The sequence below is a fragment of the Kogia breviceps genome, chromosome 3 (assembly GCF_026419965.1).
Source record: "Kogia breviceps isolate mKogBre1 chromosome 3, mKogBre1 haplotype 1, whole genome shotgun sequence".
NCBI classification, from domain to species: Eukaryota; Metazoa; Chordata; class Mammalia; order Artiodactyla; family Physeteridae; genus Kogia; species Kogia breviceps.
In genome coordinates, this window is record NC_081312.1 from 4,970,405 (window position 1) to 5,184,015 (window position 213,611).

General features: G+C 49.8%; 2 protein-coding genes across 13 annotated transcripts; one reads left to right on the forward strand and one right to left on the reverse strand.

Annotated features, from left to right (window-relative positions):
* The first annotated feature begins 431 nt into the window (after positions 1–431).
* DEGS2 (delta 4-desaturase, sphingolipid 2) lies at positions 432–23,418 on the forward strand. 2 transcript variants are annotated; one of them, XM_059058380.2, is made up of 3 exons: positions 432–580; positions 20,183–20,925; positions 22,836–23,418. In XM_059058380.2, the coding sequence occupies exons 1-3, from the start codon at positions 499–501 to the stop codon at positions 22,980–22,982; spliced, it is 972 nt and encodes a 323-aa protein (XP_058914363.1). In that variant the 5' UTR covers positions 432–498; the 3' UTR covers positions 22,983–23,418. The 2 variants fall into 2 exon arrangements, with proteins under 2 accessions (XP_058914363.1, XP_066883872.1); XM_067027771.1 differs by lacking the exon at positions 432–580 and adding an exon at positions 2,296–2,356.
* A 1,908-nt stretch (positions 23,419–25,326) lies between these two features.
* EVL (Enah/Vasp-like) lies at positions 25,327–187,420 on the reverse strand. 11 transcript variants are annotated; one of them, XM_059058375.2, is made up of 14 exons: positions 187,155–187,420; positions 88,075–88,243; positions 76,007–76,184; positions 48,347–48,410; positions 44,410–44,465; positions 42,466–42,695; positions 41,600–41,721; positions 37,939–37,999; positions 34,038–34,101; positions 32,323–32,389; positions 32,159–32,221; positions 28,105–28,171; positions 27,615–27,672; positions 25,327–25,786 (listed from the first exon to the last, which is right to left on the reverse strand). In XM_059058375.2, the coding sequence occupies exons 1-14, from the start codon at positions 187,157–187,159 to the stop codon at positions 25,749–25,751; spliced, it is 1,242 nt and encodes a 413-aa protein (XP_058914358.1). In that variant the 5' UTR covers positions 187,160–187,420; the 3' UTR covers positions 25,327–25,748. The 11 variants fall into 11 exon arrangements, with proteins under 11 accessions (XP_058914358.1, XP_066883871.1, XP_058914357.1 ...); XM_067027770.1 differs by lacking the exon at positions 187,155–187,420 and adding an exon at positions 186,628–186,966; XM_059058374.2 differs by lacking the exon at positions 187,155–187,420 and adding an exon at positions 150,048–150,446.
* Between the last annotated feature and the right edge of the window lie 26,191 nt (positions 187,421–213,611).

The window sequence follows — 213,611 nt, forward strand, 5'->3', positions numbered from 1 at the left end:
AGGGAGAATCGCTGTGGCGAACCTTTCCTGAGCCCTGTTTACCAGCACTGTCGCATCCATTTAATCTCTACCCTTCAACCCCTGCCCCGTGCCAGGTGGGCGCTCTCACCGGCGGGTCTGTAGGGGCAGGGGTGGCAGGAGCGCGAGAGGCCCTGGGCCGTGGAGAGAACTGGTGCTCAGCCGCGCGGGGCGGGGGGGCGCTCAGTGAAACCGAGGGAACGGGGCGTCGCCACACAACGTGGAGTCCGGGGACTCTGCACGGGTTGCGTCCTAGCTGTCACATTTTCCAGCCGAGGTAACCGAGGCTCCGAGAGCCCCGGGGACCCGCCTCTGCCCCGACACAAGGCCGCGCCCAGGTCTGGGGGCAGAGGCGCTCCGGGCCCCGCCCCCGGAGGCCCCGCCCCCGGAGGCCCCGCCCCGAGCCCGAACTGGTCCTCGCGCAGAGCAGGGAGACAGGTGGACGGGAGCCGAACCCTGAGCCGCGCGCCCAGCCCCACCATGGGCAACAGCGCGGGCCGCAGCGACTTCGAGTGGGTCTACACGGACCAGCCGCACACGCAGCGGCGCAAGGAGATGCTCGGTGAGCTCGGGCCCCAGGTGGGGACAGCCCGGGGGCCGTCTGGTGTCCCGGGCCGGCCCGAGCCCAGGGGGTCGCTCCTGCGGGCCGGAGGCCCAGCAGGCCCTGCCCTACCTCTGCTCCAGAGACGGAAGGAGCGCCATCCCCCTCCCTCGGCGTCCCCGGCTTGGGGTTCCTGAGGGTCCCCAGCTCCGCCCGCCTAGAACTCCCCTCGCGTCTCTGCCTCTGTCCTGTGATCTAAGACCCGAGGACCCGAGCCCAGATCCGCGCGTCAGGGGAGCGCGTCTCAGCTGCTCCATCTTGGCTGTGGGACGCGAGCCGCTCCCAGGGCCCGGACCAGGGCTTGAACTCTGGGGAGAGGTCGCAGCGCAGAGGTCGGCCCCAGGGACTGTCTTTGTACGGGATGCGCCGCCTCCCCCACTTCGAAGGCAGCTCCGCAGCCACCTGTCCTCCGCCGCACCCCGGGCTCCTATGTGCGCTGAGCGCCGGGGTCCCGGAGGTCCAGCCGGAGAAGCCGCCAAGCCCACCCCCAATCCCGGAGTTTAGGGCAGATTGAACGCCTCGAAGGAAGCAAACGCTGAACCAGAGAGACAAGTTTTTTAAAAACAAAGACTGTACCAAAGAGTCTGTCCTTTCATTTTACAGCCTAATACACGGTGGCCCCCCTCTCTGTCGTTTAGTGTCCCGGGAGGTCATTTTTACCTACGTGGTCACCCATCCTCTGGATTCACCCATCCTTTGGATTCACCCATCCTGATGGGCTCCATCCGTCTCTCAGGAAGACCCAGGATGTACAGTCCTTTACCTGCAATTAGGGGTTAAAGGGCTCGCACCTCCAGAACAGCTTTTACTAGGTGCCACCAGATCGCCTTTGCAGTGCCGGGCCAGCTTCCAGCCGGGTGGAAGCTGGTTCCACCTTCCAGCAGGTTCCCCTGCCCCAGAACCGTCGCCATTTCACCACACCCTCGCCTACACCTGGGTTTGGCAAATGTTTTTAATCAATCTTTACCAAGCAGATTGACAAAACAATACTATTTCATTGTGGGTTTAATTTTTAATTTGATGATTGGTTTCAATGTTTAATTGGCCATTTAAATTTTTTTTTCTCTTGGCTTTGTCTTTTGCTTGTTGGTGTTAGAGCTCTTTGTATAGAGGCTTTTAACCCTTTGTCTTATACATTGCAAATCTTTTTCCCTTTATAGTCACAAAAGGTTTTTTGGTTTTTTTAAAATGCATTTGAATAGGTTGGCTTTTTTTTTTTTTCTTTAGAATTTTCCCTTTGGTGTCTTCCTGCTCCACCCCAAGACTAGGGAAATATCTGTCCTATTACCTTTCAGACACCGGATGCATTGAGTGGTTAGTGTATGACTGTGCCCTGCCATTGCTGGGGGTTCAGGGCCTAGAGACCCCTGGGTGGGTCTGTAACTTCTGTGGTTTTCTCCTGTGCGGTGAGCAATAACCGAGCAGTATTTTCGCCTGCGAACTTCCTGCAGGTGGCTCAGAGGGCACTTGGTGATCATCTGGTCCTCCCTCCCCCACAGAGCACAGGCATCTTGGCTGCTGTCTCTCAGCAGTTTCAAGGGCTGTGTTTCCTTCCCCTCCCCTGGCTGTCCCCCACCTCCCCCTTACAGGACTCACTGGGCACCTGGCCCCAGGTGGAGAAGGCTGCGGGATGTATCCTGGTCCACAGAGCTGCCTGGAGGGATCCAGACACTCTGGGCTGCAGACTTACTTTCCCAATCTGCATAATGGGCACCATCTTCCTTTCTGGAGGAGTGGGTATGAGGATAAAAGGAGAGCTTGGGTGAGAAGGTGCTCGGTGTGGTACCCAGCACGCCAGGACATGGAGAATGATCTGTCTCTCAAGAGGGAAGCCACGGACCCTGGAACCAATCCAGGAAGCATCCTGACAGGGTGGCTGGGAAGCCTGGAAGACTTGGAGGAGAGGGAGGTGACTTGGGCCAGGGTGGGGACAGCACAAGTTCTCAGGCGCTGACTCTCCAGGGAGTTTTGCAAATTCCCTCTGTGCACTGGGTGCTGTGGATTCCTCCCCATGCGTCCAGTTTTGAGCTGACGAACTTGGAATGTGCCATTCCCCCTCCCTCTCAGGCATTTGCACACGCTGTTCCTCCGCGTGGGGGACCTTCCTCCCTACTCTGCTTTTGCTCAGTTTTCCCTTCTGTGGGAATTACCCTCCCTCCCTCCCCCAAAGCCTGGGCAGCGCAGGGTGCTTCAGGGGGTTCCCCTCCACTGCTCCAGCCCATCAGGTCCTTATCTCTCTGGGGCACCTCACATGGGTCTAGACCTCGGCTGTGAGCTGATCTCCTGGCAAGGACAACACCCACTCATTAGCCATGTGACCCTGGGCAAGTCAGTAAGCAGATGAGGAAACTGAGGTTTGATTGAGTTAAAAGGGGTGAATCGTAGCACTTTCTTTATGGAGTTGTTGTGCAGATTTTTAAAAAAATATCACTTTTATTCTTTTAAAAAAATATTTATTTATTTATTTGGTTGCAACAGGTTTTAGTTGTGGCTGGTTGGCTGCTTAGCTGTGGCATGCAAACTCTCAGTTGCGGCATGCGTGTGGGGTCTAGTTCCCCAACCAGGGATGCAACCTGGGCCCCCTGCACTGGGAGCGCGGAGTCTTGAACACTGTGCCACCAAAGAAGTCCCTGTTGTGCAGATTAAATGAGGTGGTGTTCATGCTTAGCCCGCCACTCAGCAAAATGTTAGCTGTGATGATAATTATTACCTCTTGCAGAAAGGCCCATGTTTTCCCCAAGGACAGGGAATGCCTTTCCATCTCTGTTTTCCTGAAGCCTGTGCTGTTCCCAGCCTGAGGGAAATCCTATGTGTAACTGTCAGCCTCTCTTTACAGAGGAGGCCCCAGAGCGGGGCTCAGAGAGCGGAAGTGACTTGCCTAGGGCCACACAGCTCGGTGGCCACAGAGGCCAGGTTGGTGTTCAGGCACGGATGTGCTCCAGTCCCAGCCAGCTGGCTGCTGTGGCCCAAACCAAGCTCCTTGGGGGCCATTGGATGCTCAAAGATCCTAATCTTGAAGTCAGAACCCAGGAAGTCCTCGCACAGAGCTGGTTGCCGTGCTCTTCGGGCAGGACCAAAGTCCACCTCCAGATCCTGCCTGGATGGGGACGTGCCTTGAAGGCCAGGGCTGAGGCTCCCTGTGCTGCGAGGGCGGGAACAGAGCCGGTGAGACTCTGGTCACCTTGGAGATCAGAGTCCAAGCCAGGTGTGCCCCGCGGAATAAGAAGCAGGGTTTGAATTTGTCTTTTCAAAAAACAAATAGCTTTGTGATTTTTTATTTTTTGTGTTTTACCCTGTATGTGCCCTTTCATAAGTAAAAAAAAAAAAAAAAAAAAAAAAAAAAAAAAAAAAAAAAAATCAAATAATCAAAGGAAAGCAAGGAAGTGAGACTCTGGCAGTCGTTGGATTATTTGCTCATGAAAAGGCGCTGGGGCGGGCGTAGGGGTCTCTGAGTGGCGAGCGGTAAAATCCAACAGAACTGGCCGATGCTCTCAGGCGCATCCGTGGAGGCTCCTCGCCCAACCACAGAGATGCTGGAGCCAGGGGTGGAGGGCCGGCCGGCCGCACGGCCGTTCTCCCCCGCCCGTCCTCGCTGCAGTCAGCCTTCTCCTCGTCCTCCAGGCGGGTTGCAGCCTGTGTCCACCCAGCTCTGAGGTTCCCACAGAAGAGAGAGAGGTGCCTCTCTCCCCTTCTGCCCTGAGTAGCCCATCCTCCCCTTGAGCCAGGTAATCTCTGGCCAGGGCTGTGAGTCCTCTGATTGGCCAGTGGGCAGGGGGCTATGATGGGCGAGCCGCGCAGTATCACGTGTGATGGTAGAGTTGCAGTTCTCCGAGAAGGAGGTGCTGTGATCCTAAGTTGGCTGGGGAGGGCGGGGTGCTGGGTGCAGGGGCGCACAGCAGCACAGACGATAGGTGATCCCTGGGACCCTATTTTTTAAAAAAATATTTATTTATTTATCTGGGTCTTAGTTGCGGCACGTGGGATCTAGCGCCCTGACCAGGGATTGAACCCAGGCCCCTGAATTGGGAGCGTGGCGTCTTACCCACTGGACCACCAGGGAGTCCCTCTAGGACCCTATTTGAGCTGATTGTGTCCTCCCTGGCTTGAATCCTCCAAGGGCTTCCCTTCCTAAAATCTCATCTCTGTTCTGCGTATTGGCACCCCCATGCTCCGGCCCCTGCCCTTTCTCCTTACTTTCTGCTCTCTAGCCACTCGGTGGAATATACCCCCCGTCTGCCCATTTCCTACTTCACGGCTTTTGCAAATGCTGTTTCCTCTGCTTGAATTCTTTTTCCCTACTCTTCGTCTGTGGAACTCCTATGCATCCTTCAGGTCTCAGCCTAAATGTCCCTTTCTCAGAAACACTGTCTAACAGCGCGTGCCCTCACACACGGTATGCTGGGAAATATTAAACAATCAGTGGAATCTCTGGAGGGAACAAAAGACCCTGATTTGCAAATTGGCATTTGCCAATTTTTATAGCTATTTCCATCATGGCCAGTTTCAGACTACCAACATGCATCGCTGCCCACGGAGTTGGGGAGAGAGCCGTATATTTGGGCGCTTGCCAGCGGCAGGCATAGGCTGGTTGCCCACGCCACAGTCTACCCCCGTCTCTGCCGCCCAGCTATTCCTCCCCTATCCTTCCGTGAGGTGCTGTGCACTGTTACCTTGTGACCTTTGCTCCCATCTGTAATTCTACATTGATGTGTGGGGTGATAGCTTTGTCTGACTCTTCCACTCAACTCTGAGCTTCCCAAGGGCAGGGCCCGGCCCACCTCCACCAGTGCCCTTCTCAGCGAGGCTGAATGAGGCAGTAGGCACCTACCAAAGCTTGAGCATCTCTAGTCCAACCTGCCATGACCGTCGCAGGGTTTCCCTCCCTCCAGAGGTGCCAGGGACCTGTCAGCCACAGCTCAGAGCATGCAGTTTAATCCTTGCCAGCTGGAGAGCAGGGAGACAACCCGTTGTTTCCGCCCCCCCCAATATTTATCTATCTATTTATTTGGCTGTGCTGGGTCTTAGTTGGCACATGGGATCTTTAGTTGCCGCACACTGGATCTTTTTAGTTGTGGACATGTTGGATCTTTAGTTGCAGCACGTGGGATCTTTAGTTGTGGCATGCTAACTCTTAGTTGCGGCCTGTGGGCTCTAGTTCCCTGACCAGGGATTGAACGTCGGCCCCCTGCATTGGGAGCGCAGAGTCCCAGGCACTGGACCACCAGGAAAGTCTTGAGACATCCCGTTTTAATTGGCATTTCTGAGCTGATTAGTGAGGCTGAGTGTTTCTTCCATGATTTCACTTTCTCCTTATGTGAATTTTCGACTCATGTCCTTTTTCTATTGGAGGAATCCTTTTCCTGGGTCCACAGGAGTCTTTTATACATGACTTGTAGTGGCCCTGCTTTTGCCACATGTAACCAGAATCTTCCCATGTCTGTCCTTTGTCTTTTCACTTGGAATTTTTTTATTTTTTTGGGGCGGGGTGCGCACTGCACGTCACGTGGAGACTTAGTTCCCTGACCAGGGATTGAACCCGCACCCCTGCGTTGGAAGCATGGAGTCTTAACCACTGGACCGCCAGGGAAGTCCTGGAACATTTTTTTCATTTGTTTCCCTTACAGACATTTGCATTTTTTTTAATGCAGGGCAGGACCCTGGGAAGTTAGGCCCCTTGTCCAAGGTCACCCAGCCTGGTTAGGGTTAGGACAGGGCTCTAACTTGGGGACTCCGGCCTGCGCCTCTGTTCCATCCTCTTCTCCACCAGGGACCTGAAGAGAGCCTGTCCCCACTCCTGTCCTCCCTGGCACGTGACCCACGGGCAGTCGCCAGCTCACGTGGCCCCTTCCTCTCATTCTTTCCAGCCTCCGTACTGATGTGTGTGTTGTGCCTTCCACCTGGCCTGCTTCTAATCCACATTCTTTAATTCCTACCGGCTTTTATGAGGTGTGATTTACACGCCATAAAATTCACTCATTTTAAAGGCACAGTCCAGTGACTTTTTAGTAAAGTTACAGAGTCTAGTTTTAGAGCCTTCCCCTCACCCCCGAGGTCCCTAGGACCACTTGCAGTCACTCGGCAGCCCACCCTGTATCCTTAGAGCCACTCCCCATCCCTCGAGTTTTGGATCGAGTGTCACGGGGCTCGGTGTGTGTGTCCTAAGGACGTCCTAGTCGGGACACACCACTGTGCCCTGCACGTGTGCCTCCCAGCCCTGCGCAGCCTTCGAGCCCCTCTCGCCTCTGGGGCCCGGGGCTGGCTCGGCCCAGACCTTCGGTAAATATTTGTCCGGGAATCAAGAGCAGGTTCGGCGGGAGGTGGGTGAGTGATTCCTGCAGGCACTTTGGGCCGCTTCCCCGGTTCCCCCAGAGGACCTCCCACGCTGACCGGCCAGGCTTAGGCTTGCCTTTGGGCTCCGAAACCGGAAAGGAGGGGGCGAGATGGGGCAGGGCACGGGGAAGCACTGGGTCCAGAGCTGCAGGGGAGCCATTTAGGAAGGAGGGGAAGAAGAGGGCTTGGGTGCCTTCGCTGTAGAAGCTGTCAGAGGACGGGTGCTCAGCCGCTGGGGGAAGGGGGAAGGTGCTCCGCGCGGGGTGGCTTGTGGCGGGACAGGGTCAGACAGGCGCTGGAGGCAGGGGGGCAGCAGTGAGCCGACCAACACGATGGAATGTTCAGGCTGGGGAGCACTTGGTGGTGAGAGGCGCTGGCAGGGTCCCCCTGGAGCCAGTGGGACTGTCCTGAGATGGCACTTGACCTCCCTGGGGAAGCAGTCAGGGTACCTGGCCCTAGATGGTGTCCAGCCCTGGTGCGTGGAGGACCCAGAGTGGGGAGAGGCCCCGTGGGCTCCTGGGAGCCCTGGAGGAGGCCGGAGAGAAGGGACCTCATCGCGGCCGGTCAGCAGGGGCCGCGTGGGGGGCCTTGGGACCGCCCTTGCTCCCTGCGGAGGGCGAGGGCCCGGCAGCCCCCCGTGCCCGGCTGCCTGTTTCTGCCATTTCCTCCCCACCACGCCTGGCACAGCAGGATTTGTCAGGAAAGCTTCTGGGAGTAACCAGGTGTCCACGGGGAGACTGTTCTGTGGGATCAGTGCAGGGCGTTGGGACCAGGCTGCCTTCCCTTCTGGCAGCTCCTCTGCTGAGCCCTCTGGGTCCTTGTGAACGAGTCTGCCACGTATGTAAATATATGTAATGCGTGGAAATGTTCACATCTGCTGAGCCAAGCTCCCCAACACCTCAGGGCCTTCGGCCTCCTCTCCGTTGTCCGCCCGAGGCCCATGTGCCCTGGGGAAGACCCCATCTCCCGGTCCTCACAGCCCGGGGTTGTCAGCGTGGGTGCCTTAGGGATGGAGAGTGAGGAAGCTGGCCCAGAGAGGGACAGGGGCTGGCCCAAGGGCACACAGCAGTTGGCCTGAGCCAGGCTGCAGTGAGGCTCTCTTGAACTGGGACCCAGGATTTTCTCTGGGCGCTTTGCCCTGACGACGTAGCCCAGCTCCAGGAAACAGCTCCCCTCGGGGCTGAGGAATCCCTGTGGACTCTGGAGGAGCCGGTGGAAAATTCGGTTGTTTCACGATGTGGTGGAAGCTCTGCATGCTCACCTCTAAGAGGGGGGTATGGTCCCCTCCCGGGCAGGGCGCTGAGGGCTGCATGAGTAAGTGTGTGTCAGGCGCCGGGCACGTTTCACCTGCTGAGTACCACGTCCACACCCGGGCTCCGGCCGCATCCAGCGGGCCTGAAGTCGGGGGCGGGGGGCGGCGTCCTGAGGTCAAGTCTTGGCTCTGTCGCCCTAACCCCGCCTTGTCAAACCCTTCCCTGGGCCTCGGCCCCTCCTTTCTGGGTCACGCCTGGACAGTCTGACTTGTAGCAATGGTTGTTTTCATGGTCAGCTGCCTTGGGCCCCACCCAGGCTGCTGTGGAAGGCCATTTGCGTGGGTCCGTTTGTCTCTGGTTGTGTGTGGCTGTCCACGCGGGCTCCAGGCTGCCCCACTGGAGCAGAGAGCCCTCGAGGCGTGAGTGTCCTAACCCAGCTTCTCCGGTGCTCTGTGCCGGAGGCCTGAGCGAGCAGGGTTCCCCCCGACATCAGCTGAGATCCCCCAGGGGGGCAGAGCCTGGTCAGGCGGGGCCAGGTTTGGATGTCCAGCCAGGCCCGGAGGACCCCTCGTGGGGCCCAGAGAAGATGGGGAGCCAGCAGCCTTCCTCTCCCCAGCCCCATCCCTGAGCCCTAGAAGAGGTGCCCCTCTGTCAGCCCGGCACCCCCTGGCCTTCTCCGTGATGCCCGCCCCGCATCTCCGTCCTCTCCTCTGCCATCTGCCGGCCCCGGTCTCTCCCATCTCACCCCCCCGAGCCAGCCCTCCCTCCCCAGGCCTGCGCTTGGCCGCACCTTCTCACCTCGCCTCCTGCTGAAACGCTTCTGCTGGGGCCCCCAGGCCTTGCTTAGTCCGGCAGGTGCCTGTCCGGCCTTCCCTGCCGCGACCCTCCTTGACCCCAGCAGCTGGGCACCCCCAAGCCCGCGGCTCCATCTACCCCGAACCTGACCGCACCCGGTGACCTCATTGGGCCTGCCTGGCTGGAGGGCCCCAGAGCATCTTCTCAGGGAGGCCCCTAGGCCTCCCACCTCCCCAGGGACCCAGAAGCCCTGGAGTTGAAAAGGTTCGATGTTTGCTGTTTCGCTTGAGCGAAGATGGAGTCTTCGTCCAGCAGGCGGTAGATGAGCTAGGGAACCAGCCTGACCCTGCTCTCCAGCGCGGCTCGGGTGGGTCCGGAGGGGCCCCACTCCTTAGATGGCGCCTTCCTGGGTTCTCCGCTGAAGGCCAGGGGTGTTCGGCGAGGTCTCCGAGCCATGCCACCCCTGGAATCCGCTGGGCTCCTAGCCCCCTGGCCGCTGTCTCTGAGCCCCCACTTTTGACTGGCTTGGCTTGCTGGGGCTCCTCCTCCCCGCACTGTGGTCTGGACAGGGCCTCCGGGCAGGGTGGAGGCGCTCTGCAGCTGAGGCTCTCGGCCCCTTCTCGGGATCGCCCCCGAGCCGCCTAGCATCCAGCCTGTGCCTCCGCTGCCTTTTTCCGTTGCTGCCAGCAGGATGGTTGAGCCCAGTGACACTCATGGCCGGGGAGCATGGGGCCTTTTCTCATAGGTTAAAGCAAGCCTGGGGCCAGGGCACCTCCAAGATCAGCCCACAGCCCCAAAGGTCAGAAATGGGATGTTTTTCACTCTCAGATCAGAAAACTGTACTGAACACCAACAGTAGTAACGGCCCCCAGGGCTCAGAGCCGTCATCCCACCCTCACCACAGCCTGGATGGGCAGGTCGGGGTGTCACCCCCACTTCCCAGATGTGGAGACCTAGGCTGGGGCCGTGCCGTGGCCTGCCCAGGGGCTGGGGACCAGGCACCCCAGGCTGTGTTGAGGCCACACCCCAGGCTGTGTTGAGGCCGCACCCGAGCTGAGGGCAGCTGAGTCCCTGGGAAACTGTCAGGAAAGGAGGAAGGGGGGCCAGGCCAGGCAGGAAAGGGACACCCAAGGATGTTCTCCTTTGCTTCCACTCATGCACGACTTACTGGCCTTGTATGACAGACGGGGCACCAGAGGCCCACCATCCAAGGTCACAGCTGCTGGGCTCTGTCACTGCCCCCGCCTCCGAGGGGTACGGGAGTGGCCTGTTTGCTGGCCTGGATCCCTGAGCTGGGGTGCTTGTCCCTGCTGGCTTGCCAGTCTGTGCTCAACTGGTACAGGTGTGGCCTGCCCCAGGCCTGGCCTCCTTCCAAGGAGAAGATGGAGAGGGCCGCCCTGTGGAGGCCGGTGGCCTCTGGCTGGGCCCGGCCCGGGGTCGCCCAAGGGGCGAGGCTGGTGTCCAGAGGCCACCTCTGGTGGGTGGGACGCTGCTGGAGCCCTGCTGGCCTGTGGTCCCCACCTGACATTCAGGTATGCAAATGTTCGGGAACTTGGCACGTGACCCCGGGCACTGGGCGAGAACGTTCCTGGCGGCTGGGCTGCAGGCATACCCTTCTTGCCCTGGCCGTCCTGAAGACGCGTCTATCCTCCCCTCCTCCACCTCGCTGTGGCTGCTGGATTCCCACCTCCTCAGGCCTCTCAGCCCCCCAGTGGAAGCACGCATCTTCCTGGGCACCACTGAGGCCCACCTTCTGAGCCCCTCTGGCGTCAGGAACAAGCTGGGATGAGGCCTGCCCCCCTCCCGAGTGGGGCCCACCCCCCAGGTCGGGGTCCTTTTGTCTCCTTTGCCCTGCCCGGCAGGGTGAGGCTGGGCGAGTGCCGTGCTGGCTGGCCCACCTCGGTCAAGGCTGGCGGGCAGTGGCACCCTTGAGGGGCAGGGTCGAAGGGGAGTCGCCGCTGCGCCCAGCGCCCGGCAGGGATGGGGCAGTGAGGTCAGCCGGGCCGTCGGAGCCCCGGGGTTCCCTCATCCACCGTCCAGTTGCTGTGCGTTTCCTAGAGCTGCAGAGACACATTACCACAAACAACGCGCTTGTTATCTTAAGGTCCTGGAGGTCAGAAGTCTGACCCGGGTCCCACTGGGTGACGTTTCCTCTGGAGGCTCCAGGGGGGAATCTGTCTCCTGGCCTTTCCAGCTTCTGGAGCCGCCTGTGCCCCTCGGCTTGTGGGCCCTCGATCCCCACAGCTGGCGAGGCCGGTGCAGACCTTGCACATCCCCGGACCCGCTCTCCTGCTCGCTTTCCCGCTGCCCTGAGCCCGGGATGGCGCTGTGCCGCCCGTTCCTCCAGGCTCGTCTTGCTGTTGTGAGGTCAGCAGACCAGCACCCTGGCTGCAGCCTGGCTTCCGGGGTCCCTCAGAAGCTGACCCATTCACAGTGAGGGGAGTAGGACCTGGACATGTTTGGGGGGGAACCTCTGTCCTGCCCCCCCCCGTTGCCAGCCTCTCCCTCCACCTTGTGAGCTGGTTCCAGGCGGCGGGGCCTTGGCCCCCCCTTCTCTGCATCTTCCTCCACCTGCCTGGGGCAGCGAGTACCCTTTGGGGCCTCTGGCCTTTCTGGGACAGCCCAGTGGCCTCCCACACGCAACGCGGGGACAACCCACCGGGCCGCTGCTGGGCCGCGTGGGCAGGCCCGGGAGGAGAGCGCTATGCAGCCGGACGCCGCCACGGCGTCCCCAGCGCACCCAGCCTCGGGCGGCATCCTGGCCGCTGGCCTTCACGGTGCGCTTTGTTGGGTGGCGGTCATCAAGCGCGGGTTAATCTGGGTGCCCGCTCCCGGCCGGGCAGCCTGAGCTTTCTGGGCCTTGTCCATTCATCCTCCCAGTGACCTGGTTCAGAAACGAGACTTGGAGCTGACGTAACCTGCTTGGAGCTGGGATTTTTTTTTTTTTTTTTTAACTTAAAAAAAAAAAAACAAAAAACTGCGGGAAAGGATAACACAGAATTTGCCATTTTAACCATGTGTGAAGCATGTGATTTGGGGGCATTCATTACTTTCACAGTGTGGTGTAGCCATCACTACTATTTCCAAAACTTTTTCACGACTCCAAACAGAAATCCTACACCCATTACGTCACGGCCCATCCCCCCGCCCCCCGCCCAGCCCTGGAAACCTCTACTTTCTGGTTCTGTGAACTTGCCTGTTCTAGATATTTCACGTAAGTGGAATCGTACGGTATGTGGCCTTTCCTGACTGGCTCCTTTCACTCGGCATCATGTCTTCAAGTTCATGCATGTTGTATGCAGCCCGTGGTAGTCGTTCATGCCTGTTTTGGGGGATGGGGGAGGTGCTTCTAGTTTATTTGGGAGTCAATTCCCGGGAGCTGGATTAAGGGAGCTGGCCTTGTGAAACAGAAAAGCAGGACATTCAATATAAGGACTTTTTAAATCGAGGTATAATTAACCTATAACATTATATTAGCTTCAGGTGTACAATATAATGATTTTAAAAAAATTTTTATTGAAATATAGTTGATTTACAATTTTGTTAGTTTCAGGTGTACAGCAAAGTGATTTAGTTATATATACATATATATATAATTTTTCTGCATTCTCTTCCATTATAGGTTATTACAAGATATTGAGTAGAATTCCCTGTACTACACAGTAGGTCCCTGTTGGTTGTCTATTTTATGTATAGTGGTGTGTACATATATTTTAAAAAATATTTATTTACTTATTTGGCTGTGCCAGGTCTTAATTGCGGCGTGCGGGATCTTTAGCTGTGGGATGCGGGCTCTCAGTTGCAGCATGCGGGATCTAGTTCCCTGACCAGGGATCAAGCCCGGGCCCCCTGCATCGGGAGCGCGGAGTCTTAACCACTGGACCACCGGGGAAGTCCCAGTAGTGTGTATATTTTAATCCCAAACTCCTAATTTATCCCTCCCCCACCAACATGGTGATTTGATATGGTATACTTCGAAATGGTCCCAACAAGTCACCATACAGAGTTACAAATTTTTTTTTTTTCTTGATGAGTTCTTGGATGACAAGTTCTTTTATTTTTATAATAGACCTTTATTGGAGTATAATTGCTTCACAATACTGTGTTAGTTTCTGCTGTATAACAAAGTGAATCAGCTATATGCATACATTATGCATACATATATCTCCATATCCCCTCCCTCTTGCGTCTCCCTCCCACCCACCCCTCTAGGTGGTCACAAAGCACCGAGCCGATCGATCTCCGGTGCTATGCGGCTGCTTCCCACCGGCCAACTATTTTACATGCGGTAGTGTATATATGTCGATGCTACTCTCACTTCGCCCCAGCTTCCCCCTCCCATCCCAAGTCCTCAAGTCCATTCTCTATGTCTCCCTCTTTATTTGAATGAGAAGTTCTTGATGAGAACTTTCAAGATCTACTTTCTTAACAACTTTAAAATATGCAACACAGTATTAATAACTACAGTCACCATTCTAGACATTACATCCCCATGTCCTACTTATTTTGTAACTGGAAGTTTCATTCCTTCCTAAGGCTGAATAATATTCCATTGTGTAGAGAGAACATATTTTGTTTAACTACTCATCAGTTAACAGATACTTGGGTTGTTTCCACCTCTGGCTATTGTGAATAGTTCTGTGAAAATGGGTATATGCAACTTTCTGTTTGTGTCCCTGACTTAAATTCTTTGGGGTATATATTTAGGAGTGGAATTGCTAGGTCTTACGGTAATTCCATGTTCAGCTTTTTGAGGAACCACCCAATTGTCTTCCACAGTGGCTGCACCATTTTCCATTCCTACTAGCAACATACAAACAAGGGCCCCCATTTCTCTGCAGCCTCGTCAGCACTTGCTATTTTCCATCTTTTGAGTTTAGCCGTCCTAGCGGCTCTGAGGTGGGATCTCACTGTGGGGCTGACTGCACCCCTGGTGACTGACGGTGCTGAGCATCTTTTCATGTGCCTAGAAAAACAGGGGCACATCTTTGGAGAAATATCTATTCAAGTCCTTTGCTCATTTTTTTTTTTTTTAACATCTTTATTTGAGTATAACTGTTTTACAATAGTGTGTTAGCTTCTCCTTTACAACAAAGTGAATCAGCCATACATACACATATGTTCCCATATCTCCTCCCTCTCATGTCACTCTCCCTCCCACCCTCCCTATCCCACCCCTCTAGGTGGTCACAAAGCACAGAGGTGAACTCCCTGTGCTATGCTGCAGCCTCCCACTAGCTATCCAATTTACATTTGGCAGTGTGTATATGTCCCTGCCACTCTCTCACATCGTCACAGCTTACCCTTCCCCCTCCCCATATCCTCAAGTCCATGCTCTAGTAGGTCTGTGTTTTATTCCCATCCTACCACTAATCTCTTCATGACATTTTTTTTTTTAGATTCCATATATATGTGTTAGCATACGGTATTTGTTTTTCTCCTTCTGACTTACTTCACTCTGTATGACAGACTCCAGGTCTATCCACCTCATTACAAATAACTCAGTTTCATTTCTTTTTATGGCTGAGTAATATTCCATTGTATACATGTGCCACATCTTCTTTATCCATTCATCTGTTGATGGACACTTAGGTTGCTTCCATGTCCTGGCTATTGTAAATAGAGCTGCAATAAATATTTTGGTACATGACTCTTTTTGAATTATGGTTTTCTCAGGGTATATGCCCAGTAGTGGGATTGCGGGGTCATATGGCAGTTCTGTTTGTAGTTTTTTAAGGAACCTCCATACTGTTCTCCATAGTGGCTGTATCATTTTACATTCCCACCAGCAGTGCAAGAGGGTTCCCTTTTCTCCACACCCTCTCCAGCATTTATTGTTTCTAGAGTTTTTGATGATGGCCAATCTGACCGGTGTGAGATGATATCTCATTGTAGTTTTGATTTGCATTTCTCTAATGATTAATGAGGTTGAGCATTCTTTCATGTGTTTGTTGGCAATCTGTATATCTTCTTTGGAGAAATGTCTATTTAATTCTTCTGCCCATTTTTGGATTGGGTTGTTTGTTTTTTTGTTATTGAGCTGCATGAGTTGCTTATAAATTTTGGATATTAATCCTTTGTCAGTTGCTTCATTTGCAAATATTTTCTCCCATTCTGAGGGTTGTCTTTTGGTCTTGTTTATGGTTTCCTTTGCTGTGCAAAAGCTTTTAAGTTTCATTAGATCCCATTTGTTTATTTTTGTTTTTATTTCCACTTCTCTAGGAGGTGGGTCAAAAAGGATTTTGCTGTGATTTATGTCATAGAGTGTCCTGCCTATGTTTTCCTCTAAGAGTTTGATAGTGTCTGGCCTTACATTTAGGTCTTTAACCCATTTTGAGTTTATTTTTGTGTGTGGTGTTAGGGAGTGTTCTAATTTCATACTTCTACAGGTAGCTGTCCAGTTTTCCCAGCACCACTTATTGAAGAGGCTGTCTTTTCTCCACTGTGTTTCCTTCCCTCCTTTATCAAAGATAAGGTGACCATATGTGTGTGCGTTTATCTCTGGGCTTTCTATCCTGTTCCATTGATCTATATTTCTGTTTTTGTGCCAGTACCATACTGTCTTGATTACTGTGGCCTTGTAGTATAGTCTGAAGTCAGGGAGCCTGACTCCTCCAGCTCCATTTTTCGTTCTCAAGATTGCTTTGGCTATTTGGGGTCTTTTGTGTTTCCACACAAATTGTGAAATTTTTTGTTCTAGTTCTGTAAAAAATGCCAGTGGTAATTTGATAGGGATTGCATTATATCTGTAGATTGCTTTGGGTAGTAGAGTCATTTTCACAATGTTGATTCTTCCAATCCAAGAACATGGTATATTTCTCCACCTATTTGTATCATCTTTAATTTCTTTCATCAGTGTCTTATAGTTTTCTGCATACAAGTCTTTTGTCTCCTTAGGTAGGTTTATTCCTAGATATTTTATTCTTTTTGTTGCAATGGTAAATGGGAGTGTTTTCTTCATTTCACTCTCAGATTTTTCATCATTAGTGTATAAGAATGCCAGAGATTTCTGTGCATTAATTTTGTATCCTGCTACTTTACCAAATTCATTGATTAGTTCTAGTAGTTTTCTGGTAGCATCCTTAGTATTCTCTATGTATAGTATCATGTCATCTGCAAACAGTGACAGCTTTACTTCTTCTTTTCCTATTTGGATTCCTTTTATTTCTTTATTTTCTCTGATTGCTGTGGCTAGAACTTCCAAAACTAGGTTGAATAAGAGTGGTGAGAGTGGGCAACCTTGTCTTGTTCCTGATCTTAGTGGAAATGGTTTCAGTTTTTCACCATTGAGAACAATGCTGGCTGTGGGTTTGTCATATATGGCCTTTATTATGTTGAGGAAAGTTCCCTCTAGGCCTACTTTCTGCAGGGTTTTTATCATAAATGGGTGTTGAATTTTGTCAAAAGCTTTCTCTGCATCTATTGAGATGATCATATGGTTTTTCTCCTTCAGTTTGTTGATATGGTGTATCACGTTGATTGATTTGCGTATATTGAAGAATCCTTGCATTCCTGGGATAAACCCCACCTGATCATGGTGTATGATCCTTTTAATGTGCTGTTGGATTCCGTTTGCTAGTATTTTGTTGAGGATTTTTGCATCTATGTTCATCAGTGATATTGGCCTGTAGTTTTCTCTTCTTGTGGCATCTTTGTCTGGTTTTCATATCAGGGTGATGATGGTCTCGTAGAATGAGTTTGGGAGTGTTCCTCCCTCTGCTATGTTTTGGAAGAGTTTGAGAAGGATCGGTGTTAGCTCTTCTCTAAATGTTTGATAGAATTCGCCTGTGAAGCCATCTGGTCCTAGGCTTTTGTTTGTTGGAAGATTTTTAATCACAGTTTCAATTTCAGTGCTTGTGATTGGTCTGTTCATATTTTCTATTTCTTCCTGGTTCAGTCTTGGCAGGTTGTGCATTTCTAAGAATTTGTCCATTTCTTCCAGGTTGTCCATTTTATTGGCATAGAGTTGCTTGTACTAATCTCTAATAATCTTTTGTATTTCTGCAGAGTCAGTTGTTACATCTCCTTTTTCATTTCTAATTCTATTGATTTGAGTCTTCTCCCTTTTATTCTTGATGAGTCTGGCTAATGGTTTATCCATTTTATTTATCTTCTCAAAGAACCAGCTTTTACTTTTATTGATCTTTGCTATTGTTTCCTTCATTTCTTTTTCATTTATTTCTGATCTGGTCTTTATGATTTCTTTCCTTCTGCTAAATTTGGGTTTTTTTTGTTCTTCCTTCTCTAATTGCTTTAGGTGCAAAGTTAGGTTGTTTATTCGAGATGCTTCCTGTTTCTTAAGGTATGATTGTATTGCTATAAACTTCCCTCTTAGAACTGCTTTTGCTGTATCCCATAGGTTTTGGGTCGTCGTGTCTCCATTGTTATTTGTTTCTAAGTACTTTTTGATTTCCTCTTTGATTTCTTCAGTGATCACTTCGTTATTAAGTAGTGTATTGTTTAGCCTCCATGTGTTTGTATTTTTTTTACAGATCTTTTCCTGTAATTGATATCTAGTCTCATAGCGTTGTGGTCAGAAAAGATACTTGATATGATTTCAATTTTCTTAAATTTGCCAAGGCTAGTTGTGACCCAAGATAAGATCTATCCTGGAGAATGTTCCATGGGCACTTGAGAAAAATGTGTATTCTGTTGTTTTTGGATGGAATGTCCTATAAATATCAAGTAAATCCATCTTGTATAATGTATCATTTAAAGCTTGTGTTTCCTTATTTATTTTCATTTTGGATGATCTGTCCATTGGTGACAGTGGGGTGTTAAAGTCCCCTACTATGATTGTGTTACTGTCGATTTCCCTTTTTACGGCTGTTAGCATTTGCCTTATGTATTGAGGTGCTCCTATGTTGGGTGCATAAATATTTACAATTGTTATATCTTCCTTCATGGATCGATCCCTTGATCATTATGTAGTGTCCTTCTTTGTCTCTTGTAATCCTTTGCTCATTTTTATTGGGTTGTTTGTCTTTGGGTTGTAGGAGATCTTTATATATTCTTGTTACTAAACCCTTATCCAGAGCTGGAATTTGAACCCTTTCTGAACACTGCTCCCTTCCAATCCCCCTGGAGATGCTGTGGCCCCCTGGGCCCCCGTTAAGCAGGGCTGAGGTTTATCGCCAGGCCTGGGCTTGCTTGCTCTTTCCCAAGTTCTGCTTTGACACTTGTGCTGTGACTACTATCCTCTGGGACCTGATTAGGTGGCGTCCTTGGCAGCTTCGGGGAGAGCTCCTGGGGTCAAAGGGCCCAGGCAGTTTTGCCGAGCTTGGAAGCCGGCGGGGGGGTGGCTCCAGCAGTAGGGGGAAGGAGGCTGGAATGGCAGCGGGGGTGTGTGAGGTTCAGTCGCCCCCACGGCAGGCTGTCTTGAAGGCTGTCTAGCACCACTGCTCACTTGGTCGGAGCCAAAACCACCGTAGCCAGCCAGATGAGGTGAGGGCTCGGTGGGAGTGCTGGTGTGTAGATAGCAGGGGTGTCGGTGCTGCCTCGGGGATTCTGTGGGCTTCCTGGGCAGAGGTTCTAGGATGTGGAAACCCCAACTACCACCCCCCCTCCCCCACCCAGCATCTCCAGCAGACGCGGGCTGTCCCACCATCAGGCTCCAGGACCAGTATGTGGAACATGTACCCCGTGAGGCACATCCTGCCCACACTGTGTCACACTGGGACACAGAGGCCCAGAGAGGGTGGGAAGGCACTGTGGCCACACAGCAAGATCAAGGCTGACCTCGAGATGGGCTTGTGGCACCACCATAGCTTGGGCAGGAAGACTCTGAGCCTGAGTCTCCTCTCCGGGGCAGAAGTCCTTTGCCCTTGTTGTGTTTCTCCTTGCATACCCCCAGGGACAGGCAGCTCACCACCCACGAAGCAGCCTGTTCCGCTGCTGGGTGGCTCTGACAGGAAGTTCGCTGGGCTGGCAGGGAGAAGGAGCTGTCACACGCTTCCCACTCTGAGCACAAAAGGGCAGTGACTTCCTGGGTCACTAGGAGGGAAGTGTGGGCCAGGATTCGACCTTGGCCTGGCCGATTCCATTTGGGGCCCAGCCTCTGCTGCAGCCCTGGACACCCTCTTCACAGGCCAGCCTGAGGCTGCCCAGCTGCTGGATGGGTAGGAGGGGTGGACACTGAAGGCACTGGAGATGGGTACGGACTGTCCTAAGGGTGCCTGGGACGAGCCCCACCCTCGCCGGCCTCGATCCACATCTGTGTGTGTCAGGACGCTGGCTCCACCTGAGGGCCTGTCTCCTCTGCCGGGGAACCAAGCCAAGGGACACAGCGGACCTGGAGTGGGAGGGTGACTTTCCCCTTGAGCATGTGATGCCCCCAGCCCTGTCCCTCCGTGCCCCTGGACACAGCACCAGCTGCCTTAGCAGCCTTATGCCTGCCAGCCCCCTCCCACCAAGCAGGTTTCTAGAAGGCACTGCTCTCTTGCCGCGAAGGCACCCACCCCACCCTGTTCTCTCCAGGCTGGGAAGCCCCTCCCTGCTTGGGCAACTCCCACCTGCCATTGTTTTTTCCTTTTCTGTAAAACAAAATACAGAAAAGTACAAAAGATACTATGACAAACACCCACCACCCAAAATAAGCGTATTCAACATTTTATCATATTTCCTTCAGATCTTGTTTGTTTTACGAACTGAAACACCGAGACCAAGCCAGAGCCCTCCACGTTCCCCTCCCCCAGCCACCCTGCCTCCTCCCAGGGGCCCCAAGAGTCTGCCTGTGGCTCTCGGGCTCCCTGGAAGCCTGCAACAACCAAGCAACCGTACGCGGCACCACGTGCACTGAACCTGCGGCTCTTGGCAGCTGTTTTGATTTCGGGAATTATGTTTCTGTGGCCCATGCTGACACCTGCTCTTTATTTAGGCTGCTGACAAAGACCCCCCACCCTGGGAAGTCTCCCCAGAGGCCCCCGGGTGGTGCGGGGAGACGGGTCTGTCTGCCTCCCTCGGCGCGAGCACAGGCAAGGCTGCTTCTAGGCCCAAAGCCGCAGTGCCAGATCTTAGAGCGCCTCTCTGTGTCACTGCCTGGGGGCTTAATGGATGGTGGAGGGAAAGGGAGGGAGGGAAGACGGCAGGAGAAATTTCAGGAGGAGAGGAGGGAGGAGGGGAAGCATGCATTCGGGGCCCACGCGGCCAGTGGCCCCCTCACCTTCTCTCCCGGTCCCCCCTGCAGCCAAGTACCCAGCCATCAAAGCCCTGATGCGGCCGGACCCTCGTCTCAAGTGGCTGGTGCTGGGGATGGTGCTGGCGCAGCTGCTGGCCTGCTGGCTGGTGCGGGGCCTGCCGTGGCGCTGGCTGCTCTTCTGGGCCTACACCTTCGGGGGCTGCGTGAACCACTCGCTGACGCTGGCCATCCACGACATCTCGCACAACACGGCCTTCGGCACCGGCCACCCTGCCCACAACCGCTGGTTCGCCGTCTTCGCCAACCTGCCCTTGGGTGTGCCCTACGCCTCCTCCTTCAAGAAGTACCACGTGGACCACCACCGCTACCTGGGCGGCGACGGGCTGGACGTGGACGTGCCCACGCGCCTCGAGGGCTGGCTCTTCTGCACGCCGGCCCGCAAGCTGCTCTGGCTGGCGCTGCAGCCTTTCTTCTATTCGCTGCGGCCGCTCTGCGTGCACCCCAAGGCCATGACCCGCATGGAGGTGTTCAACGCCCTGGCGCAGCTGGCGGCCAACGCCACCATCTTCACCCTCTGGGGGCTCAAGCCCATGGCCTACCTGCTGGCCAGCTCCCTGCTGGGCCTGGGCCTGCACCCCATCTCGGGCCACTTTGTGGCTGAGCACTACATGTTCCTCAAGGGCCACGAGACCTACTCCTATTATGGGCCCCTCAACTGGATCACCTTCAACGTGGGCTACCACACGGAGCATCACGACTTCCCCAGCATCCCGGGCTGCAACCTGCCCCTGGTATGTGGCCGCGCTTGCAGGGCTGCGCCAGGCACCTGAGCGGGAGGTGGGGGAAACGTGGGGAAGGCTCTGGGCCACACTCTGGCCTTTCTCTCGTGCTGATCGCGGGATGGCTACGTGCTCACTTGGGGTCCCCAGGGCAGAAGGAAAGGCCACCTGGCACACGGAGTGCCTGGCTGGAGAATAAGAAGGTGAATTCGGGGGGGGGGCGGGGCAGGGGCTCAAGGGGCATTTTACAGTTCAGGCCTCTTGGTTTAATGAAAACCCGTTTGAGCACAGCTATGATATTCACTGGCTGGCTGTGTCCTGGGGCAAGCCGCTTGCCCTCTCTGTGCCTCAGCTTTCTCTTCTGTAAATGGTGCAGCAGCAACGATACTGCGAGTGAAGCACCTCCCCTTCCTGACCCTGTCCCTCTGCATTTCTTGTCACTGCCCTGTGACACTCCAGGGGCCCCGTCATGGCAGAGAGGACAGGGTGGGCCTTACCCTTTGTGACCCAAGGGGCTTGGCCCGAGCTGCCTCAGAGTGGAAGCCTCTGGGCTGGTGCCTGTCTTGGGAGACCTGGGTTGGAGAATTTCTAAAGAGAGAGGGAGGGAGAGGAGGGGGAGGGGGAAGAGGGAGGGAGAGGAGGGGGAGGGGGAAGAGGGAGGGGGGGAGGGGGAGGGGGAGGGGGAAGAGGGAGGGAGGGGGAAGAGGGGGGAGGGAGGAGTTGTATCGGTCTGGCACTGGTCAGTTAGAGCAGCAGTGACTGCGCACAGGGGGGTTGGAGATCGTGGTGGTGGGAAGGGTGTCTGAGCGTGCGTGTCCGTGTGCGCCCACATTCCCGCATGTGACTAGGTGTGCCTGTCCATATGTGTGTGTCTGTGAGTGCATGTTCCCCACTCGTGCTGGAGTGCACGTGAGCACTGGTCTGGGTGTGCAGGTGTTTGTGCCGTGGCCCACGTGACTTTGGAGCCTGACAGCCTGTGTGTCCACCCTGGTTGTTTCGCCCCCCCGCCCCCCCCCCACCCCCAATGGTACCGAGGTCCCACTCTGTGCCGGGCGCCATCTCACTGAAGCCTCACCACAAGCCTATGCGGCATTTCAAGCCAATCATGCCCATTTCATGGACGCGAAGGGAGAGGCTCAGGGAGCGGGGATCCCTGCCTCAGGAAGCAGCAGAGCCAGAATCTTGACCCAGGACACTCACAGAAACAGCCGCTGTCAGCTGTGAGCCTTTCCTTCTCCCAAGCAAAGTCCAAGTTCCTGCTGTGCGTGTCACCTCATCCCCCTTAGGCCGCCCTTTGCAGTTATAAAGCAGGCCCTGTGCACCTGGTGCGTCCTCTGTTGGGGGAGGGGGAGGCCTCCCCTGCAGTTGGTGTGGATGTAGGTGCTGAGGCTGGAGCACTTCTTGGAGGAGGCGGGCTGAGGGTGTCAGGTGCAGAGAGGGGCAGGGAGCTGGAGGGGGAAATGACAAGTCCCGAGGCTGGCAGGAGGGCAACGGGGTGGGAGGATGGTGGGAGCCGAGGTCAGAGTGGTTTGCAGGTCCGAGAGGGCAGCGAACGCCAGGCTGAGGCGCGTGGACGTGACCTGAGTTCAGCAGGACTCGAGCCAGGCTGTGCCGCAGAACTCGGCCACCCCGAGGCTCCTGGATCAGAAACTCGGGGTGTGGGCTCCGGGGAGGGGGTGTGTGCATTTTAACTCCTCACCCCCATTTGGGGCCTCAGTGCCTCTTGGTGCCCCCGGCCAATGGTCCCTCCGCCTTCGGGCAGCGCCGGGCGGCCCGCTGACCCGGACACGGGTACCCTGGGAGATGACAGGGCTGGGCACGTGCTCCCGTGGTCTGTGTGCTCACCTGTGTCTGTGCGCATGAGCAGCTGTGTCTGTGCACGTGCCCGTGCGCGGCCTCTGACCCGTGTGCCCTCTCGGCAGGTACGGAAGATCGCGCCCGAGTACTATGACCACCTGCCCCAGCACTACTCGTGGGTGAAAGTGCTCTGGGACTTTGTGTCTGAGGACTCCCTGGGGCCCTACGCCAGGGTGAAACGGGTGTGCAAGCTAGCAGAGGACGGCCTGTGAGCCTGGCGGCCGGCGCCCCGAGTGCACGGACCCTGCTGCGCGCTGGCCCTGCTGCCCGTGCCTCGGTGCCCGGTGGGAGCAGGGCCTGTGCTCTCTGGTTGCTGCCCGGCCTCGCCCCACCCACCTGCTACAGGGCTGGCCGTCACCTGTCCCCAGGGCGTGTAGTGCCCAGAACTGGTTTGGCTGCATTTGCTTCCCGCACCCTAGGCTGCTGATCTTGTCCCCCTGGAGCCCCGAGACCACGCCTGGAGACAGCAGGCACGGGTGGCAGCCTGGAGAAGCTTGGTCTGCACGTGGACTGGTGACTGCAGGCTGGGCCCTCCCTTTCAGGACGTCACGGGCGAGGCCTGGACGGGCGCTGGGTGCTGGGTGCCCAGGGAGCTGATTTCTCTGGCGTGCCCATTCCCTAAATTAAATCAGCATGTTTTCAAGTCCACAGATGGTGCTTCCCAGGGGTGGGCTCGGCTCCTGGCCGGCAGGGCCTGAGGCCACGCTCCTCCCTCTGGGGCAGCCTTCCCCGGGGGCCCTGTCATTGAGTGGACGGTTTTGGGGGTGTGGGCAGAGATCCATGCGGTCCTCGGGCCTCGGTCCCCACACCCGCCACAACCCTTCCCCCCCGCGCCCCGCGCCTGCCGAGATCTTGCTGCACCTTGGGCCCTCACCCCCACCAGCTCAGACGTGGGGCTTGAGGAGAACAGGTACCGCAGGCCAGGCAGATGGCGGGTGGACAGGCGGCTGGACCGATGGGTGACTGCCCAAGTGAGCTAGGGCTCTGACGGAAGCAGGCTGGTGTCCTCGGTGTCTCTGCGAAGTGGGATGCGGCTAGTCCGGACCGTGCTGAGGGCTAATGGCCCAGCTGAGAGGTGGGGAGGCATCTTTGGCGCCAGCCCCTTGGCTCGGGCTGTGTCGGAGTGTGGGTCCTTGTCTCTCAGAGGCAGGCGCGGGGCAGGAGGGATGCCCGGGCGAGGCCCTCCCTGCCAGAGGAAGCGGCCGGGCAAAGACGGCCTCCCCTTGGGAGCCCTGAGGCTGGGGAGGCCGAAGACCGCGGCCCAGGGGCGGGCATGGCGGGGTTGCCTTAGCTGGCCCGGGAGAGGGAGGGCTGGGAGGAAGGCACAGCTGGGAGGGGAGGAAGGTCTCAGGTGCCTGAGACCGGGCAGCTGCTGAGCAAGGACTTCCTGCTCAGGGATGGGAGTGGCCTCGCGTGTGCCAGGCACCCCTGTCCCCGGGTGTTCTGACCGCTGAGATGGCCCGGGGAAGAGGCCCTCGGGCTGGCTGTGGGAGGGCGGTGCGGCTCTGAGCTGGGCAGGCGGCCCCTCCTTGTGCACACAGGCTGGCCTGGGCCCGGCGGAGACCCCGAGAGCCCAGCTGGGCCTCGCAAGCTCTCCGTGTCTGCCAGCGAGCTTATATGCCGACGGGACAGTCGCGGCTGGGCCTCGCCCAGAGCCGAAGGTGGGCCCAGAGGCAGGGGTCTGGCACGACTGTCTGGAGAGGCAGCTGCCCGGGAAGAGGGGAGCACGCCGTCACCACCTGCCAGCACTCGCTCCCCGGGGCCCGGAGGCGACAGGAGCCCCGGAGAGCAGCTCGTGGGTTAAAGCCGCTCACCTCCCAGCCGCAGAACAGCCCTGTTCCTGTGTCCCAGGGTCGCTGGGAGCGCTCAGTGAGGTGGTGTGTCCAGGGCCTGGCCAGAAAACAGTTCCACTGTCGTGGGCCAGATGGGGGGGCTCTCCTCCAGTGGCCCCGAGAGGATGGCTGGGCCAGCGCCTGGGCCTACTGTGTCGCGGTGCCTGCGGGATGGTCACAGGGGCTGCCAAAGCCTTTCTACTGGCTGGGGCCTCATTCCCGGCTCAGGGGCAGCAGAAGCCAAGGCGGAGAGCCAGACCCTCTCTGGCTCCAATGGGGACCTTGCGCGGTCTGAGAGGTGCTGGGAAGTGCCCCCGGTGGGCACACGGGCTGCCCCTCCTGCCACAGAGGCAGGGACCTGTGCTCCTCCCTGGGGGCTGCAGGAGCCTTGTGGGGCAGGGCAGAGGCCTTCCCCTGCCCGCCTTGCTGGGCCCGAGCCCCGGGGCGCCCCTCCGTGCAGCGGGGGAGGTCAAGCAGGTGCCTCCTCCTGGCCCCTCTGGCGTTGCAGGCGCCACGCAGGGCCCGTCTCCCTGGAGGAGGCCCTGGGGGGAGGCTCCTGGGTCCCCCGCCGGCAGTGCCTGAGCTGCCCGGCTCCGCAGCCTGTCCTCCCTCGCGTCTGAGTCGGCCCCGCCTCGCACCCACGGCCGCCACTGCCCTGGGCCCTTCCCCCAAAAGAGGCCTCCCCGGCCGGGAGGCGCCAAGAGCGAGCGAGTCGGAGCCGGGGTGTGGACGGTAAGCATTTATTACCACGTGGACACAGGCCACCCGGCGCGTGCGCGGCCGCTAACCACCAGGCTGCTGCTCCCGCTGACACCTAGGAGAAAACCTGCAACCATCGAACGAGGCGCGTGACTGACTCGGGGTATCTTCTCTATAAACCGAAAGGAACGTACACTTAAATAGGCAAATATAAAATACAAAAAAAGGCGACAGGCCTGGTGGTCTGTGTCAGGTTGAATCTAAAAAAATCCAGGAGCTGAACTTTTTTCCTCATTTTAATATTTTATCACAGGTTAAGACTTTTAAACGAAGCACATCCTAGCGTCAGTGCGTGCTCGTGTGTGCTGGAGGCCTGGGGCGCTGGGCTCCTTGCTGTCCCCGCCTTCGGCTGGACCGGGTCTCGGGCGGCGTCGGGGGCCGAGCGACCTACGAGGTGCTGATCCCACCCAGCTCCTGCCTGATGGCTGAGGGACAGGGCGGGAGAGGAGGTTCAGGCGCCGTCCCCCCGGCCTGGCCAGGTCCTGCCTGGTGCCTGACCCGCTCTGTCTCCCGAGAGCTGCCCCGCTGCCCCCACAGGCCTCCGGAGGACACGAGCCACGGGCCAGAGGTCAAACAGCGCAGCGGGCTCCGGCAGACTCTGGGGTGACAGCAAAGCCGTCTGTGGGTCTCATCTACCGTTTCTCGTGAGCTGGCAGTCCCTCGAGGGTGGCACCGCCCCTTCCCCGTCAGAGGACGGGCTGTTAAGGGGCCTGCAGGCAGCCCAGCTCTGGTGGGAGGACTGGCAAGCCCCCCACCCCGCCCACAGGGGCGGTATCAAGTCGGTGACCTTGAGCAGGGAGGGGGGCTCCCATGCCCTGCCTCCATGGGCCTGGGCTTGCCCCATCCGGAGGGGGCGGGGGCTTCTCCTGCTCCTCTCCCCCTTCTTAAGAGTCCTCCCCCCAGATTTGAGCCTCTGCCCAGACAGAGCCCAGGGGGCCCAGATCCGACGGCCAGGAGAGAGAGCTGAGGGCCGGGCCCGTCTCCAGCAGCAGGGGAACGAGGGGAGGGTTCCAGGAGCCCCCCCCCGACCATGGCCCACATCTCCCCCGGCCTCTCAGCCGCCCGCCCCAGAGGCTGCGGCCACGCTGTGGCAGGTGCAGACAGGGGCCCCCCCACACCCACTGGCTCCCCCCGTCGAGGCCTGTGCCCTCTGCTAGCTGGCTGGCCGGCTGGCCGGCAGCCCCACAGCCCCACCTCGGGCCCCACACCAGCCCTGGCCCTGGGGCCACACAAGCAGCCCTCCTGAGGTGGGAGCGCCCAGCACTAGAGCAGGGTTAATAGTTGGCCTCTGTGTCTCCTCTCAGGCTCTGCTCTCCCTCTTCATTCATTAACTCCTTATCTGCCCATCCCAGGCCTGTGGGGGGACTGGGCAAACAGGAAGTGAGTGCTCTCTTCTGGGTCAAGGCCAGGGTGTGGCCGTCACCCAGCTCTGAGCAGGGGTCAGGCTCTGCTGTCACCCCACGCACGTTTCCAGCCACCTCTCCCCTCTCCCACGTCTGGGGGCCCTCGGCCACCGGCACCCAGCAGGTGGGATGCGGAGGGGTGCGGGCGCCAGGCTGTGCCTCACTGCTGCCGGGTGGAGCCAGCCCTGCCCGAGCCTTTCCTTTTCCTCTGGCTCCAGATCTGAGCCAGCCGCATCAAAGGCTCCGGCGGGGACCGGAAGGACGGATGTGATTCACTGTGACGAGGCCCTGCCTCTGGAGCCACATGCCGGCTCCCCCAGGCCAGGCCAAGTGGGCTGTGAACTAGGTCAGGCCCATAGGTAATTCTGTGGCTTCTTGGACCCCTGAACCTCTGGGAAGGCAGCGGTTGCCCTTATAACCCCAAAGCCAGTGATCAGAAGTGGCAGAATTAAAAAAAAAAGTAATCTGAGTCCACAGATGCTGAGCTAAGCAACAGATAATTCAGGGCTGCTCTTGGCTTGGGAATGCACTCTCGGATCTTTCTCCCCGCCACAGACTAATCCTGGGAAGGAGCCTGGGGGAGCCGAAGGCTCAGACTGAGGGGGCAGACCGGCAGGGCGTGCCCGTCCTTAGACAAGGCGCTTAATCTGTTTGAGCCTCAGTTTGCTCAGAGACTCGGGAGGGTGGTGCTGGCCGCTGGAAGACTGACCCCCCGCCCCCATGCCGCTACAAGCCCCAGGCCTCCTGGCCCCCCACTTGGCCGCCCTGGGCACAGGCAGGCCTCTCTCCTCAAGGACGCTGGGTGCGCCCCGGCTCAGGGCGATGCCGGGGGTGGGGGCCCTCTACTCACCATCGATGATCTCCTCCTTCACTTTGTGGAGTTCGCGGACCACCTCCTCGAGGATCTCCTGGTGGGAGCAGAGCCTCAGAGTGAAGGGACAGACAGCACAGGAGAAGTGACCTTGATCGAGGGGCAGGGGCAGCGCCACAGCCGTCCCCCCTGCCCACGTCCCCCCCCACCCGTGTTCTCGGCTCCCTCCCCAGGCCGGGGAAGGGTGTGTGAGTGGGAGATGGGACACCCTCCCCCGCCTGAGAGATACTCTGGAGGAGCCGGGCTGCCCGGAAGGGGAAGCCCCAGAGGCGGGCCGGGAGCGCCCAGAGCCTTTCCCTGGTGAGGACAGGGGCAGGGGGACCGACACTGCGCGTGTCCCCTCCCCCACCGCCGGCTGCTGGCAGCTGCACGTGGCCCTCTTGGGCGGGCCTGCCTGCCTGCCCACGCGGCCCCGAGAAGTCCCCAGCCTCTGGCTCCTTCACAGCCTCTCCGGAAAGGACACACTCACCTGTTTCATCCGGTCTAAATCTAAGGCATCCAGGGCCACGTCGTTTACACTTCCCGCCGGCTTCATCCTGGGGAGAGGGCGGCAGGGTGCGGTCAGGTGGGCGTTGGGGCCCCGGCAGGCATCCCCGTGCTGGGAGGCTGAGAGGCGCCCTGGCGCCTCCCCACTGCGGGCCCAGCCCTGCCCTCTCCCGTCGTCCTTCAAACGCTTTCTGCTTTTACCTCCCGCCGCTCCTTAGCTCCCTGAAGAGGACTCCAATACCCTGTCTCCCCCTCGAGAGGGGCTCACGGATACTGCGACCATATTTCCCAACCCAGGAGACAGGACTTGGGGTCTTCTGACTTGGCAGCTCTCACACAGAAGCGGTCACGTAAACGGACAGCATCACACGCGGCCTCCCCTGGAAAGGGGCCGCCACAAGCCGGTCCTCACTGTGAGGGTCTATGTTCCTGGCTAGATGGAGGCTTGGGGAAAACCAGTAATGATGGCATTAAATACGAGACAAAATTGCAAAAATCTTAAACACTCATCCTACAGGCACCCACTTCTGACACAAACACGTGTCCCTGGTGTTGGTAACCAGCTCCGGTGTGTAGTTACTTCAGGAAACGTCCTTGGATGTGGCTTTGCTCTTCTCAGGCAAGGGTTTCAGTTTTGGGGACTGTCCTTCTCGGACGCTTCTGAACTAAGGTTAGCTGGTTTGAAATTTAATGTCTCTTGCACATGAATCCTCCCTGGAAAATCTTGGCAGGGAAGTCCCTGGCGGTCCAGTGGTTAGGACTTGCTGCTTTCAGAGCCAGGGCCCAGGTTCAATCCCTGGTCAGGGAACTAAGATCCCACCAGTGGGAGAGAGGAGGGGAGGGAAGGACGGGAGGAAGGGAGGAAGGAAGGAAATCTTGTCAAATGCTCGTCTAACCCCCTGGCCTTTCAAAGCAGGACCATGGTGCTGAGGGTACACTTTCTGGATGCACTTTCTGTCCCCACGTGCAGAGAAAGGCAGGTTCAGGGAAATGATGTGGCTAGAGCCAGCCGCAGGGATGGTGGATGTGACAGCTGGCGGACAGACATCGACCTGGCAGACTGGCATGGCTACCAGGGGCCACTGTACGGATCAGGTCCGTCTGGGGAAATCGAGGGCTGGTGCTCTCCACAGTGAAGGAGAACAAGCATGAAAACTAAAGCGCCGGTGCAGCCGCGATGGAGAACATTGTGGAGGGGCCTCAAAGAATTAAGAACGTAATGACCACACGAGACAGTCCCAGGAGACAGCTGCACCCCCATGTTCACTGCAGCGTTATTCACAACTGCCACGACATGGGAACAACCCAAGGGTCCGCTGACAGATGAATGGAGAAGAAGATGTCACGTCTGTATCTGTGTGCGTGTGTGTGTATGTACAGAGACGTGTACATATGTACATCACACAGTTCCACAACGGAGTATTCTGCCACAAGAAAGAAGGAAACGCTGCCATTTGTGACAACATGGACACTATGCTAAGTGAAATAAGCCAGACAGAGAAAAACAAATGCTGCATGATCTCACTTATATGTAAAATCTAGACAAGCCAAACTCTGAAACAGAGCATAGACTCGTCGCTGCCAGGGGCTGGCGGGTGGCGGCAATTGGTGGAGGTGGTCCAAGGGCACACACTTCCGCTAATAAGATGGGTTCCCTCTTGGGGGTTTAACTTACAGCACAGTAACTATAGTTAACGATACTGTATCATATGCTTGAAAGGAGCGAAGAAAGTAGATCTGAAAGTTCTCACCACACACGTACAAAAAAAGGTAACTGTGTGAGGTTATGGACGAGTTAACTTACCTGACTGTGGTAACCATTTTACAATGCACACATATATCAAATCACAGTGTGGTACACCTTGAACTTACACAACACTAGATGTCAATTATATCTCAATAAAACGGGATTTTAAAAAAACCCACTGAATGCTATGTAAATAAAATCTTAGTGGTCCAGCGCACAAACCTGGGTTAAAAAGGAAAAGGCGGGCTTCCCTGGTGGCGCAGCGGTTGGGAGTCCGCCTGCCGATGCAGGGGACACGGGTTCGTGCCCCGGTCCGGGAAGATCCCACATGCCGCGGAGCGGCTGGGCCCGTGAGCCGTGGCCGCTGCGCCTGCGCGTCCGGAGCCTGTGCTCCGCGGCGGGAGAGGCCACAACAGTGAGAGGCCCGCGTATCGCAAAAAAAAAAAAAAAAAAAAAAAAAGGAAAAGAAAAAGAAAGTGCTCCTGCACCCCTCTTGGATGAATTCCACAAAGAGACTCAATAAATGTGGTCCTGAGTCTGTAAGTAACTTTGGGTCCTGATGTGGAAAGAGGTCCGGCCTGAGATCCCTGGATCTGTCACACCCATCCTGTAGTTTCAAGTCCCTGTTCCGAGAGCAATTTTCCGGTCAACTGGACAAACCGCTTCACCTCTCTGGGCCTCGGTCCCCCCATCTGCAGACCTGGACAGTCCCCCCCGATGGTGAGCCCGACAGCTGGGAGCCCTGCGGCACCCGCCCCGTCTGTGAGTCTGGACAAGCGCTCTGGCTCGGAGCCGGAGATACGCCTTACGCGTGGGAATGCCCTAGACAACGCTCTTGCCCTGTGAGGGACGCCTGGCCACTCAGAACTCGGCCGCCCGTCCTTATTCCACGACCAGGAAGCAGCTGGCTCTGCTGGGAGCTGCAGGTCAGCCCCGGCCGCCTCGCCTTCCCGGCTGCTCTGGCTCCCGCCCGGCTCCGCTCCACCTCTCGCTTCACAGGCAGAGCGAGGTGCCCAGAGAGCGAGTCCATTGCGGCGCCCTTTGCTCAGAGCTCGGAGACTGGGGCCCACACGCACAGCACAGTCCGCACTTCTCACCGTGCAGCTCCTTCCTGCCCCTCTAAGTGTGCCTCCCTCTGCTCTCCCACGTCCGACCACTTGCCAGCCACAGTGGCCTGCTTTCTGCTCCTTGGACTTGCCAGACTGGTGGCAGGCTCAGGGCCTTAGCACTTACCACTCCTTCAGCCTGGAGGGCCGGCCCCACAATCTCCACGGGGCAGGCTCCCTCTCATCTGGGTCAACTCAAAGGCCACATCTGAGAGGCCCACTCGCTAAAGCACCCCTGTCCCCGGCACCGTCCACCACGCAGTCCTCTATGTCTTCCCCAGAGCACCTCTCAGAACTCACAGTTGTCTTATTTACAGGCCTTTGCAACAGGAACGTGAGCTCCTCGCAGGCAGGGACCTGCAGGGCCCAGCTCAGAGCCTGGCTGACAAAGGCCCCCCACAAACCCCGGCTGCCGCCGAGACCCCTCATCCCCGTTCACCTGCATCTGTCACCGCCATTCCTGCTGGGCCGGCTGGAGCTCCCTCTGGTCACCTTGTTTGATTCGGCAAGACCAGGCGCAAACCCCACCTGCTCTGGGGTTTGGGCTGCTCGCCTTCAATTTGTGATGGGCCCTGAAGGTATTTCTTAGTACAGATTCTAGAAGCCTGCAAATTCAGGCCACACTTGGCCCACAGTTACCGTGTGACTGTCTCTCCGATTTTTTGGGCGACCTCAGTTTCAAACAACCCATCCCGTTACCACATCAGCTTTTGGTTTGGGAAATATGGTCAGCGTATCTCTGGGGAAAAGGCAGAGGAAGGTGAGGAGGTGGGGCACTGGGCCAGCCCCCGGGAGTTTGAGCTGTGGGATGCAGCCAGGGCTGCTGAAGACTCCCCGTGTCCAGCTGCTGTCCACACATGGCCACCCTGTGCGAGGGATGAAGAGACCTCCTCGAGGCGTGGGGGAGGAGTGGAGGCGCCGAGAGGTCCCCTGGCTTGCCCGGTGTCACGGTTAGCGAGGCCAGAGCAGGGATGTGACCCTGGCTCCACCTTGCTGCCTCTCTGGACAGTCACCCCCCTCCCCCGGCTTCGGGCCCTCTGTCTAGGAAAAGACCGGAAGCAGCTGGCAAAGCACAGAGCACCCTTTCCCAGAGCCGACTGTTAGGTGACGGGACACGGTGGGATCCGGGGTGTTAGTCACGGGCAAGGGGCAAAGGAGGCCCCAGAGGCGGGGCGGCTTGGTACCTAGAGTGAGGCTGCGACTGAAGGGGGCTCTTAGCTTCGGGGCTCTTGGCCACAGACGGGGTTCTGCACGGTGGAACGGAATGGAACAGAGAGGTGAGCTGGCGCTGTCGCCCGCCTGGGCCCACTGACCCGGGCGCAGGGCCAGCCTTCCCGGGGCAGCTCACCTGGACAGCAAGGAGGACACGGGCTTCTCCGCCGAGCTGCTCCGCTCCCAGGGCTTCCGGCCAGCCTCTGTCGGTTCACGTCATGGATGAAGCGCCTCAGAGGGCGCTGGGAGGGCGCTCAGTGGCCCCCCAGCCCGCAGCGTCCCGGGCAGGAGGCCCCACCCGTGCTCCCCCGTCACGGCTGAGACCTGGTTCCTTATTCCAGCCCCCTTTGGCCCAGGCGGCCCTGGCAGGGTGTAGATGGCCCTGCTGTCACCTGGCGTCTCCCCGTCTCAGGACATGAGCCTCTGGTTCCCTCGACTCGGTTGACCTTGACTTGTGGCCTGGCTTCGAGTTCCCTCACCATGACTGGGTCTCTCCTTGGAATGTGAGCCAACTGGTCAGGGAACCTCTTAGCTACGACTTCTAGAGGCGACCTGTGACTCCAGCAGTGGGCCGAGCAGGGCACAGGAGGGCCCCCCACCAGGACACTCTCAGGGCAGCCCGGGGTCCACGTTCGCTTTCAGGGGCCAGGCCCACGACCCACGTGCAGCCCCTGTCCCCTGACTCCTTGGTTTCCCAGCGACACTGCAGCTGGTTCTTTCCCAACCTGGGCTTGAAAGCTGACTTGTCTTTCCTTTTTCTCTTTTAAGTGGTGTTAAACTACATTTCCCTTTACTTCAAGAGATTTGTTGAGCTGGACAGAATTCACTGACTTTGCAGGATGCGCAGAGAGGCAGAGGGAAAAAGCCCTGGGGCAGCAGGGGGCCGGCCTGGAGACTGTGCCGGCCATGGACCCACGCTGGCCTGCAGGGCAGGTACGAGAGCTGGGACCACGCCCAGGGTCCAGGCATGCGGCCTGGAGGAAACCACTTAAACACACTGAGCCTCAACCTCCTAGACTGGGAAACACGTAACCCATCCACCGGGATGTGAGGTGTTCACACGGTCGCTCACCAAGAACTGCGGTGGCACCGCCTGAGAAGCAGAGGACACAGACCACAGCCTCGCACGGGAGGCAGGCGCGCCAACAGAGTCAGGACGCTAGGCCCGTGTGGGGCAGAGCCGCGCCCCAGCGAGCAGCCAACAGCTGGCAAGAGCCTCCCTCCACTGGCTGGCGGGGGGTGGGGGGGCGCTATTTCCCCTCCGTCTCTCCCAACCCTGCACTGCACCACGTGCTCGGGAGCACAGGCCTGGCTCAGAGCAGACACTGAAATGTTGGACGAGCGACTGAGTACAGTGGCTTCTTCCCACCGTAGAGCCTCAAGGCACTCTTCGAACCGCATCCCCCCGTTCCAGAGCTCAGACCGGGGGATTTCTGAGCAGGGTTCAGGACCGCCTTGTCTGGCTGACTTCTCAGTGAGCAAGACTCACTCGTAATCCCTGCAACGCGGGTCACGCTGGCGTTTTGCAGGGAGCAGGAACGTGACGTTTACACGCTCCTCTTCGGAGCACGGCCCAAGGCCGGGAGGCTGAGCCCAGGGCACAGTCTCCCAGAGCACTCGGTAGGTGCCGGCAGGCCGGCTGGGAGACACGAGGCTTAGACTGGGCGGTCTCTCCTCCAGGCTGCCCCCGCTCAGGCTCAGCGTGCAGGCTGCGAAGACGGCGGGGAGCCCCCCACCAGCGCTGCCTCTCTGCTCACCGTAACGTGAGGCCCTAGGATCAGATCGTCTTCCTGTAAGAGCCCCTCCTGTGCTAAGACCCCGTGCTGCTGCCGGCAGGGCAGTGCGCCTTACCTGAGGAGTTGGGGGGCTGGCTGGCTGCTCGGCTCCCCGGAGATGGAGAGGTGCTCGGCTCTTCCTGAAATGGAAGAGAAAGAAGGCCGGCTGGGTGGGGGACCTTTGGGCCAGGTCAACCAGAAAACCTGTTTTCCAAATTAGCCAATGAACATACATTAGTTTTATAATCAGTGAAACAACATATACAATTCACCAATGAAAACCCCAGGTCGTGGTGGGGAGGTGGTCCACTCCACGGAAGTCAGGGAAGGAGAAGGCAGCAGGGAGACACAGTGGACGTGGCCTGGACCCCGGGCCTGGCGCTACCCACAGACTCACTGTCCCTCACGAGGCGCTGCCACCCCGTGTCCACCAGGACCCTTCCGCAGCCCTGGGAGGAGCCCGCTTCCGGTCAGCCCTGCTGGTCAAGGCTGGGCACGGACACAGCCTGAGTCCTAGAGACCCGGGCATTTCACTTCTCTAGTTCACAGGAGACGAGGAAGCGTTAAGAATTTAGAATGTAGGGTCTTCCCTGGTGGCACAGTGGTTAAGAATCCGCCTGCCAATGCAGGGGACACGGGTTCGAGCCCTGGTCCGGGAAGATCCCACATGCCGCGGAGCAACTAAGCCCGTGTGCCACAACTACTGAACCTGCACTCTAGAGCCCATGAGCCACAACTACTGAGTCTGTGCGCCACAACAACTGAAGCCCGTGTGCCTAGAGTCCACGCTCCGCAACAAGAGAAGCCACTGCAGTGAGAAGCCCGCGCACCGCAACGAAGAGTAGCCCCCGCTCGCCGCAACTAGAGAAAGCCCGCATGCAGCAAAAAAGGCCCAACACAGCCAAAAATTAAAAAAAAAAAAATTCAGAATGCTCTAAAGGTTAATCTTTAGCCCAACCACCCTACAAGTTCATCAATGTTGCTGACCAGTGGGCTAGGCGGAGCCCCGAGCCTCCAGCCGCCTGCCCGTGTGCCCCACCAACCCCCAGACACGGCTGCTGCACGTCTCTGTCCTGCACGCCCACTCCTCTCAGAGCTCGGGGCAAATGCCGCCTGTCCTGGGAGCTCTCGCAGGGCTCTGGGCCCTGGTGCTCCGTCTCTGCCCTCCCTTGAGCACAGAGGCCGTGTCCTATCCATCCAGGACCCCCGGCGCCTGGCTCCCAGCAGGACCCCAAGAAGGCGGCCCGCGCGTGTCAGCTCTGCCCGTGGAATAAGTCTGTGGCGACACTTGTAACGGAGGTGAGTAATGCAGCAGTAATACAAGCTAACGTTTATTATCACAAATATTTTAGAAAGATTCTACACTCTTAGGAAAATGACACTTATTAAGTAATCATAATTCCTCCATTTTTCTCAAGCAAAACACATACAGCTGCTACCCGGAGCTTTGGACCAGAGACAGCCGGCAGACCTGGCGAGACGGAGCTAGGATAATGCTGACCAAAGCCAAGAACCGCTTTCTGCCGCTGCCCACGCCATCTCTGCTTCCCATCTGGCCCATCCGAGCCCTGGGGTGAGGGCTCTCGTGCGCCCCTGGAGTCCAGGGCCGGGACTGCAGGCTCGGCGCTCCAATCAGGACCCACCATGCCCGCGGCACCTAGCGCGAGCCGAGAGCAGACCCGGCACCGAACAGACCTGCCAGGAGCCCCCCAACCCTGCATCTGCGCGGTGACTGAATGGACCCGGGAGTTGCCGGTCCAGGGGCAAAAGAATGCGCTAGGCGTGGGTCCCAGGACAAGTCTCGTGAGGGCTCTCGTTTAAAGAGAGAGTGGAATAAATGAAATTATATAAATCAACACATATGCGTGGGGACCAGGGCCCAGAGGAAACAGGCAAGAATGAAAGTCATTATGGGTGGAGTTATCGAGTAACTGAAAAACATCAGAAAGTTGTTTTTAGTGTCATCCTATTATTATTTCAAAACCAGTTGATAAGAATCCTCCCTCCCAGCGCACGGGGCTCTGTGCCTACAGCCCTGCCCCAGCTGTAGAGCCCCGAGGCTGCCGGCCCAGCGCCTGGGGGCTGTGTTTTCATGCCACGGAACACGTCCTTAGAGGTGACATAATTGGCCTGTGGCCAGCACGTGGCAGAGCACCCGCCTGGGCCATCTGCCTCCACGTTTGGGGCGTTTTCCTTCTTTAACTAATGCTTATTTGTTTCTCATTAACTATAAACCTAGTACATGTTCAAAGAAGAGGATCTGGAAAACACTGAAAAGTATAAAAAAGAAAAGTCAGGGAATTCCTGGCGGTCCAGTGGTTGGGACTCGGTGCTCTCACTGCTGAGGGCCCGGGTTCAATCCCCGGGCGGGGAACTCAGATCCCACCAACTGCACAGCGTGGCCAAGAAACAAAAAAAAAAAGAGAAAAAAAAGGAAGAAAAGCCAGTCTCCAGTGTCTCCGTCCACACGGCTCCTGCTCTGGTGTGTGGAACTGCCCTAGCCCTGCCCTGGAAGAGGCTGCTCCCGGGCGGGCAGGGCCTCCTGACTGCGGGGGACCAAGGCAGACAGAACTCCCAGTGACCAGGAGGCTTCTTAAAAAAGGAAAGGCAAGAAAAGAAAAAGGGGAGTCAGAGGAAGAAAACTCTACCCTCGGGGTCAAAGATTTCTCCTGGGTCCCTGGGATTTGAAATCCACTCTTTCTGGAGACCAGGGAGTAGGGAGGTTGGGTACGGGGGCTGGAGCTGTGATGGCGGGAACCGGCCGCTGCCTTTGGAGGCCTGTAATTATTCCTGGGCTCCTGGCCAGAAAGGCCTCTGCAGTTTGAGAAATTAGTGGGGAGTTAGCTGGATGAACTCCATACTCTGTGCAAGGCGTGGGGACAGTGGAATATGCACGCCTGGTCCTCACACGGCTCACGATCCAGCAGGAAAGAGCGAGTCTGAACAAGCAAAAATGTGTGTGCTAAGGGCAGAGGAGACGCATGGTGGGGAGAGGGGCCCGGGGCCCAAGGAGCAGAGAGCCTTACTAGCCTGGAGGTCGGGAGCCTGTTTCTCAGGGAGTACTGTTTACGCAGAGAAGTGCAGGCCGAGGAGTTAGCTGCTGGGGCCGAGGGGACTGTATGTGCCAGGCGGGGGGGATCGGGGGAAGGGAGGACCGCTGGCCGGGCTGGAGGCCTGGGGTCACACCCGGTAAGCCTCGCCCTGCTGACGGGGGTGGCACGATACCCTGGCGCCCGGTGGTTGTAATGTTTCCTCTGTCTCCTGCCACCGAGATGCAACCTGTATGCCATCTGTAGCTAAGGCCTAAACTTAGCCGTTTCAGTAGGAGTCTATTTTCACAGGGAAAGCTTGACACAGAGGGAAAGAGTGTCAGCCACCCTAAGTGGCGGCGGGAGCTTGGAATCGGTGTGGATAGACTTGGCTCCAGGACCCCCTCAGGACAAGAGCCAGAGCGCCGGGTTCCTCTGCCCAGCTCACCTGCGGCTCCCGCTGGAATCGATGGACTCAAGGGAAGCCTTTCCAGAACAGAAAGAATTTGAAGAACCGCCCTGGTCTCCAAGCAGACATTGGCTACTGCGATTGTCCTCTCCAACCCCCGAGTCCCTTGAGGAGATCTGTCTGCTGGCCCCTCTGAGCTCCCCAGCCCCCAGGCCTTTCCCTCAAGGCGCTCCCAGGCGGGTCCTGCTTCTCTGCCTCTTGCCTGCCTTCCCTGCGAGGCTGCGAGCTCCAAAGCAGAGCAGTGTCTGCTAGATGCTCAGTGAGCACAGGCCTGCCACCCGGTGCAGCGGGGACGGATGTGAGCGCCCACAGGCCCTGTCCCCCTGCACCACCCCCTCCTGTCCCCCTGTCCCCCTGCCCTCCTACAAATCGCCCGGCAAAGTATCTACCAAGTGTATGTCCAAACATGGTGTCCCGCAGGCCTGGTCGGCTCACACCTCTGGGGAAGCCGGGGTGGGCTGGCCACGGGGTGTGCTTACCGTTTGGCTTTCGTCTTCCTTTTTATCAGCCGGCTTGTCTGTCTGGGAGGCTGCTTTTCTCCTAACACAAGGGGGGAGAAGATACAATCAGCCCTGAAGGTTTCCACACTGAGCAGACGCAGCCTCTGTGCAGACACAGCTTGGTCCTCAGGGACTCCTTGCTGGGGTCTGACCCGTTTCGTGTGAAGGAGGTGACTTGTCCAGGCACCCATCTGGCCTGTGGCGATGCCCGGGTGAGTGTCGAGGCCTTCTCTGCTGGTCCCAGGACCCTGGACACAAAACTGGTCTGGCTGGGCGGGTGGGGGGCACCCCATCTCTGTCTACAGCACCTGAAGGCTAAGGAGGTTGGTCCGCTCCCTGTCCAGGTCCCCGGGCACCTGGGCTCGGCCGGGTGGCCGCTGTTCTCCCAGGACACTCAAGGCCTGGCCACAAAGGGCAGGAGAGCTGCCCGTGCCACAGGTCAGGCTGGGGGCATCCCGTCTGCAGGCCGCCTGCGGGATGGTTGGAGGAAGCCTTTCCCTATCACCCTAAAGCTCCTCCTACCTCAGAGCTCAGCAGCCATGTCCTCCCGGACCTGGACACCACAAAGAGTAGCATGCGCTCAGGAAGGAGAGAACCCGACAGACGCCCTCTAGTCACGGCGCGCACCTCCCCGCAGGGAGGAGCCCCCTTCTCAGACGCTCTGAAAACTCGCTGCTCTTTTCCGGCCTCAGTGGTGGCCTACCTCTGGCTAATTCCCAAATCTACACACATAGCCCTTCCTACTCTCCAAAGATCCGGCCCTGGGGGTTCTCAACTCGGTGGAGCCGCCAGAACACAAAGCTCTCAGAGCTCATGAGGTGAGCTGTCCGTCAAGAGGGAAGCTGGCCTGGCGGGGGTGAGGGCCACCGGCTGGCTGTCCCTGTCTAGGGACCGGCCACAGGGCGCTCCCTCCTCATCTTCTCATCCCGGGAAGGACAGGTCCGCCCACCTATGGCACTGCCCAGAAACCCGGGACCCCTCCCCGACTTCTTCCTCGTGACAGTGCGCCGGGGCTCAGCTCTGGCTCCACACTCTGCTTCTGGGCTGTCTGGCCCGCCTTCACTCCCAGCGCTGCGTGCAGGCACCGCCAGCTCCCGCCTGGCCCGCTACCGCCACCGAGCCTGAGACACTCTGCTCCTGCGCAGAGCCTGCGCTTAACCTTTTAAGGATACCCAGCAGGCCAGGCCCCTCCGGGCCTGTGAAGATTCCCCGGGCTGAGTGTCTGTGGACACGCTCGGCGTCGAGCAGCTCGCAGCGGCACGGGTGCCCCGCCTGGCCCACTGCCGGGACAGACCTCAGCACCCGAGGAGGCGGCAACTCCGCAGGGACCTTTGATCAGCTAAGCTCTGCTACTGTGCTTGTTTGACAGAGAAGAAAAAGAAGCCCTAATAAAAAGGAACGAAACGGGGTCATCTGTAGGAACGTGGATGGACCTAGAGACTAGTAAGTCAGGAAGAGAAAAACAAATACCGTATATTAACACGTACATGTGTAATCTAGAAAAGTGGTACAGACGAACCCGTTTGCAAGGCAGAAATAGAGACACAGACGTAGAGAACAAACGTATGGACACCCAGGGGAGAAGAGGGGGTGGGATGAATTGGGAGACTGGGAATGACACGTGTACACTAATATGTAGAAAACAGATAATAAGAACCTGCTGTACGGCACTGGAAACTGCGCCTTGCTGTGCAGTAGAAACTAACACAACATCGCAAAACAACTATACCCCAATTTAACAACAACCAGAAAAAGGGCTTTAGCAAGACCCTAGCCCCCCAAAAATAAATAAATAAAAGAAACCCGAGAGCTCTCTGCTCCTTTCACCATGTGAGGACACAGCAAAGAGATGGCCATTTATGAACCAGGCAGTGGGGCTCTCACCAGACACTGCATTTGTCAGTGCCGTAGTCTTGGACTTCTCTAGAACTGTGAGAAATGAACTTCTGTTTATAAGACATGCATCATGATTTTTTTTTTACAGCATCACGAGCTGATTAAGATAGAGAATTAGCTGTCTGTACAAAGTGGAAGCAGAGAACTTCTTTTAAAAAAAAAGCAGCCCTTGAGTGCATCTCCCTGTAGGCTCCACCCAGCATCCTGCGCCGAGGCGGGCTTCAAAGAGCAGAGTGACTGCCCCTTGCCGGCCGTGCAGGGTGAGTGCTCTCGGTGGGCCCGGCTCTGCCACCAGCTTCTGGTGTCTCACTGGCTCTTGGCACACCGGCCTTTTCCTGTTCTCAGAAACTTCCTCTCCGTTTGGTCTGAACCATCTAGGCCAAGCAGTTACTGGGAACGCATTGGTGTTGGACTTGGGGAGAGTGTGAACACCTTTTTTAAAGAATCTTCTACTTTTATGCAAGGCCCCTCTGGAATGGACTCTGACGCATGTGCACACTAGGCCCTCCCCTCTAGCCTGCGTTCTGGTCCACCTCCCCCAGGTCCTGGGCTCTGGCGGGGGTGTCTCAGCCTCTCCAGGTAGTGTAACTCCGCCCACCGCACCCACCTCTGCTCCTCCTCTGCTGCCCCGGCCCGGAGGACACGCGGAACCTCCTCCGTGAGGCACCCTGGCTCCCTGGAGCTGCTCTGCACTGTTCAGCTGCGGTCACCGGCTCACCTCTAGTCACCGCACGTGGGCCCACCTGGCTGCTCCCCTCCCCGTGCCCTCCCTTGCTGGGCACACGGCCCTGGGCCGGCCCCGCCGAGATGTGCCAGGCCAGCTACCTGCACTCTGGGGGCCCCTGTCTCCCCCGTGCCCTCGCAGGGCCGTGTGGGTTTACTGAAGACCCGGCACAGAAAGCGCTCGCCCGGGGTCAGCCGCCATCGAGGCAGCAGGAAGAGCCTGGAGACTGAGAGAAGGCAGGAGGGGTCATGGGGGGGCAAGGCCCCCGCCGCTGCTTTTCTTGGACAAGGAGAGTGCGACAGGTGAGGCCCACTCCCGGGTCCTCTGGTGCCCGGCTGAGCCACGGCCCCGGGGGCCCGAGCAGGGCACTCCCGCTGCCACACAACGTTCACAAGTGAGACCCAAGCTTCTGCGACCCTTCCGAGAGGGAGCTGTCTGATCGCTCCCTCTGCCTGCAATTCAGCTGGGGAACAGCCAAGAGCCGTAGTGACAGGCTGATGGCCGTGGGCAAGCTGGAGGCACATGTGCTGGTGAGGATGCAGGCGGAGGCCGCAGAGCCGAGCACGATGGGGAGGGAACTGCTGCTCCGTCCCTGAGGGGTAACGTCCTCTGGGCTCCCGCCACCTCGGCACCCCTTCTCCTGAGTCCTCCACAAGGGCCCCCGCAAGACGGGTCCCTTCATCATACATTCACCGCTGGGAATACTCCTCTTTTCCCTCGGAATTTATCTCTGAAATGATCTCCAAATTTCTCTCTGCTCGGGACAAGGCTGATATGTGGCAGATGTCTCAACGAATACTTGTTAAACTGAAATGAAGGATTTAGAGTTTAGAGGACTCCTTTTGGCTTGATGTCTCAGACTGGCCACGGGAGAAGGGAAAACTCGACGAACAGTCCCCCCTGCTTGGCTGAACCCAGGGGACAACGGGTCCTGGGGCCAGGCGAGGCTTCTCCTTTCCACTGAGGAACAGGAGGAGCTCCTGACACGTGGCTGGGTTTTGGGGAAGTCTACACACTCACCTCTTGGCCAGCAGCTTGTTCATTTCTTCCATGAGGCCGCCGCCTCCTCCCCCGCTGCTCGCCCGGTTGGCGTCAGACTTCGAGGTCCCGCTGGGACTGGAGCCTCCGGATGCATCTTCTGGCTAAGGGGAGAGGATGAAGCGCTTCGCTCTGGCGTCCGTGGCAGGACGTCACTCGAGGCGAGACGGGCCCAGGTGTGATGGCAGTGCTGGAAGAGGCCGAGGCCATCTAGTCCCCCAACCCCACCTGCTGGTGGCAGAGCTGGAGTCCAGAGAGCGACCAGGACTGCAGGGTCACAGTTTGCAGGTACGCCCCGGGTTCGCTGGCTCATGGTCAGCACCCTGGCCAAGGCCAGCGTGGCTTGAGGCGGGAGGAGGCACAGTTCCGTATCCCACGTGCTCCTAATCCCACAGCCACACTAACGGCCTTCTAGAAGCCCCACCTCCCAGGACACTGCGGAAGGCTGGGATAGCAGCTGAGCCCGAGGGAGGTGGTGGACTTAAAGGTAGGAGACCCAGGGCCTGAGTCCAAAGTGCAACTGATGACCTGTGTGCCTTGAACAAGCTGTTCATGCCTGCACCTCGGTTTCCTCATCTACGAGGGCAGAGATCTCCTACCTCGCTTGTAAAGGACCAGCAGCAGGTTATGTAACTGAGGCACCTTATGGCTCACACGCAGCCCTGTCCCAGCGGTCTCACTAACCGGGTAACTGTGACCGAGGAGGTGGGAGGTGCCGTCTGGCTGGGGAGGGCGGCGCTGCGCTCCCCTGCCCCGGCCGGAAAGGCTTCGCCCCTCCACCAGCTAGAAACCCATCCCCCAGCCCGGTCCTCCCTGCCCGCCCGCCTGCCGGAGCCCGGGACACTTACCCGCGGGACTCTTCTCAGCTTGGCCCCAGCCAGGGCGGCGGCCAGGCCGGACACGGAGCCCTCGTCGTGGCTGGCGCCCTGGGCTCCTCCGGCTGGCAAGGGGGGCGGGGGAGGTGGGGCGGCCCCTGTGGGTGGAGGCGGGACAGGGGGTGGGGGTGGGGGTGGAGGCCCGCTACACGAGAGGGGGGCGCCGGCTGCAGCGGAGGGGTGCCCCGCCGGGAGGGTGGGTCCTGAAACAACAGTGGGCTCAGTGAGTGCCCAGCCCCCAGCGGGCGCCTCCCCGGGAGCAGGGACAGAGGGCAGCCTACTCCCCCGAGGGACGAGGAACAGCTCGAGGTGGCCTCTTCCAGGAAGCCCCCGCAGCATACACCTGGCGTTGTTCCAGTCTCTCCCTACATTCGGGCGCCGGGCTGGACCCAGCGTCACATGCTTGCTTAACAGCCCTTGAGCTCCGCTAACTTTCTCTTGCTCAACTGCGGTCCTCCAGTGGGACAAGAAGCTCTCTGGTGGCACGAATTGTGTCTTTTTTTCCTTCTCTGTTTCTCCTCAGTGCCTAGCACCCCCCTAGGCACCAGCAATTGTTAGTCCCCAAGACACAACTATGACCGCCCCTTGGCCTCTGGGGCCGGCAGCAGGCAGCTGTGGGTCGCAGGGCAGACCAGGGCATCTGGCCAGGGGCACTGCTGCGTGCCGGGCAGTCCCCTGTCCCCCGACCACCGTCCACCGCCCGAGCCTCTGCTGCAGGCCTGGCCCCGTGCAGGGCGCGGGGGACAGACGGCCACAGGCTCCCTGCTCACGGTGCTCATGGCCTGGTAGCAGCAAACCAATCACACAGATGAATGCAGAACTGTCACTGCGGCAGGGTGACAAGTGCCACCGAGAGCAGGCGCGCAGTGCCACCGTGGCCTATGAGGAGGCGCTCCAACCTGACCAGAAGTCCGTGGAAGGCTTCCTTAGGGAAGTGATGGCTGCGCTGGGACAGGACACAGGAGCAGGAGTGACGTTTGGTGAAGGGTGAGTGAGTGCGAGGGGGGAGGAGGCCCTGCAGGAGCTGAAGGGGCCGCTGGGAGGGAGTGTGCAGGGCCGCGGGCCTGCGGGGACTGGGCCTGTGCACCTGGAGCCTGTGCCAAGGACCCAGGTGGTTCAGGAGTGATGGACAAGGGCGAGCCGGGGACAGGGTGAGACCCGCATTAGTGACGCAGGGGTGAGGCAGAGCGGGGCAGGAGCCCGAGGGGTGCGGCGGCCCAGCTGAGAAGGGGCGGTGCCAGACAGCATCCCCCCGAGTGGGGGCTTCTGCAGCCAGCTGGGGCCTGGTGTCCTCAGCAGTAAGACAGGAAAACATTCACCTGCTTGCTTCACAGGGCTCGAGAGAGTGAAGTGACACGAAGGACGTGAAAGTACTCTGTAAGTTATGCAGTCCCATACTTACTAATCAACATTACGCTTTTCCAGAAAACCCCTCTGGCTTTACTGTGCTGAGTTCCAGTCACCGTTCAGGGCTGAAGCCACCCCTCCCCTGGGGTCTTCTCTGACCCCCAGGGCAGCTGGGGCCCCCTCCATGTGCCTCCACCCCTGCACTGACTCGGTAACTGCATGTGCCCCGTGGTGATCCAGGGTCATTAGTTTGTGTCCTTGACTGGCCACTCAGCTCCCTGGGGCAGGGGGTGCACCTGCCTCGTCCACCGCTGTGTCCTCAGTACAGGGCCTGAGACACGCTCTACCCAGGGGGTGAGTCGGGGCAGGACCAGAGGCTGGTGGGCAGGGCTGGACCAAGCTGAGCTCATCCGCGCGCCCTGGCTCGTTCCCTCGTCTCCCCACGTTCACCGGGAGTGGCTGTCGCGCTGAGGCCTGTGCGACCGGCAGCGGGTCACAGCACTCCCGGTGTGTCCCTGGCGGCAGCCGGCGACGGGGCCGCCGCCGGGCACAGGCTGGGGAAGCTCTCACCTGTGGCTGAGGCCCTTCTCTCTAGAGATTCCTGGCGCTGCTGCTCCATCACTTGTCTGAAAAGCAAACACAGCAGGGTGGGTCTGACCTCCCGGAGCGAGACAGCGGGGCTCCACGTCCGAGCGCGGGCTGCAGAGGCGGGCTTCGCCGGCGCTGGCGCCCCCGGGGGGCTCAGCAGTGAGCTCGCCTCCTCCCACCCTAGGCTCCGGCTGCTGGGCTTGCTGCCCCGCTTACAGAGGCAGAGTTGTAGGCCCTGGCTCCGTGGCCTACACAGGGGAGCTCTGGCAGCCCGCTGAGTTTTTTTTTTTTTTTTTTTTTTTGCAGGCTCAGCGGCCGTGGCTCATGGGCCCAGCTGCTCCGCGGCACGTGGGATCTTCCCGGACCGGGGCACGAACCCGCGTCCCCTGCATCGGCAGGTGGACTCTCAACCACTGCGCCACCAGGGAAGCCCAGCCCGCTGAGTTTTAAGACACCTGGGCGGACCAAGCTCTCCCCTAGGCTGGACAAGCTTGCCTGGCTTTTGGGGGGCTATGGCCACAACAGACTTGACCTCAGGGGCACCCATTCTTACTGCACCCGGCTCAGTTTCCTGGAACAACTGTCAGGCATTGTTGGCTGTGAGAGAAGCGGACACTAAGGCTGCCCGTCCTCCTCCTTGTCCCACTGATCCAGCTGCGGCCTGGCCTCCATCTGGAGGGCCATTTGGGAGGCTGCGCTGTAGTGCAGGGCGTACCTCCGTGGGGACTAACCTCCCAGCTCCTCGCATGAGTGGCCCTGGGCTGCTCTTCAAGGTTGGACGAGTGAAGACACTGACCCACAAACACATCCAGAGAAACTGGGGCTGAGATGCTGGGGCAGGAGGGGCTTGAGGAGTCATGTGGGCCCGGGCGGCAGCGGGGCTTCAACTGCTGAGAGCCATCTCTGAAGGCCCGTAACGGGGCGCGGGGCGGAGCAGCGCTCTGACGCGGGAGGGCGCCCCCGGGGCGAGAGGCTGTGGGCCACGCGTCTGCTCCGCTGGTTTACAGCGCACTGACGCCTGGGGCTGGGGCCTGCTGTGTGTGCGGCAGCTGCTCAGTAACGGGCTTTGTGTGGAATAGCTACGCGGGGCTGCCCGGCTGCTTTCACCTTGGAGGAAGGTCAAGTGGGACCCGGAGTTTACCGCAAGGTCATTTAGAGGTAGACAGCTTTCTGGTTCCTGTTCTGGGATTCACTGGTTTGTGATTACAGGCAAGTCAGTTCCCTTTCCTGGGCCTCAGATCCCTCGCCATAAATAAGCATAAGAACACCTGTTTCATGGGGTTCTTTCTTGTGAGGATTATGCCCGAGATCTAAAAAATAATGAAAAAGACCCTTTTGACACTAAAGAGTCCCCACCTCGCCGCTGGGCACCACGCGATTCCCCTCCTTCTGGGCCCCCCTCCGTGGTGACTGCGGGGGATGCAGGTGGAGTGGGATCCCTGCTGCGCAGTCTGACCTCCCACGGTTGCTCGGTCTGTGCACAGTCGACTGCAGACAAAACTCAACGGTCCTCTGCGGCCAGTGGCCCGGAACACTGGACTTGGGGGGTGGTGTTAGGTAAAGCGTGTGGTGTTTCACCGGTGCTGAGAGCGCACCTGCAGGGTGCGTTTAGGACCCAGGCCCTTCTCTGCGGGGAGGCAGCCCTGGGACCTGGCACAGGGCTGAGCTGGGGCCGGTTCTGGTTCTGCTTCTAAGTTTTGCTTACTTTGGGCAAGTCATGTCTGTCCTCCGAGCCTCAGTTGGCTCATGTGAGAAACAGTACGGGTGGTAACAACCCCTGAGTGCTAATGTGAGGATTAAAATGAAACAAGGTGTGTAAAAGCCCCTTGTAAACTGCAATATGTTATACTTCTGAGAGGCTAGAAGACAGGCCAGTGGAATTAATAAAAAGGAACCTCTGAGGTCAGGGGAACTGGTCTTGGCCACTTGCTGCCAGGCTGCCGCCTTCATCCACCGGACAATCGTGTTCATAGCAGCATTATTTACAGTAGCCAAAATGTCAAAGCAAGAAAAATAATATAGGAAAAATGTGGTCTATACGTACGATGGAATATTATGCACTTTAAAGAGGAAGAAAAAAAATTTTTTTTTTAAGTTAGAAAATTCTGACATATGCTCCAGGCTGGATGCATCCTGAAGACATTATACTCAGTGAAATTAACCAGCCACAAAAACGCTTATTGTACGATTCTGTTTATATTAGGTACACAGAGCAGTCAAATTCATAAAGGTGGAAAGTAGGATGGTGGCTGCCAGGGGCTACGGGAGGGGGCAGGGGGGAGTTAATGTTTATTGGGTATAGAGTTTCCGTTTTATGGGATGAAAGAGTTACGGAGATGGATGGTGGTGACGGCTGCACAACGTGTGAATGTATTTAATACCACGCAACTGTACACTTTAAAAATGGTTACGATGGTAAGTTTTATGTCATGTGCATTTTACCACAGGTAAAAAAAAAGCTTGTCACAAAAGGACAAATACTGTATGATTTCCCTCACATGAGGTCCTGAGAGGGCTCAAATTCACGAAGACCGGAGTACAGAGTGCTTGCCAGGGGCGGAGGGGAGGGAGAGTGGGATGTTAGTGTTAAACGGGGACCGTGTTTCATTTTCGATGTAAACACTCTGAGGATGGGTGATGACTGACGCTGGCTGCCCAGCCATGTCGATGTCCTTAACACCACTGATCTGTACACGTAAAAATGGCTAAAATGGTAAATCTGACGATTCTTAAAATTTTAAATAAATTGTTAAAAAGCTGGAAAAAAAAAAAAAAAAAGGAACCTCTCCAACCTGAGTCTGGGAAGCATATTCCCATCTTTCCTTCGTTAACACTGTTACCTTCAAACAGGAAGCTGAGGCCTAGAGCAGTAACTGGCCCAAGGTCACAAAGTACACCGTGGCGGCCAGAAGGCGCTCAGAGCAGGGGAGAGGCTCGAGAAGAGAACCCCTGAGAGAGTCTCACAGCCAGGTGAGGGTGGGGATGTCGGCCTCCCCAGCTCCAGGCCCCGGGCTCTCCCTGAGTCTCACACAGGTCCGTGGAGGCACGCCCTCTCCTGCTGACCTGGGTGAGGATGCAGGCCCCAGGCCTGCCTCTGCAGCACGGCTCCCACAGAGCCGGGACTCCCAGCCCCTCAGAGACGCGGCGTCCCCACCCAGGTGGCACAGACCAGGCTCAAGCCCTGGCGCTGCCTTACCTGGCAACGTGACCTGGGGAGGCTGCTCCCTCCTTGGCCACCACGACCTCTTTTGTAACTTCAGGACAATGGCACTGGCCCTTCCTCCCAGTTCTAGCACTTAAGAAGCTCCCTGGAGGGGGCCGGGGGGCAGGGCGTCACCCTATGGCCCAAATCCCACTGCTGCTGCGTCCTCGGCAGGCAGCTGCCCAAGCGCGGCTGCAGCGCACAAAGTGCTCTCACGGCCTCTGCCTGCTTTAACCTCCGCCGGGAGGTGAGCGGGCAGGGGGTTAAGATCCTCTAGAGCGACCGTGGCACCCACCCAGGGCACCCGGTGAGAGAGTGGCAGGACCAGGGCTCACAAGGCCTTCGGACGGAGCACAGGACGGGGTCAAGGACGGGCCTCAGTCGCACAGGCCTGGCGGGTCGCGTCCGCCCATCTCCGGCAGTACAGCCTTGGTCACGTTACTGAATCCCCAGATGACTACCTCCTAATACCCCCGGGAGGGCTGTGCTCAATAACTGAACGACACAGGACACTGCCAGGCCGATCACGAGGCTGCGGCGCCGGCGAGCTCTCCCCCTGTGAAACCACACCCTCTCACGGTCACTGGCGAAGCAGCAACGAGCTGGCTCCCCTTCCTTTCCGGTCAGGCCTGTTCCCCCGCCCCCGTGTCTCTCTGGGAGTCCCGGCTGCAGCCACAGGTGTGTCCTCCCGGCTGGCCCTTGCTGCTGGGGGGTTACCTTCTCTGGATGTCCATCTCATCAGGAGACGGGCCATTCTGCACCTGACGCTGGCTGGAGGAGCCTGTGGGGCAGAGAAGCACAAGAGCGCAGCGGTTAGCAGAGAAGAAAGGACCCCCGGGACTCTCCCTGCCTCTGCCCTCTGGTCCCACCGGAGATGGTCTCCACAGTTGGTTCTCAGCCCTGCAACACCCTGTCCCACCTCACCCTCTCAGTCGCCCCTCCTCCCCCCTTTCTTGCGGCTCTTGCCTTGGCACCCGTAAAGGGGGTGCCATTTCACACGACTCAGAATCGTCCCTCCTCGCCCGGCCCCTCTGGCCTCCCTCTCAAGCCGCACTTGCTGTTGCTACTTCCTCACTTGCCACTGTGTCCTCGACCCTCAACGTCTGGCTCCGGCCTCTCCGCGTCCCACAAAGCTGTTCTAACTAAAGTTTGGAATCACCGAACCCAGCAGATCCCTTTTATTCCGCCTTCTGAGCAGGTGAATGACCCTTACAGCAGGCACGTGTCAGAGCCGGGGTCTCAGCACCGGGCCTGGGCCGCAGCCCGTGCCCCTCACCGCGACGTGGCGCCCTCCTGCCTGCATCTAGGAGTCTGGAGGTGTGGGGTGGGCAGAAGAGGCGAGAGCAGCTGTGGAGCCTTCCAGGCCACACTCTTGCCCTTTTTGACCCTGAAGGCAGGGCCCCAGAGCGGGCGAGGCCTGCCGAGTGTACCTCCCGTTCAGACCGGGGCTGGTGCTGTGTTACATTCTCAGGAAAATCAGGCTTTCGCTCCACTCTGAGAAGGAGCCGATTGTTCCTTCTCTTTGCCAGCTCAGGTGTCACTGGGGAACTGCAGAGTCACGGCAATGGGGGAGGGACTCTGGGCAAGCTGGCCTCACGCCCGCTGCCTAGATGGGCAAGGGGCACTGCCTCCTCTCTAGGATGAGGTGCCAGCGACGCTCAGCGCGCGACAGAATCCACGTTGGGCAGGAGGCCTCTCCCACGGGTGCTTCAAACAGCTGAGACATTAGCAGGGTGTCCCCTGGGTCAGGGGCACGGCGGCACACAGGGTAACAGAATCTCAGAGCTGAAACAGGCCATCTGATTCTGGGGCAAGCTCCCGCCCAGCACAGGTGCCCTCCAGGCCGGCTCTCCTAGCATGATCCCTGCGATGCAAGCCTCACCTCCCAAGGGAGCAGGCTCCTTCCTGCACCGAGGTCCCACATCTACCCACCCAGGAAGGCCCCATTTCCACCCCCAGGTGTGACAACACGGGTTGAATCCTTCTCTACTTTTCTATGCCTGACGGTCCTTTCCAAGCCAGAAGTTTGCCTCCACATTCGGCAGTGTCCAGTCCTTGGCCCCAGTATGGGCTTCAGCTCTCAGGGAGCCTTGCTTTGCCACTTGCGGACCCCTGTGTGGACGCTTTCGCCGGGGAAAGAGGAGGATTCAGATGGTGGCACTGGGCCAGCCGCTTGGTGGGAGGAGGGCCTCCCAGCACCTGAGGATAAATTTCTCCCCTGGGTGGCCCTGCCTTGCTCAATGCCAACTGCCGAACTCAGGGGCCGGGCAGGAGAGAAGATGCCTGCGTACTCTTTACAGAGGTGACTACAGAAATATCTGGTGGCCTGGCACATCGTAGGTGTGAAATAAATACTGGTTTTCTTTTCCCGTCTCTAAACATGCTTTTTCTGCTTCATTTATTTAACATAAAATAACTTTGCTCTTTCTAAAAATTGGTTTTTCTGTAAATATGTCCAGTATAGACATTAGAAAAATTTTCAAGTTTAATAAAGAAAACACATTCCTAATTAAAAAAAAAAAGCCACGGTGGAGGGGATCTCTTTTCTCTCCTACTCCGTGAGGCCCAAGCCTTAGGGCTCCTCCCCTCCTTGTTCTCAGGAAACCAGAGCAAGAATATGAGAATGCTGCTTTACAGTAGAGTCAAGGCACTTTTCTGAATTTACAGTTACTTTAATTCTCACAATCCTACTGGACATCTCCCGGGAAGGCTTGTAACAACAGGTGAGGGAACAGCCCAGAAAGGGTAAGCGACACACCTGTAAGCAGGAGAACCAGGCTCAGACTACCCGCAAAACGCCACTCTTTCTTAAATTCAATCGCACCGTGGTGTCGGCTGAGACCGGCCCGTAGGATGAAGAGTGTGGACAAGAGTCGCGGGTGAGGGGCTGCAGCCCTCAGACGGCGCCCAGGCTCCGCCTGGTGTCCACGCGGCGGACAGTGCCACCCACTCAGCCCAGCATTTGGGGCTCAGGCCTGACAGCTGGACTCCTGGCCTCGTTCCAAGACCTGGCCTCGGCTGCTGGGCCCATGCCCGCGTCCGGATCTGCCCCTCTTCCGGGCCCAAGCCCCTGCCCCGGAGCCACCGCCTGGCCCCCGGTCTGAGGACGGGAGCCCACCCTCGCTCTGACCGGGCCCCGCCAGCTGTCAGGACCCCTGCTGGCAGCCAGCTACCATGGCGTGACCTGCGGAGGTGCTGTGCCTGTGCCCCTTGTTCCGCCCGCCGGCCTGGACTGCCTCCTGACACCCTCAGCCGGCCCGCCTGGTCCTCCTTAGGGTGGGAGGACCGAGTGGAGCCCTCGCTGCTCCCAGGGGGCTCCAGTCCCTGCGCGTGAGGCATCTCAAGATGAGACGGCTAGAACTTCAGACACTACGGAGCGGGAAGAGACAACACTGGTTGTGTAAGGCCTCCCATTCTTCTTAACCTCAGAAAACGCGGGCATGTTCTGAGCTACGAGGGTCCTTAGCATTAGGAAGCACAGGCCCTCTGTCCCAGAGGGGAGGGGTCTGTCCAGGGTCGCGCGGGGCGTGCCTCCTTCCTCCTGGCCCGTTCCGCCCACTGGCCACGGTGCCCCACTTGGCAGAGGCGGGAGGAGAACGGGGAGGAGGCTCTGCCCTGCAGAACGGTCCAGGGCCTTTGGGACACCCGGGCAGAGCCCACCCGTAGATGCTTCTTGTGTTGAGCTCTCAGGGCGGCTGGTCATCACTCCCGTCTGTCCCGCGTCCCAAGTTACTTGCCATGATTCTCCGAGCCGTGCAATCAGAAGCCAAACACGCGGAGGGTCCCGTGCCCGAGTCACCGCAGGCCATCTGTGCCCCCACCTCCAGGATGCAGGTGAGGACGGCAGGCCACCCCCCGCCCAATCTCCTCAGCTACCAAGTCCTCTGCTGCTGCGTCTGAGACCCCAGCAGAATCCACCTGCCTCTCCCTGCTCACGTGGCTGCCTCAGCATCTCTCCTGGACCCGTGCCTTAGTCAACCAAAGGGACCTCTGCCTCTACCCACAACCCCTTTCTCCCCATCCAGCTGCCACACTGACACCGCGGACCACGTGATCTCTGGAAAACACAAGCCTGACCCTTATGGGGTCAAGCCCAGGTTCAGGGGAGTTAAGAGTCCAGCCCAACCCCACAGCCGCTTCTCCTGGACTCACCCCCCAGCAGGCCTTCTGCACCGGCTCACTAAGCCTGGATCACCTGCTGTGCTTCCCACCTCCCCGTCTCTGTGTGGCCCCCGTCCACCCGGGACACCTTCCGCACCTACCAAGTCTTCAAGGCCCAGCTGCACAGCTGCCTCTTCCAGGAAGCCTGCCTACATCCTCCGGCCTCCACAGCCTGGCCTCTCCCACACCACCTTCTGATGTTACAGTGATTGGAGGGCAGAGACCACGCCCGTCACTCGTCACTCTCTGCTCAGGGCCGGCTCACATCAGGTACTCGGCGTATTTTATCAAGTGGAGTCGGGAAGGTCTGAGGGAACGTGTGATCACCAAGCCCAGGGAAAAAAGCGCAGGTGAAGGAATGGGACTGAACTCGCTCAGAGGAAAATAAGACCTCCCTAGAAGTGAGCCACAGAAACACAGGGCTCCCCGAGTCTGTGCCAGTTCAGAGAGGAGGCCGACTGAGGCCCAGTTCCCAGGCTAACTACTCCCCGCAGGCACCAGGGGCCCCCACCGCCGCCCAGGGCAGGGGTGCTGGTGGCTTCGAGAGGTGGTGGTGGGGGGGCTGCCCAAGGCCACGGGGCTCGGTGTCACAAGCCTGCCAAGTCTGGGAGCTCCACCTAAGAGCTCTCTCACTCACTTCACACAAGCTTTGCAAAGTCACAATAAAGAGCCCAATCTGCACTACAGACACGTGACAAAGAGGAAAATTTAACGTGGAACATGGACCCAACATCGGGAAAAGCAGGGTGCCCGTGAGCTTCTGGTGTCTTGTGGGTCCAGCCCACAGCATCGGAGCGCACGCCCTGGTGGCAGGCCAAGGCGGAGGGTGGCCCGTGCCTGACGGAGCCCCTGTCTGACCACAGAGAGGAGCCTGGGGAAGGGACAGGCAGGCTCGTCTGCTCTGAGTCGATCTGACATGATGCTTCTTGGGGAAGGAGTGACTCCTTGTCCCCTGAGGCCCACGTTCCAGCTTCAGGTCGGAGTCCCATCAAACACCCACTCCTACAAACACGCTGGTGTCTCAGAGGAGGCCCTTTTACGCTTGGGGGTCGTGAGGTGGGGGGATGGAAAGGAGAGACAACACCAGAGGGGAGGGTGAGGCTGGCCAGACCCAGGTCACGAGCCCGCCCGGGAGGGGGCGGGGAGGCTGCCAGAGAGGGTGGCTGGCAGCCGAGGGCCCTAGGGCAAGTCACTGAGTGACCGGGGGGCCGGGAGGACTGAGGTCAGACCTGGGGCCTCAGGGGCGAGCAGGGCGTGAACGACCCCGCGCCCTCCACAGGGTACAGGGCTGTTCCCAGGTGGGGTGAGAGCGCCCGGTCCGGGTACCGCGCCCCGAAGGCTTCCACGGCCTCCATCTGTGACGTAGATTCCGGCGTGAGGTGCGGTCGTCCCCGGGAACGCTGCCCTCATTTAGCAGCAGGGGGCCGGGGAGAGCTGATGGAGGAAAACCTGGCTGCACAGGGTCAGGCTTCCGGGAGAAGGGACCCAAAGCGGCTGACCCCCGGCCCGGCCCCAGCCTTGCTGAGAGGCTGCAGGGGACGGGCGGGGCCCAGGCCATGCTCTGCTGTGCAGGGGGCACCTGCTCACGGGGCCTCTGCGAGCCCAGGCTCCCCGTCCCCTAGGACCTATTACACGCGCCTGTACGTGCCAGGACCCGGGCGCACAGCCGTCCGACTTAACCTCCAGGCGCGTGACTGTCCTGTTCTCCACGTGCCCAGCACTTAACGTACGTCTTGGCATCTGGTCAACACTCGACAAACATCTGTTGAATGAATGAATGATCGGGCCCCGGGCAAACTGTCTGTGGCCGAGGCTGTGCAGGTGGCACATTCTAGAGCTTTCCCCTCACGCTGGAGACAGGCCGCGGCCGAGCTGGGGGCGCACCCCACAAGCGGGAGATACGCGAGCAGGGAGACACCGTGGTCACCAGCGGTGGTGGCACTGGGCAAACTCGAGGGGACGGGATGTGGGAAGAGGGAACTCAAGTTATCGGGCAGCCGCCGTGCTGCGCGCTAGGTCCTGCGCCAGACTCGCAAACATCACTCACTTAATCCTCTCCCTCATCCCAGGAGCCTTGGTACCACCCGCACTTCACCCTAAGAAAGCCAGCGAGCACAGGACGTCAAGGGACTGCAGCTCCCTTGGACACATGTCCTTGAACTGCTCCGCCTCCTGGGGAAGGAAGGCTGGGGGAGACCGGATGGGAGGACAGGGGCAGAGAAGGGCAGGAGGCCGGCAGCGGCAGCCGGGTCGGGGCCGAGGGAGCCCGGGCGCCCTTTCCCGGCCGAAGTGCAGCCCCCGCAGACTCTCAGCACCACTGGCCTCTGGAGGGGGAGGCTGTGGTTCGGCCTGCCTGCCGCCATCCTGCCTGACCCCGCGTAGGTGCCCTGCCCACGTAGCGCTTGGGTGAAGTGAGCGCAAATGAATGCTCCTGACGCAGGAGAAAGACCTGCGTCCCAGGCTGTCAGCTGTGCAGAGCCTGAAGGGCCGCAGTGAGGAGAGACTCCAGAGCCTACCCGGGCTCTGCTTCCCCGCGGGCTGACGCCCGTCCTGCTGGCACGGCTCCCACGGGTGCCGGTCGGGACCAGACGGGGCCCGGACAGTGGGCAGCGGTGCCCATGCTCCCCCCCCGGCCCTCCCGGCGCCCTCATTCCCGTCTTCCAGCCCCTCCCCGTTCCTGGCTCGCCTCCCTGGACTGTTTCAGTTTGTCCAGATCCCCTCTGGAGGGACGCTGGGGCCAGGGAGACCCAGGTTCTTGCTGGATCTCGGCCACTACGTAGTTAAGCCCCTCCCCGCTCCTGGCCTCAGTTTCCTATAGAGTGAGAAGGATGGAACCAAGGATCTCCTAGTTCTGAATCTCTGCAACTTAAAAGGACAAAGAAGGAAATACACCAAAATGGTCACAGTGGCTACCTCTGGATTGTGGATTTCTCCCCTCTTTTTGAACTTCCAAATTCTGCACAAGCAGGACGCATCGCCTTATAATAAAGAAACGAAAGACTAAGAGTCCCCACGGAGGGGCTACGCGCTCCACTGTGACTCTCCTCTGCGTCTGGCTGTGCAGGGCAGGCAGAGGCCGTACGGCTCCTGCCCCAGGTACTGCACTTCAAGTTACACAGCTGAGGGAGGCAGATAAGCGCTGCGGACACCTTCTCATGAGAAAGGCCGTCCTCCTGCTGCCCATTAACATTTATGAGGCCCTGGGACACCAGCCCCCAGCTCCTCTGGGACAGAAGGGACAGGCCAGGTTTCCAGGCAGTCTCTACAGGAAAGGCATCCCCTGGGCCTCCTGAAAAGATGGAACCTGAGATCCCAGCAGCACCGGAAACCAAGGATCCAGCACCTGCTCAGTGATGCCTGATGGAATTTCTGGCCAGCAAGTGACAGCCACCTGGCCCAGGCTGGGCAGAGCCCCAAGCCCTTTCGAGCCCCCTTCCCCCCTGCCGTCTCTCTGGCCGACTCCTTCTCCTCTCTCCAGAGGTGCCTCCATTTTGGACCAGCTCAGAGCCACACTCTGAGACGGGGTGCAGCCCCCCCCCCCACTTCTCGTGTCTAGGTGCCTCTGCTGCCAAGCAGGCAAACACACACACGGGAACGGAGCCTGTGATCTGGGCCTAAGCTCTGGCCTGGCCACGGTCTGCAGAGCCACCCTGCCAAGGCCACCCAGGAATCGGTGGCAGGGCTGGGACCAGCGCCCAGGACAAGCGTCTCCCAGCCCAGGGCTCTGTCCACACCAACATGTGCTGATGCTCGGCTCCGGTCAGACAGACGGCTGCCTCACCACCTCCGTGCTTAGGAGCCCAGGCAGGGGTGCTTATCCCACCCGCTGAGCTTGGCTCAGCAGCAGACAAACCCCGACGGCCAGCGCCCTGCCAGTCTGCCTGTTGCCTAAAGTTACCCCGTGTGAACCTTCTAGTGCCTTTCCTGCCGGTCCTTGTGAGTGAGTTTAGGCTCTCACAGTGGCTGATACGTGAGGCCGCTTGTTTTGCTTTATTTACTCAGATCGCCAGGGCCAGCTGACTTATCACCCACTGCAATCCTGTAATACACCCTCATCCCTGGGCCCGCCAGTTATGGCTCAACCCCGGGGTGACCAGTGGTTAAAGCTGTGTCTAAGAGGCCAGTGTCGAAATGACCTGCAGCCCCAGGTCGGCATGTGCAGATGCAGAGGCTGCACTTCGGAGAGGGGCGAACTGCCCAAGGCCACACAGTGAGAAGCACCTACCAGCCTTGCAATCAAGCACCAGCATGGTACGCCAGAGAGGAAAGGCCCTTTCGCTCTGACAATGACAGCAGGAGGCCCGTGTGCCACCCTGGGTGCTAGCAAGCAGGGTCCCCTCTCCTGGCGTCGAGGGATCCTGAGGCCGGGCGAAGGGAGGGACTTGCCCAAGGAAACATCCAAACAGGGGTAAACGGGGCTCGAACCCCAGCCTCCCGGCTCCCAGGCCAGGTACTGCCACCCGGCCTGCGTCGTCCCGCTCAGGCTGCGGCCCTCGGGCCGGTCATCGTCCCAGTAAAAGATGTTTTCTCCCTTTCTTAAGAAGCGCCTTTCAGAACACATCACACCCCTGGAAAATGATCTCAAATAGAATAAAGTGCAATGAAACCTGTCACACACTTACTGTCTGTGTGACAAAGCACCTTTGCGTCATTTTTGTGATTAATCTGCTCAGTTATCCAGGGCAGAGCCTGTCAGACCTACGTCATAGACGGGGAAACTGAGGCTTGGAAAGGGTGAGCGATCTCCCAAGGCCACAGGCACCCCCAGCGGACGGGGCCGCCGGGACCGGAGCCACACTGGCCGCGGCCCAGCCCGCGTGCCCTGCCCGCCCTTCCTGCAAGGCCTCGGTCAGAACAGCACCTCGACCCTCCGACTGTCAGTGACTCGGAGGTCGTCGCAAGACCCAGAGCTCCGGCCCCGCCTCCCCCGGCACCTGGGAGGAAAGGGGAGGCCCGGGGGGAGCAGGGAGGAGGGGGCCCCCGTCACCTACAGCTCACTCTGCAAAGCACGGCGCAGTCGCAGGGACAGAAGCGGGAGCAGTGGAAGGTCCACTCCCTGCTGACCATTGCGGGCGGGCCCCGGGGCGCGGTCCGGAGGCGCGCTGCTCGCATCCTGCCCACTTACCGCTCCTTCCTCAGCCGCCTGGCTTGGGCACTGGGAAACCGATATGCCGGGCAGCCGTCAAATGGGCTTCGCCGCTTCAATGTTTAATGAGGCTTCCCAGCTAACCTATCAGAACCCGCCCGCCTACCCGATTCCAGAAAGCTCTGGGGGCCCCGGAGGAGGGTCCACACCCCTCGTGGGGCCGGCCCATGGGCCCCGGTGACGCCAGGCGTCTTCCAGAAGGAGCCTCCCGTCGTGGCTCGGTCTCCTCTTGCCCCCGTGGGCTGTGGGAGGGAACAGGTGACCCACCGAAGGAAGAGTCCCGGGCACTGGTGACCTTGGCCGCCCGCTCTTCCCGAGCGCCATCCGGCCGTTGCTTGGATTTCCTCCCCTCTCCTTGCTGCTTCTCTCAGCCAATCCCTGCCCCTCCTGCCTGCTTTCCAGCCCAACCGGCTTCCAGGCCCGCGGGAAGTCAATCCTTCAGCCCCTTCCACCACCCTGGACCCCTTTCTGTCCTCGTACCCGTGGGTGCAGTGGCCGCTCCTTCCGCCGTCAAGGCGCCTCTGCACCTCCCCAGCTGGCAAAGCCCCAGGGCCCGTAAAGCCCAGTCAAGTGGGTCGCCGACCCCGTGGAGCCTTCCCTGACTCCTAGGTTGCCTCCTGCTCTCTCTCTGTCTCTGACTCTTCCCCTTGAGCCCCGCTTTCACAGGAAACATCGGAAAGCACAGCGCCGCTGTGCTGGTCCCCACGTGGGAAACATCATTCCCATGGGTCCCTTGGGAAATGCTTCCCGGCCCCCAGCCACCTCCTCCAGCTCCTCTTTCCCTACCAGTGACCTACTTGGGTCAGGCCCCACCTCCCTTACCATCTTCCCTTGTGATGCCGACGTCTCCCTCTTTACTCTGCCCTGAGCTAAAGTGCAAACACGTACGGATCTGTAAGGTACCAGGAAGGACTTCAGAGGAATCTGGGATCCCGCAGACTTGCTGCCTAGCGGGGGCACCTCCTGCCCCACTCCACTTCCTCCCTGACTCGGGGCTCACACGGCCTCGCCTGTCCAAATCTCTCCCCGCATGATTAACACATCGGCTCCGCTGGGCTTTGGGGCCTTGGGTAGCTTGGTCGCGTTCCCTCTTTGGGACCTCATTTCCCACCTGCGGGGCTGAGCCGGAGGAGGCATCCGGTGCTGAGAGCAGCACTCCCCGTTTACGGAGTGCATGGACTTGAAGCCACTTGGAGCTAAATTGGAGTCCTGGCTCTGTCACTCTTTGACCTTGGGCATATTGCTGAAGCTCTTTCACTCTGTCTTCTGGTCTGAAACACAACGAGAGCGCTGCTTATCTTGGGGTGTGGATCTTTAACGCGTCAGTGTCAGCCTAGAGTCTGACACAGCACGACTCAGCCCTCTGCCAGTGCCTCCTCCTCTTAGGAAATCCTGAGTGACTAACATTTCATACCTGCATCTATGAAATTCTCATGACACATCCCAGGAGTGGAATTATCATCACCTCAGCAAGCCAGGGACACCCAGAGAGATTAAAAGCTTGTCTACGTCAAACAAGTGACAGAGTCAGAAGAACGAGCTCCTGCAGCTTCCGAGCCCGTGTTCTGTCCCCATCAGCTTCCTGCCTCTTCAGAGGTCAGCTCTGCGATGGGTCATGTTGAGAGAACGCCCCAAAGGGGAGGTCTTGAGGAGCAGTTTCTCTCCTTGGTATCCAGGGGTCAGAAATCCAACTCCGGGCCCACCCCACCAGCCGTGGACCACTTGGACTTAGAAGAGCACTATGTGTTAGGTGTGAGCCGCTGGGGAAACGGACGGTGAAGTGGTAACCGAAGCTAGGATGCAGGTCAGCAGAGCCGAGTGTTAATTCTCTTTGGGCTTTAGTGTCTCCATTACCTCCAACTGCCGAAGGCGCAGTGGATGAGATCCGCAGAGTTCACAGCCTGCAGGCGGCAGGGCTCGGACCCGACTAAGCTGCCTGCTCCACCTCCAGCCGCCAGATGCTCCAGAAGCGTGTGACGACATTTCAACAGCAGCGTTTGCAAAGGGAATCAGGAGCTACCGAAACACAGTCAGGCAAACAGCTGGATTTGAGCCCTACTGCTGCCGGTGCCGGACTTCCCGAGCTAGTTTCTCTGTGTGTAAACCGAGCGTCTTGGCTGATATGGCTTGTAAAGTCCTTTTTTACACTACGGACCTATGAACTGGCTTAATTAAATGTATCTGTTTCTTCAGCAAGGATTTACTCTCGGTTTTCTAGATGAGCTCATGTAAGAACGTCCTGCCCGTTATGTGTGGCTTGGTTGATCTCCAGCTGTGCCTGAAGTCACTGAGGTCACAACGGTAGGGCTGCCCCTGCACCCTGCTGCTGACACCAGGCCACTCTCCGCCCTCCACGCCTCAACTGGAGAGGCCCCTGTGCCTTGGGCAGACCCTTCCACAGCCTGGGGTGCTCTGCGGTATGTGCAGAAACCAGAGGGCACAGACCACCCTTCTGGAGCATCAGTTTTACGGAATGGGAAATTCCAAATAGGGAAGGTGGCACAGATACGCCATGGAGAAGAACATAAAATCTGCATGAGTCTTTACAGTATGGCCCAGGACTTGCAAGGACTCTGGAGACTGGGGGTCTCCCGTGGCTCCGCCGCACACCAGGCCCAGGACGGCGGGGTCCCGACCGGCATCCAGGGCCCTGCGACTCGCGCCCTGAGCCTCGCCCCGGGTGCTCTAACCTCTCTGTTCTTCGGTAGGTCGCCTGCGTCCTCCGGAGATGTTTCTTTCTTTCCCGCCTTTCCCTGGCGCTTCCTCTGCCCGAGACGTGGCACGTTCCCGCCTCTGCCCCACGAGGCCTGCTCAGGGACTTGGTGGCGCCCCGCCCGCCAGGCCCCGGGCTGCCTTTTAGCAGAGCTGTGCCGCGCCTGCGCGCGCCCCTGCTGGACTGAGAGCACCCTGAGAAGAGACATGCCCTACGTTTATGCCTCCGCATCGCCGTGGCTACTTCTCGAAGCCGCCTGACAGGCTGTTGTCACAACCCCACGCGACAGCTCAGAAATGGAGCTTCAGAGGCATGAATTACCCCCAATCGGTGGTAAAGATGGGTGAGGCCAGGACCCTTTCAGTCCCACCCGTCTGCCACCGCAGACAGCGTGCCGTGTCCCTCCAAAGCTGGGAGACAGGCGGGGTGCTATCCACGGACAGTGGGGACTGGGGCTGGCCAGCCGGGGCAAACCATTGCTGAGTCCACTTAGAAGCCACGGGCTGTGGCCAAGAGCTGCCCAGGAGCCACAGAGGCAGAGCACCGGGCTCTCAGGAAGTCCCAGGCAGCTGGGACTCGGCAAGGACCCTCCCTCTAAGCCCTGGCGAGAGCCACGGCGCCAGGGCGGGATATCAGGATGTAATTTTTCACCTCTGAAGATCTGTCTGGCAGGGAGAGGAGGCCATGAAGGCCTGGGGCTCGAGGGGAAGGTCTAGGCCCTTCAAGACCTGGCCCTGACTGTTCCGTCAGCCTCACCGATTCCCCCACACCCATCCAGGGTAGGGAGTGCCCCCGAGAAAGGCTCAAACACGTCTCTGTGCCTCTGCACACGCAGCTTCCTCACCCGACTGCCCTCTCTCTTCTCTAACTGGCAAACTTCTATCCATCCTTGAAGGCCCAGATCCAGCATGCCCACTGCAGAGGCTTTCCTGGAGCCCTGTCCCTGCATCTCAGGCTTCCGAGGCCCTGGACTTACTTCTCTCTGTCCCACACTGGTCACACGGTGCTGTCAAGTCCCTCTTCTCTGCCTGACCGAGCTCTGCGGACGCGGGAACTGCGTCTTGGTCCTCTCTGTGTGCTGGTGCATAGAACAGAACAGGCCCGGGATATGCCTGGTCCTTCATCCATCACACAAACGTCACTGTGCGCGGCACCGGGGATACAGCCGTGGACACAAACCGCTCTCCTGGGCCCTTGGTTCTCGAGAGGAAAGGCAGGCAACACGGTAGCAATGTAACAGGAGGGACACAGCAGGAAGAGCTGAAGGGGCAGGTGTGTGGGTCCTGCCTCGCTGACGAGGTGTCACGTGAGCCACGGGTTACTCGGAGGGAAGAGCGTTCCAGGCAGAAGGGACACCGCGGTGAAGGGGGCGCGTGGCACAGTCGGGGGGCGACCAGGAGGCCGCTGTGATCGGAAGTAAGTGGGCGAGGCAGAGAGTGGTGCGGGAGTGAAGGAGCAAAAGGCAGCCAGGACCAGGGAGGTCCACGCACGCCTCGGCCAGGGTTTGGATTTGATTCTGGGTACGACTCTAAGTCGCTGGAGAGTGCTGAGCAAGGGCTGACCTGGCTTGACCTAGACGTGGAAAGATCAATCTGCTTGTGTGTGGAGGGCAGACTACGGGCAGAAGCAGGTAAATCAAGTAGGTGTCCACTGCGAACGCCCAGGCGTTTGCTGAATGAATAAATGATGAATGAAGGCAGGCAGCTGACAAGCAGGTTGGGGGCAGGGTCTCAAGCGCTCACACCCTGTCCACTCGAGAAGCTGCAAGTTGCATCCAAGTCCAGCACCTGGGTTTCTGCGTCCCTGGGATGGTCACTTACTAAAATATTTGAGCTGGCTCTTATCCTAATGAGACAAGTTGGCAGAAGGCTGACCTGGAAATTATCATCCGTTAGGAAAGATATTAAGTATGCTAACTGAGAAAAAAGAAAATGGATGCTCATTAATTTTTGACTTATTTCAGAAGAAGTAGGCATTTCGTTATAAAGATGGGCCAGGTTAAATGCCCCAAATAATCAACCCATGATCAAGCTGGGTTATGATTTAGAAAGTGTGGAGGCCACAAGCTGACTGGGGTCTCTCTGACAGGCCATCTGGCTCCCTGCGCAAGGGCCTGGACTCTGAATCGGAGACTTGGGCTCTGTCACTCACTAGTGTGGCCTTTGGCGAATCACTGCTGTGAGCCTTTGTTTCTTCAGCCTTAAGGTGGGGACAGGAATTCCTAGCCTGTCCCTGACAGTCTCAGGAGGATGCCAGGGGAGCCGACGAGCCCAGGTGGGACAGGTATAACAAAAGACGCGTTCCTTTCCTTGAGGAGCATGTGGGCCGGCCCGCGGGCATGTCACTGTCTCTTCCCACACCAGGGAGGGCTCTGGACGTCTCTGAGGGCTGAGACCTCAGACAGGGTCCTGGGATGGGGTGCTCCAGGGGCAAAGCAGGACAGTTTGCACTCTGAGGGCGCTTTACGGCTTGCAAGTCACACTCCCACTTACGTTACCATCGGAGTCTCACAGCAGCTTTGTAGGTGGTTATTATAACCACCTTTAAAGGTGAGGAAACAGGCTCGGGGTGATGCAACGGCTTGCTCAAGGTTTCACAGGCTCTTGTGTGTCAGGGCCTGGAGCACGGGCCTGGCACGTTGTCCTCTGCCCCCAGAGTCTGTGTCGTCTGTCAGGAGCCGTGCTGGCCACAGGCTGCTCACCACGACCTAAGCCGAGATGTGCCTGGTGGGCACCGGCGAGGTGGGCATCCATAATGGACCATTCACGAGCTCAAGCCCCGACTGAGCATGTGGTGGTGCCCAGGCCAGATCCAAGGAAAACGAAAAGCCCCAACGAAATCCTCCCATTAGCGTCAGGGAGATGAGCCTGGTCCTGGTGGAAGAAGGCCCTCCTTCTCCGGGATGGCAGCTACACACAAACCAGCAGTGCTTTAAAGGAAGACCATGATGGCAGCAGGCTGCTGCTGGGATAACTCAGAAATGAGGGGCCCCAAGGGGCTACAAAGTACTGCCAAGGTGCAGAGGGCGACCCTAAGGGCCAGGTACAACCTCTCCTTGGACCTTTGACTTGAACTCACCATCCCAGCCCAAGCGGCCCGGCCTCCCTGTGTCTCCCAAGGCATCACCACAGGAGTTGATATGTTAGTTAGTTAACTTTTCAAATACTAAAAAAAAAACCCCCAAAAACAAAAAAACCCCTTCCAATTGTTACAGTAATTTACAGGTGACAAAAAACTTGCACAAACATCATCTCATGTTATCCTCACAACAACCCTGTGAGGTAGGTATAGTAAACCCATTGTACAGATGGAGAAACTGAGTCTCAGAAATGTGAAGTGACTTGCTCGAGGGCACACCCTTGGCACAAGCAGTGCCCGAACCCAGACCTGCCTGACTCCACGTCCGATACACACGTACCCCGTACAGGGCGACAAAGAGCTGGAGGTCGGTGAGAACACGGCTGCTGGCTGGGGAAGGCGTATTCCTCGGTTCAGGGTGCTGCTAGGCGGGCCAAGGTGACGGGTGCGATTTCTGTGTGAGACAATTCTATGTGCCATGTCCCTCAATCACAGATAGCACCCCTCGCCTTGCGCCCAGTTCCACAAGTGGTGCTGGTCCAGGAACGTCGTCTTGGTCTGTAGAGGATGGAGTGACGGCAGGAGCACCAGGCCACGTGAGGGACAGACAGACAGATGTGTGACCGCACCAGCGAGCTCACCTACTGTCCAAACACCTGGGACGTGTTGGTCCTTCGTTGGGGCTCCTGCCCTCGACGGGCTCACAGTCTAGAGGAGCAAATAGCGAGCTCAAACCAGGTGGATGACCATGTGTTGAGAGGCAGGAGGAGGCCCCTGGAGGGAAGGGGAGGGGAGGGGAGGGGAGGGTGCCTTGCAGCTCGCAGCACAAGCACAAAGCGCGAGGACAACACACGTGAGGCAGGGGTCTGGGGTCGGGCCCAGTGCACGCCCACGTCAGGATGGACCATCCAGTGCAATCGCAATATGGGCCTGGAGGTCTCAAGACCGGCAAGTCCTCGGGTCTTGGTTTGCCTCCCCTCACCCATATGGATGCAGCCAGAGCTTGTCAGTTAGACAGTGTGCTGGTTTTTGAGGGTCCAGAGACAAACAGGACACTTTCTGACTTCCCAGCCTGACCAAACTCACATGCTGAGGACAATACGACATGCCAGGTGGCATTAGCCCCCACGATGGAGGCATGAATGAAGCACCGTGGGAGCGTGGGGAAGGAGTGGGGCATCCTGCCACGGTGGCCGGAAATGGCTTCGTCTGCAGAGCCAGGGTCCCGCAGAAACAGTGGGGCTTGTAAGAGTGGGGACAGGAGGGCACGCTGGGTGGGGTCTGGGGAAGGTGCCCTGGTGAGTCACCGTGGGTGCGGGTGGTAGGACGTCCCTGGTGTCTGGTGTGCAGCGGCCACCAGGGGGCAGGCAGGAGAGGACGCGGAGCCTCAGGGAGCGGGTGTCCTCAATGACCCTTTGTCGGGGGTAGAAAGTGCCCACGGCCTCCGCAGGAGGGAGGTGAAGACAGCTTTTTTCCTTAAGAGAAAAAAGCAGGTAGTTTTAAGAAGAAAAGAGGTTTATGAAAAGCAGAATCCAGCCCCGGCTCTACGAAGCCGGGAGGTGGGGCAGTGAGAGGAAACGGCTCTGGACCTCACTCTTCAGGAGAGGCCCCTGCCCTGGGCACCCTCCCGTGGGAGCTGACGCTGCAGCGGTTAAGGACATTGGAAAGACTGGGGGAACATCTATCACCAGCACCAGCTTGAGATGTACCAACGAATGATGTTACCACAAGCAAACCAGGTAACAAAAGTCCACACCGCTATGTTCTGAGAGACGTGCTTTAACTCACCCCGTGTGGACTTGCACCAAGCTACCAGGTGCTCCTTGTTTGCAGAGTCCCAAAAGATAAAGTGGAGCTACGCTGGTTGTTATCAGGGTGAGGGTAGGACATGCCTGGTGAACCCCTGGAACTCCACAACATAGACAGTTTGAAATTCGCTGCATTCAACCCCCCAACTGTAAGCAAAGTTGCCTTTGACCAGGCAAGCTCCTGTTCCCCTCCCTGCCCAGCGCCAACAGCAGGCTTTAACAGTCTGAGGCATTCCTGCATCTAATCCTGAGCCCAAGGCCTTTAAAGGAAAGCCATACTCCCACGTGGAGCCTAGATGCTCTGAGGTGTTACCTCCTGCTCGTGACAAGCCAGCCAGTCTTCAGAACTCCTGCCACCAGCCCATGCTTTGCTGTACACCCATGATCTCGCCTGAGGTAGGCCTGACCACCCCATTTTACAGGTGAAGAAGCTGAGGCTGGGAGGAGTCCTGCCCAAGGACAGCAGCAGGGCTGCTCCTGGCCTCTCCCCTGTGGATGCAGCTTCACGGTCCTGCCCTAGAAGCCCAGACGCTGGGACACAGGTCCTCCCAGCACCCCTCCGGGGGCTCCAGGAGCCCCAAGGTCCTGGGGAAACGGGCTCCCGCCTCCAGTGCTGGCTGTAATGGTCTCCTGCTTGAAGCATTCTTGGGCCCCAAGCCCTGGCGGTCTGTGAGGAAGGCCCAACATGCCGTGGGGGGGGCCCTCTGGGCCGCCTCTTCCACTCTTCCTGGCACACTCAGGCTCGGTCACGTGCACATGACATCGGCCCCCTCCCCTCATCACCGCTGGTGACCTACTGGGAGCGTCTATGACTCTGGGATGAGTTGAGGGTTGCCGCATCTTCTGATCTGAAGAGTTTCTTGGGGTCTCAGCGGGAATGGAGGAGGGGACCCTCAGCTTTGGTTTGGGGTCTTCCCACTGTGCTGTGAGTTGACAGTAAGGAGGCGAAGCCGTGGGAGAGTGAGCTACGGGATGGCATGGCTCTGCCCACTAGGAGGGTTGGACTGGATGTCACTGGAGAGAAGGCGGACAGAGCCACGCTCTCAAGCCCGCCCAAGCCCCGCCTTCCAGGCTTCTCAGCTCTCTTGCTAGCCCCACCCCGGGTCCGGGTCCCAGGGAAAATCCTTTTTTAGGAAGGAGTGGGCGTGATGTGGGACAGCGGGAGGGGCCGTGGGCGCAGGTGCCAGCTCCGCCCCAATGTCCTGTGCAACCTGCACAAGTCCCTCCCCTCACTGGGTCCCAGCTGCAAAACGGAAGGCCAGCTTCCTGATGTCTAAGCCCTTCTCTGGTCCCACATCAGTGCTGGCCGGGCCTCCACCATCTGTCCTCCACACCAGTGCGGGCCTGGAGGGGGAAGGTTATCCTCAAAAGCCCACTCCCACCAGATGGCTGGAGCCCATCGGCCTGGGGCCTCGCATCGGTGCCACCGGGGCCCGACCCTTCAGGAACAAGGAAAGACAACCAGACAGTGACTTCGGGAAGTTCTGAGAGAGCCTAGTTTAACGAAAGAGCGCTTCTCTGTTGACAAGGAGCAGCAGTGTCTGTTGGGGAGAGTGCGGGAGCCCGGAGGAAACAAACTGTATTAACTGGACACCTGCAGGCGCAGGTGTCACACAGGAGTTGTGTCGGGTAATCAATCCTCCAGTCATCAACGGTATTACTGTACCCATTTCACAGAAGGAGTGACTTGTCAGCGTCACACTGCTTGTGAGTAGCAGAAGAGTTTGAACCCACGGGGATACGGTGATTTATAATAAGAAATGTATGTTTGGTCTCCGTACACTGCTCCCGGCACATAGCTCCTAAAACCCTTGTAATTTCCTAAACAGGAGCCCAAGGGGCATCTTCCGTGGTAACGTTTAGTCTTCTTCTCACTTCCTGAAACAGCTTCAGAGCATGGAGGCGAGACGGGTGTATTCTGTTACTCCTAACAGGCCCTTTCAACCACGCCTGAGCTGATGTTAATGCAGTGACTTTTGGTTAGAGGGCTGGAACTTTCAGTCTCCACACCCTTGACCTCTATGGAGGGCAGACTGGTTAGAGATGAGGTTCAATCGCCTATGGCCTATGCAATGAAACCCCCATAAAAACCCCAAAAGGATGGGGTTCAGAGATCTTGGGTTGCTGAACATGTAGAGACTGGGGAGGGTGCTGCCCAGAGAGGGCACCGAAGCTCTGGGCCCGTCCCACAAGCCCTGTGCGTCTCGTCCATCTGGCCGCTCCAGAGTTCCATCCTTTTCTAATACACTGGTCGGTAATCTAGTAAGTCAGACATTTCTCTGAGTTCTGCAAGCTACTCTAGCAAATTAATTGAACCCGAGGAGGTCACAGGCCCCTCTGACTCATGGCCTGTTGCTCAGAAGCACAGGTGACTGGCTCCGGAAAGGGGTGGGGGTGGTCTCTGGGGGCTGAGCCCGTAGCCTCTGGGTGCCGCCTGCGGGCAGGCAGCGTCTGGACCGCTTGGTGCGCTGTCGGAGGGACGCGACGCCGGAGCGGAGGCGTGCTCGGAGGAGAGGCGGGAGGAACGCGTGGCTCTCCTTCACATCGCGGTACCCTGGCTCCAAAATGTACATTCCCCGCCCACCCCCCGCCTCCCGGGGGCTCTGCTGCCTCTCCTGCTTGTCTCTGGAGGAGAAGAGGAACCGTGTTCCGATCCCAGCCTCCCTCATCCAGCCGGCACTGTTAGGTGACGATCCAAGGAGATAACAGATGGGACGAAGGTGGAACTCGTCTCGTTTTTACAGAACTTCTAGCCCTTCCTTTCAGACTCGATGGCCCCTTTTTATTACAAACATTTTATAACACTCCCTGTATTACACTGAAGTGAAATTCAAAGATTATATAACCTACCTGCATAAATTAGAAAAAAATAACAGGAGAAAAGAGAGAGAAGTAACCAATCATACGACAACACTGCACCACGTAAAAGCTCGGACAACTACAGTAGGAGGGAGACATCCTCAGTCAGACGCTGGCACCACCCCCAGACACACCGTGACCACTGCTGACGCAAGCGGTTTCAGTAATGCGGTGCTGTGTGTGTATCTCACCAGCGATAACGCTGGAGATAAGGTTTTCCAAAAGAGAAAACAATTCTTTGGTAAAGTTACAAACAAACTAAAGCACAATTTTCTTCTGAAGCACGTGGTGGCTGCATTCCTAGAAAATTCAGCACATACTAAAACTGCTATTAAAAAAAAAAAGGAGGGGCTTCCCCGGTGGCGCAGTGGTTAAGAACTCGCCTGCCAACGCAGGGGACATGGGTTCGAGCCCTGGTCCGGGAAGATCCCACATGCCATGGAGCAACTAAGCCCGTGCACCACACCTACTGAGCCTGTGCCCTAGAGCCTGCGAGCCACGGCTACTGAGCCCACGTGCCACGACTACAGAAGTCCGTACACCTAGAGCCCGTGCTCCACAACAAGAGAAGCCACCGTGATGAGAAGCCCGCACCCCTCGACAGAGTTAGCCCCCGCTCGCTGCAACTTGAGAGAGTGCAGCAATGAAGACCCGACGCAGCCAAACATAAATAAATAACTTAATTTTAAAAAAAAGGAGTGCTTATTCTTGCAACACAGTAAAGTTCTGGCTCAGATAATTAAGTTCCTCGCCTCCACGTGTTTGGTGGGACACGCAGGACGATACGTGATCGCGTGGGGCTGCCCAGCACACTGTGATGTGTCCAGCGCTCCTGGCCCTCTGTCCACCGGCCAGAGGTGGACAAGCGCCTCCTCTCCGCTCCCACACTGTCCCTGTTGGAACCACCTGACTAGTCCAGCCCAAGCACCGACGCCCGCACAGCAGAGGAGACACGCCTGAAGCCACAGGCATGGCGCCGGCCGAGTTGGCCAACAATCAGATGCCCGACCTCCAGGCCAGGCTCTTCCCACCGACGGCGGAGTTTCCCCGGGAACCCAGACAGTGTGCTGGGGGCTCCCCTTCCTTAGTCGGACGGGGCTCGGCTGGTCGCCATCACAGCCTTTCACGCGCCGTGCTGCGCTGAACGCCTCAGAATCCGCCCATCTTACAGATGGAGAAACCGAGGCGCAGAAAAAGGAGGTGATTTGCCCAGGCTGCATGTAGGCGAGCAGCACCCAGGCCTGCTAACCTACCGGCCACCATGGCCTCTTCCTCCCCGGAGCTGACAGGGCACCACACACAAAGGGCTCTGAGGGCCTCTGGCCTGGAGGGACGTTGGAGGACAAGCAGCGCTGCACGGTTCAGACGAGGACACTGCGGCCCACGGAGGTCACGGCCCCGCTCAGGGGCGCCTGCGAGGAGCGGAGCCGGGTGGGGCCAGAGCCAGACCTCCTGAGCCTGAGCCCAGAAGAACAGAACCTGGGCTCCTGAGATTCAGAAGGTCAAAAAGGCTGCTGCTTGTCACACGCGTTTCCCGAGCTCCCTGTGTGCCTCTCCGGCTCTGCTCCTGGAGAACGGCTGGTGACTAAGGCTGCACCGGTCCTACCACCAGTAGAACCAGTGAGGTAGCGGGGAAGCAGACGCCACAGAGGTGTTGTGAGTAAAACACGTAAGTATCCGGCAGAGGGTATGTGCGGGGCCGAGGGTGCTGGCTGTAGCTGCCCGAGACGGGAGGCCGTGGGGCGCGGCAGCAGGTACACAGGCCGGGTTTTGGCACGACCCGCCGAGGTCTGTGCTCTCCGGAGCGGCCACAGAGCCCTCGGGGAGGCCAGCTCCCCTCCGTCCTTCCCCTGCAACCAGAGAAGTAGCTCCAAGCAGCAAAACAAAAAAACCCCAGTTTTTTTGAAAAAAAAAAAAAAAAAAACAAAACTTGGCTAAGTATCTCTAAGATCCTTCCCATCTTTATTTCTAAATATAGGTCAATGAGGGAATTACTTATCTACACATTTGCTTTTCCAACAAAAGAGCCATTTTTCTTTTTCTTGTTACCGAGTGAATCATCCAGGGAAACGCTTTCTCAAACGGGCACCCAGACACCTGAGAGCTTGAAACAGCTAGGTCTTCTAACTCCTAGCCCCCCTCCCTGCTTTAAGAAGCCAGATGAAGGAACAGCCAAGGAATCTCTTTGACCCACTGACATGATTCTAGATTCTAAACAGAAAGAAGTTCCTCCAGCAGAAGTAAAGTTCCAGGGAATGAAAGAGAACGAAAGTGAATGTTTTCTTCTACGTCTCTGCAGACGAGCATGAATAACAACGACTCCTAAGATACAGAGGAGGTAACACTACTTCTCAGCAACCGGGTGACGGAGGTGTATTTAGTATCTGTCGTGAGCCTGAAACACACTACATGAGAGCAGACTGCCTCCACTTATTTGCCAGAGGAAATAAAAGATCTCTTGGTCATCAGAGGACGCACCTGCCTTGGGAGTGGGAAATCATGCAGACGTGACTAAAGGCGCAGGAGGTTTGCAGCCTTCCGTGTTGTACTGCACTTAATTAAAGCTACTGCTGAAAATAATGGGAAAAATGAAATCTCAAATTAGCATATGAAAAATGATCATCATACTAGTAAACACAAAAGCAAATTAAAATGATACGTTTTCCCTTCTCTTGTGTTTGCTAAGGTTATAGGAGCACTAAGGCCCGGTCCTGGTGCAGGCTCAGCAGTGGGTGACCATCAACTGGGCTGGACACAGTACAAATTAGTACTCTCATTCCGGAAGGTGTGTTCAGCAAGATACGTCAAAGCTTTAGAAGTGTATGTATTTGTTTGACTCAGAAATATCCCAAGATAGAGTTGGACAAGTGTGTAAAGATGAACGTAAGACGCAAAGCATACATACAAAAATTAACATATAAACATACAAGAGAGCCAGCCCTGTGTTACGTGAATGTAGTAGTGAAAAATGGGGCCAACTTACTTACAAGCCGAAGGCTGGTTAAATTGTAGTAACATCTCTATATGGTACTACTCAGTGCAACACTCTGGCCACTCAAGTGGTGAGGAGATCCGACTTCCTTGGCATAGAAGGACATGCATGCCATAGTGCCAAGTGAGAAAACCTTACAAGACAGTACATACAGACTATTTCTGGGGAATAGCTCTTCAGTCGTACGTGAGCACAGCAAACTCTGGAAGGCTATAGAAGTGTTAAGAGCAGTCATCTCTGGGTTTTAGGATCAGAGGTAATTTATTGTTTGCTTGTCTGTATTTTCTATTTTTCAGTTATAAACAAGGACTGTGGATGATGAGGGACGCCGCCTCCCGGTTGTGCTAGGTCCTTCGGGAAGTAAAGAAGGACATTCTTCCGTCCAGTTTCTTCACAGCGTTTTTCCTGCTTCTAGCATTGGCCACAGTGACCACGCATCTGCAAGCAGTGAACCAGCATTCACTCTGTCCAGACAATATACATAAAGTCTAAACCATTAGGGCTAGAAGGACCTGTAGAGAGCTTGATCGAGTCTGTATCCCTCCCTTCAGAAACAGGGAAAGGGGGCCCCCAGAGAAATGACCTGTTTAAGGTCAGAAGCAGGCTCACATGGAAGCAGGTAGAAGCAGTTGCCTTTATAAGGCCACTAGGCTGTGAACTGAAGTCTGCTAAGAGAACGAACTGCAGCGGGGAGGGAAGCTGAGCTGGGCCGGGTGGCCAGGCATAGCCTGTGAACACCGCTGCCCTGCCTGACGGCTGGCGGCTCGACCGGACGGTGGTGTGCGCGCACGCACTGAGGACGGCAGCCGCGGCATCCAGGTACGTGCGTCGGTGCTGTGCGAGTTGAGGCGGTGCAGACCTGCCGGCACCGAGGCCCGCGTCCTCGGTCCTTTTCCTGTAGCAGCTGTAACATGCCATGAGCCATGCTCACTGCCCTGACCAAGCCCCTGTGATCCCCAAAGCAAGAAGACCACCCGGAGCTGTGGGCTCAGGCTGGGCCCAAGGCCGGTTGACCCTCCCCTCTGACCTACTGAGGCAGTGCAGTGTTGTAGAAAAAACACTGGATTTCAAACCAGAAGCCCTAAAATTGAGTCTCAGCTCCACTGGAAGGTTCTGGCAGACATGTCACCTCTTTTAACCCCATCTGAAAAAATGTGTCTAACAGCAGCCGGCCTGACAATCTGTGGGAAATAAAAGCCAAATTATAGGCTCTTTAGTATAAGAAGTCCTTCCTTAGCCAGCTAAGGCCTACCTGTGGGGCTGCCTGGTTAGTGGGAGCCTTCCCTCAAGAAGGGCAGGGAAGGGGCACGTGGGAGACGATGCTGGTAAGAAACAAAACTCCTGGGCTTTGAAGAGGAAGCCTAGATGTCATTATTACTACAGTCATCATCTCTGCCATCCAACTAGACCGCAGAAGCCCCACTCTGAGTCCCCTAAGCACATACACCACCCGTGGCCGTCACACCTCGTCACGGAGAGGCGCCCACAGGGAGGCCCCGTTTCCGCCAACATCGGCACTCCTCCTCCTTCACTCAGAAGACGGCTGTGCATTAGGAGACAGACAGCTCCTCCCCACCCCCCAAACTACCTCCAGGTGCCAATTTCTACCGAAAAAGCCCCAAGCACCCAGTGGCTGACTGTCCCTATCCACCGAGATAACCCCTGAACCCAGAGCCTTGTGGGTCCCAAGAGAACCCTGAACCAGCTCTGCACTCCTGTCCCCACCCAGGGACCTGAAAGCACCAGGCAACAGGACCGTTATTTAATTTATTGATCTGACTTGCTAAATTGGCTTTAGGTTCCCTAGGTCGGGCCTGAAGTTGAAGATTGAGTATCCAAAACTCACTGGCATAAGAGACAGGTTTTGTGGGTACCAAGGAGCAGTGTCAGCCGGACAGATCTCTCAAGAGTCTCTCTGACTCTACTCTCTCTTCCACGTAGAAGTTAGGCAGCGAAAATATTACTCTGTTGCGCCCGTTCTTTCTCCAGGGTGACGTCAAGAACTCTGGCTGAACGATGGGCTTCACCAGGGTGACAGGCAGGAAGGAACAAAGAAACAACCGAGTCGTGACCTGTCCTCAGCACACAGAGGGTGCAAACTGCAAGAGCGGGTCAAGTCCTGGGTGTACATCCAGGGAAGCCCCTTCCCCTCTTGAGCCCCAGCCTCCTAACCCAGCAGAGTTGTGTGGGGACTCCCTTCCCAGGGCTGTGGTGAGAGTCAGGTGGGAGAAAGGGGTGTGAAGACTGGGCGGCCAGGATCTGCTCTGCTTTGCTTTCAGGTGTGTATCTAAGCATCTCGCGTCCGCCAGGTTTGCTGGACCCCAGGAGGCCACACCAGTGTCGCTCACGCATGAGGGGGAGGTGGGAAATGCTGACGAGACCCTGAGTGTCAGGAGGCCCACGATCCGAAGGCCCAAGCCCCAGGTACCTAGCACAGAACAGGACACGCCGCTGAGGAGAGGAAGGGGCAGAGGCGGGCGTTTACGAGGTGCCAGGCCCCGTGCCAGGCCACTGAATCCTCTCCACAGCTCTGTAAGTGGGACTTACGACACCATTTTACAAGTAAGGATGCTGAAGCCTACAGAAGATACGCAAATTCAACAGGACCAAAGGGGAAAGAACCGCTATTATTCACGCTCTATCACATACCAGGCGCCGTACACTAAGTACTCTGTAAACATTCAAGTTTAACCTTCATGACACCCCTAGGAAGTAGGGTTTATTACCCCAAGGCCACAGGCGGCAGCGCAGAGACTTAATGTAAGATCTCACTGCCTCCGAACACACGCTTTTCTCACTACACCGGACGCCTGAACAACGTGGCGGTCGGGCTCTGAGTCTGCGTGGGTGAAAACCTGCGTGTAACTGCACAGCTGGCCTCCACGTCCACGGCTCCGCACCCGCAGATGCGACCAACTGCGGATCGTGTAGGGCCGGAGACGCATTCGTGGAAAAGAAACCACTGTCAGTGGACCACCTGGTTCAAAGCCGTGTCGGTTCAAGGGTCCACTGCACCGCAAACCGCAAACCGCCTCCCGCCAAGGAGGGTAGAACACCATTTGCCAACACAGAAGGGATTTGCTAGAAGCCTCACAATTATCCTGCAGCACAGGCCTCCTGTGGTAGCTGGCGGAGAGGCCGCCTGTGCCCTGCCCGTGCTCTGCGGCCTGAACTGCAGGTCAGGGTGGCACAGGTGTACTGCGGAGAGGCACTCCACAGTGACAGAGCCGGCTGCAGAGACACACAGGTCCAGGGGCGGCTCTCTCAGACGTAATGTCAAGGGACAGAAATCAGGCCCCGAAGTACACACCATACGATCCACTTACACGAAGTTCGAACACAGGTAAGAGTGCTCTGTTGTCACGGAACTTGACATCCTGGTTTTCCCGGGAGGGGGTGGAGGGAATTGGTCCCTGTCAGGGCCTGGCAAGGGTTCTGCATGTGCATCTGTACAAGCTCATCGAGCTCACACTTCAGGTTTCTGTTCGGTACAGTGGGCTACACCCCAGGTGAAGAAAACGCTTCCTCCTCGGTGGGCCCAGGTCCCCCCTCCACCAAAGGCCGTGGAACCGGGATGGGCGACTACTGTTCATGATGAGTTTCAAGTCGGGCCACTGTCACCTCGTGAGCGCACATCCACCCCCCACCCCAACAAAGACGCCCGTTCAACCCGGAGGAGACGCAGGAGGTCGGGGTTCTGAATCTGAGTCACTACCCGGCAGCGGGAAGTTATTTCTTCATACTAGGTCACACGATTCTTATCTGCAGATGAGGGTCGGAATAGCTGATTTCCTTGTGATTCTATGGTTAAGTTAAAAAAATAACTAGTAGTTGCTCTGCGTCAGTCATCTGAATAAATTAAAACCTTTGCTTTCTCCTCCTTAATGTATCTGTACGTACAGATAAAATAAAGCTTAACTCCCACATCCCGGGGCAAGTGAGGCAGCTCGGATCGGAAACCTTAAACTCGGCTCACTCTACCACGAAGCTCAAGGCTCTTGGGTGGAAAAAAAGACGGCTGACTAAGCGGTTATTTGGTGCCTATGATGTTGCAGGCAGGCCCTGCACTCATCACTCACACCGCTGCGGTTCCTCACTGTGCACCCCCAGTTCTCAGCAGAAAATCCACAAACCTTGGGGCCTTTTCACAGTGGGGACAGAACTCTACAAGTACCGGTTCTATGCACGACCTGCGGGAAGCATACTCAAAACGTGTTCTTTATTTTCTTAAAAAAACTCTCCTAGGGTTTCAATTGGGTCCCAAAGCTCCAACCTGCCAGGCACAATAGATATGTAAAAGCCACCCCGCTCCAGGTTCCAAGTACCATGTCCCCCCCCTCCCCACCCCAGTTCTGGCAGCAGGAGGAGCGACATGGCCACAAACGCTGACACCGGGCGATGAACGTGTGTCGGGCAGCCCGCTGGCATGCACTCACCTTCACTCAAACGTAGAGACAGCCACAGGCCACCCATCTTACGGCTACAGAAACCGAAGCCTAGAAAAATGACCAGGCCTCAAGGCCAGCAGGGCACCCCGGGGCCCAGGTCCTCACTACCACCATGCCCTACCAAGGTAAGAACTCCAGCAAAGTGCAAGACTGTCTCTGGGGCCACCAAGACGCCAACATCCTGGAAGGCCTCCGACCTCCCTCTGAAGCGAACACTACAGATTTCCGAGAACAGCCACGTGTGTTCTTGCTCCTTTGCTTTACCTGCCCTGCACAGAAGCTTCTGCTAGCACCACTCGCCGCCCCCAGCCCACCGTCGACACCCCAAGTCCTCCAATTTGGAGCCTTTCTTTCACTGTGCAATCCGTGCCACCCTTCTAATTCCAAATGCAATCTCTTTCCTACCGGCACCGCAGTCTGCAGGGACACTGCACTGCTCTCTTGCCCAGCGTGTGCTGGGCTTTCAGGCCCCTGTGCCTTCGCATTTGCTGTTCCCGCTGCCTGGGGTGCCCACTCCCACCTCTTTGCCGTTCAAAACTCCAGCTCAAATGTCACCGCCCGCTCAAAGCCCCCCTTGGCAGCCCAGATGGGCAGTCCCTTATTCCCCCTTCTGTGTTCCCGAAGTCCCTGCCCTACTCGTGCCTCATCAGCACACTTACCACAATACGTTACAGTCGGCAGTTCATGAATCAGTCTACCCCAAGACACCAAGTGCCTTGAGGGAAAGGACCCCATCTACCCATTTCTTACCTATTCTAGGTCTAGTCAGTTTCTAACACCCAGTAAATGTTTAGTACAAGTGTGCTAAACATATGCATAATTGAATACAAGAATACATTTCTGCTTGTTCCCGCCGATCTCTGCCAAACATGTGTCTAGAATATCGAATTAGGATGACAAATGTAAAACGCACCTGGATACGCGGCTTTAGGAACACAGCACAAACCTGTGTGTCACCAAGGGCAAAAAAGGTGTAAATGCCATTCTCTCCTCCTTCAAATTGCTAACATAGCTTTAAATCTAGAGTTAGGCAGTGGGTTTCTCTGAGAACCCAGAAAGCATCAGCTCCGCGCAGCTGCAGGGCGAGGACACCCAGGCAGCCAGAACTGTAGGAGGGCACAGGTAGAACAAGAGAGGGTCTAGGCACCAGGCCAAGACAGAGCCCCGCTTACCTCCTTCTTGGGAATTCATGATGTTCAGGGCAAACAGCATGGCATTGGAGAACGTGGTCGCCTCTTCCTTACTTGCAAAGTTTAAACCATAGACCTGGCGGGCATCTCGCCACTGGTGGAAGGTTGGCGTTGCCTGATTGTACTTCAGCCCTTTCACGATTGAATAATTGATCACAACCTGAAAGGCAAAAGAGAGAGAAATACGTGTAAATAAATAAAAGGTAAGTGAGCTGGAGGGAGCCGTGTGGGGCAGGGATATTGTGTCTCCTGGGGCTACAGGAGGACAGGGGGACGGGGACGGGGTCAGAAGAAGGGGAAAGCACGACCAGGCAGCTTTTCAACGCGATCTATACAACGGGCGAGGGTTTGAAAACCAGCTATTTCATTTAACTAACAAAGAGTGTGGTCGTGACCTCCACGTGAGAGCCCTAAGCTGGGAGTCGGGTTCCCTGGGTCCTGGTCCTGGCCCTGCCTCCCAGCCATGTCACCCTAGGCGGCACCGCACTTCTCTGGGTCTCGGTTTCGCCAGTTATAAAATGGGGATAACGATCCTGGCTCTACTGGCCTAACGGGGTTATTGCAAAGGTCACACTGTGACACATTATCTTATGGAGACTTCTAGACATAAAGATCCTTAAGGGCAAGAGTCTTTTCTCATTCATATTTATGCCTCCCATAGCCCTCTGCATAGTGTCTAATACTTAGAATGCATTAATAAATGGGTTATTAGTTAAAAGGACAACTATCCATTCTTTTGCACGTGGCTATTCAGTTTTCTCAACACCATTTATTGAAGAGACTGTCCTTTCCCCACTATATGCTCCTGACTCCTTTGTCATAAATTAATAAAACCATATCTGCATGGCTTTATTACTGGGTTCTCTATTCTGTTGTTGATTCTTGTGTCTGTTTTTATGCCAATATTATGCTTTTTATTTACTATACTTTTTAATTACTATACTAAAATTACAGTAATATAGTTTGAAATGAGGGAGTGTGACGTCTCCAGCTTTGTTCTGTCTCAAGATTGCTTTCGCCATTTGGGGTCTTTTGTGGTTCCATACAAATTTTAGGACTATTGTTCCAGTTCTGTGGCATTTTGACAGGGATTGCGTTGAATCTGTTGATGGCTTTGGGTGGTGTGGACATTCTAACATGAGCAGAGTCTGCTCTCTTTTCCTTGGTGAGTCTGGCTGAAGGCTTGTCAGTTTTGTTTACATTTTCAAAGAATCAGCTCTTACTTTCCTTGATCTTCTCTATTGTCTTTTTTGTCTCTATTTCATTGATTTCTTCTTCTTTTTAAAAATGATCACTTCCTTCCTTCCTCCCTCCCCTCCCTCCTTCCTTCCTTTCTTTCTTGGCTGCGCTGGGTCTTCGCTGCTGCGCGTGGGCTTTCTCTAGTTGTGGCGAGCGGGGCTACTCTTCATTGCAGTGTGCAGGCTTCTCACTGTGGTGGCTTCTCTTGTGGCGGGGCGCGGGCACTACGCGTGCGGGCTTCAGTAGTTGGGGCACGTGGGCTCAGCAGTTGTGGCTCACGGGCTCTAGAGCTCAGGCTCAGTAGTTGTGGCGCACAGGCTTTGTTGCTCCACGGCATGTGGGATCTTCCCGGATCAGGGCTCGAACCCGTGTCCCCTGCACTGGCAGGCGGATTCTTAACCACTGCGCCACCAGGGAAGTCCTATTTCATTGATTTCTGCTCTCATCTTTGTCATTTCCTTCCTTCTACTAACTTTGGGCTTCTTTTGTTCATCTTTTTCCAGCTCCCTGGGGTGTAAAGTTAGGTTGTTTGTGACTTTTGTTTCTTGAGGTAGGCACTGACTGCTATGAACTTAGCAGTAGAATGCAGAACTGCTTTTGCTGCATCCCACAAATTGTTATGTTATACTTGCATTTTCATTTGTCTCCAGGTACTTTTAAAATTTCTCTTTTGATTTCTCCTTCAACCCACTTCCGTAGCATGTTGTTTAATCTCCACATACGTGTGACCTGAACCTATAAAGCCCCTAGAAGAAAATATAAGTGGTAAACTCCTTGACATAGGCCTTGGTGAAGACTTTTTGAATCTGATACCAAAAACAAAAGCGACAAAAGTGAAAATAAACAAGTGGGACTACATCAAACTAAAAAGCTTCTGTGTAGCAAAGGAAGCCATCAACAGAATGAAAAGGCAATCTACTGAATGGGAGACAGTGTTTGTAAAACGTATATCTGATAAGGGACTAATATCTAAAATATATAAAGGACCTGTATTGCTCAATAGCAAAAAAAAAACCAATCCAATTAAGAAATGGGCAGATCTGAATAGATATTTATCTAAAGAAGACATACAGATGGCTAACAGATACAAGAAAAGATGCTCAAAATTATTAATGATCAGGGAAACGCAAATCAAAACCACAAGGAGCTATCATCTCACACATGTCAGAATGGCTGTTTTCAAAAAGACAAGAAATAAAGTGATGGCAAGGATATGAAGAAAAAGGAACCCTTGTACACTGTCAATGGGAATGCAAATTGGTGCAGCCACTACAGAAAACAGTATAGAGGTTCCTTAAGGTTAAAAATAGAATTATCACATGATCCTGCAATTCCACTTTTGGGTATTTACCTGAAGAAAATATAAACACTAAATCAGAAACATATATGCACCCCCATGTTCACAGTAGCATTATTTAAATAGCCAAGATATGGAAATAACCTAACTGTCCATTGATGTATGAACAGATTAAGAAACTATGGTATATACACAATGGAATATTACTCAGCCATAAAAAAGAATGAAATCTAGTCATTTGTGACAATATGGATGGATCTCAAGGGCATTATGCTAAGGGAAAGAAGTTAGACAGAGAAAGACAAAAACCGTATGATCTATCTTATATGTGGAATCTCAAAAAAAAAAAAAAAAAAAAAAAGCTCATGGATACAGAGAACAGATTGATGGTTGCCAGAGGTGGTGGATGAGGGGGTAGGGAAGGGTGGGGGAGAAATTATGCATATGAAACCACTTAACACAGCTGCTAGCACACAGGTTGTCAGCAAGTGTTAACTGAGAAATACTAAGGTCCTCGGAGATGGAAATATGCAAGCAGAGTGTAGGTAAGGCTGGATGGCCTGCTATCAGTGATACAATGGAAAGATTCTGCTTTAGGAGAGGTTCAAGATGATTTCTCGGATCTCCTCTGGCTTTGAGGCTCTAGCGTTTTGTGACCTGAATTGGAGATAAATCAGTCTATTGTCCCCCCAGTCAGGAAGGAGAGCTCAGGAGAAGATTCGGAGATGCAAAGGGACATGACCAAGACACCATGTGTGCTGGCTGGGGCACTAAGATGAGAACTCTGCTTTACTGCTCCATCCTGCTGTGCTGTTGGATAAAGTAAGGCCAGAGGATAGCAAATATGGGCAGTAGCCACAGGAGCTTTTTCCCAAGTCTCAGCCAGGTGGAAGGTAGGTCTGGATTGTCCTATAGTGAAAAAAGAGCGAGCAAGTGAGAGAGACGGAGGGAGAGAAGCACATGTACTAAATTAGCTGAAGAAATACAACAGTCTCTTAACTTAGTTGTTACATACTGACACTGAAGTTTTGGCCAACATCTATACCCAGGTTCCTCGGTGGTTCTCTCTCTGGGTTTAGCTCTAGATCGTCAGAAGAAGGGCTGGAGGTTTTGCGGCTACATGCATGATAAGCAGCACAGTGACTTGTGGTTAACACAGCTCTTCAGATGAGAGGGCACAATAATAGCGGTACAGAGACCAGAATGAGGAGATAAGACCCTCTTCCTCTCTGCCGTGGTTAAGTCTGTACAAGAAGGTCTGTGTTTGTGTGGTTTTGGTGCTGCCCTTTAGTGGACATTAACAAACTAGAGCAAGCCAGGGGGATGTGTTTCAAATGGAAGAAGGTCTGGAAACCACATCATATCAAGAATGGTTGGGGCTTCCCTGGTGGCGCAGTGGTTGAGAGTCCGCCTGCCGATGCAGGGGACGCGGGTTCGTGCCCCGGTCTGGGAGGATCCCACATGTCGCGGAGCGGCTGGGCCCGTGAGCCGTGGCCGCTGAGCCTGCGTGTCCGGAGCCTGTGCTCCGCAACGGGAGAGGCCACAACAGTGAGAGGCCCGCGTACCGCAAAAAAAAAAAAAAAAAAAAAAAAAAAAAGAATGGTTGAGGGATACTGAAGCAAGATAAAAGAAGACTCTTCAGTGTATCACATACTCTCTCCAGGTACTTGAGGGGATGATCTGGGGAAGTGAGATTTAGAACCCTAAGATCTGAAATCTCTGGTTGGCTATGTTCTTGGAGGGGGACTTAGAGGGAGCGGGAAATGCGGGAGGTGGATGCCTATCCAGAATCTAGGAACAGTGTGGCGTAAGGAATTCAGAGACCAGAGAGAAGGTCTAACTCAATCCTCCCTTTTTACAGTTGGGAAAACTGAGGCCCAGGGAGAATAAGTGATTTGTCCAAGGTTACAAGGTAAGTAATGGTAGAAGTGAATTTAGAATCCACGCCTGTAGCCGAGGACTTTGTGCTGCTTCTGGCTGCCAGCATAATGAGCTGCAATCTGTCTTCCCATAATTCCTTCTCTGGTCCTAGCTCTAACCTCTAAAGCCTCAGAAATCAATTCTCTACTTTTAGAGGTTTTCGGATATTGGATTGGGAGAGTGTGATGAAGCTGTTCCAGAAGTTCTCTGGGTTCTTTGCTGCACATGGCTGGCCTCTCCTCCGACTGCAGCTCTTGGGTTATCATTTCTGATCCATCTACACCTAGAGCATAGAGTTATAAAGGCTGCTCACCGAGTGCTACGTCTGCTATCCAGACATAGCCCACGAGGGTCTACAACTGCTCTGAACACAACTACCGTACTAGGTACAAGGACTGAGCAGAGGGTTTTGAGTCAAACGGTTCAGGATTAAAATTCTGGCCTTATTACTTTGCAGCTGAATAAACTTGGAAAAGTTACTGGCATTAGCTTCTTCATATGTAAAATGAAAATCTTATAAATAATGCTGGACTGAACATTCCTGTGAGCAGAATTTCTGGATCAATGGACGTGACCACTTAAACACTTACATTTTTTATTTGAAAAGATCGACTCTGAAACTCCTAAACTGCCTTCTACAAAAGGAGAGTCCATGCAATGTGTTTTGGACACTTGTGCAGATGACACATGGCCTATTTGTCACTTGACCATCTCGAGAGGTGGTCAGTGTTCATTAACTGACAGACAGAACTTACGGGCTGATAGTTAAAAATCTCTGTACCTACTCAATGGTTCCGTTCCTTTGTTTACTCTCCTTAGAGCATGTGCATTACTACAAGTCCACTTAGGGGCGTGGATCAGCTTCATTTAATACACTCCTCCCCAGAGATGTCCACGTTTCTGAGTACCACCATCAGTTACCTTCGCCTGTTCTTGAACTGCACGGAAATGGATTCATGTGGTATGTACACTTTTGTTTCTGCGTTCTTTCACTCAATATAATATCTATGAGATTCATCTGTGTCACTGCATTTATAAATATATAGTTTCTTCTTGATTGCTACGTAACATTCTATTTTTTGATATACCATAAATAACTTATCCATTCTCCTGTTGATGGACATTCTCATAGTTTCTAACTGTTGGGCATTAGGAATAAAACTGCTGTGAATATTTTCATATAGGTCTTTCAGCGGACACAGACACTCATTTCTCTTGGGTAGGTACCCAAGAGTAGGTTATAGGGTAGGTGTATATTGAGTTTTACTAGGCTCTGGCCAACCATTTTTCAAGCAGGCTGTACTGACTGAAGCCTCCACCGGCAAGAATGGGAACTCCAGCTGCTGAGTCCTCACCAGCATTTGGTACCCTTTCAATTGTAGCCTTTAGTCCTTTCAATTGTAGCCTTCCTGGTGTGCGTGCAGTACTCTGATTGCAGTTTTCGTTTGTATTTCCCTTATGAATAATGATGTAGAGCAACTTTCATGTGCTCACTGGCCATGTCTTCTGTTCCACTGCTCTTTTCTCTTCTGTGAAACTCCTGATCCAGTCATTTTGCTCATTTTTAAGAGGTTGTCTGTCTTTTTCTTTTTGATTGGCAGGAGTTCTGTATATATTCTTCATATGAATCCTTTGTCATATTCATTTCTCTCTCTCCCTTTCTCCCTGACCATATGTATGTATGTACATATGTATGTGTGTGTGTATGTATATACATTCTCCCTGTGTGTAGCTTGCCTTTTCACTCTCTTAATGGGGCCTTTTAACAAAGAAAAGTCCTTAAATTTAAAGAAGTCCAACTTAATTTTTTTTCTTTTACAGTTAATGCTTTTTGTGTCCCGTTCAAGGTCATAAAGATATTTTCCTGTATTTTCCCCTCAATATAATGAAGACATTTTTCTTCTAGACACTTTATTGATTTACTTTGCATATTTAGGTTGATTTTTAATTAATTGGGGGGTATAGCGTGAACTAGGGGTAAAGTTTTTTTTTCATATTGATATCTGATTGCTCTGGTATCATTTGTTGAAAAGACCATCTTTAGCCCACTGAGTGCAACGGGGCTTTGTCATAAATCAAGTGACCATATATATGTGAGTCTATCTAGACTCGTTTTTTTCAAAAAAAAAAACGAAAACATTTTGCTTTTCTCTATTGTGTATCTGCTTTCTATTTCATTAGATTTTTGGTTTTGCTTTTAATTTTTCCTTCTACTTTCGTTGCTTTAATTTTTGTTTTTTTCTAGGTTCTTGAGATAGAAGCTTAGGTCACTGACTTTCAATCATTCATTTTCTAAACTATGCATTTCCAGCTATACATTTCTCTATATGCTGTGCTTTAGTTGCAGCCCACAAATTTTGCTACACCGCAGTTTCACTATTGTTCTGTTCAAAATATTTTCTAGTTTACATTGTGATTTTTTTTCTTTTTGGTCCTATGGATTATTTAGTAGTATATTGCTTAATTTCTAAACATTTGAGGGCTTCCCTGGTGGCGCAGTGGTTGAGAGTCCGCCTGCCGATGCAGGGGACGTGGGTTCGTGCCCCGGTCCAGGAAGATCCCACATGCCGCGGAGCAGCTGGGCCTGTGAGCCGTGGCCGCTGGGCCTGCGCGTCCGGAGCCTGTGCTCTGCAATGGGAGAGGCCACAACGGTCAAAGGCCCGCATACCGCAAAAAAAAAAAAAGAATGAAACATTTGAAGATTTTCTAGTTATCCTTCTATTACTGATTTCTAGCTTAATTCCTCTGTGATCAAAGAAAAACTCTGTATGATTTTAATCCTTTAAAATTTGTTGAGATTGTCTTTGTGGCCTAGCATGTAGTCTGTTCTGGTAAATGCTCAATATACACTTGAGAAGACTGTTTATTCTACTGTGGCTGCCTGTAGTTTCTATAAATGTAAATTAGGTCAAGTTGGTTAATAATGATCTTCAAATTTTCTACATCTACTTATTTTTGTCTGCTGGTTGAGTCAGTCTCTTGCAGGTATGATTAGAATCTCTGACCAGGCTTCTGGATTCCTTTATTTCTCCCTTTAGATCTGTCCATTTTTGCTTTACATATTTTGAACATATATTAGATGCCTACAAATTTAGGATTGTTATGTCATCCTTTTCAATTGACTCTTTTATCATTAAAAAGGTCCTTTATCTTCACTAATAATTCCTGCCTTAAAGTCTACTTTGTGCAATATTAATATGGTCACACCATTTTCTTTGCTTAGTGTCTGTTAAGGTTCATCTTTTTCCACTCTATTACTTTCAACCTGTGTCCTTATCAGCTTTATATTAAAACTAATTCTCCAAGCTTTGGTAGGACTAATCTAGACAAGTGCTGAAGGATAAAACTTATTTTATTTTATTTTATTTTTTAACATCTTTATTGGAGTATAATTGCTTTACAATGTTGGGTTAGTTGCTGCTGTATAACAAAGTAAATCAGCTATATGTATACATATATCCCTGTATCTTTTCCCTCTTGCGTCTCCCTCCCACCCTCCCTATCCCACCCCTCTAGGTGGACACAAAGCACCAAGCTGATCTCCCTGTGCTATGTGGCTGCTTCCCACTAGCTATCTATCTATTTTACATTTGGTAGTGTATATATGTCCATGCCACTCTCTCACTTCGTCCCAGCTTACCCTTTCCCCTCCCCATGTCCTCAAGTCCATTCTCTACATTTGCATTTTTTTTTTTTTAAGGTATGAGGGCCTCTCACCGCTGTGGCCTCTCCCGTTGTGGAGCACAGGCTCCGGACGCGCAGGTTCAGCGGCCATGGCTCACAGGCCCAGCCGCTCCGCGACATGTGGGATCTTCCCGGACCGCGGCATGAACCCGTGTCCCCTGCATCGGCAGGCGGACTCTCAACCACTGCGCCACCAGAGAAGCCCCAACATTTGCATCTTTATTCCTGTCCTGCCCCTACGTTCTTCAGAAACTTTTTTTTTTTTTTTTTTTTTAGATTCCATATATATGTGTTAGAGCATGGTATTTGTTTTTCTCTTTCTGACTTACTTCACTCTGTATGACAGTCTCTAGGTCCATCCACCTCACTACAAATAACTCAATTTCATTTCTTTTCATGGCTGAGTAATATTCCATTGTATCTACGTGCCTTATCTTCTTTATCCATTCATCTGTCGATGGACACTTAGGTTGCTTCCATGTTCTGGCTATTGTAAATAGTGCTGCAACGAACGTTGTGGTACATAACTCTTTTTGAATTATGGTTTTCTCAGGGTATATGCCCCGTAGTGGGATTGCTGGGTCATATGGTAGCTCTATTTTTAGTTTTGTAAGGAACCTCCATACTGTTCTCCATAGTGGCTGTATCAATTTACATTCCCACCAACAGTGCAAGAGGGTTCCCTTTTCTCCACACCCTCTCCAGCATTTACTGTTTGTAGATTTTTTGATTATGGCCATTGTGACCAGTGTGAGGTGATACCTCACTGTAGTAAAACTTATTTTGAAAGGTCACACTTCTTGTGTAAGAGCCCGCAATTAACAATGTTTGCACATGGTTCATTTGGGGGCACGTAGGAACAAGTGGGAGTGTTTTCCGTTTCTCTTCAAGGAAGACCTTGTAACTCCAAATACCGTCTAACAGGTTTCTGAGGCTTCTGAGTAAGAACAGTCAAGAGCCCTTTACAGAAAAAGAAGCTGATGGTGGGGAATGGTCTTCCGGACCCACATGTTCACCCGGGTCTAAAACTCACAGGATCTACAGGTTGGCAAAGGCCTCTGTGGTCTCATCCAAATGTCTACCCAGTGATGGGACATTCTTCCCAGGATGCTTACCAAATGGCCCACTGGCTCGTGGGCTCACAAAGCAATACAGTCCGTCTTCCATAGTGTGCTTATAAGAAAGCTCTTCCTTTTATGGAGTTTAAATCGTCTTCATCGTAGTAAACACGCAGTACTCCTAGTTCTGTTCTCAGGGCTTCACAGAAGAGGTAAGATTTCTCCTCCACATGGAGAAGGAGCTCTTCAGAGATTTGAAGACTGTGGCCATGCCCCCTTCAGCTTTTCTCTCCTCCAAGTAAATATCTCTTGCTACTTCTTCCACTGTTCCACATACTAATGCTGCTTTCAGACCTCTCACCAGTTTGGACGCCCTCCTCCTTACAGATTCCATTTACGGCACTCAGATTTGGTCCCAACATTCACGGTAAAGTACAACCAGTGCAGAGCAGAGCAGGACTATAATATCCCTCCTTCTGGACCTCTACTTCTATGAATTCAGACTGAGAGTCACTAACATTTTCAGTGGCCATAACTCATTCTCAACTAAACCTCTTTTGGTTTCTTCACCTTTAGTGTGAGATTCAGGTTAGACCTTGGCTAATGATACTATAACTTACCAGTCCTTTTCCCCACAAATGATCACCTGGTTTTATGTCTACCTATTTAGCAAAACGGGGGAGAGAATTCTTACACCATTATCCTCATGGGGTTACTGGGGGACTGAGATAATAAACATGAAGAGTGCTCTGTAAGCCAGAGAGAGCACTGAACATGTAGATATCCCCCTCTGGTTATGAGAACAGGCATCTCTGTCTCTCCTAAGATGTCTGACCTTGTAACCCATACGGACGGGAAATCAGACGGAGTCTCTCCGAGTTTGCCCAGGAGACCACTGAGACCTGCTGCCGGTCCCGCCCAAATGAGCCCCAACACGTGCTTTCCTCTGAAAGAAGCTGAGGCTTCCGAGAACAAGGCTCACGTTGGTTCCCACGCACCACGGTACCTTCCTAGTGTGCCCTGCATGGCAACCAAGAGGCACGAAGAGAATGGAAAACTTGTCATAATAAAAGCAGCCACTTAGGGAACACCCACTACGATTCAGGAACTGCATGAGATAATGGGCCTTATGTCAAAGGCGAGTGCCAGGGTGGAAGTGCCCTGGCTGTCAGGGAAATGTGTGAGATGTTTTTGGTTGTCGCTATAGTTGGGGTTAAAGGTGTTATAAATCCTGCAGCATATGGTGCAGTGTGCCTCTAAAAGGCACAGCCAGAATCAGTGAACTAGAAGAACAAGAAAGCAGCTTCTAGAAGCTTTTTAGAATAACCTGCCTATCCATGAGGCTCATCAACACGGGACAGGGGTGCCCCTGAAGGTAGCCAGAGTCCCAGGTCAGAGAGATCACCTTTGATCAGGGGTTCTGAAGTGAAGAGGTCTCTTGTAGCCACAAGAATCTAGAATTTAATAGGACTATTTTGGCAAAAGCAGAAACCCATTCAATAGGCAACACACTAAAATCAGAGTCCTCAGTTTCTGTTCTCTCTTTTCTATTTGCGAACACGATGATCTTGCAAAGACAGCAGCAAACCTGTGGCTCAATTCAGCCAAGGGCCGACGGACAAAGGCTGCCTAGTTAAGGCAGAGGTGTTCATAAATGTGAAACTACAGATCTGTTGATTGTACTGCTGAAAAATGTCCTTGTCCATCTCTAAGAAGAGAGCTGGAGGGAGAGCCTGAAGCCCTAATAAAGTCACCGTGGTGAAGCCACACGAGCCCTTTCTCCACGTCTCTATTTCAGTCCACGACACATCAGACCATTCTGTCTGAGTTATGTGTACATGTCTACCCCGGACACAGGTGGACTTACCTTGTATTTACTGGCACACTCATAAACTATCTCATCTGATTTGTCCAGGATGCACTATTACGGAGATGAATGATCCCAGATTCTTTAAATCATCTTGATATTCCCCCCAAAGTAAGACTTAGGGGGTTGGTGGACCAAAAATCTTGACAGCTATATTACTTATGGGTACACAGGCAGAGAATAATACTGATACATTCGTACAATATATTTTTCAAAGCTGTTTCACATCTATTATTTTATTTATATTCTAATATGACAATAGCACAGTGAGGTAGGCAGGGTGTGGATTACTGCCTGTGTAAGACAGCTGTGAAAAATGAAGTTTGGAAAAGATAGTTTGCTCAAGGTCTTACACCTTCAGGTATGAGAATACAGAGCCAGACTCTGAACCCAGACCTTTGACTCTAAATCGTGACCTTGCTGTTCTCTGACCATTCTTCACCTGTGTGTGTGTGTGTGTGTGTGTGTGTGTGTGTGTGTGAAGTGAGGTGTGTCTGAGGTTTTGTGTGTGTGTATGAGGGGTGTGTGTGTGAGGTGTGTATGAAGTGTGTGTGAGGTGTGTGTGTGGTGTGCGTATGTGTGAGGTGTGTGTGTGAAGTGTGTGAGGTTTTGTGTGTGTGAGGTGTATGTGAGGTTTGTGTGTGTGTATGAGGTGTGTGTGTGAATTGTGTATGTGTGTGTGAGGGGTGTATGTGTGTATGAGGTGTGTGTGTGAATTGTGTGAGGTGTGTGTGTGGTGTGTGAAGTGTGTGGTGTGTGTGTGGTGTGTGCATGGTGTGTGTGCGTGAGGTGTGCATCTGTGTGAGGTGTGTATGTGAATTGTGTGGGGGTGTGTGTGTGGTGTGTGAAGTGTGTGTGGTGTGTGTGTATCTGTGTGAAGTGTGTGTGTGAGGTGTGCGTATGTGTGTGAGGTGTGCGTATGTGTGTGAGGTGTGTGTATGTGTGTGAGGTGTGTGTGGGGATGGCCGGTCACCCCAGCACTCACCTGCTGATCCTGAAGCTTGACCCCAACGACTCTGAAGGTGTTGCTGGCAGTGTTGTGGTAGATGTTGATCCGGCTGAATCCCTGCTGGCCAGGTTTGATTGGTACCCACTTCTTACTGGTGTCATCGTAGACCATCACGGAAGCCCGGGCTTGGCAGATACTCTGTTCGCTGCAGACCAAGAGAAGACGTTAAGCGTCAGCCTCAGTTCCAAGGGATGGATGCTGGCTTTGTCCTTTTCTCAAACAGAGGCCAACCGTCGCTTGACACAAAGGAACTTCCTAGTTGCCAGAGCTTCCAACTGTCTGTGGAAGGGCCGCTCTGTGAGGTGATAAGTTTTGACTCTCCAAAGACCAGGGGGAGCGGACAGGAGGTTCTACGCCAAAGTTTTTGATAGCATGGAAGAGACTCCCCGCTTCACTTTCAGGGGAAAAGGTGCTTGAGTTAGAAAGGAATTACAGCTATAATTTGCCCACTGCCCACAATATTGCAGGCATGGTGTTAAACAAGACAACGCACTAAAGCAGGTAAGCTTCGCAACTTACAAAGCAGCCATTTATTTCCCCCGTTTTGTAAATGACAAAAGTGGCTCAGAGACTTGGAAAGATTTATACAAATTCACATAGGTACTCAGCGATTTTATCTGGGATTTCCAACCAGTTCTGTCTGACTCTAGAATACATGACATAGATAATATTCTCCACAACATCCAACAAGATGCTCAGTTTATGATAGTACGATAGTGTGGCTTCACACAAGCTGTGTAGACAATGACATGATTAGGTGATCTTCTAAAGAACAGAGTGATGAAAATCAAAATAAATAGATGGCTCACCCTGCTTCAATGAAGACATTTCCAAGCAAATTCCCCTGTTCAGCATATGACAGAACCCCAGGGAAGAAGCAAAAGAAGCACCCGGAGAGAGAAGACAGTCATCACTGAGGTCAGCACGGGGCGACTCCTGCCACAGCACGCAGGGCAAGTTCCCCAGAGCCCACTGCCTCTTCATTTACATATAAGCCTAAGAATCTTAAACATTTACTTTCTCAGTCTCTCGTATATTAGAATCCCCCAATTAAAAAGGTAAGACGTGGTTGTCAAAGGTAGGCACACCAACGGCAGCGAGGAGTGGCTGTTAGCGGAAAGGGAGGCTGAAGAATTAGAAAGGGAAAGTTACGGCCCAGCAAGTCGGCGCCAATTTATAAAGAAGTGAAAGCGTGTGTAATTGTGATGATGATGATGACGAGACCAGGCAGCCAGGAGAAAGTCACAGTCCGTTCCCTTCAGCGTATCGAAGAGCGCAGGGAAACAGGTATTCAGAGAAGTGCTCTCTCCCCAGTCCCAGTGGTTACCAGGTGACAAAATGACGCTTTTTAGGAGACTGGCCCTCAGGGACCTGGAAACCTCAACTTGGCCTAGGCAGCCTGCCTGAGGGCTCTCGCGGGCCGAGCTTCCCCGGGACCCAGCTCCCCTACGACTCCAGGACGGTGGAGGAGCCACGTACAGACGATTACCGTCTTAACAACAATTCTGGGTATGTGCACACACAAACCTGTCCGTACGTATTCCCTCACTTCCCTACGTACACGTGATGGCTGTGCAGAGAATGAGATCACGTGCCAGCGCTCCCAGACCCACTCCAAAGGCCCGCGTTGCCCCGTCTCAATCCTCCTGCTGGCCCCTCGGCTCTGCCCTGGGCGCAGGGGTCTGGGGTGCACTGGACGTCAGCCGTCCAAGCCCTGTGCTGAGGCTCTTTCTGTGGACACATGGACTGGGAATGAATTATATGGGTTTCGTTGGGCAATTGCGCTACATCTCTTTTCTCATAATTCATTATGCAGATAATTAAGGGGAAATCAGTGATGAGCCGAGCAGGCATGGGCTTTTCCAGAAGATAGCCGTATCGTACTGGCGGGGAGAAAAAAGAAAAACAAAAGAAAACCAGGGCTTCCCCGGTGGCGCAGTGGTTGGGAGTCCGCCTGCCAATGCAGGGGACACGGGTTCGTGCCCCGGTCCGGGAAGATCCCACGTGCCGCGGAGCGGCTGGGCCCGTGAGCCATGGCCGCTGAGCCTGCGCGTCCGGAGCCTGTGCTCCGCGACGGGAGAGGCCACAACAGCGAGAGGCCCGCGTACCGCAAACAAACAAACAAACAAACAAAGAGAAAACCAAACACAGCACTATGCTTTGCCTTCTCTGAGCTCTGGAGCCCGAAACCATGCATCTTCTACGAGAATATTAGGAGGAGCTGCCGCTCCCCTAGCTGAGTCTTTGGGGCCCTGTCCTCATGAAGTCTAAGGTAGGAATCAGAGTAAAGTGTACACAGAATTAGACAGACCTTGGTTCAGACCAAGTCAGGGTCCCACACCGATATAAAATAATTACTAATCAAGTTCTGAGCGAAGCTGTGTCACTCACTGCTACTCACACACTCAGGCGCTCATGGTGACAGTGGGCAAGTAGCTGTGTGCTCTGAATGTTGGCTCAGGAGCTGGGAGAGATCCCGGGACGCGGCACTGTGTTAGCTAACAAAGCACAGACTCGAGTAAGTCAGAGGGATCTGAGTCAAAATCCCAGGCGTGGCGCTTACTGGCAGGTGACACAGAAGCCCTGAGATGCCTCTGGGGGAGCAAAGCAGGAAGGAACCGTGTGGGAGAGTCCCTGTGTGAAGGCCACAGAGTGGTGGCCCTGCTGATTACCTTCACGCGAGCCTGTTCTGGAGCAGAGCTGACCAGTGGTCCCGGCTGCTGCCCTCTGGACGCTCAGCACGTCTGCAGAGAGGCCACGTTCTCCGGGCCACTCTCTGCCAATGACTCAATGGTGGCAGGGATGGCTGGCCCACGCAGGGCTCCTCCCCAGAGGAAACCTCATCAGCCAGGCCCACATTTTCTCAGAACTGTGCCGTGGGCTGAGATGCTTCCTACTCAGTCCTTCTTGCCCCTTCTCCTTCTGCAGACGTCAGACCTGCACCTTGGCCTGAGGCTCTCTGGGCCTCTCTGCTCCCTCCATCCTTCACTGACCTTCTGATAAATCTCTGGTATCTAACCGTCCTGGGGGGGTCTTGGTGTCTGCTTTTGGAAGACCCACAGTAACGCAGCCTGCACGGTGCAGGCGCCCCGAGGGCAGGGACACAGGGGTCTCATTCTCCACTATCTCCAGAACCTGGCAGCGAGCGGGGGCCTGATGACTGCTCCCTGTGAAGGGTGCTCTGGAGAGGACCTAGTCCCGCTCCTGCTCAACACAGCATGCCTCCTAAAGCAGCCCGAAGGGCGCGCCGAGCCTCGGAATGGAACTGCCGGCGACGGGGAACTCTGCTCTCTAAAGCAGTCTGTTTGCTGTGGAATGGTTTGAGTTGTCCTCGTCCTGAGGGTCAGCCCATTCCCTGCCCTCCAGAGGTACAAAGGTATTCTGGACAGCTCTGCCAGTCTAGTGGACAACTGAAGGAACGCCTTGGCCCTGCCATCCACCATTCACACAATGCAGTTACAGGCCCCCGTGCCACCCCAGTTGCTCTGCTCCAGTGGGTCCCCACCTGTCACATGTTCTCTGGGTATGATATTCTTGTCTTCGTCTGACAAGCACAGATGCCAGTGAGTCAAAAAACATTTAGTGATGCAGAGATGCATATGACAGTCTCTGCTCACGGCTACTCAGGAAGTAAGACAAATAATTACACACGTTACTCAGCCTGGAGGGACTGGGGAAACAGGGGAGATTTTCTGAAGAAACTGCGGTGTGGGTTTAAAGCTGAAGAGCTCTCAACCCCAGACGGGTTCAGGAAAGGGATGTGGGATTCTGGGCGGGGGCGGCCAGCAGCCAGAGAGGCAAGGACAGCGCACTGCGTGCAGAGCCTACCTGGGGCACCACACACACCTCTCGGGGCTGTTTACCGGACATGATACAGCAACGGACCCACCACTGTGCTTGCTCCTGCTAGGTGCTTCAACATCAACCACTGTTTTTTTAAATTGTAATAATAGCCACAGGCTCCGTGTGTGTGTGTGTGTGTGTGTGTGTGTGTGTGTGTGTGTGTGTGTGTGTGTGTGTGTGTGTGTGTGTGTGTGTGTGTGTGTGTGTGTGTTAGCAGTTTAGGTTCAAACTGAACTTGTGGTTAATCAAAAATCCCTATTTTTGTTCCCATTTGACTAGTGCTTGTCTATCTCTGCTTATTTTATTACCACTAACAAACCCTAAATGCAAGAAAATACTTGTTTACTTAAGATTCGTCTTATTACCCCTTTGGGATTTTTGTTTTGTTTTGCAGGAGTCAGCATTTTATTATTTTTTATTTTTACTGAGATATAATTGACATGTAACATTATATTAGTTTCAGGTGTATAACACAATGATTCAATATTTATATATACTGCAAACTGATCACCACAGTAAGTCTAGTTAATATCCATCACAGCTAGTTATGAAAATTTTTTCTTGTGTCGTTTTGTTTTCATAAACTCGATTGCTCTCCAGCCTAGACATTGCCTCTGAGCTCCGTACGTTTACCGTCTTCTCGACACCTCCATCGGGATATGAATACGCAAACTCTATACTACATGCGGATTTCACAGGCACCAGACACTTCATTTGTCTAAATCAGTTTTCTGAGGAAAGTTAATTTGGTAGACAAATATTAGAACGACTGAACTATTTTTTAAACACATACATACAAAATTCCCTTTACTAAATTGAAAAAGACTATTGCTACCCACCCACCCCCCCCGCCCCCGCCAGCTCTGGCCCCATACAACTTGCACCAAAGCCGGTCCTCCAGAGGGCTCATCTCGGACAGGCTGCCTTCACGTGAGCAAACCACCACTGACTAGTGGGAATCAGTCCAATATGCCGTTTGGTTTGTTCCACATGGTGCTGAACTGCCAGGCTGATGGACTTTTGACCCCTGGGACCTAACAGGCTGCTCTGAGCTGCAGGTACAAGCAGAGTTGCTCTCTCAAGAGAAGGCTCTTTCAGAGCTAGCAGTCCAATTCCAGTCTCATTTTGGGCTTTTGTATGGGTATTTGTGGGCCCGGCAAAAAAATTCAAGCCGGTAACTTCCTTGCCAGTGGCAGGTGAGACATAAACTAACAAAGCTGGGACAGCTCTTTTGTCAGGACCTTAGAGGAGGAAGACGGCATCCTCCGGGCCTCAGCTTCATCTGTACAAGGCTAGTCTGACCTCAGGGCCCCCCTCAGACAGTCATGTGTTGGTGCTGAGCTCTGCCCATAAGCCCAGGCCCGGGCCAGCAGTCTGTGTCTTGTCACTGGTTCAGCAGTTAACTCTTCTAGGCCATACGTCGGAGACCACTACTGAATCCCCGTTGAAACCTCTCACTTAAAAAGAAGAAGAGCAGGGCTTCCCTGGTGGCGCAGTGGTTGAGAGTCCGCCTGCCGATGCGGGGACACGGGTTCGTGCCCCGGTCCGGGAAGATCCCACATGCCGTGGAGCGGCTGGGCCCATGAGCCATGGCTGCTGAGCCTGCGCATCCGGAGCCTGTGCTCCGCAACGGGAGAGGCCACAACAGTGAGAGGCCCGCGTACCACACACACAAAAAAATTAAAAAAAATAAAAAAATAAAATAAATAAAAAAATAAAGAGAAGAAGAGCAAGCACACCCCAAACTTTCTGCATACAACTGTGAAACGTACTCACAGATATTCCTGGACTTGACATCAGAAACCACTGATGCGCTTGTGGATAAAACTAATACACGGGAAAACACAGTGAAGGTAGCCTGAAGTCAGTCTCCACCTCTGCTTCTGTCTATTCCTTCTGGAAAAGCGCAGCTTCCACGTCCCACCAGCCGTTGGACTCCCACCCCACCGCTCCCTACATGACCGGGAATGAGGTCCCCGAACCTCTCTTGGGCTTGCGGTGACACCCCACCCTGGCCATGCTCTTGCCTGTGCACGGTGAATGTGGAATCCTTTCCACTCTACAAATACCTTTCGGGGCTTTTCCAGGCATTTACTACAAAAATTTGAAGGACAGAGTGGAATTTCATAATGTAAGGGCAAAAAGGTGCAAAGCCAAAAGGGGAACAGAGAGCAACAGGGCCAACGAAGAGAGGCTCACTGGGAAACTAAGTCCAGGGTTGAGCTTGGAGCCTGTGCAGCACTTGGACCTGTAAGAAGAAGCGGCCCCTGCAGCGCTGTGCTCACCTCTGCCTCTCACCAAAGCTCTTACCCGTCTGTCCTGCTTCTCCATATCTGCATCAGCATCCGTCTGCCCCATCAGACGGTGCGCTCCTGAAGGCAGGGGCTCTACTGCTTTCCCCTTCGTAAATCTGGTCCCTTGTGCGTTGCAGACACCACAAACTGTCGAATACGAGACTCTCTAACTGTGAATAAGCGCATTTATGACCGCGTGCCCATGGGGACATTCCGTCTACAATCCGACCCCGCTGATCCTCAGAGAGAGAAGCTGCCGAATAAAAGCCTCGGTTACAGGGCACCGTCGGATCACCGCGGCCTGGGATCTGAGAGGCAGGAGACCGCAGTGCTGAGAGTGAGGCTCCCAGGAGGCCAGCTGCAGACACAGACCCACTGCTCTGGGGAGGTGCAGGCTGCCCTCTCGGGGTCCCCTGGCGGGTCGGCCTAGGAGCGCACTCTGTCGCCTGGATCACACCTCAGCCTCCCCGCCAGCACTGGCTCAACCCAATGCCCGGCTCGGTCACTCCCTTCAGACAGAGCGATTCACCACACTCTGTCCTGAGGGCTGATCTTGTGGCCCCAGCAGGACCAGGAACCCAGGTTTGCCTGGGACTGACGCGTTTCCCGGGAGGTGGGGCAGGACGCTCAGCGCTAAGACCGGGATGGTCCCAGGCAGAGCAGAGCGAGTGGTTACCCTGCTGGGACCTCCCTCTCCCTCCCCACAGTAACTATCACGGGATTAAGTACCTAACAAACACCCACCGAAGGTGCGTTTGGCTGATGTAAGTTGATATGAGCTGGCACCACTCCCTGCTCCCAGCTGCTACCTCTCTAGCTCTCGTTTTCTCTTCCATCAAGCTGAGAAATATGATACCTGGCCAGACAGACCTGCAGAACAGTGGCAGGTACAGTAAGCCGACAGGAAGAAAAGCTACCCAGCATCCTCTCCGTGGGGTGGGCCATCACCCTCCCGGGAGCAGGCACTCAGGAGAGTAAGTGGGCAAAGCAGGGCTCGGAGGCCCGGCGTGGGAGACGCCCCCAACGCACAGCCTGTGCCCCCAGCAGGCAAGCCTCCACCCGGGGGCTCTCGGCAAAGGCAGGACCCGACAGCCTGCGTGCTACCTGAATGCCCAAGGTGGCTCTCCAGGTCACACTCAGGAGCCTCTGACCTTAGTTCTCTCCTCAGAGGTTAAAAGAATAAGGGGTAAGGGCAGCTCCAGTGTGGATACAGGAGGCGCCTCACACCGGCTTCCCCTCAAGTCTTACCTCATGCAGATGTGCTGTTTACTTGAGCCAGTAGGTCCCTTGTTCAAGACGACTTCTCTTCCCCACATCCACAGTTTGCACCTCACCTTTCTCAGCTCAGTGCCACTGCCTTCAGGAAACACCTATCCATTCACTGCCACTGTCCTGAAGGGGGGCTGATGTTCTCTCCCCCACGAGGCAGGTGTGTTGTGGTTAGTTTAAAGACGTTGTTCATCTCTGTAGCTCCAATACCCGGGACCTGCTGGCTTGCTCAGTAATTCGCTCGGAATACACGCTTGCTTCGGAGTGTGCCTAGCTCTGCCAGGCGTCATACTTCTCAGCCTTCGAGGATTCTCTGGGGTGGGGTGGGGAGGGGCTCACGACCCACCTGAGATCGGGCCACCACTGCTTTCTCTTCCCACATTAATTTAACAAATACACCGAGAACACACCCTTTTCACTGAGTACTGACTACGTACCAAATATATCCCCACGCCTGGTACTTAGAAAGCAGACCGTGTGTCGAACAGAAGCCATGGTCTGCGCCATCGAGGGGAGGCGCAGGCGCACAGCCCGTGGCACTCCAGGGGTGCAGAGCGCCCGCAGAAGGGGAGCCTGGTGCGTCTGGCGCAGGGTGGGGGTGCGTGTGTCTCGGGCGGAGTGCGCGGTGCTCCTGGCCATCACCCCGGGCCGCCCGTTACTTCTCAACACGCACGCATCCCAGGGGGGCCAGGAAGCCCGCACCAGGCGTGCTGGCACTGCATCCCAATCCAGGGACCAAGGAACAGGGATGGAAACACAGCCCTGTTGGAGCCGAGGAACATTCGGAAGGAACTCTTTAGATGGAGGCGTCAGGCCAAGCGAAGGGGGCAAGTTTACCAATGTCCCACAGCTAATATGGGGGAGGCCGGGACTAGACTGCAGACCCCTTTCTGCTACACGACAGGGCTTCTCTGCCTCCTGAGTAAAGCATTGTTACCACATACAAGTTTTCTCTTTTTTATGTCATTTTTTTCCTGAACCATTTGACAGTTCCAGATACCATGATACATCAATCCTAAGGTTTTTACACTTCTTTAAAATAAGGACGTTCTAATATATAACTTAAACACCATTATTACATCTAAGAAAATTAGTAATTTACTAATAGATCCAATACAGAGCCCATATTAAAAGTTACCCAAGTTTCCCCAAAATGTTTTGATTTTTTATGGGTCTAGGATCCGCTCATGCATTACATTTGGTTGTGTTGTCTGCTTACTCTCTTTTTTTTTTTTTTTTTGCAGTACGCGGGCCTCTCACTGCTGTGGCCTCTCCCGTCGCGGAGCACAGGCTCCAGACGCGCAGGCCCAGCAGCCACGGCCCACGAGCCCAGCCGCTCCGCGGCATGTGGGATCTTCCCAGACCGGGGCACGAACCCGTGTCCCCTGTATCGGCAGGCGGATTCTCAACCACTGCACCACCAGGGAAGCCCCCTGCTTACTCTCTTTTAAGCTAGAATGTTAGGCCATATTTTTTTTCCTGTTTTTCACTGATATTGATTTTTGTGTGTGTGAGGAGATCAGGCCAATTGTGTCGGAGGCCGTCCCCATCCTGGATTGTTTCCTCATGACTAACTTCAGGGTAAATAGGAAGCACACAACACAGGTGGTAGTGGGCATTTATTCTATCACGTCACACCGGGCAGCGCATTCAGACGCCAGATCTCTCCAATGGAAAGGTACCTTTCTTCTTGGTAAGGAGTAAATCCCCTAGAGGGTGACCTTTTTTCCTCTTAATGGAAACAGGCCTGAAACAGGCTTGGTGTTTTCATCTAAACTTAAAATGTTTATTCTGAAACAGTTCATGCCTACAGGTTTGGTGTTTTGTTCTAAGCTTAAAATGTTATTCTGAAACAGTTCACGCCTGTGAGAAGTAGGTTCCCATGAGCCCACCACTCAGGCCAGGAAATGTGATGTCATCTCAGAAAAAAGCTGCTCAGCTCGAGAGGCCCCTGCATGCCCGTGCCCTCCTCTCGACCAGCGGGAGCCAACATCCTGAGCCGGGCGCTTACCAATTCTGTCCATGCCTTTCATGGTACAGTCACGTAACGGACTATTTTACAGAAGTGGTTCTCAAACTTTTTTGGTCTCGGGACCCCTGTACGCCTGTATAAATGATTGAAGATGGCAGCTAATTATTAAAGAAATGCAAATCAAAACTACAATGAGGTACCACCTTATACCAGTCAGAATGGCCATCATTAAAAAGTCTACAAATAACAAATGCTGGGGAGGGTGTGGAGAAAAGGGAACCCTCCTACACTGCTGGCGGGAATGTAAATTGGTGCAGCCTCTATGGAAAACAGTATGGAGGTTCCTCAAAAAACTAAAAATAGAATTACCATATGATCCTGCAATCCCACTCCTGGGCATGTATCTCGACAAAACTATAATGCAAAAAGATACAAGCACCCCTATGTTCACAGCAGCACTATTTACAATAGGCAAGACATGGAAGCAACCTGCATGTCCATCAACAGAGGAATGGATAAACAAGATGTGGTAGCTATCTATATACAATGGAATATTACTCAGCCACAAAAAAGAGTGAAACAGTGCCATTTGCAGCAACATAGACGGACCTAGAGATTATCCTACTAAGTGAAGTAAGTCAGAAAGAAAGAGACAAATACCATATCACTTATACGTGGAATCTAAAATATGACACAGATGAACTCATCCACAAGACAGAAACAGACTCACAGACAGAGAGAACAGACTGGTGGTTGCCAAAGGGGGTGGGGCTGGGAGAGGGATGGAGTGGGAGTTTGGGATGAGCAGGTGCAAACTAGCATGCATGAGATGGATAAACGACAAGGTCCTCGTGTAGAGCACAGGGAACTATATTCAATAACCTGTGATAAACCACAATGGAGAAGAATATGAAAAAGAATGTATATACGTGTATAACTGAATCACTTTGCTGTATAGCAGAAATTAACACAACATTGTAAATCAACTATACTTCAATAAAATAAATTTTAAAAAATTATTGAGGGTGCCGAAAAGCTTCTGTTTATGGAGATTAAGTCTATCTGTATTTACCATATTTGAAATTAAAACTAAGAATTATTAAAAACCCAAGCATATACTTCCCTGGCTGTCACCATGACAATGTCAACACATGTCATGTAGCCTCTGGAAAATTCCACTTTGCACTCCTGAGAGTGAAAAAGGCAAATAATGTCTCAGTATTATTACAAATATAGTTTTGACTCACAGACCCCTCAAAGGGTAGGTCTTCTGATCACATTTTGAGAACCGCTGCATTACGGTAATGAAAACAGTAAATTAGATCTGCACGGAATAGCATGCTTAATCTCAAATGGTGACTAAGCCCCATTTTGTGAGTGTCAGAATTAAAGAAAGGCTTTGGGTAAATGAAGAATAAATCTGGTATCAAACCCAAATAGCTTTTCTTCTACCCAAGTTGGCTGGGAGAGCCAGACTGCAGTATCCTGTGTAGTCAAGACTGTTTGCCTTTCCTCCACTCTGCTGCCAGTGTCCCGGATGCCTGGACAGCTGGCTCCACTTCTCTGTGAAGTCTAGTGGAATCTGGAACAAACACTCCAACCAACTGCTGAGAGAGCCTGACATCCTTAGACCGAACCTGTCTCAAGCCCTTCCCACACTTTCTCTCGAGGCCACGACGCAGCCCTTCCCTTGGGGAGCCATCTGACAGGCCATGTGGACATGAGGACTGCTCCAACTTCAAACATACTTAAATTCCACTCTACGCCTGTGTCCCCAGAGTCTGTGCCTCTGATCACTTGTGGGAGTGGAACAGGTTTCAACACAGCCTTCGGACAGTTGTAGAGATCTGGCTGGGCCAAGGACTGGGGCAGTACGTGCATCTCCGAGGGTAAATTAACTGCCTGGGAATGAGACCTGGCTGAGCCCCGGCTGACACCCCTGATTATTGGCAGGGCAGTTCGGCTCAGATTCGCATCAGAGTAAGTGTGTGCCATCCCCCGGCCACCGGGGTGGACGCAGACCCTGCCCATGAACAGCTCTAGGCGGGGAGGGGAGGTGGTGAATAAACAGATGACTGACGGAGAGAAGCGTGGGCGCTACAGGAGGGCTGAGGAGGTCTCTCGTCTCCCGTGGTATTAACAGTGGAAAATCGGAGACTACAAAGAAAGACAGAGATTAGGAGCCTTGATTCTAACTCTGACTGTCATTCTGGGCAAGTTCCTTCGAGAGGCAATAGCTAAGCTTAGCTTTTGAAAACACAAGAGACCTGGCTTCAAAGCCCAGCTCTGCCAAGTGATACCAGTGTGACCTGGAGCAAGTAAGCTAACTTTGCTGACCCCTGTTCTCCCAGTGAGATGGGAGCAGCAACGTAACACCTCCGAGGATGAGGGTTAAGTACGACACATGTCGAATCATATCAACAGAATTAGCACAGTGCTTGGCATGTAACACTCAAAAAAGGGTACTGCTGCTACTTTTCTCTTTGAAGGGTTCAGGTGTCAAAGTCTAGACTAGCTCTCAACCATCTCCTGCCTCAGGAAGCCCAGGGAACACAACACACTCCCATGAGAATAACTGAGAGTCATTATGGGAGTGTTTCTCCACTGGAGACACATGGGATCCTTTGAATAGAAGAAGACAGCGAAGTTTCAAGACGCTCTACGAAGGACTGGGCTACACATCCCGGGACAGCACACGGACAGCACGATCTCTGAGGGCTTGCCTGGTCGTGAGCTTCCGGGACTCAGACTCGCCTGTGAGGACAAGACGTCAAAGGAAACACCAGCTGCCCTTAGAGACGGTCTTCCAAACCCTGTAGCAGAGGCAAGGGTGTGGGCTGGGGGGCACCGTGGGGTGGCTAGGCCGTGCGACTTCTTCCACGTTTGCATATTCAAGCTCTGAAGGGCTGGGGAATAAGTGGAGACTGCTGTGCCCAGGCAGCCGACTACTGACCGGTCGCACAGGGAGCCCTGGATCCATCGCGAGCTGAGCACACACGACCATCCGCTCTCCTGGCCGCTTCTCCAACGGGCCACACTGCGGAGCTCCACTGGCAGCTTTGGTGGCCCGGCCACCTCCAGTATCATAACGAAAGTAGTTAATTAATTCCAGCAAGTTACTAAATGTGTATTGCTGGGCACTGTTTTAGGCACTGAGGAAACACTAGTCAGCAAAACATAAAAATCCCTCCACTTTTGAACTTACATCCTTGTGGGGCGGAGACAGATGACAAACAACAAATCAAAAAGTCATGTAATATGTCAGAAGGTGACAAGTGCATTAGAAAAACGACCAAGCAAGCACAGTTAAGAACAAGAGGGAGATGAGGGAAGGGGCTGGAATGACCCGGATGCACTACGAAGGGTCAGACGCATCGCTGACGCGCGCGGTCCTCCCGCTGCTGTGACGCGCTCAGTTCCCGCTTCGTGCAGCCTTGTGTAGCCAACGCTCCCTGGGAAGCCGTGCCGCACCGGCTTAACCCCCACCGACCCAGCCAGTACGCAGGCTTGCACCCGGCCTTCCGCGCACCCGCCCGAGTTGGGTTTGATTCACTTCCCTCCTTCACACCAGCCTGGATCCGGCGGGCAGTCCCAGAGGCTAGAGCTCCACAGCACCTCCCGAATCTGGCCACTCTCCCGCTACGCCACTGGCTCCATCGCTGGTCCCAACCGTGGCCTGTCACCTGAGTGACGGCAGCAGCCTCCCGGACGCCTTCCTGCCTCCATTCTTGTCGCGCTACAGACCCTTATCCTCTCGGTGGCCAGAGTGACTTTTCTTGAAGCTCTATCGGATGTCTTTCCCCTTGCACAAGCCCCTCCAAAAACTTCTCATGACACGACAAACGCAGCCTGAACTCCTTCTGGGCTCCCGGGCTCTGAGTGATGAGGCCTGGCTGCCCCTCCGCCCCCCCTCCCTTCACTCTCCCCTCACGTTGCTTCAGCCTCCCCGTTCTTTTCCTGACCTTTGAATGCACCAAACCGTTCCCGTCTCAGGGTCTTTCCCCTCGCTGCCCCTCCCCGTGTGGCCCCTCCTCCTGTTTTCACGCTCAGGTTTTGCGTGGCTGCCTCGTGCCCTCGCCAAGGTCTGGAGGTGAAGGCCGCAGCGGGCGTGGGCGGGGCCCTGCCTCTGCCATCGCCCTAGCTGGTCTTTGCACTTCTCCACGAGTTTTCGACCGTGCGCCCTCTCCCTACTGCCCCTAGTACAGTCTCAGGACATCTGTCTTGTTCCCGCTGTCTCCCTGGCACCAAGAGCAGCCCCTCGGTCCCTTTTAAAACTCATCCCTGGGACTTCCTTGGTGGTCCAGTGGGTAAGACTCTGCACTCCCAATGCAGGGGGCCTGGGTTCCACCCCCGCTCGGGGAACTGGATCCCGCATGCATGCCACAACTAAGAGCCGGCATGCTGCAACTAAAAAGATCCCACATGGCACAACGAAGATCCCTCATGCTGCAATTAAGACCCAGGGCAGCCAAAATAATAATAATAATAATAATAATAATAATAATAATAATAAAATAAAACTCACCCCTTTCCTTCGAGTCTACCTGAGACCCCACTTTCTCCCTGAAGTGCTTCCTGACAGCCCCCAACTCCTCAAGTCTTGCTGCTCCTCCCGTCTACACTCACCATGGTCTACACTGCATGGGACTAAGGGCCTGTGATCCCTTCATTCCTGAGAACGCCGCCTTCCCACTCGACCAGGCTCCAAGCCGCGGCCCCTCCAGTTCAGGAGCAGGAGTGCAGAGCGTCTGCATCAGGAGACCCACTCCAGCCTGGGTCTCTCACTTCCCGGGCAAGTTACTCACTGCCTCTCTACCCTGGTTTCTTCCGCTATGAAGGGGGAACAGTAAAAGCAATACTTGCCACCTTCAGGATGGCTGTAGGCATTAAATGAAATCATGCCAGAGAGAGCGTGCTGTACGCTGGCACGTGCTCAACAGAACTCCCTGGTCCCAGCCCAGGGTTAAGGGCTCAGAAAATGTTTCTTGACTGATGGATGGCCGGAACTGGGACTGACCCGCTTTCGCGATGGGAAGGCCTTTTCCATCCCCACCGCAGGAACCACGGTGGCCTAGGAATCCAGCGATCGCACCTCTTGTTATGTCAGCGTGTGGAAAGCAAGCCATCCACGGCTCTCACAGCTGCTGTACGTGTGGTCCCACTGGCACCGGGAGCGCAGGCAGCCTGGTATGGGGAGGGTGGGGGCAGAAAACCTGGGTTTTGGTTTGGCTGGACCACTGACTCACTCACCAAAGAACAAGTTCTGCCCCAGCTCTGGGCCTCAATTTCCCCAACTGTGTATACCTCAGAGCTGGACTAAATAAGTAGTTTTCAGATTTCAAAATCATCATCACCAGCAACAATACAACTTCTTTTCCTCAAAGAAATACTGAGGAATACTTTAAAAAGATAAAAGAGAGTGGATCTGGTTGAAGCGGGGGGTAAGACGCCCGAAGCACCACTCACCCAGGTGATCTACTGTAGATGGTCTCAACCTGCTTCCAAGATGGAAACTCCTAAGATTTCTACAACTTTAAAAGATTTTTAAGAACTGCTTTGCTTCCTCCTGGTTTACTCCTGATACTATATTCTGCAATCAGTAGTTGACAGGATAGCGTAGACTCAGCTTTTCAGTGTAGTTTTCGGCTGGTAATGACTTTGGTGCCTGCCCACTTTGGAAGCTAACAAGCCTTTGAAATGGAAAGTCTTGTTTGCCGCAGCTCCACCCACAAGTCCTCTAGAGCTCAAGGATGATAGAAAACTGGCTGCAAAGGAGCAGGAAAGGCCAACTGCGGCCCTGGCCGTGAGAGCTGCCAACGCCTGGAGGAAGGGGCTCCCGCAGCCTGCCCAAGGCCGTGCCACGGCGCGAGAGCGCCACCCTCTCCAGAGCTGCCCTGCTGACCAGAAGCATCGGACAGGCCCCACTTACTGTGTGTCAACTGTCATAACTCCCTGCAAAATGCTTCTAGAGACCCTGTGTTGCATCCTGGGAGAAACGCTGTGGACGCAGCTGCTCTGGGTGGTTCTCCTTCCAGGCCCTCCTCAACCAGCCATGCAACACTGAGCAAGGGCCACAGCCGATCAGAGGCCAGGCCTCCTCGCCCACAGAACAGCAGTGATGACCCCTTCGTGAGCTAACCACCCAACACGGTTGAAAGAATCAAGAAAACCGGTGAAACAGCAGTTTGGGAATTGTGAAGTAGTTTTTGAGGGGAGGGATTATAATTTATGCCAAGACGCAAAGCTGCAGTGAGTCGATCAAGTCAATGCCCTACATCCCAGAGGATAAAGCTCTGTCCTATGATCCACAATATTTTATGGGGTCGCATGCAGGGCAGGGGGGAGGTCATGTCTGAATCGTAATCTCATCTTTGGAAAGGGCGCTCACAATGACCAGTTCAGGACACAGACCGGCTGGTGCCCACACATGTGCTAAACCACAGCAGCCTAAGTGATCTACGGTCTAAAGTCAGTCCCAAGTCTCTCAAGCAGATGGTCAGGGTTCTGCTGTGACAGCCCATGAGGTCTCAACTTGTACAAAAGGCACCCCAGCTCCTCCTTCTGTGCCCAGTATTCAGAGAAAACCCCCTGATGCTTTCAGGCCATTCCGAGAGAAGAGCCAGGACCTGTCCACAGCACCTCTCAGCCAAGCCCCAGTCCCCTCAGACAGTTCAGAGCCCCCTCTACCATCCGAGGCAGGCATCTGACTTCTGAGGAAGTGATTCTGACACACACAAAAAAGCCATTAAAGATGACAGGCGGGCTTCCCTGGTGGCGCAGTGGTTGAGAGTCCGCCTGCCGATGCAGGGGACACGGGTTCGTGCCCCGGTCCGGGAAGATCCCACGTGCCGCGGAGCGGCTGGGCCCGTGAGCCGTGGCCGCCGAGCCTGCGCGTCCGGAGCCTGTGCTCCGCAACGGGGAGAGGCCACAGCAGTGAGAGGCCCGCGTACCGCATTAAAAAAAAAAAAAAAAAAAAAAAGGCCAGGCATCACAGGCCGGTGTAGTGGACAGGCCAGCAGATGCAGTGGGCAGGCTCTGTCATAACCTGCTATGTGACCGTGAGAGAGTCCTCTGCCCTCTGGTCCTTGGTCTCCCCATCAGTACAGCCAGGGGATCTGGGGAGACCTCTACAGTCCCCGTGATTCTCGGTCTCCTCTGACGTCCCTCTGTCCCCTCTGGTCCCCGTACTCACACTGTGGCCATGGCTGCACGTCTGTAGCCCAGGGAACCCGAGGAGGTAAGTCCTGTATTCCACCAGGCCAGCTGATCAGAGGGCACAGAAGGCAGCAACTTGATTTTTAGACTCTACTTAAAACCAAACAGGAAAAGGAAGCTGAACCAGAGGCAAAGGAGAAACAAACCCCAGTTGAGAACTGAAACCTAGGTAGAAAATAGAGAAGCAGAGCTCGTGGTGCACAGACCCACCAGCGTGGGCTGTCGGAAAGCGCCAGGCTGCGGCCTCAAGCTCCAGCGCTTTCTGCAGGGCCGGGATGAGGTTGCAGGCAGGCAGGGCGTGTGAAAGGTCAAGGCCCAGACTCCCTCACTGGTCAGGACGCCGAGGCCCAGCGCCGAGGGCTTCCTACAGGCCTTGACGGAAAGGTGCCCTGGCGCATCCTCCAGAGAATAAAAGACGACATGATGAGGTTATAGGTGGTAAAGGCTTCAGTTTTACTCTGGTATAAACTCTACACTTCTGTTGGGGAGACGCTTCTCACTAACAGTGACTTTTCTGTCAGCAACTTAGGACCCGAAGCGAAAATTTCGGAGGAATGATGGAAACCTGGCTTTGTCACCAGCTCATTAAGGGAACCTGGGCTTCTGTTTCCTCAGCTGTAAAATGGGGCTAATAATTCTTAGTTTGCTTGTCTCCACAGGGTTCTCATGAAGATAAGGTTCATTCCCAATCTTTCATTCAAAATTGACTGAGGACCCACAAAGTGTCATGCACTGTGCTAGAAACTAGAGACAAAACATTGACGGGAACAGCAGTTACTTGTCCTTAAAGGGCTTTTGCGGTTTAGAAAGGAAGAGACTAACAGGTTAGCAAATTGATATCTTAAGATGTTATTACTGATATAGTGGAAAACAGCTACCCCGAGAACGGTACAAAAGAAAGATCACTTCTAACTAGAGAGCTGAAAGCACAGGCAGTGAGAGCTGAAGGCTGAAAGTGCATTTTCAAAGGATTTCAAAGATACGCATCTCCCTTTAAGCACAGCTTCAGGTTGCAAACCACAAACTTTGACATATTGTGGTTTTCATTTTCTCTTAGTTCAAAATATTTTCTATTTCTCCCTGTGACTTCTTTTATCCATAGATTATTGAGAAATATTTTGTTTAATTTCCAAATATTTGGTGTTATCTTACCTCTGTTATTATTTATTTCTAATTTACTTCTACTGTGGTCAAAGAACATACTTCGTAGAATTTTTTCTTTTGTTTTTCCTGGTATGACTGCAGTCCTTTTAAATTTACTGAGACTTGTTTGATGGTCCAGCAGGTAGTCCATCTTGGTGAACGTACTACATGCACAAGAAAAGATGTGTTCTGAAATTGGGTGTAGTTTTCTAAAAATGTCAATTAAGTCAAGATGGTTAAAAGTGTGGTTCGGGGGCTTCCATGGTGGCACAGTGGTTAAGAATTTGCCTGCCAATGCAGGAGACATGGGTTCGAGCCCTGGTCCGGGAAGATCCCACATGCTGCGGAGCAACTAAGCCTGTGTGCCACAACTGCTGAGCCTGCGCTCTAGAGCCCGCGAGCCACAACTACTGAGCCCACATGCCACAACTACTGAAGCCCATGCACCTAGAGCCCGTGCTCCGCAACGAGAAGCCACCACAATGAGAAGCCCGCGCACAGCAACGAAGAGTAGCCCCTGCTCACTACAATTAGAGAAAGGCTGCATGCAGCAATGAAGACCCAATGCAGCCATAAATGAATTAAAAAAACAAAACAAAACAAAACTGTGGTTTGGATCTTATGTCTTTATTGGTTTGCTGTCATTGTTGACTTATTTTTGTCTAATTGTTGTTATCAATTGCTGAGACAAAGGTGTTAAAATCTCCAAACATGATCGTGGATTTGTATTTCTATTAATTTTTATTTCATGTATTTTGAAGCTCTTGTTAGATATATATATATATATTTAAAAAAAAATTTTTTTTAGGTACATATATTTTTAAGACTATTCTATCTTCCAGATGAACTGACCCTTTGATCAGTTTGAAATGCCCCTCTTTATTGCTGGTAACACTCTTTGTCTTTAAGGTTACTTTATCTAATATTAATGTAGCCATTGGAACTTTCTCATGCTTACTATTTACCTAGTATATCTTCTTCCATCCTTACTGGTTTTCCACTGATGCTATAACAAATTACCACAAACTTATGGCTTATAACAACACAAATTTATTACCTTAGTTTTGTAAGATAATAGTAGGCCAGCCATCTGACATAGATCTCATGGCCTCACTGGGCTCAAATCAAGGTGTTGGAAATGATACAGTCTCTTCTGGAGGCGCTAAAGGAGAAGAATTTCCTGGCCTTTTTTTCAGATTCTAGAGGCTACCTGTACTCCCTGGCTCATTATATACATATATGTTATGAAATAATCACCACAAGTAAGCTAATGAACATATCCATCCCTACTTTTTTTTTTAAAGATAGATTTTATTTATTTTATTTTATTTTATTTACTTTTGGCTGTGTTGGGTCTTCGCTGCTGTGCACGAGCTTTCTCTAGTTGTGGTGAGCGGGGCTACTCTTCATTGTGGTGTGTGGGCTTCTTATTGCAGTGGCTTCTCTTGTTGCAGAGCATGGGCTCTAGATGCGCGGACTTCAGTAGTTGTGGCTCATGGGCTCAGTAGTTGTGGCTCATGGGCTCTAGAGCGCAGGCTCAGCAGTTGTGGTGCACAGGCTTAGTTGCTCCGCGGCATGTGGGATCTTCTCGGACCAGGGCTCGAACCTGTGTCCCCTGCATCGGCAGGTGGATTCTTAACCACTGCACCACCAGGGAAGCCCTATCTCTACCTTGTAATTGGAATATTTAGTCCATTTACATTTAGTTTATTGATATGATTGGGTAGAGATCTACCATTTTGCTACTTTTCTGTTTATCTCATTTGTTTTTGGTTCCCCTGTTGCGCCTTTCCTGCATTCTTCTGGGTAAACTAAATATCCTTTAGAATTCCATTTTAATTTTTCTATTGACTTTTTAGCTATTCCTCTTTACATTACTTTTCAGGCATCTTTCTAGGGATTAAAATATAGATTCTTAACTTCGTACAGTATACTTAGAATTAATATTGTACACTTCATGTAAAATGTTAAGAACTTTATAACTGCATAAACCCACTCCCATCCTTAATAGTATAGTAGTCCTATGCATTATATATTCTCAATAGAATGTTGTATGTGTGTTTGTATTTTTTAATTATGGAAAAAAGTCTTTTCTATTTACCCATATATATTTATCCTTCCCAGTATTCTTCATCCCTTCCTAAACATGAGTTGCCTGGTATCCTTTTTCTTCAGCCTGAGGAACTGCCATTAGCATTGCCAGGTATGCTGGCAATAAATTCTCTTACTCTTCTTTTATCTGAAAAATATCTTCATTTTGCTTACATACTTAAAGGCACTTTTTTTTCTGAATAGAGAATTCTGAGATTTTTTTTCTTTCCCTTTCAGCACCTTAAAAATGTTGTTCTACTGTCTTCTGGCATCCATGGTATCTGATGAGAAGTCAGCTGTCATTCATATAATCCTCTCTATATAATTTTTCTTCCGTTATGATACACTGCAGTTATAATACACTGCAGAGTCTCGGCTATGCTGTCTTCCTTTAAAGGTATTGAGTTTGTCCTGGCAGTTAGGTAAATTATTGGCAGGTCCTTTTAGTGTTAACAAGCTTGGATTAATTCTTTCTTAAGTTCTACTTCCATTTTGATTTAGCCCTAGGGTATGTCCCTTACTCAAGGCCATAGTCCTTACTCCTAAGGTGTAGCTGTTCTGGGGTCTCAAATGAATGCCTAGGTGCTCAGTGAGGTCTCTTCCTTCAGGTGGACAGGGATCTCCAGCATTTCCCAGCACTGCATGACCTTTGGCATCATCATCCAGCTCTTAGCCCTACAGAAGACAATCTGTGCTAGGTCTCACGGAGAGTGCCACTCTACTCATTCACAGCCAGCCCTTAGCCAACAACCCGAAGTGAATTCCCTACACAAAGCTCAACATGGCTTCCTCTTCCCGATTTCCTTGCCCTGCAACATCCAGCTATTTCAGTAGCTTGGAATTCCAACAACTGACTCTTCCACTCACTAAGATCAACTTTTAGCTTGGGTTCCGCCATTCTGTGCCAAGATCAGAAAGGGACTCCAGGTAGAAAGCTAGAGCCGTTGTGGGGCTTATCTTGTGCGCTTCTCCACTCAAAGATCAGAGTACTGTGCTGTCTGTTTAATGCCTGAAAACAGCAAGAATTTAATATTTTGTCTGAGTTTCAATATCCTTCATATATTTAGGAATTTTGTATATTTTGTTCAGTTTCACAGTTGTTTTTGTCAAGATGACAAGTCTATTACAAATACTCTGTCATGGCCAGAAGCAGAAGTTGATTATGATTATTAAAGTACCAAAGGGTATTCTTTTTCATTTCCTGAGCATTTCCTAAAGATATTAGTTTGAGTGTAAATATCCTCACTGTGAGAAATGTGCCTTTCACTTCCATCCTTCATTTCCTCTGTCCTCTAAACATGTTACCACTGTTTTTTCTTGGTTTCAATAAGTAGGTAACAGGTAAAAGTGAATCTTTTGGGGGCATTTTAAAAAACTCTACCATCTGGCTTAATACAGCACTTGAGTAGGATTATAAGATGGGGCAAGAAATGTGGAAAGATTTATGAACAGGGTGTTATGAGACATGGATTCTAGCCCATGCTTTATTATTGGCATGCTGTATGTCCTTGGGCATTCACTTCCTCACTTTCGACCCTGGCTTCCTCATCTGTTCAATGAAAGGACTGGTTATATTAATAACTGGGCTGCAGGTACAGCACCAATTCCTAAATCAACTGTGTCAGGGAAATAGAAAGTACTGGAAAAATAGGATAGGGGCTGTAGACACTTGAAGAGCAATTTAGTGAGAGAGTTAAGAAATGTCATTTAAGGTAGCACCCTATAATGTATTCCTATGAATTGATCTCAGCACCTAGTATACTGTTTAGGATATAGCAGGTACAGGGTAGATGTTAATTGCATGAATGAATGTATGAATGAACGAATGAAAGAGAAGGGCACCAAATCTCACACAGGATGTTAAATGCTAAAGCATTTGGCCCTTGATCATGCTCAATAAACAGCAATTATATTGACTTGCAAGAGATGTTTTCCATGTGGCTAGATCCCAAAAGGAAGCAGAATGGTTGAAAATGAATCAGGAAGCTACCCTACAAGACACCTTACTTAGGAGATCTAGTTAAGATCTAGTTGCTGTGTGGCGTGGGGAAGTCACCTTTTGTGGATTTTGGTTTCCTTTTCTCTAAACAGACTAACCACTCTTCTACTCTGCTTCAGTGGTATATTTGAGCATAAAAGGGTCTTTGACTAAGAAATACAGAAAAAAATTATGCTTGTGTAATACTGGCTTTTCATGGGAATTTGTGTTAAAAAGAGGCAGAGTGTTCTGGGCAGAGGTCCTTGTGTTCTAGGAGTAGAGAAAAAGAGGACAGAGAAATGGCTACACAGAATTAGTTAACATCACTGACATGTTATGAAAACCTACTAGCAAGGTTCATGACCAACTGTAGTCAAACTTGGATGTGTCCTTCAAGACCCAACTTACGTATCGCCTCTTCAGTGAGGTGTCTAATGCCCTACAGGCCCCCAGAGAAAATTATTCCTGCTGCTGTGTTTCTTCAGCATTTTACAGCATTATCAATTTAGTTGTCAGATCACTGTCCTTTAGGTAAGGGCTACCATGTTTTATTCATCTTTTATAACCACCTGTACCCAGCACAATTCTTGGTACATACTGGGTGTTCAGAATGTTAAGCTATTCTGCTGCAGAGACTGGGACTCAAAAAGTACAGGAATTATTAGTGGTACAGAGAGGGTTACAGATATGGCCTTGTTTTTCAAATCTCAGCATCTGGCAAGGGAATGGTTGAGCCTTGTCCATAATACCATGGTACCCTGCCCCAAGGAACTTCCATCCCAATTAAGCTCCCCGCCAAACTCATCTGCAGCATAAATCAACATGACTAGCAGAGACAACTGAATGTTCCAAGGAAACAATGATGAACTCACGCGGGAAAATGATAATATCTCTGAGAAGTGTAAGCACTATAAAAAAAAAAAGACTTAAAAGAAAGGCAACTAATGAAGAAAACTGTGATATGTAATAAGAAATATATATCTGGTCTTTGTCCCTGTTTCTGGCTCATAGCTCCCAAAACCCTTGGAATTTCCAAAGTATAAGAGGAATGGAAGCATCCTTTGTTATAATACTTGGCCTTTGGTCTTCATTTCCTGAAATAGTTTTGTGTGATAACAGAGAAACTGATGTCTTTTGTTACTGATAACAAGCCCCTTTCAACCACCCTTGAATTTAATGTTAATGAGGTGACTTTTGGAAAGCCCCTAAGGATGAGGGCTGGTTGCCTGGAGAACCAACCATGTGACTAGAGGGTTGTAACTTTCAACCCACAGCCTTGACCTCAACTTCCAAGGAGGGCAGAGAGGCTGATACAGTAAGTCCCCTACATGCGAACCTTCAAGTTGTGAACTTTCAAAGATGCAAACATGCATTCCATCGACGTCAGGTGTGAGTGGCATTGCAGCTCGCCCTCCGTCTCCTGTTGCTGACGATCCTTCAGCTCTACCATCTCTCACCTCCACTCCCTCCTCCAGCCAGTAACTCTTCTTGCCTGTTCACTCGATGCCAGCCCCTGTGTGCCAGCTGTTGTGCTGGACTGCTGTACTTTTCAAGGTACTGTACTATAAGAATAAAAAGGTTTTATTGTGTTTGTTTTTTATGTATTATTTGTGTGAAAAGTATTATAAACCTAATGCAGTACCATACTATATAGCCGATTGTGTTAGTTGGGTGCCTAGACTAACTTTTGGACTTAAGAACAAACTGGACTTACGAATGCGCCCTCGGAATGGAACTCATCTGTATGTAGGGGACTTCCTGGGTTGAGTTCAGTCACCAACGGCTAATGATTTACTGAATCACACCTATTTAATGAAGCCTCCATAAAATCCCCAAAGGACAGGGTTTGGAGAGCTTCCAGGTTGGTGAAGAGAATGTATCCACAAGCTGGGAGGGTGGCACAACCTAAACATGAGAACAGAAGCCCCTGCGCTCAGGACCCTTCTGGACCCTGCCTTTTATATCTTTTCCTCTAGCTGTTCATTTGTATCCTTTAATATCCTTCGTAATAATCTGGTTTCCTGAGTTCTGTAAGCTCTTCTAGCAAATTAACTGAATCAAAGGAAGGGGGTGTGGGAGCCTCCAATTAACAGCCAGTTGGTCTGAAGCCCAGGTAGTAACCTGGATCTGTGATTGGCATTTGAAGGAGGGGGACAGACAGCCCTGTGGGACAGAGCCCTTAATGTGTGGGATCCCATGCTCTATCTCCAGGTAAACGGCACCAGAACTGAGTTAAACTTAGAACACCCAGCTGGTACTGCAGAACTGCCTGATGTGTGAAAACCCCACACATCTGGTGTCAGAAGTGAAGCAGTGCTGGTCTACAAATAATAAATGCTGCAGAGAAAGCGAACCCTCCTACACTGTTGATGGGAATGCAAATTGGTGCGGCCACTATGGAGAACAGAATGGAGGTCCCTTAAAAGACTAAAAACAGAGTTACCATATGATCCAGCAATCCCACTCCCGGGCATTTATCCAGAGAAAACCATAATTTGAAAAGATACACGCACCCCAATGTTCATGGTGGCACTATTTACAATAGCCAAGGCATGGAAGCAACCTAAGTGTCCATCGACAGAGGAATGGATAAAGACGATGTGGTACATATACACAATGGAATATTACTCAGCCATAAAAAATGAAATAAAGCCATTTGCAGCAACAAGGATGGACCTGGAGATTAACATACTATGTGAAGTAAGTCAGACAAACACCATATGATATCACTTATATGTGGAATCTAAAATATGACACAAGTGAACTTATTTACGACACAGAAACAGACTCACAGACATAGAAAATAAACTTATGGTTACCAAATGGGAAAAGGAGTAAGGGATAAATTAGGAGTTTGGGGTTAGCAGATATAAACTACTGTACATAAAATAGATAAACAACAAGGTCCTACTATATAGCACAGGGAACTACATTCAATAACTTGTAATAAATTACAATGGAAAAGAATCTGAAAAAGAAAAACAAAACAAAACTGAATCACTTTGCTTTACACCAGAAACTAACACAATGTAAATCAACTATACTTCAATAAAACTAAAACATAAAAAAAAATAAAGTAGGAAGTGAAGCAGTGTTGTAGTAGAGCAGTGTAACAGTACATGAAACACACAGGAGTTTCCCCTTTAGAAAACCTATACCATGGGAAACGGAATTTGAAAATTTAATAAGCATGATAAAAGTTATTAGAGATATAAGGAAAGATATAATAATGATGTGGGAATAAGCAGTGAGAAAGAAGAACCAAGCAATATTTTAGTATAAAAAATATAGTTGTTGAAATAAAGAACTCAATGGATAGCCTCAGCAGAAGAACTGAGAGAGATGAAAAACACAAAATCAGGTCAAAGAACTGACCTAGACACATCAGAAAGTGAAAAAGAGGAGGACAGGAGAAAAGTACCAGTTTCTGTGAAAAGGGCATCTGAGAAGGAAAGAAAAGCAAAGAGATGAAATATTTGCAGAAATAATGGCAGAATTTTTCAGAATTCAAGAAAGATGTAAGACCTCAGACTGAAAAGGCTCACAGGGTGACAAACAGAATTGATGAGTAAAAAATGTAAGTGCACACGTGCACACACACGGATCATAATAATATTCAAAAACATCAGACAACGAGGACTTCCCTGCTGGCGCAGTGGTTGAGAATCCACCTGCCAATGCAGGGGACACAGGTTCGAGCCCTGGTCCGGGAAGATCCCACATGCTGCGGAGCAACTAAGCCCATGCACCACAACTACTGAGCCTGTGCTCTGGAGCCCACGAGCCACAACTACTGAAGCCCACGTGCCACAACTACTGAAGCCCACATGCCTAGAGCCCGTGCTTTGCAACAAGAGAAGCCACCACAATGAGAAGCCTGTGCACCGCGACAAAGAGTAGCTCCGGCTTGCCACAACTAGAGAAGGCCCATGTGCAGGAACGAAGTCCCAATGCAGCCAAAAAGAAATAAAACAAAATTAATAATTAAAAAAAATCAGGGCTTCCCTGGTGGCGCAGTGGTTGAGAATCCGCCTGCCGATGCAGGAGACACGGGTTCGTGCCCTGGTCCGGGAAGATCCCACATGCCGCGGAGCAACTAAGCCCGTGAGCCATGGCTGCTAGGCCTGCGCGTCCGGAGCCTGTGCTCTGCAACGGGAGAGGCCACAACAGTGAGAGGCCCGCATACCGCAAAAAAAAAAAAAAAAAAAAAAAAAAAAAAAAAAAAATCAGACAGAGAGAAAATTCTTAAAACTTCTCCAAGTAAAATCAGGTGACCAATAAAAGAACAAAAATCTGACCAGACTTCTATATCCTAGCTGCAGTAAGACAACAGGATATTAACTTCAGAATACTGGACGAAAAACTTTGATACTCACATTTCATACCTAGCTAAACCATTATTTAAATGTGTGTGGGGGGGATGTACTTTCAGGTATATAAGATCTTAGAAAGTTTACCAGGTACAGACCTTATTTTGAAGAACTTTTACTGGATATATTCTGGCATCAAAGAAAATTTACGAAGGAAGAAATAACAAAATATAAAAAATGGGAGCATATAATTGAATACTATTCATCCATAAAAAGGAGGCAGGTACTGACACACGCTACAGCATGGATTAACCTTGACATCATTATGCGAAGGAAAGAAGCCAGACATGAAAGGCCACATACTGTATGATTCCATTTATATGCGATATCCAGAATTCACAGAGATAAATTCACAGAGACAGAACACAGATTAGTACCGTCACGGGGCGGGGGGGTCGTCTGTGTCTGGATCTTCATTTATAAAGGTGACTGAGTGACGACAATGCTGTTCAAAGAAAAGTTTAACGTTACTCACAGTTCCCCTTGAAACAAGAGGCTTGGAATTGCGAAAGCACCAGTGTTGGTCAGGAGGCAGGAAGGGGCAAGGGGAAGACAGAGGCCACAGCCCTTCTTGGAGTTTCCGTGGGAAGAGCAGAGCAGGGTAAACAGATTAGGAGTGGCTGGTTTGAATAATCCCAGCAGCTGTGGGGCACAGGGGCCGTCCCCAGCTGTCTGGCACCTGGCCCAGGCTTGATTTAGGGCAGGGGAAATACTGGCCTGGTGTGTGAGTTCGATAAAGGAGGTGGCTGAGGGTATGGACTCCAGACTGGTTGGTCTGCACATGAAAGGTGGGCCCACCAACAAATTTACTGTCTAGAGGAATTAGCCAGCCCTGGGAGGGGCAGTCTCTCCCCAGCCAGCAAGGCCCCCCAAAGATGTCAAGACATCAAAAAAAAAAAAAAACCATTAAAAATATAATTAATATGGAGGGGAGGGGAGGGAGGGATGGGAAGAGATTACTTAATGAGTATGGAGTTTCCTTTTGAAGTGATAAAAAGGCTTTGAAACTAAATAGTAGTGACGGTTGCACAGCATTGTGAATGTACTAAATATCAGTGAATTGCAGACTGCAGAATGATTAAAATGGCTTTTAAAAATAGTTAGAAAAATTGCGGGGGAGGGGGCAAAAATCTAGTGAAGGTTCTTATAGCCTGAGGTTTAATTATGTTTGAATAAGCAATGATAATCAGTAACCATTTTTTTTTAATTTATTTTATTTTTTTTGTGGTACGCGGGCCTCTCACTGTTGTGGCCTCTCCCTTTGCGGAGCACAGGCTCCGGACGCACAGGCTCAGCGGCCACGGCTCACGGGCCCGGCTGCTCCGCGGCATGTGGGATCTTCCCGGACCGGGGCACGAACCCGTGTCCCCTGCATTGGCAGGCGGATTCTCAACCACTGCGCCACCAGGGAAGCCCCAGTAACCATTTTTTAAGAAACTGTATCTATAATTTTGAACAAAAATTCCAGATAAACCAACTTGTGTGTGTGTGTGTGTGTGTTGTGTGTGTGTGTGTGTGTGTGTGTGTTGCGGGGGGGTGGGGGAGTATTGCCTATGAGGAACAGAGGGAGGTCAGAGAACATTAAAGACTGAGGGAAGCGCAGACACTGACAAGGCTTAAAACAATAATGATAATGAAAGAGGAGCAAGCATGGGTCACAGTAAGTTAGGAGCGGCAACCAGGAGAATAAAAATAGAATTTACAGCTTTCAATTCAGTTTAAGAAAGTTCAATATGCATAATACACTAGAAGGCAGGGCAGGAGGAAAAAAACAAGTAGAAAAAGCCTTAAAAATAGAAATATAGAGTAAGACAGCAGAAATGAGTGTATTACTCTGGTCACCCAATTTTTCTGCTTATGTACCTTCTAGAAATATTTAGAAAATTATATATCCTGCTGCATATTTTTAAGGCGACATGTATAATTTTTCACAGGAAGTGTAGATGGTTGCGAAGGATTTTATATTTAGAAACATCATATATGGTATATGTACACTAAATACGTTAAATTTATAAATGCAATTTAAGATGTAAGCGTAAGTTCTTTCAATTTATGAAAAAGGTCTGCCATAAAAGTTAACTGGTAGAACTTGTTTGCTCTATCAAACCATTCGGCCAAGTCAGTTTTACTTTCTATCAGAAAAAGTTTGACATTAAAAAAAAAATTAATTAATTATTATTATTTTTTTGGCTGAGTTGGGTCTTTGTTGCTGTGCGCGGGCTTCCTCTAATTGCCGCGAGCAGGGGTTACTCTTCGTTGCAGTGTGTGGGCTTCTATTGCGGTGGCTTCTCTTGTTGAGGAGCACAGGCTCTAGGCACGCGGGCTTCAGTAGTTGTGGCGCGCGGGCTCAGCAGCTGTGGCGCACATGCTGAGTAGCTGTGGCACACGGGCTTACATGCTCCACGGCATGTGGGATCTTCCTGGACAGGGGCTCGAATCTGTGTCCCCTGCATCGGCAGGCGGATTCTCAACCACTGCGCCACCAGGGAAGCCCTTGACTAACTTTAAAAAAAAAAAAATTAGTAAATTTATTTGTTTATTTTTTTGTTGTGTCAGGTCTTTGTTGCTGCGCGCAGGCTTTCTGTAGTTGCAGCGAGCGGGGGCTACTCTTTGTTGTGGTGCGCGGGCTTCTCATTGCTGTGGCTTCTCTTGTTGCGGAGCATGAGCTCTAGGTGTGTGAGCTTCAGTAGTTGTGGCACGCAGGCTCAGTAGTTGTGGATCGTGGGCTCTAGAGTGCAGACTCAGTAGTTGTGGCCCACAGGCTTAGTTGCTCCGCAGCATGTGGGATCTTTCTGGACCAGAGCTCGAACCCGTGTCTCCTGCATTGGCAGGCGGATTCTTAACCACTGCGCCACCAGGGAAGTCCCGTCCTTGACTAACTTTTGAACTCTAACATGCTTATACACATCACAGTGAGAGAATTCTTAATTTTAGAACAGAGAGCTACACATATAAGGCACGGCACTTTGCACGAGGTGGCAGCCTAGATGAAATAAGAGCTGCCCTCTTCGGTATTTTCTTTTTTTAAAAAACTTATGTTTTTTTTGGCTGCATGGGGTCTTCATTACTGCACGCGGGTTTCTCTAGTTGTGGTGAGCGGGGGCTACTCTTCATTGCGCTGCGCGGGCTTCTCATTGCGGTGGTTTCTCTTGCTGTGGAGCACAGGCTCTAGGCACATGGGCTTCAGTAGTTGCAGCACGCGAGCTCAAGTAGTTGCGGCACGCGGGTCCGAAAGCGTGTGGGCTCCAGTAGTTGTGGCTTGCAGGCTTCAGCAGTTGTGGCGCACAGGCTCTAGAGCACAGGCTCAGTAGTTGTGGTGCACGGGCTTAGTTGCTCCGCAGCGTGTGGGCTCTCCCCGGACCAGGGCTTGAACCCGTGTCCCCTGCACTGTCAGGCAGATTCTTAACCACTGGGCCATCAGGGAAGCCCCTGGTGTTTTCTATAGATGCTCTCTTTGCTCTGCTCTCAGGAGACTCTCCTTCAGGGCCAATGCGTTCTCAAATTATTCCTCTCTTTGGTCTACTGAAGGTTATCATCTCCTGAGGCCATTAATGAATCTTCGTAAGATTTGGAAAGGGCAGGCGATACGCCTCTCTTCCACACAGTGAGAAAAGAGGAATCACGAGAGGAAGGGGAGCCAGCAAACCACAAGCACACAGAACTGGGAACTCAGGAAACTTATTCCGTTCAAGCTATCTTTGCCAGTGTAGCCCCAGGAAGTCTTAACACACCCCCAGGAATGAATGTGCCCCAGTTTGAAGATGGCTGTGCTAACGTAAGAGTCATGACCTACCATAAATGGGTTAAAATCACTGGTCAACAGATGGGGATTTGTTGGATTTCATAAAAAATAAGAACCAGAGTTATGGAGTCAACACAAGACAGTTGAAACAAAAGGATACTTCAAGATTGAAAATAAATAAATGGAAAAGTTATAAGGCAAATATAAAGAGAACATCATTAGCAATTTTAATACCACACAAATACAATTAAGGAGAAAAACATGATTAAGGATCCAGAGGAATATTAAATACAAAAAAAAATCATGAGCACATACATATGTAATATGGCTTCAACTATGTAAAGTAACCAAAAAATTATGAGGAGAAATAGTTAAATAAACCATCCCAGTGAAATTTTAGAAACATATGACTTATTAGATCTTTCTTAAAACAGAGAGATACAAAGTAAACAAAGTGGGAGACATTAGCTCTCCACTCAGCTATTCCTTGCTTTAAAGTTTTATTTGTTTAAAGTTAGAAAACTCAAACTACAGAAAGATATGGAAAGTAAATGAAGGCCACCCTCCTCTCCTCTCCTCTGGTCCTCTCTCCCCAAAGAGAACCATTGTTCATGCTGGAGAAAATGTTTGGAGGGAATAAGGGGTCACAGTTTTCATTTATCATGGTCCAGCGCTGTTTCCATTACACCTGCGTCAGGTATACTGCGGGGATGGACTAAGATGAGCCCTGCTTTGTAGAGGGACCCGTGCAGCTCAGCATCTCAAAAAGGGATGCCGATGTGACACTCAGGCACCCTGAAAACATCAGGCTAAGGGAGAGATGCCCACCACGAAGAACCACACATCGTACAATCCCATTTATATGAAATGCCCAGAACAGGCAAATCCACAGAGACAGAAGTAGACTGGTGGTTGCCAGGGGAAAGGGGAAAGGACTGCTAATGGGTACAGAGTCTCCTTGTGGGGTGACAGTAATGTTCCAAAATTCACTGTGGTGACAGTGGCAAAACTGTGCTAAAACCCTGAACAGTACACTTGAAGTGGGTGAACTTTATGGTATGTAAATTATGTCTGAATAAAGCTATGATTAAAAACTAACCCCAAATGTGGCAAATATAATGCTTCCAAATGGGTTATGAATTAGTGGGACTTTGAGATTGCTGCAGAAAACCGTCCTGGCTCACATCAGAAACAACACCCAGTCGAAAGGACCTCACGTAGGGTGACAACTCTCAAGTTATCTCAGCCTTCTAGAACATAGAGAACATAAAATGAATCAAGGGGACTTCTGACTAAGAAGACCTCCCCAGAATCCAGCAGTTGCAGTCTATGTGCTCTTTGGCTTCAAGGCAATGCCTATGAACTTGAATTATGCTCAGGCTTCAAGGGAAGCCTACGAACCTAACCCAAGAACAATTCACATCTCAAGCTATATGTTGAGTACTTTAATGTTTCCAAGCCTTCTGCCTCCTTTCAGTGATTTCCGATGGTTTTAATGATCACCTGAAGATAGGAGGACACATTAGCTAGTTTTGGTTAACTATCAATCAAATAAATCCAAAGGAACACAATCATGAGAAACCATTTTTTATCATCCAAGCTACTGGAGCTTTTTGTTTGTTCCTCAGAACTTTTGGTTTGGCTTGGTTTTGATTTTATTTCATTTCAGTGAATTTAACACCCATATGGATCTGAGTAACCACCACCGCAATCAGAGGATACAGTTCCATCACCCCCTAAACCTCCCCCATTGTCCCTTAGTGGTCACACGTTCCCCCCTCCCGCCCGCCCTCCGCCTTGCTCTCCCTGATCTGTTCTCCAGATCTACAGTTTTCTTTCATAGACTGGGATACAATGGAACTCTACGGTATGTCAACCTTTGAGGACGCTTCCTTCACTCAGCATAATGCCTCTGAGGTTCATCCAAGTTACTGTGTTTATTAAATAATTTGGTTCTTTTCTTTTTTCTTGTTTTGCAGAGCAGTACTCCATTATACGGATATACCACGAATTGTTTATCCAGTAAGCTGAAGCACATCTGAGTTGTTTACAGTTTTTGGCCGTTATAAATAGAGCCACTGTAAACAGTCTCTCTCTCTCTCACACACACACACACACACACACACACACACACACACACACACACACCTCTCTCTCTCTCTCTCTCTCACACACACACATACACACACACACACAGGTTTTTATGTGAATGTAAGTTTTCACTTCTATAAGATAAACATCCAGGATTGAGATTACTGGGTTATATGTTTAACTTTATAAGAAACTGCCAAACTGTTTTCCAGAGTAGCTGTACCATTTCTGTTCCCACCGGTGATGTAGGAGAGATGCATCCCCACCAGCATTTGGCATTGTCAATATTTTCTTTATTTCAGTCATTCTAGTAAGTGCGTTGTAGTATCTCACTGTAATTTTAATTTGCATTTCTCTAATGACTAATGATGCTGTGTATCTTTTCATGTACTCGTCTGCCATCTGTATATCGTCTTTGGTGAAATGTCTATTCAAGTCTTTTGCCCATTTAAAAAATATCAGGCTGTTTTATTACTGTTAAGCTTTGAGAGTTCTCGACACATTCCAAAGACAAGTCCTTCGGGATGAGCAATTATTTTTTCCAAGTCTGTCTCTTGCCTTGTCAAAATTATTTTAATTTGATTAAGTCCAATTCATCTCTCTTTTTTTTTCTTTTACGGATGGTTGCTTTTGCTGTCATGTCTCAAACACTTTGCCTAACCCTAGGTCATGAAGGTTGTCTCAAGATTTCTTCCAGAATTTTTACGGTTTTGTATTTTACATTTAGATTTAGCATCCATCTTGAGGTAACTTCTGTATAACGTGTGGGGATTAGATCAAAGTTCATTTTTTGGCAGATTAATATCTAATTGTTCCAACTCCATTTGTTGAAAAGACAATGCTTTCTCCATTGAATTGCCTTTGCACCTTTGTCAAACATCAACTTACAAATCTGTATGGACCTATTTCCGGATTTTCCACCCAAGTGTCCAACATGTCTCTAAGTCACCTTGCAAAATCACAAGGCAAGCTTGTTGGTATCTCACACGTGTCTCAACATCAGAACTCAGAATCTGAATCGGGAACAGTGATTAGCTACTTGATTCATTTATCTTTGTGCCACAGGCTGTGGAGTATGTAACCCATGCCCTCTCCAGGGTGGACCATGCATGGAATGTTGAGATCAGTTTTTGATATTGCAATATGAAAGGCAATAGCCACCTGGAAACATTCTGAGAGGGTGACAAAGATAGTGAGGTAAACAGAAATCATAACACATGAGGACTGGCAGAGAAAATTGGGGCTGCCTAGCCTGGAGAGATGAAAGGAAAATGTGAACACTAGCTCTGGACCTATGAAGTGGAGCTCACCGGAAAGACGGAGTACTTCTTTTATGGGATCTTTAGGGAGATGATTAGGACCAGTGGCTAAACCAGGCACTGTGCTACGTACTGGGAGCCCAGAGACGGACAAGATATGCTTCCTGCTTTCAGAGGGGGAAGCCACAGGAAAAACTGTTTTGGTTTGACGTGGGCCATCCAATCAATTTTAAGTGTAACGGACATCTGCTTTATAGGAGACTGGATTGAATGACTCGTTTGCCTCTGATTTTGCATAGTTGCCAAAGGTGGCCCAACAACTCTATTTTGAACAAATGACTTGTTTCTGTCTTTCCGTTTAATGGCCTCAGGAAGAGGCTCAGGTCATGTGAAAGAGATCTGCCCAAGGCATCAAAACAGTGGCTGCAGCACTGAATTCGTAAACCAATTCTCCTGATGCTTAGTCCGGGACTCCTTTTTACTGCTTGTCAAAATTATTAATCAACACTGTATTTGCTGAAGACTCAGTAACCGGATGCCTCCTCTTGTATACAGTGTCTCCCGGGGTTTTCTGACCCTTTGGGTTTTCAGTCTTGCAGGTTCACTGTCTCAGAGGCCTTTAAAGAGGAAGGAATCCTACATTTGAAATTTCAACACTTTTTTCCGATGACAAGATGGGGGAAGAAATCATAACAAATCAGACAGGGCTCTTCTGAAGATTTTAGTTCTGCTCTGAGCTGCTTCTGGGTGACCTACTACTCTCATTAGGCTGGAAGTAGACCTGGTTTTCACGAGATGCAGGCTATGGCCGGAGGAAAACGTTGTCAAGACTATGTAACATCATCAGCGCCCACAGTGGCACCAGAGCATTCCGGGAACTCACTGATTCATCCCATAATTCATTCCACCGATTAACCATAAACACAGGCAAACAAGGAGAACAAACACCACTGAACGATTCGGTGTTAACTCATATGCCCAGGGCGGGACACAGCAGAAAAACAGCTAACGCTTCAGTTTATTGCTAGCCCCTTCCTTCCCCAAGCTCCCCACGCAGCGTGCGGGACAGCAGGAAGTCACCACAGGGCCGAGGTTGACGGTCCCACCTCTTCCTTTCCCATGTGTGCTCAGTTACAAACGGGAAGAAACAACCCCAGTCCTTTCTAGCGGACAGAGTTCTGGTGCGGATCAAAGGAGATGACGGATAGGAAAAGTGAGAAGCACTGTACTTCAGGGAGAGATTTATTCATTTACAAGCATGTGCCGGGCACCTATTAAATGTCATGCACCGTGTGAAACTTCATGGCTATAAAGTAAAATAAAACATACCCCTGCGGTCCAGACAGTCAGATATAACATGCTGCTGCAAGCACCACGATGGGAAAGTACAGGGTGATGGGAGGGCTCAGGAGGCCATTCCCAGGCTGGGCAGTTAGAAACGATGATTGTGAAGATATGGCATGAACAGGGTATTAAGCCAGCAGAAGACGGTACTAGATTTGAGACAATACCTCACTCTCTTTATTTTATGTGATGCACGAGATAATCTGCAAAAGTGGGCCATGATTTTACTATTACCCTTACTGTACCATAAAGCAGTGGCTCCCAACCAGGGAGGTTACGGGCACCTGGCAGGTAAGACCAGGGATGCTGTAGATACCCTATTAATACAATGCACAGGGCAGCCTCCCCGACAAAGGGTTTCCTGGCCCCCGATGTCGACTATGCCAACGCTGAGCAGGCCTGCTGTAAAGGAGACAGTCCTGCAGAGGAGAAGCAACTCGTCCAAAAGGCCACAGCAAGCTGGTGGAAGGGTCGGGACCCGAACACCGGTCTCCCATGACCGAGCACTTCAGACAGGTGTCCCTGGTCATAGCCTGCACAGCTCTACACCTGAGCAGCAGAGGGAAAGCACGAAGGACAATGGGCTGGGGCAGGAGCGTGACTGACGCTGGAGGACAGAGCTGAGCCCTCGTATCAGAGCAGCACAGACCTGGAGCAGTGAGAGAGAAGGAGGAGAGAGGAGGAGAAAGAAGAAAGCAAAGGAAGAAGCAGGCAGCTGGCAGTCTATTGCTGACTCTTCGAACCCCCTTTAACATTTCTATAGTGGTGTGCACTTAAAGAAGTGGGTTTCACACTCTCAGTCATCACAACAGCCTCATCAGCGAGGTGGGAGAGGTGAAGATAAAAATATACTCACATTCTCTGAAGCCCAGAAGGGCGAAATGCTGTACCCAGGGTCCCTGAGCTTTGCAGAGAGAGGAAGGACTCGACGGTCAGCACCCTCTCGGGCAGTCGACAGGCGCTGCACCCCAGCCCTGCACCAGCTGCGAGTTTCTCGGCCCCCCTGTGGCCCACAGAGGTGGGACAGGTGTCTCTGAAAGGGCTCCCTGTGACGGCAAGCACGCACGCCTCCTGGTGAACCGAGGCCCCGAGCAGGGAGGCACCGCAGGCCTGGGCTGCTCCCTGCTTCGAGATCAGGTGTCTAACTTCAGGGAGCACACCCCCCCCCCGCCCCGGGCTTCTCTGGGCATCACTGCCTGGGAGCACAGTGACAGAACCACAAGGTCACCTTTGAGAGCCCTCCCTGCTCTGAAAACGAAGTCTATGCTATTTTAAACTTCTCTATTCCTGAAGCCAATGATACTGCTTTTAAGTGTGGCCAACAAAAACTGTTATGGGGGAAGCAGCTGGTATGGCTGAGTGCCTTAGCCTGCGCTGACAGGAAATATAATTACTTCGTTAATGAATTAATTTTCAAAAAAATGAATCCTTAAAAAAAAATCTTTGTCCAAACATCCTGGCTGCTGTTTCAGGCAGCTCTGCTGATGATGCTTTGGCTCCTGCCCACGCTAACATTTCTCCTGTGACAGATGCCCTGACTGGGCCTCGTGGCCTCGCGGACACACGGGGCAGGTGTGATGGGACGAGCTGGGAGACAAGCTACACCTGGTCTGGGTCTCAGGGAAACGGGTTACCTTTCAGGGCCATAATCTCCTCATCTTTAAAATGAGGGACGGGACTAGGAGGCCACCTGCACACAGCCAACACTGTCTCAAACTATTTTAAGTCTCAACTGGTCTGAGTCTGTTTCTTCATCACCATGCTGCTGGTGAAGATTAAATACAACAATGAATGAAGATTCTTGAAAAGTAAAACGTTTCACTTGTCAGAGAAGCTTGTCAGAGGGGAGTGGAGCTTAGCACTCCGCTTAATTAATACACGAAAGGCCACGCATATGGATGCCCGTTTACGTGGGCACAGGGGTCTTTAGCAGCAGTTCTCAACTAAGGAAGTGCAGCTTACCCGGTGTGTCAGGAAAAGTTCTACAGAAAATTGCATTGCAAGTTATTACTGTGAAGTATCCACGTTTGCAAGAATTACCTTTTCCCCCATCACCAAGATGAATCAAAGTTACCCCTGTAACGCCATTCTTGCTAACTTACATTACAATATGATCTTTTTAGCAGAGAGGTGGGATCTCATTCCATACAACCCTGGGTGGGCGTCCTCTAAGCGACCACCACCCATCTGACAGTCACTTCCTGGTTTGGGGGACTGTCTTCAACTTCTGCTGAATTCCACTCCAGTTTCACCAGTCTAGATCTAGCTAATAACAGAGTTCGTGATTTAAAGATTTAAAAAGACCCTATATCAGGCTGGCCTGAAATCTATGAACTAATGTATCTGTTTTTGACACATGCCACTAAAATCTTTGCAGGATGACAACAGGCACATAAGCCCACAGAACTCTGCCTCTTCCGGATGCCCGCTCACCCAGCACTTCAGCAGAAGCTCCTCAAACCCGTCGCCTTGAAGCCATCTATTCGACCCAGCTGCTCCATCTGTCAGGCCCTTAAAGGAGGTCACAATCTCCAGATCTTCACAGAGCATCCTAGGTCTAAAATGTTAGTAAGAGCCAGCCTCTCTTTTCCACCAATACCAGAGTCTCTTTTTCAACCTTGAGCTCACAGCCAGGAAATGGCTGCCTAAGGTCCTACCCAAACTGATTCAGAACAGACCTACCTGAGAACCCGGCAGGGGAGCATGGAGGGCCGACGCACTCTGCTCCATCCGTCCACCTGTATCTACTGCGGCACTGTGTCCTCTGGGAGGCCACCACCCAACTGAGCCATCGGGCAGGGATAGTGTTTTAGCCATCCCTGCAGCCCCTGGCCCTGCCCCAGGACTGGATTCGGGCTGTTGTATAAATGGAGGATTACTGGATGGAGGAAGGCTGACTTGGGAAGTACAGTACATTATGGTGAAATGGCCTGACCTTGGCACCGGAAGACCTAGACCAGCCCAAGCTCTGTCCTGTAGTAGCAGCGGGACTCCTGGCAAATCTCTTTACCTCTCTACCCTTGGCCTATTTCATCACCTGTAAGACGAGGTGACTGGTCCTTATTCTGCCTAGGCCTGATGAGGAGACAGCAGACCTGGAAGCCATGGGTATTCTATAAAGCAAGTACAAAAGTGACCAGCTGTTTTTATTTTAGAAACCACCTCTCCCAGCCTGGCACCTGGGGTGGTGACTGTCAGAACTTTCGCTGGTCCTCCCTGCTCTGCAAACACGGTGGATGCCAGGCGGAGCCCACGGGCCAGCGTGTTCCCTAACACCTTAAACTTAGGAGATGCTCATTTTGGGGCACAGAGGAAAGAGTCCTGGCCCGGGAGGCACGTGACTTGGGCAGCTGGTCCTGGGTTGCCCGTCAGGTCTCCTGTCAGTCCCCCAGCAGCCTTGGCCAAGTGAGGCCCCTCTCTGGGTCTCATGTCCCTACGAGGAGAGAGATGCTCAGATCCTCTCAGAGCTGGCTCCTGCCGGCTCCTGCCTCTCAGGGGTCGCCCTCGTTTCACAGCCCTTCCCCCACCCAGAGTTCACAGGCAGCTCTAACTCCATCAACCCCAGGCAGGAGGCTCACCCCCATTGGATGGTATCAGCACACTGGCTGGAATTAGCTACTCTTTCATCGTCTCTATGCCCAGCTTTTCCTCTAACAGATTCTACTTTAATTAATGCTACCACAATTTATTTGGCAGGCAATCTGGAATTTCTTTCCTATCCCTCATCCAATTATTTGCCAAGAACTGGCAACCCAGATTAAACGTCAGCAGTTCTCACCTGGACTCACTCAGCTCCCTAACCGGCTGCCCTGCCTCTAGCTATAGCTCCTTCAAACCCATCTTCCACATAGTCAGTTCCAAGAGTAACTGGATAAAATGCAAATCTGACAATGTCAGGTCCTCACACAAAACCCCCCGAAGAAGACCCATCTCCTGCGGAAGTGGCGTAACGCCGGCCCAAGCTTCAAGGCTGGGGAGCTTATCCCCAGCACAGCCCAGGCCGTCTCCCACCAGCGGCCTCTCTGGTCACCCCGCTGATGTGAGAGGGCTCCCTCTAGGCTCTGTCTCTGGGGGAACTCAGGACTCACCCAGAGGGGCCCAATGCATTTAATTACTCTCTCCCCCAGGTTTGCCTAGGACATGCTTGGCCCCCACTACAAGGTCTGTTTCTGGGTCTGTCTGCCACTGGGGGCTCTGGGAGGGCAGCCACCAGGCTCCACTCTATCTTCCCCAGCACCTGGCAGCCTGAGAGTGCTCAGCCCACGTCTATTTTCCTATGGTTTTGGTTGACGCTTTCCAGACAGTTCTAACATGGGATTCTGGGCGGAGGGGTGTTGTTGTGTTTGTTTGTGTGTTGAAGCAAAATCTCTGTGTTTAGGCAATGTTGCATGTCATAAAAATTTTTTTTTAAATAAAAAGCTCCGTCCAGGGGTAACTGCTGGTGCTAGTTCCGTGTCTGTTCTTTCCCACCCACCCCCACACACAGTCAAGTGTGTGGTGAGCCACCAGCCCCTTCCCTCCCTCACAAACGGGCACAGGCGACACACCCTGCTCTACACCGGAGGTGCGCACACTGGCTTCAGGGATCCATAACCCCCCTGAAATTGCACATAATGCTCTGATTTAAGCATGTTGGACTTTTTCAGGGATTGTGTTAATACCTTCCATTCATGTTTCAAAGGTGCTCCAAATCTCCAAAAAGAGACCTTCCCACCGCCGGGAGCTTATGAACTGCCCCCAGCCCGGGGGCTGCTGCTGAAGCCCCGTCATGGTACGTTCGCCTGCTCAGGGACCACTGCGCCCACAGACGAGGGGGTTAAAGGCAGCAGCATGCCCATGGGGCTCGTGTCAGGAGCAGAGAAATTAGGAGCAACGAGGAGTATCTGGAGGCCTCCAATATCAGTGCAACCTAATACAGAGCAAGGAATACTGCACAAATCTGCAAATTCTATTTAGCTCAGCACTTTCAAGTGTGTTTGCTAAATGCAACAATGTAAAAGAGATCTCCGTCTGAGCTGCTTTTCCTTCTCAGTTCATGGGGACAGGGGAGCTGCACTGTCCAGTGCCGTGCCTCGAGCCGCGTGACCAGGAGCACTAGAAATGTCGCCAGTCGAGTAGAGAGGTTCTGCTAGTGTAGAGGACATACCAGACTTCAAAGACTTAGTACCCAAAGTCATCTAATATAGCTCATTAATCATTTTTATGTTGATTACACGTTGAAATTATATTTTAGACACAGTTTTTAAAATAAATATATTACTAAAATTAATTGTATCTGTTCTTCTTACTTAATAGGGCTATCAAATATTTAAAATGAGGCATACGGCTCGCATCTGTGGCTTGTGTTCTATTCTGTTGGTCAGGGCTGCTCTAGAAAATGTGGCACACGAGCCACTATTCTGTGTTTCTATTCACTCTATCACTGCTTAATTGATTCCCACCTTAGAATCGTCCTATTCTTTGTAAATCGAAAGCAAAACTTTCAGAGAGGATTTCCTAAGTCAGATACTAGTATTTTCACACAAATAAAAAACAGTTTGGCAAAAATACCTGGGAAAATACACTAAGACAGACAAATTTATTTATGGGGTCCAAATCCATTGGTGAAATCCACTTGGCAATATGGAGGTGAAAATGTCACATCCAGGATATACGTCTAATAATAATCTAGACATTTTACTGAGCACCTACTGCATGTTGGGCTCTTCACATTTATTATCATTACTTCCATTTTAAATACGAGAGAACTGAAGCTCAGAGAGTGGTTCAAGGCCGCTTAACTTGTACGTGGCAGGTTACCCTGAACCCCGGTCCTAGTACCACAGCACACGGCCCCATCCCGCCCTCTGCCAACATTCTGCCTTGGTAAACCGTAAAGGGTGAGGCAAACGTAAAGTACTTTGAGATACATTATATCATCTAATTATCCAAGCTATTCTGTGAGGTAGACACGGAGGTTATCAATCACCATATTAAAAGCAAGGCGTTAAAAGTGTGTGTGAAGGACTTGCCCTACACCTAACAGCTTCGAGGGGCACAATCTTACCCCTAGGAGTTCTGAAAACAAGTTCAATGTCCTTTCAAATGCACCCTCTCCATGCTACCAGGCATAACTTCCTCCTTTATTTAATTAATACTGACTGCGTTCCTGGTCTTGGAATTCAGGGAACCACAGAAGGGGGACCATTGCTGTCAAGAACAGTCATGTTCATATCCAATGACAAACACATATCACCACATATTATATATTCTTATGTTATGAATGTAGGAACGGCACCATGAATCTTGAGCGTGATATTTTATGTATTCATCAGCTCCTCCACGCTTACAGTGTCATATTCATTTGAAAGAGGAAGAAACTGAGACATAGGACAGTTGAGTGACTTTTACAAAAGTTCTCAGAGCTACTTAGGGACCAAACAAATTAAACACACAGGCAGCAAAAGTTAAGCGAAGAAGCGCCTGGGAGAAGCCCTTCTTCTTGGTCCCTAACAGCCCAGGGAAGGTCTGACTGATTGATGTATAAACTCTTTGGTGCAGGTGGGAAAATGTAAAAGCAAAAGCACAGAAAGATTCATAAAAAGGTTTAACTTCTGGGCTTCCCTGGTGGCGCAGTGGTTGAGAGTCCGCCTGCCGATGCGGGAGACACGGGTTCGTGCCCTGGTCCGGGGGGATCCCACATTCTGCGGAGCGGCTGAGCCCGTGAGCCATGGCCGCTGGGCCTGCGCGTCCGGAGCCTGTGCTCCGCAATGGGAGAGGCCACAACAGTGAGAGGCCCGCATACCACAAAAAAAAAAAAAAAAGGTTTAACTTCTTGAGAGGGAAGTGCATCCACTGTGTAGGAGTCAGGTTTGGTTTTGTTCTGTCTTGTTTTGTCCTCAGGCGAGTTTCCTGAGGAGCAAGAGTGCAGCCACACGCAATCCTGTCTCTGCCCTGAAGCTTGAAGTCAAAATATGGGAAAAACAGTGAGACACAGAAGCCATCCAAGTACAGCGGAGAAGGCGAAGCCTGCATGTGGACCAGAGGGAGAGGAGGCGGGGGCGGGAGTAACCCCACACGGCACGTTACGAACCAGGAGCAAGGAGAAGTTCACAAGAGAAAAATACGGCGACTGATAACAGTGGACAAGAACAGGGAGGAGAGAGAAAGAGGGAAACGAGAGGAGCTTGTAAGAAACCACGGAGGGAGCAAGGTGCTGGTAACACCATCACCATGTACTGAGCCGCTGGCCAAGCTGTCCATGTGCCAGAAGCCAGCAAGCAGAGGGACAGACACCAGCCAGGACCGGCTCGAAGCCACCACTGGGACACACAAGCCAAGGGAAAAGAGTGGGTTAAGATGCTGGAGAGTCCAGGAAAGGAAATTACTTAGGACCCCCTAAGCGCGGAGGGATGGACTCAAGTTGTCATTTATTTAGAACTTTCTTGCATGTGGTTTAAACCTAGTTCTCTTATCTATACTGTGCACCCGAGGTTATTCACTCTATTTAAAGCTCCACTTTAAGAAGTCCTACACGGGCTCCTCTCGCTTCCGCCGTTGCTGTGCAGCATGAGCTTTACCCTACCTAGTCTTCCTTCTTCAGGTTTCTACCACTGGCTGTCCATCTTCTGGGTTTTCTTGCATTTTTTTTTCCCCTCAGAGTTCAGCCCACCACTCCGGCCCTTTAGTTTCACAGTCACAGGGAACAGTTGCTGTACTTTAGGACCCCGTGGATGAGGAAATTCACCTGAGACCACAGAGCCAGAGAAGGCCAAACTGAGTTTTGAATGTGGCAATCTTGACCCCAGGGCGCTCTGGCCTAAAGCCACGTGGCTGACAGGGTCTTCGTGCTCTGTCTGGGTGTCACGCCTGTGCCTCTGAGGTGGGAGAGCCGAGTGCAGGACATTGGTCCACCAGAGACCTCCCAGCTTCACGTAATATCAAATGGCGAAAGCTGTCCCAGAGATCTCCATCTCGATGCTAAGACCCAGCTCCACCCAATGACCAGCAAGCTACAGCGCTGGACACCCATGCCAAACAACTAGCAAGACAGGAATACAACCCCATCCATTAGCAGAGGCTGCCTAAAATCATAATAAGGTCACAGACACCCCAAAACACACCACCAGACACGGTCCTGCCCACCGGAAAGACAAGATCCAGCCTCATCTACCAGAACACAGGCACCAGTCCCCTCCACGAGGAAGCCTACACAACCCACTGAACCAGGCTTAACCACTGGGGACAAACACCAAAAACAACGGGAACTACGAACACGCAGCCTGCGAAAAGGAGACCCCAAACAGAGTAACTTAAGCAAAGTGAGAAGACAGAGAAACGCACAGCAGATGAAGGAGCAAGGTAAAAACCCACCAGACCAAACAAATGAAGAGGAAATAGGCAGTCTATCTGAAAAAGAATTCAGAGTAATGACAGTAAAGATATCCAAAATCTTGGAAATAGAATGAAGAAAATACAACAAACATTTAACAAGGACCTAGAAGAACTAAAGAGCAAACAAATAATGATGAACAACACAATAAATAAAATTAAAAGTTCTCCAGAAGGAATCAATAGCAGAATAACTCAGGCAGAAGAACAGAGAAGGGACCTGGAAGATAAAATAGTGGAAATAACTACTGCAGAGCAGAATAAAGGAAAAAGAATGAAAAGAATTGAGGACAGTCTCACAGACCTCTGGGACAATATTAAACGTACCAACATTCAAATAATAGGGGTCCCCAGAAAAAGAAGAGAAAAAGAAAGGGACTGAGAAAATATTTGAAGAGATTATAGTCGAAAACTTCCCTAATATGGGAAAGGAAATAGTCAATCAAGTCCAGGAAGCACAGAGAGTCCTATAAGAAAAAATCCAAGGAAAAACACGCCAAGACACAAACTAATCAAACTATCAAAAATTAAATACAAAGAAAAAATATTAAAAGCAGCAAGGGAAAAGCAACAAATAACACACAAGGGAATCCCCATAACGTTAACAACTGATCTTTCAGCAGAAACTCTGCAAGTCAGAAGTGAGTGGCAGGGCATATTTAAAGTGATGAAAGGGAGAAAACTACAACCAAGATTACTCTACCCAGCAAGGAGCTCACTGAGATTAGCTGGAGAAATTAAAACCTTTACAGACAAGCAAAAGCTAAGAGAATTCAGCACCACCAAACCAGCTTTACAACAAATGCTAAAGGAACTTCTCTAGGCAGGAAACACAAGAGAAGGAAAAGATCTACAATAACAAACACAAAACAATTAAGAAAATGGTAAGCGGAACATTCATATTGACAATTACCTTAAATGTAAATGGACTAAATGCTCCAACCAAAAGACACAGACTGGCCGAATAGATACAAAAACAAGACCCATATATATGCTGTCTACAAGAGACCCACTTCAGACCTAGGGACACATACAGACTGAAAGTGGGGGGATGGAAAAAGGTATTCCATACAAATGGAAATCAAAAGAAAGCTGGAGTAGCAATTCTCACATCAGACAAAATAGACATTGAAATAAAGACTATTACAAGAGACAAAGAACACTACATAATGATCAAGGGATCAATCCAAGAAGAAGATATAACAATTGTAAATATTTATGCACCCAATATAGGAGCATCTCAATACATAAGGCAAATGCTAACAGCCAGAAAAGGGGAAATCGACAGTAACACAATCATAGTAGGGGACTTTAACACCCCACTTTCACCAATGGACAGATCATCCAAAATGAAAATAAATAAGGAAACACAAGTTGTAAATAATACATTAAACAAGATGGACTTAATTGATATTTATAGGACATTCCATCCAAAAACAACAGAATACACTTTCTTCTCAAGTGCTCATGGAACATTCTCCAGGATAGACCATATCTTGGGTCACAAATCCAGTCTTGGTAAATTTAAGAAAACTGAAATCGTATCAAGTATCTTTTCAGACCACAGGCTATGAGACTAGATATTACTTACACGAAAAAATCTGTAAAAAATACAAACACATGGAGGCTAAACAATACACTACTTAATAACCAAAAGATCACTGAAGAAATCAAAGAGGAAATCAAAACATACCTAGAAACAAATGACAATGAAAACACGATGACCCAAAACCTATGGGATGCAGCAAAAGCAGTTCTAAGATGGAAGTTTACAGCATTACAATCCTACCTCAAGAAACAAGAAAAATCTCAATTAAACAACCTAACATTAAACCTAAAGCAATTACAGAAAGAAGAACAAAAAACCCCCAAAGTTAGAAGAAGGAAAGAAATCATAAAGATCAGATCAGAAATAAATGAAAAAGAAATGAAGGAAACAATAGCAAAGATCAATAAAACTAAAAGCTGGTTCTTGAGAAGGCAAACAAAACTGATAAACCATTAGCCAGACTCATCAAGAAAAAAAGGGAGAAGACTCAAATCAATAGAATTAGAAATGAAAAAGGAGAAGTAACAACTGACACTGCAGAAATACAAAGGATCATGAGAGATGACTACAAGTGACTCTATGCCAATAAAATGGACAACCTGGAAGAGATGGACAATTTATTAGAAAAGCAAAACCTTCTGAGACTGAACCAGGAAGAAATAGAAATATAAACAGACCAGTCACAAGCACTGAAATTGAGACTGTGATTAAAAATCTTACAACAAACAAAAGCCCAGGACCAGATGGCTTCACAGGCGAATTCTATCAAACATTTAGAGAAGAGCTAACACCGATCCTTCTCAAACTCTTCCAAAAGATAGCAGAGGGAGGAACACTCCCAAACTCATTCTACGAGGCCAACATCACCCTGATACCAAAACCAGACAAAGATGTCACAAAGAAAGAAAACTACAGGCCAATATCACTGATGAACATAGATGCAAAAATCCTCAACAAAATACTAGCAAACAGAATCCAACAGCACATTAAAAGGATCATACACCATGACCAAGTGGGGTTTATCCCAGGAATGCAAGGATTCTTCAATATACGCAAATCAATCAAAGTGATAAACCACATTAAAAAAATGAAGGAGAAAAACCATATGATCATCTCAATAGATGCAGAGAAAGCTTACGACAAAATTCAACACCCATTTATGATAAAAACCCTCCAGAAAGTAGGCATAGAGGGAACTTACCTCAACTAAGAAAGGCCATATATGACAAACCCACAGCCAACATCCTTCCCAATGGTGAAAAACTGAAACCATTTCCACTAAGATAAAAGGAACCAGACAAGGTTGTCCACTCTCACCACTATTATTCAACATAGTTTTGGACATTTTCGCCACAGCAACCCGAGAAAAAAAAGGAATCCAAATCGGAAAAGAAGAAGTAAAGCTGTCACTGTTTGCAGATGACATGAAACTATACATAGAGAATCCTAAAGATGCTACCAGAAAACTACTAGAGATAATCAATGAATTCAGTAAAGTAGCAGGATACAAAATTAATGCACAGAAAGCGCTTGCATTCCTATACACTAATGATGAAAAATCTGGAAGAGAAATTAAGGAAACACTCCCATTTACCACTGCAACAAAAAGAATAAAATACCTAGGAATAAACCTACCTAAGGAAACAAAAGACCTGTATGCAGAAAACTATGAGACACTGATGAGGGAAATTAAAGACGATACAAACAGATGGAGAGATATACCATGTTCTTGGAGTGGAAGAATCAACATTGTGAAAATGACTATACTACCCAAAGCAATCTACAGATTCAATGCAATCCCTATCAAACTACTAATGGCATTTTTCACAGAACTAGAGCAAAAAATTTCACAATTTGTATGGAAACACAAAAGACCCTGAACAGCCAAAGCAATCTTGAGAAAGAAAAACAGAGCTGGAGGAATAAGGCTCCTGAACTTCAGACTACACTACAAAGCTACAGTAATCAAGACAGTATGGTACAGGCACAAAAACAGAAATATAGATCAATGGAACAGGATAGAAAGTCCAGAGATAAACCCACACACATATGGTCACCTTATTTTTGATAAAGGAGGCAAGAATATACAGTGGAGAAAAGACAGCCTCTTCAATAAGTGGTGCTGGAAAACCTGGACGGCTATATGTAAAAGAATGAAATTAGAACACTCCCTAATACCATACACAAAAATAAAGTCAAAATGGATTAAAGACCTAAATGTAAGGCCAGACACTGTAAAACTCTTAGAGGAAAACATAGGCAGAACACTCTGTGACATAAATCACAGCAAAATCCTTTTTGACCCACCTCCTAGAGAAATGGAAATAAAAACAAAAATAAACAAATGGGACCTAATGAAACTTAAAAGCTTTTGCACAGCAAAGGAAACCATAAACAAGACAAAAAGACAACCATCTGAATGGGAGAAAAATTTTGCAAATGAAGCAACTGACAAAGGATTAATCTCCAAAATCTACAAGCAGCACATGCAGCTCAATAACAAAAATACAAACAACCCAATCCAAAAATGGGAGGAAGATCTAAGCAGACATTTCTCCAAAGAAGATATTGAGATTGTCAACAAACATGAAAGGATGCCCAACATCACTAATAATTAGAGAAATGCAAATCAAAACTACAATGAGGTATCACCTCACACCAGTCAGAATGGCCGTCATCAAAAAATCTACAAACAATAAATCCTGGGGGACCTTCCCTGGTGGCGCAGTGGTTGAGGATCTGCCTGCCAATGCAGGGGACATGGGTTCGAGCCCTGGTCTGGAAGGATCCCACATGCCGCGGAGCAACTAGGCCCGTGACCCACAACTACTGAGCCTGCGTGTCTGGAGCTTGTGCTCCGCAACAAGAGAGGCTGCGACAGTGAGAGGCCCACGCACCGCAATGAAGAGTGGCCCCCGCTCGCTGCAACTAGAGAAAGCCCTAGCACAGAAACGAAGACCCAACACAGTCAAAAATAAATAAATAAATAAAAATTTAAAAAAAAAATGCTAGAGAAGGTGTGGAGAAAAGGGAGCCCTCTTGCACTGTTGGTGGGAATGTAAATAGATATAGCCACTATGGAGAATAGCATGGACGTTCCTCAAAATACTAAAAACAGAACTACCATATGACCCAGCAATCCCACTACGGGGCATATACCACGAGAAAACCATAATTCATAAAGAGTCATGCACCACAACTGTCATTGCAGCTCTATTTATAATAGCCAGGACATGGAAGCAATGTAAAAGTCCGTCGACAGACAGATGAATGGATAAAGAAGATGTGGCACATATACACAATGGAATATTACTCAGCCATAAAAAGAAACAAAATTGAGTTATTTGTAGTGAGGTGGATGGACTTGGAGACTGTCATACAGAGTGAAGTAAGTCAGGAAGAGAAAAATAAATACCGTATGCTAACACATATATATGGAATCTAAAAAAAAAGGTTCTGAAGAACCTAGGGGCAGGACAGGAATAAAGATGCAGACGTAGAGAATAGACTTGAGGACCCGGGAAGGGTAAGCTGGGACGACGTGAGAGAGTGGCATGGACATACACACACTACCAAATGTAAAATAGATAGCTAGTGGGAAGCAGCCGCGTAGCACAGGGAGATCAGATCGGTGCTTTGTGACCACCTAGAGGGGTGGGAGAGGGAGGGTGGGAGGGAGACGCAAGAGGGAGGAGATATGGGGACATATGTATATGTATAGCAGTGAATCAGCTAACACACCACTGTAAAGCAATTATACTCCAATAAAGATGTTAAAAAGAAAAAAAAAGATAAATGAATGAATGAATGAGCCTGTATTAGTCAACTTGGGTGGCTGTAACAAAATACCCCAGAGTGGGAGCTTAGAAGCGGCAATTCACTTTCTCACAGTTCTGGAGGCTGCAAGTCCAAATCAAGGTGTCAGCAGGGTTGGTTTCTCTAGAGGTCTCTCACCTGACTTGTACAATAGATGTCGCCTTTCCTTGGGTCCTCACACAGCCTTCCTCTGTGTGCGAGCTCTCCTGGTGACTCTGCCTCTTCTTATATGGACACAAGTCATACTGGGTTAGGGCTCCACCCTTACGACCGCATTTAACCTTCAGTACCTCCTTAAAGGCCCTATCTCCAAATACAGTCACACTAGCGATTAGAGCTTCAACCTATGAATTCAGGGGGACACAATTCCATCCATATCAGTGTCCTAGACCACAGTCCTCTGTTAAACACCCAGATGGAATACAACACTGTAAATACGGTCTGACAATTTTGGAGATTAGTGGGACAGTCATCTCCTCTGGAGGTAAAACTGATACAGTTTTTGGTCTGTTTTTATTTATCTTGCATGGTTTTGTATTATTTGGGATTCTTTAGGTTGTAAGTGACAGATATTAATGGGAAAAAATGGAATTTATTAGTTCATACAGTACAAAAAAGTGGGCTCATGAATAAGCCTGGATTAAGCAGGGCGGAAAGCGGGACACACAAGCTCAGCGATGCCAGGAGAATTCAGTTTCTTTGGCCTTTGCTGAACCCTACTTCTCTCTCTGGCTTCATTAGCAGACCATCCATCTTTCCCCACATGGTGGTTAAGAAGGTTACCAGTGGGCTTCCCTGGTGGCGCAGTGGTTGAGAGTCCGCCTGCTGATGCAGGAGACACGGGTTCGTGCCCCGGTCCGGGAAGATCCCACATGCCGCAGAGTGGCTGGGCCCATGAGCCATGGCCGCTGGGCCTGCGCGTCCGGAGCCTGTGCTCCGCAACGGTAGAGGCCACAGCGGTGAGAGGCCTGCGTACCGCAAAAAAAAAAAAAAAAAAAAAAAAGAAGGTTACCAAAGATTTGAGGCTTTCATGATCCTGACAGAGAAAACCGGCATGTTTCCTAACAGCTCTAGACCATCAAGGGTCTCATGGAGGACTCTTAGATGACATGCCTGCACCTAAGCCAATCACCACAGTCAGGGGATTGAGTTTTGGCCGCGCCAGGTCTGGGTTGTGTGCCACCCCAGAGTGGCGGTGAGGTGTCAGGCCCACACAAACTGCATGACCAGCTCAAGTTACCAGGGAACGGAAAGCTAGTTCCCCTCTACTTAACCCCTCCTCTCCAAAACGGCTGCTGGGCAAAACACAGGATCTTTCTAGCAATAAGCGCTATTCCAGCAAACAAACAGGTGTGCTAAAAAATATTGTGACTGCCTCTCTCTTTTAAAAAATTTCTTGATCTTTGTGCAACGTCTTACTTATTGCAATAACCTCAAGCTCATCTGTCTCTTTGGCCAGGCGCTAAAAAACAAACGACCGATATGAAGTGGGTAAAGAATGCCCTGGCATCTTAACGCTCCCCATCACTAGGATCTGTACTGGTGAGCAAAACCGCAGCATGCTTCTCCTTCTCACAGTCCTCGAAAAGAGCTAGACTTCATCATGGAAACACCAAGAGTAATTCCATCAAGAGGGTGATATGTTAGAAATTCCTTAAAAACAAAAAAAAACCACCACAGATGGGCACATCTGAGAGAATGAGCATTGTTTAAAAAAAAAAAGGGGCTTCCATGGTGGCGTAGTGGTTAAGAATCCGCCTGCCAATGCAGGGGACACGGGTTTGAGCCCTGGTCTGGGAAGATCCCACATGCCGCGGAGCAACTAAGCCCGTGCGCCACAACTACTGAGCCTGCGCTCTAGAGCCTACGAGCCACAACTACTGAAGCCCGCGCTCCGCAACTAGAGAAGCCACCGCAATGAGAAGCCCGCGCACCGCAACGAAGAGTATCCCCAGCTCGCTGCAACTAGAGAAAGCCTGCGCACAGCGATGAAAACCCAACACAGCCAAAAATAAATAAATAAATTTATTAAAGAAAAAAAAAGCTAACACGTGCACACTGTTGAATGAAATTTACCATTTGGAACTGTCCAAAAATTTCTTGCTGCCAGGGACATGTCAGAAACACACAAAATAAACTGCCTTGGCAGTCCAAATTGGGGTACAACAACGTGAATGACAGAAACATCGTTCTTGATTTTCCAATTGAGTGACTTCATTAAACTCCAAAAACATAAAACCTAGCAAAAACACAATCTAGAAAGAAAATTCAAGGAACATTTTAAAAAACTTTTCAGTTGTAACATGTCAGCTACAGAACTCAGAGACACATAAGACAAAATTCATTCATTCATCGAACAACTCCTCTCACTGCTGTGGCCTCTCCCGTTGCGGAGCACAGGCTCCGGACGCGCAGGCTCAGCGGCCATGGTTCACGGTCCAAGTCGCTCCGCGGCACGTGGGATCTTCCCGGACCGAGGCACGAACCCGCGTCCCCTGCATCGGCAGGCGGACTCTCAACCACTGCGCCACCAGGGAAGCCCCATGGAACAACTTTTAATTGTCCTTCAAATAGCTAGTAGATGCCGTGTTAGGTACTAGGGCACTAAATGAACTGGCAAATAAAAACTGAAAAAAAGAACTACGCGTTTTAATGTTAACAAAGCACTTTTGCGTATATAATCACACTTTTTTTCACAACAATATTTTACAGATAAGGCAAGTGAGACCCAAAAAGAATAAATGATTTGCCCCAAATTACACAGCCAGTAAGAGCAGAAGCCTGAACTCACTCCTAAATGAGACTTCAAATCACAGGCTCTATTTATTATCTTCTTCCATTTATGTATTTCGCTCTGAATATTCTCTTCTCCCCACCTCTTCTAATTCCCGGGCTCAGAGTCTCCTTCCGCTACAGCAGCATTTTCCAGAGTTAAAACTACAAATTAAGTGTTAGGCAATAAAAGTTCCTTCATCAAACACACATGGGAAACTCGGGGCAAAATTCACACATCTACACACACCCGCCGCTACAGGACTTCTCAGAGCCTTCGTGCTACTCTCCAGGGCATGGGGTGTGCAATTTTTCTCCAACAGCTGACCACAGAACTTTGCTCCCCATGAAGCCCCTTGTATGACTAAGACAGCAGTCAAAAGCACAGGCCTCAGAGTCAAATGGCCCTGGGTTCAAGTGCCGGCTCTGTGTGACGCTGGACAAGTTGTGAAACAGATATGACAATAACAGCAGCTGTCTCACAGGATTCCTATGAGGACAGTAGTACATGTGTTCACGCCTATAAAGTGCTTAGCAGGTTACAATTAACACAGTCAGGGCTCAATAAATGTGATATATTCACTTATCCAATGAAACATTATATAAAACAAATAGTGCCAGAATACCTCACAGACTCTGTTTTACAAAATTAGGGTCAGAATGATAAAAACAAGCATTGACTTTTTAGTTAGAAGACCTTCATCCAATTTCCAGCTTTACCAATTAAGCAGATGTGTAACTCTGAGGAAGTGACCTAACCTCTCTGAACCTTAGGTGCCTCTTAGATAAAATGGTAATAATAATGCCTAGCTCACAGGACTGTTGGGAAAATTAGAGACGATAACAAAAGTGGAATATGGCGGGTACACATGCACACGTAGTATCTTGTTTGCATCTGAATCTAGAAGAACCAGAAAAACTTTCCATTTAAATATGTAACGACTTTTTAACTTCACATGCATTTTTACCAGCTCATACCTTTTCTAAGTCCCTACAGCTGTGAAAAGCTACCACGTGGCCCTTTCAGGCCTTCCTGCTGATCTACTGCCCGGACCAACCCTGCCCGTGCACAGCAGGCCTCACTCCCCAGAATCAGCACCTCTCTCAAAACCCCAACTGTGCCTTCGTGCTCAGTAATGAACAGACGTCAGAGAGGCAGCAAATTGTCCTTTTTCCTGCCGGTTCCCCTTCTAGGGCCTACAACAATGACTGGCATATGGCAGAGGGTTTTAAATAAGTAATAAAAATGAGCAAATAAAAAGTGCTGAGAAGCCAGGCTGCAACCAGCTCTGCTCAGGCGTGACACAGATGGGATGAAGATGCATCAAACACTGCTTCCGCCTTCAAGCATCCCTCAGTCTAGTCAGGAAAATAAGACTGAGAAACTTGAAATATTAGATCATGTGTGTTACACAGCTTGAGTGCCCTATGGGAGTTCAGTAAAAAGAGAAACGGGTTTGGGCGACAGAGGTCAGAAAGGCTCCTGAAGGTAGTGCGGGCAGCCCTGGGGTTTGAAGGGTTTCATGGGAAGAAAACAATGGTTTTGACAGGAAAAGAGTAAAGGAACAAAGCAGGTGATTAAATAGTTAATTGCACTAGGGAATCCTAAGTAAAGAAAAAGGTATGGGCGAATCCTGTAAGTTAATGATCAGTCAAGAAAGCAGGTTTGCTTAACCACAAAACCCAACAGGCTTGTTTAGCAACAAAACCATGCAATAGAAGCAAGAGACGGGCTACCCCCAAACAATAAAACAATGGTGGAATGAGGCCCACATCCTGCCCAGTGACGTCAGTAAGTTAATGATTCCTAGGACATGCTCCTCTACACACACGAAAAACAAAAATGCAAGGAAAAGGTGACATGATACTGAAACCTGAGACGGTTTACTGTATTTCAGTGTGTCGCCGCCTTTTTGCTCACTTCCATTGCTCCACGACAGTCCCAGTTTGACCGTGTAGGGACGAGCGAACTCCCCCGCCTGACGTGGGGGAGGAGGAGGAGCGGATGATGAAAGCTTGACATCTGCTTAAGAGTGAGGAAGAGCGTGGTCTTCTCCGCCGCCCACTTTCCCTTGATCATAAACTGTAGCCCACCCAGTTCTGGGGGCGGCACTCCCTTGCCTGCCCGCCTGCGTCCCTCACACGCGTCCTATACTTACTCATAAACTCTTTCCTTAGCTGTCACTCTGCCTCTCGCGGAATTCTTGAACCGCGTTCTGTGGTTTCAGTTTAGAGACGGGGGAGCAAAGTGGCACGTGCAGATCTGCGACTAAATCCGCTTTTTGGAGCGGAGGGAGGGTTCCTGGGAGTTAAGCTTTAAGAGGGAGCATGCAATGTCAGGCCACAAAGGGCTTCATTTGCAGAAGACAAAGAGGAGCTGGACTGGCGGTGGGCAGAGTTATACTGCGACTCGGTAAAGGGCCATCCCCCCAACACTAGGACCTGTCCCCTGCACGGCCCACCTTTCTGTGAGGCAGGCTGTATTTAAGTTTTCAGTCAGGGCGGGGGAGCTGATTCACACTTCGGGAACCTGATTACCATAATGCCCCAACCAAGACCAGGAAAACAAACAGTTTTATCAACTGTAGCAAAACATATCTGCCTTCCTCCACCTTAGGAAGCTCTAATGCCCTCAACTCTTCAGTAAGTTGGTGAATAACAGAGTCTTCACTCTGGCTTTGGAAGTGCTCCAAGGTTCATTTGACTATGAAAGCATCCTCTCTCCAGGAAAAGGAATTTCATCGCTGAGTACAAACACTTCTTTAAATCATACAGTTGGTTTGATGTCCTGTTCATAAAAGTATATCCAACCACATAGTTTTACCCATCTCCCCGTCTCTCCTGAGAAGGCTCTATCTTGACTCAATACACAGCTTCTGATCCACGGCACACAGTGAAACAGGAAGGACAGAGCTTCTGAATACCCTGGAGGGAGCCCCGGAGGGACACCCACCTTGCTGCTCCGTGTTCCCTTTCCTATGACCCTGTGCTCCAGGGGCGTAGGGGTGATCTCAGGGATGGAAGGGCTCCCGGTTCTCAGTTTTCTCCAGTGCCTCCACAAATAAACGCAGGCTGCCTTCCCTCTCCTCCAGCCCTCGTGCTGAGTTAGACGGAGGCCAAGCTAGTCTCAAAGACACACAGCGAGATCCGTCCTGGCGTCGGGCAGGCCCTGAGGTGGCTGACTGGAGTGAAAGCAATCCGACTGACCTGTAACTGGGCTCGGGATGAACTCCTGAGAGCCACGTGACCAGCTACTAAACCCAACAGACCACACATCAGCAGGCCGTCAGTTCTCGACCCAGTGCTGTGTCTGTACGAGCTCCACACGCTCAACACACCTGGGTTCACTCTGCCGCGGGGGGCGCCAGCTGAACTGGAAAGCACGTGTGACGGCGCCTTTCATTATCCAGGGCTCCCGACTTTCCCCTGCTCCCGCATGGCCGTCATCTTGTTCTCTCTGAACCACATAAATTATTATCTGTATTTTCCAGGTGGACCAACTACATCCCAGTGAAGTTAAGTGGCGTATCTAAGGTAACATAGTATCATTAGAACCTACGGTTTTCAGGTTCCCAAGCTCAGGCTCTCCCCACAAACCCCAACTAGGGAGGTGTGTCATCAGTGGAGCCTCGAAAACAAGTGGACACGCCTGGACTCCACCTCTGGATACCTGGACCCGGTAGGTTGCAGGTGCGACCTGGGCACCTGCGGCAGGTTTCAGCGCACCCTCCCAGTAGGGAACCGCTGTGGGGGGATCCCCAAGTTAAGGTCTTCACGGCGGCTTCTCCTGAGGCCCAGCAGGGCTGCCCCAGGGTGTACCGCGCCGCATCCACAACAGCTCCTGTTGGCCGCCACGGTGCTCTCCGCAGAGCTCCCACCCGTAATTCACTCTGCGTCCCCGAGAGGAGGGCTCACACACCGAAGCTGTCCGACGCGGCCCATGCCAGTCCAACAGACACCTACCGCTCATGTCAGTCTCTGGAGATAAAGAGAGATGACCCCGAGGAATACAGAACAATGAGGAACGGGCCGCGGACTAACTAGGGAGGCACTGGGACCACGCTGACACTTGATGGTGGGCTCTGGCTATGTTATCATGATTAGGCAGAAAGCGGCAGAGTCCCAGTTATGTCAACTTCAGGGAACTTAATTAATCTCTCAGCCCAGTGAATCTGTGCGCCAACCAAGCCGAGATCCAGGTTCTCAGCTGATTAGTCACACCACGGCCAGTTCACCGTGTCATGAACATTTCGGCAGCAAACAGGATTCTCTTCCGCGGGCTGACTGCTGGCACTCTGAGTCCGAACGCCAAGGAAACGGGGAGATCAGAGGCGCTCCCCATCCGTAAGAGTGTGTCGGGCCTCCCGCCTGGCTCCTGCGTAATTTCTGATCCAGGATGAGGGTCTGAATTAAATGCTCTGCTGCTTAAGGTAAATTAAAGGGATTAATTTATTGAGTATCTCTACTAAGTGCCAGGAGCCCTGCCAGATGCTTTATATAAGTAATCTCATTTAATCAACACAGTAGCTCTGGGAGGTAAGTAATGTCCCCATCTTACAGACAGGCAGGCGAAACCACGGAGAACTTGGGTAACCGTGCGAAGTAACAAGCCAGCACTGCAAAACATGCATTTCCCACCAATACTACACATTCCCTGAAGGTGAAAAATGTGTACCTCTGCAAAATAGGGGCCTTCAGGGCAGAGAGCAGTGACCATCATGAGGAAGAGACAACCAGGCTGGGTTACCCTGAAAAGAGTGAGAAAAAAATCCCTTCTCCTCAGGTTTTACCAGCCAAAACGTGGCTAAGAGCGCACCGCCCCTGGCTCCCGGCTCCCGGCTCCCGGGCCTCAGCTCCCGCACTGCTGCCAACAGCCCTTCCCTTTATTGTCACCCACCCAAATCCTATGCTTCTCTAAGACGCGCTCCAAGAGACGGCCCGGCCCGGCCTGCAAGTCTCCCTAACTTCCACAACAGCAAAACCAGATCCTCCCAGCCCAAGCACCTTATCCGGACCCCTGTGGAACTTCTCCTGGTTTTCCCTGGATTCCTTTGTCTTTGGCCACCCCCACGCCATGCTTTTTTTTTGGTTTTTTTTTTGCGGTACGCGGGCCTCTCACTGTTGCGGCCTCTCCCATTGCGGAGCGCAGGCTCCGGACGCGCGGCCTCAGTGACCATGGCTCACGGGCCCAGCCGCTCCGCGGCACGTGGGATCCTCCCGGACCGGGGCACGAACCCGTGTCCCCTGCATCGGCAGGCGGACTCTCAACCACAGCACCACCAGGGAAGCCCCCACGCCATGCTTTTGGCGTGGGATAGTAATTCCCTGAGGGCAGGACCAAAGATGACACGTATTTGCATTTTCTCCTGATGTTCAGGAAGTGCTTTGCTGGATGAAGGGCTATCCTAATAGCAAAAAGGACCTCCCACCTCCAAAAGGACACACCTACCCAGTTCGGGGACTCTTCTGCAACCTTCCTAAGTAACTAGCAAGAGTTACACAGCCCCACGCTGGTGTCGTATTCCGGGGCTTATTCCTCTAGGTAATGAGTCCAGTTAAAATTCTTTCCCCTTAGTTCAGTTTTGCTTTGTTTTCTATATAAGAGACCAGAATGCTAAGCAAAGAGAAATGGGAGATGGAAACAAAAATTGTTTTGTAAAGCAACACCTGAACTGGTTAACCATGAACTGATTCCAAAATATAAAATGCAAACATTTATAGCAAAGTTTTATAATTTATACACTTCTTTCCTGTATGTTATCCTCAAAATAGCCCCTTTCCTCTAAGTGAGGTTAAGAGAGATAACGTGACTTCTGCAAGGTCCCAGCTTTTAAATTTACATTGTATGAACTGCAGGGGAGTCTGATTCCACAACACTGCTTCGCTTTGAGTGAAACTCAACAACTGTAACACTTACTTAATCATGGAGAATAGACTGGTATTTTTAAATCTATCTGCATGGCCATCCTACAGCTAAATTACCTGTTTCGCAAAATAAGTTTTGCTTGTGGCTAGACAGACATTCGGCGAGACTGTCAAGTCAGTGAAACTTGTCTGGCCTTCCCTCTCTGCTGCTCTACTTTTCTCTCCCTCCACCCTCCACCCTCCGCCCATGTACTCCAACCAGGTGCCCCTACCACCCCCTACTAAAGACCCACGTGGCTGTGTACACTAATAGCCCTGGGGGGTCAGACAGCGTGACTGTCCGCTCCCCAAAGTTAGGGACTGTGACTTACTCAAAGTTATTCTAATGCCCACAATATCGGTAGTGTAGACATTTAATAGTCAGACATTTACCAATCCCTCCTAGAGCCGATACTAGGCTAATCGTTGGTAGTGAGGTAAGATCACTAAGTTATGCCTCCTGGCCTCCGAGAGCTCATACTTTAGTAGGGCAGAAGGATGTGAAAGACACTGATTGTTACACAACGGCACTATAGTAAGTACTATTGATACACAGCTACATCACTCGGAGCCGGAGCCGTGGGAGCTAGGAGGAGGGGTCAGCCTCTTCTACCCTTGGGGGCAGAATATTCCTCTTCTATTCCCGGGCTTTTCCCACAGTCAGGGAGGTGAGCCAAGTGCCTGGAGCTACAACAGGCTCTGGGCTCAGAGGAGACACTCAGAAAGGCTGTGCTGGCTGGAAGACACAAGGTCAATTCATAGGATGGCATTGTAGGCCCAGAGTATCAGAGAAAGAACGACTGAACTGAAATTGGCCAGATCCCCATAACTGCGGGGTGACTTCAGGGAAATTACCTCACCCCTTTGAGCCTCTGTTCTCATTTCCTTCACTCACTTAACATTATTTATGGATTGGAGGTTTTGGGACAGTCCCATGTCTCTGAGCCTCTGTTTTCATTTTTATGTGGGTTAAAGTTACCAGGGGGCAAAGCAGCTAGCAGTGTCTGGTACACAGTAGGTACTCAGTGATCAAGTTTCTGTACCTTCCCTTTCCCTGCCCAGCCCAGTTTTTCCATCTCCTGTTGATCTGAGATTTATTTCCTCACCACAGTGTGAAAGTCACTGTACCTAAATATCTGTTTCTTCAAGGGATTACAGGGCCCTGGGGAACGAGAGGGGCTAAGCTGGCCTGGGCTCCAGACACCGGAACGGGGTGGCGGGGCTCTCCTTGTTTGCGAACTTCAGGTCTCCCCCGAGGCCACTCATTTTAACTCCTCTCAATACTCCAGGGAGAGGGCAAGAAAAGTGCCAACACTTCCCAAGACGAGACATAAAGTTAAATTAATAAAGAGCCAGTTTGAATTTGAATCCAATCCTTCCATAATAATGTTTTACTTAAAAGTAAAATAAAACAAAACAGACCCAAAGTAGTAACTTCTCATTTTTATGTGACTGACACATTGCAACTGTGGATTTTAAATCCTGGAGCTGGTACACCACATTCCTTCCGGAAATAAATCAGGGTAAGTGGCAGGAATTCTGAGAAACAGCAGTTTCTGATTTGGGTTCCATTCTCACTTGAGGGATTATGAAGCCGAAAATCACATTTCAAACTCTTTATTCCAGGGTCGGTAAGGGGAGGCAGCCATTATTCTGGGGCAAGTGGTGGAAGAAAAACTAGACAGTATTCCACAAAGCTGTCTCCAGCAGGGCTCAGAGGATAGCCTCTGTGGTGTGCAGTAACAGGTAAATGTTGACTTAAAACTCTCAGTTCAGCACACACCTCGCCTAAGAAGTTTTTTTTTTTTTAAAGCAAAACCACAAATGCAGTGTGTGTCCCAGCACAGCCAGCTAGAACAGCTGGCCTGGTGTTAGGACAACACAGTCTTGCAGTCAGTGGAAGGCAGAAACCCCCTAACCAGCTGGAAAATGCTGGCCCGGCCTCGCAAGTGCTCAGGACCCTGCAGCTCTCTAGGCTTGGGCCCTGGGCCCCCGCAAGTCATGACAATCAGCAGCCCATCCTAGAGCGAGAGCATCGCGGAGATTCCTTGTGAAACGTGGTCGCAGTTCTCTGGCACTCCTGCAACGGGGGTGTGCGGAGGACACTTCACATTTTTCTCAGGAGGTCAGATGTCAGCTTTTCGACATGCTCTTCTGAACCAGCGCACTCAGCGGGCACCATGGTACCATCCCAGGCCTGCGCCGAGCTAGCCAGAGAGCTTGCTTGCTTTTTCTTCCTTATTAAGTCCTCGTGAAAATGAACTGCGTCCGCCACTTACTAAGGCCTTACTGTGTGTCAAGCAGTTTTAGGCACTAAGGAGACAAAGTTAAGAACAGACAGGATTGACAGACCACACTGGAACTCAAGAGTCCAACAGGGAGTAACGGCAGGTAAGCGTGTCTGTCAACCAGACTTCCTTTTAAAACGAACGTGGCCCCTGCGCTCTTGGAGTTGGGTGTGTGTTCGGAGGCCTGTGTCCACAGATGACCTGATGGAGACCCCCAGGGTCCTCTCCTCCCTTTATACCCATGTGGAAAGAGTGCTATAACGTATTAAGTAAGTTTGTGTTATCTCATTTAATTCTAACAGTATTATAGACTTCCTTGGCAAGAACGACTATCCCAATTTTCAGTTGAGAAAACTGAGACTTAAGAACGATGCAGAGGCTGGCCAAGCCCACAGGGGGTACACGGCCGAACGAGGATAACAAAGCAAGCCCCCCGGCTCTTGCCCCAGTGTTCCCTTCCACCGCCGCCCCGTGAGCGTGCCCCCCTCACGCCTGCACCCCCGCCGTGGCCCACGTGCCTGTACCTGAACTGCAGCTTCTGGCTCCTCCCTGTACCTCCCTCCTTGCCTCTGCCACAGACTTCCCACCTCAACGACAACAACAACGTCTGCTTTCCCCAAGCCAATGGTTCTCAAAGTCTGGTCCCCAGAACTGCAGCATCAGGAAACCTGGGAACTTATCGGACCCACAGATCCTGAAGCCCCATCCCAGACCTGCTAGATCTGACACTCTGGGGGTGGGTTTTCATGAGCGCTCCGGCTGATTCTGCTGCGTGCTATAGCTTCAGGACCAACCTGACCTAAACGAAAAAGCTAAGCTCCTCTCAAGCCGCCGTGTTGCCCCACCACAATCACCTGGCCCCCATGCGCATAAGCCCCACGACTAAAGAAGAAAGCCACCCGTCTGGACCCGTGCAGCCGTCATAAAATGCAATCATAGTCAGCGAAATTCTTCAGGCAGAAACTTGAAGGGTAACAGACTTCCCCTTTCTGCTCTACTTTCCCACTTTCTCAGCTCAGCAGAGCAGTGGCCTTCAACTCTACCCCCTTCCACCTCAGCAGACCCAGCTCTCGGCACCTGGACTAGGAGCTGCCACGGTGGGGGTGGGTTTGTTGATACGCATCCCTCCCCGCTGACTACAAAATGCAACGAAAGGCTCCAAGCTTGTTCAAGACAGAAGCCAAGACTTACTCCATCTCAAACAAACGCTAGCAATAAAGTATGAGCCTCACCACTGTACTACTTTCTATGATTTACAAACCTCTTCCGTAACTCTCACAAGGATCAGGAAAGCCAATTTTGAAACTCGGATTAGAACTCAGGATTCCCAATTCATTCCCTAAGGACCTATCTACTGTTACACGTCAGGCATTAAATAAATTCTTGTGAGTTATCTAGTGGAGCTATCCTAAAACTGTAAGTTCTGGTCACACTGTCACCCCATGTCATCAGAGCATGTTGCCACGTGGAAAGAATGTTCTTTTCACAAACCCAGTCCATTAGAAATAATGCAGAGGCACGCTCTTAAACAAAGGGTAACTTCCTGGATCCAAAGCCCCAAGTTTATAGAAAGGGCGGGCACAACCTCCGTAGCCCCGCTTTTCCTTGTGGAAAGCTGATAATGCTCTCATCCTCTCCCTTGATTTTGATCAAAAGGTCTCTAGTTTCCTCTTACAAGTAATGAAAGGTGGTAATTCTATTATCATTTTAATGCCTATCGCAGCAACATTTGGAGGGAACGAGAAAGGCCTGTGGAGGTTCCCACACAATCACTTCTTCGCCCGTCAATATGGTATTTACGTTCAGTTCTAAAATACACAGAAATTCCGTCTGAGAAATGAGAAGCTGTCAGAGGTTAGAAACAGACACGCTGTCTTCCGTATGCTCCGAAGAGGTGGAGCCGTGCACAAGAACGAGCGGTAACCCTCCCACCCGCCCTCCTTTATTTTCATTTCTTAGAGACCGTCTCTTCTGGAGCGCCCCTCCCCACATTCACACCCAGGGAGGAGAGACGGAGGAACGAGAAGGCGTAAGATCCACACAAGACTAATCTGGAGCGTTGATAATCACAGCAGCTGAAAAGCCGAGGAAAGCAAAGAAGGACCCTGTTAACAAAACATCACGAGGGTCCTTCCCAGAAAACTGCCCAGCCACCAGATCACTATGCACAACGAGCAAAATCAGAGCCCAGATCAAATCTTGACTAAGCAGACAGACTTGCAGGATTTTCACCTTCACCGCTACAATTAGCGTTTTTTAAAAGAGCAGTCAGGCTCCGTGAGTTTGACAAAGGAAGAAAAACAAAAGGCAGCAAGAGACTCCTTCTGGATAAGCAGCTCCTATTCTGTATTCATACCTCTACACCAGCAACAGCACAGCTCAGATGAGGCACAAGGTGGGGTCCTCGGCACATCCACACACGATCAACCCAATTACCCACGCTGCATCTGTCCTGCAGTCAACAGTCTGGACCGGTACCACCTCCGCGCCTCCCACCCCCGTGACCGGGAGAAACCCCGCCACAGAAAAGAACCCTTCTTTTGTGAGAACCAGCCAGAGCCTAAACTGTCATTACACAGCAAAAACCCAGCGAGAACAAAAACACAGGGGCAGACTGATGTAGAAAAGCCAGAACATACCTGAATTCTTCAAATGCAAACATGACCTAGTCAGAGACAATCTCCTTATACTGCCTGGTAGCCTTTCTGGTTCGGAGGACAACCATTTAGTCAATCAGATGGTGCAAAGTGCAGAAGAAAGAGGCGGGGTCTGCACCCCCCAACCCCCCATACTCTGAAGTAGAAGGCTTTCTGCAGACGGGCCTGCAGCCTCCAGCTCAGCCAGCTGCTGACGAGCGGCAGCTGACAGGCAGGCAGCTAGAGGACCACGTGATCGTTCCAGCAAGTCTGATTAACGCAGCGAACGCTGAGGCTCCGCGCCGGGAGCTGGGTCAGTCCCGGGCAAGAAGTGGAACCCCAGGCGCGCCTGGGATCCTGGGGAAATCACACAACACACGCCCCCAACGAACAGTACGGGGGATGGGGTGGGGGGCAAGAGCGTAAAGGCACGAGAGCGCAATCTGTTCCCCCGCGCTCTGCGGGGTCACCTCACCCCCCCGCGGCCACCGCCGTGCTCAGGGTCATGTACAATGACCACCGCGGGCAGCGAACGCAGAGGAGACTGATCCCGGGCTGCGGGTTACCGGAAACTCTTCAGAATTCTGTACTTTACCCTTCCACTCTCAAACGTTATTTTAGCACCAATGCACAAGCTGCTCTGGAATGACAGAATTCACATTTTATGCCCAGCACTTTACCACGAACAACATCACCTTGTAGGTCAACCAGGATGCGTGACCTCATTTATCTGATTATTCATTTATTGAGTACCTAATATGTACCAGGCTCCAATTCCTTGAAGTATAAAAACTGCTGTAATAATTTCAGAACAGAAGTTAAGGAAAAGGAAACGAGACGTCAGCCAAAAAAAGAGGAATGTTTCCCCGTTTGTGAAGCCCGAGCTGGTGAGATTTGGCAAGTGGGCTGAGGCTGTGCTCTGAAAGTTGCCATTAAGGAGAACTGTCAGCATCTGGGTTGCAAATCCTTTTTTTTTTTTTTTCTGGTACGCGGGCCTCTCACTGCCGTGGCCTGTCCCGTTGTGGAGCACAGGCTCCGGCTGTGCAGGCTCAGCGGCCGTGGCTCACGGGCCCAGCCGCTCCGCGGCACGTGGGATCTTCCCGGACCAGGGCGCGAACCCGTGTCCCCTGCATCAGCAGGCGGATTCTCAACCACTGCGCCACCAGGGAAGCCCTCTTAGTCTGATTTTGATGTCCGCCTATTTTAACCCTCAGTTCCTCGGTGGTCACGGGATTAAGTAAAAAATGTCTCAGCACAACACATGAAGTCTTATTTCTCCAACTTTCTTCCATTAGAACTTTTCACAAACCCCCAAATTCAGCTGGACACTCCCAGTTCCCAAAATACACCAGGCCCTCTGTCCTCTGGCCCCCAGGCCAACTAGCCCAGATTATCTCTCGCTGCCCACATGGCCTGCAGCCTTCCACCGTGGCCCCCATTGTTCCCTCGGCTGCTCCTTCCCCAGGAGCCGGAACCACCCGCAGGACAGTCAGCTGCTCTCTCTGCCGTCAACTGCGCTGCGCCGCAGCCTCCTGCCCACGCCACGTCTATGAGGCCCTTGAGGGAGGTCTGTGTGAGGTTCATGTTTGTATTCCCAGGTCCTGGTAGAGAGCTTGACAGGGAGGAGTGACCCAGTGAAGGTTTGCAGAGCGAACCCCCGCAGCTCTCCATCAGGGAGAAAAAGCAAGCTAGCGCCGTGTGTGCATTCACACAGGTGCTCAGGATGAAGGCGCTGTGCTCCTCTTTAGAGAAATGAAGTGATGACGGACAACTGAGGCGGCTGACTGGTGAGCAGGACACTCTGGGGAATTCTCTGTCCCTCAAACCACACAGCAATCGTCAACTAAGCCAACCCAGATGCCTTCCACGGTATTCCGGACAGCCTCTGCCGAGACCCCCTAGTGACGGCAGCTTCTTGGCAGCATTGTGATAGATCAGAAAACGCAGGAGAGGCAGAGTCACTAAATAACCCAAGTTTAAGTCCCAGATCTGCCACTTACTAACTCTGCGATCACTGGTAGCCTGAGACTCCCTGTATGTAAAACTGGAAGAACGCGGATCCTGCCCGGGCCTCTGTCACAGGACGGGGGCAAGGACCCTACAAGGCAGGACTTGTGAAAGTTCTTTACAAGCATGTAAAGTTATAGACGGTGTTCTTCATGGTCTTCATTACTTCACAAGGTGGTCTCTCGCCGACAGTGCTGACAGCTGGATGGCTCTTCTTTATGTAAGGCCACCCTGTCACTGAAGTTCTGTCTGTTCCCTAGGAGCTCATGTAATTTTTTTTTCCCCAGGGGGAAGAGGGGCAAGGTATTTCTGTCCTATGATTCTCAGGACAGGAATATAAATGGATAAATGGATAGGCAGATAAAATCATTGTCCTAAGTCCTTAAAAAAAAAAAAAGCAGTAGAGTTTACCCAAGTCTTAGGAAGAACAATTTACCCATATCAAATCAAATGATATGATGTTTTAATTTATTAAACTACCTGGTTAGAGTCACAGGTGGATAGGGTAGGGGCAAGCTTCTCGAGGGGAAGGAGACAGCAGGCCGAGCACCCACTACCCATCCTTCCCACCCTTGAGGGCAGGGTAGTAAACAGCAGACACCCCACAATGACTTGACGGATCTGTTGGTTGGTCTAAATGTCAAAACCTACATTCCTGGTACTCTCTGCAAGGTATGGGGGGAGCAGCGGGGCCTTAGCTCCCAGAGATGTGGCATGGTTGGAACTGCCAGATGTGCTCTACCGTGGCCACCAGGAAGGTCCAGCGTGGTGATGAGGCCTGGTGGGTTAGAGAACCTTTGGACTTCACGCCTGGTTTCCACCAGTGACTCGAGAATATCCTCTTGGAGAGCTGGTTATACCTTTCAGGGCAATTCTTTTAAGGTCCTAGTAGAGTTGATAGAAATGGTGAAAAATGGCCATATCCTAGCACCAAGTGTATTTGAGACATAATTTTATGAGATTCCCCAATTTACTAATAAGAGAGCAGAGGCCACAGTGGTTAAGTAACTCGCCCAAGATCATATTGCTATAAAGTGGCGGAGCAATGACTTGTACCCGGGTAGGTTTATTTATTTATTTATTTGGCTGTGCCGGGTCTTAGTTGCAGCATGAGGGATTTTTAGTTGTGGCATGCATGCAGGATCTAGTTCCCTGACCAGGGATCAAACCCAGGTCCCCTGCATCGGGAGCGTGGAGTCTTAACCAGAGGACCACCAGGGAAGTCCCTCCTGCACCTGGTTAGGTTTAATGCCAACGTTTTTAACCCCTGTGCCCGCTTGGGGTTCCAACGCCACAGATCCAACTGCCTCAGGCTACCTCCCTAAGAGGACTTATTCCGCAGCTGTGGCCCTGAGACAGGGCTGGGACATGGCAAACCTTTGCGGTTCTTTCATCCAGCTGGCCCTGGCTAATCCCCAGATTTCATAGCCAGACAAGAGACCGCTAAGGGCTGAAAAAGTGGTTCAGCTGCCCCAGGAAGTAGGAAAACCTGAGCTGACATGGCCTTCGGACCAGACTGGGAAGGAGAGTGCTTCAAAGGCTGGGCAGTCGCACCTGACCACCTGACAACTGGTGACACCAAAGGGTCGCGAACAGGGACTCCTGACCACACCACTCCTCTCCAAGTGGCACTTCTGTGACCACACAATGCTTTAAAAAGGTGTTATCCCAGGCCATCCACCCATTGGTATATGAAAGGCTCAGACAAAGCATGCTCCTACTCTGGGACTTAAGTTCCCTTTGTAACACCAAGGAATAACCAGACAGTAATGTTTTAGGCTTTTTTTTTTTTTTTTTTTGCGGTACACGGGCCTCCCACTGCTGTGGCTTTTCCCGCTGCGGAGCACAGGCTCCGGACGCGCAGGCCCAGCGGACATGGTTCACGGGCCCAGCCGCTCCACGGCACGTGGGATCTTCCCGGACCGGGGCACGAACCCATGTCCCCTGCATCGGCAGGCGGACTCCCAACCGCTGTGCCACCAGGGAAGCCCAGGCTTTTGTTTTTTTAAATGCCACTTACTTGGAATATGAAACTGATATGAACACAAAACTGATAAAAATGGAAGAGCCCCAGACTACCTGCTACCGGGCTTTCCCCTCCCTCCACCAGGGTCAGGCCCAGAGTCAGCCTAGAAACACCAGGCCTAGATGCCCTGGCAGCCCCATCGGTGCTGACCGTCTGGGGGCTCTCTGAGCTACGCGTCATCACGCTCACCCTTGTCACTCTGGACTCACTTCCTCTTCCCGGTCTCATCCTATGCACAGAAGCCTCCTGGCTGCGCCCGGCTGTCCCATCAGGCCCCAGTACTGGCCTGCTGCCTGTACTGGCCGTGCTGGCTGCCCGAGGCTTCCGCAGGGAAACAGGCATAGGGATAACGGAGCGGAAGCACGGGGGGTGACAGGAGGTGTCCCAGGCCTGGGACCATCTCGGAAAGCCACACGAGAAGGATGTTTGAACCTGGGGCCCTTCCCTAGCTTAATGTGCACATGCCCGGCTTGCCAGCTACGTGGCTTTCCACGTGAAATGGTCCATTTCCCAAGAAAGGGAAGTTATGATTTAATTGTTGGCACTGAATCCTCCTCATAGCTCCTCTAGAGACTGACGATCTATGAGTTTCAGGCCCTGAGGTTCCATGGGTTTGAGGCATCACAGCCAGTGGTTCCTCTGCCACTGTTTTAGGTTGTTAGGTTTTCAGGTTTGCACAGCCATGACGCACGTGCAACAAAACAAAGGCAGGGCATCTGAGCGGAGACTAGCATTCCCATCACGTGAGCGGGAACGCTCTGACACGCACGGGCCTGTACACTTGCGGCCGTGCTGCATACAGACCAAGCAGAAGGGAACATAAAGGGAACATAAAGCTACAGACAAGACTGAAAATCCGACTCGGTCCTCACCTGGCCGCAGACGTCCCACCGAGCAGGGAGGCGAGCGTAGCAAGAGATGCCCGAGTGTGCTCAGCGGCCTTCCCGGTCGCGCCCCAGCTCCTGACCGCCCTGCCGTCTGACCCCTTCCCGCACAGCCACCCACCCCAGCGCCGCCCAGCGAAAACCCGCGACTCCCCCTCGCTGCTTGCAGAATGGAGTCTCAGCACCCCAGCCGGGCCTTCCCGCCTCCACCCACTTCCCAGCCCGCCAACCCGGGGCCCGGACACAGGGGTCCCCCCGCCTCCTCCCCACAGAGGTCACGGAGAGAGGGGTTCTGAGCCCAGTTCTACTACTACCTGCCTGAGAAGCCTTGGGAACACCCTCTCCCATCTAAGCCTCAGTCTCTAATCTGAGAACGGGGATGACAGCGTGTGCGGGGGACGCCGGGGAGAGGACGGGCTGGCACACGTTAACCGCGCGCCACGGTAGCTAGTGTTGCTGCATGTCGCAAAATCCCATCGAGCCCCCTCCCTCCTGACCAAAGCCAGCCTACAATAAGCTCTAAAACTCAGCAATTCCTATGATAATCAACAGCTATTATTTTAAAAATCTCACATACTGTACAAGAGTCTTGTACTGAGGAGTAATCTCTGTCCATCACGTGTCTTAGGCCTCGGACCAGGTGAGAGTCACTGGGGACAGTGGCTGAGGGGGCTGGTGACAGGAGACCTGAGGGGTTTAGCTCCTTATAACCTCCGTCAGAAATGTATGGACAGGGACCTCCCTGGCAGTCCAGTGCCGAAGACTCCACGCTCCCAATGCAGGGGGCCCAGGTTCGATCCCTGGCTGGGGAGCTAGATCCCGCGTGCCGCAACTAAAGACCCCACGCGCCGCAACTAAGACCCGGTGCGGCCAAATAAATAAATATTAAAAACAGAGAAATGTACAGACATTCCAGGTGAAACAACATGCTTGCTATGCAAATACAGCTTCCAGAGAAATCCATCACAATACGGAGCCACCATCTCTGAACTCTCCTATTTTGAATTGGTGGGGAGCCCACTAGCAGTGACCTTTGTTTTCAGTCCTTTCTAAGCCTTCACAAGGCAGAGCACAATCTTAGGCATAGATTTCTTTGTCAGAGACGTGCTGAATGCACCGAACATGCTTTTATTCCAGTTGAATTAACCTTTCAATAATTTAAAACCACACAAAACCCTCACCTCGTTGAAAGCACAGGGAATGTGCGAGTCCCGCTCCAATAACTCCTCCCCACAAATTACATGTCACCTGAACTCCTACAGTGACATTTAACTTCAAAACAAAAGTTTTAAAGACATCCCTTACCTCCATTTTGAGAATTCTATTTAAAGTAAAAGCTATCGAAAAACATCATTCTACGATTAAGCAAACAATCACAATTCATTTTTCAGTCTACCACTGTTCACAGTAGGAGTTTACTGGTAATTACTTCTTCATTCCTGTCTACATCAATCCCTCTCACCCAATAAGCACTCTCTAAGTATCTGTACCGGGTTATTGAAAACTATCCTTGCATTCCCTCAACAAATTTCTGTGTGAAAAGCTAAAGCCCTCAGTTTCATATTCTAATGAAGGAAGTAAGATAAAAAATAAGAAAAAGATGATAAAATAGGGCAAAGTACCAGAGTGATGGGGGAGGAGCTACTGAACTTAAAAGAGGTAACAGGAAAGGCCCCTCTCAGGTAGGGATATTTAAGCTGAGATGTGAATGAGAAGCAGGGACAGTTGTGCAAATACCAGGGGAAGGTCTGTGTGGGCGGACAGCACGGCTGGCACAGAGGCCCGAGGGAGGAGGAAACTAGCTTGGCTTCTGCCCTGTCACACCGTGTGGCTGGAACAGAGAACGAGAGAGTAGAAGGGGATGGAGACAGAGTGGAAAACAGGGCTTTATCAGCAGGGAAGCCGCTAGAGAGCTTTAAGCAATGGAGTACCATGACCTGACTTTCATTTTTAGAAGGAAATGGAAGTGGGAGAAGCTGCTGCAGCTGTGCAGGTGAGAGATGGTGGGCTGTGGACTCCAGGGGCAGCAGCACAGGAGAGACAAGTTGATGGGTTGGCGGCATGTTTTAGAGAGTCTTTTTCACAACTCAGTTGTTTCATGTCGTGTTTCATAAAACAGGGCAAAGACTGAAAATATTTCAACAGAAATACCAAGACACTGGACTTCCCTGGCAGTCCAGCAGCTAACACTTCCACTGCAGGTTCGATCCCCGGTCGGGGAACTAAGATCCTGCATGCCAAAAAAAAAAAAAAAAAAGAAATACTAAGACACCACCAGGACCATTAGCCAAAGGAAGTGGGAGCCCCATGAGAGGAGGCCCTGCCTAGTCTTTACAGTTCTACCCCAGGGCCTGGAACACAGAACTAGTCAATAAATATCTGCTGAATTAACGAATCAGCAGTTTGCAGATTTAGGGAAGATTTCACAAAAAGATGAAATTGGGTTCAGTCAGCAGTCTTCTTTCCAGTGCAAGCATCAAATAAAAGGGCAGATTATCCTTTTGAATGAGCAAGTGCAGCTGCTCCGATGTCACCCAGATAGACAGAAATTTGCCAAGAGACTCTTACCAGGAATAAAGGGAGAATCAAGATATAAAAGCATGTAAAACAAATTCCTACATTCAATCAAGAACTGTTTCCCGGGCACCTGCTGTGTGTCCAGCAATGCTCTATCCCTGAGAGGGGAGGGAGGGTGAAGGAAGATTCAGACACATTTCAGGTCTCTCCAACAGTTAGGAACAGAGCACACAGACGAACAAAACTACAGTATGAGAGTCGGCACTGGTAAATCAGTATGCAAGGAGTCTGGAGCCGTGGTGTAGGATTTTATAATTGTGGCTTTTTTGAAAATTTTTAAAAAAATACAGCAGGTTCTTATTAGTTATCCATTTAATACATATTAGTGTATACGTGTCAATCCCAACCTCCCAATTCATCACACCCCCCCCCCGCTGCCGCTTCCCCCCTTGGTGTCCATACGTTTGTTCTCTACGTCTGTGTCTCTATTTCTCCCTTGCAAACCAGTTCATCTGTACCATTTTTCTAGGTTCCACATGTATGCGTTAATATACATTTGTTTTTCTCTCTCTGACTTACTTCACTCTGTATGACCGTCTCTAGGTCCATCCACGTCTCTACCAATGACCCCATTTCGTTCCTTTTCATGGCTGAGTAATATTCCTATGTACCACATATTCCATGTGGTACATATTCCATAATATACATATTCCATAATATTCCATGTACCTATGTACCACATCTTCCTTATCCACGCGTCTGCCGATGGGCATTCAGGTTGCTTCGGTTTCTCCCTACTTCAGCTCACTCTTCTTATCAAGACCCTCGTGAACGCTGGCTCCCCCGTGCGGCTGCAGATGAGCCTGGGGTGTGAGGGCTGGGCTGGGCTCCCAGCTCCACTCCTCACCAGCAGGGTGCCCTCGGCAAGGGTGCTTTACCAGAGGCTCAGCTTAGCTACCTATCAAATGGGGACCCTAATTCCTGTCCTGCTCCCTCACAAAGAAGGAGAGAGGGTCAGATACAACAGTAGGTGCGCCAGTGTTTTGTAACTGTGAGTTCTACATAAATAAATAATAGTGTTATTCTTTTTTTATTTTCTTATACATTTAATTTATTTATTTATTTATTTATTTTTGGCTGCATTGGGTCTTCATTGCTGTGCACGGGCTTTCTCTAGTTGTGGAGAGTGGGGGCTGCTCTTCGTTGCGGGGCATGGGAGTCTCATTGTGGTGGCTTCTCTTGTTGCAGAGCACAGGCTCTAGGCGCATAGGCTTCAGTAGTTGTGGCACGCAGGCTCAGTAGTTGTGGCTCACAGGCTCTAGAGCACAGGCTCAGTAGTTGTGGTGCATGGACTCAGTTGCTCCACGGCATGTGGGATCTTCCAGGACCAGGGCTCGAACCCGAGTCCCCTGCATCAGCAGGCAGATTCTCAACCATGGCGCCACCAGGGAAGCCCCAATAGTGCTATTCTTAACAACAAAAGAAATGATCTTTTTCTACTTTGTGCTCTCTGAGATCTTGATAAAGCAGGAATTTTAAGTATTCATTCAGGTCAGATAATTAGATGATCCATAAATGCAATTTACTACCCAAGTGACCAAGAGAATTCAGATAAATATCCAAAATTGTGGGAATTCAGGGGTGAGAGCATATAGAAGTCAAATTAGTCAAACCCCACTCCTGGGTAAGCTACCTAAGATGCTTATATCCTCCACAAGCACTCATTTCTGTCAAAGTACAATTTTCAAAAAGCTAAAAACATAACTCTCACACAAATATATAGTATGCATGTATTAAGTAAGTCCTTTGCAGGATGGCAAAGCTGGTTCAAAGGTGGTGAAAGAAACATAAACTCGGTGGAAAAAAAAGAATGCTGTAATAATCTTGCCAAATTAGATACAAAACTGGTTAACATCCTAACGAGCAATTAAACTATAACTTTTGAGGTTATCTCTTCTACTAAACAGAAATCATCTCGATCTCTACTGGACAGAAAAAGATCACCTGTCACTTATCAATTTTTCACAAGTTAAAATCTAACTTTACAAAAGTAAGTCAATTCCAAGAATATCAGATACCCCTTAGACAGGCTTGCTAGACAATGCTCTTGAGTGACACTGGAAGGGCCCATAATAATCAATTTGCCTTTTCTCCAAGTTTTAGGTAATTTTCCTAAAATATCTAAACCTAGCTTATTATCCATGCCAATGAACTGGTTGGAAAGGATAAGAAGTTCTTTCCTATCTGGTCCACTTTTTGCTTCTGCCTCATTTATATCCTCTTAATTTGTAAAAGAAATCCTTCAAATAATTGAAGTCAATTCTAAATTATTGCTTTGTCTTCCTAGGTCAAATCATCTGAAATTTGGGGGGCCCTATTTTCCAGAATTTCCAGCCTTCAGTGCTTCTCTGAATTCTCTCCAACTATCACACTTCTGAGTCTCTTAAAGACAAAAAGGGAACATCTGATTCATAGGTACTGATTCACAGAGCCCCCTCCCCCAGCCTCTGGCTATTCTGAGTCAGTTACCATAATTAACTCCAATTTCCTAACTTCACAAAACCACCCCATCACTCCTTCCTTTCCAATATAACAGTGCTTGGAAGTCACAAACCAAACCCACCACGGAGAGGCACATAGAAACCCAACCCACACTAAGTGCACAATAATATGAAGTCAAAGAAGAAATCTAATGAATCAGAGAATGTCTTGTTCATATCTGTATTTTCCACAGAGGCTAGGAAATTAGAATGAATAAACAAACAGATTAATTAAGTAAATGCTCTAAAGAACTGAAAGAATGAATGGATTCCAAAGGCTTTGGCATGTTAAGTGTCTCTTAAGAGGCTAACTAAGGAAGGGAATTTCCGGGGACTAGTCCAGTGGGAGCCTTCAGAAATGGAGACTGCCTTAGTCCGCTGGGGTTGCGGCGTAACGGACCGCGTGGCTTATAAACAATTTCTTGCTTACAGTTCTGGGGGCTGGAGGTCCGAGATCAGGGCGCCGGCGTGGTCAGGCGAGGACCCTCTTCCAGGTCACAGACCTCTCACTGTGTCCTTACTTGGTGGGAAGAACCAGGGAGCCCTGCGGGGTCTCTCTCACAAGAGCACTAACCCCGCTTCTGAGGGCTCCACCCTCGTCACACGGTCACCCAAAGGCCCCACCTCCTAACACCATCACATAGGGATTACAACACGTGAACTTGGGGGGGGACACGAACATTCACATCATAGCAACGACCAAATGAATGAACACTGTGGGAATTCCTGGCACCTACTGGCAAGGCGGGGATGAAGACATTTGATTTTGAAGGCAGGGCAGTAAAGGAGGGGTAGAAATGCACACATGTAAAGTCAAACCACACAGGTCTGAAGGCACCTATGCTGCCCTCAAAGCCAGCAGCCCTCCCTAGGGTCTGAAGCCCAGGCACCGATCCAGGCCATGCAAGCTCTTCCTAATCTGCAAGCACTGAAGAGGAAAACCTTCATTTCACACATGTTCTGAGAGCAGAGACAATGACAAAGAAATTGCATGAATGTGTGCCTAAGAGAGGTGTAATCTGAAAAGTCCTGCTTTAGATAAATGTATTTTTTTCCCTCTAAAAGCGAGTTTTTCTTTCTCATATTTTATTTCTGATTATCAGGCTTTCTCTATTTCTGATTTCCTACTAAAATATACAGGGTAGTGTTTTTCCTCATCCAAAATAGCACTGCTTCTTAGTTTCCCAAAAAGTTCCACTTGCATGAATCTTACAATAGTGTTTATATTCCTTCTCACAAAAAGCTCTGACACCCAGCGTATAACCCTGGCGTTTAAATTAACAGGTATGAGGACAAACTGATTATGAAGACCTTGCTGTGGATGGCTGGTGCTAAGCTGGGATTTGTTAGGTAGCTGACTAAATTTGGAACTGCAGTTCTTTTTTAAAAGATGTATTCTTGCTAACATGAAAAAAATGAGCCCTGATCATTTTCTAAGCCTCACTCTCAAACCATTCAACTCTCCTATGATACTACCTTCCATGGGCTCACAGTAAATACTGAATAAAAGAAAGAGAAAGAGGGCAGAAAGGACACAGGTCCTGAATGAACCAAACCTTGCGAGCCACTGTATGACATCAGAAGAACATGGATTTTGAAGGATTTCATAGTTTTCATTGATAATGATAAGTGGCCTAAGAAAAATGTCAGTCCGATCCTCTCACTTTGACCAAGGAAAGAGAAAAACACAGCACCCTGTTTAGGGTCACAGAACCCCTACCAGAGCTGGAATTAGAACTGAAGTCTTCTGATTTCCAATTTAAGTGCTTTTTCTTTACATCAGTGTCTCTCAAAAGTGGGGTCCTTCGCCAGCTGTGTGAGCATCACTTGGGAGCTTGTCAAAGAGGAAATTCTCAGCCCTGTCCCCAGACTAAGTGAATCAGAGACTTTGGGAGAATGGAACCCAGCAAGCTGTATTTTTTAACAAGCTCTCCAGGGGAGTCTGATGCATGGTCAAGTTGGAGAATTACTAACTGCTCTAACACCAGTGATTCTCAACTTGGGGGGATTCTGTCCTCTTAATCACTACAGGACAAGTTAAAACCCAAAGGGCACGAAGACGTTAATTCTTGCATAATTTAAAATAGCAAAAAACTGGAAATAAACTAAATATCCTCAACAAGGGAGTGCTCAAATAAAGTACGTATGCAAAGAGTCATTATAAATATAGACCTACATTAACTGCCTAGACATTACTACTGTTGAGTAAAAACATTAGAGGATTATTACAAACTGTGAATTATTGTATGATAAACACTTCCAGAAATCAAACAATAAAACAAGTTATAGAAAGGCCTATAGTGTATTCTCACTTATGCCCCATCATATACAGGCACACCACAGAGATATTGCGGGTTCAGCTCCAGATCACCACAATAATGCAATAAAATGAATTACACAAATCTTTTGGTTTCCCAGTGAATATAAAAGTTCTATTTACACTACAGCCTATTAAGTGTACAATAGCATTATGTCAAAAATGTACATATCTTAGTAAAAAAATACTTTATTACTAAAAAAAGCTAACCATCATCTGACCCTTCCGCAAGTCGTAGTAGGACCATCAAAGATCACTGATCACAGATTACAAAACAAATAAAATAATAATAATAAAGTTTGAAATATTGCGAGAATTACCAAAATGTGGCACAGAGACACGAAGTGAGTGAGCAAATGTTGTTGGAAAAATGGTGCCCACAGACTTGCAGGACGCAGGGTTGCCACGAAACTTCCACCTGTAATACAAAAACGCAGTACCTGCGAAGCGCAGTGAAGCCAGGTCGGCCTGTACCTCACATACAACACGGCGCGGTAGTTACAGACTAGGTCTTTAGATCACAGAGCTCACCACTGAGGAGCAAATTACTGCACTGCTGTCAACATCAGTCTCCTTCTGAGTAAAGTGGGGTAACACGGTCATCTCACAGGGTTTTGGTGAGCGTCAAATGATGCAGTGCACACGGAGCCACTATGAGACAGCTCTTCAGCAGAGCTGTTTCATTATTACTATGCTTTTATCTGTGTATATATGTGCATAAAGAGATGTTCAGAAGCATGTTAGCCAAAATGCTAACAACTGTTTATCTACAGGAGATGGAATATGCCCTGGTCATCTGTACTTTATTGTTTGTATTTTCCCGCACTGCTGAATTTTTACAATGAACAGGTATGTTTTTTATAAAAACAACAACACTACTTTGTATATGCCGTCCCAACGTGCAGATGAGTGTACTATGTGAACGTGCTCTCTATTCCAACAGAATTCACGTGATAGGCAATATCTCAAATTAGAAACAGAGCAAAAGCTGGGGAGCCTGAGACCCTGGGCCTGGGACACTGCTGAATGAATGAAGGAACGGATGAATTGAGAGGCAACAGAGTGCAGCAGCGCTGAGTTTCGGAGCCAAACAGCTGGAATCAAATATCAGTTCGGTCAATTTCCAGACGTTAAGCTTGAACACTTCACTTTTAACCCCTCTGATCCTCCGTCTCCTCACCTACAAAATGGGATTGTACCAATTTATAAGACTATTATGTGGATAAAATGCGACAGTAAACGTGAAAGTAGTTTGCACTTAGTAAAAGTTCAACAAAAGAGTTCTTTCCCTCTAGTATCAAGTCTGCTAATGACAAACTGTGTGACGCTGGACAAGTTCTCAGTTTTTCACCTATAAAATGAGTATAATATTCACCTACCCCTTGGGATGCTGTGATCATTATGTAAAAGCTTTTTGTATAGTATCAGGTACTATACAAATGGAAAGACTTACTATGATGATTATGGGAATTTTTTTTTTTCTTCCCAATTCTTCACAATACCCTCAGATCTCTGCCACCCAGCATCAACAATCAAGATGAGAGGCACCATGGGAAGTACACTGTTTCCAAAATGCGTGGTGAGTGAAGCCATCAGGAACAGAGGTAAAAAAAGAATAGAACAGAAATGAGAGATTTATTATATGCTGTAGCAAGTTAAAAATGAATGAGTAGATAGTCAAGTGACTTTCAACAAAGGTGCTATGACAACTCAATGGGGAAAGGATAGTCCTTCCAACAAATGGTGCCAAAACAATTGAAGATCCACATGATAAAAATGAACTGAGACCCTTACTTCATACCATATAAAACGGATCACAGACTAAGTATAAAACTATAAACCACTAGAAGAAAACATAAGAGAAAATCTCTCTGATCTTGAGCTAGGCAAAGAACAAGCCATAGAAGAAAGTATTGGTAAAGCTGGACTTGATCAAAATTAAAGATATATGTGCTTTAAGAGACTGGTAAGAAAATGAAAGGGCAAAGCTACAGACTGGGAGAAGTCACAGATCTGATAAATGCTCGTACCCACACTGGGTAACAAAATCTCAAAACTCAACAATGAGAGAACAAGCATAATATAAACTGAAAATAACCTAAATATACAGCAATGAGGATTGGTTAGATAATCTAGCTACTTCCAGTTAATGAAATACTAGTGAGCTGTTAAAACGTTTAAAGTCATCAAAAAAAATAACATGAATTGACAGAAGGATAGAAGGATGGGTATATGGATTGAGAAGTGACAAAGCATATATAGTGAAATGGTGGTGGGAGCATAGATATTTATTGGATAATGTGATTTTTCTAATTCTGAAAATCTTCATAATAAGATGTTGAAGAAGGTTAGCTCTAGAACACTTCATAACACAAATATGTCATCAAACATGATGTACTGGTAAATAAAAAAGATTACAAAGCTGTATGCATAGTACGAATCCACAATATATACATTTTTTTTAATGTGCGCCCGGTGGAAAAGGATACACAGCAGAAAGTTAACAGTGACTCTCAATGGATGATGTGATGACAACTACTTTTCCTTTTTTGCTGATCCGTTGTCTTCAAATTTTTCTATAATGATCAAATATTCTTATGGTTTAAAAAAAGAAGAGAGGCTTCCCTGGTGGCACAGTGGTTGGGAGTCTGCCTGCCAATGCAGGGGACACGGGTTCGAGCCCTGGTCTGGGAAGATCCCACATGCCGCGGAGCAACTAAGCCTGTGCACCACAGCTATTGAGCCTGCACTCTAGAGCCCACGTGCCACAACTACTGAGCCCACGCTCTACAACTACTGAAGCCCACACCACGCCTAGAGCCCGTGCTCTGCAACAAGAAGCCACTGCAATGAGAAGCACACGCAACGCAAAAAAGAGTAGCCCCTGCTCGCCACAACTAGAGAAAACCCGCGCGCAGCAACAAAGACCCAACACGGCCCCCCAATAAACAATAAATTAAATAAATAAATTTATTTTTTAAAAAAGAGGTGCCTTAATAGCAGTGAGGCAATAAATAATTTCAGACAAGACTGATTAGAATTTACTCCATCACAAACTCGGTGACAGAAAACATTCCCTCCAAAAACCTTTAAAAGTCTTAAGCTTATTCAACATACATTCAATGAATAATTCTTTCAGCCAGCTACTGCCTACTCGCTGAACTTTGTGCCCAATGCTGAAACATAACAATTAGGGCTGCGCAACTTGAAATGTACATATCAGAAAGCGAGCTGATAAAGCCCTGAATTCTGCACCAGTCACTCCATATCCACATCTTAACTGGAGTCAACACTTTGTAAGAACCACTGACAAACTAGAGCCTGTTATACAAAGCTCAAGTGAGCAATGTGTTTAATCTGGGGCAAAGTCGAGGAAATGACTGCCATAGTCTAATAACCTGGGTGCTGTTTTGGATGATGCAGTGCTTGGATCAACTAGTAGACATTTTAGAGAAGCAAACACCAGCTGAATGTAAGAAGAAGAAGGAAGAGATACCCAGGGCCAGGTTAGTAACGTAACAACCCAGGGAACACCTTACCACGAAAAGTATAAAAGCAGGGCTTCCCTGGGAGTCCGCCTGCCGATGCAGGGGAAACGGGTTCGTGCCCCGGTCCGGGAGGATCCCACGTGCCGCGGAGCGGCTGGGCCCGTGAGCCGTGGCCGCTGCGCCTGCGCGTCCGGAGCCTGTGCTCCTCAATGGCAGAGGCCACAGCAGTGAGAGGCCCGCGTACCACACACACACACACAAAAGTATAAAAGCAGAACCTGGGTAAATGCCTACCATAGATAATGGCTATGATTACATTCAAGAAGTATTTACTGAGTGCTTCTGATGCAATAATGGAAGTTCTGTAATCTGTGCTGCCCAGCACGGTAGCCACGTGGGGCTGCTGACCACCTGAACTTGGCATTATAATCAGGAGGACTGTCATATGAAAGAACACGTGAGGGTAGGCTCCTTGTAACATGGAAAACAGAGGAAATTACTCTGAAGAGGGAGAGAGAGGCCAGTTCATGCAATACTTTATAAACTAAGATAAGGAGTCATGACTTTATCCAGAAAGACACAGAAATATCCTGAAGAACCTTAGGAAGAGACTATTAACTCAGATTTGAGTATTGACAATTTAACAAAATACAGAGGAGACAGTTTAAGAGGTAGAGAACAAAAGTGGAATATAATTATGGCGTTTTAAGAATGATGAAGACCTATGTGTATCAGTATCACAGCTCCGAAGAAAAGGGGACAGAAGAGAGTTTAAGGAAGACGACGTGATAACGATAATGATGCATCCACTTGGATCTGACTCCACCTAGCCTCCAGGTTTCTACTTTGGACCACAGTGTGCAGCTCACCGAGAATGAGGATTTTGGAAGCAGAAAAGTCTGGGAAGGAGAGCAGTGCGTTCAGTTATTTTGTTTTTAACAGATTTATTTAGAAAGAGGTTTTTTATTCCATAAAACCCGCCCATTTAAAGTACACAATTCAATGATTTTTTAGTATATGCACAAGGTGGCATGACAGTCACTGCAATCTCATTTGAGAATGTTTTCATCGCCCCCCAAAGAAACCTTACGCCCCTCAGCAGCCCCTCCCCATTCCCACTCCTTAACCTCAGCACCTACTAATCTACTTCCCGTCTCTACGGATTTGCCTTTTCTTGACATTTCATATAAATGGAAGCAAACAATATGTGGTCTTTTGTGATTGGCTTCTTTCTCTTAGCATAATGTTTTCAAGGTTCATCCATGTTGTATCAGTAAGGGTACCTCATTCCTTTTTATTGCTGAATAATATCCCACTGTATGAAGAATCCACATTTTATTTATCCATTTATTAGACATTTGGGTTATTTTCACTGTTTGGCTACTATAAATAATGCTCCCATGAACATTCATGTATAAGTTTTGTACGGACGTATGTTTAATTTCTCTCGGGTGTATGCCTCAGAGGGGAAATGCTAAGACCTATGGAAACTCGGTTTAATGTTTTGAGGGACTACCAAACTGTTTTCCAAAGCCACTGTGCCCTTTTACATTCTCCCCAGCCAATGTCTGAGGGTTCCAATATGAGATTTATGCACACAGCCACTTACCCACTGTGTGAAAAGCATCCACGTCCTCACCAACATTTGTTATTATCTGTCCTTTTTATTCCAGTGAGTGCGAAGTGGTATCTGATTGTGGTTTGGTTTGTACTTCCTCATGTATAATGATGCTGAGTACCTTTTCATGTGCTTATTGGCCATTTGTACTTCTTCTTTGGAGAAGCATCCAGTTAAATCATTCACCCATTTTTAAAGTCAGTTTTCTTTTTATTATTGAGTTGTAAGAGTTCTTTGTATATTTTAGATATAAGTCCCTTATCAGATATAAAACGTTCAGATACTTTCTCCCATTCTCTGAATTGTCTTCTCACTTTCTTGACAGTATAGTTTGCAGCCCACATGTTTCTACTTTAGATGAAATCCAATTTATTTTATTTTTTTCTTTTATTGATATCATCTGTGTTTTGGTGTTATGTCTAAAAAATCACTGCCTAACCCAAGGCCATGAAGATCCACTCATATTTTCTCCTATAAGAGACTAAAGTTTTAGCTTCCACATTTAAGTTCATTGTCTACCTTGAGTTCTTTTGTATATGGAGGTAGGCAGGTTCAACTTCATTCTTTTGTATGTTGATATTCAGTTGTCCCACCATTTGCTGAAAAGGCTATTTTCCCCATTGAACTGTCTTGGCATCTTTGTCAAAAATCAATTGCTCATACAACAGTGGTAGTGAGTCTAGTTTCAGACACACTGAGCTTGAGGTACCTGTGCTCTGTCTTCTTAGGAATAAGCTACATGTGTGGGTAACCGTGTCTTCTACTCGCAGCCCAGGAATCAGTGAGCTCGATGAGATTCCGCGGACGATTATCCACCTGCGTGATTCACAGTCGCTGCCTCATCACCCACAGGTGGGGGCACTCTGAGGCTTATCACTCTTTGCTCTCGTGAAGGGACCAGTTGGCTCTCTTTCTAGCGCTGCTCTTCTATTTGGGACTCTCCTCTGACGCCGTGGACTGCTTACACTTCTATTTTGCACAGGGACACAAAACGAGGAGAGCATTTTCCTTCTTCCTAGGAAAGGAAGTCCCTAAAGCTCATCAGTTAGAAATCTCAGCTGGTAGAAGAACGTAGCGTCAATGGGTACATTTGATTTTCATCTGTTTATAGGCACCGAGGCTCCAAGGTGTGGTGTTTCTATTTTGTATAAAGGGCTTCAAACGTGTGCCAGGCCCAATAGTTTTCTGTGTTCAGGCCAATGTTAGAGAATTTAAATTTTTAAATTGCTAATGACTTCAGTGGGTCAGAGCTCAGTGAAAAGAAAGCCCTCTAAAGGGCCACTAATTAGAGATAAATCATGAATAACTTGAAGAACCGGAGACATTAAACTAAATTAATGGGAGACTTTCTGAAGACTGTTGCTTTCAAGCAACTGAAAAGCCAACTGGACGAAAGAATGAACCAGTGAAAAGAAGTGTGAAAGAACGAAAACAGAAGATAAAAGAGCTTAGCCTAGCCCACTGCAAATGCAAAAAAATAAATGTAAAAAATTGTGTTGTCCGTATACCTCTTTTCTGGCACTTGCATCCCAGATGCCTCATGCTCCCCTTCTTGGCTACATACTAACTGCTACCGAAGGCCCAACTTTCACTTGCCCTGTCCCTAGTACCACTGCCTTGCATATGGTAGGTACTCAATATCTATCTTTCAAGTAAAAATTTAAGCAGGTATGACATGTGAAAATAGATAAATAAGCAGTAGTCATGTATTTATAATACAGAGAAGTCTACACTTTTTTTAAAAAAATTCACATTTATTATAGTAAATTTAAAATTCTGAAGTATTTTTAAAGTATTCACATTTAGGGAATTCACTGGAGGTCCAGTGGTCAGAACTTGGCGCTTTCAGTGCTGGGGCCCGGGTTCAATCCCTGGTTGGGGAACTAAGATCCCACAAGCCATGTGGCTCAGACAAAAAAAAAAAAAGTATTCACATTTACTGAAATTATGTTTACATTAAGTATTTAACACCACCTTTATTGTGTAAAATAACTTCCACATGTGTTTACATTGCCTAAACCAATCACCATGTACACGTCTCTCAAAGATAAAAATAATAAGGTCAATATATTGACTTCCAGGGGCTCTTCTAGTTCTAAGATCTAAAAGCCTGTGATCATCATCCCAATTTCTCTTCTGTCCCTACCCCAAAGCTACATAGCAGGGAGTAAGCAAAGATGATTAGAACCGTGCAAATATGCCCAAGGACAAGTGGCAGTCACACTTGTGCACACTTGCCCTCCACTGAAATACTATAAACACGCTTGTCTGGAGTCTGAGTCAGCCTCTAAGCTGAGATGGCCATGGTGAACAAGAAAAGGTAAATCACAATTTATTTCCTTAAACATGCTAATCATAGTTCTTTTAAAATCCAAGTCGATCATTTTATTATGTCTGTCCTTACTGTCTCTGTTTTCCCTTGGTTTCTGGTTAAGTCTTATCTTCTCATATATCTGACAATTTTTGATCGAGTGCCAGTCACTGTATATGAAAACTGTACAGGGCTTCCCTGGTGGCGCAGTGGTTAAGAATCCGCCTGCCAATGCAGGGGACACGGGTCTGATCCCTGACCCGGGAAGATCCCACAACCGTGGAGCAATGAAGCCCGTGCGCCACAACTACTGAGCCTGCGCTCTAGAGCCCCTGCTCTGCAACAAGAGAAGCCACAACAATAAGAGGCCTGCGCACCACAACGAAGAGTAGCCCCCGCTTGCTTCAACTAGAGAAAGCCCATGCGCAGCAATGAAGACCCAATATAGCCCAAAATAAAAACAAATAAATTTATTAGTTTTAAAAAACTGTATAGATAATTCGTGGCTCCTCTAGGAGGATTTGCTTTTGTTTCTAATGCGCAGGTAGGTAGGTCAGGGGTACAAACCACTCTGGGTCACCTTAATCTAGTTAGATATTGAGATGATTCAAAGCAGTACTCTAGTTCGTGAGAAGGCCAGTCTATGCCTAGTTCACCCTTGCCTCTAAGCAGAGCCCTTATGAAAACTGGGGAGTTTACTAGGGCTCCTCCTCCTTAGCAAGGGTGCAAATACCAATTTTTAAAAAAATCTCCTCTGTCCCATGAATCTCCTGAAAGCTCTAACCAGCTCCTCAGTTGACAATTTCAGCAATGACAACTGCGTCAAGGGAAGAAATGATGCCCAATGTCGGGCTTACCTGACAACCCTCTTCCAAATCTTGGCTCTGCAAACCCTTTCTGCCTTGTAGCTCGCCTATGCCTTCAAACTGATTTCCCCCCGCTTTGGTATTTATTTGTATTTATTTATTTATTTATTTATTTATTTATTTATTTATTTTAACATCTTTATTGGAGTATAATTGCTTTACAATGGTATATTAGTTTCTGATTTATAACAAAGTGCATCAGTTATACATATACATATGTTCCCATATGTCTTCCCTCTTGCATCTCCCACCCTCCCACCCTCCCAGGTGGTCACAAAGCACCGAGCTGATCTCCCTGTGCTATGCGGCTGCTTCCCACTAGCTATCTGTTGTATGTTTGGTAGTGTATATTTATGTCCACGCCGCTCTCTCACTCTGTCACAGCTTACCCTTCTGCCTCCCCATATCCTCAAGTCCGTTCTCTAGTAGGTCTGTGTCTTTATTCCCGTCTTGCCCCTAGGTTCTTCATGACCATTTTTTTTTTTTAGATTCCATATATATGTGTTAGCGTATGGTATTTGTTTTTCTCTTTCTGACTTACTTCAGTCTGTATGATAGACTCTAGGTCCACCCACCTCACTACAAATAACTCAATTTCGTTTCTTTTTGTGGCTGAGTAATATTCCACTGTATATACGTGCCACATCTTCTTTATCCATTCATCTGATGATGGACATTTAGGTTGCTTCCATGTCCTGGCTATTGTAAATAGAGCTGCGATGAACATTGTGGTACATGACTCTTTGAATTATGGTTTTCTCAGGGTATATGCCCAGTAGTGGGATCGCTGGGTTATACGGTAGTTCTACTTTTAGTTCTTTAAGGAACCGCCATACTGTTCTCCACAGTGGCTGTATCAATTTACATTCCCACCAACAGTGCAAGAGGGTTCCCTTTTCTCCACACCCTCTCCAGCATTTATTGTTTGCAGATTTTTTGATGATGGCCATTCTGACCGGTGTGAGATGATATCTCATTGTAGTTTTTTTTTTTTTTTTTTTTTTTTTGCGGTACACGGGCCTCTTACTGTTGTGGCCTCTCCCGTTGCAGAGCACAGGCTCCAGATGTGCAGGCTCAGCGGCCATGGCTCATGGGCTCAGTTGATCCACAGCATGTGGGATCTTCCTGGACCGGGGCAGGAACCCGCGGTCCCCTGCATCAGCAGGTGTACTCTCAACCACTGCACCACCAGGGATGCCCTCTCATTGTAGGTTTGATTTGCATTTCTCTAATGATTAATGATGTTAAGCACTCTTTCATGTGTTTGTTGGCAATCTGTATATCTTCTTTGGAGAAATGTCTATTTAGGTCTTCTGCCCATTTTTGGATTGGGTTGTTTTGTTTTTTTGGTATTGCACTGCATGAGCTGCTTGTAAATTTTGCAGCCTAATCCTCATCAGTTACTTCATTTGCAAATATTTTCTCCCATTCAGAGGGTTGTCTTTTCGTCTGTTTATGGTTTACTTTGCTGTGCAAAAGCTTTTAAGTTTCATTAGGTCCCATTTGTTTATTGTTGTTTTTACATCCATTTTTCTAGGAGGTGGGTCAAAAAGGATCTTGCTGTGATTTGTGTCATAGAGTGTTCTGCCTATATTTTCCTCTAAGAGTTTTATAGTGTTTGGCCTTACATTTAGGTCTTTAATCCATTTTGAGTTCATTTTTGTGTATGGTTTTAGGGAGTGTTCTAATTTCACACTTTTACATGTACCTGTCCAGTTTTCCCAGCACCACTTATTGAAGAGGCTGTCTTTTCCCCACTGTATATTCTTTCCTCCTTTATCAAAGATAAGGTGACCATATGTGCATGGGTTTATCTCTGGGCTTTCTATCCTGTTCCATTGATCTGTATTTCTGTTTTTATGCCAGTACCATACTGTCTTGATCACTGTAGCTTTGTAGTGTAGTCTGAAGTGAGGGAGCCTGATTCCTCCAGCTCCGTTTTTCTTTCTCAAGATTGCTTTGGCTATTGGGGGTCTTTTGTGTTTCCATACAAATTGTGAAACTTTTTGTTCTAGTTCTGTGAAAAATGCCAGTGGTAGTTTGATAGGGATTGCACTGAATCTGTAGATTGCTTTAGGTAGTAGAGTCATTTTCACAATGTTGATTCTTCCAATCCAAGAACATGGTACATGTCTCCATCTATTTGTATCATCTTTCATTTCTTTCAACACTGTCTTATAATTTTCTGCATACAGGTCTTTTGTCTCCTTAGGTAGGTTTATTCCAAGTAATTTTATTCTTTCTGTTGCAATGGTGAATGGGAGTGTTCTTGTAATTTCACTTTCAGATTTTTCATCATTAGTGTATAGGAATGCTAGAGATTTCTATGCATTAATTTTGTATCCTGCTACTTTACCAAATTCATTGATTAGCTCTAGTAGTTTTCTGGTAGCATCTTTAGGATTCTCTATGTATAATATCATGTCATCTGCAAACAGTGACAGCTTTACTTCTTCTTTTCCGATTTGGATTCCTGTTTCTTTTTCTTCTCTGACTGCTGTGGCTAAAACTTCCAAAACTATGTTGAATAATAGTGGTGAGAGTGGGCAACCTTGTCTTGTTCCTGATCTTAGTGAAAATGGTTTCAGTTTTTCACCATTGAGGATGATGTTGGCTGTGGGTTTGTCAAATATGGCCTTTATTATGTTGAGGAAAGTTCCCTCTATGCCTACTTTCTGGAGGGTCTTTATCATAAATGGGTGTTGAATTTTGTCGAAAGCTTTCTCTGCATCTATTGAGATGATCATATGGTTTTGCTCCTTCAGTTTGTTAATATGGTGTATCACATTGATTGATTTGCGTATATTGAAGAATCCTTGCATTCCTGGGATAAACCCCACTTGGTCATGGTGTATGATCCTTTTAATGTGCTGTTGGATTCTGTTTGCTAGTATTTTGTTGAGGATTTTTGCATCTATGTTCATCAGTGATACTGGCCTGTAGTTTTCTTTGTGACATCTTTGGATTTGGTAGCAGGGTGATGGTGGCCTTGTACAATGAGTTTGGGAGTGTTCCTCCCTCTGCTATCTTTTGGAAGAGTTTGAGAAGGATCGGTGTTAGCTCTTCTTAAACTGTTTGATAGAATTTGCCTGTGAAACCATCTGGTCCTGGGCTTTTGTTTGTTGGAAGATTTTTAATCACAGTCTCAATTTCAGTGCTTGTGACTGGTCTGTTCATATTTTCTATTTCTTCCTGGTTCAATCTCGGAAGGTTGTGCATTTCTAAGAAATTGTCCATCTCTTCCAGGTTGTCCATTTTATTGGCATAGAGTTGCTTGTAGTAATCTCTCATGATCTTTTGTATTTCTGCAGTGTCAGTTGTTACTTCTCCTTTTTCATTTCTAATTCTATTGATTTGAGTCTTCTCCCTTTTTTTCTTGATGAGTCTGGCTAATGGTTTATCAATTTTATCTTCTCAAAGAACCAACTTTTAGTTTTACTGATCTTTGCTATTCTTTCCATCATTTCTTTTTCATTTATTTCTGATCTGATCTTTATGATTTCTTTCCTTCTGCTAACTTTGGGGTTTTTTGTTCTTCTTTCTATAACTGCTTTAGGTGTAAGGTTAGGTTGTTTATATGAGATGTTTCTTGTTTCTTAAGGTAGGCTTGTATTGCTATAAACTTCCCTCTTAGAACTGCTTTTGCTGCATCCCATAGGTTTTGGGTTGTCGTGTTTTCACTGTCATATGTTTCTAGGTTTTTTTTTTTTTTTTTTTTTTTTTTTTTTTTTTTTGCGGTACACAGGCCTCTCCTGTTGTGGAGCACAGGCTCCGGACACACAGGCCTCTCACTGTTGTGGCCTCTCCCATTGCGGAGCACAGGCTCCGGACACACAGGCTCAGCAGCCATGGTTCACGGGCCCAGCTGCTCTGCAGCATGTGGGATCTTCCCAGACCAGAGCACGAACCCGTGTCCCCTGCATCAGCAGGCGGATTCTCAACCACTGCACCATCAGGGAAGCCCTCTAGGTATTTTTTAATTTCCTCTTTGATTTCTTCAGCGATCTCTTGGTTATTAAGTAGCGTACTGTTTAGCCTCCATGTGTTTCTATTTTTTTATAGATTTTTTTCCTGTAATTGATATCTAGTCTCATAGCATCGTGGTCGGAAAAGATACTTGATACGATTTCAATTTTCTTAAATTTACCAAGGCTTGATTTGTGACCCAAGATATGATCTATCCTGGAGCATGTTCCATGAGCACTTGAGAAGAATGTGTATTATGTTGTTTTTGGATGGAATGTCCTATACATATCAATTAAGTCCATCTTGTTTAATGTATCATTTAAAGCTTGTGTTTCCTTATTTATTTTCATTTTGGATGATCTGTCCATTGGTGAAGGTGGGGTGTTAAAGTCCCCTACTATGATTGTGTTACTGTCGATTTCCCCTTTTATGGCTGTTAGTATTTGCCTTATGTATTGAGGCACTCCTATGTTGGGTGCATAAATATTTACAATTGTTATATCTTCTTCTTGGATTGATCCCTTGATCATTATGTATTGTCCTTCTTTGTCTCTTGTAATAGTCTTTATTTTAAAGTCTATTTTGTCTGATATGAGAATTGCTACTCCAGCTTTCTTTTGATTTCCATTTGTATGGAATATCTTTTTCCATCCCATCACTTTCAGTCTGTATGTGTCCCTAGGTCTGAAGTGGGTCTCTTGTAGACAGCATATATACAGGTCTTGTTTTTGTATCCATTCAGCCAGTCTATGTCTTTTGGTTGTGATGTTATTTTTTAACTTTTCACCTTTTCTTGCTCTTAAAAGGACTAAAACACTGCCAGAAGTAGAACCCCCCAATCCAATACAACTTAAGGCATTTAAAACTGAACCAAACGGCAACTTTCTAACATAAATCACTCATAATTTAATTCAAGTCTTCTCTAGTTGGTCTCTACAACTTCTGCAGTTCTGAAATTTCAGTTTTTCCCAGGAGACTAACCAAATTAGGGGATGAAGCAATGTGGAGTGTGAGAAAATAGAGATTAGGCATTACTGTTGACTAATAGAAAACCATAAAGCCCGAATTCAAACAAACCATTAATCAGAAGTAATGTCATCACGCACTGTAATCCAAAATCTAACACGCCTTATGGCTGGAGGTGTGGAGCTCCCTTCAAAAGATGAGGGAGCTGAAAACTCCTAGGCACAGAGCCTGACACAGCACGGATATGCAAGGAATGGCAGTCCCTGGTGCCCCTGCTCCTCCTCTCCTGTCTCCCCCTGCTCCCTACCTAGAGGTAGGCTGACACTGAATGCAGGCTGAAATTTCAGCATAGTCCTGCTGTCTCACTACAAAGTCTCAGGCTCATTCCCAAATTTTTGCTGTACTGAATAGGAGGAACTTGGGTCGAGGTCCTAAAAATGAACCCACAAATCAAGAGAGCAAATGCTCTTGCCTACTTCTGCCTATAACTAAAGAGGAAACCATGGGTGAGGAAGAGTGAAAAATAAGAGCAGAACTGCGAGACAAGAAATCTGAGCTTCATGCTCCTAATACCTCACTGCCTGTGAGACCTAGGCAAGTGGCCTCTGGAGTCTGTGTCCATTTTCTCATCTGAGAAATACGGGACTCACGCATCAGTCAACAAACACTTACTGAGCACTTACTACATTCCCAAAAAACCAGCCCCAGTCTTGAAACTCAGGACTAGGTCAGCAGTTCTTAACTGTGGCTGCACACTTAAATAACCTAGAGATTTCAAATGAAACAACAAAACACCTCATCCCAGATTAATGGACTCTCTAAGGTAGGGCCCGGGCATCAGGCGGAGGGTGGGGAAGAGGGCCTTTTCAACAGTTTCTGATGCCCAGTGAGGGTTAAAAACCACTGGACTTAGAGAATTTCTAAGTTTCTGAATCTGACTTTCTATGGTTTGATAAATGAGTATTTTTTACAGGTCAAAACCCTCCAAAACAAACCAGTTTCATTAGTACTTTGGAGGGAGAGTGACCGAGGGGTGCTTCGACTGTGCTGACAATGCTAGCCCGAGGGGGCACATTGCCTGTAAGTGTCCTCCAGCCTCACAGACGCCTCCTTGGATCATATTCAAAAGCCACACATGTCATGTTATAAGAGAGAATTCTCCCTGAGGGGCAGACAGATGCCTGACTCATGCCATTCTGGATTTGTTCCCTTGGATTAAAGCACTGTTTGGTCATTGATGATTTCTGTCATATCTGTTTAACAGGAGTGCTATCAATTAATCTGCTTCTTTAAAATCAACTCACTAGAGCAGTAAGAGAGTATTAGCCCTACTAAATATTAAAACACATTATAGAACCTCTTTAATCAAAAGTGAGGTATAGACACTTGAATAAATGCAGACCAAGGGAACATAATAGAAAATCCAGAAATAGGTCAAATTAATTAAATATGACAAAGGACAGAATCTCAAAACACTGGGAGAAAATGGAATTTTAAAATAATTAATTAATTAATTAGGTTGTGCCGGGTCTTAGTTGCAGCAGGGGGCTCCTTAGTTCTGGCTCGTGGGCTCCTTAGTTGTGGCTCACTGGCTCCTTAGTTGCAGTACATGGGCTCCTTAGTTGTGGCACGTGGGCTCCTCAGTTGCGGCATGTGCAAACTCTTAGTTGCGGCACGTGCGAACTCTTAGTTGCGGCATGCGTGTGGGATCTAGTTCCCTGACCAGGGATTGAACCTGGACACCTTGCCTTGGGAGTGTGGAGTCTTACCCATTGCACCACCAAGGAAGTCCCAGAAAATGAAATTTTTAATAAGGGGTATTGGGATAACTGAAAAACCAGATGGAAAAGGTTAAAATTGGATCCATCTCTCACACCATATATTTAATTCCAAATGGATCAAAGATTTAAAAGTTTGAAAAAGAAAAAAGAAAAGAAACTGTACAAGTACTAGAAAAAACATAGGTGAATTCAAGCTGGTATCACACAAAACTTTCGAGCCATGACTGAAAAATCAAGAAGCAGTGAGTATGGGCTTCCCTGGTGGCGCAGTGGTTGAGAGTCCGCCTGCCGATGCAGGTTTGTGCAGGTTTGTGCCCTGGTCCGGGAAGATCCCGCATGCCCCAGAGCGGCTGGGTCCGTGAGCCATGGCCACTGAGCCTGCGCGTCCAGAGCCTGTGCCCCGCAATGGGAGAGGCCACAACAGTGAGAGGCCTGCCTACCACATAAAAAATAATAATAATAATAAAAAAAAGCAGTGAGTAAAAAAAATTTTTTTAAAAGAGAAGTAATCACCACAAAATCACATGCATTAAGCACCTAGTCTGCATCATTTCAGCTCCTCCTGCCTTACCTGTTTCTTATTCTAGCCACCCCTGAGGTAACCAGTTTTGCCCGGGCTCTGACCTGTGTCCAGTCTCTGCTGCGGCCCCAGGGGGCTGCCATGTGAGCCCTCTCAGTACCCACTGAGAACACCACCATATACAGGGGTAATTAATGCCCCATGGAGCAATCCTTTGCCAAATGGAGACAGTAGCTAATGGATATAGGCTTCTCCCTTCGGCCCCCACAAATATCAATCCTGTGCTCTCCTCCAAACACACAGGAGCCTTCATCTCGGGTACAGTTTTCTGGGGATCCCACTTAAAATACCACTAATTTGATGCACTGATTTTCTTCTAATACACAAAAATAAATACTTAATTATTAAAATTTAAAAAGCGTCCATCAGAAGGAGCACAACTCCCTACTCCTTAAGTGTGAGCTATGACTAGTGACTGCCTTGAAAAGAAGATAGTATGAAAAGGGGAATAAATGAGTAACTTTACAATGATGAAACCTGACAAACACTGCTTCAGCCAGGTGATCAAGGTCAACATCCACAGTGATAAATCATGCTGCAGTAGGTACCCTCTGTAACATGGAATGGAATGTCACTTTATCTCTGCGATCTTCCTTCCCGAAACTTAACAACCCCAGGCTAACCATGAGAAAAACATGAAATAAATTCCAATAGAAGGGGCATCCTACGATATAACTAAACAAGTACTCCTCAAAATAGTAAAGATCTTCAAAAATTAAACACAGTCTGAAAAACTATCCACAGCAGAGGGGTCTAAGGAGATTTAACAATTAAATGTAATGTGGTATCCTGGATCAGACCTCGGAACAGAAAAAGGACATTAGTTAAAAACAAGCAAACTTGAATATACTATGGACTTCAGCTAATAATATTGTATCAATATTAGTTTACTAAGTATAACAAATGTACCACGTAAGATATTAAAACGGGAAACTATGTATGTGGAGAGTGTATGGGAACTCTGTACTATCTGCTCAACTTTTCCATAACTCTAAAATTGTTTTAAAATATAAAGTCTATTAATAAAAACAGGGAAAAAAAAGATTTATGAAAAGCATTCCTCCATCCCTGGCAATGGGGCCTGGGATCTGCATTTTGGAAGGACATACACACAGGGATTCCTATGCACATTAAAGTTCGAGAAACATGAGGGACATCGAGAGTTACAGTGCACAATGTCCTTACAAAGAAAATTCAGGAAAAAAAAATCCATCCACACATCAATAAACAAATCCTGTCTCCTGGTAGTGGTACGGAGACACCAGGTGAAAGCACTGTCACCCAGTAATTCATTAACGCATTAAGCACATAATGCAAGAGTTTTCATCCTGGATGCCAGCTTCACTCACTTGGGAGCGGCATTGAATGTGGTACTCGGAAGGACCCGTGACAAGGCAGAATGAATGTCATGATTTACTACCCATTTTACGTACAAGTGGCAGCATCAATATCCATTAAGCATCTACCAATTGCCAGGCACAGCACTAGGCTCTAGGGACCCAACAGAGATGGAAACAAACATAATCCTTTATGAAGTATAGGAGGAAAAAGATGAGTAATTATAAATATAAAAAGTAACAACAACAACAAAAGTAACTGAGGGACTTTCCTCACTGTTCAGTGGTTAAGACTCCGTGCTTCCAGGGCAGGAGGCATGGGTTTGATCCCTGGTCAGGGAGTTAGGATCCCACATGCCACACAGCATGGCCAAAAATAAAATAAAATAAAATAAAATTAATAGAAGAGGAAATATGGAATGCCACAGAGGCAAATAATCAGGAAGGGCCATCAGCCAGGGTCAGAGTCAAGGTCTGCCTCCCTGAGGAAGTGACATTTAAGCTAAGATTTGAAGGCTAAGAACTTAGCAAGGTGAAGAGGAAAAGGAAGTAGTTGAACTCTGGTCAACTCATGAATTAGTCCATCAGACCCTTTCTTACTTAAGGATCCTTTGGAGGAGAATGATGAAGACAAGATCAGAGCCACAGACACAGCTCCACAGAGAGAGAGCCCAGAGAGGAGGCAGCACCCAGAGAGAGTTTAAGGTGCTGGAGGCTTTACAGAGGGGCCCAGGGCAGATATATGACAAGGGGGAGGACTGGAGAAGGTGAGTAAGAGGCTTCCCAAATGAAGCCCTTGTAAGGGGCGTTGCCCATCTCTGCTAGACACTCAGACGACGCGTCACATTGGCTCCTACTGCCCCTTCTGCTACCACCTCCATGACTTGCACAACTAACTGCTCAACTGCAGTAACTATTTCTTAATCTAAAGTTCCTGGTACAATGATCTCCTCTACCCCAAAATACCATGCCTCCTGTTTTGTGTTTATTTCAGTAGTTCTATTTTGCCTCTTTTACAGAGAATGGCCCTGAATCATTTTTAGAAGTTGAAGCATCAATAGCAACTGCGGTTTCTAAACCAAAAAATTATCACATATGGTAGAGAACTTATATAGCAATCTGACAAAAGGGCAGAATATCTGAAATCAGAATTGTCCCAGATCTTTCCAGGTTCATCTCCTTCACAGACATAACAAATTGAGGTGGAGGAAGTAAACAGCTAACCTTTACTGAACACCGTAAGCCGAGAACTTTCTATGTATTTTCATTTGATCCTCACAAAACCCTAAGAAAGAAGTAGGGTTATCCTCATTTATATTTGAGAAAAGTGTCAGTTCATAAGGGTTAAGTAATTTGCTCAAAGTCAGTCAGCTGGTAAGGAGTGGCTCTGGGGCAGAATCCAGGTCTATTAGACTCTAAAACCCAGGCTGTTTAGAATACAAGGGACAAATGTGGCCTAACACAATATTATAAAAAGAAAAAGGTCATTCACATTCCTACGTTAAGTCCAAACCCAGAAGCAGAAGATGCCTTTCCCACAGCCTTAAAGACAAAGACAATCCATCTTCAAACATAGTAGCTATAGAGGACTTGAGAACAGGGCTCCCCCCGCTGGCAAGCAGATGCAACCACACCATTTACTTCTGAGTCCTCTCCCAGTCCTTTGCTTTTGGGGAGGGGATCCTCCAATTTAAGACCGGGAATAAAGTCCCTTTCATTAACTTTATCTTTCTCTCTTCTTTGCTTAAAAGTTATCAACAGCCTTTGGTTCCAGTAATAATACTATTTTGCTAACTTATCTTAAGGAAATAATCAGAGACGTACCCTAAGATTTATGTACAGACATTACCATCGTATTATTTACAATGATGAAATCCTAAAAACAAAGCTAACTGTCCCGAACTTGAGGTGCTGGTAAATAAATTATGGTATATCATCTGATAGACTATTATGCAGCTATTTTAAATGTTTTCAAAGAACATTTAACGAAGGGGAAATGCATATATGTTGAATGTAAAATGCCAGTACGAATAAACAGTATAGTATCAATTTTGTGAAAATGTTACACTTACACGTGAAAAAGATAAAGAGACTATACCCCATGTTTAATGGGTTATCCCTAACCAGCAGGATCAATGCTGATTTTTATTGTCTTTTTTATACTTTCTATGTTTTCAAATTCTCCACATTCAGTATATACTACATTTAAACCAGAAAAATAAAAACTGCCACTAGAAGTCATTTCTATGAGGTCTTCTCCTTTCAGGCTAAGAAAGAGAAAAAGCTGTTTGCTGAGGGGACCACTGTCCTTCCCACCCCACCCTGACGTCAGCTGAAGGCGCTCTTCTCTAAGTTATCATCACACTATTAATGCACTTACGACATTCACTTAACTTGGGGTCACCAAGCTTATAGTCTACCGCAAGGTTCGAACCTGGGTAGTATATAGATTACCTTGAAAGGGAAAAAATCTTCATGCGAAACAACGCCAACTTATTTTCATGTAGCTTATTTATGTGCAATTATAAAACTAACTTTAAATTTCTTATGTTTATGTAACTAGATACAAACAAAACTACCAAACCGGCAAAATTCAGAAGGACATTACTTTAATAAAAAGATGATGTTGCTCATATTAAAAATCATCACTCACAAGGTAAATATAGTAACGGTACAGGTCTAAAAACAGACAGAACAACCGAAGAGAGCTGAAGGTACACAAACAGAAGCGCCACAACCCCATAGCTGGTCTCCCGAACACAACTGCCAAAGATAGCTGGAGGAATGCTCCCCTGCCCCTATCCTGCAGCAAGAAGCTCTGAGATGTACTTGTGTTAGCTAGTGCTGGCTAACTGTGGTGTGTGAAGACTGTGTCTCTGCTTAGGTATCTCATGCTGTACCCTGTAACTGCACTGCATTCTGCAGAACTCCAAATTGATAAAGTGCCCTTGGCCCAGATGAGGTAGTTCCCTGGCACATAACCAGACCTGTGAGATGGTAGGCTGGCCATGCCTTACACACACAAGGCCGGCCCTGGCGGGGGCAGGCAAGCTTTCTGAAGACTGGAGGTGATACTGCTTCAGATGTTACCATGCAGCCCTGGAGAGGATTTTGGAATTTGCATGTCTGTTCTGCCATCCAACTTAGAAAACATTCCTGACACCTCTGCCATATATCTACTAATATAATCAAGTATCTGATCAGCAATTTTGAAGAAAAATGTAATTTTGATCTTTACCTCATATTCCAGACAATTTGAAGGATGAACTTCTGTGAAATTTTACATATAAAAGAGAAAACAACTTAATACTTACCAAACTACTAGACAAATGCTAAAACATAAGAAATGATGGAAAAATCACAAAGAAAATGACTTGATAACATAAAAATCTTAAACTTCTATATATCAAATCTTTAAAAGATAAAAGGCAGAGGGGGAAAACGTTCACAGAAGAGAACCTTCCCAACAGATAAGTGACTAAAGTATATAAGCAGAAATATATTGTATACTGTGTATGTGGGCATCTTTGTTTTTAAGTAGAAAAAGGATGCAGAAAGGGATTTAGTAAATTTTTGTAAATCTTTTAGGGATAGAGACTATTTGGTGGAGGGGAGGTTTGGCCCCTTCCACCTCCTTACCACCAAATCCAGTATCAGGCAATGGTAAGGCCTCGAAAAATGATTTCTGAATGAGATATGAGAATACATAACGTCTCTTAGGAAAAGGGAAATAAGAATTCAGGCAATAGTCCAGAAAATTAAGAAAAACTAAGACACAGCCTTAATTATCCAAGTCAGCAAAACAGTGACTTGGATAATTCACCATGTCCACATATTTTAGCAAAACCAAAATATGTGGACATGTGCCTCAAATGTTCCGTTTATTTGTTAGAATGCATCTCTAGCCCTATGTCTTTCTGAGACACTCCTGAAAAGCGTCAGTTTAGAGGCTCCATTTCAGACCATTTTCAAAACATCATATCTATGTGCTCCCATGAGATTATCTAGGAAGAAAAATGTATCATTTTCATTTAAAAAATTCAGACTGAACAAAAAAGAAAGTATTTTTCACAGATGAGCCACATTGCTTATAAATATCCAAATCAAATGAATTGACAACAGAGGTAATGATGAACAGAACTCCTCGACTCATTCAGGTCCATTTGCAAAAGGCATGCACCTCAAGAGGTACATGTAAATCTACACGTATAGACGCTGAACTACAAACAGTCTGCAACAGAGAACCTTGTTAAACTGTTAGCAGCGTTTTAAAAAAAAAAATCTGTGTAAAGAAAAAGGGTAACTGAATGACTCATTTTGGAAAAAGTATTTAAAAGCTTTCATTTCTATATCCACGTCTTGTCATTTGATCCCCCAAAATGGGATCTGAGAATACTATTATGTCAATATTGATCAAAAAATGAAATGTTCTGCTCAAGTGGGCCAAGAAAGGGGTAATTTTTATCAAATAAACAATTAAGTAAATCAAGACAGGAGAAAGAAATGAATATTAAAAGAAGAGAGGAAAGCACCTGCTTCCAAAATCCTTTGCTTTACAGTAATGATCTGCCATTTTTTCAATTAATTACATATGAAGAGGAAATCAAGATTTATTCTTAAAGTTATCTTGATTCTAAGTGCATTTCACAAACTGAAATGATCTAATATAGTTATAACACAAAAAAACTGTTGTTGTTATTCTCCACAGCTTCTGTAATCAGGTAGCTTGAGTCTCTCCCGAAATTGAGTATTGACTCAAACTGCTCCTAACATGCATACATCAGGGACTTTTACTTCCAGTAAACATGAACTTAGTAAATCAGAGCAATCCTCCAGCTGAAAAGAACTAGAAGAGCAGGGAAAAAAACAGAATAAATATCTGCTTGGAGGCCTGGAGGAAGAAGGGCTATCAGAGGCTCAGGGAGGTGAGTTCAGTATTTGGGGCTACTTTTCCCTGGAGATGTCTGCCAACTTTGAAGGGAATCCTAAAAGTTTGGCTTTAGGTTGGAGGGTAAAGGTCCTGGTGAAGAGCTGAACATGAGCACTAAAGGTGAACAGAACAGGATGCCTCTCACAAGGACTGGAGCTCAGCTTAGAAACAGCCCAATTCCTTGAGACTACACTGAAGTGATCCCAGATTATAAGTGCCCCATTTGTCTGACAAAAGCAAATGTGAATGATCTCTGGAAGAGAAAAACATCTTCTTAGGCCTCAAATTATTTCTACAAACAATTCTGCAAATATGATGTCCAGCATGTAATTAAAAAACAAAAACAACTAGGCACAAAAGGAGATAAGACAATATGAATGAAAACCAAGAGAAACAGACTTTGGAAATGACTCACAAATACTGCCATAATTGGACAAACATTAAGATAATTATATATACTATATTCAAGGAGATGAAATATTGATAATTTTGGCAGACAGCTGGAAACTATAAAAAGAAAAACAAATGGAAATTAAAGTATCAAAAAATATATAATAACTGAAATTTAAAAGTCAATTGATAGGAAGGATAAGTGAGGAGATAACCAGAATGAAGGACAAAGAGACAAACACTAAATAAAAATTTACCCATTTAGAGTATGCAGTTTGGTGGTTTTTAGTATTTCACAGAGTTATGAAACCCTTACCACAATCTAATTTTAGAACATTTCCCTCCATTTTAGAAGGGTCTTTTCAATAGTTACAGAATTCTTGGTTTACCGTTGCTTTCTTTTAGCACTTTAAAGATACCTCATTGTCTCTTGGATTGTTCTTAACACAGAAGGAAGGTTAAGAAAACTCAGAAAGAAGATACAGTGAAATAGCCTAACATGTATAATGGTAGCCCCAGAAGGAAAGGTGAGGGAGAATGGGACAGAAGCAATATTTGAAGTCCTAATGGCTCATGACTTCCAAAACTAATGAAAGACATAAAGCCAAAGACTCAAGAAGCCCTAAGTTTTAAGTTATTTAAAAAAAAAATTCATACTAAGGACAGCACAGAAAAAACTGCTGAAAACCAAACACAGAGAACATTTTTAAAGCAGCCAGAGAAAAAGACGACTTTCAAAGAACGACAGACAAGTTACTTCTCAACAGAAACAATCCAAGTCAGAGACAATGAGGTATCTTTAAAGTGCTAAAAGAAAGCAACGGTAAACCAAGAATTCTGTAACTATTGAAAAGACCCTTCTAAAATGGAGGGAAATGTTGTAAAATTAGATTGTGGTAAGGGTTTCATAACTCTGTGAAAATACTAAAAACCACCAAACTGCATACTCTAAATGGGTAAATTTTATGGTATGTGAATTATATCTCAATAAATCTGTTTTTTTTCAAATGAAGGATAAATAATGACATTTGCAAACAAACACTGTAAGAATTTGTCACCAGCAGACCTGCACGAGGAATTCTAAAGGGTATTCCTCAGATGGAAAGAAATGATCCCAAATGGAAGACTGGAAGATGATAAAGGTGGCACTGCAGAACTATGGAGAAAAGATGACCTTTCTGATAAACAGTACTGAATAAATGGTTCTGCTAAATATAAAATTTGACCACTTTTTCACAAGTTACACAAAAGTCACAAGTGGACTGTAGATCTTAATTTGAAAGGCAGAACAGTAAGATTTTTAGAAGATGTCATAGGAAACTATCTTCTTGACTTTGGAATAGAACTCCTACAAATTAGGAAGAAAAAGACATGTAAACCCCAAAAGAAAACACTTTTGAACAGGCACTTCATAAAAGAGGATACCAAATAAACATGAAAAGATGTTCAACCTCATCAGTGAGCAAGAAACTGCAATCCGAAACCACAATGGGACACCTCACCAGGATGGCTAAAATGTAAGTGTTGACAAGTGTTGACAAGGACATGGAGCACGAGAACTCTCATACATTTGCTGGTAGGAGTGTAAATTGATACAAACACTTTGGAAACTTGGTGTTATCTCCCAAAGTTGAAGATATGGGTATCTTTTGACCTAGAAGTTCCATTGCTGGGTATATACACAACAGAAATGAATGTACCAGGAGATGTATAAGAGTATTCAAAACAGCATGATTATTAATAGTCTAAAGCTAGAGACAATTCAAATGTCTACCAATACCAGAATAAACTGTAGTATTTCATACAGTGGAATACTATAGATTAATAAAAATGAACAACGGTTACGACATAATGGATGAATCTCAGAAGCATGTTGAGTGAAAACGCCGGACACAAATGAATATATATTTCATTAGTATTTCATTTATATAAAGATCACAAAACAGTCAAAATGAAACGACAGACACTATAGTTCTTATGGGATATATGTTTGGAAGGTAAAATCACACAGACAAAAGGCAAGGACGTGATCACCCCCCAAAAGTCAGGATGGGGTTACCTCTGGAGAGAGAACTCCGAGCTCCTGGGTGCTGGCAATGTTTTTTCTCGAACTGGTAACCACCAGTCCCCCTGGCTGGGTGATAAACCAATAAGTGGTACATTGCGGGTGTTGCACTTGACCGGCGTGCAAGAAGAAAGGAGACGGGGACAAGAAAAAGGGAGCAGAAGCGGGCAGGCAGCTCCAGGTGGAAGGAAACGACCGCTTAACGTGTAAGCCCCGGAGAGCTGGCACAGGGAGGCTTTGACCAAGGGTAAAGAGCCCCGGAGAGGGAGGCCGGAAGGGCTCCGGGCCGGGCGAGGCCACACCTGCCGCGGGGTCGGCCTCCCCACGCGGGCCCCAGCCCCCACGTGTGCCTCCCGCGAGCTGCAAAGGCCGGCACCGCCCGCTGCTTCCAGAAGGCCGCCCACCCCGACTCCCCCAGACCCTCTCACGGCCCCCACGCCCCCACGGTGCTCCCGAAGCCCGCCCAGCGCTCCGGACGCCGCCCGCCCGTCCTCCCCACGCCCAGGCGCCCGCCGACTCACCTCATTGTCGCTGCCGGGGCGGGCGCGCAGGGCCGGGGGCGCGGCGCGGGGCGCGGGGCGTTAGCGGGGCAGCCGGCCCCGGGCGCGGCGGCTCCGCGTCTCGCTGGGCTGCGGGGGGCAGCGAGGGCTCATCTTCTCGGGGCTGGCGTCCGGGCCGCTAGCTGCGGGGACGGGCTGCGGCGGCGGCGCCTGACAGCTGGGCCCCGGCCCCTGCCATCTTGGCGGGCGCGTGCCCGGGCCGCCGGGTGCGCACGCCGCCGGGGGGAGGGGAGTGGAGGGGAGGGGGCGAGCGTCGCCCGGGTCCCTCCGGCCGGGGGAGCGTGCGCCCGCCCGAGACTCGGGGCGCGGTCCCCGGGCGGGCGCGGGCGGCTGCGAGGCCGCCGACGGAGAGGCGAGAGGGCGCGCGCGGGCAAACTCAGCCCGCGAGTCGAAACTGAGGGGAGAGCGCGCGCGGCAGCCCAAGCCCGACACAAAAGGCGCGGGGCCCCACCGCCCGCGCCTCCAGGATAGCTGAGCCGGGGTCTGCGAGGGGCGGGGCGGAACCTCGGGGGGCGGGTCATGAGGGCCCGGCCGGGCTGCAAGGGGCGGGGCTTCGAAGGAAGGGTGTTCAGTGAGGGGCGGGGAGGAGCTCCGAGAGCGGGGTGGGACTGGCGGATGTGATAGGGGCGGGGCTTAGAAGAAAGATTGATCCGTGAGGGGCGGGGCCTAGGAGGAGGGCAGGGCCCAAAGTGGGCGGGGCGCTGGCGCGGCACGTGGAGCGCTGTGTCGCCCACCCCGCGCGGGGTGCCTCTCTCAACTACAAAGGCAGCTGAGCGCGCCGGCGTCCGTGCGACTTGTCCGGAGGAGTCCACCTTCCCCGGCCCTGCGGCGTACCCAGCCTGCTCCGAGGCAGTGAGCAACCCCCTTTCTTTGTAAATAAAGAGCCAAGGCTGGGACAGGGAGTCGTATCGTTGAGGCAATATCAACAGCTGAAGGATCTCCCAGTCCAAAAAAGCCCCACCTGGCGCCTGCAAACCACAGCTCGTGAAAAATCACATCGACTGCACGAGGTCGTCCAGGTTTTCTCTGGTTGTTAAATCCCCAACCTTCCTAAAGGTTAGCCATCCTCATAGCTGGCCGGAAACCCTAAACCCTCAGAGTCACTTCTCACTTCTAACTGGACACAGTTTGTCATGCTTTCTCAGTATCGCCACTAATGCTCCCACTCCCCTCTATCACAGCAACAATGAAATCGTATCTACCTTTTAAAAAATTGCCTCTGAGCCAAGAGCGCATGGAGCGTTAAGCGGCTTCCGGCATATAGTAGGAGGGCAGCGAAGGGTCGCTATTCTACTCCTGGCCCAGAGTGAGAAGAGTGGTTTTGCTCAAGATACAGGAAGCGGTGGAGTCAGTTCTCAAGCCGAGGTTTTTCTGCCTCAAAATCCCAGTGTGCCCATCCATTCTTTTTTTAAAAAAATAAATTTATTTTCAGTTGCCTTGGGTCTTCATTGCTGCATGCAGGCTTTTTCTAGTTGTGGCGAGCAGGGGATACACTTCATTGCGGTGCACGTGCTTCTCATTGCTTGCTGCGGAGCACAGGCTCCAGGGCGGGCGGGCTGAGTTGCTCTGCGGCACGTGGAATCTTCGCGGACCGGAGCTCGAACCCGTGCCCCCTGCATTGGCAGGCGGATTCTTAACCACTGCGCCACCAGGGAAGTCCCCTATCTATTCTTCTTTGCTGCAGTTGTTCATCATTCTTAACACGTTGCAGATTGATCCCCCTTCCTCACCATCCACTTGTCCTCAGAGTTCTTTAGCGATTGGCTGTCACATCTCTGCTTTCCTTCCCCGATTTCTTTGAGCTGGAGACTTCAAACTCAAAAGGGCACCTTGGTCCTCTAACAGTCCTGTTAGCAGCCCCAGAGGATTTCAGCCCCTCCTAACCTTATTTGTCCCTCTCTTTCCAGGGTCAAGATCGGTCTCTTTGCTACAGAAGAGACTTGTTAGACCCTAAAAATTACTAAAATGCACAAGCCCCAGGTCACTTGGAGATGTCCCAATGTGCTCTGCAGAGGCAGGGTCACCCCTGGTTCATGCATGTCAAAGTTCTGTGAGAAGACCCTCCCAGGATATCGGCCTGTTTGTTCCCAGCCTGATTTATTGAAGCATGTGGCGCGCTCTAACCTCTAGATCAAGCACTTTCCCTGCTGTCTTGGACTCTGCAACTGGAAGAAGATTTGCTGGGCGATGTTGATGACAGACTTCCTATAGAACATTAGCACCAGAGGTGAGGGGGACTTGCCTCCGTCAACCTTTCCTGCTAACTACTAATCTCCTGGAACAATAAAGACATTCAAGTTCCTTTAAGGAGCATCAGAGAATATGGATGCTGTAGGGGACCTGCAAATCCTACTCTCAGTAAAGGGTTTGGCGCACAGAACACTGAGAAAGGTTTAAGTGGCCCAACATCTCTCAGTGAATTCACGAAATCAGCTGTGTCAGCCTCCTTGGTAGCTTTCTTCCATGTGATGTTTGTTCGGTAGAGGGCTTCTTGAGCTGCAGAAAGGGCCGGATAGGCAGGTAGGGACCACTTGTGCCCTAAGCTGAGCCCCACTTCCCCATGAATGGGCACTGGTCTTTGTCCAACCAGCCTGAGGATGCTTGGGGAGACAGAGCCCTGTGTTTTACTCAGCAGCTCAGACCTCTCTGAGCCTCCATTTCTTGCTGACAGATGGGACTCCTAACGCTGTCTTGCAGGCACTGCTGAGGCTCAGCACGAAGTCAGCTCCCCAAAGATCCTCCTGCCCTTCTCCAGTGCCTCACTCTTGCAGCTCCTTCCTCTTTCCCTCGACTGTGCAGCACTTAATCCATCATCTTTAGCATCTTTCCCGTTTCCTGAATGAAGCCTTTATTTCTTAAAAGTACATGAATTCATGTTTTCCATTCTTCTGCTAAAAAGAAAATTAACATCTTGGGGGGACATGTGGCCCCTGAACGATGTGTATCTGGAAGTCACCAGTTCTTAGATTTGAAAAGATTGCTCACCAAATTCAGTGACTTTGTACTGGGGTTCGGGACAAGTGGCCAGGCTGACTATCTGTGGGTCAGCTCCGAGGCACTCCTGGACTGGATTTCTCATTCATGGGGGAGGCAGGAAAGATGGGGTTTCTGCTGTATGTTAAGCCCAGGCTAGTCACAGAGCCACAGATACATAATAGAGCTAAAATGTCCTTGAAGAGTATCTTATCCAACCTCCTTGTCCAGAGGGTGGAGATGAGGCCCCAAGAGGGCACACGGGCGAGTGGATGAAGAGCCTAGCAAACACATTTCTGCAAACCACAAGCCCCAGGACTGCCCACGTTATCCCATACTCCCTCTCTGTTTCTAGAAGTTTCTCCAGCCTGGAGTCACTGGTGAGGAACCAACTCCATGGACATCTTCTCCATTACTTGGGGTTGCCAAAACAAAGGAATTGCCTCACTCATCACTAATAATAAAAAGAAACACAGTTGCTTTTGATGATTCACCAAGAAGACCGTGTCTGGTTTATATTAATGAGCCGAGGTAAATTACTACTTCGTGGCAGACACTGAAGTGTCTTCTTCAAAGGGAAGGCAACAGAGGTCTCAGGGAACTTGGGATCACCTGTGACCCTGCAGCCCTTTTTTGAAAATCCCCACTCACACCGTTAATCTCCTTGAGCAATTCAGTTATTAACAACAGTTGTTTTCCTTAAATACAGCACCATTTGTTTTCATTCATTCATTCATTGTTTATCGAGCACCTACACATGTCTGCTCCCCTCACGCCCAGGCCACTGACTCTCTACCTGGCCAATTATCTTCAACTCCACCCACATGTCACCTCCCCTCCCCGCCCCCCAACACTCGGCAGCCCCTCCCACGGGGCTGTAGGCACCATTCTCCAAAAGGCTTCAGGGCTTTGGGCTCCACCCCATCACACCCTGGCCATCCCATTCTGGAATGGTCTGTTTACTTGCTGGCCCCCACACTGGACTGCGAACTTCATGAGAGCAGCAGGCATGTCTTCCGTGCTTATTCCTCTTTGTACCCCCCCCGAGTTTCTTCCCCCCACCCCCCACCCCGCCCCCGAGCTTCTTACAGCACAGAACTGACATGTCATCCTCATCCGTACGGTGCTTGTGTGGGGCAGGGACGAGCCTGCAGGCATTATATTTTGGAAACCAGAGCTCTTGCTTGTGTTCTGGTTGCATCTGGTGGGAAATATAAGTCGTTCCTGGCCCACCTTGCCTTCCACACACCAAGGTTGGTGTAGGGCTCACAGCTGGAGCTTCTCTTTGACTCCGTCTCTCAGGTTCCTCAGCTCAGAAAGCAACTCTCCTGAAGATTATGTTTCACCCACTTTGAAGGCTCAGGAGGGGGCGACTCTTGGGAGAGGCGCCGGCAGTGGCCCTACTGGGGATGACTCCAGCTTTCTGCTGGGGTAACTCAAAGACCTGGGCCAATCTAGGGGAAGCTTGGCCAGATGTGTGCATGTTGGGGGCAGGGGGAGGACCTTGGGGACCCATCCAGCAGAGGGCAACTCCTTAGTGCCTGTTTGCACGGGGAGAGGAGCGTCGAGGACCCAGGCTGGAGCAGGCCTGCCTTTCTGGAGGAGCTTGGAGCCAAGTCCTGCCATCCTGGGCTGCCTGAGTGTTCCCACGTAACAGGATCTTAATGTTCCCGCTTCATTAAATTAAGCAAACTTAGCCAAGGGCATCCCTCAGGCCAGCCTAGCCTGCAATCCTAGAGGGAGCTGCTGATCCCCGGGAAGCCTTTACCCAAGAGCCTCCAGACCTTTGGGAAAGGATGCTCCGGCCAGCTCCTACCCAGGAAGCCCAGCCTCCTTGGTGTTCCCAGGCCCCCATCAGGTCCCAGAGTGGGTGGCTCTTCACCAGTAGCCTGCGGAAGAGACGTCCTGGTTACTTCTCTTCCTGTCGGCTGTCTCACCCCTGCCTTGGAGACCCTGACAGCCAGGCCTCTGTGGGGAACTCATTGCTGCAACAGAGACGGGAGGCCTGGGCCTCCGAAACCATGAGCTTGGGAAGTTTAAAGACTGCCACCCCCACCCCCCCACAAAATGCTCTACCACACTGAGCAGCCAGAAGGTGATGTGTCTAGAGGAGGGAATGACAGAGAAGATATCAGGAGAGTCAGGAAGATCTTGCAGAGGAACAATATGAGAACAAAAGATAATTCTTGAGAAGAAAAACCATTACTTCATAATTTAAAAGATTAACTAGAGGCAGGGAAAAACAGAAAAGACACTGATCTAGAACTAGGGTTGGCACACTTTTCTGCAAAGGGCCAGATAGTAAATATTTTTGGCTTTTTGCAGACCATTCGGTCTCTGTCACAACTACTCCTCTAGGCCATCACAGCATGAAGGCAGCCACAGACAATCCCTAAACCAATGGATGCAAGTGTGTTCCAATAAAACTTTATTGACAAAAACAGGTGGCGGGCAGGATTGGGCCTGCAATCCAGGGACCTAAAAGATCAGTTGAAAAAATTACTTTGTGAAGCAGAGTAAAAAAAGAAAGAAATGGAAATTATCATTGGCAAGATAGAGCACGTAAGTGATGGATTCAAGAGATCTAACTTCTAAATAAGAGGAGTTCCAAATGGGGTGCAAGGAGGAAAAGCCATAATTGAGGACAAAATAAGAGTTTTTAAATCAAAAGAGCTCGTCAGAAGACTGGAGGCTTTCCCCTAAGATCAAACAAGACAGGGTTATCGACTCTCACCACTGTTTTTCAAGATTGTACAGGAGGTAATTAGGCAAGGGAAAAAAGGCATTCAATTGGAAAGGAAGAAGTGAAACGATCTCTGTCTGCAGATCACATGATCTTGCGTTTAGAAAATCCTAAGTAATCGACTGAAAAACTATTAAAACTAATACATGAGCTCACTAAGTTTGCAGGATGCAAGAGCGATATTCCAAAAATCAATTGTATTTCTATATACTTGCTATGAACAATCTGAAAATTAAATTAAGAAAACAGTTCTATTTGCAATAACATCAAAAAGAATAAAATACTTAGGAATAAATTTTACAAAAGAAGTGTTAAGCCATACACTGAAAACTACAAAATGTCATTGGAAGAAATTAAAGAAGACCTAAGTAAAAGGAAAGACATCCATTCGTGGATTGGAAGACTTAATATTGTTACAAAGGCAACAGTCCGCAGATTGATTGCAAACTCAATGCAATACCCATCAAAATCGCTTTTTTCAGAAATGAGCAAGCTGATCCTAAAATTCATTTGGAAATGCAAAGGACCCAGAACAGCCAAAACAATCTTGAAAAAGAACAAAGTTGGAGGACTCATATTTCCTGACTTCAAAATTTATTGAAAAGCTTTAGTAATCAAGACAGTGTGGTCCTGGCGTAGATAATATAGATCAATGGAATTGAATTGAGAGTCCCGAAATAAACCCTTATACTTATGTTCAATTAATTTTTGACAAGGGCTCCAAGATAAGTCAATGGAGGAAAGAATAGTCTTCAATAAATGGTGCTGGAACAACTAGACATCCACATACAAACGAATGAAGTTTGGACCCTTTACATCATACACAGAAATTACCTTAAAATAAATCACAGTCCTAAATGTAAGAGCTAAAACAATAAAACCCTTAGAAGGAAACATGTTTAAATCTTCATAACCTTGGGTTAGGCAATGGCTTCCTAGATACGATTCCAAAGGCACAAGCAACAGAAGAAAAAAATAGATAAATTGGACTTCATCAGCATTAAAAAATTCTGTTGCAAGTAATACCATTAGAGTGAAAAAACAACCCACAGAATGGGAGAAAACATTTGCAAACATTTATGTGAAAAGAGCCTTGTATCCACACTATATAATGAACTCTTACAACTCAATAATAAAAATACAAATAAGCCAATTAAAGAGTGGGCAAAGGATCTGAATACATATTTCTCCAAAGATGATATAGAAATGGCCAACAGGCAATGAAAAGATGTTCAACCTCATTAGCTATCGGGAAATGCAAATCAAAACTGCAGTGAGATATGACTTCCCACCCACTGAGATGGCTATAAATTAAAATTTTTTTAATTAAAAAAGGGAAATAAATGATGTTGAAGATGCAGAGAAATTGGAGCCCTCATAATTCTGGTGGAATTGTAAAATGATGCAATCTCTTTGGAAAACAGATTGGCAGTTCTTCAAACTGTTCAAAAAAGTTATAATATAACTCCTAGGTATGTGCCCACGTGAAATAAAAACATATCCACGCAAAAACTTGTACACAAATGTTCACGGCAGAAGTATTCATAATAGCCCCAAAGTGGAAACAACCCAATGTCCATCACCTGATGAGTGCATAAACACAGTGGAGCCCCCCATACACTGGAATGTTAGTGGGCAATAGAGAGCAACAAGTACTGACACACGCGCTACAACATTGAGGAACCTTGAAAATATTACGCTAAGTGAAAGAAACCAGTCACAAAGACCACATAGTGTATGATTCCCCTTATCGGAAATGTCCAGAAAAGGTAAATCCGTAGAGACGTAAAGTAGTTTAGTGGTTGTCAAGGGCTGGGGCGGGGAACAGAAAGGGAATAGGGGATAACTATCTGTTATGAACTGAACTGTGTGCCCTCAAAATTCATTTGTGGAAGCGCTGTTCCTGGTACCCCAGAACGTATTTGGAGATAGAACCCCTTTAAAGAGTTAAGTTAAAATGAGGCCATTAGTATGAGCCCTAATCCAATCTGATTGGTGTCCTTATAAGCAGAGATTAGGACACACAGAGAGACTCTTGGAACAGAGGAAAGGACACCTTGAGAAGCTGGCCGTCTGCAAGCCCAAGAAGAGGGCTCAGAAGGAACCAAACCTGCTGCACCTGGATCTTGGACTTCCAGCCCCCAGAACAGTGAGGAAATAAATGTCTGTGGTTTTTTAAGCCCCTCAGTCGGTGATATTTTGTTACGGCAGCCCTAGTAAACAAATACAATGCCAATGGGCATGGAGTTTCTTTTGGGGTGATGAAAATGTTATACAACTATACTTTAGTGATGGTTACACAACTGTGAATATATTAAAAACCATTGAGTGGTACTCCTTAAATGGGTGGATTTTAAGAAATGTGAGTGATATCTCAATAAAGCCGTTTGAAAAGAGAGAGCTCACCAGGCATTTGGGAGGATTGGTGGAGAAAGACACCCCCCTAGCCACAATCTGGGAGGAACGGCCTTGTTTACTCTCCCATGTGGATGATACCCTTGGACAGGACAGGAGTTCAGGCCTGCACTTCTCTTTTCTCAGAGATCTGAAAACTTCGAGTCCCAAATGCAGGAAAGAAGCCGAATAACACATCTGTTTCTCCCTTTTACCCAGTGTCTTACTTTCCTGTTGCTGCTGTGCAAATTACCCCAAAGTTGCTGGCTTAAAACAACACATATGGGGACTTCCCTGGTGGCGCAGTGGTTAAGAATCTGCCTGCCAATGCAGAGGACACGGGTTTGATCTCTGGTCCGGGAAGATCCCACATGCCGCGGAGCAACTAAGCCCTCGTGCCACAACTACTGAAGCCCGCGCGCCTAGAGCCCGTGCTCCACAGCAAGAGAAGCCACTGCAATGAGAAGCCTGCACACCAAAACAAAGAGTAGCCCCCACTCGCCACAACTAGAGAAAGCCTGTGTGCAAAAACGAAGACCCAAATGCAGCCAAAAATAAATAAATAAATAACTTTTAAAAAAGCAACACTCACGTATTCTCTTACAGTTCTGGAGGTCAGAAGTCTGAGCTCACTGGGCTAAAATCACGGTGCTTTCTGGAGGCTCCAGGAGCGCGTTTGTTCCTTGCCTTTTCTGGCTTCTAGAGGTCACCTACATTCCTCGGCTCATGTCGCCTTAGGAAGGGGCCATCTTCAAAGCCAGCAACTAAGGTCAGGTCTTTCTCACGGGGCATCCCTCTGACCTTGCTGTGTAGTCACATGTCCCTAACCTCTTTTCCCTCCTTCTCCCATAATTAGGGACCCTTGTGATTACACTGGGCCCACCTGAATAATCCATGATAATCTATTTCAAGGTCAGCTGATCAGCAACCTTAATTCTACCTGCAGCCTTCATTCCCCTTTGCCATGGAACCTACATACTCGTGGTTCCTGGGATTAGGACTGGACATTTTAGGGAGGGCTGGAGGGTGCATTCAGCACATAGGAAATCTGTTTTTTCTCCCAGGAGGCTGAAAGATTCCTGGAATTACCCTTGTTATCCTAGGAGTTCAGAAATTTCACCAGAGGGCAATGAAACCCTAAATAGCCATAAAAAATAGGGTAAAAATTTAGCTTGAAAATGTAAAAATACTCTTCTAGATAACTTTGAGCTGAAAGAGGAGATCAGTATTAAAACTACAAATTAATAAGAAATTAATGAAAATGAGAAAACGTCAGAGTAACACCTATGTGATACACCAACAGCAAACCTTACACGTTTGTATCATATAACAAAGAATACGTAGAAAGGAATGAAGCATTCAACTTAAAACACAACAAAATAAATAACAAAAATTATGAGAAGGAAATTATTTAGGATACAAAGCTGAAAAGAATGAACTAGAAAACAAAAATTACCCAAAAACGAAATTAAAATATGCTTCTTCCAGAAGAAAGAAAATGGAAAACCCACAAAGCCCAAGAAATGAAAGACCAGAAAAGAAAAGTACACTAGGAATGCAAAAGGACTTATAATTGCATGGGGTAAATAAGAACAAAATAATTACATGAGGATACTATTGCAGTTTGATTTCAATAAATTTGAGGATCTACATGAAATGGATGATTTTCTTAAAAGACAGATAGAAAGGCTGGTAATAAGAGAACTTCGATTGGACTGAACCCTAAAACCAAATCGATGGGGGGGGTGCCTAGATGGTATGCGTTGGGGGAAGCCGGCCACCTCCAGGACCTCCTTGGGGACACGTCAGGCACTGTGCCTGTGAGTGGCCGAGTGGCTCCTGGCAAGACAGCAGGTGGAGAGTCAGCCCCAGACAGGGAGGCCACCGCTCACTGTGGAGCCCCGGGCAGGCCTCCCTTGCTGGGCCTGGGTGTCCTCCCGCGTTGGATCCTGGACGGGAGACTTTGGAGCCCCAGGTGGAGGTGGGATGGAGGGTGGGGAGATGGGAGAGGGAGCGAACACAGGACGAGAGCGTTTCTGGTCACCTCCGACCCCTGAAGCCGCAGCCGCTGCATTCTCAACCATATTATAGCGCGGGTTTTCCTGTAAGATTTTTTTCTTTTTCTCTTTGATTTATTCTTGTCTGTCCACTTTAATGAAATCATTTCTGATTTTATTTAGTTCAGAGCGATACAAGGTAGACTTTATTATACAACAGCATATATACTTGTTTCTCTACTGGCCTCTTTTATTGTTATTTATTTATTATTATTATTTTTTAACATCTTTATTGGAGTATAATTGCTTTACAATGGTGTGTTAGTTTCTGCTGTATAATAACAAAGCTATACACATACACATATCCCCGTTTCTCCTCCCCCTGCGGCTCCCTCCCTTCTAGTAAGATTTTATCTGCAGAAAGCTGTTGCTAAAACGAACATTGGAAGTCAGATGATACCCCCCCGCCCCCAAAGTGCTTTCAGCTTTGATCTCTTCATAGCATTCACCTGCCAAAGTTCATGGGTTATGCTTTGACAACTTGCTTGTCCCTTAGGATTTTAAAGATGTTTATAAGTCCCCAAATGGAGATGGATGTGTGTGTGTATATCTGTGTCTGTGTGCGTTCCTTCTCTTACAGAAGTACTGCTTAATTTGGAACATAATTTAAATTTGCTTTCCCCAAATGACCTAGAACTAGATAGCATGCGGGGGCTGATGGGCTGAGGAGGCAGGCACACTGTCTATCCACACACGCGCCCAACTTTCTCCCCTGAGAATGACGAGCTTTACATTTAGGTAAAAATAGCTTTGTGCTGCTTCCACCAGGAAGACACATAGAAAAGGAAAGAGGCTTCATTTGCTACAAAAGAAAAAGCCTCCCAGATTGTTACCATCATTCTGGAATTCACTTTTTGCAAAAACTATCAGGGGATATATAGATGTTCTTGCCCTCTAATTCAGTAATTCTACTTCTGGGTGTTTGTCTTGAAGTAAATCTAAAAGACAGACTCAGGGGACAAAGCTGTTCTCAGCAGTGTGGTTTGCAATAGTAAAACACTGGAAGCAGGAAAAGATATTCGGGGATAAGGGCAAAGGTTTAGGGATTGAATACAAGTCCGAATGCTCACCTTGCCTGTAGCTCCATTCATTCGTGTATCCCCCTAACTTACTGATAGGCTGTCCTCACCAGGCACTGTGCTAAGTGCTGGAGAAAGAAGAATGAACAAGATATGGAGTGTATATGCTTTAGGCAGCTTATGGATGGAAGGGCTACAGGCAAGTAGACTAAGGAAACCCATGCTTACAATTCACTGTGATAAGGGAAGTACAATGGAGGGGGAGGGGAACACATAAGAGGGACCAGAAATCAGACTAGGCACTCCAGGAAGGCTTCCTGGAGGAGGTGGCTTTTTTTTTTTGGTTACGCCTTGTGGCTTGCAGGATCTTAGTTCCCCAACCAGGGATCAAACTCATGCTCCCTGCAGTAGAAGCGTGGAGTCCTAACCATGGGACCGCCGGGGAAGTCCCCAGGAGGTGGCTTTTTAGCTGAGTTATGAAAGTTATGGTGGTTGGCCAGGGAAAACGGGAGGAAGAGTGTTGGGGCAGAGAGCACGTGTAAAGACTGGTGAAGCCTGGGGTGTGGGGACAGAGAGTGGTAGCAGAGAGAGGTGGTGTGGGAGAGGAGCCCGGAGCTGCCTGTGCAGGTCCCGTGCACAGCGTGAAGGAGCTTTTCCCTAAGAGCCGCTAAAGGGGTTTAAGCAAGAGAATGGGGGTGTTTAGAAAGCTCACTCGGCTGCCACGTGGCGCAAGGCCAGTGGGGCTGCAGCTGGGCCAGGGCAGAGGCAGCACAGATGGGGAGACGACGTGGATGCAGGTGATGGCCCCTTCAGTGCTGGAGATGCAGGACTGCTGAGCGTGCACTCTGAAACCTGACTTCGTGGGTTCAAATCCCAGCTCACTCACTGTGCAGACCTAGAAAGTTACCTAACCTCTCTGAGCTTTAGTTTCCTCATTGTCAATAAAAGGAGGACCATCATAAAGAGAAGCCCCCCTCCTCGAGTGGTGAGAGTGTTGAAGGAGTCGCCCTGTGTGGGGCAGGACCCTCTAAGGGATGCTGTGGAGTCGTGACTATTATTGGCAGCTTGTTGATACAGGCAGTGAGTCCAAAAGAGGGGTGGAGAGGGATGCCCACTGCCGGCTTGGGCAGTTGGGAGGATGGAGCACGGGGTTTGGGGAGGAAAGTGGATGAATTGATTTGAGACATGAAATTGAAGTCCCAGAGGGCAAGCAGATGGACATCCAGGTGTGGCGCTAAGGAAGATGAGTCAAAGATACTGATCTGGGGGGCTTATCAGGGCTGAAGAGGTGACTGAGACCCCAGGAGCTGAGGACACAGCCCCGGGAGGGGCAGAGAAGGAAGAGAAGGGGGCAGAGCACCGGGAGCTGAGGAACAGACCAGGGAGGTTTTCTTCTAATGGGAAAGATTTGAGCTTCTTTAAATGTCGATGGAAGGAGACTTCAGGGAATGCACTGTGGACAAATGCCCTCTGTAAGTGTGGCCTTTATTATTTTTTCTTATCATCATCATCACCATCACCATAGGGGCGAGAGGACTGAGCTAAGAGTTGGTAGTCGTCACAGCATCCTGTTTATCTGCAGCTGATCGGAGTTCTTTATAATGAAGTTATAATGACAGGGGAAAATGCTTATAAAGTTACATGAAAAAAGCAATACAAAGCATTGTCTATGCAATATGTTAACTACAGAAGCACATCCAAAAATGTACTCCCAGAAATAAAACGCAGGAAGGAAATGCACTAAGAAATATCAGTGCTATTTCTGGGTGGTAGGGATACGGGAGGGCTTCCTTCTGAATTTGCTATGATGAGTATGTATTCGTTTTATCATGAAAAAGTACAGTAAACTTTATTTTATAAAACAAACAAACAAACTAAGGTGGCTGGGGGGCTGTCCCTGCCAAGGTCACAGTGACCTTGAGCAAATCCCTGTTTTTCCCAGTACTCTGGTTTCTACATCTGCCAAAAAAAAAAGGGCTGAACAAAATCGCATCCTCCCCACTGTGTGCTCCAGAGACTCTGCCTTGCAGACACATCCCAGGAAGGAAAGGCGGTGAGTGTGGTCAGACAACCGTGGGGACCCTGCGTGCGTGGCACCCAGGAGGCCTCCCCCAGATGGCCGCATGCTTCGCCCCCTCACTCTGCCACCCCACTCTCTGCTCAAAGGCCACCTGCCCGAGTCCCCAGGCTTAAGGGGTCTCCATCTCGGCTGACCCCTCGCTGCCTGTCGCCAGCTGTCTGGCTCCACAAGAACAAGATCTGTGGTATCCTTTGGTATCCCTGGTCCTACTATGGTGTCTGGTGCAGAAAGGAGATGGTACTTATTGGATGGATGGATGGACAAAAGGGCCCCCTGGACAATGCAAATCGATGTATTAAAACTCTGAGAAGATCCACACTAAAAGCATACTCAAACCAATTGAACTCATTGACTCACAAACTCAGGGTCTATTAACACCTCGTGGAATTGATGTTCCACAGAACACACCTGGGGAAATACTCCCCCAAGATGCCCCCCACCTGAGCTCCCCTGCAGCCCCACCATTCTACAAATAAACGGCCCTACTGTGGGGGTCGGCCAGAGTACCTCGGGGGAGGTGAGGGTGCAGTAGCTGCGTGGCTGTCCTCCTGGACTCCAGATCTTCGCATCTGGCTGTCCTGAGCTTGCTGGGTCCTCTCCCTCCTCTGAACCCTGCTGATGTCTGAGCCCGAGAGCTGCCTCAGCCTGGGAAGGAGACACACAGGAGTGAACATGCCAGAACAAGGCAAAAGCCTTTCCCACCGCATCTGAAAGTGCTTTCACAGCAGCCCGATGCCAAGGATGATTGAAGGTGAGGATGGGGCAACCTCAGGGGCTCCCGAAACAAGAAGCACAGGGATGCTGTCTGGCTTCTCCCACGGCTAGTTTCAAATCCAGAGGATGAGCCGATGCTGTGGTTTCTAAACGTGCCACTTCCGTGTGAATCAGAGTAAAATAAACCAAAATAAACCACATGAGAACAGAACGCTGTGCAGTGCCACGGGTGCTTGTGAGGGGCGGGCCGCGCGCTGGACTGTGGCTATCACAGCCCACTCTCCTTTTTGGAAGTCATGGCTGTAAGGGTTCTGGGGGTAACCTAAAAGATACAGAAGCCCATGTGGGGGACTTCCCTGGTGGCGCAGCAGTTAAGAATCCGCCTGCCCATACAGAGGACGTGGGCTCGAGCCCTGGTCCGGGAAGATCCCACGTGCCACGGAGCGACTAAGCCCGTGCGCCACAGCTACTGAGCCTGCGCTCTAGAGCCCGTGCGTCACAACTACTGAGCCTGCGCACTAGAGCCCGTGCGTCACAACTACTGAGCCTGCGCACTAGAGCCCGTGCGTCACAACTACTGAGCCTGCGCACTAGAGCCCATGCGTCATAACTGCTGAGCCTGCACACGAGAGCCCATGAGCCACAGCTACTGAGCCCGGGAGCCTAGAGCCCGTGCTCTGCAACAAGCCCGCGCACCGCAACGAAGAGCAGCCCCCACCCCCCCCGACCCGCTACAACTAGAGAAAGCCCACGTGCAGCAACAAAGACCCAACGCAGCCAAAAATAAATACATAAATAAAAATAATAAAAAAGAAGCCCATTTGGCCAAGGGAATCTCAGAAATCCCACAGACCGTGTCATACAGCAGGGAGTCAGGCGATTCCTCAGTTCAGGCCCGGTGAGGAGGGAGAGATTGCCCCCAAATGTTATAAAAGCTGAACCGTTCTAAGCAAATTCGTTCCCAGTGCCTGCCATTCTGGTTCCTCCCCCCCCATCGCCATGGCAACTGGCTTAATAAAAGGGGCGAGGGGGGCGAGGGGTGGTGTCCTCCGCTGTCTAGGGGCCTGTTGCGCTGCACCCTAGGGTCTCCAGTTACAGATTCTGGGCATCAGCGAGGCTGGTTGCTCTAGAGGAAAGCAGGACGTAGTCTAAAGGAGTTGGCTGGGAACACAGGAAAGCTGAAGAGCCCTCATGCTCCTTGTCCCTGCTGTTCAGAACATGGCCTTGAAGCCCTTCTTAGCAGAAACTGGGGGTGGAGGAGGGGAGGGAGAATCATGTGGCCTCTGAGTCCCCTTTCTTCTTTGCTCTATTCAGCTCCTGGATGATGAACTTTCTCTCACAGCTCTTCCCAAGACGGAACGTTCATGGCCAATAATCAGTGTCTTGAGAGCACAGGTGCCCAATGCTCACGTTTGGGAAATGCTGGTGTAAACAGGTCTCTTCTTTTTTTAAAAAAAAATGTATTTATTTTTATTGGCTGCGCCGGGTCTTAATTGCGGCATGTGGGATCTTCGTTGTGACATGCGGGGTCTTTTTTTTTTTTTTTCTATTACGCGGGCCTCTCACTGCTGTGGCTTCTCCCGTTGCGGAGCACAGGCTCCGGATGCGCAGGCCCAGTGGCCATGGCTCACGGGCCCAGCCGCTCCGCGGCACGTGGGATCTTCCTGGACCGGGGCACGAACCCGTGTCCCCTGCATTGGCAGGCGGACTCTCAACCACTGCGCCACCAGGGAAGCCCATGTGGGATCTTTTTTAGGTGTGGCATGCAGGATCTTTAGTTGCAGCATGCGAACTCTTAGTTGCGGCATGTGGGATCTAGTTCCTGATCAGGGATCGAACCCCAGCCCCCTGTATTGGGAGTGTGGAGTCTTAGCCACTGGACCACCAGGGAAGTCCCAACAGGTTTCTTTACGACAGAGCTTCCCAATGCCTTCCCTTGAGTCCCCATAGACCACACACTGTACGTAGCACGTGGCATTCCTCAAGTTATTTGGAAATCCGCTCTTGCTGCTCCTTGAATGGCGCTCTGCGGAGCACGGGTCCGAGAACATAGCGTGGGAGAACTGGGGTGTGTGTGTGTGTCTCCCTTGGCTCTGCCGCCAACTCACTGAGCGTTATGGGCAAGCACCTCTATCTTTCTGACCCCAGGTCTCTTCCTCTTAGAAGATGGGCAAGTGATCCTACCTCTCAGGCCGGTCGTGCAGAGAGGAAGTGGAAGGATGGGAACTGGAGAAAGGCTGGGTGAGATCCAGTGAAGCTGAGCCCGTGAAAGCCTGCGTGCGTGTGCATGTGTGTGTGGGGGCATGAGTACGTACGTGTGTGCATGCGTGCCAGCCAAGTCTTCGGGGAGGAGCTGAGACCCAGTAGACCTGCGTTCCAAAGGTGCTGCTGGACCACGGGCAGAGTTTACAAAGGAGGTCCCCAAGAGACCTCTCAGCCTCTCACATCCGCATTAAGGGTATAAAAGTGTCAGGAATTCAAATTATTAAAAAGTATTTGTAAGGAGAATTTCTTTTGGGGAAAGTTGAGCTGTTGATTCCAACCTCCTTTCCCCAAGAAGGAGGGGTGGGCGTTGCTTCCCTCTCACCCCAATTTCTTGAGAGCTCAAGCATGTCCCCTGGAATTTGTGGACTTAGTGACTGAAAAATCTACAAGCGACTGGGTGGCTCTCAGCAGATGCCCGAGGAGGCTGTGTGGGAGGGCATAACTGCCCACCTGTCGGTGTCGGGGGTGGGACCAGATGCAAGCCAGGGGAGGAATCATCTTATAGCCTGTCCACAGGGCCACCAGCAGGGGGTGTTGGACTTCCACAGAAAGAGGACAAGAGGTGGACTGCCCTGTGCTCAGGGGCTGCAGGAGAAAGCACCTGCCTAACGGAAAGAACACCTTTCCCCAGGTCAAGGGGACTACACTATGGGTGAGAGAACATTGGCAATGCAGGGGCTCCCCAAGAACCTCTGGAATCTCCCTGGGAAGGGTTGGCTGAAAAAGCTGCCCAGAGAGTGAGAACAATTGTTGTCTGATAAGAATTTCCTTTCTCGTGGAAAGATATCCCATGCTCTTGGATTGGAAGAATCAATATTGTTAAAATCGCCATACTATCCAAAGCAATCTACAGATTTAATGTGCTCCCTATCAAATTACCCATGACATTTTTCACAGAACTAGAACAAATAATCCTAAAATTTATATAGAACCACGAAAGACCCAGAATTGCCAAGGCACTCCTGAGGAAAAAGAACAAAGCTGGAGGCATAACCCTCCCAGGCTTCAGACAATACTACAAAGCTACAGTAATCAAAATAGCATGGTATTAGTGCAAAAACAGACATATAAGTCAATGGAATGGAATAGAGAGCCTACAAATAAACACACACCTATGGTCAATTAACCTTCGACAAAGGAAGCAAGAATATACAATGGAGAAAAAAGTCTTTTCAGCAAGTGGTGTTAGGAAAGATGGACAGCTGCATGTAAATCAAAGAAGTTAGAATACTTCCTAACACTATACACACAAATAAGCTCAAAATGGCTTAAAGACTTAAACATAAGACACGACACCATAAAACTCCTAGAAGAGAACATAGGCATAACATTCTCTGACATAAATCATAGCAATGTTTTCTTGGGTCAGTCTCCAAAGGCAAAAGAAATTAAAGCAAAAACAAACAAATGGGACCTAATCAAATTTACAAGCTTTTGAACAGCAAAGGAAACCATAAACAAAATGAAAAGACAACCTATGGACTGGGAGAAAATATTTGCAAACGATGAGACCGACAAGGGCTTAATTTCCAAGATATACAAATAGCTCATAACTCAATATTAAAAAAACAAACAACCCTATAAAAAAATGGGCCAAAGACCTAAATAGATATTTCTCCAAATAAGACATACAGATGGCCAACAGACACATGAAAAGATGCTCAACAGTGCTAATTATTAGAGAAATGCAAATCGAAACTACAATGAGGTATCATCTCACACCGGTCAAAATGGCCATCATCAAAAAGTCTACAAATAATAAATGCTGGAGAGGGTGTGGAGAAAAGAGAATGCTCCTACCCTGCTGGTGGGAATATAAGTTGGTGCAGCCACCATGGAGAACAGTATGGAGGTTCCTTAAAAAACTAAAATTAGAGTTACTATATGATTCAGCAATCCCACTCCTGGGCATATATCTGGAAAAGATAAAAACTCTGATTGGAAAAGATACATGCACCCCAATGTTCAGTGCAGCACTATTTACAATAGCCAAGACATGGAAGCAACCTAAGTGTCCATTAACAGAAGAATGGATAAAGAAGATGTGGTATATATATATATATAAAATGGAATATTACTCGGCCATAACAAAGAACATAATAATGCCACTTGCAACAACATGGATGGACCTAGAGATGATCATAGTAAATGCAGTAAGTCAGATAGAGAAAGACAAATATCATATGATGTCACTTATTTGTGGAGTCTAAAAAAATGATACAAATGGGGCTTCCCTGGTGGCGCAGTGGTTGAGAGCCCGCCTGCCGATGCAGGGGACATGGCTTCGTGCCCCCGTCCGGGAAGATCCCACGTGCCGCGGAGCGGCTGGGCCCGTGAGCCATGGCCGCTGAGCCTGTGCGTCCGGAGCCTGTGCTCCGCAATGGGAGAGGCCGCAACAATGAGAGGCCTGCGTACCGCAAAAAAAAAGATACAAATGAACTTATTTACAAAACAGAAACAGACTCAGGGACATGGAAGACGATCCTATGGTTACCAAAGGGGAAGGGGGGAGGGGTAAATTAGGAGTTTGGGATTAGCAGATAGAAACTATTGTACTACATATAAAATAGATAAACAAAAAGGTCCTACTGTATAGCACAGGGAACTATATTCAATATCTTGTAATAACTTGTAGTGGAAAAGAATCTGAATATATATATATCTCTATACATATATAACTGAATCGCTTTGCTGTATACCTGAAACTAACACAACATTGTAAATCAACTCTACTGCAAAAAAAAGAAAAGCATTTTCTTTCTCTCTCCCACACTCCTAGTCTAAGGAGGTCAGACAGGAATTGGCAAAGCTGGGGAAGAGAAGGTGAGCTCTGCTTTCTGCCACCAGGTGGCGCACCTGTAGCCAGAAGGGTAGAGGAGGGAAGGTTTACATGTAAATCTTTTTCCAAGTTTTGATGATTACCTTTTCCGTTTTCATCTTATGGGTGATACACACCTACTTTGGTTCTAAGCCAAAACAACCAAATTTGTTCTTAGCTCATCCACATTTTGAGCTCAGACAAAATCTGTGTCCACAAGCTCACCCCTCCCTTAGGAGTCCCAAGTGCAGGGTCACCTCCACTCTCTTCCCAAGTCCCGGCCCCAGGGTGGTCTGAGCTTGCGTCCTGTTTTTGTTGAAACGTGTGGAAGAGCGTGGAGGAGGCAAGTTGGAACAGCTGGGACCCCCTGAGAGGGACTGAACCCCTGCCAGAAAGGCTCACCTTGAACAGGGCTCCATCTTCAAGAGGGAGCCGAGGTTTCGCAACATGCACTTGGGTCTGGTCCCACCTGCCAGCCAAGGTGGGAAGGATCCAGCTGGGTGGCCTAGTAGGGGAGTGTCCCGAGGGGGCCTGAGGCCGGGTGGGGGGAGGGGACAGCTGAGCATACTGCCCAGGGGTGGAGGGAGTGGGAGGGGAAGGGTACAATGGGGCAGTGAGCCACAGGGTCAGAGAAGGGTCCGGAACTAAGGGCACATGCAGGCTTGAGCCCCTATCCGCACTTTCAGGGGAGGGGACACACATGGCAGCTGTATGCCCAAGGCTTTATATGGCTGTATCGTACACCCAGGCGGCGCTAGGCATTGAGACATGGGGCTGGTTTGACACCTGGAGAAATCTGCATATGGACTGGGCATTAGACAGTAGCGAGGAATCGCTGTTAAGTCTGTCTGCTGTGATGAAGTCATGGTGGTTACATAAAATAAACTGTCCTTATCAGAGCAGCAGACTGAAGTATTTCTAGGTGAAATGGCATGGTGGCTTGGACTTTTTTTTTTTAAACATCTTTATTGGAGTATAATTGCTTTACAGTGTTGTGTTAGTTTCTGCTGTAAAACAAAATGAATCAGCTATATGCATACGTATATCCCCATATCCCCTCCCTCTTGCATCTCCCTCTCACCCTCCTTATCCCACCCCTCTAGGTGGTTGAAAAACACTGAGCTGATCTCCCTGTGCCATGCAGCTGCTTCCCACTAGCTATCTATTTGACATTTGGTAGTGTATATATATCAATGCTATTCTCTCACTTTGTCCCAGCTTACCCTTCCCCCTCCCCGTGTGCTCAAGTCCATTCTCTACATCGGCATCTTTATTCCTGTCCTGCCCTTAGATTCATCAGAACCTTTTTTTTTAAGACTCCATATATATGTGCTAGCATACAGTATTTGTTTTTCTCTTTCTGAATTACTTCACTCTGTATGACAGTCTCTAGGTCCTACCACCTCACTACAAATAACTCAGTTTTGTTTCCTTTTATGGCTGAGTAATATTCCATTGTATATATCTGCCACATCTTCTTTATCCATTCATCTGTTGATGGACACTTAGGTTGCTTCCATGTCCTGGCTGTTGTAAATAGTGCTACAATGAACATTGTGGTACATGACTCTTTTTGAATTATGGTTTTCTCAGGGTATATGCCCAGTAGTGGGATTGCTGGGTCATATGGTAGTTCTATTTTTAGTTTTTAAGGAACCTCCATACTGTTTGCCGTAGTGGCTGTATCAATTTACATTCCCACCAACAGTGCAACAGGGTTCCCTTTTCTCCAAACCCTCTCCAGCATTTATTGTTTGTAGATTTTTTGATGATGGCCATTCTGACTGGTGTGAGGTGATACCTCATTGTAGTTTTGATTTGCATTTCTCTAATTATTAGTGATGTTGAGCATCTTTTCATGTGTTTGTGGGCAATCTGTATATCTTCTTTGGAGAAATGTCTATTTAGGTATTCTGCCCATTTTTGGATTAGGTTGTTTGTTTTCTTGATATTGAGCTGCATGAGCTGTTTATATATTTTGGAGATTAATCCTCTGTCAGTTGCTTCGTTTGCTAATATTTTCCCCCATTCTGAGGGCTGTCTTTTCGTCTTGTTTATGGTCTCCTTTGCTGTGCAAAAACTTTAAAGTTTCATTAGGTCCCATTTGTTTATTTTTGTTTTATTTCCATTTCTCTAGGAGGTGGGTCAAAAAGGATCTTGCTGTGATTTATGTCACAGAGTGTTCTGCCTATGTTTTTCTCTAAGAGTTTTATAGTATCTGGCCTTACATTTAGGTCTTCAATCCATTTTGAGTTTATTTTTGTGTATGGTGTTAGGGAATGTTCTAATTTCATTCTTTTACATGTAGCTGTCCAGTTTTCCCAGCACCACTTATTGAAGAGGCTGTCTTTTCTCCATTGTATATTCTTGCCTCCTTTATCAAAGATAAGGTGACCATAGGTGCGTGGGTTTATCTCTGGGCTTTCTATCCTGTTCCATTGATCTATATTTGTTTATGTGCCAGTACCATACTGTCTTAATAACTGTAGCTTTGTAGTATAGTCTGAAGTCAGCAAGCCTGATTCCTCCAGCTCCGTTTTTCTCTCTCAAGACTGTTTTGGCTATTGGGGGTCTTTTGTGTTTCCATACAAATTGTGAAATTTTTTGTTCTAGTTCTGTGAAAAATGCCATTGGTAGTTTGATAGGTATTCCATTGAATCTGTAGATTGCTTTGGCTAGTATAGTCATTTTCACAATGTTGATTCTTCCTAAGCAAGAACATAGTATATCTCTCCATATGTTTGTATAATTTTTCATTTATCAGTGTCTGATAGTTTTCTGCATACAGGTCTTTTGTTTCCTTAGGTAGGTTTATTCCTAGGTTTTTGTTTGGTGTGTGTGTGGTACGCGGGCCTCTCACTGCTGTGTCCCCTCCTGTTGTGGAGCACAGGCTCCGGACGCGCAGGCCCAGCAGCCATGGCTCATGGGCCCAGCCGCTCCATGGCATGTGGGATCCTCCCGGACCGGGGCACAAACCTGTGTCCCCTGCATCGGCAGGTGGACTCTAACTACTGTGCCACCAGGGAACCCTATTCCTAGGTATTTTATTCTTTTTGTTGCAATGGTGAATGGGAGTGTTTTCTTAATTTGTCTTTCAGATTTTTCATCATTAGTGTATAGGAATGAAAGGGATTTCTGTGCATTAATTTTGTATCCCGCTACTCTACCAAATAGATTGATTAGGTCTAGTAGTTTTTCTGGTTATATCTTTAGGGTTCTCTATGTATAGTATCATGTCATCAGCAAACAGTGACAATTTTACTTCTTCCTTTCTGATTTGGATTCCTTTTATTTCTTTTTCTTCCCTGATTGCTGTAGCTAAAATTTCCAAACTATGTTGAATAATAGTGGTGAGAGTGGGCAACCTTTTCTTGTTCCTGATCTTAGAGGAAATGGTTTCAGTTTTTCACCATTGAGAATGATATTGGCTGTGGGTTTGTCATATATGGCCTTTATTATGTTGAGGTAAGTTCTCTCTCTGCCTACTTTCTGGAGAGTTTTTATCATAAATGGGTGTTGAATTTTGTCAAAAGCTTTCTCTGCATCTACTGAGAATATCATATGGTTTTCCTCCTTCAATTTGTTAACATGGTGTATCACATGGATTGATTTGCGTATATTGAAGAATCCTTGTATTCCTGGGATAAACCTCACTTGATCATGGGGTATGATCCTTTTAATGTGCTGTTGGATTCTTTTTTAAAATTAATTAATTAATTTTTGGCTGCATTGGGTCTTTGTTGCTGCGCACAGGCTTTCTCTAGTTGAGGCGGGCAGGGTCTACTCTTCGTTGTGGTGCACAGGCTTCTCATTATGGTGGCTTCTCTTGTTGCAGGCTCTAGGCACACGGGCTTCAGTAGTTGTGGCACATGGACTCAGTAGTTGTGGTTCACGGGGTCTAGAGTGCAGGCTCAGTAATTGTGGTGCACAGGCTTAGTTGCTCCACGGCATGTGGGATCTTCTCAGACCAGGGCTCGAACCCGTGTCTCCTGCATTGGCAGGTGGATTCTTAACCACTGTGGCACCAGGGAAGCCCCTGTGCTGTTGGATTCTGTTTGCTAGTATTATGTTGAGGATTTTTTTATCTATGTTCATCAGAGATATTGGCCTGTAGTTTTCTTTTTTTGTGACATCCTTGTGTGGTTTTGGTATCAGGGTGATGGTGGCCTTGTAGAATGAGTTTGGGAGTGTTCCTCCCTCTGATATATTTTGGAAGAGATTGAGAAGGATAGGTGTTAATGCCTCTCTAAATGTTTGATAGAATTCACCTGTGATGCCACCTGATCCTGGGCTTGTTTGTTGGAAGATTTTTAATCACAGTTTCAATTTCAGTGTTTGTGATTGGTCTGTTTATATTTTCTATTTCTTCCTGGTTCCGTCTCTGAAGGTTGTGCTTTTCTAAGAATTTGTCCATTTCTTCCAGGTTGTCCATTTTATTGACATATAGTTGCTTGTACTAATCTCTCATGATCCTTTGTATTTCTGCAGTGTCAGTTGTTACTTCTTTTTCATTTCTAATTCTGTTGATTTGAGTCTTCTCTCTTTTTTTCTTGATGAGTCTGGCTAATGGTTTATCAATTTTGTTTATCTTCTCAAAGAACCAGCTTTTAGTTTTACTGATCTCTGCTATTGTTTCGTTCATTTCTTTTTCATTTATTTCTGATCTGATCTTTATGATTTCTTTCCTTCTTCTAACTTTGGGGTTTTTTTGTTCTTCTTTCTGTAATTGCTTTAGGTTTAATGTTAGGTTGTTTATTTGAGATGTTTCTTGTTTCTTGAGGTAGGATTGTAATGCTGTAAACTTCCCTCTTAGAACTGCTTTTGCTGCATCCCATAGGTTTTGGGTCATCGTGTTTTCATTGTCATTTACTTCTAGGTATTTCTTGATTTCCTCAGTGATCTCTTGGTTATTTAGTAGCGTATTGTTTAGCCTCCATGTGTTTGTATTTTTTATAGTTTTTTTTCCTGTAATTGATATCTAGTCTCATAGCATTGTGGTCAAAAAAGATACTTGAGGGCTTCCCTGGTGGCGTAGTGGTTGAGAGTCTGCCTGCCGATGCAGGGGACACGTGTTCGTGCCCTGGTCTGGGAAGATCCCACATGCCGCGGAGTGGCTGGGCCAATGAGCCATGGCCGCTGAGCCTGTGCGTCCGGAGCCTGTGCTCCGCAACGGGAGAGGCCACAACAGTGAGAGGCCCGCATACCCCCCCCCCCAAAAAAAAAAAAAAAAAGATACTTGATACGATTTCAATTTTCTTAAATTTACCAAGGGTTGTTTTGTGACCCACAACATGGTCTATCCTGGAGAATGTTCCATGAGCACTTGAGAAGAAAATGTATTCCGTTGTTTTTGGATGGAATGTCCTATAAATATCAATTAATTCCATCTTGTTTAATGTATCATTTAAAGCTTGTGTTTCCTTATTTATTTTCTGTTTGGATGATCTGTCCATTGGTGAAAGTGGGGTGTTAAAGTCCCCTGCTATGATTGTGTTACTGTTGATTTTCCGTTTTCTGGCTGTTAGCATTTGCCTTATGTATTGAGGTGCTCCTATGTTGGGTGCATAAATATTTACAATTGTTATATCTTCTTGGATCGATCCTTTGATCATTATGTAGCGTCCTTTGTCTCTTGTAATAGTCTTTATTTTAAAGTCTATTTTGTCTGATATGAGAAGTGCTACTCCAGCTTTCGTCTGATTTCCATTTGCATGCAATATCTTTTTCCATCCCCCCACTTTCAGTCTGTATGTGTCCCTAGGTCTGAAGTGGGTCTCTTGTAGATAGCATATATACGTGTCTTGTTTTTGTATCCATTCAGCCAGTCTATGTCTTTTGGTTGGAGCATTTAATCCATTTACATTTAAGGTAATTATTATTAAAAAAAAATTTTTTTTTAAATTATTATTTTATTTATTTATTTTTTTTGTGTTATGCGGGTCTCTCACTGTTGTGGCCTCTCCCGCTGCGGAGCACAGGCTCCAGATGCGCAGGGTCAGCGGCCATGGCTCACGGGCCCAGACGCTCCACGGCATGTGGGATCTTCCCGGACCGGGGCATGAACCCGCGTCCCCTGCATCGGCAGGCGGACTCTCAACTACTGCACCACAAGGGAAGCCCTAAGGTAATTATTGATATGTATGTTCCTATTACCATTTTCTTAATTGTTTTGGGTTTGTTACTGTAGGTTTTTTCCTTCTCTTGTGTTTCCTGCCTAGAGAAGTTCCTTTAGCATTTGCTGTAAAGCTGGTTTGGTGGTGCTGAATTCTCTTAACCTCTGCTTATCTGTAAAGGTTTTAATTTCTCCATCAAATCTGAATGAGATCCTTGCTGGGTAGAGTAATCTTGGTTGTGGGTTTTTCCCTTTCATCACTTTAAATATGTCCTGACACTGCCTTCTGGCTTGCAGAGTTTCTGCTGAAAGATCAGCTGTTAACCTTATGGGGATTCCCTTATGTTATCTGTTGCTTTTTCCTTGCTGCTTTTACTATTTTTTCTTTGTATTTAATTTTTGATAGTTTGATTAATATGTGTCTTGGCATGTTTCTCCGTGGGTTTATCCTGTATGGGACTCTCTGTGCTTCCTGGACTTGATTAACTACTTCCTTTCCCATGTTAGGGAAGTTTTCAACTATAATCTCTTCAAATATTTTCTCAGTCCCTTTTTTCTCTTCTTCTGGAACCCCTATAATTCAAATGTTAGTGCATTTAATGTTGTCCCAGAGATCTCTGAGACTGTCCTCAATTCTTTTCATTCTTTTTTCTTTATTCTGCTCCCTGGCAGTTATTTCCACCATTTTATCTTCCAGCTCACTTATCCGTTCTTCTGCCTCAGTTATTCTGTTATTGATTCCTTCTAGGCTATTTTTAATTTCAGTAATTGTGTTGTTCATCACTGTTTATTTGCTCTTTAGTTCTTCTGGATCCTTGTTAAATGTTTCTTGTATTTTGTCCATTCTGTTTCTGAGATTTTGGATCATCTTTACTATCATAACTGTGAATTCTTTTTCAGGTAGTTTGCCTACTTCATCTTCATTTATTTGGTCTTGTAGGTTTTTAAGTTGCTCCTTCATCTGTAATGTTTTTTTTTGTCGTTTCATTTTTTTTTTTTCCTTGATGGGTGGTATCGTATTCCTGTCTTACTGGTTGTTTGGCCTGAGACATCCAGCACTGGAGTTTGCAGGCAGTTGGATAGAGCCGGTGCTTGTGCTGAGATGAGGACCTCCGGGAGGCCTCACTCCGATTGATATTCCCTGGGGTCTGAGGTTCTGTGTTAGTCCAGTGGTTTTGGACTCGAAGCTCCCACCACAGGAGCTCGGGCCCTACCTCCGGCCTGGGAATCAAGATCCCGCAAG

Coding starts and splice junctions, on each gene's coding strand:
- EVL (XM_059058374.2), bottom strand. CDS start 150,070: ATGTTTGCATTTGAAGAATTCAG. Junction 34,102..37,938: donor AGGAAGACGAAAGCCAAACG/GTAAGCACACCC, acceptor CTTCCATTTCAG/GAAGAGCCGAGCACCTCTCC. Junction 25,787..27,614: donor GAAGGAGGAGATCATCGATG/GTGAGTAGAGGG, acceptor CCTGTCCCTCAG/CCATCAGGCAGGAGCTGGGT.
- DEGS2 (XM_059058380.2), top strand. CDS start 499: ATGGGCAACAGCGCGGGCCGCAGCGACTTCGAGTGGGTCTACACGGAC. Junction 581..20,182: donor GCGGCGCAAGGAGATGCTCG/GTGAGCTCGGGC, acceptor TCCCCCCTGCAG/CCAAGTACCCAGCCATCAAA. Junction 20,926..22,835: donor CGGGCTGCAACCTGCCCCTG/GTATGTGGCCGC, acceptor CCCTCTCGGCAG/GTACGGAAGATCGCGCCCGA.